The sequence below is a fragment of the Barbus barbus genome (assembly GCF_936440315.1).
Source record: "Barbus barbus genome assembly, chromosome: 2".
NCBI lineage: Eukaryota > Metazoa > Chordata > Actinopteri > Cypriniformes > Cyprinidae > Barbus > Barbus barbus.
In genome coordinates, this window is record NC_136730.1 from 25,058,748 (window position 1) to 25,276,035 (window position 217,288).

The 217,288-nt window shown below is 38.0% G+C and overlaps 6 protein-coding genes, 1 long non-coding RNA gene and 1 pseudogene across 12 annotated transcripts; 2 read left to right on the top strand and 6 right to left on the bottom strand.

The window, feature by feature from the left end:
- Nucleotides 1-6,067: 6,067 nt before the first annotated feature.
- Nucleotides 6,068-18,993, top strand: LOC306843159 (GRB2-associated and regulator of MAPK protein 1-like). 2 transcript variants are annotated; one of them, XM_079374454.1, is made up of 6 exons: nt 6,074-6,433; nt 7,415-7,555; nt 14,877-15,007; nt 15,234-16,412; nt 17,542-17,711; nt 17,806-18,993. In XM_079374454.1, the coding sequence occupies exons 1-6, from the start codon at nt 6,313-6,315 to the stop codon at nt 18,644-18,646; spliced, it is 2,583 nt and encodes an 860-aa protein (XP_079230580.1). In that variant the 5' UTR covers nt 6,074-6,312; the 3' UTR covers nt 18,647-18,993. The 2 variants fall into 2 exon arrangements, with proteins under 2 accessions (XP_079230581.1, XP_079230580.1); XM_079374455.1 differs by lacking the exon at nt 7,415-7,555 and having other exon boundaries at nt 6,068-6,433.
- A 29-nt stretch (nt 18,994-19,022) lies between these two features.
- Nucleotides 19,023-48,956, bottom strand: LOC306843172 (DNA-dependent protein kinase catalytic subunit-like). Its single transcript, XM_079374472.1, has 86 exons — nt 48,719-48,956; nt 47,406-47,482; nt 47,191-47,295; nt 46,985-47,059; nt 46,170-46,278; nt 45,877-45,989; nt 45,701-45,800; nt 45,553-45,608; nt 45,430-45,460; nt 45,184-45,341; nt 44,945-45,091; nt 44,668-44,832; nt 44,184-44,352; nt 44,047-44,096; nt 43,819-43,953; nt 43,496-43,645; nt 43,242-43,354; nt 42,967-43,126; nt 42,793-42,879; nt 42,507-42,626; nt 42,203-42,362; nt 41,908-42,014; nt 41,647-41,737; nt 41,341-41,504; nt 41,067-41,219; nt 40,424-40,531; nt 40,083-40,309; nt 39,837-39,931; nt 39,642-39,741; nt 39,378-39,511; nt 38,694-38,924; nt 38,338-38,567; nt 37,968-38,176; nt 37,551-37,683; nt 37,315-37,473; nt 36,989-37,192; nt 36,448-36,636; nt 36,251-36,355; nt 35,873-36,040; nt 35,463-35,590; nt 35,164-35,368; nt 34,855-35,033; nt 34,262-34,430; nt 33,976-34,041; nt 33,836-33,899; nt 33,507-33,649; nt 33,271-33,408; nt 33,081-33,200; nt 32,848-32,991; nt 32,561-32,712; nt 32,243-32,374; nt 31,948-32,059; nt 31,672-31,799; nt 30,433-30,582; nt 30,144-30,317; nt 29,227-29,325; nt 28,854-29,064; nt 28,504-28,696; nt 28,217-28,423; nt 27,989-28,104; nt 27,779-27,910; nt 27,503-27,676; nt 27,145-27,356; nt 26,913-27,051; nt 26,312-26,500; nt 25,966-26,190; nt 25,623-25,731; nt 25,360-25,462; nt 25,045-25,207; nt 24,739-24,913; nt 24,420-24,604; nt 23,674-23,854; nt 23,326-23,483; nt 22,879-23,090; nt 22,716-22,803; nt 22,370-22,513; nt 22,040-22,247; nt 21,872-21,939; nt 21,568-21,788; nt 21,384-21,476; nt 21,203-21,283; nt 20,993-21,064; nt 20,659-20,860; nt 20,303-20,491; nt 19,911-20,050; nt 19,023-19,697 (listed from the first exon to the last, which is right to left on the bottom strand). The coding sequence occupies exons 1-86, from the start codon at nt 48,879-48,881 to the stop codon at nt 19,493-19,495; spliced, it is 12,348 nt and encodes a 4,115-aa protein (XP_079230598.1). The 5' UTR covers nt 48,882-48,956; the 3' UTR covers nt 19,023-19,492.
- Nucleotides 48,957-54,875: 5,919 nt separating this feature from the next.
- LOC306882209 lies at nt 54,876-55,953 on the bottom strand. Its single transcript, XR_013785225.1, has 4 exons — nt 55,799-55,953; nt 55,404-55,463; nt 55,154-55,246; nt 54,876-55,056 (listed from the first exon to the last, which is right to left on the bottom strand). It is a non-coding gene; the product is annotated as an uncharacterized lncRNA (long non-coding RNA).
- A 3,656-nt stretch (nt 55,954-59,609) lies between these two features.
- Nucleotides 59,610-72,095, bottom strand: LOC306883413 (ATP-binding cassette sub-family F member 2-like; annotated as a pseudogene). The gene is made up of 16 exons: nt 72,030-72,095; nt 71,332-71,419; nt 70,959-71,171; nt 68,865-69,045; nt 68,559-68,656; nt 67,575-67,648; nt 67,156-67,251; nt 66,831-66,933; nt 66,146-66,241; nt 64,319-64,438; nt 62,630-62,719; nt 61,189-61,299; nt 61,020-61,079; nt 60,596-60,724; nt 60,275-60,478; nt 59,610-60,161 (listed from the first exon to the last, which is right to left on the bottom strand). The product of its transcript is annotated as an ATP-binding cassette sub-family F member 2-like (transcript).
- A 10,844-nt stretch (nt 72,096-82,939) lies between these two features.
- Nucleotides 82,940-88,391, top strand: LOC306879191 (chondroitin sulfate glucuronyltransferase-like; the record flags this gene model as incomplete). The annotated part of the gene is given in 6 exon segments (XM_079431989.1): nt 82,940-83,214; nt 84,640-85,222; nt 85,225-85,244; nt 85,246-85,267; nt 85,479-85,661; nt 86,788-88,391. Coding segments are annotated over 6 exon segments (2,355 nt in total). The 3' UTR covers nt 88,060-88,391.
- Nucleotides 88,392-89,539: 1,148 nt separating this feature from the next.
- On the bottom strand, nt 89,540-134,279 carry smarcd3b (SWI/SNF related BAF chromatin remodeling complex subunit D3b). Of its 4 annotated transcripts, none has more exons than XM_079440469.1 (14): nt 134,028-134,175; nt 111,616-111,809; nt 107,897-107,986; nt 106,647-106,689; nt 105,823-105,945; nt 105,268-105,390; nt 103,720-103,815; nt 103,338-103,439; nt 102,687-102,848; nt 96,706-96,803; nt 95,879-96,014; nt 95,541-95,663; nt 93,078-93,179; nt 89,540-92,928 (listed from the first exon to the last, which is right to left on the bottom strand). In XM_079440469.1, the coding sequence occupies exons 1-14, from the start codon at nt 134,037-134,039 to the stop codon at nt 92,875-92,877; spliced, it is 1,458 nt and encodes a 485-aa protein (XP_079296595.1). In that variant the 5' UTR covers nt 134,040-134,175; the 3' UTR covers nt 89,540-92,874. The 4 variants fall into 4 exon arrangements, with proteins under 4 accessions (XP_079296595.1, XP_079296594.1, XP_079296597.1 ...); XM_079440468.1 differs by lacking the exon at nt 134,028-134,175 and adding an exon at nt 118,006-118,391; XM_079440471.1 differs by lacking the exon at nt 107,897-107,986 and having other exon boundaries at nt 134,028-134,279.
- A 1,202-nt stretch (nt 134,280-135,481) lies between these two features.
- On the bottom strand, nt 135,482-148,504 carry LOC306884516 (transcriptional repressor NF-X1-like). The gene is made up of 24 exons (XM_079440446.1): nt 148,327-148,504; nt 146,413-147,939; nt 145,342-145,503; nt 144,905-144,982; nt 144,632-144,737; nt 144,282-144,353; nt 144,053-144,192; nt 143,857-143,956; nt 143,391-143,608; nt 141,715-141,812; nt 141,597-141,627; nt 141,427-141,509; nt 141,228-141,336; nt 141,030-141,149; nt 139,551-139,630; nt 139,192-139,422; nt 138,679-138,752; nt 138,327-138,425; nt 137,419-137,460; nt 137,209-137,304; nt 136,608-136,674; nt 136,367-136,512; nt 136,156-136,260; nt 135,482-135,615 (listed from the first exon to the last, which is right to left on the bottom strand). Exons 1-24 carry the CDS (start codon nt 148,346-148,348, stop codon nt 135,540-135,542), a joined length of 3,882 nt encoding a protein of 1,293 aa, XP_079296572.1. The 5' UTR covers nt 148,349-148,504; the 3' UTR covers nt 135,482-135,539.
- Nucleotides 148,505-153,315: 4,811 nt separating this feature from the next.
- On the bottom strand, nt 153,316-214,152 carry LOC306884525 (plexin domain-containing protein 2-like). Its single transcript, XM_079440457.1, has 14 exons — nt 213,808-214,152; nt 184,823-185,022; nt 180,000-180,146; nt 179,388-179,457; nt 177,682-177,804; nt 177,223-177,341; nt 171,789-171,888; nt 168,096-168,191; nt 167,787-167,868; nt 162,595-162,655; nt 161,180-161,333; nt 158,606-158,644; nt 155,451-155,611; nt 153,316-153,629 (listed from the first exon to the last, which is right to left on the bottom strand). The coding sequence occupies exons 1-14, from the start codon at nt 214,139-214,141 to the stop codon at nt 153,510-153,512; spliced, it is 1,806 nt and encodes a 601-aa protein (XP_079296583.1). The 5' UTR covers nt 214,142-214,152; the 3' UTR covers nt 153,316-153,509.
- Nucleotides 214,153-217,288: the final 3,136 nt, after the last annotated feature.

Genomic DNA, 217,288 nt, shown 5'->3' on the forward strand with positions numbered 1-217,288 from the left:
TGAAATTGTCAGAAATTTAGCTAAATTTAAGAAAATTAATAAGAAAGAATGTACTCCCCATGCACCCCTGAGATCAACCAGCACCTGCAGTGACATTTACACACAGGAAGTAGTCCAAATAGAATTCCTCCTTTTCTTAAAGGGGTGACATGTTGTAACACCACAGACATGAATATGGGGGACACAACTTTTTTCATAAATCAAACAATGTATTTTTTAAAACAATTTAATAAAATGTACCCATTAAATAAAATCTATATTCACAATACAACCACTTTATTTGTGTTAAAAATGTTACATTGTTGAAATTATATTATAGTCCAGGTGATTTTTGCTAAATTTGAAGTTATATGTTCACTTTTTCATAAAAGCATGAAATTTGGTACACTTGTATAGTTTGTGGCCCTAAACATTTTCAGAAATGGAGCCATCGCAAAAACACATCGTGGTTGCCATGGCGACCATTTTACTTTCCGCCATAACCAAATTATGTATTTTGTGTCATATCTCCTGAACCAAACATGATAACACAGAAAAGGTTTTGTCTACCCCTATGTTTTGATGGTCAGGGATTACAATGATACCATATGCAGCAACATAAACTGTTCAAGTGAAGAGTTAATGGTGAAATCAGCAATGAGCATCACAGCATTTACAAAAGTCCATATTATGGCTATTTTTTTTTTCTTTCTTTGATAATTAACAAATATTTTATTCAATAGTACAATAAAAGGATGCTTTAATTTATTAATTATTAATTCATTACATTTAAAATTTTACATTGAAGGGGGAATCTCAATCTCAACTGTGCAGCATCCACCTGGATGATGCGACAGCAGCCATATTGTGCCAGAATGCCCACCACACACCAGCTAATTAATATTTTATTCAATAGTACAATAAAAGATTGTTTTCAAGAATACAATAATTTATTTCAGAGACATAAAAAAATATCTCAAGTAAGTATTTTTCCTTACCTCTCAGGTAGAGTTGGGTAGGCGGTAGTATGTTTCCAATACATTCTTGTTCTCTCTCAACAATGCTCTAACATCACACGCATATGGCAATGCAATCTTGCTAAACTGCGTCCTATCTGCACCTCTTCTGCTGCACCCCTGTCATTTTCTCTGGGTCTCTGGAATTGTCAGTCAGCTGTCAACAAACTTCATTCTGGCCATTGCTTCTCAGTCTACTCTTAGTATCTTGAGCTTGACTGTGACCTGGATTCGTCCAGAAGACTGAGTAACCCCTGCTGTTCTCTCTAACAACTTCCCTTTCTCTCACACCCAGGTTGGAAGGGTACTGGTCTTCTCATTTCTAATAATTGGAAATACTCAACCCACTCTTCCCTATGCATTAAAAATTATTGTGGGTTTCAAATACTGAGTAGTTAAACTCCATGTTGTAATGATTTATCACCTTCCTGGTCATACATAATCCTTTATAGAGGAGCTGTATGTGCTGCTGTCCTCATGGCAGTCCACTTGTAGTCTTTGGTGACATCGAACTTAATTTGCACATGCAATTGTATCACAGACAGCATTTGGTAAAACCTTTAGACATCTCTGCTCATTACTGACACTTTATGATCCACTTTAACTTCATTGAGCAAGTGAGGCAAAGCAAACGCATATCTATAGAGGTGCAAGTTGAAGGAAAAAATATGATCGAATTGAAAGAGAACAACTGCACTCTCACTTAAGCATAGGCTATTTATTATGCTTAAGTGAGTGTGCAGTTCTTCTCTTTCAAATAGTCCACTTTAACTTCATGTCAAGACAATATCTGTCTAGACAGGCCAGTGCATACTACCCCTTCTAACCTAAAAAGTTGCCCCATGTATCATCATCTTTACTGTATTTTTGCTGAGCAGTCTTTTGGGTGGCTCACCAATGTAATAGATTTCTCTAATATAAAAAATTAAGTATGCTTGACCAAAATTGTTTGGGGGAGAATAATTTATTGAAGATGGTAGTGTAGCAGTTCTTCAATAGCGATGTTAGCATGTCTTCCTTCAAACAATCTTAACCCTTGTATGAATCCTAGCTTCTCCCAAAGTTCTGACTGTGGAATATAATTGTATCAGTTCCGTATCACTTACAAAATATTATTACTTGCCTATAAGGCCTTAAATGGTTTAGCTCCTGCGTACCTAACTTGTCTTCTACCACGCTACAATCCAACCCGCTCCCTAAGGTCGCAAAACTCTGGACTTTTGGTAGTACCTACGATAGCAAAGTCCACTAAAGGAGGTAGAGCTTTTTCACATTTGGCTCCCAATCTCTGGAATAGCCTTCCTGATAACGTTCGGGGTTCTGTTTAAATCTAGATTAAAGACACATCTCTTTAGCCAAGCATTCACATAATGCATCTTATAATCTTGTACTGCAGTTATATCTGATCAAATGTGCATTATTATTATTCTTTAGCTTGGGTTGAACAAATCATTTTTGCTTAGATGGAACAGCAGCTACGCTAATTATGTCTCTATTTGCTTCTCTGTTTCTGGAATGACAGAAGCTTCAGTCTGGATCCAACCCTTAAATGATCTGAGATGACCGAACACCTGAGAAAAGATAATGCCAACCCCTCAGAGGATGCCAACGCTCAGCCAACATACAGAATTACCAAATTTTGCCATAAGTTAAACATATTAAGGTTCTGCAATATATAAATATATTGTGGAAACTTAAATTCCTGTAGAGCTGCTTTACAACGATTTGTATTGTAAAAAGCGCTATACAAATAAACCTGAATTGAAAAACTTGAATTGAAGACAAAAGGGCTAGAAACAACAGATACTGTTAGGACCTTCTCGCTGGAGATCCTGCAATCTACAAGACGTTCCTGAGGAATTCTGTTCCTTTCTTATTCTACTGGAATGGACCATTTGGTTCACACCTTTATAGACACAGTTATATTATTTCTTTCACAGAATGACCACCTGAACTTTAACCAATCAGGTTTCAGCAGCGGCCATTCAACTGAGACTGTAGCCCTGCAGATAGAGAAAGCTGATTCCAAATCATCACTTCTTATTCTGCTGGATCTATCTGCCACTTTTGACATTGTGAATCATCAGATTATCCTGTCTACATCACAGGTTCTGCACTCCACTGGTTTGAATATTATCTCACAAGTAGGTCTTTCAGGGTTTCCTGGGGAGGAGAAGTATCCAAAGAACATCAACTGGCCGCAGGGTTTCCTCGGGGACCAGTTCTTCACCATATACACTACATCACTGGGACCCATTATACAAGCACATGGTTTCTCCTACCAAATTCTACCATTGATGACACACAGCTCTATCATTCATTCTTCTCATCATCCTATAGTAGCTGCATGAATCTCAGGCTGCCAGGCAAACATCTCGGCATGGATGAAAGAACATCACCTGCAACTCAATCTGGCAAAGACTGAGCTTCTCGTTTTCCCTGCCACTCCGACTCTACAGCATGATTTCATCATCCTGCTAGGTTCATCAAAAATTATTCTTTGGTGATCAACTGACCTTCAAGGACCATATTATAAAGACAGCTCGATCATGCATGTTTTGCACAACATCAGGAGGATCAGGCCCTTCCAAACAGAGCATGCTGAGCAACTTCTTGCCCAGGCCCTTGTCATTTCTAAGTTGGACTATTGTAATGCTCTTCTTGCTGGACTTCCATCATTTACAAACAAACTTCGACAAATGTTTCAGAATGCAGCGGCACGACTGGTCTTCCATGAGCCCAAAAGGGCCCACTTCACACCTCTCTTTATCTCCCTGCATTGGCTACCCGTTGCAGCTCGCATCAAGTTCAAGACATTGATGTTTGCGTACAGTATAGTCACAGGTTCAGCACCCTCCTACTTCCTCCTCACTCTTACGAATCTACATCCCCTCCAGAAGCCTGAGATCTGTAAGTAAGTGATGCCTTGTGGTAACATCATAGAGAGGTATTTTCGTTCACCTTTCCTGGCTGGTGAAATGATCATCCAACACCTGCAGTACTTAACAGAACACCTGATAAGTCATCTGACAGCAACACTAATTTAATCCCATACCCGACCCATTTGACATAAAAACGGCAACCCGAACCACACTTGCATTAAATCTCCTACATGAGTTATAAAAAACTCATTTATTAATACTTTTATTCAAATTGTGAATAGAGTAAATACAGAAAGCAAGCAAAGAGCGCTATATAATCACTACAGCTGTCAATCAGTGGCAGCGCGATTGGCTACATTGCTCAGCGTGTACTGGACCGAGTCTAAATAGTCTTGGTTATTGGACCAGCAATCCGCCCGTGCTTGTAACCATCTGGCCCGCACCCGCACCACACCCTACACATAAATATTATTCCACCCGTTACACCAAATATTAGCGGTTCACCTCAGTATACCCGCCCGCATGCAGGACTCTGGTTTCCCCCCGTGGACAACATAATAGACAACTCTGGCCCCAGAGAGTGGTAGTAAATTAAGTTTACATGAAATATGTTTGAAATTTCATTCTGCATCTTCTGAGATTTCATTGCAATTCTTCTGATAAAGTAACCAAATTAACCATTAACTGTTCACCTGATTGCGTTGCCGTCTGCGTGTGATGTTAGAGCGTTGTTGAGAGAGTTTGTCTTACCTGAGATGATTTATATATACACATCTCTGAAATATATGATAGCATTCTTGAAAAAAATATTTGAATGTATTATTGAATAACATATTAGTTAATTATTAAAGAAAGAAAAAATGAATAGCCATAATATGGACTTTTGTAAATGCTGTGATGCTCATTGCTGATTTCACCATTAACTCTTCACTTGAACAGTTTATGTTGCTGCATATGGTATCATTGTAATCCCTGACCATCAAAACATAGGGGTAGACAAAACCTTTTCTGTGTTATCATGTTTGGTTCAGGAGATATGACACAAAATACATAATTTGGTTATGGCAGAAAGTAAAATGGTCGCCATGGCAACCACGAGGTGTTTTTTGCGATGGCTCAATTTCTGAAAATGTTTAGGGCCACAAACTATACAAGTGTACCAAATTTCATGCTTTTATGAAAAAGTGAACATTTTTTTCACATAGCACCTGGACTATTACATGATACCTCTAAGGTATGGCGGGAACATCCATATTTTGTTACTTTTAGTCATTTAGCAGACGCTTTTATCCAAAGTGACTTACAAATAAGAAAACGTAACAAACTATAGTTTAAAACTCTACACACACTTAAGAAATTAAAAGTGACAAATGCATACAACATTTCAAAGTGAAACGTTTAAATGAAAAAAAGCTAAAAACAATTCTAAATATTAAAACAACAAAAGGTATAATAACGATTTTAATATAACACTAAGCCAAACACCCATTTTTATATATTATTTCGTTTCCATGTAGTATGTTGAAGTATTAAAATAACTCAAATTAAATAAAACAAACTTAATAAAACAAAAAGATACAGACATAATACAAATCAAACTACATTAATTTATCAGTAATCCTAAAAATAACACTGAGCCAAACACACATGCTAAAAACGACAATAGCTTAGACATAGTAAGAAATGGTTATAAAAAACTGAAACAAGTAGGAAAGAGGAGAAATAAAGAGCGCTAGTTATATGGGTTTAGTTGATGGTCGCCTACGCTTTTTATACCCATCTAACAAAATACTAATCTAATTCAGCTGAACACACTTTCCTGCTCATCACAACAAATGGCCAAACAAGAGCCCGACACGGACAAGAGCCGCGATACGAGACCTAACGCGATTTCTGCACGTTACGAAAAAGAAATATATATATATATATATATATATATATATATATATATATATATATATATATATATATATAGAGATAGATAGTCCTATAGTCCTGTTACCAAATAATGTCCTATCCTGACAAACCATGCATCCATGGAAAGCTTATTTATTCAGCTGTCAGGAGGTGTATTAATTTCAATTTCAAATAATTAACCCTTGTTACTGGTTTAGTGCTCCAGGGTCACAAATGTCTCCTGGAAATTCAATTAAAAAACACACGATACAACCAAAATGGCGCTGGTTGCCTGAGCAACCGCTGGTGCTGCAGGGAAGAGGAAATAGCCACTCCAGCTCCGAGATCGCTACGGTTTGGGATTCATGGCATTTCCTGTCAGTGTAAATAGACAGTCGACAGACATGGCTTCACTTACAATCCACGACTGCCTTTGAGTAAACCAAAGGACATCTAACGAAGCTTTCTCCATGAAAGAGCCATTCTTCACTGCAGATGCATGCGGCGATGGGTTAACGTGCTGATGTTAGCAAGCTAACATGGACCTTGGATCAATGCTGTACAACAGTTTGAAAGATGTAACATGGAGTACGACGACACTACCCTTGGATAGACTTGTTAGTGCCTACAGACTACCGCAGATTGTGAAGTTGGACAGCGGTAAGGTTTGTCCAGAGTTGTGCTGGTGTTGTGTTGTTGTTGTTGTTGTGTGCGGCAGCAGCTGCGCGTGGGCGCTCGCGCTCCTGTGGAATTCCAATAATTAGCCGCTTCGCGCGTTAAGCTAACGCGAGCCTCCACTCTCTGAACACGTTCAGCGCGATACCTTAACGGAGGGCTTTATCGACATAACATACAGGGTCGACATTAAGAGTGATGCGTTTTGTAGTTGTTCTGACACAGTTACTGACCAAACAGCCAAATAAACTGCGAAAAAGAGAAGCATAGATGTTAGCAGGCTAACGCAAATTAGGCCATAGAGTTAAATAACAGACTGCAGTCAGTCAAACACCGGCCTCATAATATTTGTGTTTCAAACCTCTTTGATTTTTCTAACTAGACAACAGCCTCCGCAACCCCTTCATTCTGAAACTTTAGAAAGGAGCCCACACAAGTATATGAATATTTAGTTTGGGGAGGTGCTTTTTATACTCGATAAATTATAGTCGTAAAGCACGAGTAATATAGTCTGATAACTTAACAGGGTTGTTTTTTATTCACTGCTTTATTATAAAGAGACTGAAGTGTTAGCTCTAAGTTCTGTTGTGTGTGAGCTGAGCTCTGGAGGAAGTGATAATGTCAGGGGAACTAGATCATTATCATTATAACGCTCACCGGGTACAACAGACAGAGTTAAAGGCCCACAAAACCCATCTTACCTCTCTCATATTAGTTTATGTAAATAATCTTCTTACAAATACTATATTTTGTCAGTATATAAATAAGAGTAAATTATGCCCTTCTTGTTGTTTAAAATCTGTTTATAGTGCACTTGCTATTAGTTATATCCCTGCGCACCACTTAACTGTAGTTTTTTGTTTTTGTTGCATTATGGTATGATTTTCATATATCAATATAATTCATATTACAAAAGTACACACTAAGGATACTGTTCCGTACTGATGTTATATTGTTTCGCCTCAGGGGAGTTGGTGGAAGGACTGAGAGAAAATGACTACCTCTTGATTCATTCATGTCGGCAATGGACCACAATTACCGCCCATAGCCTAGAGGAGGGCCATTATGTCATCGGACCGAAAATCGAGATCCCTGTCCATTATGAGGGTAAGGCCACTCATTTGTTGTAGTGCAGCATGCACTGTACCTAGAAACGCCTTTCCGACGCTAAGTATTTTCAAAAAGAAGGCAAATGAAAGAAAAGTTATTCTGCTAGGATTTACCGTGTTCTTGCAATTTATATTAAACAGAAAAAACAAACATCTGTGCTGCTGTATTTCCTATCTGCTTTTAGTTGGAAGTTCATTAGCTAATTGGTCTCTTCATATTGACGTCCCTCTGGCTATGGAGAGGGTCCAGTAAAAAAAATTCTCTTCCTCTGAATTTGGTCCATACAGACCTAGTAAACGGCCTATTTTATGATGCTCCGATCGATCGGCCGGAGATCGGTATCGGCCGATAATCGTATTTTATGACTCGATCGGTACTCACTACACTTGGTCGATCTCACGAACCAATTTTTGATGACGTCAGTGCGTGAGGACGTACATGATGCATGGGAACATAAATAGGTGTGTTCGACTTGAAGCGACGCTGCGCAGAATGATCAGTGTATGACATCAAAGTACCGTGAGAGCAGATGGATCCTTATGCTTTCGAATTGCTCTCGCGGTACTTTGATGTCATACACTGATCATTCTGAGCAGCGCCGCTTCAAGTCGAACACACCTATTGATCTGGTGCCGCAGTAATGTCATCGCCAGTGTGGAAATGCTATGACGTTTCGAGAAACAATGAAAAATTCATTATTTGTCGTGTATGGTTTTGCATGATGATATAATGAATGGACATCAGTGACGTTAGAGCTGATCTGCGCATCTGCGCGTCTGCAGCACGTTACGGTTCAGACACAGGAACCGGAGCTGATCGCGGCCGCTCTAGTCAGTGCTTGTGTTTATACCAGACATGCTGCAAAAGCAGCTCTCTGTGCTGCTTGGCTAAAAATAGTCTTTTGTGAGTTGGCACCATGTGGAGGACCGAACAAAACCTCATCGGACCCATAAGGGGTAACGGTAACATAATACGAACATTTATTCATAAAACAAAATATAATCTTTGGCCATATTAGCCTACTCAATAGCATTAACATAGGCTTTACTCCTATAAAACTTTATCTGGAATGTCACCGTTTCTGTCACTGCAACTTTCCGATCAGGCGAACACACACATACAAATGAAATCGTCTGCCTGATGAAAAAATGTATTTTAAAAAATGTAGTTAATATTTGCATCATTTATGATTTATTTTATCCACCCGTGACCCACCCGCAAATAATCAGAATGCATTTTTTTTATTACCCAACCCGCAGATTATCCCAGTAGCCCCTCAATGCAGAACATGGATCCAGGGGGCCGTGTTGGATCCACATCTAGGGGGTGGAGATTGTAGGTTTAGGGGTGGAGATGGGTGGGTTTAGGGATCAGGGGGTGGAGATGGGTGGGTTTAGGGATCAGGGGGTGGAGATGGTAGGTTTAGGGGTGGAGGTGGGTGGGTTTAGGGATCAGGGGGTGGAGATGGTAGGTTTGGGGGTGGAGATGGGTGGGTTTAGGGATCAGGGGGTGGAGATGGTAGGTTTAGGGGTGGAGGTGGGTGGGTTTAGGGATCAGGGGGTGGAGATGGTAGGTTTAGGGGTGGAGGTGGGTGGGTTTAGGGATCAGGGGGTGGAGATGGTAGGTTTAGGGGTGGAGATGGGTGGGTTTAGGGATCAGGGGGTAGGGGTGGGCGATATGGGGAAAATATTATATCACGATTTTTTTTTAGAAATATCACGATTCACGATTTTATCACGATTCTTTGTCATGTTGGTTTTACAAGTTGTCTGAGCATTACAGCCAAACTAGAAAGACAAAGCCTTTCAAGGTAACAAAAAAAAAAAAAAAAAAGTCATGGCAGATATTTAGGCCAAAGTGGGCCAAGATAAAAATCTTTGTCATTTTATCTTTCTTATTAAAAAATAAGAACAAAGATACACATTACAAAAACACATAATATACAAATAAAACAAACAGTGCTTTGTTTTCAGGTACAATAGGTGTATTTAGCAGGAGCATTCAATGAAATTGAATGAAGAAGTATAAAAATAAAACACTATATAGACTGATTCCTAAAGCAACTGTTAAAGTTTTTCAGTCAAGAATAATGAGTGATTTTTCTCTTTGCGTTTTGTTAACGTTAAATGAATAGTTCCCCCCAAAACTAAATAGTCATCTGTCTGTCAATTCTGTCATGATGTTTTATTTTTATACCATCATTTACTCTTACATTTAATGAGTTTCTTTCTTCTGCTGAACATAAATGCTATTTTGAAGAAGGTGGAAAACCAAACAGTTGCTGGTCCTCAGTGACTTCCATAGGATTTTTCTTTCCTGCTATCAAAGTCAATGTAGACCAGCAACTGTTCGGTTACCCTCATTCTTCAAAATATCTTCTTTTGTGTTCAGCACAAGAAATTAATAGAGGTTTGGGACAACATGTGAGTGAGTAAATAATGACAAATTAAATTTTAGGGTGAACTATCCCTTTAAGTCGGGAAGTCGTGGCCTAATGGTTAGAGAGTCGGACTCGTAATCGAAAGGTTGCGAGTTCGAGTCCACGGCCGGCAGGAATTGTAGGTGGGGGGAGTGAATGTCCAGCGCTCTCTCCACACTCAATACCACGACTGAGGTGCCCTTGAGCAAGGCACCGAACCCCCAACTGCTCCCCGGGCGCCGCAGCATGGCTGCCCACTGCTCCGGGTGTGTGTTCACGGTGTGTGTGTGTGTGTGTGTGTGTGTGCATTTGTTCACTACTCACTGCTGTGTGTGAGCACTTGGATGGGTTAAACGCAGAGCACCAATTTCGAGTATGGGTAACCATACTTGACAATACGTCACGACGACTTTACTTTACTTTACTAATGACAGTCGACAGCATGTTTAGTGGCCTGTCCCTTTAAGAGCTGCACGCATCTAATATACAGGCACGCATCCGTTTCTCTCTTAACTATTTACTTTTATTTTAGAGATAACCAACTGAGTCTGTAGGTAAACCTTGTGTGTTTTGACAGTATTAGCGCAAAAAATAAGTTAGTTGAGTAATCAGGCGCTGTTAGACAGGCGTTTTAGTGCGCGTGCTTCAGGTGTATGCACTCAGAGAAAGCGCACGTCAGACCAGCGCGCGAATGAAACATTTTGTATGCAACTTGTACAGGCTTGTATGCAAATAATGCACTTTTGCGATCGCAAATAAGTGCAGTGTCCTGTCAGAGTAACTCTACTGCTGTATGTCGTGTTGTACAGTATATAGAGACGGAGGCGCCAGAACTGTATTTGACATAATGTGTGCTGTAGCACGATACTACGGTATTTCTTCAAAAGCAGATCGTGGAGACATTTTTATCGTCCACGATCAAAAATCGTCATATCGCACACCCCTATCAGGGGGTGGAGATTGGTAGGTTTAGGTATATGTAAGGTGGGAGGAGTTGGATCTGGATCCAACCTGGATCTTGTGTTCTGCAGTGAGGACCATCTCGATTATCCGCAGTGCCCGTGGATATAACCGTGATCAAACTATTGTTTTGTTCTTTCAGTAGTTTAAATGTTTTGATTTTTATTTTTTTTTTTCTCCAGTTTTATATTGGACAGTATTAAACCTTGAGTTACATCAGACTTCTCCATGTTGGAGTTTAAATGTTTCTATTTATTTTGTCCTCTCTCTAACATTGGACAATGTTAAATTAAACCTAATGAGTTGTATCAAACTACTCCAATTAGTTCTTTTAGGAGTTTAAATGTTGTTTTTGTTTTGTTTTTGTCCTGCTCCGATTTGTAATGGACAATGTTTAAGTTGCATCAGACTTCTCAATTTTAGGAGATTAAATGTTTTTGTCCTCCACAGTTTACTATAAGATAATGTTTAAATAAACCTTGTGGGTTGCATCAGACTGCTCCATTTTGTTTGCATTTATTTTTGTCTTATATTAAGTATCCTGATATACAGAATATTATGCATAAACCCCATAAACTTATATTATGAATAAAAGTTATATTAAAATGTTCACTGTATAAGGAATAATGTTTGTGATTATTTGTATAACATTATTACATATGTGACCCTGGACCACAAAACCAGTCTTAAGTGTAATTTATTTCGAAATTGAGATTTATACATCATCTGAAAGCTGATGTATAATATAGAATGTATAAATAAGCTTTCCATTGATGTATGGTTTGTTAGGATCGGACAATATTTGGCTGGGATACAACTATTTGAAAATCTGGAATCTGAGGGTGCAAAAAAATCTAAATATTGAGAAAATCACCTTGTCCAAGTGAAGTTCTTAGCAATGCATATTACTAATCAAAAAATAAGTTTTGATATTTACAGTAAGAAATTTACAAAATATCTGGTAGCATTTTATTTTACAGTACGTGTACTTCCCTGGTAAATATCTTGTACCTACAGGCAAATGAGTGGTAACACAAAGTACTTGCCTGAAGTTTATGTACATGGTAACAAATAAGAAACACGGCTGTACTTAAGTCGTACATGCATGTAATTAGTTTGTACATACAGCCAAGTGTGGGTAAAAAGGGTCACTTACAGGTAGTGCCCGTACATGGTAACTAATTACATACTTTACTGTACTTACTAATGTATACAGTATACATGGTAAATATGCAGTACTTGCGAACAAGTGGGTACAAACCGGCATGTCCTTACAGTATCCATATATGTAACTAATAAGAAGCATTACTGCACATACTAATAATGTGTACATGGTAAATGTGTAGCACCTACGGAAAAATGTGCTATTATGTGGAAACAAACAAGACACGTACTGTACTTGGTATACACATGGTAAATATGTAGTACTTACAAACAAGTGTGTGTTAATGTTAAATTGCTCTCCACAACAGTGCTTACAAAATTTGAAGAATTGGTAATTCCTGTGTAATGTTTATGTAAAATGGTGAATTTTTTTATAGTCACCACTCATTTGCCTGTAGGCACAAGATATTTACCATGTATGTACCAGGGAACTACACGTACTGTAAAAAAAAGTGCTACCAAATATCTTTATGGAACATGATCTTTACTTAATATCCTGATTATTTTTGGCATAATTATTTTTTTTTTTAAATTTTGACCCATACAATATATTTTTGGCTTTTGCTACAAATATACCCCAGAGACTTAAGACTGGTTTTGTGGTCCAGGGTGACATATGTTATATAAAGCTTGAAGCATCAGAATCGGCATCAGCATCGGCATCTTGTCATTCTGATGACAAGAAATCGGTACGCCGTATCGGCTGCAAAAATCCTGATCGGAGCATACCCAATTTCTTTGCTTTGCACTGATTTGGCAGAATAACACCATCTACATGAAATTATGTACAGTGCCCTCCATAACTATTGGAACAGTAAAGACAAAATTGCTCTGTTAACTATGGAGTCAAGACATCTGCAAATATGATTAAAAGATTAATATGAGACAAAACTACAGAATGTCACATTTTATTAGCTGTTTCAACACACAGATGTTTTACCAGATAAGAAGTTCAGCACTTTTAGAGTTTCAGCCCCCTATCTGATGTGAGCATAAGTATTGGGACAGTTGAACACAAGGCAGATATAAAAGATTAAAAGCTATTATTTAGTTGCAGATCCCTTGCGCACAATCACAGCAGTGAGTCTGTGACCCATAGACATCACCAGACTCTTGGTCTCATCCTTTGAAATACTTTTCCCAGCCTTTAATGCAGCCAATTCCAGTTGTTGCTGGTTTTGGGGAGTTTCTGCCTTTACTCTCCTCTCAGCTGGTGAAATTCATGTTCAATCGGATTTAAATCTGGAGATTGACTTGGGCAATCTAAGACTTTCCATTTCTTTGCCCTTATAAACTCCTTGACTGAACTGGCAGGTGTTTTGGGTCATTGTCCTGATGCAATATGAAGCACTTCCCAATGAATCTGGTGGCATTTTCTTGAATATTGGTAGGCAAGATGGTTTTGTACCCTTCCAAATTCATTCTGCTACTGTCATCATACATTAAGTCATCAGTAAAGTTGAGAGGGCCTGTTCCAGAGGCAGCCATGCATGCCCATGCCATGACACCACCTCCACCATGCTTTACAGATGAGGCTGTATGCTTGGGATCATTTGCAGTTCCCATTTTTTCTCCACATTTTTGCTTTCCCATTACTTAGATAAAGCTTCATCTTTGTCTCATCGGTCCATAAACACAGTTTCAAAACTCTTCTGGCTCACCTTTGTGCTTTTTTGCAAACTCTAATCTTGCCTTTGTATTTTTGGTGCTGGTCAGAGGTTTGCATCTTGCTGTGTAGCATCTGTAATTCTGTGTCAAAGTCTCCTGAGGACAGTAGATTGTCAGAGCATCACCCCAGCTTTCTGGAAGTTGTTGGTGATTTTTACAGACACGTCTTTTAGGGTTAATTTTCACAGCTTTTATGATTTGTCTGTCATCAACTACTGTTGTTTTCTCAGCCGATCAGGTAGTTGTTGGTTGCTGGTGTCGCTGGTTGTTTCCAAACTCTTGATTTCTCCATGCCCTTTGTTTTTGCTAGAGCTCTAATTGACTTCCTCTTTTCTTTTAGCATCCAAATTGCTTGCTTTTCTCTCAACGTCAGCTCCCTCATCTTCATCCTGGTTTGTGTGTCATCATCGAATGCAAGATTCAGAATGCAGAAGTAATGGATATAACTGATACAACACATTCCCTGCTTTTAATATCTGAAGAATTAAAGCAACAGGACACAGCTGATCACTTAGAAAGACCTGTGAGGCAACTGTTTCAATACTTATGCTCACATCAGATAGGGGGATGAAACTTGTGCTGAACTTGTTAGCTGGTAAAACGTCTGTTGAATCACCCAATAATAAAATGTGACATTCTGTAGTTTTGTCTCATTCATCTTTTAATAAAATTTGTAAGTCTCTTGGCTCCACAGCCAACAGAGCAATTTTGTCTATACTTTTGGAGGGCACTGTGTATTTTATATAAAATCTGCAGTCCGTAACTTTTGACGCTCTAGCGGTTAATAAACAGAACTGCGTGCGTCTTGTGGAAGAACATTGTAGGCAGAGCTACTTCTCTCAGTTTATGTCTACAACGAATTACGCAGGTACCGGGCTACTCCGCAGCGGTACCTACCCGAACCAGTCCGAAATAGTCTGAATATACAGTTATTATAGGTGTACCATAGTGATTCAGGACAAGCCAAAAACACTGTTTGAAAACAGATTCATGGTGTACTCGCTTGTATAAATTTTGAACACCAAAATCTTACAGACTGCAGCTGTATATTGTGCACATATAATATGAAAGTGTGACAATGTTGTGATGTTGCTCTGTTTTTTACAGGCCAGTTTAAGCTACTGGAGCTGGACAGGGACATTAAGGAGCCAGTGCAGTACTTCAACAGCGTGGAGGAGGTGGCCAAAGCATTCCCTGAGCAAGTTTATGTCATGGAAGAAATATCCTTCAATGTCAAGGTCTGGTTTTGTGTTTGCAGATTTAGACCTCCTGCACTAATTTATCTTAATATTGGTATAATCTAATATGCCTTTATCAGAATGGCTCTCAGGCATTGTGTTTGTAATGTGAAAAATTTGTTCACCATTTCTTTGACTTGTAGTAGTCAAAGGTCTTCTGTAAGACTAGCATTATTTAGACTACATTTTAGGTGATCTGTTCAAATTGCTGTCCTTTTTCTCCCAGATGGCATCAGGAGAATCCAACGAGGACACAGAAGTGTACAACATCACGCTGAGCACTGGCGATGAGCTGACACTAATGGGCCAGGCTGAGATCCTCTATGCCAAAACATCGCGAGAAAAGTCACGCTTCAACACGATCTTCAAACGCATTGGCAAGCTTCACTCCATCAGTAAGCTTGGCCGTGGAAAGATGCCCTGCCTTATCTGCATGAACCACCGCACCAATGAGAGCATCAGCCTGCCTTTCCAGTGCCGTGGTCGCTTCAGTACCTGCTCCCCACTGGAGCTACAGATGCAGGAAGGAGAACACACTATTCGCACAATTGTGGAGAAGACCAGGTTACCTGTGAATGTCATGGTGCCCAGCAGCCCGCCACGTAATCCGCATGACCTCCATTTGATCCGCGAAGGCCACCGATACAAGCTGGTCAACATCCAGACCAAGACAGTAGTGGTGTGTTGCGCGTTACGTTCAAACAAAATACTGCCAGTGCACTTCCCCTTGCACGTGTCCACAGCACTGCCACGTTTACTGGTGCCTGAAGGGCTGCTTCAAGGAGAAGCCTGGCTGGAGACTGTGGTCCACCGCTGGTTTGCTTACTGCCAGGAGCAATTCGACATTGATGACTACTCTAGGGCGGTCCGTGATGTGCGGGTGGACTGGATCGAGGATGGCAAGAGCCCGAAAAAAAGTAGCGCAGGTGGAACGGGAAGTGGGAGTGCCATCTGCAACAGCAGCGGAAGCAATGGCTGTCCCTCACATGTGCATTTGCCAAGCTCTCTAAGCTCAGCCCGAGATGAGCTCACGCAGTCATTTCATCGCCTGTCTGTCTGCGTCTACGGAAACAATCTGCATGGGAACAGCGAGGTGAATCTTCAGGGTTGTGTTAGCTTATGTGGAGATTGTGTGCCCGCAGAAGCTCCGGATGCAGATTATCTGTTCCCTGAGCTGCAGGAGAGTTCTTCTGGCTCCCTTAAACCAGACGTGCCGTATGAGGAGCTTTGGTTGGATCATGTTAAGAACTCTGGATCTGTGCTAGACCACATCGAGGGGGTCAGAAATTCGACTGTCTCTGGCTGCACGACTGTACTGCCATACCCCACAGCAGGTCCCACAACTGCCTTGCTTGGTGCAGATGTCAATCTACCTCCACCTCCGGTGCCTCCAAAGTCTGAAGCTGTGAGACCATTTATACTAGATAAACCTTAGTAGTCTCTCTTTGAAACAAATAGAAACAAAGTTACTTGTATTCAATATTTGCACAAATCTACACTACTGTTTAAAAGTTTGGGGGTCTCTATTAGGGCTGGGTGATATATATCGAACGCGATATGCATGCGCATCTCGTCAGTAAAGCCGGTTCCTTGATTATTCAAATAGAGCGGCATTTAATACACAGAGCCGTAGTTCACTGACAAGCTAGGCAATATCACGTTCATTATTGAAGACGAAATATCTGCGATGACGAAAGCAATATTGCGTAGCTTGTCAGTTATCTACGGCTCAGTGTATTAAATGCCGCTCCATCTGAAAGCAGGTGAAGGGGATTTACCGCTAATCAAGGAACTGGGTTTACTGACTAGATGCGCATGCATATCGTGTTCGTTTTTTGTTGTTTTTTTTTTTTGTGATAGATTTTTACAAAAGAAAAATCCATTTCAAATATCTGTTCATCAATGAAGCCTGAAAGAAATCTTTAAATCTTAGTGTTTTCAGCATTGATGTCTCTTGCACACCAAATCAATATATTAGAATAATTTCTGTATGCCATAGCATATGCCAAGCTATAGCAAAATGTGAGTGAATTGTTCTTTTGTTTGAGGCAAGGGTTAACAAAAATATTAATCAGTGAAATCAAATTTTAACCAGTAAAACACAAACACCTGGAAAAATCACTGCTCGAGTGGGAACCCTGAATATTAAGTTGAAATGTTTCTACAATGATTAAAGATTTCTACAAAGTGTTTGTAGAAATCTTTAATCATTGATTGTCCTGTTAAAAAAAAAACATGATTTTAAGGCTCTTCTTCTGTTTTCCACTCAGACAAGGCAAAGTTTATTCTGTGCTTACATAGTGACTTATTTGTGTACTCTGTTGGTCAATCACTACAGGTCTAAATATTTTCCAAGTAGGAACAAAGGTTACATTTCGTATGTTCGTATTCCTATTTGATAAATTTGCACAGCCTGTCTCAAAAGATTTGTATCTGCGTTCATTCAGTCCTCCAATAATGTAATTATAATATTCACATTTCTAGAGCCATGCAGTTTTTTTTTTTTTTTTTTTTTTTTCTTGTTACCTTCGCAGGTGAGGGAGGAGTGCCGGCTGTTGAACGCTCCACCAATTCCACCGCGGAGCTGCAAGCAGGTAGGCTCAAGCAGTGCCACAGTGCCATACCCTCCTGCCAAGCCACGTCAGACAGACACGCGCTCCCCAAGCCCAACACTATCCTATTACTCATCTGGCTTACACAACATGTGAGTTATGCACTTGTTTTAATTGACAAAATGGACCTAGTTTGTGAACTGCACTACTTATGACTGAACGATCCTCTTCTCCATCTCTTAATAGAAGTGGAGAGGGCGAGTCGCCGAGTGAGTACGATGATCAGAACCATGCATGCTACCCGTGTAACTGGATCAGACCAGATGCCAGTGAAGGCTCCAAGCCTCTCCCTTGCCTTAGTCCTTCGGTCGATGCCTCTTTCTCCCGCCTTTCCTGGCCAAACGATTTCTGTGGTGCAGACTCGTATAAAGGTGAGGACTTTCCGTCGCTCCACTGTCGAAGTTACTCTAGTTATCCTCGGAAGAGGACCCCTGGTACTCCTAAGGCTTGTCCTTCAGGTTTGTTAGACTTCTGTAGGCGAGCGAATGGTGAGGGGGGCGCTGCGGCCTCCAAGCCTCAACAGGTTTCCCGATCTTGCACCAAATCCACCAGCTACACCATGGAACTGTGCAGAGACAAATCTATAGAGGAATGTAACCCTAAGCAAAACCAGTCCTGCCCTATCTTGCCTCCAAGAACACCTAAATGTAATGATACAAAGAAAGATACAGATCCCGCTACTACGGCCACAGCCGATGTGGACGCCCTGGAACTTGAGTCCAAAAGCTGCTCGCTCGATCAACCGCATCACGGCACTACAGATGTGTTCTCCATTTCGTATCCTGTAGCTACAGTGTTTTGGCAGCCACCAAGCAATCTATCAGGGATCTCCATTGAGGAGGTTTCTAAGTCACTACGGTTCATCGGTATGTCAGATGATGTTGTCTCTTTGTTTGTGCAAGAAAAAATTGATGGAAATTTGCTCCTACAGCTAACGGAGGAGATTCTGTCAGAAGACTTTAAGCTAAGCAAACTTCAAGTGAAGAAACTCATGCAGTTTATTAATGGCTGGAGGCCCAAAATGTAAGGCTGAACAAGCAAGTCAGTATAGAGCAAAACACATGCAATGTGCTGCAGTGATGCAGCCGCAAATATTGGCCTTCAGTATTGCGTTTTGTATCTCAATGCTATGCAGTCTTGTAATGATTTTAATAGCCATTTTGTTTAAAATATACATGTATATAAATCTATATATTAATTGCTTTGTGTATGAACCTGTACTCATCTCTATGTAATCTCTCTGAATTTATGGTACCTGCACAACAGACTTTATTTGCTCAAACCTAAAGCCTTTGAAAAACCTGAAGATATTGACCCAATCCAACTGTGGCCTACGTTTCTTTGGTTGTTGATCAATAAAGACAATTGACTTGATTAGGTGGTTTTATCACTTACACTTTTGCTTTAACCATATTAAGAAATAATATTATCCTTTACCAAGTTGTGACGCCAAACAAGGTGGTTGTCACACTAGCTCAATATAAATGAAAATGCTCCCAGCACCACCATTTTTACACCAGTGATTAATAAAGGGCTGATGTGTCGAAAAATAAAAGTGAAGAGGAAGAAGTCTCACGCTTTCATAATGGATCACTTTGGCCTTGACAATGTTGACGTGTGTATATATGCTTTATTTGATGACTGGTTTCCTTCAGAGCAGTGCATGGGAATATGACAACTGTGTTCAGTGTTTCCTTCAACATGTCTATTTGGTGTAATCTCATTAAATTCTGCAGTACAGCTAAACATTACTATAAAAGCATATGACAGTAGTTGTTCTGAAATCCATCTCCACACTATGAAAAAGGGTTTACAAAATTTAGAATGATACAAAAACCTTGTATTTCAATATGTATGTTACCAACTATTTGGTTCAAATCCATGGTTCCCAGCCTATCCACACCCTGCCCAGAATGTTGGGGTCAGTTGCCTGATCGAGCAGGCAGTCTACCTGATCTTCAACACTCAGGTCCTTCTCATTGTGTCGAGCTCTAATGTTGTGCTCTCTTTCACCTCGAGCAACAGCCAACATTCCCTTATACTCTGGGTTCTTCTCAAATCCAAGGCAAAGCTCCTCACTAGAACATTGAGTCACCATAGTTAGAAAAGCCTTTCTGGGAAATACAATTTGTTTTTTGTTTTTTTGGGTCCATAAAAGGATTACTTCACAAGAATTAGGAAGAAAATGTATTAATTTAAAGAATACATTAAGAGAACATTATCATGATATGCTGCCAATGTAAATATTAAAATGGTCATGTTTACTTGCCAGAAGTTGTGGTTGGATCTACCTTGTTATAACCGAGGGATTGGCTCCCTCTAGCTTCCTGCGAGCAAAGTTGACCTTCTGTAGAGGGAACCAGTTTATTTCTTTGGTGTTCACACTCTCTGTCCAGGTACCTCCTTTCTTCAGCTGCTTCAGCTCAAAGTTCTGTAACATGGGAAATAGAGCTGTTGTCTTTTGCAATTTAGTTAGCCTGTCTCTCTGATATTGACTCGATGTCTAAGCTTTTTATAGACCTTAACTCTTAGGTGTGAAATTAAAAAAAATTGCAAACGGGTCTACAACGAGGGCAGATCAGTTTGATGATTAAATTGAGGGCTACCTAATGTGACAATAAGGAAAGCAAGCAATTCATTTCTGTTTACATGCTTCAAATATGCTTAGACTGAGTTCTTCTACCTTCCAGTCAAGTGAAGGCTCCTTCACAAAGACATCCATGGTGTTGAGCAGCAGGTCTGGGTCATCTCTGAAGGCTCGCAGTGAATGTACCATCACACTCTGGATGAGACCAGACTCTGCCATGGGTCGCATCAAGTTTATAAACTGCCGTGTCAGCCTAAATGGCATCATTTCAGGCACTGGGAGGAACTACATGCAACATGTAACACAGGTTATTGTTCTCAAACCATCAAGTCAAGCTGTTCATTAATCTTGTATCTCTAAATTGGTACAGTAGCTCTTCATACCAGTACTTGTCTCCTTACAGAATCATTGAACTGTCAGTCAAACTAATCAATACTAGACAAAAAGCCCACCTGAGTAGCTGATCCAAACGCATGACCAAAGTCAATGCCGATCATACCGCCAGTCTCTGTGTTAATCATGAAGTTAGAGAGATGCCGATCACCAATGCCCAGAATCCAGTGACTGATGCAGAGCACAGCATGAGAGCAACTGAAATGGGACCTCAGCGAAAGGAAGGCTTCAGGTGTGGTACTCATCCTTACAAAAGCACGTCTGAAAACAAAATTCATGCCATCATTCATTCCTTTTAGAATTAGGACAAACATCAATAAATTGCTATATGATCATCAGTAAAATTGAAATGAAATACTGCAATGTATTATGCAGAGAGAAATGCTGGCATACTTCAATAAGTCATCAGGCACCATCTGCTCAATTTTCCTAAAGTTGTTCACAGTGTCCACACGTTTTGCTTTCCTGTAGCGAATCAAATTTAAATGCATTAAGAAGTATTAATATTATTTATACAAGGTCAATTTATACATGCTCTAAAGCCGTTTTAGAATGCTGAGTCATTGACTTCTAAACAAGTGTTAATACGAAGTTATGACTTACTTGTACAGTTCAGCATATTGTCTAATGACAACCAACTTCCCAGCAACTTTACTGATCCAGTCATCATAGGACTTATTGGGCCTAAAATACATTAAACCAAGTTACACTTTATTTCACTCAATGCAGGGTATGAAAGCATGATGATGTGTTTTATTTGCTGGAATAAGGAAAGAATATTCACTTTTCGATTGTCCTCTGCTCCTGTTCAGTCCTTCTGCTGGAGAGGAAGTCTTTCAGGGTGCAGGTGCTCTCCATCCACTCAATCAGGCCGATCCTGTAAATGTCAGCATACATTAAAGACCCTGTAGGACCAGTTAAAGACAGGTCAGCAAACAAATTGAGTCATGAGAACCCCATCCAAGTACCTGCTTGTAATGGGAATGACTTGATAAGTGCGGAGTGCCAGGCTCCGTTGAGAACAGGCAGTGTCCTGACTGAGAATCATGTTCATCACGCCAAAGAGCTGCTCGATGCGCTGGTCCTGCCGCAGGTCCTCACCACCCTTCACTAGGAACGGATAATCCCGCTCGTCATCTCCTCGTATGATGATGCACTTCGGCCGACGAATAGATTTCATAACCTTTACCTAAGTTTGGGAAGATGAACTGTTACACACTGAAATAATAATCTCAAAATAACATCTAATAATAAGAACATTATTTCTCGTACCCTTTCATCAAAACCTGTGATTTTTGCATGATATTCTGGCAAAGGCTTCGATTGGCCATCATACTGACCTGTGGAAAACCAGAGCCAGAGAAAAAGATAAACACTTACACTAAATGCCGAACTTTAACAAAGTGACATTATTTACCAAAAATTTGTTTTTTAACTAACCTGGTACCTCCAGTTCGTTTTTGAGTGTTTCCGGTTTGAAGCTGCTGAGCCAGGGTGAATATTCCTTCATGTTCCCTGGATCGTTTTGGAAATCTTTCATTGACATAGCCAGGCGGTCCACCTGATGAAGGAACTCCTTATCTTTTCGCTTTTCATACAACTTGGACCCATCAGCACCAAGCAGCTTCTCTACTTCTTTACAGTATTTCTGTAACAAGGACATAAAAATGTATCTATGTAAGAAACAGAGAAACAAGCAGAGGCCTGACTAATCTCATGGTTTTATTTCAATAAATCGTGCGCCCCCTATAAGTAATGCAAGTTGTGAACCTGAATGAATTTTCTTCTGAAAGATCCAAATCCTGGAGACTTTGAATCACCAAGCATTCCAGCCATTTCCTCATAAAGCTGCTTCATTTTCTTTTTGTCCATGTCTGGTTTGTCCAGTTGATTCTTCACCTCATCCCACCAATCCTGCCAAACCATTACTTGAGAATCAAGACTACCACAATAGCGCCATAAATATATCATGTCTCAATAAGTTAAATGTAGCATATAATTACTGTGCCAGTAGCAGCAAAAACGGAAACTGCAATCTGTTCAAGCAGCTTGAATTGGTCTGACATCTCAAAACTGGCTCAAACAATGGATCTTTCAGAGAAAAAGGAATTTGTACCTTGAAGAGCATTTCGGGGTTAGTAAGCTGCTGAAGGGCATCTACAAACTCTTGGACGATGCCACCTTTATCTAGTAATGACTTCAGCCTGGAACACAAACAACACATTGTCAGTATCAGGAAGGCCAAAGCCACTTACAAAGCCTCACAGACCTTTGCATACTTTTCAACAAACTCCCGGTTCCTCTGACCACTTGCAGACTCCTCAAAGGTGTAGTTCTCACTGCTGATCATGTATGGATAGATGAGGGCTTGTGGATAGCATTCTGCGATCTCCTCTATGACATGCTGAACTGCTGTCGATTGTGGCTTGTCAAGCAGAGCCATCATTTGACTGATCCAGCAAATCAGCATCCAGCAAGGCACACTAACAACCTATCAGGACAAAAAAAAAAAAACGGAGAAAAAATATATATATTTGTTTATGATGGCCTTGTACCTTCAGATTTAGCTTTTCTTATAAAATATCTCATCTCTAAATATTGATTTAAGTAGCTTCAGCGCTTCCGGACACTGATTTCCACTTTGCATCAGGTTTTATTTTGCTACAATGATTGGCTGACTGTATTGTACATGAGCCCTATAATCAAAGCAAATGATCTTCTCTCACCTCTCTGACCATCAGGTCCAGGGTTTCTGCAGGGTAGAGTTCTACTAGCTGCAGTAGACGAGGAAATTTGAGCCTGGCCTCATCTGAGTTGAGCTTCAATGCCTTCAGCATCATCTTCACTACATGTCCGGGCAAGGACTGCAGTTTAGAACTGATTGCTAGAATCAAACATCTAAAGTGTTGTTATAAGCACAACACAACTTCACCTGCAACGCAATACTTGGATGCACTGAATCACAAAAAGACATAAATCCTGTGAGACACTCACAGGGTGCTCTACATTCGTTTTAACTTTCTATTAGAATTACGAGAACAGTTGGGTGCTACACTGGTCTGCAGTTGCCTCACCTTCTTCTTTCTGTTCACTCTCTCTTAGTCTTCTGTCACAGAAGTTGACCAAGGTCATGTAGGCCTCCACAATACCATGTGTGTTCACATGCTGCTGGCTGAAGGACTGCTCTTCCTCTTCTGCCTTACGTGCAGCACTTCGCAACATCTCCAGAGCCTGCATCTGCAGACCCTCCACCACCTGAGCAGAAAAATAACACCCATGATTATCAAAACAGCTTTTTAAAAAATCTGTATATAGTGCAATTAATTTGTGTTCAAACTGTAAGAATCTAACCTTGATATTAGAGATTGCATGGGTTTTGCCCAGTTAAAGAGGTGCAAACATGTACAGTGCAAAAGTTTGGGATCAGTAAGATTTTTTTTAATGCATTTTGTACAAAATTTAAATGTTAAAAATAAATATTCTTTGGAACTTTCTATTCATTTAAATATCTTGAAAACAAGTTTCACAGTTTCCACAAAAACATTAAGCATAAACATGTTCATGTGATACTGATGTAATGGAGTAAACTGGAGTAAATTAAATAAATGACATAATGTATATTAAAAAAAGAAAAGTTATAATATTATTTCGACTTCTTTCACCAAAAAAAAGGATCAACCCCAAATAAATAAAATGCAAAAAGCTAAACATTTCTGTATCAGCTTATTTGAAACATCACCAATTCTACAATAGCAATGACCTAATCTGCAGTTTCAATAAACAATATATCCCAAAAAGCTACACCTTAATAACTCATTACCTGGGTGATGGATGAGGCCCCTGACAGTTGGAGAATCTTCTGTACATCATCTTCCCCGAGAGTCTCCACAGCAGAAGGACTGTGATCCGCAGCTCTGGCCATGAGGTCATAGGTGGTGCCCAGAAGGATCTTTTGGTCACAAAGCATTCGAGCAGATGAGCCTTCAATCTGTCTGCCAACGTCAACTGTAAAATAAAGTAATGTGTCCATCATGAAAATCGCTCAGTACACTGGTATTACACTGGAGACCTAAACTTGAAAAGTAAGCCTGGTTCAGGGGTTGAAATGATGTGAAATGACAAAAGGGGATCATTCATACTCAGAAGTGGAACAGTCTTGAGCAAAACATGAATCTTTTCAGCAGATCCAAGGCCAGCGCTTCTTCTGTGAGTGAAACGGCTGAAGCTGTGGACCCAGCGGACCAACCAAGCATCATCTGTCTTTGCATCACGGTGAAGCTCCTTCAACAGCTTGGACGCCACCGGAAAATTATTCTGTCAAACAATTTTTAACACATTACATTCAGGTGTTCCTAATTCTTCTGTTTCTGTGGTTTAAACACTAAAATATGATCTTAAGTGATGGTGACTAGGCACCAACACTGATATTTGTAAACCCTGAGCACCTGTTTCCATGCACTGTCTGCCATTTGTAGTTTCATGTTGAACTTGCAGTTCTTCACCAGTGCTCCGAGTTCCTCTCCACTCGCCTGCTCTGCACCATCCACCTCCATGCTGTTTTCAGGGGTGGAAGTCAGCCTCTCCAGAATCTTATCCAAGAAGAAACAACTAAAAAAAAACAAGGATGAAAGCAAGGATGGGCCATTTTTTCCACAGTTAAGCTTTATAACATTACAGACATCAAGGTGAACCATTTCTTCACAATAACAGCAATAAGAAATCTGTATTTCCAGTAAGGTGTTGGAAATTACCAGACTCACCGAGATGTGATGATGTCATCCCAAACATTCATGGGGTCCAGTTTAGCATCCGGATAGCGGCTGGTCCACCGTCTGATCATGAACTTCAGAGAATTCACTGAGACTAAGAACAGATACAGTAACACTTTAAGGTGATGCTGTTACCATGTAATTACACAAATAAGTACCAACCAATATTAATTAACTACATGTACTTACTATAGGTCGGTATACTTAGGGCTAGTTAGTTGTAATTTTGCGTAATTTACTGTTTTTACGCTCACCCTCTCCTGAGATATAATTCAGGAAGTCTTGGATCTCTGTCAGAGCTTGAACAGACTGTAGCACTGTCAGACGGCTGCGGTTCAGCAGTGGGTCGATACTTGAGTAGTTCTACAAAAAACCAAGTTATGTAGGGGAAAAAAAATCTGGTATTTGCATTTCTAACAATATTAGTTTAGGGAATGGGGAAGCCCTCCATTCCTCCAGGTCAGATCTCAAACTATTCAATGATGAATAGACACTGTGTTTGTGTCTGTCTGCATGCCTATGTAACACCCCATCTAAAAAATACATACTTTCTGTGAAACAACTAATGGATTTGTTGTTGTTTTTTTCAAAACTGACCTGCATGAAGACTTGCATGCAGCTGTTGGCATAGTATTTGGCCCTGTCATAGTCCTCTTGCAGGATGTACAGTAGACTCAGCTCCTGACTATAATGGGTCTCCATGATGATCTTGTGCTCTTCTTTCTTCATAGCAGCATCAACAAAGCTGAGCAGATCCTGAGATCTCTCCCCCAGCTGCAACTGCTTCACCATACTACGCATCATGTACTGCAGGTATGTTTCCTATTAGAGAGAAAGCATAAGCAATTACTGTAGGATAAGATATTATTTGATCATGGGTGTGATTCCAGATGATCTAATTATTCATGGCAAAATAGCCAAAATTTAAAATTACTTATAGTACCACATAAAACGGCTCTGTCCACATATTTTCTAATTTGACAGGTGAGTTGTTGTCAATGTTGACTGTGGCAAAATACTGCAGAGATTTCCACTCTGTCAGGTGATTATATGCCTCCAGCGCAGAAATTTTCCAGAAATCTTTCTCTGTGTTTGTGGGCTCTCCATCATTCCAGTCTTCTTTGTTCAGTGCCTGAATCAAAATAGCACATTACAATTAGGTCAGCTCTAAAAGTCAGCTTATACAGTCCTCTGTGTAAACACACAATTTTCATTTTTTTGGAAAATATATTTGTATTTACAGAAATTCATATACATGTTCTGATATGCAGAAATAAAAAAAACAACAACTAGCAATGCATAAATATTGAATATTCATAAATTTGAATTCTCTAATAGTTGTATTCCGAAACAGCAATATTGACGATAACCACATGGTATTTATTCAGTATTGCACTGGTTGCCACCTGTCATAAAAGAGAAACAGGAAGACACTGGCAGAGTGTGTAGCTACTACTGCTGCACAAAATCATTTCAGAGGAAATCAAGGTACTCGTTTATGTTCCCATATTGTGTTTGTGACCAAGAAAACACACATCAAGTACCTCTTTATAGAGCTTCACAGCTTCAGCATAATCACTCTTTGCCTCTGCTTGCAAGGCTGTGAATGTTACTGACTTTGTGCCAATCTTGCCACTAAAGATTCCTCTGACTACATCATAATCTCCCAAAGACCTGTAAAGTCTACAGAGGAATATAAATCAGTAAAGAACTGTTGAGGCTGTGGCAAGATAAACAGTGAGCACTTCAGACATTTCTAAGGGAGTCTGATCTTACTTGGCAAGGTGGATCCATCTTTCTGTGTCAGGTGGCAGCTCTTGTTTGCCCCGTGCTCGTTTTGAAGGAGGTTCCTCTGACGTTCCAGTGCCATGAAGCAAACTCTCCTCCAGTAACAGGATGCCCATGGGCTGCTGCAGACTGCCAAGACAGCTGGCACTGACGAGAGCTGGCTCAACTCCAAGAAGGGCTTTATGATGATAACTCATGTCCTGTAATGTATAAAATGTACTTGCAATTAGTAATACAATTAACAAGCTTAATAATCCAATTTAAAGACTTTCAAATGAGTTCAAATTTCCTTGCTGTCTACAGCCTTGCTTATAAACACACTTATCACTGCACTGTGTGTACACACCTGCACACAAGAAATGAATGGAGGGAAGTAGACAGTGCTCATGTTGAGGAAGGTGTTCAGGGTCTGCACTAAATCCTTAAGAATAGAAGTTGTTCCTTTACTAGACTTGGATGCCTCTACCAGCACTCCAGAAAACAGTGAGCTGAACAGCTGCTTCGCCAATGTGGCATCCCTCTGTAAAACAAATTTAAACAAGAACTGACGGTTGTAAATTTGTTTACATTTAGGAAATTACTTTCAAACATGTTGTGAAAATAATCCTGAATCACAGTGAACCTGTGCCAGAGCCTGTAGTGGGGCGATGAGGCTGCTGTACTGAATCTGAATATCAGGAAGATCTCCAACTCTATAGCTGCGGTACAGCGTGACCTGAGCATCCTGACGGATTTTCAAAACTGCTCTTCTTTCCTGTAGAACACAGACAAGAATGTTATGAAAAACATCATAAATCTTAATGCAAATGCCTATCTATGAAAGACGACCTACCCTTTCAGTTCTTTGGGACTGAATTTCTTTCTTGGCGAATATGATGCTCTCCTTCTCTTTATCCTTTAGAAATCTCTTCCTGAGCCTCAGAATGTCTGCACGCCGCTCCCGCTCAGCTGTGTGAAAACCAACCAACAGAGTTTCACTGTGGAAGTGCTTGATGCTAACCTTTAATGGTGAATTGTCAGGAATCCATTTTAAATCAAATATATTTTTTAGGTGTCTCACCTGCACTCCGACTGTCTGTTTCGTCACTGGCAGCGGCCAGGCGTTTAGAGCCAAACCCTGCACCCACGGCTCTCCAGGCAGCTTGGGGTCGTTCTGATCTCTTTTTCTCAAATACCAGGAGTGATGATAAAGTATCAGATGAAAGAGAATAATCAGCCAGTGTGTCCACATTACTCCCGGTTAACCAGTAATATGCTGAACGGCGTCCTGAAAAAACAGATGTTTATCAACTGAACAATACTACATAAGTGAAAGAACTGAAGTTCATTTTATATTTCATGAGGTACCTGCACCAGGAGCCAGAGTCTGAGAGAACTCCATGGACGTCTGTGTGGCCCTGATCTGACCTCTCATTGTAGCTGCCTGGCTTCCTGCGGCCTCTGAACCCTGAGTGCCAGAACCCTGGGTGGCTTGGGTCTCCATAAACATCGGTGTGAGGACCGTACTCCGCAAACGCCAGTTAGAGTCAATGGCGTAGTCCTGGAATACATGAATAGAACAGAAAGCATTGAAATTAAGGTCTTGGAAAAACAACTTACATTTAAATTACTTGAAATACTTGATTTCAAGACCCAGGGAAAATAAACAGCATGTAGATGGGATTTTTTTCAATGCTGTAATAAACCACTGTTCTTACCTGAAACTTGCACTCAGAGAGTGGGAACTCAAACATGTTGCGTGTGTAGTCAGGGCTGCGACTGGTCATCTCGAGAAGCAGGTCAGTGGCCAGACTGAGGAACTGTTCTTCAATGCGGGACGAATACAGTGACTTCAGCACCACAAGCATGCGCTCCAGTGTGTCTGGAGGTAAACGGCTCTCATGACTCCAGAAATTACGCACATAAAGCCTAAAGAGAAATCACATAGGAATATGAGAAATTACTTTAGGGTCATGTGTTGAGACTGATTTGCGTGAAGCTTCAAATTCATAAATGCTAATGCTTTTATTTAAAATTCAGAAAAATCTAAGTGAAATTAAAATGATCAAAGCAGGTAACTAGTCTGCTTACTTTAAGCCGTAGTTGTCATCAATCAGCCCCTGGAGGAGAGTTTCTCTAGCTGCACTGAGCACTTCAACAGAGGTGCTGTCTTCCATGCTCTTAGAGTCACTGAGATGAACACAGCATGATTATATGTACACTACTGTTCAAATGTTTGGGGTCACTCCCAGTAAGATTTACAAAAAAAAAACATTTATTTAGCACAGGTGCATTTATATATTTATTGATCTTTTACGTGGTTACAAAATTAATTATCATGGTTTCCACAAAATTATTAGCCAGCACAACTGATAATAAAAACAAATGTTTGTTGAGCACAAAATCAGCATATTAGGATGATTAGGTAACGACTGCTAACAATTCAGCCTTTGCTATCACAGGAATAAATTACATAAAAATTGTAATAATATATTTCACAAATTATTGTTTTTACTGTATTTGTATTCAAATAAATGCAAGCTTGGTAACAGAAATCTTACCGGCCCCAAATATTTGAATGGTAGTGTACATTTAATTTGTAATGAAATATTAAATGTAAAACATTTAACTGTAAAAGAAAATAAAAAAATAAGAACAATCTGGGAGACTGAGAGAACAGCACAAAATCTGTAAAAACACATTAGAGCAGGGGTGTCAAACTCAGTTCCTGGAGGGCCGCATCCCTGCAGAGTTGTGTTCCAACCCTGCTCCAACACACAAAGCATGTAGTTTTCAAATAAGCCTGAAGGACTTGATTAGTTGGATCAAGTGTGTTTAATTAGGGTTGCCTATAAACTCTGTAGGGTTCCGGCCCTCCAGGAACTGAGTTTGACACCCCTGCATTAGAGAGAGGAAATGAACAACAAAAGTCTTTTTTTTTTGTGATGATGAATGATGAAAAGGAGTAAAACAGGACTGGATAAGAGGAGTTTTGTAGCGTCAGTTACCTGTAGTTGTCCTGGATCCACATCAGGATGTCATACATTCTCTCTCTGCAGACGGGAGAAGGGTGAGACACAAATGCTGTGACGGCTCCCAAAATCTCCTTCAGCTCTTGGGGTTTCAGACATGCCAGGATCTTATGTATGATATCCAGACAAACCCGCTGCCTGCCTTCATCTCTGAAAGACACAGCATGTAATGTGAAGAGAGTTTATCTGTAATATTTTACAATCACAGGCATAAAACGTGAAATAACACAAGGAAATGAAATTAACTCCTGCAGTATTAACAGACTTGTGGCTCATGATCTGTGAGAGGCCTTTGGTCTTCAGGTGCAGATATATTTCAGGAATGACATCAGCACGACTCAGCACACATTCAAGGCAGTGTGTCTTCAAAATGCCATGCAGCTTTGGCAGCAAATAAAATACAAGATTTACAAATCTGTGGAATATAAAGACAGACATTATTAACAGAGATAGCATTAAGCCTTTAAAGGGGTCATATGATGCTTTTTTAAAGATCATTATTCTGTGTATTTGGTGTAATAGAATATGTTGACATGTTTTATTGTTCAAAAAACACATTATTTTTCAAATACTGTACATTATTGTAAGTCCTCTATGCCCCGCCTCTCTCAAACGCTTCGATTCCTAAAAAGTCCCTCCTTCCGACAAACACAGTCTGCTCTGATTGGCCAACTGGCACAGTGCATTGTGATTGGCCGAACACCGCAAGCCACGTCAGAAATGTAACGCCCCTTTCCATAATAGCCAGCATCAGCTTTCAAAATTATAGTAAAGACAGTAAATAATGTCCTTAGTTTTACCATCAGTTCAAGCCTGAGAGGGGAACAGAGTCGCGTGACAGACACAGTGCTGATGCTCGTATGTGTTTGCACACAAGCCGTGATAGTGTGACCATTTCTCTCTCTCTCACACACGCGAGCTCACACACACGACGTGCCAAATTTCGCATTTAAACAGTCAATAGTAAATACTTAAACTAATAACAAAACATACAGTCGCTGATTCAGAAGCGCCAGATTGTCAGAGCAAAGTCAGAATTACCTCCTCTCCTAGGTTCACGAAACGGTCGTCCATAAAATGAATTGCTGTTGTGTTGTAAGTAATCTTAATGATTCCTAATTGCATCTACTTTCGGAAGGCCAAATAAAGTGCGTTTGCTTTCGCCTAGAAACACACAGTCTCCCTGACATGGCTGCATCAACACTACTGCGGTTACTAAAACCACGCCTTCTTTCTTTGCGTGAACATTTGGGCTGCATTATGCAAATATTTCCACATCGTGACATCAAGATGTGGGGGCGTGTTTGAACGAGCCGTTTTAGGGGGGCGTGGCAGAGTCTTAACTTTGATAAAGAATATCTCTTTGGCTTTGAGACTTTAGTCTTTGCAACTTCAGGGATCTTATCTATGCACGAAGAGCTTGTAACACTCCAAAGAGAAAGGAAAACTTGAAATCGCATTATATGACCCCTTTAAAACATAAGATGAAAAATGTTCATCTCACCGATCCATTAAGGGTGGGAAGTGTTTGGACACTTTGCTCAGGCAAACAATAAATTTGTCATCCACCTCCTTCTTTCTCAAATCCGTGAGCTTTGTAATAGTAATATTAAATAAGAGCCCTTCATTTTGCTACAAAGAAGAAAAACAATAATTGGTTACTGGATACTATCTAAAGACAACCTTCACATTTACAACAATATGTATATTGCAATGTAAAACAAAATATCTCAGATGAAAAATGTGATAAAATTTGTCAGGAACAAACAGCCATACTTACACTTTCTCTCTCAGTCATGTAGTTTAGGATTAAACCAATGATCTCAGCAGCTGCTGCGTAAACCTCTTTATATCTGATGAATGACAAGTTGTTGGCCAGTGACTGAAAGTATCTGTAACACAGGAATTGTAAGAGAACAACACTGGTTTTAAATTTATATTTATAATTACAGAAGAAGAAACAAAACCAACAGGAAAACACATTTGTATGATCAATTTAATTCTAATGCAAATACACACACTCTCCTACATACATACATACATATATAAATATATAGATAAAGCAACATTTTTACCTGTCATGCTCAATGCCACATGCAGCATCATAAGGAGGAAGATTATAGGCCATTACAATGCCTAAAAGCTGTAGTCCAACAGAGTTATCCTTGCTGTTGGGATCTGTTCCAGCAAACCGTTCATATATCAAACTATGGGAGGAAAAGGGAGAAAAATCTCTGAGATTTTGCATCCATTCATCTATGCATGGTCATCATAAAATCACAAACATCTAATCCTAGAATTTCAGCAACTTGAAATATTCACATTCTGAAACATTTTCACTTAATTTACAAACTAATAAATAATAAAGTACTTTGACCGATTTGTTTTCTTACTCATAAGGTATTGTGAGGCAGTCCTTCCAGCATTCCACAACTGTGCGGATGATCTCCAGGTTGTGCCGGAAAACAGCCCGTTTGGAGTCAAAGCAATTCTTAACCAGAAACCCAAGGAGCCTATTGGCCAAAACCTCATCACTTGTGCTACCCTAAACAGTAAGAAAGATCAGGCAATAAGGAGACAATATGTTAAAATGTATGGAGTGCATATAAAAAAAAATTATTAATGCAAATAATGTACTCTGAGAATCAATACATGAGTGAAAACACCATCGCATACACACCTTTGGTGTGGCCACACTTGCCCATGAGAGGACAGTCACAACAATGTCCACTACCATAAAGTGAATGCCCTCTCCTCCATTGCTACTAGAAACCACCAGCTGCATCAGTGGGCCCAGCCAATTGTTCGCATATGGACGAAATATCTGGACATAAAGATGTCAAATAAAAACACCGTATACACAACATACCAATAAATCCAGAGGGAGGCAAAAAGAACCCTCTGAAGCAGTACCTCTTCAGCATTGATGATAAGTTTGGCTATGAAGAGTCTAATGTTCAGCGGGGTGAATGGATTGTCCAGTTTCCCCTGCAGGAACTTCATCCAGGGAGGAAGATCACTAGGTGTCACTCCCTAAAACAAAACATATTCAGAAGTGTTCTGACTTAAAATTTAGGCAAAATTGTTCATGCCTGAGACTGACCTCCTCTATTTTAGGGGTGATATTGTTCCTTTGCATGTGGCGCAGCAGTGCCGTCATATTGGCCATACATTCATGCTGATTCAGCTCATCCATCTCAAGCTCCACAGTCTCATCCTGAGGCACAACCTCCTTACGCTCCTAACAACGCAGACAGTTATTCATTAAAATTGTAGGTAACTTTCTGATACCTATAACATCTGCTTTCCAAAAAAATTAAAATCTCTCCTGAGACGTACCCGAGTCCTGCTGCTCCCGCCTGAAGGATTCTGGGAGTTGTAGGAGAAGCTCTGAACTCCAGTGGAAAAGTCAAACTGACTCATCTCCTCACTGAGACTGCTGTCTGCCATGTAGGACTGAGAGGAGAGGTATACCGGTGCATCTGAAAAAGAATGAGGACTTATAAGAGAGCAGATAGCATCTATAAAAGTGCCTTGTGAATTTATGTTAAAAGCAGTCTGCCCAGGAATATCCATGACAACAAATGCATTTTCATAAATATTCATGGATGACATTTATCTTTCTAAACATGTAGTTAACCAGCTTGTAGATATCTCAGACAACTCACCTCCATTTTCTCCACTCACTTCTTTCCTGATCATGACATATTTCTTTTTCCTCTCAATAGGGACCTGTAAATGCAAGTAAACATGATACAATACAACACAAAACAAATAGAAATACAACATATTTAAAAGCTTTACTTACATCAATCTCTATAGGAAAGTTGTACACCCTTTGTGTATCAATGAGGTTGTCAAATATGAATTGATTCTGGGGTAAAAACAAACAACACAATTAACTTAGAAATATAGAAAAAAGTTAAACTTCAATCAGAGAGAAGGACACACTTGAAGTTATAAGTCTGTTGTACTAGGAATGAACAAATATCATAAATAATTATACTGTAAGAATAAAAATAATAAGTCTAACAAATATTATGAACACTGCTTGAACAGAACACATATTGAGTCCTTTGTGTACAGTAACAGACCTTGTCAGGTTTCTCAGTGAAGAGGAAGCCCTGGTAGAATTTGGTCTCATTGAAGCTGCAGCTGATCAGGGCGATGGCACAGTTATAAGCAGCACAGTGATACTGTCTCCTCAGCTCTAGCAGAACCGTCTCTCCTGTCATGTTCTCAGTGAAGGCCTTAAAACACGATCTGACATGTATTGTATTGATTAGGTTCACATTTTAAAAATTACATCTACTTCACAATTATGGCATTTGCAGCAGTTTGCTCCAGAATTCCGGAGACTGAGACTTAATTGTTTTACTTATAAACATATTTCAAGGAATAGCTCACTCAAATAAAAAAATACTTTTTTACTTGTGTAGAATACATAAAGAGTTACTTCACAGAATCATTTTTAAATTGTGGGTGAATCATTCCTTCACAGTCAGCATGAAGAAAGCAAATAATGTCCTGTCCCACTTGAAACGACTTTCCAAACAAAAATGTATATAACTTTAATAACATAAAAGGGGCACAAGAGAGTTAACGTAACTGGATCACCTGATCATATAAAGTGTAATATTTGCTATTAAAGGTATAAAAGAGAAAAATGCATATTTCAAATACATACTTCAGGAGGTTCTTGGAAAGCTCATTGCCTTCTGCACTGCCTGTGCCACAGAAGGCCTTGTTGATAGCTGAGTTTTTAGAATAGACTTCCTCTTTAGGCAGACGAGAGTATAACACCTCCAGCAGCTTAAAACAGCCAATCTTCATCATAATCTCACTCTCAAACACAGACTCAACAGACTGGAGGACAAATGACAGGAAACCACACAATAGCAGTATGTCTGAATAAAAGTGCAAAAACATGTTTTTAGATTTGAACGAATCTATTTGAATCATATTTAGTGTACTTTAATAACCCAATGTAACTCACCTTGAAGCATGCCTGTAGAGTAGTCATGATATCAGCAATATTAGTAATGAAGAACTGAGAGAGTGCTTGAGGGCTGCAGTGAGAGGCCATTGGTAGCAAGACTCTGTCTATAAGACCCATAAGCATGGAGTTTGAAGGCACATCTTTGGCTTGAAATGACTGGTAGACAGAGCTGAGAAGAAGAACCTGTTTTTCCAACTGGGACCTGACAAAAAGAAATAATATGCAACGTGCATATTAGAAATAAATCTAAGCAACTGTAAATACAGACACATAAAGATGAATCTTTTTTAACTTACTGGCGAGCAATATTTTGAAAGCAGGTCTGAAAGAGCTCCTCCATGATATGTTTTTTGTCCCGACACAGAACTCTAGCCATGAGCTTCAATAACACGGGACTCTGAGACAGCTGCAGGGCCTCTAAAAACTGAGGTTATCAAATTGAACAAACAATTATTATCCTTTTACAAAAAATAACATAACTTTTTTTTTAGCTCTCCCTCTTAACTCCACTTTAACCACGATTCCATGAAGCAACAAAATGTTGTAAAAATTCAAGTCAGTGTTGTTAATTTACTGATTTCAAGACAATGAAATTGTGTAAGAAAAAAGTAAATCATGGTATCTGTAGAATTAAAAGTTTATGCACTTGTGAGTATAGTCATTAAGATGAATAAATATTGTCTGACATCTAGTTTAAGCATCTCACCTTGCGAATGCAGTCCATGTAGTTGTTACACTGAAGTGATCCACGAGGGAATTCATCTGACTGCATTGGGAAATGTGCAGCCACCAGAGTCTCCAGAGCCCTCCTGAGCTCCTCCAGGGGCATGCTGGGTAACGCAGTGAAGAAGGGCAGCATGATCAAAGCCTGGCTCTAACAGCAGAGTGAAGAGAAGAGAGTGAAATCAGAAAAAGTTGAAAAAATATATACTCCATAAGCCAAAACATGCACTAAAATTCACTTTTTCCAGTTTTGATCTTAGTGTCAATATAATTTTGTCACTACAAGAATGAGTATAATGTATAATCAGTGCAGATTTCGGTGCATATTTGCAAAATACAGAGCAAAGCTGGAAAAGGTTACCTTGAGATCTAATGGCATAGATATATCTGTGAGAAGGGCAGTGAAAGTGGTGAACACAGCATTGAATGCTTTGTGATCTGTATTGGAGCATACAGAGGAATCGATCTGTAGGTGGAAAAATGTAATTAAAATCTCATGCATGTAACCATTTTAGCTCTTCAAAATGCACAGAAAATAAAGTATAATTGATGTGGTACCTGGAGCACTTTGGCAAGCAATGAAAGGACTGAAGTTTTGCTCTCTGGCGAGGCTGCAGGACCCTCCCACCATGGCCTGAGTAAATCCCAGCCCTTGAGCACCTGTTCAGTCAATAGCGAGCCTTGGGACTTTCTGACTGAACGCTCACGGAAACTATGGTCCAACATGCCGTTCAGCAGAACACTAACCTAAAGAGACAGTCGAACAACTTTTCTGATCTCAGTGCTTATGCAGAAAATGGTCATGCCATTCTTAATAGCACTTTATTTGTAGTCTTTATTTATGTCTAGCCAATCAGAGAACGAGCATGTCAGAAAACCAAGATAGACAGTTTCAGTCATAATAAGTGAAAAACAACTAGAATTTACTGTTAACTAGGTAATTTTATCCTTCTGGTGTATTCCTTTACCAGTACTGCAGTTCCTGTCAGCACCGCAAGTCCAAGCATATAATAGGGTTATTGGTGCCAGTGGTTTCTTCAATCTACACAGGCTTGCAATGCTTTTGGGAAACATAGTCCAGTCTAGTTTGATGGCTCACCATGCTAGGGTTCTTGTTGGCTGAAGCCAGCAGCAGCGGCACAGTGTGCTCCACTCTGCAGAGTAACTCAGTACTGAGAGATGTCTGGAAGAGGCTGTAGAAGTACTCTCCGTGAGAGAAGCTGAGGAAGTGAGGATTCAGACTGCCAGAGAGAGGGACAGAGAGCGTAATGGTGTTCAGCAAAAGGCCAACAGTGTCTTCACTCTGGATTGTTGAGGGAAATAAATAAAGAGTTGATTAATTTAACAGATGCATACAAAAACACGAAGAGCCAAAGATCTTCAAAATCTTAGTCCCTTATTTTAACTGTAATTCAAACCACTTGCCTGATCACCCAAACAGAAAGCCAGCTGCACAAGCCTGTCTGCCAATTTCCTGCTGCCAACATCCATGGAGGGCAGAGACTTTCGGTCACTTCCAGGAGCAATGCTTTTATACACACTAGTGAGAAGTTTGGAGCCCAGAGAGCAACCATAACTAGGATCCTACAGAGAAACGGTAAACATCACAACCTAAATAGACTGAACAGAATTACAGTGACATTCATTTATTCAATGTGTACCTGACTGTGTAGAACTGAGCTGAGCAGCCCAGACTGGTGAAGCTGCTTACAGGCTAAGAGTAACAGATGCATGCTAGCATGACTGCCCCTGTTATCCGCCTCATACAGATCAATAGCACACAACTCCTCCACACTGTCCAAAAAAGACAGAGAACACACTGAAAAAGTGCATATACAAACCATATACTCAATAAATCTGTTCATTTAAGAATGTCATAAATAATATTTCAATTGTAATCCCAATTTATAGCAAATGTACACGTGGAGACAATAGGAAAAAAGAAAGGGGAAATAGAATTGGGGGAATAAACAAACTAGATTCGAGCTTTCAAGCATGTTTCAGAGTAGGTGAAACAACCACAAGGCCACACAACACAATGTACTGAAACTTAAACTAAACTAAAAAAATGAACAGACCTCTGTACAGTTATTCTCTTCCTAATGCCACTCTCCAGCTGTGTCCTGTAAGGCGTTGACGCCAAAGCTTTAAGCAAAGGAGTGCACTTCTCTGGCAGTTGAGTCATCACCTCCAGATCTGCCATGTTAAACCCAATGGAAGAGGGCTCACACACCGTCAGCGCCACCAGCGTGAAGAAAGAAGAGTTGAAAACATCTTGCTCCATTAGCTAAAGAGAAAGTGAAAAAGTGTCAAGAAGCATGATGTTGTAACATTCTGATAGCTTCACTAGATGTTTTGAAGGTAGACTTTTAAAACAAAAGTAAATACGGCAAGTCACTATATTTTGTTTTTCAATTTATTATATTGCCTTTAAAATATAAATTATACCTTCCAGAGGTCCTGTGGACATTTCTGCAGTACCATGGTGGAGAACTCCAGAATTCGGACAATGATGGAGCATTTGTTGTAGTTGTACTGCTCTGTCTCACGAGGGCTGAAGTGTGACTGACCAGCATTACCTATTTTGAAGCAAGCCCTCGCAGCCTGAACGTCCTGCATGGACAGCTCTGTAAGGAAGAAACGGAGCGCTGGCAAAAAGCTGGACTTATCACCAGTGCCTGGATGAGGAGAGGAATGGAAGACAAACAGTATTAGCATTAATTTAACAGTTACAGATCATTTCAGGGATATAGAAATTTTTTTGCAATATATCTTAAGGCATTTCTTGATGTGGATTCACACACCCAGGATCCTCTGGGGTTGCATATGGCGCAGGTTTGTGAAGGTGTTATAGCAGTCAAGAGCAGCCAGCAGCAGATCCATCCATTGTAAGGTGCCTCTGATGCTAAAGGGGCCTTCTACCTCTCTCAAAGTAGGCTGGGAGAGTAAACCGCCTCCCTCTAAACACGAAATGAGAAATCCTGGACCACGGTGCTTCACCTGTTCATCCAGCCATGCAGCAGGAGATGCATTACCTGACAAAAAAAGAAAAGAAAAAATGTTTTAAGAAACACTGCATATAGAAATAAAGCTGAAAGCCATATTAAAGACGATGTTTTGTTTTGTTCTTCCTAACAATCTTAATGGTAATTCTGTCTAGAAAAACTGAAAAGATTTGCAATTGAAACTACAGTAAATAATTCAGAACATATTTCCAGAAATTCTGAGATTGACAAAAAAAAAAAAAAAAAAAAATAGTCTCTTCCAGAATGTTTCCAGTGATTTTTTTTTTTTTTTTACAGTGGTTCATTTTAAGCTCTATTGAACAATATGGCATGTAATTTCATGCCAGTTCTCTTACATTTCTTTATGTAGTTATGTTATGTTCAAATTCTGAAGAAGAACAATGAATAGTCTCCAAAGAGGAGAGTCCTTGATTGCCAATAAAACCCACTGTATTTCCTTTATTAGAAATTTCCTGGCAGTACCTGGCAACAGAGGCACAAACTCATAGAAGAGCTCCATGCTTTTGTGTCGGCATTCAGTCTGCGGTCTTCCACACTGGGTCAGCAGCCACATGACTACATCTGACAAGCACACTGTCTGATCTGGAGGGAAACCTCTGAAAAGTAGAAAATACAGGTCTGTCAGCTAGCGACACAAAATGTTTATGCTTTAACCTTACTCACATTACTCATTTGATTTTTAAATGAAGTTTGCAAGGATAATATCAAAACCAAATGTACATGTACCTAGGTATACGTCTCTTTGAATTCTTATTGAGTGAGTCTGCCTTGTGTTTAATGATTCTCTTCAGATGATCCAGGGAGCTACAACACTGCTGGACAGTTCCTGTATAGACAATAACAACATAAAAGCCAAGATAATAGTCATGACCATCAAACAAGATGTCTTGATAATGAAAATAGTTCAGTTTAGTTTCTTACCCAAGGATTTTTCATCAAAGTGGGCCAGAGCTAGACTCTCAACAAACACCACAAGTGCCTCAAAGACAAACTGCTCCACCAAAGAGCTCTCTTCTCTGAGAAACAAAACAATATTTGGATAAACACTGCATAACATTTGCCTTCACTACAGACATCTTTCTTACATTTACTCAAGATGGCACAGAACACACTGTTGAAATGTTGAGAGGCTACAGTATATGTAGCCCATCTAATGCGACCACTGACCTGAATTGCCTGTACATGCTGTTAAAGGCAAGTGCAGCTCCAAGCCTCTTGTAGATGTTGGGATGTAAGGCCAGGCTGTAGATACGTTTGAAGAGAGATTTTATGTTGGCTGGGCTCTTTTCCTGCTGTTTGGGGGTTGTCTGTTTAATGGACCATTTGACAAATTCCTGGATACAGGTGCCACTGAAGTCTCTGAGGGTGCTGTCTAACGGATCCACAATGCCATCCTGTGCATCACAAGCATACACAATTACAACAAATGTTTAAACACAAATTTACAGGTGTAATTAGACATCTGACTCAATGTTAAATAAAGTTTTTCTACTAAGGGGTTTACTCACCAAAATGGCCTCCAGCACTGCCACTGTGTCTTGGCTCTCAAACTTTCTGTTGTTAGTGAACCAGTGGATCAGCTGCATTACCAGAGGTTCAAAGAGCTGCCTTGTCACCTGAAAAAGTATTAAAATGTCAATGTTTGTCAAACTTACACATGATTGAAACAGAGACTGATGAAAGGGGACAAAATGTACATATTAAACCATGAACTTCAAGTGGTTTTCAAACCAGGGGCCTCAGCAAATGTCCAAGGGGGCTATAAAATGACTTGAATTTACTTAAAATAAATCACTCATACATTCGTTAAAATAATTTTAGGTTTTTATCAATAAAATAACTTACTGTAAATAACTTACAACTGTAAAAATGTAAGTACAAACAATGTGCAAACAGAAATTATTTACTTTTTGCCCCATCAACAACTCTTGTTTATATTGAAGAACAATTACTGAAACATCCCAGATACTGTTATTTAAAATGTTTGAAAACAAGCATGTGTGTCATCATTACAGCAGAATACCAGAGAAAATATCTCAGCCTATATGGGCAATCTTGGATGCAAAAAGGTTGAGAACCACTGCTTTACAGTGTCTGATGAAGGACTAAATCTGTTCATCGCATTTAAAGAGCACATATAAGGTAAAAGACCTGGTCGACGTCACAGGCCAAGCGTAGAAGAACAGGAAAGACTTTTCTGTGTAGGTTGTACATGGGAGGAGCAGACTTGTCGTCTTCTGTCATCTGGGCTCTTCTTCCCACCATGTATATGACCAGACTATGCAGAAGTTCACAGGCTGCCACCTACACACCAGACACAATTATCAATTTTAACCTGAATTTATTGGGTTAATAAATAAATCGTTCATTAACTTTATCAACAATGACAAGAAAACTAGATAAGATGGTTCGGGACTATGATTACTTTAGTTTGTCTGTCAATGGAGGACAGCGCAAGCTCTGTGACCCGTGGCAGGAAGGAGTCCAGGTAGATCTCAGGCTTCATATCTTTAAAAGGCACGGCAAAACTCAGCCTCTTCTCACAGTCCCATGCTACAAAACGCTTCATCATGTCCTCCGCAGAAACAGCTTGGGTTGGATAAGAGAAAACTTTAAAAAGAGCTTGTTTTTAGGTAAGATAAAGCAAAAACAAGTAAACAAAGTTAGCAAGTACTGCCTGTTTAAGAAAGCCAATGATGGATTTATTTAAAAGCAGCAGAAACAAAACAACCTGTCACGAGACTCCTATTGAGCTGTCCTCCCAAGTGTCCAAGCAGACGTACCACCCTGCGTCTCACAGCAGCAATCGGAGACTCATCTCCCTAACGAAGACCACAGGAACATCAGAACACTGCTCTCAATGTGCTTAATTAACCATCGCTATAAAGCTATTGAATGCCTGTGCATGCATGCAATTATATATTATTTCAGAGTTGCATTTCCAAATTAAACAGACAAATTCTAAAAATGGCAAGCAAATCAATTTTATTACCACAGAAAAGTGTTTTGATTTCTTCAGAAGCCTCATCATGACTTTTCCATAACTTTTTGAACTTCCCGTGGACATAAATGTTACTTCCATGTTGTCATCATCTTTTTCTAATGGGATGATTAAAAACCAATAAAAATAATTCAAAAATGACTCTGAAACAGCTACTACAGGAATTCCATAATAATCACTGACCCTTAGATATAATCAAAAGTAAATTTACAATAGTAAACACTGAACATTTCTTTGAAAGTACAGCATTTAGGAAATATATACGATGAGATTATGAATAACTGACCAGAGTTAGTGGTTGTTTTGAGGTAGCCATCTAAATGTGGCAGTATGTCTGTATAGTGTGGCTGCATGATGGCAGCAGGAATAAGAGAAGACCAGGACTCCAGCGCATCCAGCGCTGCTGTGGCTAAAGGAGCATGACTCAAACCTAGCCGCAGAGCAGCCTGCACCCAAAACAAAGAAAACAGATTATGATATTCCATTCCATAACAATATCATGTATCAGTTTGTTTATGAATGACTTCAGAATGTGATATCTAGTTGCCGTTAATGAAAAAATGTCACAAAATTGGCATTCATTTTCTAACCTGCAAAGCTGGGATATATGCCTTGATATCTAGAGCCACGATGTCAGGATGAAGAGAAAGTATGAACATCAGACATGCAGCCAGGAGCTCATCTTTATATTGTTTCATACGCACACAAACCTGAGGAAATAACAGAAACTTTTCATCATCGCCTTCATCATATGCAACCATATGAACAAAACTTTCTTTTAGGAAAAAAAAATTCCTTTAAGAATGAAACAAAGCTCACTGCAATGTTCAAGCTCCCAAGACAGAAATAAAGTGGCAAAAAGAGTTAAAAATGCACCTCCTTTCCAAACTTTGCAAGCAGCGAAAAACAGGCACTCTCCATGGTTGAGCCACCGCCAACACTTTTCAAATCTTGCTTTAGGTCCTATAAATAGGAGGTGGTTTATGACTGGTTTTGTCAAAGTTTATAAAAACATGAAATTGAGATGTTAATATGTTAGAATATGTATACCTGAAAATAGGGGATTTGATTGGCAATGCCCATAGAAAGGGAGAGGAGCTTATAAAAGCCGCTGACCAGAGGGAAACGTATCGATTGCAGAATAAGCTCATGACACAAGGGGTACATCCACTGGGCAAAATACTCAGGATTTCTTGAAGGCAATAATTCACTAAAAAAAGGATAACAATAATATTATGTATGCAATCTCATGCAAAAAGAGCGCAAATAAGAGTGTTTTTCTTTGATTGATTTCTGACTGTTCAAGTGAAAAAGAGTTTTGACACCTGCAAAAGTCAACCAAGTTGATAAAGGCAATGAAGTCTTTGGGTTTGTTGGGCACAAGGTTTGCTGTGGGGTCAGATGAGGGCATAAATCCAGAACTTGCATCACTCTGTGCCTAAGAAAAAGTAGAAATATTTCACTAAACTGGCCAAAATACTCAAAACTTATTAAAAATATATATTTTTTTATTGATGCTCCATTTCTTTAACCATCCACATTTTTACTATTCATTCAAGGTGCAGCACTGTAACAGTACCTCCTCAGCTGCATTGACTTTCTGCACTGAAAGATCAAGTTTCTCCACAATCTTCATGACTGACTGCACCAGTGCGTCATATAAATGTCGGTTTATGTCTCTTAATTTGTAGTTCTTGGCAGCTGGAGCTCCATCCATGAATCCTGTGTCCTAAAACACATTAGATTAAACTTTCAAAACAAAGTAACCGGAGTACACACAAAACAACTTTTTTGATTAAAGGGTCACATTCTAACCAAATAACACATTTTTAAAGTAGTAACAAATTAAACTATTACCTTTACTAACCTCACTGTGTCCTACATTAAAAAAAAAAATCTTACTTTAAGGTTTTCACAGTCCAGAAGCCCCTTAAAGAGGTCCAAGTAGTCCTTAGAGGAAGGAACTTTCCATTTCCCAGAGCGCACCAGGGTGGAGTCCTCCTCAGTTTGAGAAGCACCCGAAGGAATGTTCTGCTCCTAATGGGTAGGAGTGAATATTATTATGATATCATGATAATCACAATATGAACAGAAAAGCAAAAGATCAACACTTTCAGCAAAAACACTTACGTCTGACTGAGGAACTGGCTTAGAGCACACTCTGATCAGGACTTGGTGAACTGTTGTTGAATAAATGAAGAGTGTGAACACTAGTAAATCTAACCATGAATCAGACCAGCCAAAGCTAACCTCCATTTCATCCTTACCCACAGAACTAGTGAAACTCCAGAGGACTGGACCTCGAACTGCCATGGCAACAAACACCTTGATGATGGAGCAGCAGGTGGCATGCTGCATTCTCGGGCTGTACTGAGGGAAGATGTCCATCTGAACCACAAGGAGGCGCTCTAGCACAGGAGTGTACACTTCAGGGATCTGCATCCAGTTACAGAAATTACATTAGAATCTGTTAGGTGAAAACAGGTGAACTACAGGCAGAGTGAAGAAAGGCAACAACAAAAAACAAATATTGAAAAACTGCATACATTCATTTGACTCTATGACATGTGACACAAGAAACTAAATTTCTGGGATCTTAAAACAACAACCAAACCTATTAGGAACAGTAGCACAGAACAGAGGACTAAAAACCTACATACTGAATATTTATTAAAAAAAGCCAATTTATCAACATTTTTAATGGATTAGATTGAGCACTGCACAGCTCACAGTAAAGGAGATTTATCATACCCGGTCAAGATGTACCAGAACACTAGCTATGGAGTCGAGGAAGCTTGGCAGCTGGTACACATTGTCATCGTCCTGGTCAGTCTCAGTCAGATACATCTGCTTGCACCGCTGAATCAGCATTGTATACATCAGATCTACATTCTGAGGGTCCACCACCTTATACGGCTAAAGGCAAACAAACAGAAAACAGAAAAAACTAGAATAGTACAATATGATTTGACTTGCTGAGAGACACTGATTATAAACTATTGTTACTATTCTGTTCAAATGTACAAACCGCAGCAAACAGGCCATATCCTCTGATAGCAATGGACAGTTCTTTATTAGTGGAATCCATGGTCCTGATGATAGCACAGAACTTCTTCATGAAGTACTTCAGCTTGCTCTTGTGCAACTCAATGTTCTCTGCCACAAGAGTGGCCACCTTTACCACAGTGAGAAGAAACGTTTGACAAGATGTCATCATAACCAAGTTAAAAACATTTATAAATTGAATAATCACTAAACAGAAAATACCTGCTTTAGAAAAGACTCTAGTGCTGTGAAACTACTCTTTTTCAGCTCTCCATTTATATGTCCACAAAGTTTGGACATAACATTAAAGATAGACATATCATGATCCATGAGACAACTGCCGAACTGGCAGGAATGCTTAGCAAACAGTTTGAGACCGGCTGTCAAGAGTGAAAAAAAACAACAACGAATAAGCTAAACATGGGATGCACTGCATAAACTTACATGACAATATCAAATTCCACTCACCAAAGATGACTGCATATCGTTTCATATCAGTCTAGAGATGCAAACAAGGAAGACATTTATTTATTTGGGAGCCCTGAACAGACAACGTGACATGTTCAAACTAATAACATTTATTAATCCTACCTGTAGACAGATTGCCTTCAGCGCATAATCAAATATTTCTTTTGACGTAGCCAGGTCTGTTTAAAGAAAAGCAGTGAGAGCATATTCATTCAGTAACAGTAGGTTTAGACCAGTTCAGGACAGTAAATTTACACAAACACATGCCCACCTTCTTCCACTGATTTGGTGAAGTTCACCATCAGAGCTGTGATTCCTTTCAGGCATCCAGCAACAACAGAAAGTTTTGGTTCCTTTGTAGTAGATGTCATCTGAAAACCATTGATTTTAGCACCTCTATACATACATATAAGATCACTTTTCCATATGCAGATAGGACGTCTTTACCTGTCCTTTCAGTTCACCCAGGTAGGCCTTGTAGAGTTTGTCAGAGTTGTTGACCATCTCACTGGGGTGCACTTCACCAAGCACTCCGAGAAGTTCATAAATGTAACCCAGTACTGTTGGTAAAGAATTTGGTGTTTCAATAACGCATACGGTATGTGCTAAAGTTTTTGTTTGTATACTGACATGCAACTAAAAATACATGACGTTAGTCTTGTTAAAATGACCAATGACAACGGCAACATACTTTTGCTATAACAGAAAATGAAATAAGACAATAATAAGCCTCAACTTGCCTGTATCAGGTATCTCACGCTTCTGGGATAACTCTCCGTAAAATTTGTTGAACATATCACCAACTTTGAGATCCTGGGTGATGCTGGAGTCTTTTGTGAGGTACAGTATCTAGAGAGATTTGTGGGATGTGTTAACAGTATTTGTCTGTAAATATCAAAATATGTCATTAGCACAGGTTCTCTGTCTCCAAGTCAGAGGTATCATGACATTTGAAGAAAATCCTTCTCCTTGCAGACCTTAAGTCAAGTGGCTACAAGTCTAAGTTAAGTCTCAAATGTAGCTGACGCTGATAGGTCAGTTATGAGTTATGACGGATGTATTGCGATTTTTGGGATTAATTTTTATATTGTTTTTATCTTTATGATTCCACGACTTAAGTGTGTATTTTTGTGTGCGTATTAATTTCCTAATTTTGTTGGTATTGTACTATTTTGTTGTATTCTCAGTTTGACTAAAATGAATGTGACATGACCCTTCCTCATTAATTTAACCTGGAAGTATTGGCACAACCTGAATGGCGAGATGTGAATTCAGAGACGCATGTTAGAGCTCCTTACCATTCTACTGCTGGTTATCAGGCCAACACGGTAAAAGAGTTAATGGTTGTATATTTCTTTATTTGCGTTGATGGCCTTTCAATGGTTGTGTGTAAAACTATTTCTTTGTGTTTGTTTGCATGTAGTTTTCACGGTGTTCCATATCAGGAAAATAAAACAAATGGACATCAGTATCTTGGAAGCGTGGACTGTTTAATGACCAGCGAGTAGTTACATCAAGTGCAAGTTACAGCACACAGTAGGTCAACAGAACTTACTTTGATAAGAAGATCTAAAGCAGGCTTTCGGCACTTTGCAGCTTTGTCCTTTGTGTAGACAACAATACAAATGTCCTATCCATGCAGAGAAAGTAAGTTAGTGTTACAAATGTTATATGTAATTTTAGTCAACCTTTGAAAAGCACATTAAAACATGACGCCAAACCAGACAGAAATCTGCCAACTACTGTTTTAAAGTACTGTACCTTAAGTTCCACCGCATAGTTCTTCTCCCATCCTCGGACAGTGACAGAGATTCTCTCCAGAAATGTCCCTAAAAAATTCAGAATGTCCACTCTTGTATCCCGCAGCTGTGGAAAAAAATTTTTTTTTTAGAACTTTATAATAAATGTGTAATATGTCAGGAAGATTTACCATATAGGCCTATCATTACTAGAATTTGCCTGTAAACACCTCTTACCGTTTCATTAGACAGAGACTTTCGGAGAAAGCTAAGCAACCCCTCTTCCTTTGCAAAAAGCAAAGACGTCTGTAAAACTGAAAATATATTCATATTGATATTTCAAGATCAACTTTACTTATTACTGTATGCACAGACAATCAATGTATACATCAATGGTGATTTCATATACATTTTTGTGGAGAAGGTCAGCGCTGTTATTTTCAGCTAAAAGGTGATTTTTACTTTAGGTTACATCTTTATACGAGTTTATGTGCATGCAGCTGCCCATCCTAGATGATACATGAACTGAGATAACATAGTTTTCAAATCTCTGTCAATCTGCTGCACGTGCCCCTGTAATCTTATTTTGCTTAATTAACTATCCAGAGAAATACGGAAGTTCTAAGCTGCCATGCATTATTATAATTTTTCTGTCTTGTTTTCTCGTGATCACGACATAACGAGTTGTTTTGTCGTTATCACGACTTAATTTTCTCGTGATCACATTTACATTTATTAATTTAGCTGACGCTTTTATCCAAAGCGACTTACAATTGCTATATATGTCAGAGGTCGCACGCCGCTGGAGCAACTAGGGGTTAAGTGTCTTGCTCAGGGACACATTGGTGTCTCAGTGGATTCGAACCTGGGTCTCTCACACCAAAGGCATGTGTCTTATCCACTGCGCCCCCCCCCCCCCCCCCACAGACATAACGAAAGTTGTTTTGTGGTTATCTAGACATAACGAAAGTTGTTGATCTCAACCTAAAAACCGTTTTCTCACGACGTAATTGTAACGTTAGCTATCGTGAGAAAATTAGGGTCTCTATATTGTCTTCGACGATAAAGTTGCAGACCCGACAGCCTCCTTCTCAATTGTCGAACACTTGTGTGTAAGTCGTCAATCACTGACAGACACAGAGCTAAAATGGCCGAGTATGAATATGCATGAAAAGTATTCTATCATGGATCAATGTAGTCGGTCACACACACAACACCTTCAATATTTGGGATGGTATTTATACCATATTTTTATTTTTATTATTTCAGTTTGAGTGAGTCCCTGATCAAAGTAAAAGCGAATACGATCATCCATGATGCTGCGATGATGCTGCTTCTATAGCATTTTCTCATGCCGAATACACAGAGAAAATTAAGTCGTGATAACGACAAAACAACTTTCGTTATGTCGAGATCACGAGAAAACAAGACAGAAAAATTATAATAATACATGGCCGCTTAGAACTTCCGTAGAAAAATGATGAATAATAATTATATTTTATATTTTGCGTAAACACAACGCAATGATTTTTGCATGAAGAAGTTCTTACCCAGTTCATTCTCATTCTTAGTTATCATGCATTCCTGCCCCAAGTCTCCAATAATGTCATGGCAGACTAGAGCAGCATTCTTGCTCTCTGTGTCTCCAAGGAATGAATGAAGCTTTAGGAGATAACCCTGGATCCCTCCAACAGTGGAAGTACCAGAAGACATTATTTGTCTCTGTTGCTTACATCAGAAACGAATAAAAGTTGACCAAGAGCTTATGTAAGTAAAGTGCAGAACAACACAAACACTTCCTGCTTGAACCGCAAGTCCCTCTGGAAGAACAATAGCTCATGTTCTCCGCTGGGTGGCGCTGTTTGCTCGCCATCAGATTCTGCTCCTACAGAATTCTTCTCCTCGGAGTAATAACTACATCTATCTGTACACGATGCAGACTTGTTTTGAAGCTCTTGAGAAAACCAGTGCACATCATTTGGGCCCAACACATACACTATATTGCCAAAAGTATTGGGTCACCCCCTTCTAATGAACATGTTTGACTACTTTAGTCATTTCTATGAGTACAACCCTTGTGAAAAAGAAGTGTGCTTAATTGCAGTAAAAGTGTACTTTTGTGTACTTAAATTATTAAAAGTATACTTTTTAAAAAGTGCACTTGCAGATAATATAATCTAATCTAAATTAAAGGCCACTTAAGTGTACTTAAAGAGAGTACACTTTAATGACAATAGGTCTTAACATACTTAAGTGCACTTTTTAAAAATGCACTTTATAATAATCTCTAAGTATTACTTATACATTTTACATAATTATGATTTTGTGTTTTAAATAAGTACACTTATTTTGATATTTATCAATGTACTAAAGCACATGTAAAATAATTGATTTTAATTTCAATTTAAGTGTGTTCTTCAAAATTACATTGTTAATGTATTTTAAATGTATTTAGTCTATGTGCATTAATGCACTTGAAATGTATTTTTCTTCTAAACTTAAATACACTTTCTTATACAGTATACTCCAATAAAACTTATTGTTGAAATTTTCATCCCCAGCTCTTGCGTTATGAACTCTATGAAGTTTAATTTTCAACATAATATTTGACAAACAGTGTCATTTATGAGAGCACTGTATTTGTATGTAATAGTACTGTACTTTACATCTGTGTACAGAATTGTTCTCACTTAAACACATTTAATTGCATAAATTGCAAGCAAAGTTTTAACAGATCTAGACTAAATTAATTTGCATTCAAATACATTTTTAATTAGACTAGGCTACACTGCACTGTAAAATAATGACTGACATTTCACGAGTTCACACTTACATATAATAATAACGGAGCAAGTTTATGCGTATTTGGCGTGCTGTCCAGGGGGAGGGCTCCGAGCTCGGTAATCATTCCCGAGCCCGGGGTACTCCCTCGACCGGGGAGAGGGTACGAGCTCGGCATTTAGCCCGGACCCAAAGTGCTCCCCCCCGTGCTGGTGTAGGAACTGGCTGTAGGTGAGGAGTTGGGGTGGTGGAGGGATGTCGGAAGACGAGAGATAATGACGGTAGGACTGCTTGGTTATTTATAGGGATTCTCTCTCGTGCTGATTGGATAGGTGGTGTAATTGCTGATGATGAATTGGCCGTGTTAATTATCTGCGCGTGCTCCTCCCGAAATTTGTTAATAAAACATCACTTAGTTAGGAGAATGAGTCATGAATGGGTCTAACCATAGTCTTTGGTCTAACTACACACTGAATGAGGACAACTTGAACGTAAATGAAAAGCCTGAAATAACATGTAACCACGCACTAAGTAGCTCTTTTGTTTTATGCGCCAAAAATACTACGTCATGACGTTTCTGGAGTCGCGACGCATGAAGGAGCTTCACTGATCAAACGAGAACAGAGGAGCGGCGCGTTTGCATGATTACAGATGAGACTTTATTACTGCAGATAAAGAATCAAGTATATCTTGATATAAGCTTTCTTTATTCTTAATTTATTCGTGCCATTCCTGCGGCTTTCACACCCGCCAGTTCTTGATATATGGACTCGGGAGGGGAATTAATATTGTCCTATAATTTATCTATGAATGATTCTGATATTAGGAGGGGAATCGCGTGCGTGGACCAAGAAATTTGACTGCTGAAAATACAATATTGTATTTTTAAATTAACAATTTAAAACTCAATTTAACGCTACTAAACAAAATTCAAAGATCTGATCTATAATCGATATTATAACCACCAGTAATATTCAATATACCAGCCACCTCTAGAAATAATGTTGTGTTTTTGTTTTGTTTTTGCATTTGAAGAGTGAGGTGTTACATTACTGGTTGTGTTTGTAATATGCAGTATTTTTGTACTTATCTGGAGTGATTGATTTTGCAGGACCAGTGCAGGTTTGTTACTGGAGATACAGTGATGTTAGAGGTAAGTCAGCTCACCCTGATCACACATGACAAGATAAAAGTGCTTTATTAACTCACTATCCCTATGGATTTTAAATGCTTTGAATCTTTTCCATTTGCAAGTAATATATTCCCACCTGTGCATTTACAGATCCCCTCTAATCGTCTTATATTTTATAATTAACAAACCAAAGGAAGAGGACAGCAGGTTTGCTGTGTCAGTCGTGGCAAATACATGAACATTCTTCATGAAGATGTGCGAGAGAAGCTTGCAAGGATGGATGAGGGGGGAAAATTAAGGTACCTTTCTTCATTTTCATAGATTTTGGGATATGTATCTATATTTGGGTAATTGATAAAGTTATGTTTCATTCCCTGTAAAGTAGGAATAAAAATGTTAGCTATTTTTAAAGCCCAATGTCAGTGAAGATTGTGTGATCAGCAAATCTGGTGTTTGTAGGAAATCTGCAGGAACATCTCCCAGCATTCTACTACGATGTTTCCCTGATGATTGAGGTAATTCACCTCTTAGGTGATGCAGATATGGTCAAAAGTTTACATGCACCTAGCAGAATAAACTGCTTCATCAGAGCAAATTTTTTTTTAAATGATTCTACCCCCTCTACCTTCTTACTGCTTAAATTATTAACATTTTGCAGATACTGCAAGGTGTATATAAACTTTGTGTCTCTTGCTTTCACTCAACTGAACCATTTATAATGACTGGATATGTTTTATAACAATTGTTCTTCTTTCTTTCCTCTGGGATTTTTTTTTTTCTGACTTTCCTGCCTTTTTTCTGACTTTTCCGTTCACAGAGACTGCGGAGAGATGGTGTGCAGCTCTGAAGTTTTTCCAGTCAAGTTCTTCCACACTGACTGAATCAATCGTGTCTTTTTGAACTGTGCCTTATACACAGAGGCACTGTCATGTTAGAATAGAAAAGGGTCCTGTCCAAACCGTTGCTATAAAATTAAAAGCACACAATTCCCTATAATATCATTATTTAACATTAAGATTTGTACTCATAGAAATTACTAAAGTAGTCAAATATGTTCATTAGAAGGGGGTGACCCAATACTTTTGGCAATATAGTGTAACTAGCAAGTGACATTGACAGCCTTGCTTTACATGACTCCATTCTAAGCTTTAGGGAAGTCTTGCCAAGCCAGTACTGCTAATGCTGGATAACTCTATTCCATGTACTTTAACTCTATACTGTAACTCTACAGGTCCTTTTCAAAAAATTAGCATATTGTGATAAAGTTCATTATTTTCTGAAATGTACTGATAAACATTAGACTTTCATATGTTTTAGATTCATTACAACACAACTGAAGTAGTTCAAGCCTTTTATTGTTTTAATATTGATGATTTTGGCATACAGCTCATGAAAACCCAAAATTCCTATCTCAAAAAAATTAGCATATTTCATCCGACCAATAAAAGAAAAGTGTTTTTAATACAAAAAAAGTCAACCTTCAAATAATTATGTTCAGTTATGCACTCAATACTTGGTCGGGAATCCTTTTGCAGAAATGACTGCTTCAATGCGGCGTGGCATGGAGGCAATCAGCCTGTGGCACTGCTGAGGTGTTATGGAGGCCCAGGATGCTTCGATAGCGGCCTTAAGCTCATCCAGAGTGTTGGGTCTTGCGTCTCTCAACTTTCTCTTCACAATATCCCACAGATTCTCTATGGGGTTCAGGTCAGGAGAGTTGGCAGGCCAATTGAGCACAGTAATACCATGGTCAGTAAACCATTTACCAGTGGTTTTGGCACTGTGAGCAGGTGCCAGGTCGTGCTGAAAAATGAAATCTTCATCTCCATAAAGCTTTTCAGCAGACGGAAGCATGAAGTGCTCCAAAATCTCCTGATAGCTAGCTGCATTGACCCTGCCCTTGATAAAACACAGTGGACCAACACCAGCAGCACTGACTGTGGGTACTTGACACTGGACTTCAGGCATTTTGGCATTTCCCTCTCCCCAGTCTTCCTCCAGACTCTGGCACCTTGATTTCCGAATGACATGCAAAATTTGCTTTCATCCGAAAAAAGTACTTTGGACCACTGAGCAACAGTCCAGTGCTGCTTCTCTGTAGCCCAGGTCAGGCGCTTCTGCCGCTGTTTCTGGTTCAAAAGTGGCTTGACCTGGGGAATGCGGCACCTGTAGCCCATTTCCTGCACACGCCTGTACACGGTGGCTCTGGATGTTTCTACTCCAGACTCAGTCCACTGCTTCCGCAGGTCCCCCAAGGTCTGGAATCGGTCCTGCCACACTTTTTCCTTCCCACAGACTTCCCACTGAGGTGCCTTGATACAGCACTCTGGGAACAGCCTATTCGTTCAGCAATTTCTTTCTGTGTCTTACCCTCTTGCTTGAGGGTGTCAATGATGGCCTTCTGGACAGCAGTCAGGTCGGCAGTCTTACCCATGATTGCGGTTTTGAGTAATGAACCAGGCTGGGAGTTTTTAAAAGCCTCAGGAATCTTTTGCAGGTGTTTAAAGTTAATTAGTTGATTCAGATGATTAGGTTAATAGCTCGTTTAGAGAACCTTTTCATGATATGCTAATTTTTTGAGATAGGAATTTTGGGTTTTCATGAGCTGTATGCCAAAATCATCAATATTAAAACAATAAAAGGCTTGAACTACTTCAGTTGTGTTGTAATGAATCTAAAATATATGAAAGTCTAATGTTTATCAGTACATTACAGAAAATAATGAACTTTATCACAATATGCTAATTTTTTGAAAAGGACCTGTATACTATCTACAGTGCGCACACACACACACACACACACAAAAACCTTCATAAACTTATAATGTCTATAGTGCAAAAAAATAACTCTATGGAACCCTGTACTATCCACAGTGAAAAAAAATAACTCAACCCAACTCTATTCAGGGGTCACCAGAGTCGGTCCTGGAGGGCTGGTGTCCTGCAGAGTTTAGCGCCAACCATAATTAAACACACCTGAAGCAGCTAATCATGGCCTGCGTCCCAATGTGCGCACTATCCATCCTAAATTCTATGCGATAGTAGTAATTTTCAGTACTATTTAAGGCAGATAGGGTGGATAGTATGGGACGCAGGGGTGGTCTTACTAGGTATATCTTACTAGGCAACTTAAGACTGGTTTTATGGTCCAGGGTGACATATAACATTTGAATTACTTATAGGGACGGATAATGCAAAGACAAAAACTATTTTAGAGTATAGAGTTACAGAGTGGGTTTCCGTGGAAAAAAATCTGATTGATGAAGAGCATGTATTTAGAGGCTGTTACGTTAATGCATTAAATGCTGGTTAAATTAACATTAAATTCAACAAAACACAAAACTATGCAAACAGACATAGTAAAAAATCTGAGAATTTTCACTGACCAGCCTGTAGACCTTATTAATACTCATGTAAATACTCAAATTCTCCAATAGTCTGCAGTAGATGTTGGTCCATGAAAAGATATGAGAAAGTTTGGAGTGAATGGACTAAAGGAAACTAAATAGTCTTATTTCCAAGCATTCACTGTCACCCAAGCAAGATGATGCATGATAAACAGTACGATTGTGATCTTAATGTAGAGGTTCTAGTTATATTTATTGTGCATTGTATTCAAATCTGTTTCTGCTAATAATCCCAGATGCATGCCTGTGCTTAATATTTTCTGTATAATTATATAAATAGCCATTGACATTGTCATTTTTTACTTTAAATTTTATTCTCTGAATTTGAAGACGAGAGAAATTAAACAATGAATATCATTCGATTTAAAAAAAAATTCAAAATTAAATGTTTTTTGTTTGCATTTAACATTTTAATTCAACACATAATTCTGCAAAATTCAATAGTACGGCCAACAATGATTCCAAGATAAAAACAACAATGTTTATTAGAGGCAGGCAGTGAGAAAATTCGTCCACAATTTCTTCTAATCATCTTGGCTCGAATCATCTTGGCTCTTTCTTGCGAATAACTTCAGAAGAAGAAAAAAAATACACTATTTTTTTCCTCAAATGTATTTGTTTAGATGACAATAATTTGAGAGAGAGAATTGAAAACATTTAAATTGCCTGCTTTAGTCTTTCATCTCTTGAGGTGAATAGCTTCTCCACAGCTGTGTCATCACCGGATCCAGATCCCAGCAGATCCATTTCCACCAGTGGCTAATAATTAAAGCAGAGAAATCAAATGCTGTGTTCTGTTTTAAAACTCCGAACACAATAGCTTGGATCAAACGTTTACTCAAAAAAACCTTCGTGAAATAAATGATCTAAAGGGTATGACATTATCTGACATGGCTGGGCACAGTAGGGACATCACCTCATTAGACTTCAAATCCCTCAATCCCTCGTCAAATGTCAATATATGAGACTCAGGAATCTGAGAGGAAAAAAAGAGCAAGAAAAAATATCTTAAACATGTTTCATAAGGAGCATAAGTTCATTTTCATAAACATTTGTCATGTTTGGTTTGACTCTCAGCAAACTGAGAGAAACAAAAGAAAACCGATTTGCTAATCATTATTTAACACGACTTAAAGAAGGAATGGTATAATGCGTAATATTATATTTGTACCTCAATTAAGTAAATTACAGTTTAGTTGCACCTCAAGAGAAAAAAATATATAAAATGTAATATTGCTATTTTACTATATTTATTACTAATATTTCCATATTAGTAATAAATAAATATTGCAAGTAAAGTTATCATCTCACCCATGGGTTTTTGACCTTATTTGTTAAGACTCCTTGTATAAAGATGAAAATGAGAAAAACTTTGCCTCCAGTCAAATGTAGGGTTGATTTATTCTTCATTGCACCAGGATAACTAGAGCCTAAACACTAGAGAGCTATCTGCTTCTACTGAGAGTGAGGAGGAAGTTACACTGCAATATTTATATTGAACCTTGTTATAAAGTCATGTGCATTTGCAATAATGACAAAATGTGCATGTTACTGATAAGAAAAATGTTGCAAATGAAAGAGATAAGCATACTGTTTAAAAATGTTGGTAAGACACTTCCATTTAATTAAATTATCACTATATGTATAGTTAGTTTTTTATTGTTTTTGTGTAGTTTTGTCCACTATTTAATCCTGTTCTTTCATCTTGAGCTTGTAAGGATAAAAAGAATTAACATGTTTAGTGCACTGAATTATGTTCATAATTTGTTTTTATAATGTTTATTTGAAAAATGTTGAAGTAAGGATCTTTTGCCAACAAGTAGAATTATATGGATTAGCATTACCTGCATTATATTATGTCCTGTGATGAATGACTCCTCCATCTGAACTGGGGCTTCATCAGTTGTTATCCCCAGAGGTCTAATTAAAGCAGAAATCAAAGCTGTGTTTTGGCTTTAGAATGTGGTAAAAAGTTTAGAAAAATGGAACTGTATTCATTCAGAAAGCAAACTCTTAGATCCAAGTTTTTTTTATTAATTTGACTGCCAGCTGTGGATGTAGATACTGTAAGAGTATCAAAACTATACATCTTATCTCAAATGCAAGAGCATGAGTGCAGATTGTTTTCATTCATCAAAGATTTAATTTAAGCACTCAGATTACAAAAAAAAAACTATATATTTAGTACTCAGTCAAAGAAGCAAATTAAGTGAGCAAACCGTTTTGATTTGCAAAAACAAGTTGCAATACTTTACTTTTGCAGTACATTCATGTTAATTTAACTCACTAATATTCTGTCATCTCTGTTGCAAGTAAGCTACACTGCTTTGCAGTTCAAGAGGAAAATATTATTTGTATAACATTGCTGTGTAGGTGGTCATCTTACCCACATGACACAAGGATGAGAATTGATAGGATTTTGACTCCTGTCAAATTTTTGGTTACCTTCATTGCTAAGAGATGGAAGTAAATCAATACTAGAGACATCTGCTGCTGCAAAGTGTGGAAGTCATATTTATCTTGTAGCCATTAAGGTTTAATCTAATATAGTTGTGCAAATGAAGGTCAAATTTCTTTACTGCATTACAGTGAAAATAAAGTATGTGCCCAAGGACAAATATGTTGCATGTTTTTGTTTTATAAGAACATATTTTTAGATATGCTCTTATAAAACAATGTACACGTGCTGTCAAAGTGCTCTCAATTGTATCTCAGGGTAGGAATAAGTCACTTGGTGCTCATACAGTTTTCATCTGACATTTCATTTAGACATTGCAGTGTGTGTTGATGTTGAGGTTGCACAGTCATGGCCATAAATATCAGCACCCTTGGTAAATATGACTAAAGAAGGCTGTGAAAATTAATCTGCATTGTTAATCCTTTTGAGCTTTTATTTTAAAATTCACAAAAATCTAATCTTTCATTGGATAATAAGAATTTAAAATGGGGGAGGGGGGGGTGGATATCATTATGATACACATTGGCCACAATTTACGACACCCTTTTATTCAATACTTTTTGAAACGTCCATTTGTCAGTTTAACAGCTCTAAATTTTCTCCTATAATGCCTGATGAGCTGAGAGAACACCTGACAAGAGATCAGAGACCATTCCTTCATCCAGAGTCACTCCATACCCTTTAGGATCCCAGCTCCATGACGGTGCTTCTTCTCTTCAGTTCACCTCACTCATTTTCTATAGGGTTCAGGTCAGAGGACTGGAATGGCCATCGCAGAAGCTTGGTTTTGTGCTCAGTGACCCATTTTTGTGTTGTTTTTGAGGTTTGTGTTTGGATTGTTGTACGGTTGGAAGATCCAAACATGGCCCATTATAAGATTTCTAACAGAGTCAGTCACTTATTGATTTTTTTTTTTCTGTTGGTATTTGATAGAATCCATGATGCCATATGTCTAAACAAGATGTCCAGGACCTGCAACAGAGATATAGGCCCACAACATCAAAAATACAGCTGTATTTTTCATTGGACACATGGGGTACTTTTTATCCTTGTGTTCACCAAACCCATCTTGAGTGTTTGCTGCTAAAAAGCTAATTTTTTTATTTCATCTGACCATAGAAGCCAGTCCCATTTGAAGTTCCAGTCCTGTCTGATAACTGAATATGCTGGAGTTTGTTTTTGGATGAGCTAAGAGAATAATTCTTGAAACCCTCCCAAACAACATGTGGTGATGTAAGTGCTGTTTGACATTTTTTTTTAAAAGGTTTTCTGACCCTGAGACTTAACTATTTTCTGCAATTCTCCAGCTGTGGTCCTTGGAGAGTCCTTAGCCACTCAAACTCTCCTCCTCACCGTGCATTAGGACGATATAGACACACGTTCTCTTCCAGGTTCCAGTTTCGTAACATTTTCTGTTGATTGGAAATTCTTAATTATTGCCCTGATGGTGGAAATGGGAATTTTCACTGCTCTAGCTCTTTTCTTAAAGCCACTTCACTAATTTGTGAAGCTAAATTATCTTTTGCTGCACATCAGAAATATATTCTTTGGTTTTTCTCATTGTGATGGATGATTAAGGGAATTTGGGCTTTGCTTTCCCTCCTATTTATATCTCTGTGAAACAGGAAGCCATGGCTGAATAATTTCATGTTCATAATCACCCTGAAGTGCTCAATTTTGAATATGAATATACTTCTGAGATATTTTACTCATAAGATTTTCTAGGGGTGCCAATAATTGTGTCCAACATGTATTTGAGAAAAACATTTATTTCATAATGATATTTTCCCCCATTTTAAATTCTTATTATCCAATGAAAGATTAGATTTTTGTGAATTTTTAAAATAAAAGATCAAAAGGATTAACAATGCAGATTAATTTTCACAGCCTTCTTTGATCATATTATAGCAAATCACCCCCACCATCCCAATCACACACCCCATACTCCTTTTACACAGCTATAGAAAGATACAGCGACAAGAGATGCAGATGTGCAACCACATGACTGGAGACAGTTGTACATCTGCATGTTTACCTGCCTAAACAGGGAGGATGTTCCTAGAAGGGACTTGTCAGATTTAGCAAAGAAAATCAGATGCAATTATTTTACAGCGTCCTTGTTATGGTGTAATTGTACTGAGTATTATTAATTAACGACATGCACTTATTATGGGTTAGAGTTGGGATTAGCGTTTTGTTTAGGATTATTGCATGTAATTATGCATAATTTACTCTTATTACTATAGTAAGTCCATGTAATATGTAACAAGGAAACTATAAAATAAAGAAAAATCTGAAAATCTTCAAAAATGTGTCCCCAAAGTGTAGCTGGGTTAGAAATACACACAGTGCGGGCCGGAACATTTCTCAACCACTGACAGCTGCATGACTTGACATTGCTGTTCACTAGAACTGATAAATGTACCTCATTGTGAAACATGAACATGTTTGTGTTTTTGCATAGTGTTTTGCAAATGTTTTTGCATGTAGTCTACTGTGAGAAACTATTTAAAATGACCACAACACAGTTTTGCCTAATGTGAGCTCATCTTGCACTAACAGTTAAATTAGGGGGAAACAAAGGTAAGTCCTCCAGCAGCACCCTTTGTTGTTCTAAGTGGATGTGTATTCACATGGATGCATTATTGACCGATCACACTGTTTAGTTTAAAATGGTATTTTATGTCTACATTCATTATTTTGGTATGACACTGTATTTTATGATTTGACGTGGGATATTCTGAAAAATGTTTTCTGCATACTTTCATGTTCTCTACTGTTGTACACCAACATAACTGAATCTATTTGTTCCAATAAATCATTATTGCCTTTACAGTTTTAAATAAAACAGACGTGCTGATGCTGTGAAATCTGAGAGCTACATTAAGAGATATAATATCAGGGAACGCTTCAACGATTGCTCTTGAGGAAGTTGTCAACACTCCTAGATGACAGTACAATGGAATGCTATCCACATCAACAGTTGAGAAACTGGGGTTCATTGTCCAATTTTAAATTCCTTCAGTCTCACACTTCTGGGAAATAGAGGAGGGTAATCAATCCACGGTGGAAAAGTTTGTCTCTTCTGCTCATGGGTTTTTATATATCATGAGTCTGTTTGTCAATTTTTGATTTCAAGTGCTCCTTGTAAGCCAAAATGTCCTCGTTCCATTTGGTGATGGTCTGCTTTTCACACACCCAAATTTCCTGAGCCACCTAGAACGAGATGGAAAAGCCATCTGTCACAATCCAGATCACAGACATCTAGTCCAATGTGAAAACAAACAAGACTCTAAGAACTGATATATTTACTAGCTTTGAAGATATACCTGCTGAATAAGTCTGAAGTCGTGGCTAACTAGCATCATTCTTCCCTCAAACTCATTGATGGCTTCAGCCAGAACATCAATTGTCTCAATGTCCAAGTGATTAGTTGGCTCATCCAGAAGCAGCATGTGCGGATTCTGCCAAGCAAGCCAGGCGAAACGCACCCGACACTTCTGGCCATCTGACAAGTTCCTGATGGGACTGACCTGTTAAAGGGGGATATGACAGTTAAAACAGAAAACAACCTAAGCAAGTACATTAGTACGCTATATTGTCTGGCTTTCAAAATAACGCAGGACTCATGTTAACACCCTTACACATACCTGCTGCTTCCCTGTCAGGCCGTAGCGTCCAATGATCTTCCTCATCTCCTCTTTCTCTTTGATTTCTGGGAAGCACTTTATCATGTACTCCAGAGGAGACAGGTCAAGCTCTAGCTGCTCAGTCAGGTGCTGCAGACCAAACACAACACAAAAGCAATTACAAACAATTGGCAATAACTTAAATGAACATGCTTATAATCAAATTATGAAGAAACGTGAATAATGTGACTACACGTTTAATGTGACTACACGTTTTATGCCTCAGAACCGTAACAAACATACATCTCTCCCTCTATATATAATATATATATATATATATAAATAAATAATATACATATATATAACATGACTGTTGTGAAAACAGATAGAATAACACAAGTAGCTAGACAACTAATCATCAAGACTATTTCTATGAAGACTGTACCTGGTGATACCTGCCAATCTTGACATGCGAGTGCTTTCTTATTCCGTCTGTGGGGAGAAGCTATGAGAGACAATAGGCCAATGAACATCAATGGCTTTAAAACTGAATCACTGTTCAGAACTATAAAAGACTAACCATCCAATCATATTAGCCTATTTTCATTACTGACCTCTCCCATCAGTAGCTTGAGAAGTGTGGACTTGCCTGCCCCATTGGGACCTACAAGTGCAACTCTTGTATCCAGGTCAATGCCAAACTCCAAATTCTTGTAAATAAAATGCTGTAATAAAAAATAAGAAAATAAATGATTTTATGAAATATTTGCTTTTACCACTTTCTATTGTGCTTACAAGACCGAACCACTCTAAAAAACCTGTTCACACCAAGAACAATAACTCTAAAGACAACTACACTGATGGAAAATAACATTCTGTATAAGCGCACTGCAGTTGTGTCACCTGCCGCTTTAAAGGGGTCATATGATGATGCTGAAAAGAACATTATTTTGTGTATTGCAATACGTTTATGCGGTTTAAGGTTCAAAAAACACATTATTTTCCAAATACTGTACATTATTGTTGCTCCTCTATGCTCCGCCTTTCTGAAACGCGTCGATTTGTACAAAGCTCATCGTTCTGAAAAGCGAGGTGTGCTCTGATTGGCCAATCCTTGCAACGTTGGAATTGCCCCACTTTATAGAAACAGCCTTTGTGCACAGCTGGCATTGTAGGCTACTCTCCCAGGTTCAGGAAATAGTCCTCCGTAAAATGCGCTGCACACACTCTAATATTTGGGTTGAACTGTACTGGAACAGTGTTTGTAAACACAACTTAACCACTGATTTCTAGTTGTGTCCTTTTTTTGGAAGCCCAAACAAAGTAGTTTCGCTTTCACAACGAAACACAGCATCTCCAGGACATGGTGCCGGCGGCATCAACAATACTACTATCATTACGTATACGTTTGGGTGGTGTTGTGCAAATCTTCCCACATAGTGATGTAGACATGTGGGAGCGTGTTTAAATGAGCCGTTTTAGGGGGGCGTGGACGAGTCTTAACTTTTATGAAGAATATCTCTTTGGGTTTGAGACTTTAGTCTTGGCAACTTTAGGGATCTTATCTATGCACGAACAGCTTGTAACACTCCAAAAAGAAAGGAGAACTTGAAAACGCATCATATGACCCCTTTAAATGCTTGATCTCTGTAAAGTCAAGTGGATTCTAATTGCCTGACAATGTTTTTTATTTTTAGCTGAAAATATCGTTCTGAAAATGATTCAAAATTATATAATTCCAATTATTATTATAGTATTGTTATTGCTGTTATTGTTATATTATACTTGTGGCGTAGTCTTGACTAATCTTAAAAAATTACACTGATTATTAAAGCTTTATAGTTATCGTTATAGTTATCACCCTTTGTAAAAACGACCCTTGATGCCTTAATGCTACAGCAAATCATTGCATAAATTTAGACATATACAATGTGACAACATATCACCCCATATGACAACACAAGAGAGCTGAAACAAAAATTAATGTCCCAATACAGACAGTTGTGTAAATGTGATATCTGCAGTGATAGGCTGTTTGAAAGTCTGTGGACTCACTGTGTCACTGGAGTATCTGAAGCTGACATTCTGCACCATAATGACAGGAGGGGGGATCTTCCCACAAGGAGGAAAATAAAATGACAAAGTCTGAAGAAGAAATGTGTGGTTAAAACTCTCTGATAACTTAATCCATGGTGGAAAATAATGCTAATCTTTAACAGCAAAATCAGTGGCACCACCCTAAAATGAAAATTAAATGATAGCCCACCCTAAAATGAAAATTCTGTCATTAATTACTCACCCTCATGTTGTTTCAAACCCGTTAGACCTTCGTTTATCTTCAGAACACAAATTAAGATTTTTTTTTACTAAATTCGAGAGCTTTCCCAGGCAAAAAAAAAAAAAAAGAGCACGTACGTAGTGCTCTATTTTCATGCACTAATTTTGAACTTAATATACAAAAGATAAAATAATCTGAGTGTACTCAACTGTGCTATTTTGAGACACCATGAAGAACTAAAATTGGCTTTTAACATAATATCACTACACAAAAAAAATTGATTTAGTTACTACTTGCAGTACACTTGAACCCATCTTTCATACACTTTTATTTACTCATCATACATAGAAAATATAGACTTATGAATTATTTAAAATATAAGAATAATATTATATATATATATTATTCTTATATTTTAACTGTTACTGTTAAATTGTTAATTTTAGTACACATTTAACGTTTGCCACAAAAAACTTTTAAATAGAGTATTCATAGTTTATAACTTTTACAATTTTATTTAGCACAAAAAGTAAGAATGTACTACAATTGTACTTGCTTATAAGTATTTTTTTGTGCATTTAAGTATGCTTTATTTTTACCTGGGTTCTGACCCTGCATAGACAGTAATGCAACTAAAACGGCCCAGAAAGGTAGTAAGGACATCGGTAAAATAGTCCATGTGACATCAGTGGTTCAACCGTACTGTTATGAAGCTACGAGAATACTTTTTGTGTGCAAAGAAAACAAAAATAATGACTTTATTCAACAATTTCTTGACTTCCATGTCAGTCTCCGAAGGTATTACGGGTTTGGAACGACATGAGGGTGAGTAATTAGTGACAGAATTTTATAATCACTACAGCAAATCAGCCAGACTCACACTACAGGAGTTTTAGAACAATTTATCCCAGATTTTCTCCTCCCAAGAATCGGAGAAAAAAAATCTTGAGGATCTCGGTTGGTTTCGATATTCAGCCCAAATTATCTGGTAACGTGATGCAACATGATTTTCAAATCTTGTAGTGTGTACATGTTTAAGATTTGAGGGAGGAAAATCTGCAAAGATTCTCCTTATGTGTGTGCTGCAACCAGATTTCATAATCTCTTAGGATTTTAAAACTTCTGTAGTCTGAGACCAGCTTTAGAAAAACCAGCAACTTCTTGTTGAAGAAATTACAGACAACCACTGTAAAATAAATATCTTAGATTAGTTCTACATTATTGGTGAAAAGTATTTTTTAACCAAACCACCAAACCTGTTTTTCTGGTTTACATGGTTCTCACTATTCACCTCTTTTGTCTTGGTCATGGCATTGGTCAATTGAACAAAGTGAGTTAGCAATCCTCAACTGATGCTTCATGATGATAACAGGTCTTGGGCAAGAGAAAATGACATGCAGAAACACAAAAATGTCTCACTGACCAGCTACAGAGTGTGCTAATGAGTATTTGCCTGCGTGACAAACCTTGTCGTTCACCACACGAGCTGTTAGGCCAGAGGCCACCATTTTCTGCAGTGATTTTTCTTTGCTCTGAGCCTGGCGAGCTAGCTTTGCAGAGCCGTGACCAAAACGGGCAATATAGTTCTACAGGAGATGAAGGGAATAATTATGACATTATTTTTGCAATGACATACATATGATGAACAGCAGCAGTGCAGTACAAGAACTATAAAACAAAAATACAATTTAAAAAGAGTAGGGGTGCTCCGATTAGGATTTCTGAGGATGATCACTGATCGCCAATCACAGAAAGCAGTATCTGCTGATACTATCACCAATACCGGTCTTTTTATAGCCTTCTTTTTATCATGTAGAATTATTTATAGTGATGATCCAATCAAGAGTTTTAAACATTTATTCAGGGTCTGAATTTCATTTTTGAAAATTAATTCCCCTCTTATGGTGCTTTTCCACTGCATGGTACGGCACAGTACTGTTCACTTTAGGGGGATTTTCCACTGGGCAGAGTACCTGGTACTTTTTCAGAACCACCTCGGTTGAGGTCCCAAGTGAACCGAACAGAACCGTTACCAAAATGTGACGTGTAAACTCTGCTGATCATTAATTGGCCGGAGAAAATCGTCATTGCCCACGTCATTGAACTTGCGGCACGAGACACAACAGACTCGCTAGATTTAAATCTGCACAGCCAGCGAAGGATCGAACACAAATGTTTTGAATGAGCGCACCTTTTTTTTTAACAACCAAAAAAATGTCTGTTTCGTTGTCTGCTGAGGAAGTACAGACGTCCTTCTCGTTGATAGCCGAGGAGTAGATCTAGCGAGAGCTTGATGGAGCGACGTGGAATGAAAAAGTTTTTCAGGAGTCACAGCAGTAGAGGCGGTACAACTGTAACGATATGTGAATAATCCCATCCACTCTAAAGCGGTACTAAACTGCAGCGGAAACACAAACCGAGCAGAATTGTACCATGCCGAGGAAAAGCGCCATGACTCTTGTGAGAGGGCATTTTTTAATTTGAGGGGGGCATTTTTTTTTAATATATAATTTATCACACCTAAATGTTTATTCATGCACTGCATTTTTGTTTTGACAATCGTGCAATTGTTGCACAATAGCTTACACACAGCACAAGCCTGATTTCGTGAGCTGTATGTGAGGGGGCCTTTTTCACCAGCTTCATACGTACTCCGTTTGCAGTGTTTATGCAGTCCATGTGTGGTACGTAAGCAGTGAAGAAGCAGCATGGACTCTCATTGTACTTTCACAAAGGAGTCTGCAACTGATCCGTGGCTGTTTACTACAAACACAACATTTATCCAGTATTTAGATTTCAAATCCAAACATTGTTACTTAAAATGCTTTTGTGATTCTTTTTTATACAGTACAGTAATACAATCTTTCATAGACGTGTTTAAATGCAATATATATAAGAAACACATTATTCAATGCTTTTTACTTTTGCAGTTACTTCTAGATTTATATATTAAGTTGCTCAAGCAAAAGGGCAAAACATTTGAACTACTTTTCTTACATTAATCACAAACATTCTAAATTAAAACTTACCATTGACAGAAACAGCACCTCACCTTCAGCATTATAATTATTTCACCCACGCCGGACAGAGAATGACACGGTGCCGCTGCATATCATGCCAAACCTCTCACAGCAGACGCGTCATCAGCTTGAGATCAGTTTTTTGAGATTGGCCTTTATAGAGACCGCCGATCAAACATCCCAAAGTGATTATAGGCCGATCGTGATTGGTAGATGATCAATCGGAGTACCCCTAAAAAAAAAGAGCAATAAGGCCACACTACACTGTTTCACCTTCATATGAGCTATCTGGTCCTGCTCCCAGTTGTACCGCTTCATCTGGTTTTCCTCCAGCTCCTCCCTGGTCTTCACATACTGATCGTAGTTACCCTAAAGAACAAATTTTCATTACATACAGCATACACTGTTACCACTCTCATACCTTTGCTACTTTTAATATATGTGATGAGTGTGCTAATAAATCAGACTCAGGATCAGCAACAGTTCATAATTAGTAACAGTAATAAAAGCGTCATATTTTATGCCTTTTAAGGCTAGACTAGGAAGAGCACAAGAGGAGCCTCAGGATCAGGTCTCCTATTAAAGGCAATAGTACAGATTTTTTGAGGGTAGCAACGCTTTTGCATGCAACTTCTGTGAGTTGGATACACTTGCACATTTTTAAAAAAGCTATGTCATTACACATCATAACGCTGTCATAATTTTTATTATCACCCTCATGTCGCTCCAAGCCTATGTGACTTTTGGAACATAAAAGAAGATATTTATATTTCCAATGTATCGACAAAAAAACAGACGTAAAGATCATACTGGTTTGGAGCAACATGAAGGGAGTAAAGGATGACAGATTTGTTTTCTTTTTCATTTTTGGGTGAACTATCCCTCACTGCTTTCAAAAGATTCTCTGCCAATTATATTGTAGGTAAAAAAAGCATGAACATTGTGCAACAGCACTCACAGTGTAGTACTTGAGTTTCCTCTGGTGGAGATGAATGATGTTCGTGCAGACACCATTGAGAAAGTCTTGAGAATGTGAGATGAGTACAAGAATTCGCTTAAAACTGAAAAATAAATAAATAAATAAAATCTGTTAACTATAAGTATTGTTCTGACAATTTCTTGTTTAAAAAAATGTATTGTTTGTCAACGTAAACTACAATTCCTACGCATTTGTGTTCCATGAAACTCTTTGACATTTAGTTTTGTTTCTGTCCATGAAAATTACATCTCATTTGATTACTGGTGTACTAGAAAATCTAATAAACACTGAAGACAGTGCTCACGACTTAAGTTCTTCTTCCAGCCACACACAGGCATCTAAATCCAAGTGGTTAGTAGGTTCATCTAACAACAGCATGAAGGGCTTTATGAACAGGGCTGTGAAAGAGGGAAATTAGAAAAAGGAAACATTAAGAAAATGTATTATTGTGCTTATATTAAATTGATAAATTATAACTTTTGGTCTCATTTGGATTTTCGTCCATTCATTATGTGAGGATAACCAATAAAATCCACAAAATGAGTGGTATTATAACAAATATATAAAAGGAACTATAAAAATGTTTATGTTTGACATTAACAATAAATTGCATTATACCGCAAGACTGGACTTTTTAAAACCATTTTTCAACACTATTTCTACAAGTAAATATTACATATTTTGTACTGACACAGAATAAACATTTAAATGTCATTTTCAAACCTGGCAAGGGACACACGCATCCTCCAGCCTCCACTGAAATCTTTCAGGTTTTTTTGCTGCATAGCAGGTGTGAAACCAAGGGCCTGTACCATGATGGTGGCTAAACAAACTCAGGGTTACAGGATTAGTTTTGAGTTGACAAAACCAAACCAGTTCAATCCGGCTTTGTTGGTACCATGAAGCTGATCATCAACTTTCTCTGTCAACTCAGGCTTGATCCTGAGTTAATGGAGCTCGTGCACATGAAAGTGTGACATCAGTAATGAGCAGCCAATCACATGCCTTGAAACTGGGATTCACTTCTCGTGAGAGAGTCAGTGCGAATTCACTACCAAAGATTAAAAGATTGAACAATATGAAGAATTTAAACACATTTACACAGCAAAATGAAACAATCGATCCATTAAAGAGGAAAACTTATCTTACCATATAAGTGCAAGTAAAATTTGTAAAGTTTATAATATTTATAGATATAACAACACTTAAAAATTGAAACTCATATGTAGTCATGTTTACAGCTATTGATTCTAAAACGTATTTATATTGCATATTATCTATGTTTATATTAATTTAAAATAAAAGCTTAATAATTACTATTAAATTAAGCTGTCTTGTGTAATGGATTAAGGGTATACTAATTATATAAATAATAAAAAATAATCATGTCTAAAAATCACATGATTTTATCTTTAAAAATGTTTTATGTAGCGTCCTTTAATTTGGAGTAAGAGAAACTGGAGGAGTGGCTTTATTGCGTCAGAGATGTGTCACTTTGCTTGAAGCTGATTGGTCAAATTTCAGATTGAGATCTCTAAACCAGAACATAACCTGCCCTGGAGCAGGTTAGCCGTGCAGCGTAAGATACCATGGCAACGAACACCGATTAAAGCCGAGCTACTTTCATAGTACCTAAAACCCAGGGTTGGCGGAAACTAAGCTGAAACATAGCTGGCTAGCCACCTAATCCGGCTTCATGGTACAGGCCCCAAGTCCAAAGAGGATTCGTGAAGCTCGAACTTCAGCTTTGTCTGCGTCCAACTCTTCCAAACGCTCATAAATCTCCATCAGCTTCTCACACTCTGCTGCAGTAAACAGAAAAAATTTGAGAAAACGGGACATGTTGTATTTAATTAAGTGCTGTGCTACTTGTTAAATAAAATTTACATTTGATTAATAGCATTAACAGCACATTAATAGCATTTTATAGTATGTGTAACCAATAATAGAAGGTTTGTCAACTTGCAGATTAGTATAGCAAAAACCTGATCCATGTGTGTGTATGTAACTCACAGTCCTCATGAGCCAATCGCTCAGCCTCCTTCTCTAGTTTTATCCTCTCTTCATCAACTTCCATTACACACTGCAACGCTGTCTTCTCACTAGGGGCCATCTCTCGTGTCAGGTGGTAGATGTTTGTGTTCTGGGATTGCAACTTCTCGATGACCAATGGCAGATAGGAGCATGGACTTGCCTACAAAGAGTGTTCAAGAATATTCTGATTCATGGATCCCCCTAAGTTTTGTAAAATGCAATAAAAACAATAAACTGTGATTTATTAATTCTCTTTAACCTTTATTTAATTGACAAAGAAACTACAAATAAAAAGATTGAATGTTTTCACTGGCCTAGCTGTCTCTTGTTTATAATGTAATATAATATTACATATCTTGTAATATAATGTAAACAAATTGATTATATCGGCTGCAACAAAATCCCCCCAAAAATTGGAACAGAGCCAAAATAAAAGTGAAAAGTTAAAAAAATTAAAAAGCACCCTGAAAGACAAGCCAAGGTGGGTTGTGGCTTATGATTTTGTGCTGAATTTAATGTGAGAGTTGTCAAACTGTTAAAAAATAACATTTCTCAGAATTGCACATAATTTAGGTCTTTCACCATCTACCACACTGTACAAACTGTTTTCACTTTACACAGTCTGTTGCTGTATCAAGAAATGCAACTTGAAACATGGGTGAGGTATATTTTGTGATTGTACAGATGCTACCATCAAAATGATGTCTTTTCCAGGAAAAAGAGCAAGGCAATGCCAGGCCTCATTTTACTTGTGCAACAACAGTGTGGTTTCATACATATCGATATATGTCGAGATCGCAATACAATTTAAGTCGATAATGATGATAAGCTTTGGACATTTTTACTTGATATGGATTATCTAACAGGAGAAATAAATATGACAACAGCAAGTCAGTGCTTGTCACGGATAGGCTATTTCACTAGTAGTAAAATAATCTGCAAGTTCTGTGTCTCTCTGTAAAAATTAATGGCAAGGTTTTGTCTGATACACAAACTCCAACAATCGCAGTGATTTCAGCATCTACATCTCAATACATGAGGACATGAACTAAAAACTTTCATGACAACTTAAAATAATCAAATTTTCACTTTCATGACAACTCAAAATAAAAGCCTGGTTTAACTTGAAGAAATTATGAGAGAAATATATTACTTTTGTACACTAAAATGCAACTCTCAAGCAATAATAATAATAATAATTTTGAATAAATATAATAGAACCAAAGTATTTTTCATTAATTTGTATTTTTTTATTAATTAATATTTAATTTATAATAATTTATTTGTTGTAGATTCATTGTTTTCATTCTATTACATTTTAAAAGACTGATTAAATTATTCCAGTTCTATTAATTCATTTAATTTGACACCATTTTTAATGAAAAATTTGTAATGAACCATGAAACACAGAATCCAGAAAAAAAACATAAAATGGAAAACAGAATTTAGGGGAAAATAAAACAGATTTCATGGGGCCCTTAACTAAAATGTAGCTCTAAAGAGTTTAATTAAGAGCCAACCAATTATCTTTGCATTTATTCTCAAGCTCTAACAAACATGTGGAAAGCATTTCCTTCCCTGTTAATAGTAAATTAATATTGTGATAAATATCAATATTGTATCATATGGAAAAAAATATTATATTTTTGTCCATATTGCCCAGCCATATGAAGAGAAAAATAAGATGACCACGCTGACCACAGCTGTTGAACAGGTGAAGTCTTGTATTGGTCAAAAATTCCTCTTCTAAAACAGCTATATTTAGCATCCTCAGTTCAGAAACAATTAAAAGGTGTGATTAAAAGGAAAGGTGATGTAACACCTCTGTCCCAATGTTTTTGGAGTGCGTTGCAGGCATGAGAATCAAAATTTGTTTATATTTACAAAATATTAAGCTGATGTTACATTTGAGATCATTTCTCTAAAAAATTAACAAATTACAGATACTATTGTTATTGCATTTTACAAAATAAATAATCTGAAAATGGTTTTATTTGTTCACAAGATTTTTTATGTTAATTAATAGATTACTGCAATGGATGTATCAGCCCCAATGTCACTTAACATCCATACCTGTGCCATTGAGGCCAATAAGACCGTAGCGCCGGCCAGAGTTGAGCTCCAGGCTTGTGTCGCTCAGTAACTCTTGACCATGAAAGGTGAGTGACAGACTGCTGATGTGAACATCAGTGCTATTGGGGTGGGATGCCAAGATGCCCGTCACCGCCCGCGCCTCCATTTTACGCATCTCAAACTCATCCAGCTCCTTAGTCAGAGCAGCAACATCTAAAGGGAAAAGAGAAAGATGCGACATAGAACAGTAAATTATGTATCATAGCTAAAGCTAGAGGTATGTTTGCGTGTAAATTCGACTGACTCTGCCTTATGAGTGTGAACTGTCAAAATTGCCCTCTTCAAACTTCAGCCATGATTTTAATAAACACACCTCCATTTGTCTCCCCATTAGTTACTGCACCATTCACTTGGCCATCTTGAAGCTCTCCTTCTCCGTTCACTTCATCATGCTTTTTACATTTACATTTAGTCATTTGGCAGACGCTTTTATCCAAAGCGACTTACAATTGGGGAATACAAAAAGCGATTCATCTTGAAGAGGCAGTCAGACAGAGGAAGTGCTCGTAACACCAAGTCTCAATCATTGTTCAAATAAGTACAAACTAGTAGGTGGAGAGAAAGATAGAGGGAAAGTTTTTTTTTTTTTTTTTTGAGTTTAGGATGAAGTCAAGCACTGCCGAAAGAGATGAGTTTTCAGTTGTTGCTTGAAGGTTGCCAGAGATCCGGCGTTCCGGATAGGGGTGGGAAGATTATTCCACCAGCCAGGAATGGTGAACGAGAATGTTCTGGAGAGTGATTTTGAGCCTCTCTGTGATGGTACCACAAGGCGTCGCTCACTAGCAGATCTCAAACTTCTGGAGGGGATGTAGGTTCGTAATAGTGAGTGGAAGTAGGAGGGTGCAGAGCCTGTGGTAGATCTGTACGCAAGCATCAGTGACTTGAACTGGATGCGAGCTGCCACTGGTAGCCAGTGCAAAGAGATGAAGAGAGGTGTAACATGCGCTCTTTTGGGCTCGTTGAAGATCAGTCGTGCCGCTGCATTCTGAATCATTTGTAGAGGTTTTTCACACGCTGTCGAGCTTTGGCAGCCTCTTTCTTCTTTGCAGCCTTCTTTTTAGCAAGATCTGACGGCATGGCTGTGGAGTACAGTAGCTAATCTGTGATGCCACATCTAACATGATAATATTTTTATACTCTCATGAATAGATAAATTACTGTTCCACTATACACAGATAATTGTGTTGTTAGATGTATGTGCGAAGATACACTGGCTTTCCAACATCTAGTCCTCAACCTCGGTCAGAAGGTTGATAGGCAAAGATCCACGACAGTTTCAGGTCTCAAGCAGTGATTTATTACACAATCAGTTTGTTACATGTAGGTGTGTTTGTGTGTGTGGTTTCTGAAATAAAGAATAACAATGAATAAAGTAAATAAACTTTCCAAACAACACACAATGCTCGTGAATATATTACAAGAAATAAAGCAACACTGAAGTGGGAATTGAAATTACAAAGCGTAGTTTTACTAATGGCCGCTAGGTGGAACTCTTGCACCAGTAATTGAACAGACAGTACAACGTAATATAATGCTAAACGCAACCAAGTAAGATTACCCGTTGTACATCATGTAAACAATATGTACCGATTGTAAATACTAATCCGATAATACAAATCTTAGAGATCCATCAGTATTATATTTGCAGTAAACATAGGTCTTAACCATGTATTTGTACAGATCTATCGATCGAACTCTCATAACGTGCATAAATATCGTGGTAAACCAACAATATAACATCAAATATGTATACATAAGTCTACACACACACATTTACATATTTCCAGACAATGTATATCAATATAAACTTACGTTTTCAATAACGCACACACATCAGAACAAACTATGATCGGTTTCGATGTAGCTGCAGAACATTCTGTAGACCGAACTTGTCTGGGCACGTCCTTGACTCCGCCCACATATGATGTCACTGAGTACTTCAAATAAGAGTTCAACAGGGATTTTATACAGCCGCCCCCTAATTTGTATAGCAAATTAGAATCAAATAAAAGTCCCTGTTTTCTGAAGTTATGTATCACTGGTGTCATTGGGCACCTCTGGTAACACAATTAGTTTAGAAACAGGACGACTGTAGACTCGGTTCCCAATAGTTACTTCCGCTACTCGAACTGCTCCATCACTACTGGGAATGACTTTTTTTACTCTGCCTACTGGCCAGAGGGCTCGTGGCAATTGATAGTTCATAACCATAACTACCTGCCCCACTGATAGATTTGGTGTTGATTCTCGCCATTTGGCACGGGGTTGCAAATTTGGCAAGTAATTTTGAATGAACTGTTTCCAGAACTGGTCAGCTATGATTTGGCTATGTCGCCATTTCCTCTTTCCAAGCAGTTCCCCTGTGCCATAAACCACTTGAGGGAGGGAGGCATCCCGCCGCCCCATCAGCAAGAGATTTGGAGTGACTGGGTCTATGTCAGATATCTCTGATGATACATAGCCAAGTGGTTTAGAGTTTAGTATTCCTTCCACCTCAACAAGAACAGTAGACAGGACTTCGTCAGACACAATCTGATCCTTCAGTACCACTTGAAGGCAGGATTTAATAGAGCGGATTTCACGCTCCCAGGCTCCACCGAAATGAGGTGCATGTGGCGGGTTAAACTGAAAGGAAATACACTGTTCACTCAGTTTTTCTTTTATTGCTGGCTCAAGTGCAGAGAATGTTTCTTGGAGTTCTCGATTCCCACCTCTGAAATTTGTGCCCTGGTCAGAGATTAATTCGAAGGGTTTGCCTCGTCTTGCAATGAAGCGACGTAAGGCCATGAGAAAGGAGTCAGAGTCCATACTATGCAGAAGGTCCAAGTGAATACACCTTGTGGTGAGACACTTGAGAATGATTCCCCAGCGTTTTTCATGTCTTCTGCCTATCTTTACTGTAAATGGTCCGAAGCAATCAACTCCAGTTGACCAGAAAGGAGGCTGGTATAAACGGAGACGAGCAGCAGGGAGATCAGCCATTTTGGGGTTGACTGGTTTACTGCGCCATTTCCTGCATTCTCTGCACTGGCGTTGATATTTCTTTATGGTTTGTCTGCCTCGGATAATCCAGTAGGTTCTTCGCAACTCCGCAAAGACACGTTCGGGACCGGGATGAAGTAGTTGGCTGTCGTAGTCTTGTATAATGAGTTTAGTGATGGGGTGATCGGGTGCCAGTACAATAGGATGTAAGGTATCAACTTCAAGTTTCTCAGCCTTACGAAGACGACCTCCGACTCTAATAATTCCCAAGGCTTGATCATATTCAGGTGACAGAGTATTTAACCTACTGCTAGTATGTATGACTTTGCCATTCTGAAGTGCATAGACTTCGTCAGGGAAGCTATCCTTCTGGGCTTGTCTCAGAAGAAGCAGTTCAGTATCAATGCGCTGTGTAGCTGCCATTGGGGGTGCTGCTGCACCGTGTACAGACTGGTAGGTAGCTTGAACTAAGTCTACCCACGTGGCGTGCTGCTCTGGATCTGGCAGTGAGGACTGAAGGACAGCCACATGAGCACAGAAGAATGACTTTCTTAACTCATTCTCATCGGTGGAAGATAAGGTAGGTTGTGTTGGCCAGTGTTCTGGTGATTGCTGAAGGAAGCCAGGGCCCTGGTTCCACTGACAAACGCGAGAGAGCTCATAGAGAGATTTGCCTCTTGTAATATCATCAGCAGGATTTAGTTCCGAGTCCACATATCTCCAGTTATCGGAATTGGTCAACTCCTGTATTTCAGTAATCCGTGTGCCTACGAACACCTTATAATGACAGGATTCCGATTTGATCCATGTGAGAACTGTGGTGGAGTCTGTCCAGAGAATGGTGTTATGGACGTGTAGAGTAAGTTCAGTGGAGAGGAGCTTAGCCAGTTGGGCTCCAGTAAGTGCACCACATAATTCCAGTCGGGGCATTGATAGTTGCTTTTTGGGTGCAACACGGGATCTGGCCATAACAAATGAGGTATGAATCCTTCCCTCCTCGTCTTGGAGACGCAGATATGCCACTGAACCATAAGCTCGCTCAGAGGCATCACAGAACACATGCAATTCGATTCGGTCTTTGTCAGGTTCTGGACAGATTGGGAAATAGCACCTTGGCATGGTTACCATGGGAAGATACTGCAGTTCATTGGTCCACTCTAGCCATTTGTTAAGCATCTCCTCTCCAATGCAGTCATCCCACCCTCTTTTGCTGATCCACAGAGCTTGAACAAGAATCTTAGCTCGGGTGGTATAAGGCAAAATATAACCAAGAGGGTCATATTGAGAGGCTAGCACTCTATAAATATTTCGCATGGTGGGCTCCTCAGTTGATAGCAGACGATTTCGATAGCCAAGCTTATCAGACGTGCAGTGCCAAGAGAGCCCGAGCGTAGACTCTTGTGGGTCTGTTTTGTTTACAGTCAGCCACAGCTCGCAGCTTTCCGATCGTGCCTCAGTTGGTAGATGAGCGATTACCTCTGGGTAGTTACTGGCCCACTGCCTTATTTCGAACCCTCCAGCTGATAGTAACTCTCTCATTTTGTCTATGAGCTGTTTGGCTTCATCGGTTGAGGAAAGGGACTGCAAACAATTATCCACATAGAAGGATTTTAACACTGAGTCTACCACCTCTTCATTGCCTTCGCGATGGTCCATGACATGGCGCTGGAGGGCGTAGATGGCACAGCATGGACTACATGTGGTGCCAAACGGAAGAACGCGCCATTCATAGATGTCAGGATTTCTCTCCTTTTCCAGATCTCTCCACAAGAAGCGTAGCAAATGCTGGTCCTCTGGAAGGAGGCGCACTTGGTGAAACATTGAACGAATGTCTCCACTGATGGCCACAGGGTATTGTCGGAATCTGAGGAGAACTCCCAGCAAGGATGGACCCAGCGTAGGTCCTGGGAATAATTGGTCATTCAGAGAAGCTTGGCGGAACTGATAAGAGCAGTTGAATACAACCCGGGCTTTGTTATTATGATGTACAAGATGGTGGGGAATAAACCATGATTCATCTGTACATTTAGCCTCTTCAGGAGTGAGTTTAATTGCATATCCTGCCTGTTCGAGTTTGTGGATTTCTTTATTGTAGACCTCTGCCAGTTCTGGGTTTCTATTCAAGCGGCGTTCAGTGGCCCTTAAGAGAGCCATAACTGATTCTGGACCTGCATGCAAGACCATTGCATTCTTTTTGCGAAGAAGAGGAGTTGCATAGCGAGAGACTCCATCCACTTCAACTCTGTTTGTTTTTGCTTCCAGCATTGTAAGAGCATCTCTGTCCTGCTTGGATCGTGTCATATCTTTCACAGGCTGAAAGGGAAGTATGTCTACTTGCCATAGTTTTTCAACATGATGAGATAGATCTTGTGTGGGAGAGCGAAACAGCGAGATGTTCAAACAGGAAGTCTCCAATGGCTGGTCTAGGAATGTGGTTGGACCCTGGATGGCCCAGCCCAAACTTGTGCTGACTGCAACGGGACTGCCCAAAGGGCCCATCAGTACTGGCGCTCTCGGTGTGATAAGATGTGGGTAATCAGAACCGATAAGAAGCATGGGCTGTACCTCTTTGAAAGGTATAATGGGAATGTCTCTCAAATGCGCAAACTTTCGCTTCAGAGCGTCCACAGGGCAGGACTGTTTGGCAATGTTCAATTCTTGTGCTGTAAAGGCTGTGTGTATCTTATAGCGAATGCTCGGATTCACAGAGGCAGACAGTTCAAAGGAGACTGATGCACCCTGAATTTCTACAACCTCTTGTCTGATTGTCCTAAGAGCAAGTGATTCATCTGTCTTCTCCAGATCAAGGTAATGGACTGCTGTAGGGAGAATTATTGTCCTTTCAGACCCGTCGTCAAGAATAGCATATGTGTCCAGTATTCTCCCTTTGCTATGAAGTCTAACCTGAACCACTTTCAACATGACTCTGCCAGAGTGAGTAATCTGATCAAGGTAGAGAGTGCGAGGTACTGTATTGACAGTAAGAATGCTCTTGTTGATGTTGGTTGCAGTCTCGTGGAGAACTGATAAATGCTGTTCACCGCAGTTGGAGCATGGCTTTTTCAAAGTACAGTTTGCAGGCTCATGTCCTCTACCACACTTCCAGCATCGGTTGTTGTCCTTTATCCATGCTGTTCTTTGTGCAATGTTTAATTTGCCAAATTCAGGGCAAGAGTTGAGGTAATGCTGCTGGCATTTGCAGAAAGGGCAGTACGGCTTAAAGCTTTCCCGTTTCTTGACCTTTACCTGTTCTTTGTTTGTCTGCAATGGCAAAGTAGCTGAAGCGGAGGGTCTTTCTGTTGCATTATCCATTCCATAGTAGATTGTGGACTGTACCTTTGGTGGCTTTAGGGGTTTCTGCTCTCTGTTCTCAATGTGAGGTCTATCTGAACTATACAGCTCAGCTGCTCTCCTCGATATCTGAAGTGCTTGTGATTTTTTCTCTAGCCACTCTGCTAACTCAGGAAGAGTGTAGGTTCTGTCAGTCCCATTCTGGAGAATGCCTTTGGTCATGCAGTACTCAACAAAGCTATCTCTATAAGACAATGGGAGCTTGGTGAGCAATCTGTCGACATGTGAGCCACACATAAGCTCAGTTCTGGAGGACCCTTCCAATGTGTTAAGGAGACCAACAAGAGAGCTAACTGATAAAGCAAAGTCCTCAAACCCTTGAGCATCCCCTGGTTTCAATGGAGATGTACGGAGAATGTTGCCGATTTCTCCCTGTACCAGCTGTCGGGGCTGGCCATAACGCTGTTGCAAAGCTTGCATAGCTCGAGTATAAGGCCTGGGATCATACATATATCGCTTAGCTATCTGATAGGCAGCTGGTAATTTGAGATGATCAAGTAACACTTGAAATTTATAGTCCTCTGTCAAATGAAGGTGTGGGCCAAGGACACCATCAAGTCCCTTCTTTAACAGAGCAAAATCACTCTCCTTCCCAGTGGTGAAATTGATTAGCTTAGGTTTGGGTATTCCATAAGAGGAAGCGATAGCCATCTCCACCATGCTTGGAACTTGAACTGTTGGCTGAACAGTAGAATAGAATGGTACAGAATACGACTGTGGCTGAGGTATTGCATCTGGGGGCCTGACAGGTTGATAGCCCTGTGAGTATGGATCTGAATAATTTACAGATTGCAATGGGAGAGGTTCTGCATACTGCGACATCAAAGGCTGTGCTATAGCAAATGGCGGTAATGACTGCACGAACTGTGATTGCACGTAATTCGGATTCACAGTATTGCTTGGCACAGTTGTAGAATGTGCATGAGCTGGTGGATGGCTACGTACTGTTTGGTACACCGTAGGCGTAGGTGATGTCATAGGAAGGATGTGTTGTGATAGAGAGGACTGGACTTGGGGTTGGAAACTCTGCTGAAGATCACCAGGCCGTTGATAAACATAATGTGGATACATCATACCTGACGGAGCAGACTCTGGGCGAGGCTCACGTTGCTCTACATGATGCTTGGTGACAGGGACAGAGGATGGACGAGACAAGGGCTGTTGAGCCTGAGGTAGTAACCCTGGTGGCATCTGGACTGGAAGCTGACTGTGTGGCTGAGTTATTGCTGTGGTTGATGAGTGTGCAGGTATACCTTGAGAAGCGTACTTCGCCAGTTCATTGGTTTCAGAGCTTTGGTAAACTGGTTTCGGGTCTGCATAGAGAAAAGGCAAGCTGGCACTACGATGCTGGATGAACTGCTGTTGACTGCCTGAGTGAGGGACTGACTTCTGATGTCCGGCACCCGTAGCTTGGGAGCAGCTCAAGCCCTGATGCATGCGTGGTGAACCTTTGCCTTGTTCGAGAGACATTTGTAATGTGCTTTGTAGTTCTCTGATTTGCTCTTGAACATTCCAAACACACTCCTCCACTCTACGTAACCTTGTAGTCTCAGTGTACTGCTCAGTCCAAAGTCTTTCAGGTGTAGAAGTTCGATACTCATCGGCTGGAGCAGAGACCGTCTCACTGATCCGCATATGCTGTAAATCCTCTTGCAATGGGGGAGGAACGAGCTGCCGTGGTTGGGAAGTAAGTACAAAGTCCTCCATATGTCCAGGAATCCGTCGAATCCTGCCTGGACGGAGACTCTGTAGTTCTTCAATGTAATCTCGAGATGCTGCCATGAGGATAAGATGTTGTATCCGGCTCGAAGGACCACTTTGTTAGATGTATGTGCGAAGATACACTGGCTTTCCAACATCTAGTCCTCAACCTCGGTCAGAAGGTTGATAGGCAAAGATCCACGACAGTTTCAGGTCTCAAGCAGTGATTTATTACACAATCAGTTTGTTACATGTAGGTGTGTTTGTGTGTGTGGTTTCTGAAATAAAGAATAACAATGAATAAAGTAAATAAACTTTCCAAACAACACACAATGCTCGTGAATATATTACAAGAAATAAAGCAACACTGAAGTGGGAATTGAAATTACAAAGCGTAGTTTTACTAATGGCCGCTAGGTGGAACTCTTGCACCAGTAATTGAACAGACAGTACAACGTAATATAATGCTAAACGCAACCAAGTAAGATTACCCGTTGTACATCATGTAAACAATATGTACCGATTGTAAATACTAATCCGATAATACAAATCTTAGAGATCCATCAGTATTATATTTGCAGTAAACATAGGTCTTAACCATGTATTTGTACAGATCTATCGATCGAACTCTCATAACGTGCATAAATATCGTGGTAAACCAACAATATAACATCAAATATGTATACATAAGTCTACACACACACATTTACATATTTCCAGACAATGTATATCAATATAAACTTACGTTTTCAATAACGCACACACATCAGAACAAACTATGATCGGTTTCGATGTAGCTGCAGAACATTCTGTAGACCGAACTTGTCTGGGCACGTCCTTGACTCCGCCCACATATGATGTCACTGAGTACTTCAAATAAGAGTTCAACAGGGATTTTATACATGTGTCATTAAGCTGACCTCACTTCATTGGACCTAAATCAACAGCAAAGATCCTTATAAGCAATGGTTTGTGAAATTACATAAGGACATTCTTCATAGAGAACTGTTTATAAGATTCTTTCTTTACTCCATTGCATAGAATACTGCTGTTGTTTTTAGTTAATGAAAAGCACTACCTCAACCTTTGAGTGTCATCTGAGAGGCTGATATGATCTTAAACCGTGGCAGTGTATGAAACTGAATCATGTACATGTGAAGTGAGTGTCACTGGGGCTTAACTTTAACATGTCTCACCGCTTTCATCCAAGACAGGCTAAGCTAACTACTAAAAGAACAACGTGTACCAACAACGCTTTTGTAGAAAACGCGACGCCATCTATGTATTATATAATGACGTAAAATAAACACCCTCGCAGTTTTAATAACCCAAATTAAACTCATATATCTCTTATGGCAGAACACCGACATAATGGCCTTGCTAGCTAACTAAAGTTATAGCTCTTTACTGACATCTCTTTTGGAGTTTAAGAGTTTACAGTTTTGTATATGCATAAAAATATATACATTTACAGTCGTGCACGGCTTAATTTGTATCAGGGTTACACCTGGCACCGGTGACAGACTGAAGTGACAGCATGAGGCGATCAGGGCCCTACGTTCAGCTCAGATACAAACTGAACAAAGCCAGATATGACCTCACTTACAGTATATTTATGTCTCACGTACAATGTAAACATAACTGTAGTTTCAAGGAAACACTGACAAGCTGAAACAGCGTAAAATAGCAGCAGAATAGCCGTCCCTTTCTGAGAGCATCAAACACGCGCCAGGCAGGCAGCAGCGGCTCGCGCACTCAGCGCGCACTGACCGTGTTTGGTGAAGAGCAGATCACCGCCTGCTGGTCAGACGAGCCAAGCTTCACATGCTGACCAATGCATGGTGTAAAACTATAATAATAAAGGGTCTCATGTGCATGCAGGGCTGTAGAAGAATTACAATACTTGAATCGACCCCCAAATAAATATTTTATCAATCTTTAATCACCTAACCAGCTTTTTTTTCTTTCTTTTGTCAAACACAAAAATGAGATATAAGCGAAAATATCTCATTCACCATTCAATTTAATTATATATTCTGAGTAAATGATGACCGAATTAAAACTATCCCCTTTAAGTAGACTTTTTAAATCCAGTTGAGACCTTTTGAAACTAGGAGTAGGCCTAAAAGCAGACAAAACCACATATTATAGATGTATATTATAAGGCCTCTAGCGTGCTCTATTCTTTTTCTAATCTGTTTTCTTTTTATTTTATATAATAAAAAAAAAACTACATTTACTGCGTTAAGCTAACTGAGACTTGCTATAGCACTTGCATATCATTGCTCTTTTGTTGATTTTAATTGCTTCCATCGTCCCCATTTGTTAGTCGCTTTGGATAAAAGTGTCTGCTAAATGACTAAATGTAAATGTATTATATCAAAGAAGATATTTTGCATTGCATCGTGACTTCAGTCGTTTCTGTTTGTTTTATTGTATAGCATTCATCTTTGTGATGAAGAGGAGATAGGTCTCATAATTCCCCACGTCTTTTTCCTAAAGCAATTTATTGAAATGCATTGCTAAATGCAGATGAACTTGATTCAGAAGTAATGGGCCACAAAACCATCCTTAAAGCAATACAACGATGCCAAACTACTAGGATTTCTGGTAACAGGAAATTGTTTTCAGTCTAGCATCTGTTTGTCTACAGTAGATCCTTACATACTAAGAAAACATCTAGAACATATATATATGCTTTCTTTTAAATAATACAATTAAATTAGCTGTTTTACTTTCCCTGAAGACTGTGTTGAATATACACGTTTTGAGGGGTAATTGTTATACAGTTATTTTGTTGTTGTTATTTTTTCCTTTTAATTTATAATTTTATATTCCTCACCGTGTCACTGCCTCTTCTGTAACAAAGGGGCTTTGGCTGTAATCATTTCTTCGACATTTGACGGCCAGAGCCTGTCACTCCTGGCTGATGGGTATCAGGACTCTTGTGCGCTTGCTGCTTGTTTCCTTGGGTCTGTTTTAACGCATCGAGTCAATCTTCCTCTTCAGCACATATAGGTAGTAGACTTGATACGTGACCGACGAGAAGTTCACAGCAAAACCAAGAAAGTCATTTCGCGATTGTTTTTGTAGTTTTCTTCAAATCCTCGGAAGATTCATCTGAAGTGAGCGCAGTCTCGGCGGATTGCTGTGTTTGTGTTTTGGGGGAAATATCGCTGGTGACTGTTGCTCAGCTTCACTGCGCAAGCAAAGCAGCTACGCCAGACAGTGGATGGCTTTTTATTGAATGTAATTTATCATCGGTTATTTTTTAAGACCACACAAACTATTATACCCTGATATCCTGAACTTTATCATATTTCAGTCCTCGGTCAGCTGTGCATGCTGGTTGGCTTCAAATGGTGTCGACTGGTTAGCGATCTAAGTTAACCCTTTGTGCATCATCATCAGTGGAGGTGATTTCTCCTCTAATAATGTACATTTATTTCTCAAATAATGTGTTCATACATGCAGCTCGCGCATACTGCGTGCAGGAGGTCTGGCTAGATCAAAGTGGACTAATTTATGCGGACTGGGAGTGGTAGTGTCTCGGTTTTGCATGTTTGGATGTTAAATCAGACCCATATGTCCCGATATTAGCCATCTGACTGTGAAGAGGCAGGTCAGATTGGTTGCTGTCGCTCCTCCTTTTGTTTTGTCTTTTCACTGCTGAACTTGACATCTTCGTCGTCCATTAATCTGATTGTGAAGACTTCACCAGTCATGTTAAGATTGCATGCATGGTGTCAGAAATTTAAATACTTTCCTTTACACAATCCCTGTCAGATGCTCTGATCAACTGTAGACAAGACTTGTTACTTGAACTGCTCTTTAAGGAGACCTATCGAGACTTGTCATCCACTGGCTTGCAGAGCCTCTGCTCCACCATGCGCCTGTCGTCTTTCCTGGCTGTTTTCCGGCCTGCTCTGCCTCTCATCCTGGGCCTCTCTTTGGGCTGCAGCCTCAGCCTCCTGATGGTGTCCTGGACGCAGGGGGAGACCGATGAGGCTTGTGGAGATGACCTGGGCAATGGGAGACTCATACACAGTGGTCATATCAGGGATGTCCCAGATGGTCAAGATGGGGATGGGAATAAGGACTTCCAGCCTCGCATTGTGCCCTATCACAAGGACCCCAACAAACCACACAAGAAAGTCCTCAGGTGAGTCCCTGGATATCAGTTCATTTTGGTTTCATTTCTTATATAAAAGGACCGAAACTTCAGTAAGAAATGGTTCTTTTAGTTGTTATATATAAATTATAAAACAATTAGACAAGATCTCAGTATTTAAGAACATAAGGCCATAATATAAATTTGCAATGAGCTATGTAGATTTAAATGTATTTAAAATGATATTAAATCAGTTGTATCCTTTGGATCATGTTGGTATCAGTAGCCAGTATAGTAATGTGACTTGTGAGTGGGGTTTGTTTGACTTGGCAGACAGTTAGTAAGGTCTCAGCCGAGTATTTTTCACCTCGCCTCTGTGCTTTTCTTACAGCTGAATTCTTCACCACTTTGTGAAGCCGCAGACATAGAATCCCTTATTATTCCTCTCATAAAAACACCCATGGCTGCATATGTATGTCAGCTGTGTTTTATGCCCAAAGAGAAGTTTAGATGATAAACAGTTAAACTCATTTTTGGAAATTTTAGTCTCACTTCTGTCAACTGGGACTGAAACATTAGTAATTGTTTGTGTTGCATCTTCTTGTAAATTAAATAAGATAAAAAAAAATAGAAAGTGCCTGTTTATTCATCAGGCATAACATCTAAAAAAAAAAAAAACATTGGCATTAATTTAGATTACAAAACAAGTTTGCATAAATACAAGGGCATTATTAATAATGAAATATAATGCATTGCAAAATGATTTTGGATATTGGTTATTGGACATGTAAACAAAAATCATGCTGTGAGAAAAACGATATCGGCTGATCTCCACAATTGTCTTTAACTTTTACATGTTTTGACTTCTATTAGAGACGTAAATAACTGTTTTAATAAAACTTTGAGTTGAGCACACTGTCATTTTCATCATAATCAGATTACCAATAACAAATTCTATTTTATTAATTAATTAAGGTTCACTGAAGCTGTTTGCTTTAGAGATCATAGTAGTTGTCCCTCATTTGTCTCACTCAGCTATGTAATTGGCTTAGATCTCTATCCCCTCATTCTTGGCCTAAACCAGTTTAAACTAGTGTTTTAAATGCACAAAAGGATATCATTGTTTCAACAAAATAATTTTTTTAAGCTGTACAACTGGATTAATGGCTGCTAAAATTCAGCTTTGCCATCATAGGAATAAATTATTATATAATTATTATATAGCAATAAATTAAACTTTTAAATTAAATTAAAATAGGTAAAAAGCATTTAAATTTATTTAACATTTAAATTCTAATAATATTCACAAAATATTACTGTTTTTGAGCAAATAAATACAGCCTTGTTGGGCATAAGAGACTTAAAAAAACATTTAAAAAACACTCCCAACTTTTGAAGGGCAGTGGTTATGTACACTAAAATGAAACTGGTTAAATACTGGTGGTAAATGTTCTACTTTTTGTTTGTTTGCCACAGGACGCGCTACATCCACACAGAGCTGGGCATCCGAGAACGCCTTCTGGTGGGTATCCTGAGCTCACGTGCCACTCTCAACACACTAGGGGTGGCTGTCAATAAAACGGTAGCTCACCGTTTCCACCGTACCTTCTTTTTCACTGGCCTTCGAAGCGCAAAGGCACCGCATGGCATGGCTGTTGTTGCTCATGGTGATGACCGACCCGTCTGGCTGATGTATGAAACTATACGCCACCTCCACAAACACCACGGCAATGAGTACGACTGGTTTTACCTTGCACAAGATGATACATACACACAAGCTGAAAGGGTCATGGAGCTGGTTAATCATCTTAGTGCGGGGCAGGATATGTACATGGGACGGCCAGAGGAGTTCATCGGGGGTGAAGAACGTGCCCGGTATTGCCATGGTGGATATGGGTATCTGCTGTCACGTAGCCTGCTAGCTCGACTGCAGCCCCACCTGGACTCTTGTCAAAATGATATCCTCAGTGTCAAGCCAGACGAGTGGCTTGGTCGCTGCATCATCGATTACCTGGGTCTCAGCTGTGTGGACAAGCATCAAGTGGGGAAATGTTTTTTTAAAAGGCTGTAAATGAAAAGCTAAAACCTATTTACTAAAACAGTGGTGGTTTGAGATATCCGTCGAAGTAACCGCAGTGTCATTTTCTCATAATCATAATCTCATAGTGATAGTGAAAATGGAAAGTGATTATTGTATTGTGCTCGGTTATTTTGTTTACATCCATTAATCCATACCAAAAGCACAGAGAGAGAGAGAGAATCCATTTAAACCTGGGTCATGATCAGTGTTGTTGTGATCTTTTAAAATGACGTAGGAGATGACATACCGTTACTTTGAGCTGCAGAAGAACGTGGACCCTGAGCGCGAAGACAGTGCTCAGTTTAAGAACGCCTTCACTGTCCATCCCGTCTCTGAACCTGCCCTGATGTATCGCCTACACAAACGCTATAACCAGATTGAACTGGACTGCACTTATGCACTAATAAAGCTGTTACAGGTATGTTACTGCACTTCTTATTAGAAGAAAACATTCTCTCACTCGCATAAAGCTGCTAACTTCTAGAAAAGACACTTCATATAACATATGTAACATAACATTTGCCTTAAAACAGAACATTTATTCCTAAACGTATGGTAAAAATGTGCTCGTTTTCTGGCTGTTTAAAGTATTTTTTGATTGATGGAGTGATGAAAACACCTCTGTTATAACATTTAAATCCTTTAACATTTAATATGCTAAACAAAAACAAGTATTTTGAAGCTAGCTTTATCCAATGTTTAGATTTCAGAGTTTCCAAAAACTTGTAGTAGAAAACAATTGAATGTGTCTCGATGTACTTTGATTAATCAACAGGGGAAAGGATGGTGTATCAGTGTTTAGAATGTTCTCCTGTAGTGTCTTGCATTAAGTTAATTGCCCTTAGGCATATCTGCTGAATCATATGCAAAAACTTGATCCAGAACCAGCAGCTTTAGTTTAAGAATGCATTAATACCTCAGTGCATCTTGAGTTAGCTGTGCCTCTCTGAGACCTACACAAATATGCATTCTGAATAAGGATCTGATGATATACCTCAGTGAGCTACAACTCAGTATTAATCTGTTTTTCCAAGTAAATATGACACAATGTGTAATCAGATATTTGTAAGATTAAGTACGTCTTTCGGAGCAAGTAAACACACATTTTACAATCACATTATCGATGCATATTAGTCCGACTTGGCAAACATTATATATTTCAGTCAGACTAAAGCATTTACATTGCATTTTAAAAAGATGAATCATTACTTTAGTCCAAATGAAATTTCCTTGCTTTGATGCATAGTTTTTCTTGTCTGGGCAATGATGCTGCATAGGTAATGGGGCAAGGTGTTTGCAGCTGTCAGGCAGCCATCACGCATCACATAACAGCAGGAAATTAACTTGAAATGAGCTACCTCGGCTTTTCAACTGCATTTAGTTTGGATAGGATGACTTTGACTCGAGGAGAAAACTTTCCTTTCTGCATAATAAAAGAAAGCAGACAGACGACTGACATACACACTATTCTTAAATCAAAATGAAAGAATGGAGAACTTGTTCTCTTTGCCAGGTTAACATTTATTCTGTTGTTTTGGCCACAGAACCAGATCAATAACATAAGTGAGCTCACTCCAGAGGGCAAAGCCGGAGCCACCTGGCCCATCGGAATCAACCCACCGTTCCGACCCAAAACCCGCTTTGAGGTGATCAACTGGGAATACTTCACCGAAGAGCACATTTATTCTTGTGCCGACAGCTCTCCAAAGTGTGAGCTTCGAGGTGCGGACAGGGCAGACATCAGTTCAGTCCTGGAGACTGCAGTGGGACGTTTAAATGAACGCTATCAGCCTCAGTTACGCTTCCGTAAGCGGCGTCTGCTGAATGGGTACCGGCGCTTCGATCCCACACGAGGCATGGAGTACGTGCTGGATTTGGCTCTGGAAGCTTTTACACAGAAAGGTCACAGTCAGGTCATCGCCAAACGGGTGAGTCTGCTGAAACCGCTCAGTGCTGTCGAGATCATAACAATGCCATATGTAACAGAAGCAACACGGGTACAGGTGATCCTCCCTGTGACGGCACAGGATCAAGACTTTGTGGGTAACTTCCTTGACATGTATGTCATGAATGCTCTGGATACCCATGACAATGCTCTTCTCACCTTCTTGTTTGTGTATGACCCCTTCGATGCCCAAAGAGTCAGCCAGACGGACGTCCTTGCAGGTGTCAAAGCCATGATTGGTGAGGTAGAGAAACGTTACAGTGACGTAAAAATTCCTTGGATTAGTGTAAAGACTGAAGTTCCCTCACAAGTCAAGCTGATGGACATCATCTCCAAGAAGCACCCAGTAGACACCCTGTTCTTCCTGGCCAGCGTTTGGACTGAAGTCAGTGCTGACTTCCTTAATCGCTGCCGTATGAATGCTATCAGCAATTGGCAGGTCTTCTTCCCCATCCACTTTCAAGAGTACAGTCCCACTCTGGTCTACCGCGACCAACAGCCTTCCGCCGCTTCATCGTTTGCGTCTGAGGTGCTGCGCGATGGCCACTTTGATCGCCACGTCTTTGAAGAAGCCTGCTTCTACAATGCAGATTATATGGCTGCCCGCACAAAAATGGCAGCTGACATCTTGGACAATGACGAGTTGCTTGAGAGCATGGACGTCTACGAGATCTTTGTGCGTTATTCGGGGCTGCATGTGTTTCGGGCTGTCGAGCCAGCGCTAGTTCAGAAGTATGTGCACAGAGAATGTAACCCGCGGTTCAGTGAGGACATCTATCACCGCTGTGTGCTCAGTAACCTCGAGGGGCTGGCCTCTCGATCACACCTAGCAATGTCTCTGTTTGAACAGGAGCAGGCTAACAGCACCTGAACTGACTACTACTGCAACCCTAAGATGGCTCAAACATCTTGATTTTCATTAAGGTGGCCTTAAATGACCTACTGATATTGACCGAGTGAATTTCACCCAGATGCTGTGAACTTCTCTGCACAGATCCTCCAGTCATCTCAGTTCAGCCAAACGCGGTGAAGTTGCCTTGTTAAAAGTTGTTCAAAATATGTATGTCTTTCTTTTGTGGAACCTAGAAGACATTTTGAAGAATGTCTTTTGTTTTTTGTTTTTGTCTATAAAATGAATGTCAAAGGTGACCAGTTCTCTTTGTTGTATTCTGCAGAAGAAATAAATTCAGGTTTGAATTGACTAGAAGATCAGTAAATGATGACAGATTTTTCATTTTTTTTGGGTCCCTTTAAGGATCTACATAAAATGAATGAATATGAATGTGTAACTAATTTAACCAGAGAACAACATTCACAGTATCTTCATAACTCATTTTAAATAAAACTTGAGGAATGCATTTCACCTCGTTTACATTAATACCGATGATTGAATGCAGGAACCTGAAGTTAGCAATGGAAACGCATAAGGACCACATTCATCTTTTACCATATGAACATGTCAGACTTTAGGTGGCTAGTAGAGGTTCAAGTCTCAGCTACACAAGTAACTTGAGACATCTTTCTTCCTCCAGATATATGATTGTATGACCCTTGAACAGAATGTGCCAAATATTTCAGGACTGAATAAACAGATAATCTGTGAAACCTGATTATGAATCATTACTATGATGCACCCAATTCTATATATATATATATATATATATATATATATATATATATATATATATATATATATAAAATCAAGTATTAACTAAGAAACACTGGTTAACGGGTTAATCCCTGGTTACAAATTCCACATTTTTGCATACTAATGTGGTCTCTGGTTTGACATCAGTGACACTGAACACCATTGGTTCTCACGTATATAACTAAAAGTGACATTCCATATTTAAATATAGACAAATATATTTGTACAAAGAGTGCCCATACTCTTGAAAAACAGACTGGAGGAAATGAACACATTTTACTTATCTAGCTTAGTCTGGTTCACCACAATCTGCACATTTTCAGTCCCTTCCTCTTTTTCAACTGATTTTTAGCTGATGAGAGATGAAATTCAGTACACTGTAATATTTAGAGGGGCCTGAGACATTGATGTGAAATGGTGCCATACTATATGTATGGAGGTCTTTTTTTCCACTCTGTTATTTTCATGTATTTCAGAGAACAGAGGGAAGCCCTGTGGATTTTGCCAGGTCAAGAGTAGAGAGGTAGTGAATGGTTCTTTCAAAGCGGAGGGTGTAGCCAGCTGCTGAATACAAACACCACTTTCCTCAGTGGCATAATGACACATTTATCATGTGACAAGAGTTAAGAAAAGGAAAACAAATATTGAATAAATCACTAATAATTAATACTCCCTGCTGGATTACCACAAAAATAATGGTTTTCAGAGAGGAGTCTTTTATTCTTAACTATCACAATTGTATTATCAAACCACGTGTAACTTCATTTGATCTACTGATTTCCCCCCTTGGATTTTATACAAATACAGTGGTTCTCAACCATTTTGATTCAAAGCCCCCTTTGTCCAAGAAAATATTCAAAGCCCTTCTGTCAAAGGAGACATGTACCTCTGGTAATTCTGTTGTTGTTATTGTTGTTTTTTAAAAGATTGTTAAAATAATAATTTAAGTAATTTGATATAAATGAATGATGTCCCCTATTGGGCCCTGACTCCTTGGTTGAGAACCACTGCACTAATTCACATCACCAGAATAAACTCGACACACTTTCAGTATGGTGTTCCATTCACAAACTTTGGCAAGCGCTTGTTTATTTACATCCTCACTATGCTACACATGTACGTCTGTAGTTTTGATCTCTAGCTGAACAGTGGAACAAGATGAGAAAGCAAACATATACAGACTGTGTGAGAGAAAAAAAAAATACATAGTGGATCATTAAAACCTACTTGCTCAGATTCAGCTGGCAGTACTTCTATGAACAAACCAAGGAAAAAGACAAGACACTATAACCAAAACCTGGTTATAATGAAGGTTTGAGAGCCCAGGAGAACTCTAGTACTGAACACTTCAATACTTGTGTGGCATTTCATCAAAGCAATATCAATAAGCGATTTTTAGCACACAAACGGTTGGACATTTTCCCTTACAGAAGCACTGGAGGGCAGCATGATACACACTATGACTACAAGCAAGAGAGATGGTAACATTGGACCCTTGACCACATGATAGTCAGGTAAAGCACAGTTGGTGGCTTAGAGAATTAGAGAAGAGGTTACTTTACACATGCAAACAGAAAACCTTGTTCAGTCACTAATACAGCAACACAGGTAGATGTTATACTTCAAGTTTATAATGTTCAAAATGGCTGACTATACATGTAGTACCCACAAGATTCGATGGGAGGTGCTGTTGTTGCCTAACAGGCTCTGTAAAAATCATTGGTGTGCTTCTCTTATCCATATTAATTTGCAAAGTCTTTTTAAAAGACAAAGCAAAAAATAATATGAACAAAAATGTCCCCTGCTGTACATGTTGGTACTGTATGTAGAGGCTGTGACCCAGACACAGAGGGTCACTAACTAAAGAAACTCAGTGCTCTTCTGATCAAGTCCCAAGCTGTCAGAAGGTTTCTCGTGTCCTTGTATGAAAGTATAAAAATGTGTCCATGCAGCATGCATAGGTCTGAAAAAATACTGAATGACAACACACAGGTCACCAGAACTCCTCTTTCCTCACGAGAAGATGTGTGAGGATCACAGGCATACTGCAAGAACACAATAATTGACCTGGACAAACCATCTTTCAGCCAACAGTAAAGAAGCAGCAGGGGGTTCACGATCAAAACCCAGAGCCAATGAGAAGTCATGTGACATTTATTCCCGAGTTCATACCTCATTTCTCTACTTTTTTGTTTAGGTGACATAATTAGCTTGGAAAGCGTTCAAAGTGCTCAGTTATGATCCATGATTTAGTGCAAAGACTATGAGTCAAAGTAATTTAACAAAAGCACTGTTTTCACAGCTATGGAGAAATGGGAATTTAAAATGTGTATTATCTAAAAAGTCCTTCATCTAGTCAAAGTCTGTGCACTGTCTTTTTAAAAGTAAATTGCACCTTTGGTAAAACATCAAACAACACTAATGCTATTAAATCCTTTGACATTAGTGAGAAACACAAATGCCCACAGTGTGTTATTTTAAACAACACTATTGAAATAATGCAGGGTTCAAAGAAACTTCTCCAAGAAGATGGTAATGCCAGGTGCACAAAAAAGGTTTTGGTGAAGCATAAAGAAATGTCTGAAGAGACAAGATTTTACAGAATATTCACTTTTATCTAGCTGACTAATGATCTGGGCACACATCTGGGTCCAAATGCTTCTTCAGATCCCCAAAACAAACAACAAATGGTGCTAATATACAATTATAATACTACTAAAAAACATGATCCTAACCTTTAAGTTCAAACTGGAATCTCAGTTGGCTAGACAATGATTCATCTTTTCTGACTTGTTAAAATTTTGGTGACTGGGACACTGTGAGCCCAGATTGTAGTGTACACTGGAAGCTTAGCTTAAAGGTGTACCATTAATGTGCAGTGCTCATAAACGGCACCTGAGATTGTTATTACGGACTGCTGATTCTTATTTCAAATGGAGGCTTGGACCCAGACAGTATTTGATACGACTTGACAAGCGGATTATATTTCTGAATAACTTGTATCGGCATGCTGGTATGGCCCATTTTCCTTGTATATGTGACAACTTCTCAAAAACTGTGACCTATCAAATTCCTTCAAAGTGAACTAATGACTATGTCAGTACTGTCCTACAAAGGCAAAATGCAGCAACTACACAGAATTCAATCAAAAAAAGTGTGAAAATTGATCAAAACTTTGAAGTCATTCTCACTTGAGTGTGGGTGTAGTTACTGTTTTGTCTTTATATGTCAGGATAGTTTTTAAATACTTGATTAAAACAACCTCCTTCAATCTTCAATCAATGTTTATGTACACTATATACTTAAAAAACGTAGCTAAACGTCATTATTGTGGCAGGGCCAGACAGCAGAGTGACATACTCTGTAAGCCACTAGCTCAGTTAATACTGAATGATTCTCCTTTTTAAGCTGCCTCCCTCAAAGTACCTCATAAATACACTTCTGAATAAAAGTGTTAATAATGGAGCCAATTATTGTAGCTCCACTGATTCCCAACACTGACAGACATACAAAATGACCTTTTTGATCAATACCCAAGAACAAAATTGGTACAAGTGTGGACTAAATTAGAGACATCATCAACACCTGAGCCCAAACACACGTTAATCACAGGGAAAATGTGTGTGAATGCCAGGAATTGATGACTGACAGGAAGGAAGGCTGAATCACAACTGAATCAACGTTGGATCCACAGTCTAGGAGACTGAGCCGGCTCTGAAGTCATCAAGTTCAAAATGCTGGTGGATGTCATTGGTATTAAAAACCAGAAATCCAAATAGTGCATTGTGAGATGATTTCATCCAGGAATGGAAGACACAGCACTGTGATTGGCTGAAATGCACATAATATACAATGGGGCTGCTAGAGTAACAGTGTGTAATTGGTCCAGTGTGGTGGATTGTAGGTCAAAGTGACAACAATGATGACCGGACACGCACACAAACCCCAAAACACTGCGAAAAATAATGCAGGGACCTCCACGTGGAGGCAGTGTTGTCACAAATGAGCCATGTTTTCTGAATGCGGTCGGTGTGAGTTCTAGGTGTTCCTCAAGGCCAAGGTCTGCTCCAGCTCCTGCCTCTTCTGCTGAATCTTTGGAAGCAGAAAGACAAAGAGCCAGTCAGTTTTTGTCCAGTGCAGTGAGGACACCGACACTGACGTGCAAGCTGTTATAACATCCTGTTTTATAGTAGACCAGGAGGAGGTTCAACACTAGTCATCGTATCTTTTGATATTCTTACCTTGCAGTAGAAGTAACGGCTAACAGCCTCCTGAGACCAAGGCTGATGATAAAACTCTGCTCTCCTCTCTTCCTCTGGGTTCCCAACAACATCTGTCATCAGCTACAAACATTCAAAAAGTGTTACCCGATAGAAATGAAGGACAACATCAGGACAAACATGATGAAGGACATTAAGTCTTTTTAAGGGCATACTTGCAGAGAAAGAAATCACATACTTTACATTAAGTTTTTAAAAGGAGTCTCTTACACTCTTTCTGTCAGGACTACTATCGTCAAAGATGACTGACAAATAGCATACAGTTTGGATTAGTGGTATGGTTCTGTTCTGGGGAAGAACTCCCTGTGCGTCCATGCAGCCTAGCATGGATGAGAGCAGGGAGAGCAGCGATAACCCCCCAGGGTAAACAGAACAGAACCACCAAAAGTATTGCAGATATTGTTAAAGTTCAGTAATTTACATACCGATTTTAGAATTAGTCTGATTCAAAAGAGGATCAGAAGGCTGGATCCTGACTGACAGAGGAGGAGTTGGGGATGGAGGAGGGTAATTAGCTATTGAGCAATGAGAAAACTGCTGATAATACTTAAGGACCTTATATATGGATGCTTAGATAGGTGTCGTATTCCTATAGGTAGATGGGGATCAGCTGAGAGTCAGCTGATGCGAGCTTGACTAACGTGACCTGCCAGAACTAGCGCTACGCTAGATTTATCAAAATTCAGTAAAATCAGTAATACTGACAAATTTTAGAAAAAGTAATTTTCTAAAATATTATTACAATTTAATTGAACTGGTGTCCATTTAAATATATATTTAATTATTTGATTTTAATTTATTCCTGTGATGGCAAATCTGAAGTTTACTGCAGTCTTCAGTTTCACATGATCCTTCATTTTGTTTACTGTGTTGAGACTTGCTGAAATCGCGTTTGGTCTCATACTGTATCGCGTATCTTGTCAGTGTCTGCACTTGCTTGGCCATTTTTTGTGATAAACAGGAAAGTGGGTCCAGCTGAATTCAAATAGTGATTTGTTAGATGGGTATAAAAGGTTATTATACCGCGGCAGCCGTCGCGTAAAGCCCTCCTCGTGTGAAGACCGAAGAGTGTAAAGACCATCGACTCTACCGTGCGACTCAACCGGGCAGGGACACCAGGAAAAATATAAGTATCGCTTTTTATTTTTCCTCTTTCCTACAACTTGTTTCACTTCTGTTTCAGTTTTTATAACCATTTCTTACTATGTGTAATTTGTTCTTGTTGTTTTAAAACGTGTGATTGGCTCAGTGTTGATGTCTGTATAAGTTTGTTTATTCACTTTTAGTTTTATTTAATTTGTTATTTTAGTATTTCATACTATATGGAAATGAAATAATATATTGAATTTATTTTTATATGTATGTATATGTATATGTGTGTGGCTCTACATACACATGTAGTGTTGGTGTTTGGCTTAGTGTTATAAGCATTATTATACTCATACCTTTTGTTGTTTTAATATTTTGAATTGTTTTTAGCTTATTTTTTAGTTTTCATTTAAATGTTCAGTATTGAAATGTTGTTGTATGCATTTGTCAATTTTATGTAATTTCTTTATTTTCTTAAATGTGTGTATATAGTATTTACAGAGTTTTGACTTTTAGTTTTAGTTAACGTACTTTTTCTTATTTGTAATTCGCTTTGGATAAAAGCGTCTGCTAAATGACTAAAAGTAAAGTAAAGTAATCATTCTAATATGCTGATTTGGAAATATTTCTTATTATTATCAATGTTGAAAACTGCCTAATAGTTTTGTGCAAACCATGATACTGTTTTTTTCAGGATTCTGTAATGTATAAAATTTTGTTAAAAATCTTTTGTAATAATTTAGTCTTTATTCTCCGTTTTAATTAACTTGATGCATTCTTGCTAAATAAAAGTATTAATTGTTCTTTGTTTGTTTTAAATCTTGAGCCCAAAATGAATGACCTTCACCCACGATTTTGAATGGCAGTGTATGAGAGCTGTTCAAGCTTCAGATTTTACTAGTGGAAACCACTGAATATGAAGCAAATACCTTGTTCTATAAATCTGGTTCAAAGTGTGTAATTTCTCTATGATTAACAGCAGCAACAGAACAGCAAATGTAATTTCCAAACAGGCTTTCCAAACACTCCTACTGCCCCTTCTGACCTGTTGTTCCAAACAGGTAGTCCAGCCCTAAACTCATGCCATTGGTTCAGCCAGAAGTTGACATATCAGACCACTCAAACAATACAGTGTTTTGAAACCAGCAGAGAGCCACTGTGTTTACACTTTTTGGGACTTCAGCCTAAAGCTGGCTTATACTGTATGTATCTGTCTCAGCACATTAAACTAAAATATGAGAAAGCACTGTAGCAGAAAACACACTTCATTTTCAAAAAATATACATTATATAAATATCAAGAGTCATGTGTAGAAGAATGAAAGTTATTGCAAACCTTCAGATCTCTGCTCTGGGATTTGAGCCAGTCCTGGATGTAGCCTTTGGGATCTCTGGAGAAGCTGAGCATGAAATCTCTCTGGATCTTCAGCTGATTGATGGACTCAATAGTCTCGTGGATCTGCAGAGGATTTAGAACAAAATTGAAAAATCAAGGATGTATTCACAGACATGATGGCACTGCAGAAGTTGTTAAATCCTGATTATTATCCTGCTGTCAGCTTAACTGTAATAATACGAGTCGAAATCAGAGACTCTATAATTCAGAAGAAAATGTCTAGAAGTTCAATCATCTGCTCCACTGTGCCCACACTGATGTGGGAGACGTGCTCTAACCTTGTTGTCCAGAGAGGCGATCTCTTGCTGATTGGCTGTGGAGAGCAAGAAGCTGCTCATTTGTGCTTTAAGGGGATCTTCCACCTCTACATCAATGTCATAGCACGCTGTCTTTTTCTGATCATTAGCGTCAACGCTGTACAAAAATAACCTCAATGAGAATTCATGTTATGCATTTTTCATAAAATTAGTAAGAGAAGATAGAGAAGACAAAGCACAAGGCACAACGCCTGAACCAAAATACTCCTGTTTTGGATTATCGGCATATCGACACAGAGACGTTATGAGGTTGAATTAAAATCATTTAAAAAACATTGTTCAAGAGTATGGGGCCATGTTCTTGAAAGTCTCTTATGCTCCCAAAGGCTGTATTTATTTCATCAAAAACATAGTAAAAGAAAAATATATATTGTGAAATATTATTCATATTTATAATAACTGTTTTCTATTTGATTATATTTTAAAAAGTAATTTATTCATGTTATGATAAAGCTGAATTTTCAGAAGCCATTACTCCTGTCATTAAGTGTCATTCTAATATACTGATTTGGTGCTCATTTTTTTTCAAGATTGTTTGATGAGTATAAAGTACAAAATAATTGTTTATTTGATATAAATCTTTTGTAAGATTATTAATGTTTTTACTGTTTTAATGTCCTTGCTGAATAAAATATTAATTTCTTTAAAAAAAATGGCTGACCCCAAACCTTTGACCAGAAGTGTTTAAGAGGAAGAACACTGTATTTTCGTAGATATCTGCAATAAATATGACACATTTGTACAGACAAGCAAGTAGACAACAAAACCACATAATCAGACATCCAAACCTAATCATGTGATTGATGACAATAGGGTCAGGGGGAAGTAAAAGGTTGGTGAGGCGCTGTGGAATTTCAGAGAACTTCAGACGTGGACAGTCAAAGATCTGTGAGAGAAAAAACACAAAAAGCTCTTTTTTAAAATACAGTATACTGGCTTTTGATAATAATTCCACTATGTGTTTCCACCAGCAGTGTAATTTTAAATATAACATACATTATAGGAGATTAAGTGAGGCTGATTCATTCATTAATTACAGATTGTGATTAATGTTAATTAGGGATGCACGATATTGGATTTTTCCTATATCCGATATTTTTCAACTCATTTTGGCCGATACCGATATATTTCCTTTTGTTTGGAAACAACACCAAGTCTCTCCTGTGCAGAAATTATAAGCAAAATATTTTACATTTTTTGTTAGTTTTTAACAAGAACTTATTTATTAAAGTAAAAAATTAAGGTTTTTTTAACAGTACATTGAAGCTTTGAAAATAACTATAAATAAACTTCATCAATCGCATTTTCCTCCCAGAAAGATGCAGTGCTAGCCCTAACATTTTATTTTAAGATTTAACATTTGTAGATGGTCTAAAACAGAAGAGTTTTGTTTGATTTGTTTAAAAATAAAACATATTACACATTAATGAATAAATTAGTATATATAAAATTATTTAATTTACAAGTGTCATGTTTGTGATTTTCTTCATGTAAGCTTTCTTCTGACCATTAAATCAAAACCTACTCATTATTTTATGACATCAGTTACTGCTTTATTTAATCAGCACCAAGCTTCAGACACGCCCTCCGTCAAGCGTTGACGCTGATGCCCCGTGCCTCCCCCAGTTCCTAACGCCCGTTCACTGCATGTGCGATCACTGTTTACTCCGGGTGTGCCTCACACGTCCTGAAAAGGGAAGCTGTGGGCTCTTTGATCGCCCCCTGGTGGCTGGCTGAAGTATAGGTCATAAAACCCGCCCTCTCCATGTAAATTTTCCGAAATACGGTTTTGGTCATTTAAGGTAGTTGTTATGACACTGATACATGTTCAATTGTTCGTTTTTATGATAAGTTTAATTTTAGCTAGCAATTAGATGCCAATAAAAATGGGGCGTGTCATTATAGTTGATTGGTTCTGCGGGAGTTTGATTCCGTGGCTCCACCTCACGACACTACAGCGCAAACTCTGGCTCCAAATGACATCATTTCCTCAAAATGGCAACGGCCATACTGAGATCCTTTGGCTTCACTTTTCTATAGTGGAAGGAAGCGGAGACGCGTTGTCCATATTTTTTTTTTACAGTCTATGGTTTACTTTATCACACACCGAACGCATTATTCTGTTAGTGCTTTCACAGATTATATGCAGCGATCCAAAACAGTCAATCTAATCGTCATTCAGACAAAACTTTGCTTCAAGAATGAGCCACACTGCTGACATGATCTAATCACTAGCACACCCTGAGCTAGTGAGTTAACCCATTTTCTCTTATTGGCAAGACATATCGGCATAATTTTTCATATCAGGCTGATGCCGATATTTACATTTAACCAGAGGTGGGTAGTAACGAGTTACATTTACTTCGTTACATTTACTTGAGTACATTTTTTGGGTAACTAATACTTTTAGAGTATATTTTAAAATGGGTACTTTTACTCTTACTCAAGTATATTTTTAGAGAAAAAACGGTACTTTTACTTCGTTACTGTGGGCGACTCTCCTCTCGTTACTGTATCTTAATGCAATACAAGTTAAAAATGCTTCGGTTTATTCCAAACGCGCCGTCTACCTTTCTCTGGGCAATGAACGATGCCCATTCGCGAATGATTCATTCTTTTGAGTCGATTCTGTTTAAAGGCTTTATCAAACCAGTCGGCAAACCAGTGAATCGGTTCGCGAATCAGTTTGAATGATTCGTTCAGTTCCCTGCCGCACGCGCTGAGTCTCTAAAGCGGTTCTCGCTCAGATAACAGAGAGTTTAAGAACATCAAGAGCGCTGAAGACGTGGCTTTGGATCTACAGTCAGTTGAAAGCAAATCTGCAAAGGCTTGTTTGCTAGAGCTATATGAAGATCTTTTATTAGATGAACACCGCGTGTGCTGTCTACAGTTCCACAGGTATAGGCCACGATACCACTATGACATTACCAGTTTGTTGTACATGTACCTTACATTAAATACAATGTATAATTTATACATTAAATAAGCTGTCACAGAGTATGAAATGAACACCTGCGTTAGCTCTGCGCAGCGGCGCGCGGCCTGTTCTAGACACAATTAATATTCATATTTTTACAATATTTACGCTTGCAAAAATATAGGCTACATTTGTTTACATTTTGCAGAACAGAAGATCCGTCAATATGCATTTGTTTTGTTATGTTCAGAGCAGTCATGTGAGGCGTTTTCAGAGGTTTCAGTGTCAGAGGTTATAGGATAATACATAATTAATTTACTTTAAAATATAATTTAATTCAGTGATGCAAATCAGAATTTTCATCAGCTGTTACTCCAGTTTTCGGAGTCATGTGATCCTTCAGAAATCATTATAATATATCGATTTATTACCAGTGTTGGAAACAGTTTTGCTGCTTAATATTTTTTGGAACCTGTGACATTTTGTTCAGTATTCTTTGATGAATAGAAAGCTAAAAAGAGCAGCACTGATAATAAATCAACATGATTTCTGAAGGATTATGTGACTCTGAAGACTGGGGTAAAGGCTGATCAAAATTCTGATTTGCATCACTGAAATAAATTACATTAAAATATATATATATATATATATATATATATATATATATATATATATATATATATATATATATATATATATATATATATATATATATATATATATATATATATATATATATATATATATATATATATATATATATATATATTTTTTTTTTTTTTTTTTGAACGGCAGTGTGTGTGTGTGTATACACATACACATTACATAAATGTAATCTATATATCTAAATAAAAATAGACTATATTCAGTACCTATATGATCCAAAGTAACTAGTAACTAACTACTTGAGTCGTTTTTTTATCCGATACTTTTTTACTCTTACTCAAGTAACTATTCAGACTATTACTTTTACTTGAGTAAATATTTCTAGAAGTACTTTTACTTTTACTTGAGTACAATTTTTGGGTACTCTACCCACCTCTGCATTTAACGCCATTATCGGCCGATTCCGATATCAGTCCGATAATATCATGCATCCCCAATGTTAATCAATAGGCCCATTCACACATACAGACTTTTCCGGAAAATTACCGGTAAATTGCTGTAAAGAGATCATGTGTGAACAGGACCTTTTAAAAAATACAGGGAAATTCGTTCCGGCAATTTACCAGTTGTAACATTACCAGTAAATTGCCAGGAATTCTGCTGTGTGTGAACGCAGAAGGAAAATTACCAGTATGAGCACGTATGAGTTCAGAATACGCTGATGTAAGACGTCTACTCTGGGCCAATCATAACATTCTGACGCAGATGAAGGCATTCACTCCACACTTTCCCATGTATCCGCCCATGTCCGTCGCATAGACCTCTGCAGGGCTCGCAAAATCGCTAGCCCAACGTCCCGGGGCTATTGTGTTTTCCAGTCGGGCTACCAAAATGTATTACTGCCCTGCCCGACGGGCTACCTTAACATACAGGGCTCCCACGCAGTGTTCCCTCTAAACTGAGCGTGACCGCGCTCTTCTTCCACCGCGGCCGCGCAGAAGAAATAATGTGCCTCGCGCACACAAAAATGAGTTGGGAAGCCATTTGATTGAATGCCGTCAGTAAAAGGGAAAGAATAGCAATGCTCGGGCAAACCGCTATAGAGCTGAGGTCACGACAGAGTTAGAGCCGGTGAATGCGGTTTACAGGTGTCATAGAAAGAGAACGATGTGCACCAAATGAGTCGCTGTAGAAACTCAATACTTCAATGGTTGCGGTGCGCTCAACACAAGAGACAACGCAATGACATGTGAAATAAAACGTCCTCATGTATTAAAGAAGAGTGGCTTGACTAAGTGCTGGAAATAGCGGAGGATGGGCAAAGAACGGTTACAAAACTCTGAAACATGTACAGTCACACACAAGAGTATTGTACAAACTGTACTTCATAACGATGTTTAGACAGCTATAGAAGAATTCATGTTCACGTTTTTTTTATATTTAACTTACAGATCTCAGCTTAAGTTTTGCTTCAGTTTGTATTCTATTCTATTCCATTCTATAAGTTTAAATAGTTTGTTTTGATAATATATTATGTTAGGGCTATATTATAAACCTGATAAATAATTGACCTTGTTGTTGAGTCTTTGATTTTGAGTCTCTTGCTCATCAAGGCTGTACAGGTCCTTTTCAAAAAATTAGCATATTGTGATAAAGTTAATTATTTTCTGTAATGTACTGATAAACATTAGACTTTCATATATTTTAGATTCATTACAACACAACTGAAGTAGTTCAAGCCTTTTATTGTTTTAATATTGATGATTTTGGCATACAGCTCATGAAAACCCAAAATTCCTATCTCAAAAAATTAGCATATCATGAAAAGGTTCTCTAAACGAGCTATTAACCTAATCATCTGAATCAACTAATTAACTCTAAACACCTGCAAAAGATTCCTGAGGCTTTTAAAAACTCCCAGCCTGGTTCATTACTCAAAACCGCAATCATGGGTAAGACTGCCGACCTGACTGCTGTCCAGAAGGCCATCATTGACACCCTCAAGCAAGAGGGTAAGACACAGAAAGAAATTTCTGAACGAATAGGCTGTTCCCAGAGTGCTGTATCAAGGCACCTCAGTGGGAAGTCTGTGGGAAGGAAAAAGTGTGGCAGAAAACGCAGCACAACGAGAAGAGGTGACCGGACCCTGAGGAAGATTGTGGAGAAGGACCGATTCCAGACCTTGGGGGACCTGCGGAAGCAGTGGACTGAGTCTGGAGTAGAAACATCCAGAGCCACCGTGTACAGGCGTGTGCAGGAAATGGGCTACAGGTGCCGCATTCCCCAGGTCAAGCCACTTTTGAACCAGAAACAGCGGCAGAAGCGCCCGACCTGGGCTACAGAGAAGCAGCACTGGACTGTTGCTCAGTGGTCCAAAGTACTTTTTTCAGATGAAAGCAAATTGAAAAAAAAGAAATTTTTCCTCCTGTAGTTTAGTATTTTGGTTTGAATTTGTGCCGGAACAAGTCACTTTATCCGACATCCGGCTCCTCATTTAGGCGGATCCCCCTCCTCACACGCCAATGAAAGACGTTTGTGCTGACCTATAGTATGCATATAGCCTAGAAAAATCCTTTATAGTGACCGCGCTTGCAGCACATCTACATTTGAAACAAAGAACCTGCGCACGCAAAAGACGCGACATGTGAACTGCTCTGCTCTCACAAGACATAATGCACGGATCCAATAGCCTATGCGTTTTCTCTCAACTGTTCACATTTACTTAAGAAAAAACCTGGATACTTGCCAGGATGGCCATTTTTGCGTAATTTTGTGTGTATTTGGCCACTTAAGCTCAACAACAAACTATGAAAATTAAATCGATATGATACTCGATATAGGCAGCTTTGGACGTGACAGTGAGCGCTCGGCCTTGAAACAGAAATTCGAAATGTTCAAATTAAACACTGGTTTGTAGTCATCTATTACGATGTCTCTGGGATAAAAGCAGCTGCATGAATGTGAATGTTTGAAACAAAAATGAAACCATCAACAAAAAGACTGACCGCATATAGGCTACCCCTCCATGTTTACAAATATAAGCGCAGCCATTTGGAGGTTAATGTCACAAAATTTACCAGTATTTTGGAATGGATGTAAATGGTACTTTTCCGGAAAAAGGACGGAATGTCGTTGCTTGTGTGAACAGCAGATTTTTTAATTTACCGGTAAAGTCATTCCGGTAATTTTACGGCAATTTACTGGTATTACTGTGTGAAAGGGACTAATGACTCCAATCAACCGTACCTGTTGCAAGTACTTGTCACAGTTGATGTACTCCTTGTCATGTGAGTCCTGCAGTTTATTGGTTTTGACATACTGCCAGAGGGCCTGGATGATACTGGAGCGAGTCTGTGTGTGTATTCCCAGCAGACGAGCCAGACGTGGATCCAGTTTAAACTGAGGCGGCTGCACACAGAACACAAAGCTCTCAGATAAATAATGCTTTTCACTCACTTTTTAGTGTGTTCCATCTTCATTTCAGAGTACTGACACATGCTTACATTTAATTAACTATTAATAATTCAATACATTAATAAATTTCATTAACTTCTAATCTAACAAAGTAGGCACAGCAGAATAATATTTATCTGTTTTGACTGTCACAAAGTAAAGCATCACAAAATTATTAATAAGTACACCTGCTACTCACAGAGTTCGTTTCTAATATACTCATATATGTGATAGTCACTCATTACTTCAATGAAACTCAAGGCTTCAAGTGTCTGACAGAAATGTATAATCAAAAAGAAAATCACACAAGTCCAAGAAAAAATGCTTTAAAATTTGTCATGATGAAATTATACAATTGCATTTTGCACCATGTTGCAGTTCTTGATCAGTAGTCTTCAGTTAATATACAAGTAAACATTACTGGATGCATTTTGTTGCCTTTACCTGGTAATCCAGCATTAACAGCAGGGTGCAGCGTACGTTCACATCTCCAGGCCTCTTCACCTGGAAACCGTCTGTCTCCTGAGTGGTTGGGGTACGATGCCACTACAGAAAAAAAAAGAAATCAGCATGCTTGCACACACTTAAAAAGAAAAAAAGAAAAGAAACACAACATCAAAAAGACAACATCACTACACATCTGTACTAAATAAAATGCTATATAGCATGTTTATACGAACTACACTGAAAAATACAGTGTCTGCAGGACATAAATGCAGTTAAAATATAAGATTGTGGTTCTGGTTCTTGGTTTTAAGAACTTCCAGTATGAAAAAAAATGGTTTCACTGTTATTTAGAGTGTTAAGCAGGAAATCAAACACCAACCTCAACCAAATGGTTATCCGGGCCGTAAAGTTCTTTGTCAAGCTCAATCACCAGACTCTTGAAGAATGAGGAGAACTTCCTCTTCATCTTTCCCGGCTGTGCGAGAAAGCATGAATACTGTTTTCAGAGCATGCCACTGAGCAAACTATCCAGTTTCAAGGATGAAGACATTGTAGGAAAACAAGAACTTTACACCACATCATAAACTTTCCTGGTAGACTTTCCATGGAAGAGAACGGGCTGAATGTTCATTTCAAATGTGGCATACTGGTGGATGATTTGCTGAGCAGGACAACATTCCATTCAGCCCAGAGACGGCATGAGTCCTTCAAGCTATCATCAATAAGTACTAGTTTCATTTCTTTGGCCATGGAAAAGCATGCCTCAAGTGTATTAGCTAAACGGGTCTTGGTTAGAGACTGACCCAAGAGGCTGGATTTATGCTGCGCTGCGTAAACACTTAAGAATTTCGTCCCCATGATGCTTCAGCTGCACTCACATGAAACAAACTAGCACTAGCAGGTATTTTAGATCACAAAGTAAAAAACAAAGCAAAATGTTTTTGCATGTTTAGCCATGCTCCAGTGCCTTTGTGGCTTGAGATGAAGAGAACATGCTTGAGCAAAAACAAACATGCAATGAGCCTCAGCTTTACCTTCTATTTAATCATATTGATGGAAACCACTAAACAGATTTAATACTGATGTAAAATATAAAATATAATTATGCGATACCAAATTAGATAGCAGGCAACTTAACCTTCATTTTAAAGGGGAAACATTTGATGGTAACTTCTGGTTATTGGTTACTAATGTAATTCCTGTGGGTGGAGTCTACTGCATATAAACAGCCCTTCATGAAGAGTTATGTCACGTCCCTTCCTGGTATATCAAAGCAACAGGGTGGGAAGGTAAATGATTCTTTCAAACCAGTGTAACACATGTATATGTGTAATATTCATATGCGTATACATTTCAAAAGTGTGATCGCTGCATTTTTTGAACATTTATTCTGGGTGATGTACACTTGCTAGTTAGGTGCATTCTTTTTAGGTAGAATTTTCCTTGTTAAAATAAAAGCATGCCACAAAGGCATTCGACAGAGTTACAGATGCAATTAACCAAGAATATTCCTTTAAGATACGCATTGTTGTTTAAAAGGGTGCATGGCATACAACTATCAAAAGAGCAGAGTAAAGAAAAACAGTCCAAGTCAATGGACCCACAGAACTTTCTGGCACGTTTGTTTGGATGGAGGCTGGGAAGTGATCTCACTGGTAAGTAAGGCACATGTCTGTGGTCAAGACGTGGAGCCTGGGAGAGTAAATTTAACCTCACTAATTCAAAATGCACATAGCTGCAATTCGCAAGGTATGATGTCAGAAAGACTGAGCACACGATCAAACATTGCAGACAGTTATTTGAGATACAAAAGTTATACTTTTCCTATTAAAAGCAGCAAAACGAGCACCAGCACGTCTGGGTTTCAAAGCAAAGGATTTCAACTATCTGTGTTGTGCAATTATTGATTTAAGTACAACTGACTCACATCATCCAGCAGTTTGCCCTCCACACGTAGCTCCCAGGATGCAATGCTTCCTTCAGAGTCCTCTGCATCAGGCTTGGCAGGGTTAAACGTGTTGGAGATGTAGAGACGAAGTTTCCGCTTTTGCTTCAAATAGGAAAAAAATGAGTTCATCTGAATATTTATCTTGATTCAATCCTCAAGATGATATTAGTCCTGTATGCTCACAAAAACACAGAGGCATTATGTTGGGAAAAATGCTTTTAAGCTGATAAGTGGTCAAATAGGAGAAGCTAAACACTCAGAATAATGGCACCAGCCTCGTTTTATGTTCATTTAAGTTGTTTGGTATCTTATTCTGTTGATTTATGCAAGCAAATGGTTCAATAAGAGATGACTAGACTGCAGGTGAAAATGTTTGTTCCAACGTTCCTTATGCCTGCTTGAAATTGTCTGATATATAGGTTAACAGAAGTACAAGAGCAAACGCATATATACTTTTAAAATTAGTTAAATAAAACCGTCTGTCCAGGAAAATTCAATTAAAAAGAATATATGGATTATGAGGATGAGAAATACCTTCATGGGTCTCTTAAGTGCCTCTTGGATGTCCACCCGCTTGCGCATTATGGTCTGGTCTAATTTGCGCTCGAATGCCAACAGATCCATATATGCCTGTGACTCCGGAACAAGCTCACGAATCTGAAAAAGGAATTCAATAAAACTTCATTTTGCAGATGGGAGCACTGGTAAGGAAATCCAAACTATCCTAGTTATTTCCCTTGTTCTGTGTACGTTAGTCTGAGTGTTTCGTCAGTGACTAATGCGTCTGGCGTCTCCACTGGAGTTGTATCTATCTATAAGGCCTGATAACACGCACATAATGCTGCTTATCTTATCCAACACAACCAACTCATAGTGACACAGTGACTATACAAAACTAAGAACAGAATCATTCATATACCATGTTTAAATCCTATTAAATTATAAAAAAAACTGATTTACAGCAACAGCCATCATCATGTCTTCTATTTTAAATTGTATATTGTAATATTAGAATATCTCAGAATACACAACACAATTGGAAGCTGACATTAACTAAAACAGATAATATGTAGAAATAAAATCTAGCTACTATACAATATATTCTTAAAAATGACCTGCTGTCAGTGCAGACTATATCTGCATTGTCTTGTTGAGGTGACAATTACTGAAGGCAAAACCCTCCAAAACAATTCTGTCTACCGTATCGCTTGCTTGGTAGATGATTCCACCCGTCTAAAAGGCCGAGATAGAGAACAGACGCGCACACCCGTGCATCTTCATCCGTGCACATTTGCACACACAAAAAAACCCCAGCTAAACCAATGAAAGCAATGAAAAGGCTCAGATCTCTTACTCACCCTTTGTGGAAGGATCTTATCAGCCATCTTCCTCCTCTTGGCACTGCAGAAAGAGGGAGAAAGGGGAAATGGAGAGGAAAGGCAGAAAAAACCCCAAGATGTTACTATGGAGACTGACAGTGGAGCACCCGGGACATCTGCTAAAATTCTGGGGCTGGTCCAGGATGCGGGAAAGACGGTGTGGGAGTGTGTGTGTGCGCGACGCCAGCCCAGATGGTGCTGGCAACCATTGGCACAGAGGACGTTACTAGAATCAACTAGAATTCGTTACTGCTCAAACTTCACATGTTGAAGCTTGGAAAGCAGCAGAGATTCATAGGACCGGCTCAAGATGTGCAGACAGGTGTGTCAATACCGCAATGCATATCTGTGCTCATATATGAATGCTCTTCTATTTATTTGAGCTCAGCAAGTAACATTGTTTTAGTGTTCTTTTGCGCAAAACTGCTAGTTGAGAGAGCTGCATGTGGCTTTACCTGTGGAAGCAAACAATCATTGGTCCTATAAACTAGACTAAAAAGAATGCTGGACATTTGTTTGGCATGTTTTCATTCCCCCTCATAAAAAAGAGATTTGTACACTCAAAAGCAGGATCCATACAGGTGACCATCACCAAAACAAACACCGTGAGAAGATCAGGAAAACAACGACCAAATACTATTTTTGTTCTTCCACAATGAACATCTGGGTAGAACTAGTTAGTTTGTGTGGTCTCAAGTCAGTATAATAAAATAAAATAAAAAATATCTGCACACTTCACCAGCTTAATATATTTATGCAACCAACTAAAATGCACAAATCAGACTGACTTATTAATACATGTTTAGTTATTTGTGAAAACATTCAACACTTTACACTGAAGTGTAAAACAAGCTCTCAAATACTGCCATCATGCCATGCAACAGAACATGCAAGCACATCCATGCTAAATTCAGGAAAATATTAAATAAAGTCACTTCAACCTTACTATATTAAAACAATTATAATACCTTTGATTTGATCATTTCGTTGACTCAAATGTCATGTTAGGTCTCATGACAGCTGATCTGCAACTTAATAAATTAAATCATTGCTCTAGAAAGGAATAATCTTTGATAATCACCATCAAACATCAATCAGAGGTGAAGGGGAGTAATCCTTATTAGGGGATGTCTTTGGAGGCAAGATGTACCAGGGTAAAGGGGTCAAGGCTTGGGACCAGGGTGGGATCAAAATGTGTGAATCCATCATGCAGCAGAATAAACTCCTACTTTGATCCGAGTGTGGGATCTGATTGGGCCTCTCTCATGTCCATCTGTCTCCCTGGCATCTCATTTGGTCCAGGAAATCCAACAGGCTTCCTGATGGCATTCGAAGGGTCCTTCATTAGAGGGTACTGAGTGTGTCTGTATGTGTTGCAAGAGCATGTGTTTGTATGCAAGTTTAGAATTGCTGAATATGTTGGGGACACATTACAAAAAGCTGAATACACAAAACAGACAACATGGGAGTTGTACAATAAACAGCAGAAGCAGAGGAAAAGGATCTTATATGCCATGTGTGGTTATTACACACACACACACAACCAGTGCATTGATTAGTCTGATGCGAGACAGGAGAGCTCTAGACATTGCAAGATAATGTTACACTAATGTGTCAGACAAGGTTGACAGACAGAATGAGCAAGTATGTGAATCGATGAAGCTGATTAAGAGAGGACACAACAGAGAGAGAGAGAGAGAGAGAGAGAGAGAGAGAGAGAGAGAGAGAGAGAGAGAGAGAGAGAGAGAGAGAGAGAGAGAGAGAGAGAAAGAAAATGTAGAAACAAATATAATATACAATATTACTCAGTGCGTGGCCCCTTTCTGTCACAACAGCACAGTCAGATGATTGGCCAGCAAACTGAAGACTTCACAGATAAGATTAACTGCAACTAAACAACAGCTACTGAGCAAACCGAGACACATCACAGAGATTTGTGATACAAGACCACCAAGTGACCCCATTTAAAACCTCAGGGAATTTTCAGAGATTTACAAGAAAGGAACTTGGGTCATACCTGATCAAAACCATACAAAAACAGCCAAGAAACAGCACCAAGAACAAACAGTGCAAATTAAATCAGAAGAAATAAACATCTTAAGGAGGATGCAAAAAAGTGATGAAAATAACACAATGTACTAAACATATTCCAGTAGCAAGTAATTTATTTCTTCACACTGACAGTGAACCTGCTCTGTGACGTGATGATACAATCACAGACAAATCAGAAGATATGTTGATGTCTAATGTACAGCTACATTATGTGGAGGAGAATTTTGGACCAATTAGATTTCACTGTGGGTGGGGCTACCCAGCACGCCACCATTAAAATCTGCAAGTTAAATCGTGACAATCGTGATTACTGTTTCCGCTTTGTAGCCTCTACTCCATTTTAAGGCTAGAATTTACGAGCACTATTCATTGATAGCACGCCTTTAAATTAAGCTTTTAAAAACTTACACACGTAAGTGTATATTAGCACCATTTGTTTTTGGATCTAAAAGAGCGTTTGGACCCAACTGTGACGTGTGACGTGTTAGGTATCAGACCTAACTAGGGGTGTGCGATATGACGATTTTTGATCGTGGACGATAAAAATGTCTCCACGATCTGCTTTTGAAGAAATATCGTAGTATCGCGCTACCGCGCACATTGTCAAATACAGTTCTGGCGCCGCCGTCTCTATATACTGTACAACACGACATACAGCAGTAGAGTTACTCAGACAGGACACTGCACTTATTCGCGATCGCAAAAGTACATCATTTGCATACAAGCCTTGCTGGTTAAATGTTTAATTCGCGCGCTGGTCTGACGTGCGCTTGTTCTGAGTGCATACACCTGAAGCACGCGCACTAAAACGCCTGTCTAACAGCGCCTGATTACTCAACTAAGTTATATTTTGCGCTAATACTGTCAAAACACACAAGGTTTACATACAGACTGAATTGGTTATCTCTAAAATGAAAGTAAATAGTTAAGAGAGAAACGGATGCGTGCCTGTACTGTATATTAGATGCGTGCAGCTCTTAAAGGGACAGGACACTAAACATGCTGTCGACTGTCATTAAAGGGATAGTTCACCCTAAAATTGAATTTCTGTCATTATTTACTCAGTGGAAAACCAAACAGTTGCTGGTCTACATTGACTTTGATAGTAGGAAAGAAAAATCCTATGGAAGTCACTGAGGACCAGCAACTGTTTGGTTTTCCACCTTCTTCAAAATGGCATTTATAAATGTTCAGCAGAAGAAAGAAACTCATTCCGGTTTAAAACAACTTTTGAGTAAATGATGATATAAAAATACAACATTATGACAGAATTGACAGACAGATGACAGAATATTAATTTGTGGGGGAACTATTCATTTAACGTTAACAAAACAAAAAAACACAAAGAGAAAAATCACTCACTATTCTTGACTGAAAAACTTTAAAACAGTTGCTTTAGGAATCAGTCTATCTAGTGTTTTATTTTTATATTTGTTCATTCAATTTCATTGAATGCTCTGCTAAATACACCTATTGTACCTGGAAATAAAGCACTGTTTGTTTTATTTGTATATTATGTGTATTTGTAATGTGTATCTTTGTTCTTATTTTTTAATAAGAAAAATAAAATAATGACAAAGATTTTTTATCTTCACCCACTTTGGCCTAAATATCTGCCATGCATCTTTGTCTTTCTAGTTTGGCTGTAATGCTCAGACAACTTGTAAAACCAAAATAGTAAAACTAACAAAGAATCGGGATAAAAATCGTGAATCGTGATATTTCTATAAAAAATCGTGATATGATATTTTTCCCATATCGCCCACCCCTAGACCTAACCACCGAATAGAAATCAAGTAACAGACAAGGTGTCCTGTTGTGGTTGGTAAGGACAAAAAATTCAAAGACATGAAAGAGATATTTTTATTATTTTGCACCTGGCTAGGAGACCGTATAAGACTAGAAAAAACTCATGAAATCTACATCAATACAACTGTAACCATTTTATTGTTAACAGCTTTTTGGTATATTTTGCTAATTCCTTTGCTTCCCATTAAGATGCATGTAATCAAATCTTATGTCAAACCAGATCGGGCTATTCTGTTGAAACAGTTCTTGTCAGATGAAGAACCGCGTCTTCCAAGCAAGCCACCAAAGCAACAGAGACGATCTACATGCTCATCAATCAAAACTCATCCGCTCTGACTGTATTGAACACTTCAGTTCTAGCGTTTCTGCATTACAGTAAATATGTCCTTTGCAGCCCCCAGGAGTACATACAAGAGTGTTGTCTAGCATGGAAGAGCTTTTTTCCATGCTATCCTTGACCCAGGTTAAAGGAGTAGTTTACTATAATGTCATCATTTTCTCACTTTTTGTGACTTTCTTCTGTAGAACATCAAAAGACAAGATTATGAGAAAAGCTTTAGTGTTTTTTTGTCCATACAATGAAAATCAATGGTCATCAAAACTGTTTGGATACCAACAGCCTTCAAAATATGTTATTTTGTGTTCCACAGAAGAAAATCAGTCATATGGGTCTGGAACAACATTAGTAAATGATGACAGAACATTTTGGTGAACTATACCTTAAAGTATCCTTTCACATCTTTAATGTTAAAAAGTGGTTAGCTTCACTTTTAACCCTAGATTATTGCAAAGCAGGGTTACTACTGCCAAGATAGAATGACTTTAACACTATTAATTTTTTTTTCTTATAATCCTTTATTCATATGAGGGGGAAAGGAACATGGGTAGAAAAATGGGAAATCTATCAGACCATTTATCTTTTGAGAATACATTCTGCATCATTGCTTCAATGGGAGTTCACAATTTCAAAATCCTGCACACAAGTATACAACCTGTGTGACAACCTCCAGGTTCTTGTTATGAAATTTTCTCTATTTATATTTTATATGGGTTCCTGATTATTAAGTATGTGTCACATTATACTCACTTCCTGTTTCGATTCTGTACGGCCTGCTGTTGTTGAATCTGCTGCTGTGAAGGAGCGGGCCGTTTACGACTGGCTTCCATGGCCTGATTGGTGAGTCCGGGCCGGACAGCAGGGCTTCCTCCATATGGTGGTCCTGGAGGCCCCATTGGGGCCCCCTGATGAGGCATTCGTGCCCCTGATGGCATACCGGGCCTCTGTAAAAAAGGTGACAACAAAAAGACAGACATAAGAAACTAACTTGGAGAAAATTTACATGATTAACGTGCCCTAAAAAAAAGAGATTACAGATATACAGTGAATCGGTATAATGATGCTTTATAAACACACAAATAACAATTAGTTATAAATAGTTTACTTAAAATAATTTAAAATGAAAAGAATACGTGCACATTTGTGTTTAGGTTAAGTTAGGTGAAGATGTAAATATCTGCCACTGTTAGACCTACAGTAACTTACTAGTACAACAGCAGCTGTTGCTTTCCTTAACAGCAGCAGCAACTGCACACACAGCTCAAGTGCAATCTATTCAACACTTGTTCACCACACAAAGAGTAAACTCAAGTCACACTCGTGTGCATAAACGTCTCTCCTGAGAACAGCTGGTAAGTGTTTCAACTTTGTCTCATACAAACTCATGTTATTTAACTTTTAGATGCAATTTAATAGCATTAATTAGGTTGTAATTACATCAGAACAAGCAATGGTTTTACTTACACATTGTACTTGTACATTAAAACAACTTGATTTTTATTGAAATTACAGGAATTGTTCACTATTTATTTGAACTGGTCAGTAAATAAAGTTGCCAATATGTTAGAGTAACAAATATTCCACAGAATTTAGCATCAAGTACAGAGATACACCACATATTAAAGAGATACTAGAGATGTAGCTGCTTTGAAACATGACATGAAAAAACACTTACCTCCAGGCAATACGTATTTTCTTGGCTACTAATACAGCTAAATAATGGTTATGATCACGGGGTAAAAATCAGGGGTCTATTATTACAGATATTTTTTTCCTGGTATGAAAGTCGCAGCCTAAGCCATCTGCTGACATAATATAGCCTCCAATATATGGCTGCCAAGACAAGACAAATGATGATGTTATTGCGATTGACAGACTTGATGGGTGCACTGGGAGTGAAGGTGTGAGACAATACAACTGATGGATGAAAGAAAGTTTGCTATGATACTACACAACATGAAGAAACAGCCGATAAGATGGACAGGATAGGAATAGGTTAATGACAGCAGACAGGATTTTCTTTAGAAAGAAACAAAGAAAGCAGAGGGTTAGGATCATGGTGCTGGCAGTATAATTGGACAGGCAATTTGAGAGCATGTCAAAGGTACGGCTTGGAGTGACACAGCAAACACACCGACAGTGGTCAAAAGAACAGGTAAGGGAAACGCCAATCAGACAAAAATAGACAAATGTACTGCAAGAAGTGTACACTCCATGTCTTTCTAAAGTCAAAATGAGAGGACAATGAGTTCAATGAGAATAACTAATGTCATATCAAACAACAAAGACATGCTGAGGGAACAGATGAAAGAGAAAAGTCAGGCAGATACAGTAACAAATGTGAGAACGCAGGAAAATCAAGTGTAAACAATTGATTGATTACAGAATTGATGAATCGACTGGAATCATAGCCTTATTCAATGTATTACGCATTCATTGCTTATCCAAAATACAAGACATGTGTCTTCAGTGTATATCTGAAAAGGCTTGTGAATCATTCATACCACAATAATCAAATCAAATTCACTAACATTGATTATAATCATCATCAAAGGAGATTGTTCCCTTTTCAGTTAACTGAGAAACATTTTCTTCAAATTCGGATTCAGTCTCAAAAGTTAAATTTCAAAACAGAATTTAGTGAAAATCACAAATATGTTTATGAATATTTCTAGTTATTCTGTAAAGCTTGTCTGGGGATGGAGCTTAGTGAAGGGTCATTACACCAGCATTACTGTATATGCCTGAAAGATCATTTCTTAGGGCTGGTTCACAACAAAATAACTAATTTTTCCAGTCCATTGTGCTACTTTTTCATTGTTTTTCTATGTAAACACACACTAGACAGATGTGTTTTTTTAGTTGCACTCAAGTCTTTTGCAGCATCTTGCACATATGACACAGCGTTCTAAAAAAAAATGCAGTACTCAAGCTGAAATTAGTTCAACTTTTAAAAAACACGTCTTGAGACTCCACTGACCGCATCTTGCATTTTCCAAAGCAAAAATTCATTCTGTGTGTATACAAAGTTGCCAAAGAAGCACTAGAGAAGATCTGAATCTGTCAAGCTCCGTTTCTAATGGTGTGAACTAACTATTTGACATAGTTATTTTAAACACAATTACTTTCACCTTGTGGCTGCGGTGTGAGAAACCTCATTTCGGTTAAACAGGAAGGGCTCCCACTGAACTGCAGCAGATGCGGAATGTGGAACAAATGTGCGAGAGTAACAACTAACTGCTGATTTTGAGTGGTTGTGTGTTTAATTTATACAAAGGAAGTGATTGTGATGTACCCACTAATGATGTACCTCACGTGGGCTTGAGCTGTATGTCATGTCTGCAGGTCAGGAGATTGATGAAGTGAACTCTAGACTGTTGTGAAATAAGAGCAGGCTGTGCAGAGAGCATTGAGTTGCAGGCTAATGAAAGACAATGACTTACAATGAGATATTTAGCATTCGATAAGGACACTTGCAGGTGTAACATTTCTGTTATTCCCCGAATACTACAGATAAACACTTCCTCTGTCTCTCAGTCTCTGATGTGCTGCCAGATGCTTTTAACGGTCTTTGTCTGCTGTTGAGCTGTCTTACCGTCACATTAACACAGGAAAAAACTGACCAGCAGGAAAAATGATCAAGTTTGATAGCTAGAGAGGAATAAAAGAGCCTTTCATCAGATTCCTCTTGTTATCAGAATAGCGGGTTTGCGCATGAACAAAAAATTGAACATTTCAATAGTCCTGAAATGTCCCACTTAAAATAGTTTAAGCAATTACTGTCCTTTGCTGTCTCTCTCTGTGCGGCTGCTTTGTTCACAAACCACTTTGAATATAAATTTGGATGCAGGTAGGAAGGAAAACATTTTATTTGGAATATTTTCCAGCAGTCACAGCATGTGGATTTGCACTTCAGAGAGAGTGGCAGTGTTTGTGCTGTCAATCAGCTTTGACTGATGAGCACTTCTGCTCGATTCCTGCTGATAAACAACAACTCGTTGCTCAAGAACACGCTTGTCCCTCTGGAGTTTCTTTACTTGCTGTTAATATGACAACTGCACAGGCATCTGATTGGACAGATGACATTATTTGACTCCTGTGCTTTCCAGGAGTTACTGAAAATGTTTACATGGCCACGAATTATCAGACTGAAAATTTTCAAGTAAACACCTCAGTCCATCCAACTGAACTTGTTTTAAATCAAATTTAGTTTCGATTGAAAGGGGCAGTGTAGATCTCTGTTAATAGTAAAATTTTAGTTGTGTAAACCCTTGAATCCAGCTACTTACGTGGGTTAATTTACGCCTTGCGTACGTCTTCTAAACGTATCTTTGTCTTAGAAACTGCTCAGTGGAAACACATTTCTGATTGCAAATGGTTTAGGATTCATATAAACACAACTTTCAGAATCTAAAATCAGATTAATTTGAAATGACAAATTTGTGCATATTAATACACAGGACAAATAGAAGGTACACTGAATGGTTTTAAAATCATATTGCAGTGTTTAACAATACGATTTGTTCTTTGAAGTAACTAACAAAATAGAGTAAAAGTCGTAGTGGTTGGACCTATTATTGTTTTGTTATTTTCAAACAGTGTATTACAGTACAACTGAAAAAAATACTGTTATTCCTCATCTCACTGTATTTTACCAGGGTAGTAAATTAAACTGGAAAGAGAGTTTCCGCTCCTAGAGTGAAACGACCTTTAGGTCATCTTTATTTATCCACACAGTTACACAGTAAGACTGAGTCTGTCATTAACCAAGATTGTGTGTTATATTTTGTGCCTGACAGAGAAGGAGCAAATAAAACAGGTTAGCAGTAAAGTGTATCAGAGAAACACTGAAACTGTGACACCTAATCTGAACTCAACACTGAACCTAAACTAAATGCCTGGAAGTACAGATCAAAAAGAAAATAAAGGACCGAAACAGAATATGCATAAAACTACCAATCAAGTCATTGTCTAAGCACAAGTGAGACTAAATACTCTATATAAAGCCAATTTCAAATCAAGAGATGGTTACAGTTACTGTACAGTACTGGCCACAAACTTCCTTTCCTACAAAAACTTTGAGCACTCATTTCACTCATACTAGCGGCTGTTTACACTGTTACTTAATTGCAAACCTTGATGTGCACATACTGTTCCTTGCCTTGGGAACAAGGCTGAACCACCACATTCTTGCAGTTCAAACATACAATGTCATGTAACAAAGAATATACAGTATAGCTTTCATGTGCCAGGCTTCAGACTGAGTGCAGCAGAGAAGCAGTAAGGTGAACAATAGCAAAGGTCAGGCTGGGGTAATTCAGAGAATACATGAGTCCAGAAACAAACATAGAAGGGACGGAGGAGAAGAACACAGGCATAGAAGAGGACATAAAAGGAGATTTAGCCAAAATAAGGAGTGGGAAACATTTGCCCAGGAACAATCAGTGCTTCGTCAAGGTTAATTAGTCTGCAGAGGCAACACCATCATTTTCTTCATTCATCATCCAAACTCAGCATTTATGTGAAGTTACAGCAGCTTAATGCAGAACTGAGGCAAAAAGTGAACAAAAGGTTGTTTATGAAGCAAACCAAGACCATTACTGAAAGTGGAAAGTCTTCAGTTACAAAGAAAATAAAACACAAGCACATACTAGAATTAACTATTAACCAAGGGAACTTATACACTACTATTCAAAAGTCTGTAAGGTTTTTGTTTTGGATAGAAGTCTCTTATGCTCATCAAGGGTGCCTTTATTTGCTCATAAAATACAGTAAAAACAATAATATTGTGAGAATTTAATTGAACGTTACCATTTTAATATAATTGTAATTTATTCCTCTGATGGCAAAGCTGAATTTTCAGCAGTTGTTACTCCAGTCTTCAGATTCATATTATCCTTCAGAAATCATTCCAATACACTGTGGATAATATTAGTATCCATGTTTTCGTGGTGATACATTTATAGTATTCCTTGCTGAATAGAAAATAAAAAAGAACAGAATTTATTTCACATAATCTTTTATGAATGTCTTTACTGTCATTTTTGTCAACTGAATGCATCCTTTATGAACTAAAGTCTTAATTTATTAAAAGAATCTTCCTGAGCCTAAACTTTTAAATGAAAATGTATCTCAGCTGAATAATCTCTGTATCTAAATAATATACTAAAAACATGAACACTTAAAAGTAAAAGAAATACACACTATCAAACATAGACATCAACTAATGAAGCTCTTCAGAAATATAGTCTGCCATACATGTAATAATAGTAATAATTATTATAATTATTATTAACATAGCACCTTTTTAAAACCCAGTCTCTTTATAGAAACAAGAAATCATATCAAGAATAAAATCACAGCACACAAGAAACACACGGAAATCAAGAACTAATAGACAATAAAAAGCAACAAAGAATGAAAATGCAGTTTTGTGCATTACGCTCACTACAAACTGCTTTTTACTTCAGATTGATCTGCTCTGGCTAGACAAAGCCCTGCTAATCATAAATAAAAGATTATTATACCGCTACTGTACTGGATGTACACAAAGGTTTAGACAATAAGTGGATCTTTACAGCCTCTTCTGCATCAAACCTTGAATAGTGTCATATAGGAAACAGCAGTCTGTGTTACAGTGCTATTAGTAGTAATTACTTCTCGCTACTAGTGCATCCTTTGGCTCTAAGACTAGCTTGAATTTTTAATGAATGACATGACAACAGACAGGCTAATCTACATAGTAGATGTTATCTGAAGCACTTGATGTGTTCTTGGAGTTGTAATAAGAGTGTGTTGAGTCACAGAGCGGCTTGTGTTTTGAATGAAAGCGCCCGTCACCTTAGGCACGCTGCCAAACGCATGCAGCCTCCAGTGACCAAGTGGCTACCTTTGGCCTTTCTTTCATATTCACCGATCCGTCTTGCTCTTTTTTTTCTTACATGCTCATCTCCCTCATTCGCCTCTTCTCCCCACCCAGTCTCCGCTTCAAAAAGAAGAGCGGCGAGGATCCGGGATCCGGAGGACTGGAAATAACCTTCACATGGACACTGTTCACCGCTATCAGTCAGACGCACGGGCTGTGTCTGTAGCTGAGCTCAAACACACACACACACACACACACGCCGAGAGGGTACGTACCACTCCATGGACAAGGAACTCAAATAGTTTGCTCTTGGTAGCTTTGCGAGCTCCTCCAGCTGTCTCCTCCGAAGCCATTTCCCTCTGGGCTCCCTCTCTTTTGTCTTTCCCTCTCCCTCGTCTCTCTTCCTTTTCACCCTTCGCTCACCTCCTCAACCCCCCTCCGAGGCTCCCTGCTCCACTTCCCTTACTTTCTGCTTTCTCTCTCCGTCTCGGAGTGTGCTGCCCTGTCGAGTCTCTCGCTCTCTCGGTCTCTCTCACGCTTGCGTTTGGTTGAGCTGCCTTTCAGGAGCCCGGCTGCGAGAGAACGTGGGGGGTTGAGAGTTGGGGGTCTTTCAGGGGGGTTCCTGCTGGCCCACCATGACCGTCCCCCCTCCCCCTTTTACAAACACACTGACTGAAAAGCACACATGCTCACAGGCTGCTGCAGCTGTTGCATTCCATTGGTAGATAAGGGAATGCTCGCTGACTGGTCGCTCGCAGCCCTGCTGCGGTGTAGTTAGTCTCGCAGCTAACCAAACCCCTCCTCCTCTGCCTTCACTACTGCTTTCTCTCCTGTCCTTTGCTGCAGTCAAACCCAGCAATGCTTGGAATACGCTGCTCATTCTCAAAAAAAAATGGAGGGAGGTTTCTTAAAGCAGCAGCAGTGAGGAAAAGCTGCCTGGTTTTAGACTGAGGCAGGGGCGTAGCCATCATTTCAAAAGTGGGGGGGACGAAATGTCTAGTATTATACCGTTCTTTTTTTTCAGTTAACCCTTGTCTAATTGACAGGTTTTATTTTTAATCATACCTTTTTGCTTAATATGCTTTATGATTATATTGTTATATATGATTATAAAACAGAATGAAAGAAAGAGAGAAAAAAGAAAAAGAAAGAAAGAAATACAACAGCTTGTCACTGGGACAGTACCCTTAAAAGCACATCTTTGTACCTTGTTTACCCCAAAAAGTTTCATAGTTGTATTACCCCAAAAAGTTTCATAGTTGTACATTACGGTACATATTGGTACTCTATATGTGCACCTTTTTGAGCATACGTTACAAAGATGTCCTTATAAGGGTACTATTGTTTACATATTTCAGATTGTATTTTGTGTGTGTTGTATACAGTACATGGCACACAGTAATGGATACTTGCACATTCACATACTTCTTTATTCTGTTCTGTTCTATTATACATTAGTCTGATTAGTCTATGTTAAAAGGTATAAGAAATATCTTATCATAGACAATTCTGTAAATAATCCTACCTCTGAAGCCTCACTGAAACTTTCTGCCTCATTCACTCTCACTTCTGCCTCTGTCTATAGCAAATAAAGTAGTGTTTGAAACATGTACATTCAGGGAATAGTGACATACAGAAGAAAATAACTAATTAAGAACACTGCTGGACAATAACCAATCATTTGTATCCTAAATTATTATTTACACACGTTAGATACATATTCACTGTTAACTATGACTTTTGCCTCAATAAACTCTTCATTTACTGCTTATTAATAGCTTGTAAGGTAGTCGTTGTAGTTGTTAAGTTTAGGATTATGGGATGCAGAATATGGTCATGAAGAATACAGAATTAATATGTGCTCAAGTACTAATAAACATCCAATATGCAAGCTAATAATTACCTACTGTAGTTAAAAATGATAGCTGAGAAGTTGTTCATCATACTAATGCTATTTTTTATTTTTCTATATTTGACTAATTATGTGTTTTCTATGATTGGTCCATATATAATCCTAAAAACGCTTGTGTATTATAGACGTTATAAAATGTAAAAACAGCCAGGTGTTAAAAGCCACTCTATCAGTTCTTCTCAGCTGTGAAGTTTGATTTTCTTGTGTGTCGTCCTGATTCTGCTCTAACAAACCTAGGCTGACTGTTTCTTGTTTATTCTTGACAACACATAAAAACGTCAAATTAGTGCAATAATGACAGAGCAGCCCTAAATGAAGATCGGTCCTGTATCAGATCAGTGCTTGCATGTTTGATTGAAATACATCATGTAGAATTGGCAGAGTGTCACAATGCTGCAAACGCTGTAAAATCTCATTCAACATTATCTTTATTCTTATTTGAAGGGTTCTGATAACATACATAAAAAAACATTTTATAAAAAGTGGGGGGGACACGTCCCCCGCGTCCCTCGCGTAATCTACGCCCCTGGACTGAGGCGGGAAGAAATACAGGCTCAGAGAGCACTGAAGGTTGATTTTTTTTTTACTCTACCTGTCATATAGAGCTTCTTAATTTGCTGTCGGTCGCAATTAAATACTAATACCTTCAATAATTTCCTGTTCTTCTTTTTTTCTGTTAGATGAATTTTGCTGTATATGCTGTTAAAAATGTGGGTTTTAAAGCCATCACTCACTATTAGTGATAATGAACAAACAGTTAAAATAAATCCAGGATCTTCCCATTGTGCAAAAAAAGGGGTGGGGGGAGGGCGTAATATCCAATACACTAGCTATACTTATATTTAACAAGATTATTTTGTATATTGTGTACATATGAAGAGTTCAGATGCAAAAGCTGCCTGAAATTTTCTTTTAAAATTAGTATCTTTCTCAGGCTCCTATGTTTATGTTTTTTTTTCACTTTATGGCAATTTAAAAAACCTATTCATTGCCATTAAAGTGAAATTACAGAACCTACACATAGGAGCCTGATAAAAATGCTAATTTTAGAAGAAAATGTCAAATGGCGCTTCATATGTTGATTGACTAGTTTTATGGGGTGTATGTCGAACATCACCAGACCAAAGCAGAAAACAGGTCTTATCGCATCTGTTTGTTGGAGAAAGTGTTTAAAGCAGTATGATATCTATGGACTTTTATGGTAAATCAACTATCAACTAAATCAAAGCATCGAGGCCAGAATAGGAAGTCTGTTGCACATAACCCCCGTGTATTATCTGTGTTTTACGGTTTTTGTAATTTTTTTTTTTTGGTGTATGTACTGGAAGCTTCACCAAGACGTGTGTAAACATACTTGGCAATAAATCTGATTCAGAGTTTGATTCTGACTCTGATTTGATTTGATGAGTCAGTTCCTCAAACATCCCTGTGCCTGATTTTCCAAATAACTTCAAACCTATGAACTAACGACATGAATTAAAGTAAATATTATCAAAATATTCTCTACCATCCAGCTACACTTCGTTATAAACATCTCTGAGCTATTTCTATGCACAGAGCACATAAGTGGTGCCTGTTACTTTTCTCAGTGCTAATAATATTAAACCAGTTACTCTGTCACTGTGCGAGTAGAGCATGTGAATGATCAATCCAGTTATAACAAATATTAACCATATTTTCCCAGTTACAATTTTCTGAACTGGAAATATTGTTTCCATGAGGTATTTTTACTACTATTTGGTCATTGGCATGTAATTACATGTGCTTTTAGTTATTATTCAGCACTTTAAGCACAGTCTATTTTCCCTACAAATTATAAAAACGTTTCAGTCAAAACTTCACATTCAAAAATGACTTCAAAAATAAATATTTACTTTGTTAAAAAGATCATATGAAAATGAATATTCTGTCATAATTTATTCACCTTCATGTTGTTCCAAACCTGTATGACTTTTTTCTTCTGTTGAACATAACAGAGGATATTTTGAAGAATGTCTCTGTGTTCTCTGTCAAAACATTTATGTAAATATTATCTCTGTGTTCCTCAGAAGAAAGAAAGTCCTAAAGAAATTGCTTTGTCACTGTCAAACAAAGGGATTGTGGATTGCTAATATACGGTTACCTCATGTACAGTGTAAAAACAGCACTTTTATCCAGTAAAACAGCACTCTGATAGTGCGTAATCATCTGGTTTATATTAACATGTGAAGGTGCTAAAATGTCGCCCCACTTTATGTTTATGCGTATTTATATACGTATTTAGAATTGAGGGTAATAATATAAAAACTAAGCACTGAAAAACCCTTATTTTTTGACCACTAACCTAAATATTGGTTATGCAAAACAAACAAAAAATGTTCATTAATCAATATTTTTTAAGTACAATTGTTAAATACATTTTACTTGAAGTTGTCACTAATGGCAGGTCTCTGAAAATAGCTTAGTGAAGGAGGCTTACCACAAAAATTCCTCCCAGCCACAAGTCTTCTCCCATCCCCCTCGACTTCCCATTTGCTAAACTCTAAAAGAGCAGTGAATGCTAAATTATTCATGAGATGTTTTAAATGACAAATTTCATTGTGTGGTAATTGGCAAATGACAGCTGAAAACATTTACACCTGAAGCCTTCAAATTAGGAACATCTGCCAAGATGGGGTTTTTTTGGAATAACACTCAGTGAATCAAGCAAAACCAGAAATTTTCTAAAAATGATGTAGGGTCGTGTTAAAATAATCAAGTGTCAAATTGTTAAATAATGCATTAAGAACAAAAAGAATTGAATTTTCTCTGATATTTTGTATCACTGTGTTTTGACATTTGAAATCAACACTATGTGCTGTTTAAATAAGCATTCAGTGTTGCAGGAACTTTAAGTTCACACAGATGTAGAGAAATTGCCCTAACAAGGACATACTGACAAACTACTGGCTACAACCTGTGAATCACAAAGATTTTGACCACACTGTCTGAAACCACATTGTGCCAGTTATTAAATCAATATTCATGCTATGATTCTGATGAAGAGCTGGAATATGAAGACTAAAAACCTTTCCAAAATCCAAACCTAATGCCTAAATTAGGAAAAATACCCAAAGGTTTGGATACAAGTGGCCACTGTGTGTTGAATAATCAGAAGGTGTCTAAAGGTTATTCATCAAAACTCTACGCATTAACAAGGAAGTTTATAAAAGATGCCAGAGAGACTGAGAATAAGGTACATCAGTCAAACATACCTCTGTGTAACACAGGCCTTTATGGGAGAGTGGCACAAAGGAAACAGTTACTCAAAATGAAAGCATGTCTGGACTCTAAAGTCTGCCAAAAATCATAATAATGAACTGCGGTGTGGGAAGTGATTTTGTGGTCAGATGAGAGAAGTGGTGATGTGAGACACCAACTTAACGCTGACTTAAAAAAGAAATGACCAGCAGTCATATATGATTACAATGCTCAGAAAAATAATTTGAGAGCAGGACCTGTTTTTGTCTGCTTAAAGTCTGGGAGAGAAAAACTAACAAAAAAATTTTTTTGTGTGTGGTATTGTGACCCCATTTTACTTTTGATCACCCCATTTCAGCTCTACAAAAGCATCTCATCAAAGAGCTGAAAAGATGTGGTGGTCTTAGTACCCCTTTGAGCCCCCACCAAGTCTCCCTTTTCCCATAACAGCTCTACCAACTGCTCAGGTCCCATTGACTGGGAGGTGAAGAGGGTGGGGGAGTTGTGTGGGGTAAGGAGAGAGATTGTGTGTTTGTGTCTATTGTTGGAGACTGCGGGACAGTTTGACCTCAAGCTGCAGTTTCAGGTTTCTCCTGCAGAGGTCTGTATACGCCTCCCAATGAAATGTCTGACTCTAATCAATGTGCCAAAGCACAGAGGCATCACATTCTCATCGCCCAAACTGGCCCTAAACAGCGAGTGAATCATTTTAACTCCTAAAACATGCATTTATGTACTGATTAGGTAATGGAGGAGGAAAAAAGAATGAGCATGAACAATCAAAGATCAAATATTGAATCATACATATAAAACAAATGATCTAAAAATCACAAACTAATAAAAAAAAACTCTAATATTGTCCAATAATATACACTTAAAACAAGCTAGGAACTTTTCTTGAATCATAAAATGCTGTTTCATATATCAGTAAATCAAGCGGCACAATAACTCAATGAAGATATGACCGTTTTCTTGATCCAGCTCAGCCTCCTCCAAGTATACAAACTTTCTGAATGTTCATATATCAAAAGCTTGTATCCTGGGTGGTCCGTTTTCAGACTAAATGCACTCTTGGCAAAATAGTCATTAGCCAAGCCAAACAGACGATCTGAAAATAAAACCAAGCTACCCTTTTCATTTAAAGACGAAAGCTAATTTAATGTGATTCTGGATTACAGTGAAAGTAATAACATTTAAGCTCAGTTATTTGACATTTGCTGCAGAAAGTATTGTAAATTACTGTGTTTAAACTGAGCATCTGGCAAATTTAATACTCAAAATCAACAAAGAATAGAAGAACAGAAGTAAACCTGAAACAACAAAACTAGAGATTTGCTACAAAGACATTGTTAATTTGCAAGAACATGCTTTCATGGAGAAATGCAGAAAATATTAAAGGCAGCAGGATTTTGTGTTGGACTGACTAAACATCTCTTTCCTCGGTCTTCTAGAGTAGTTGGCGAGACCAGTTTCTCAATCTCTCTGAAAAACAAAACTGTGGAGAAGAACCGTTCTCATCTTATAATCCCTGTAAAAAATAAAGAAACGTCTCATATGGGATCCACAATAGTTTCAGGACCAACTGTTCTCTTAAACTGTAACTAATATTACGTAGCTGATGATAGTTGCAGTGATAAACAAAGGTAAAACAATTAAATAGTTTACATATATAAAAAAAATAAGACTATGTCTTACAATAATACATTTGAACATAATTATAAAGATAATTCCTTAGACTGTTAGTCTGTTTTTTATAACTAGCAAACTCTTTAATTTCATTTAATATAACTTGATACCTTATGATACACACAACCAATCAAAAGTTTGCAGTCAGTAAGCTTTGTTTTGAAAGAATACATTAATACTTAATACATATTATAAGCTAAGAAGCATTAAATTGATCAAAAGTGACAGTGACGACATTTATAAAGTTACACTTTTTTATTATTTCAAATAAATGCTGCTCTTTTGAACTTTCTATTCAACAAAGAATGCTGATGAAATGTATCACAGGTATCAAAAATATTAAGCAGCACAACTGTTTCTTGAGTCTAATCATATTAGAATGATTTCTTAAGTATCATATAACGTTGAAGACTGGAGTAAAGGCTGCTGAAAATTCTGCCATGCCATCAAATAAATTACTTTTTAAAATATATTAAAATAGAAAACTTATTTTAAATTGTAATGCTTCACAATAATATGTATTTGTGATGAAACAAACGCAGCCTTGGTGAGCATAACTTTTCAGAAACATTGAAAATCTTACTGACCTTAAACTTTTGAACAGTAGTGTATAACACATTGTAAAATATGTTAAATGTTGTGCATGCATTGTATTGCACATACACTGAAAATAGACCAATGCAATCCAAGCAAAACTACCAGAACAAGATACAGATATTGTGTATCTCATATACACAAATACTGTACTTCTGTGTGTCTTTAACCTACATCCTTCATTCTCATTCTGTGTATGTGGACAGAGAGGGAGGATGGACAGAATGAGGCCAGAGACAGCAAGGGTTGAATTGAGCCTGCTATCAAGAACGCCTTTCAAATTTACATATTACAGCACAAAGGTGAACATTCATGTCCTTTGATTGCATAACAGACATGTGGAACACCCGAAAAGCACCCAATCAGCTTTAAAGGCATCAACTCCATGTGTCAGATGCCAATTCAGTATGGATTAACACAATAACAAGCCATTCAGCTAACCCAGACTCTCTCGCTCTTCCCCTCGCTCACTCGGGTGGTGGGGGAAGCACTAAATGGGATATTGAGCCTTTCCGCTATAAAAATGGGTCAGCTCTCTGTAAGCCAGACAGTCTGTCTCAGAGACTACCAGAAAGCACCGAAGTCAGGCGGAGCGGCACACTGCACTACAGACCACCCTGCCTCCCAATTGAGCCCTTTCTGAGTCCAGGACTTTAAAGAGATGTGTGCTGAGAGAAAGTACTGAGGCCCACCGGACAGCAGCCACAGACTTGAACTGAAGCGATTCACCTGTAATTACACATAAGGCCAGGGCTGTAATCAGTGTAATCACAATATCAACAATCAATACAGGGGTTGTTTGACTCTGAACTGAATACCCTTAATGCAGGACAGTGATACAACCAGGGGCATCTAGTTTTTAGAGGGCAATTGAACTCGACTGTCTATTGGTGATTGGCCAAATTTTCATGCATAGAAAACAGCACAACTGTTTGTTTCTCATTAAAATAAATAAATATTATCACTGATAATAAAAATGTAACCATAAATACTTAAGATTTCATTGTAATAATTGCTGCAGTGTTTTAAGATGCAGTTATACTTTTCATAATTCATAATTATTCTTCTAAGTGCAAAATTTTTTTTAGCCCTTGTGAGAAGGAACTACACTTAAGCCTACTTAAAAAAAACTTAGAGAAATAATACATAAAAAAAAAAACATTTCATGTTAAATGCATTTAAAAAATGTAGCATAGCTTATATTTACATTAAATGCAGCTGACAGAACTTTTGAGTGATTTTTTTGACCCACATAAACAGGGCTTAAGTATGTCTCATATGCAATCTGGTTCAAGTCGAATGTACTGACAAGCATTTATAAAATAAGCTTTAATGTCATTTATATTGAAACTTGCAAGTCATGTTTTTAAATATATTTTTAATTAGTGCTGACAAAATTAGCGCGTTATGATTAATTTTTCCAGTTTAACGGCATTAGAAATATTTCATACAAATAACTCACGGGCAGAACTAGGGTCGCCCACCCCACACACAACTACTGCTTCTGTCTCTTTTTTTTTTCTTGACAAGAATTGTGTTTATTGGAAGGCAGAACTTCTTTTTTCGACCACATCAAAGGGGAGACTTTTCAGAAGCGCACTCCACTTTGCCTCAGCGCCAGGCACTAGTCAAACAAGCACAGAAACGGTACAGGTGACGAGGAGCCTCAGCAGAACAACTGCCAAATGAGACGTTGGCCATATGTAAGTAAAAACAAATGTTTCTGTCCTGTCAGCCGTAAAACTGTGCTCGTAGCATGCACGCTTCAACTGCGTGCACAAATAGGGCGGTGTGCGCTGTATCATTTCATATTAAATCATGAATGAAACTACGAGCATGCGTGTCAGATCCGCATCACGTTCAGTAGCGGCAGCTCTTAAAGTAATAGCAGCCAAATAACCTAGTAACCCAGCTGCTGTGATGTCTGTTAATCAAACTACAAAAGAGGAAAACAATAACTTTTGTAGCTTTAAGAATTAATCTATTATTAATTCAGAATTTAGTGTTCGATAACTTTATTCCATTTCTGTATATTTTCTACTTGCTGAAGGGCACGGGCAAATATGACATTTATTATAATGGGTTAATGTAAAGATTGTTTTAAGTTCACTTAAAAGTTATTTTTTTAAACTCCAGTATTTTTAAAATTGATAGCTCTCAATTATACTGTAATGCTGAATGGCTATAGTCAATGGTTAAATATTAGGGGAAAAAAGAACAATTTTCTAGAGGCATCAAAGCATAAGGGCTCTGTTTGTATTTGTTGTCTTGGGCCAGGACAACAAACACATTTAGATCCTCTTTTAGGCAAACATCTTTTCGTTTTTAATAACAACCATCACTGTTCCATCACTGTGATTGAAAAAAAGCAATCGTAACATAACATTAATATATTACATTTAATATAAAAAAACTAAATAAATGTTATATTAACAGACAAATATTAATAATATTGTGCTGTCTTCAAAATATAATTTAGTTTGATATTTTGTTATATTATGTAATGACATTCATATACTTTTTGGGTCCACTCTGTGTGTCAAATAAATGATAAATAAAGGTCAAATTCAAATACACGAACAGGCTTGGATTAAGCACAAATACGCATAAATCAGAGATGCAAATACTGCAGGTGTCTTAACAAATGAGAAGATGTATTGTTGAGCTGAACAAAGGACAGCATGACATGAGGCGTTTCTAGAATACAGCATTCTAATTCCTCACATTTAGACCTGCAGAAAGGCAGTGAAGCAGAAAAAGAAAGAACGAAAGAAAGCGAGTATTTAATAATCATGCCTTCATTTCTCTGCCTGCAGTCTCACTTGTGAAAGAGCCAATTCTCCCTAAAGCTCTTGAGGTGTGACAGCTAGAAAAAGTGGGTCCTTGAATACTAATGGGATTTCTCTCACACTCTCAGAAGACTGCTAGGCACTGAAGCGAACTTCTGTGATCCATTCTAAGTGTTGCTGGCCTCGCTGGAATTGTTTCCTGAGAGAATACAAGGCCTTGAGCTCAAAGACACACCTGCGACTTGGTACTTCAGACTGCAACCTAGTACTACAAAAATGTCCTCATTTGCAACAACTGACTTAGTACTTTGAAGCTAATCTGGCCACATGGTGTACAATCCCTAAAGGTTAAAACATTTAACATGTCTCGCTGAGTACAAAAACTTCTCTTAATGTATCAAGCTTTACAGTACTGACTGTTCAGCGACAAACTTTACAGCAATTAAATATAAGACTGCACTTAAATCATTGTTTCTTACACAAAGTTATCCAATAGCTTTAAAAACTTTAAGTGTAGTTTACATGTCATATGTGCTACTTTAATATCCTACTGGGACCAATTAATTTTTGTCTTCTATAGAGAAAAATCTGCGCTTTCAAAAAAGAAAAATGTTGACCTTCCCGGCATTTCTGGGTTTTTAGAAATGCCTGAAATAACAATTTCAAACATTTGAGGAACCAAGGGTATACTATTTTATAGTCATCAATTGTGTTGTTTATTGTAAATCATTTTCATTTGATTGGTTTTATTTTTACATGGCTCCTCTAAAAGACATGACTGAGATATTCCTATTAAACTAGACAGGCTATTACACAAATTATTAAAATGTGTGTGTATTATAAAAATTTCCCCAAAGCATTAATAAATCACAAACATCTAATAAATTAGATACATACTTTTAAAGAAATTAATACTTTTATTCAGCAAAGACACAATTAATTGATCAAAATGGAGAGTAAAGAGAAAAACACAGAGGCTCCAAAATTCCTTTGCCATCACAGGAATAAATTACATTTTAAAATGTTCAAATGGAAACATTTTCACAATTTTACTGTTTATGGAATTTATCATCAAATGAACACAGAACACATTGTGAACATAAGAGTCTTCTTACAAAAACATGAAAATCTAACAGACCGCAAACTAGGGGTGTGCGATATGACGATTTTTGATCGTGGACGATAAAAATGTCTCCACGATCTGCTTTTTAAGAAATATCGTAGTATCGCGCACATTGTCAAATACAGTTCTGGCGCCGCCGTCTCTATATACTGTACAACACGACATACAGCAGTAGAGTTACTCAGACAGGACACTGCACTTATTCGCGTTCGCAAAAGTACATTATTTGCATACAAGCCTTGCTGGTTAAATGTTTAATTCGCGCGCTGGTCTGACGTGCGCTTGTTCTGCGCGCATACACCTGAAGCACGCGCACTAAAACGCCTGTCTAACAGCGCGAGCGCCTGATTACTCAACTAACTTATCTTTTGCGCTAATACTGTCAAAACACACACGGTTTACATACAGACTGAGTTGGTTATCTCTAAAATGAAAGTAAACAGTTAAGAGAGAAATGGATGCGTGCCTGTACTGTATATTAGATGCGTGCAGCTCTTAAAGAGACAGGACACTAAACGTGCTGTCGACTGTCATTAAAGGGATAGTTCACCCTAAAATTTAATTTCTGTCATTATTTACTCAGTGGAAAACCAAACAGTTGCTGGTCCACATTGACTTTGATAGTAGGAAAGAAAAAACCAGCAACTGTTTGGTTTTCCACCTTCTTCAAAATAGCATTTATGTTCAGCAGAAGAAAGAAACTCATTCTGGTTTAAAACAACTTTTGAGTAAATGATGATATAAAAATACAACATTATGACAGAATTGACAGACAGATGACAGAATATTAATTTGTGGGGGAACTATTCATTTAACGTTAACAAAACAACAAAACGCAAAAGAGAAAAATCACTCACTATTCTTGACTGAAAAACTTTAATACAGTTGCTTTAGGAATCAGTCTATCTAGTGTTTTATTTTTATATTTGTTCATTCAATTTCATTGAATGCTCTGCTAAATACACCTATTGTACCTGGAAATAAAGCACTGTTTGTTTTATTTGTATATTATGTGTATTTGTAATGTGTATCTTTGTTCTTATTTTTTAATAAGAAAGATAAAATAATGACAAAGATTTTTATCTTCGCCCACTTTGGCCTAAATATTTGCCATGCATCTTTGTCTTTCTAGTTTGGCTGTAATGCTCAGACAACTTGTAAAACCAAAATAGTAAAACTAACAAAGAATCGTGATAAAAATCGTGAATCGTGATATTTCTATAAAAAATCGTGATATATTTTTCCCATATCGCCCACCCCTACCGCAAACTTAAATGGTTGTGTATGAAGTTGACAAATGTTGATCAAATTGTATTCTTTTATGCTTCATGATTAAAATAAAATAAAATAAAACTAGGGAGAATAATCCTATGGGGTTTGAATGACAATGTTGAATAAATGACAAAATTAAAATAAATTTGTCCATTAGAATGCAGTCAGTAATCATGCTGTTACTTACTCAAACTTGCATACAACAATAGAAACTGCATACATACACAAAGAATACCATCAACGTTAAAGGCACAGCCTCAGCTCTCACAGAAACCAGCATTGGTTAGATTGGTCATCATGCACTATATGAGTGCTCCAGCATGCTCAGCCTAACTACAATCAATGGTGGGGTACGTTCCTGCAGTGTATCCAAGCAGAAGCGATGCAGCAGTTACAGAGCATTCCAGCAGCATGCAACTCACCACAGCCCAGAAAACTGTATCGTATATTTATTATGTATATGTAAATACACATACATGCATATATTTAAGAAAAATATGTTATGTTTATATATTAAATATATTTATATATAATATAAATTATATGAATATAAATATAGCACTTTCAGCACTTTTAGAGTTTATCTGATGTGAGCATAAGTATTGAAACAGTTGCCTCACAGGTCTTTCTAAGTGATCAGCTGTGTCCTGTTGCATTAATTCTTCAGATATTTAAAAAAATAGAAAGGCAAGATTAGAGTTTGCAAAAAAGCACAAAGATGAGGCAGAAGAGTTTTGGAACTGTGTTTATGGACCGATGAGACAAAGATGAAGCAAAAGTGTGGAGAAAAAAAAAGGGAACTGCAAATGATCCCAAGCATACAGCCTCATCTGTAAAGCATGGTGGAGGTGGTGTCATGGCATGGGCATGCATGGCTGTCTCTGGAACAGGCCCTCTCAACTTTACTGATGACTTAATGATGACAGTAGCAGAATGAATTTGGAAGGGTACAAAACCATCTTGCCTACCAATATTCAAGAAAAGGCCACCAGATTCATTGGGAAGTGCTTCATATTGCATCAGGACAATGACCCAAAACACCTGCCAGTTCAGTCAAGGAGTTTATAAGGGCAAAGAAATGGAAAGTCTTAGATTGCCCAAGTCTATCTCCAGATTTAAATCTGATTGAACATGAATTTCACCAGCTGAGAGGAGAGTAAAGGCAGAAACTCCCCAAAACAAGCAACAACTGGAATTGGCTGCATTAAAGGCTGGGAAAAGTATTTCAAAGGATGAGACCAAGAGTCTGGTGATGTCTATGGGTCACAGACTCACTGCTGTGATTGTGCGCAAGGGATCTGCAAATAAATAATAGCTTTTAATCTTTTATATCTGCCTTGTGTTCAACTGTCCCAATAATTATGCTCACATCAATGAGATGAACTCTAAAAGTGCTGTTCTTTTTATTTGGTAAAACATGTATGTGTTGAAACGGCTAATAATAAAATGTGACATTCTGTAGTTTTGTCTTATATTCATCTTTTAATCATATTTGCAAATGTCTTGACTCCACAGCCAACAGAGATATTTTGTCTTTACAGTTCCAATACTTATGGAGGGGACTGTATATAATATACACAGTACATACACACATATTATGTAAACAAAAACTTTTATTTTGGATGAGATTAATTGTGATTAATCTTTTGACAGCACTAATGTAAATAAATAAATAGTTGTATTCTGGTGATTTACTCTGCAACCATCTGAGTTGGATATATGAGGAAAACAAAAATGGGAGGGAATTGCAACAAAACATAAGATATATGCGACAGGAAACTGACCTTTTATGAATCTGTGCCATATGCTATATATGCTGTTTTATAAAATAACACTTCTCTCATGACTCCTTCCCCCAAAGGAAATTGTCTATAAACCTCCAGCTCTTTACTGGAATAAGTGAACAGACATTGATATCAGGGTCACTCCAGTCCTATAAGAAACAGCTAAATTATGATGGAGCATCATAATATCAGTCCTTGTGGGGAATAAAAGCACATATTAAGAACTAGGTTACCCAAGAGTGGAAAGCAGAATGCAACCAATGCAATGAAGGACAGAAAAAAAATCAGAACACTCTCCTCTAAATAAACAAATATAAAATAATAAAATAAAAGTGAAGAAAATAAAAATTAAAAATGTAGCCAGTCATATTCAATGTCAATATGCTTTTACACTTTTGACTGTAGAATGTAAAAAGTGTTTGGATCTATTTATTGTAAAAACAGTCATGCTTACTGTCATTTAGATGTACAGGACTATTACAGTATATCTAAACTATTTTTAGTGACATCAAAACAGTCAGTACTATATGTGCATAAATCACAAGGAAATTGGGGTATATTCAGATCACTATGGAGGGAAACACAGAAAACTATTTAAGTCAGAAACAATAAAGTTGGGTCCATATGCAAGTTACCACCCTTAATGCAACAACCAGATTCTAGACAATCATAATATGCTGCCTCATAGCATAGCATTAATATTTGATTTGACCTCTTGGCAAAGCCTGCACTGTTATTACCTTGGCCTATATCTGTAAGGATATACAGTATTTGAAAGCGGGGAAATTACAAATATTCAGATTCAGAGGGTTCGAATCTGTGTAGGAGCATGAAATAATACACCTGAACACTTTTTTTTTTTTTTTTTTTTTTTCACCAAATACAGTTTTCGTGACTTCTCCAATTGCTTATGACTACTTGAAAAAGATTTCAGAGACTAGGCACCGAAAGCCTTGTGGGCAGTGCACAGACATACAGCGACATTGTGGTATGGGCGTCCAGAGTTCGAATCCCGGCTCTAGGAGCTTTCCTGATCCCATCCCCCCTTTCTCTACCAATCTGCTTCATGTCAACTCTAAACTATCACAATAAATAAAAATAAAAAAAATAAAAAAAACAGAGTCTGCATTCACAAAATGTCATTTCTAGATTCAAGTCAATAAAAAATATTTCCATGACTTCAGGCTTGAAAATAAGTTTTAAAATTCCTGATATTACCAGGTTCCCCATCAGTACAGAGGAACCTTTACAAAGAAAAAAAAAATATGCAAAATGATGCTGACAGCCTCTTTATAAGCACTGTTTTAGCCTAGTTATTACAGCATTGATCCACTTACATAAACATACCAGTGTACTTACATAAACATACCAGTGTAAAGTCACATACAATCACTCCAAGACAAACAAACTGCATGGTCTATAAGAGTGTATTTTGAGGAAAGGCATCTTTATATTTTTAGTTACCGCTTTCAACTCCAACACCTGAAGCTGAGAGGTAATTAGGCTCTTAGCAGAGTACAGGGGAGCATCTGACGTCTCATAACATCTCCACTACAGCCTCAAGTGCTGCTTTGAACCTCTGATGAAGAACCCCTCATCCGTACTGAAGATCAGTGATGGAGAATACAGGATTAACACGTGCACCAGTGTGTGTGTGTGTGTGAGTGAGTGTGCATTCAGGACTAGTTCGTGTGTTCTGTCTAGCTTCATATAGTCTCTTTCTGCTCTTTACATTGCCAAATAAACTAGATCCAGTCGGAAAACTCCCATGCGCACTAATCTGACTGTCTGTGATGAGATGGGCGGATTATACACCATCAGGACGGTAACAGACCGCAGACACTGAACACCGTTGATTAATAAGTGCTCCATGGAGCAGATGACATTCTTATGATGTTGCTGTAGCTAAATGTCCTACCTTCCTCTCCATGGCAGATGGTCGCTGTGGCCGGCTGTTAAGGGCAGCGGATGGCAGATGAAGAAGCGGGTGTGTGTCCGGAGCGATGGAGATGAAGTTCTTTATAGCTGGAAGCACAAGCACACACACACTCCCTGTTGCTCGGTGCTGGAGTGACTGGACAGTCTGTGTGTGGAGCGGCAGCAGAGTGAGGAGGGGATGCAGCCAGAGACGGTGAGCGCTGAGGCACAAGAGCGTTTACCCCGCCGCTTCGAATAAAACTCGGGATTTTGAGGGAGCGTCGTCAAATTACGCGCTGCTCCCTAAAGTCAGTCACTCACAATGACCGGCGAAATACAGTGGGAACTTTGTCGAGCATGCCTGAAACACTACGCAACATGCGCAGGAAAAAGTCCGCCAAATATCTGCACATGAAGATACGAGTAAAGAAGAGATGCAGTGAAGATTAAATAAGTTTACAAAAGACCAGTTGTCACACACACAAGAAGCCAAGAGCTGGTTTCCTCATCCTCTCACAATAACCTACGCCCATAAACGTGTGATGCTGGCTGACAACAGCTATTACAAAGGGATTATCCTCAAAGATTAAAGTTCTGTTATTATTTACCGTTAAAGTTATTGCTATTTATATTAAGTTCATACAGTGAACAATCCTTTAAAGTAGCCTCATTGATGTAACTGATTTTTAAGGACGCAAATGTACACTTCCTTGCGTTTTCCCCATGTCCCGTCAGGGTTCATGCAATCCAAGGGTCCAGAAGCAGAGACCCTTGAGTTTCTAGATTTGTCCTATCACACATTCAGTGATAGGACAAATGCAGCACTTCACTCATGTCATTCCAGCACTTCACTCATGTCATTACAAACCTCAGAAGAAACTGTTGATGAACCTTCAGATGTTTCTTGATATAAATGAGTGTTGATGTCAAGGTCACTCTTCTCATAGAAGAAACAAATTATGACAGAGTATCATGATATCTTTCCTGTTGGGATCAGAAGAAAGCTGAACTAGGCTACATAATCTTGAAACAGAATGTGGAGGACCCGCAATCTATTCAATATTGCACTTAAGTCACGTGGACTGCAGAAAGTTGTAATTTCAGAAGTATTTGTTGGAGCTGAGATGCAGTTATTTTCACCTTCTTTAACAAGGTATGGTAAAATGAGATTACTACCAACAACCTTCCTGATGCCGAATTTCACTCTGACTCACTCCTGACACTTACGTAAGCGGTCTATCAGAAGTCACTGTCAAGGTCACTGATAATGTCAAAGTCAGGTCTCAGAATACAAATACATCCTGCAAGTTAATATATGCACAGAAACCACATAAATTTTTACTCTTAGATGTTTGCTCCTTAGTAAACCTAACAAACATGTCCATAAATCATAGCTTTAGATTCTCAGTGTTTGTGTTCAGAACTGTGATGCAGACTGTGATGAAAAGAAGTTTTTGGACTTGGGACAGTTTTATTTTGTGTGATTATTACAGTGACTATTCAAAATTTCATGTCAATCCTGCACATCAAAATAATCAATTGTGGGCTCCTCTTTAGATTGTTTCATCGAAGCATTACTATTGTCGGCCCTGAAATAAATGTGAAAACAAATGCATTAGTTATGATAAACTTTACACTCAACAAAACCCCACAAAATATTAACAAACACATGAACATGCCACAGCAGTTCTATTTACTGTCAATGACAAGAGAATGTGGTTTTAAACACTCCACTTCATTACAGTAGTTCATATGAATAACCATACTGATCATTTTAGAGTAATCATATTACACAGCAAATGGTTTTTTTTTTGGGGGGGGGGGGGGGGGGGGGGGGGGGTTAATACTTCAATTGAACAAGAATGCACTACATTGATCAAAAGTGACACTAAAGACATCTGTAGTAGATTTCTATTTCAAATAAATTATTTTCAGCTCTTTAGTCATTAAAAAAATCCTGATTAAAATGATTTCTAAAGGATCAGAGACTGAAGAATTTGAGTAATGACTTTTGAAAATTCCGCTTTGCCATCACAGGAATAAATAAAAGACTTATTTCAAAAAAACTGAAAAATCTTAATGCCCAATATTTGAATGGTAGTTTAGTGGTGAGATATGTGTGAACGTACTTGCTTGTGTGTTGTTTGATGTGGGCAATGGGAGGAGGTGCTCTGGAAACAGTTTCCCTTTCAATCAAAGCAGCCAGACTAGTGTTAGGACACACCGATTTCCCCCTGAAAACACAGCACGTAGAACAATCATGTTGAAGTGCAACTGACACAAAGACATACACTTAACTTAGAGACAAGCCCAATCTAAAATTTGACAGTCTCTGCTGACCTGATGGCAGTAACCACAACATTGCGCTTGGGTTCGCTATCATAGCTGACGCTTTCCACACCATATGCCTCCGCTAGCTCATGGATAATTCTCCGGTGTTCACGCTTCATAGGTGGAAAACAGTGACTCCTCTTAGGCTGTTTACCCTGAGGAAAAACACAATTACAGAGCTCTGAAAAACAATGCTAGAAGTGCTCGGATAGTAGAAAGTCAACTATTTATAGTGTGATCATCATTTTACCTTGTTAGCCAGTTCAACTAAATTCTTAATCTCCTCTTCAATTTCACTAACAAACTTGAAATCTTTCCTGAATTAAAAAAGAAAAAAAAAAAGAAAAAAAAGTTTCATTAGTTTGAGCATTCAGGCTTTCACTTGGCTCTGTAGTAGACTAAACATTTAACTTACGTGTGTATATTCTACACTTCAGTTTTTCTTTAAACTGTCAAAGCAAATGTGCAAGAACCCAAACTCAACTGGCAATTCTTTAGTACACAGTTACTTAGTGATGTTCAGTCATGAGACTAAAAAAAATAAAGGATAAGCATTTGTTGCTTTTATAAATAGGCTACAATCCCCATTTTTGTGTTTGGAGCTTGAATGCTTTTGAAAATACAGTCCTGTACAGTTTATACATTTGGCAAGCATCTGAACCTAAAATGCTTCTGTTGCATTCTTGAAAACAGTTGCAGTTTGATTCACTACTCTTAATAGGTTGCTTAATGGTTGGTGCCTTCATCGTGAGCTCTTCCAAAACATTTGAGCTTGGTAATGTCTCATACAACCATGTCCTAGCTTTATGTACTGTTGATACATTCTTGAACTATTTTAGAATTTGAACCACCTTGCATCTTCTTTGAGAGAGTCACTATATTTGGAAGACGCTGACTTGTTGAAGGTATCCACTGACTGATCAATCTGCAGGGCCTCAGCCAGCCGCCTAGAGCCAAAACAGAAAACATCAAAACCTGCACACCCACACGTAGACATTTCTAGTAACATATACAGGCACAGATAGAGGGAAAGCATGTGTGAATAAAATCTTTACGTTCACCTGTTCCTCTCCAGTGTAGCACATTCTTGATCACACTCCAACCTGTGAGAGAACAACCAAATATAAAGGTTATCCACTTCAGGGATAACTAACAATGTTTACCTTCGGAGGTAAAAGTTGTAATATGGATATTTTCTTCTTTTAATTTAAACCATGTATTATAATGGAGTTACTAGCCACTGGCAATTTAATCACAAAAACAATTTTTACTTGGATTTTGTGGTTAGTGAGTGATAATTCTGTACCCTGTTCTCCTTCAGTGCAGCTTTGAACTTGTCAGAAACAGCAAAAACCACTAATGCTGTCATTTACGTAAGGTAAACACTGACCCACAGACTACTCTTCTGGATGACTAATAACAAGCAGTCTTGCAAGCATTAGTGCAGCGGTTCTCAATTCCAGTCCTTGCATACCCCCGCTCTGCATATTTTGCATGTCTCTTTGTTAACACACCTGATTCAAATAATCAGCTCGTTAGAAGTGAGCTCCGTGCATGAACTGTGTTCCCATTAACATGGTCCCTACACAGTGTCCATTGCTCCCTACTCCCTGAGCAGGGGAAATCCAGTGAAGTTTACTTCACTTTGGAACATTCATTCACGGATTTGCGCCACGCAATGTCTTCCCACACGGACGAGTGTGACATAATATACCTCTGTAAATATATACAATTTAAATTCACGTCTCACACACTTCAATGCACTGTGAATGGAACATATACGTTTGCTTCAAACTGGAATCATGGCAGAATATCCTGTGATGTCCACTTCACAGGGCACTTGCGTCCAAAAAGAACAAACATCTGAAGCGATAAGAGAAACATACAAAATGTGCAGAGCCGGGGGGGGGGGGGGGGGGGGGGGGGGGGGGACTGAATTGAGAATCGCTACAGTAGTGTGTGAGTATACCTGGCCTTTTTCGTCTCTTTCTTTGTGAGCTGTCCAATGTCAACGGACTCTCCCAGCTGCATATCTGACAGCTTACTGGCAACGGCAATAGCTGCATATCTACAAAATATAGAGATTTAACCTCTGATCAGCTAGAACATACAGTATGACATTGATAGCATTTTTGTCTTGTTTACATATGTATATCACTCATTTTAAATGTATTGGCCTGCTATGAGTACACAATCATCAGTGGGGGAAAAAAAAAAAAAAAGAAAAAAAAGAAAAGGCTTGTGTCAGCCAATTCATCAATATAACACTTCGCTTTGAATGTCTATGAAGTATCTGATACTGTAGTGTGGCGTGTTTTAACCTTTGGTAGGAACTGGCTGCATCAGCACAAGGAACGGTCTCTTTCTTTCGGCCACAGTCACACTGCAGTGCCACCTAGAGATTGAAAGTGGGAAATAACTATGAGTAAGGTTCTCCATTTTGAACACTGATTTTTTTTTCCAGCATACAGAATATGAAAGTGTCTGCAAAAATATAAAATGTCTGAGGACGTTTTGCTATTCTGCTCTTTTGAGTCCGTCTTCTACATTTGAAAACAACAAATCATCTGAAGATTAATTCTGACAAGCTATAATAAACAACTATAACAGATGTTTATGAAAACCATAATTTACTCTTTCAAGCCAATGTTTTACATAACCGATAATGTACGTTTGTCTGTAAGCATGTGCCAGACCACAAGCACCCTGCAGCTGAGGAATTGAAGGAATCAAATCAGACTGCAGCTGAGGAAACAAAGGACCGCTTTGAGCAATAACTGCATGTTCCATCTATAAACCATCTGTGTAGATTTTGTATGAGGGAAGGGCTGTACCTTGGCACTGCAGATGGTGGGTGGACAGGGGGTGCCTGGGTGGCAGGGAGCAGCACAGGGGTGTCCACAGCTGGCTCTAGGGTGAGTGCATGGCTGCTTACACTCTCCCTCTGCCTGGCATTCCCCACGGTGACATATCTTCTTGCAGCGATGAGAACCACAGGGTAAGAGCTTGTCACACACTAAACCACATGAGATGTCTTGCAGGTGGCATGGGATATTGCTCCTTTGCTAGGGAAAAATGTGAAAATGGTGTGGAAGATGAGATTTGGAACTTTTCTTGAATAGAGTGCAAAATAGGATTGTCTATGCTTAATTTAATAATATGAAGACTATCTTGTTTTAAAATGTCTCTTTACCTCATGATTACCCATGCACCACTTCTTGGTGAGGTAGGTACAGGGCGGACATCTCTCCTCACTATGGCATGAATGGAACACTATGGAAAAATCATAAACAAAACAATCTGCTTATTCAGCAAGGGTGCATTAAGTGACAAGTAAAGACTTTTAAAATGTTACAAAAGATTCCTATTTCACATAAATGCTATTCTTTTGACCTTTCTATAAAGCATGGTTTCCACAAAAATATTAAGCAACACAACAGTTTTCAGCATTCATAGTTATATATATATATATATATATATATATAAATAATATAAAAATATATACACACACACACACTGAACAAAATTATAAACGCAACACTTGTTTTTGCCCCCATTTTTCATGAGGTGAACTCAAAGATCTAAGACTTTTTCTATGTACACAAAAGGCCTATTTCTCTCAAATATTGCTCACAAATCTGTCTAAATCTGTGTTAGTGAACACTTCTCCTTTGCCGAGATAATCCATCCACCTCACAGGTGTGGCATATTAAGTTGCTGATTAGACAGCATGATTATTGCACAGGTGTGCCTTAGGCTGGCCACAATAAAAGGCCACTCTAAAATGTGCATTTTTATCATACAGCACAATGCCACAGATGTCGCCAGTTTTGAGGGAGCATACAATTGGCATGCTGACTGCAGGAATGTCCACCAGAGCTGTTGCCCGTGAATTGAATGTTAATTTCTCTACCATAAGCCGTCTCCAAAGGCTTTTCAGAGAATTTGGCAGTACATCCAACCGGCCTCACAACCGCAGACCACGTGTAACTACACCAGCCCAGGACCGCCACATCTAGCATCTTCACCTCCAAGATCGTCTGAGACCAGCCACCTTGACAGCTGCTGCAACAATCTGTTTGCATAACCAAAGAATTTCTGCACAAACTGTCAGAAACCGTCTCCGGGAAGCTCATCTGCATGCTTGTCGTCCTCAACGGGGTCTCGACCTGACTGCAGTTCGTCGTCGTAACCGACTTGAGTGGGCAAATGCTCACATTCGATGGCGTCTGACACTTTGGAGAGGTGTGATAAAACTGCACAGAGTGGCCTTTTATTGTGGCCAGCCTAAGGCACACCTGTGCAATAATCATGCTGTCTAATCAGCATCTTGATATGCTACACCTGTGAGGAGAAGTGCTCACTAACACAGATTTAGACAGATTTGTGAACAATATTTGAGCGAAATAGGCCTTTTGTGTACACATATATATATATATATATATATATATATATATATATATATATATATATATATATATATATATATATATATATATTTTTTTTTTTTTTTTTTTTTTTTAAGTAAAAAATATCGACCTCAAGATTACAGATTGTCAAGTGCAGTTACATACAGACGGGTAACCTTCATAATGAATCATACAGTATATGTGTGTATAAATCTTGACATATCCATTAATGAGTATATCTGCGGTTGACTGAGCAGAAGTACCTGGATGATCACAATCATGACTTCGGGTACATAAGTTTTTACATTCAGGAGGCCTGGTTCCACAAGGGATGGGTGGGAAGAGCACAGTCTCCCCACAGTAGCACGCCAACTCATCAAAACCTTAGAGAAAAGACACAGTGCTGTGTAAGAAGGAAAGAGATGGACATCCATTACGATGATCTTGAAGGCTAGGCTTACTGGTTTGCCAACAAGGCTGGCAGTTGCCACGGTGACAAAGGTCCTGACATCGATGTAAACCGCAATTGAGTTTGTAACCACAAATCATTGAGCACTTATGCTCCACATCCTGATAAAGAGAGAGAATGTTTACATAAACCTTTCTTGAGGCTATTAAACCCAGATAAACCGTTCCTGAAAATAAAAAAAAAAGACTCACCACACAACACAACTCTCCACACTTGTGCCTGCCACAGGAGCGCTTCTTGTTGCAGCGTTTCTCACAGGTAAACATCATGTCTTCTGTAAAGGATTACACGTTAGCATTACAATGGCTACTCTGGTACAGTACACGCAATCAATTTGTTACACAATTAACTAAAGCCTTACGTTCAGTCTGAATGGCTGCACAAGGGACTTCCTATGAAGACATAAGAGAGAGTATGAATTACATCTGCAGGTTTCAGAACATCCTGAACATTGTGCAGCTGTGCGATAACCGTCTAACCTTGCTGTTACTGCCACATCTGCATTTAATAGAGGAGGTCAAAGAGCACGGGCCACAGCTGTCCTCATGGCAGAGATTTTCACACAAGTGGACAGAATCTACAGCAGATCAGACAAGTGAAAGAGAAATATAAGAATTTCCAACCATGTTGAACCTGGGATGTAACAATTCACTCAACTCACGATGCGATATGATTCACAAAACTGATTTCACAATATATTTTTCACTTTTTATTTTTTTTTTACAAAATTAGTTTTAAGACAAATTATAAATGAAAAGGTCTTTTATTTTTGCTTGGACAAAATGCTAAATATTTCTTTGTGTAATTCAAATGTCAAATAAAACTAAACTGAAATTTTAAAACAAACCCCAAATCAAATAACACAAATAAAAGAAATCTGTTCATATAAACAAACTAAGGCTTTGTCTGTGCTCTTTCCATTTAAAATTAGAGGCAACCACTGTATTTTAATCACAATACAAACAAAGATGCTGCATACATGCAGTATGAGCAGTTTTTAATCTAAATTAGATTGTATAATTCCGACATTTGAAGCAACAGAATGGTCTGGTATTAGTGTTGCGAAACTATACTAAATAAAACATGTCTAAATAAAACAAAAAAAGCAGACAAGCTGAATGAAACGCAAATTCACTCTCTGCCAGCAGGTGGCACTTTTGAAACAGCAATGATGTTTCCTTGGTTACCGCTGTAAACAAAGCAGCCCTGCTTATGAACACTACAAATACATTATACAGAGGCTAAATGAAAAGAAAATCTAAACTTTTCTAAAGACAGTTTCCCGCAGAGATACATTCACATAAACTCCTACCCCCAATTGTATCACGATTCATTTAACATCTCAAACGATTTGGATCATCACATATTTGTATCAATTTTCAACCGGGATTGTTACATCCCTAGTGTTATGTTGAAAATGTTAAACTTTTTGCTATTGTAAGACAATAAAAATGACTGGAGATTGTCAAGCATTTACTCCTAACTCTGGTCATACTCGTTCTTTGAATCTGAAATGAGGAAAAATGTAAATATTCAATATTTTGCCAATAAATGATAATTTGCTAACAATATATGAAAATGTAGTCTGTTAACTTGCAACTAAATCTAAAATTGCATGACTCTAGAATGCTCTGTAAGTTGTTTCTAGCTGTTTCCAAACAGGTTTCTAAACACCTATCAATACCTGTCTGCTATTATTCTGACATATAGTCTCACTCTAGATACAAAATAGGTTGAGCCAGACATTGGCAAGTTGGACTGCTCAAACAAGCCGAGCAATGTTTTAAAAGTATCACAGAACCAGTGGTTTGCGTATTGTTTCTGTATACTTAAAGCATGAAATTAAGTTGTGATAATCTTTCTAAAATTTTCTTTCCTATTGTGGTGTATTTCTGAGTGAAAGGACGTTGATGCTGGGGGGAGGGGAAGTTAAAATTTTCGATTAATTATTACAAGGGAGCGAGAATTAAAAAAATAATGACATGCTCAGATAAATCATTAATAATAAAGCACTGCAATATTCAAAAAAACTTCTTTCATGGTAAATTTAGGGTCTTTCGCATCCTTTTAACTGAGATCAGAAGAAAAAAAATAACAACAAATTTTAATCCCTGTTCAATTTATAAACAAGAATCGTCCAAAATCAGATACATACCACCATCTCCACATGGCAGCGGCTTGTTGCAAGTCTTGCCACAGGAGGGGATCGGGTCAGTACAGGTCTTTCTCTCTGGGTAGCCGAGCTCCAGAAGCTTAGATAATGGAGTCTGTCCACATGAACAACTGCGCACCAGCTTGGGGCTGAGTGGACATGACTGGCACTGCCCAGGGTGGCATAACTGCTGACAGCGATGGGACTGGCAATCTAGCATCCTAGAGCAACAGATTGAGAGCTCACACACATTTATTAAAAGAGCATGCAAAATACACATAAAAATGTCTGTATTTACCAAATTTAAAAGGTCAAATGGGCTAAAAAAGAAAACATTAATAAAAAGGTCTAAAACACAAGTCTTATTATTTAAGACTAGAGAAGAGTGATAAACAGGTCTGCATACAGAACTTGTAAAATTATTAATGTCATACATCGACAAGCGAAGAGATGATTTGTTAGTACATACTTTCCACAGGGCTTGCAACAGGAGAAATATCCTGATCCATCAAATTTTTCACGATCAGTTCCACATGCCACCTCCCTGAATGCCACACCACAGAAGCAGGCTGAGAGTACAAAGATATGGCAGGAGAATTATAATGCATAAAATTAGATGACTGCATAGATTCTGAAACCAATTAAATGACACAAGGAGTACTTACCTTGCTGTACACGAAGTCGGCAGGGTTGGCATGACCCTGAATGGCACACCTGGGCACAGAAGTGCTCTGAGCAGTTCAGAAGAGCCCCACAGATGTCCTCACAAAGCAGACGTCCTGTCTGACTGCAACGAACCTGCTTTCTGCACACAGAAGAAACCGGTGTTGTTTGGCCTGCATATATCTGGGTAAATGATTACATATAGAGTTAATTACAAAAAGGTAATTGTACCTCATTCTCCCACAAATGCAGGACTTTATGATAAAAGCTGGGCACTGTGGGCAAGGCCCAGGATGGCACAAGCTACACAGAGCAAGAGAAATTCTTATCACGCAAGAATGTCAACACTGGATTGATCAATGAAATTGCACATATCATATAAACATACACAAAATTACAGCTGTGTGAACAACTAGTTGGGTAATCACTTGTAAGAAAAACATACAAAAAAGCTAGTACAAGCAGATGGTTTACCAGAGTTTACATGAGACTTCTCAAAAACAACTAGTATTTTTCAATCACTGTTACTCAACCTGAGCCAAAACCAAGTAAATGCATTGATTGTGCTTCTGGGCTCTTACATGGTACAGGGGTGATTGCATTCCCCTCCACTCCTCTTTTTCCCACACATATCTCCACAGCTATGAGGGATCTCAGTGCGCTGAAACTCAGGATTGGTCACCTTCCCTGTCCATTAAAATGAAAGATGAAAAAAGAAATTTAGAGGACAAAATTCTTCAGTTTTACAGCATTATTCATTATAAACAAAGCCACGTTATCGTTTTACAAACTGTGAGTGATTTAGAACAGAAACAAATATATCATGTAAGATGCAGAATCCAAAATAATCTTACCACAGAAGCAGGTATACGAATTAGGGGCTTTAAGTGTCACATGCTGGCATGCAGGACAACGCCAGCCTTCAGTGCCATCTGTAATTATTGAACCATTTAAATTTGTTATTAAACTATGGACTAGCCCACTGTATTTAGCATTTATTTATTTTTTTAAATCATGTCTACAGTAGTCTGTCTGTATAGTAATGTCAAAGTTTCTTTCAGGAAAGTTCACTCTGCAAATGTGTCAAATTTGTGACACCTCCTGGCAGCTATTTTAGGCATGCAAGACCAACTCCTTTCTACTGAGGAAATACTGAAATCGTATAAACTGTTTTTTGCATTGCCAAATTGTGCAGATTCTCCCATTCATAGCAATACGAGAGAACTGTCTTTTAGTGCATATACAGTCTTTGGTAATGTCCCCTATCATAGGTGAGAGTCAGTTGACGTACCATCAGCTTGAGATGCAGGTGAGCGAGCCCATTTCTTGATGCAGTTAAGGTGGAACACATGGAAACAGCTCTGACAGCTCCAAACCGGAGCCATGACCCGGATCACTTCACAACAGACCATACACTCATACTTCTCCTCCGTCAGCTGCTCAATTAGACAACCTATATACACACACACACACACACACACAGTTGACAAATGTTTACAAAAACTTGTAACTAAGAGAGACACAGAAATAATATCTAGAGATTTGTCCACTGTTGATTACCGTACAAAAGAGTTAAGGGTATCGCTGTAAGTGACAATAATTTGTAAAGAATTAAACAAACACTTGTATATTTGTAAAAGCTCTGGGTCCTGTACCATGGAGCTATCTGAACAAAATCTGGATTACATGATTGCTTTGAAGTTGACAAAACCAATCCAATCAGGAATTGATAGTCCCATGATGCTGATTTTCAACTTCCTCTCTAAGTTCAGGCTTTAAACTTAATTAATAACTATTGAGGATGTGAGAGTGTGAGAGTGTGACATCAGTAATGAACAGCCAATCACATGCTGTGCAAAACTGAAAATGTGGTTTACTTCTCACAAGAAAATGAGTGAGATTCACTTCCCTATTCTGCCGAATATTAAGAGAAAAAAGGGGACAAATAAAAGGTCATCTACCTACATCATAAAGTTAAAACAAGTTATTTTGTATAGTTGATTATATCTATAGGTCAGACCACAATAACATTTTTAAAGTTTTATATATTGAGTATATATAAAATACTGTATATCTTTACATTTATTTATACTAAGGTTTACTATTAATTGTAAAATTGAAACCTGGAGTAATTTAATTGTGTCAAAGAAATCACATTGCTCAGAGCTGATTGATCCAATATTACATTTAGATTGCTTACTCAAAACAAAACCTGCTACAGAGCATGTTAGCCGCGGAGCTTAAGTTATAAGGCGACAAACACTTTGTGATGAACCACTTTCATTGTGCCTAAAATCCAGGATTGGCACATGCTAATCTAAACCGGCTTCATGGTACAAGCCCCTGATCTAAAGCACATCACCTGTCTGGGTTTCTTTGCTTTTGGGAGGCTCCATGCTCTTCACCGGTCCAGTCCGTCGCTCTGGACCTCCGCCTCTCCTTGGCCCTGGATTCTGTAGTAGTGGCCTTTTCCCTCTTGCACCTCCTCTGTTCCTGTTGAACTCCTCACGGCTTCCGCCCTCGCCTTCTACACCTCTCCTCTCCTCCCCTCTTGCAGCTCCTCTGTTCCTGTTGAACTCCTGATGGCTTCTGCCCTCACCTTCTACACCTCTCCTCTCCTCCCCTCTTGCAGCTCCTCTGTTCCTGTTGAACTCCTGATGGCTTCTGCCCTCACCTTCTACACCTCTCCTCTCCTCCCCTCTTGCAGCTCCTCTGTTCCTGTTGAACTCCTCACGGCTTCCGCCCTCACCTTCTACACCTCTCCTCTCCTCCCCTCTTGCAGCTCCTCTGTTCCTGTTGAACTCCTCACGGCTTCCGCCCTCACCTTCTACACCTCTCCTCTCCTCCCCTCTTGCAGCTCCTCTGTTCCTGTTGAACTCCTCACGGCTACCGCCCTCACCTTCTACACCTCTCCTCTCCTCCCCTCTTGCAGCTCCTCTGTTCCTGTTGAACTCCTCACGGCTTCCGCCCTCACCTTCTACACCTCTCCTCTCCTCCCCTCTTGCAGCTCCTCTGTTCCTGTTGAACTCCTCATGCTTTCCACCCTCAACCTCTACACGTCTCCTCTCCTCTCCACTTGCACCTCCTCTGTTTCTGCTGGACTCCTCATGTCTTCCGCCCTCAACTTCTGCACTTCCCTCCTCTCCTCTGATCGGAGCAGGCTCTCTTTCTCTCCAGTTACCCTCAATCCCATGGTTAGGGGCCGGCCCTTTCCTCCAGGAATTGGGCTGCAAGCGGCGATCTCCACCTCTCCATCCCTTATGGTTCCTCTGCTCAGGCTCTGGATGTTCCTGAACTGCTGTAGGCTTTGTGTCTCCTGCATCAGCCTGGTATTCCCTGTTCTCCTCTTGGTCCTTGGGCTGAGGCTCCTTTATCGATCTCTCAGCTCTTGCTTTATTGGGCTGTTTACGTCGACTAGCTTGATAAGACACTCTTACGTCAGCTTCCACGGTTGTTCTTACTTTCTTCTCCTCATCTGTGGATCTATTAGAAGTGGGTGAGCTGGGTGGCTCATAGCCGCAAGCTCCGTGGTTCCTTCCTGAGCAGTCGCTATCACTTCCAGGTTTTGTCCATCTCTCGTTCGGAGCACGATGGTCATTACTGCGCCAACCATCACCACGTCCTCCTCTTTGTCTTCCTCCTCTTCCTCTACCTCTTACGTCTCCTCTGATGGGAAGTTCAGGAGGGGGTGGTGTATTATTGGCCGGGTTTTCAGACTCATTTTGACAGTGCTTAGTCACATCGGACTGTCTAAAGTGATGATGAGGCCTAACATGTTGAGCCCTCCAGTCTTGAGTGTGGTGCTGCTGCCTGTAACTTCTAGAGTAGGGCTGGTTGGGTTTAGCTTGTGGTACAAACTCAGCAGACTCTGGATTCAACTTCGATGTGTCTAAAGGTAAAGACATACGGTTGTCAGGCTTATTTTCTGCCCTTTGACTTTATTACTGAAGCACTATCTATAAAGCCATGACTGGATTCTTTGCATAAACTGTAACATTATATACAACACATACTGACTCAGCTTTTTTGCAACAGGCAGTCACATGGCAAAGACAAGACGTGACCTGCCATTCTCTTTACTGTTAGAAATTACTGGTAAAATATTCTTGTGTAAACGATCAAATAAATCGCGTAAAGAAGTCATAAGACATCTCTTTTCTATTTAGTTTGATTTTCTCAAATACGTGGACAATACTGCTTAGGTGAGAGGCCGTAGCTAACCACATTTCACTACAGCTAGCCGTTGTGAGGCGAGAAGCCATAATTAACCGCTTACCTGTAACGGAGGCTTCAGCCATTCAGACGAAACTCAAGCCAGTTTAGACGAGATTTCCTCAGAACTGCGGAGAATATGATAATTCAACCAAGAAGCCGATAAGAAGATGAATAGTTTATGAACTACACTGACTGAGTTGGTGCTAGTTGTGCTGAAACTGCTCGTCCAATCAGAGGACAGAGATCGCTGACACGTGACTCTAGCGTCACAACTGTGATGCGTCACAACTTATTTACATCTCAGAATTGTCGAAATATAACATGTATTTTATTATTATTTTTATACCAACAATAACAACAACAATGCTAATAGTATGCCTAGTTATATGTACTATGATACGCATGTAATTTGAATTTAACCGTTTTTTTTCCTGATACCTTGACAATACAAATAGGCCTATATTTCAGTGCACTTTGACAATTAACATTTACAGAAATACGTTAATCAGATTAGACATTGTTTTATGCATTCAATATTTTTCTCATAAAGACAATAGTCGTACTGAAAATCGTGCGCACACACATAAAAAATATTCCAGGAAAGGATTGTGTCATCGGAGATCACATTACCAGCTAAATTGTACTTGTTATGTAACGCGTTCACTCGCGGAATTAAGTAATCATGGCTAATTATGAATAGAGCTTTTGTGTTTCAGTTGTTCTTGAGACATGGGACAAAATATGTCTATATATAATAACTGCTATCAGGTTTAAAAAAATAAAAATATTTTCAATTGTAAATGTTACGGGGATTGATAATAGAATGTATTTAACATAATTACCCCTTCAATTTAATTGTATCATTATTATGTGAAATCTATGACACTTATTGTCTTCTCACTACATCTAAAACAGTGTCCACAGAGAAGGGTTCAATCATTCATATGCTATTAAACGGAAATGGAAATATGATGCATCTGAAGCTGACTGCCGCACGAGCGCGAGGTCTCTGTTCCCAGCGCGCGCACAAACCTCTCTGTACAGCGAGCTCTCAGTTAAACACAGATATATGTTGCTTCTCTAATTTTACATGCAAGTATAGCCGAAATCACAGCACAGCTATTGTCTTTATCTTATGTGTAGCCTATTCGATTTTATCAGAAGACGGCACGATTATAAATCAGGATTTTGCTGGTTATGTATTTTTAATGGGTCGCGTTTCAGTCACTATTTCATATTCATCCCGTTGTCTGACATCAGAAACAGAACAATATACCAAAGAAAGCAGTTTTATTGAGAATTTAGCTGCATCAAAATACAGTATGTGGCACAGAGAGGCAAACAAATGTAATAATAAATGTACATCATGCATGTTCAGAAGAAGTGAGCTGCCCTGTCCTGCGAAAATGTAAACAGGTTTGTGTCAGTAAATTGCTCAGTGCAAAGAAAGAGAAGTAATAGGAGCCTGGTGTTTCTATGTTTTTTTTTCATGTGTCTGATAGACATGAACAAGTTCTTTGAAAAACATCTATGACCTATGAAACATGTCTGCTCTTCATGCTCTATGTTAACTATATATTGCATAAAGCATCCATATTTGTCCATGCCCATGTTGATTAGAGTATTAAAAACTTGAAAAGTATTAATTTAAGGTACATTAAGAACAAATAAAAATGTGCCATTAAGTTGCGATTATTCGCAAGTTAACTCACGACAATCATGTGATTAATCGCGATTAAATATTTTAATGGATTGACAACCCTGAGTTAAAATGACTAAAATGAAATGTAGGCTTAAGCTGGTAGCTCACTATAGGCTATATTTTTTACTACACTATTTTATATTTTTTACACTATTCTCATTCTCGAGAATTCAAGTTTTTATATGAATGAACCTCTGAAGGGAACTGATTGTCTTCAGAAATGTTTCGATGGCATTATCATTTTACCTGATAAAGTATAATTTATGAGCTGAGCACTGCATTGCTGTTACTGAGGAAACCGCTATATTTATGACGTTTCAAAAGCACCTCCTACTGGCAGAGAATGAATGTGCATTTTCAATAATCCAGCAAGCATCACAACAAAAGAGAAACATCAAGGCTGATCTAGGTAAATGTGTGCAAATGTATAGGGCCCCATTGCATAGGGCAATTCACTAAATCCGCCCCTGAGTCCTCCTCTGCAGAGTACATCAGTGTCAGACAGACTCTGGTCAGTTTTATAGTTTTAGAATATTTTAAATCCTAATGTTAATATTTCCTGTTCACATCCATGATATGTCAACACCATCTCCAAATTCTGAGGAAATTATTTGAAATATTTAGTTCCTTTTATTCTCCTGAAGCAGGTTCCATTAGCATCTAGCACCAACAGAAAAAAATAAAATGGCTACTACATTGTCCATTTGTTTTGTGAAAGAAATGGCAAATTTGTCAACACCGTCAGATGTCACCACCGTCAGTGTGTTCCAATAATATATCAAAATACTTAAATGTGACTCTTGAATAAAAGCTTTATAAACAATAACATACTGTTTGTTGTGTTTGTTTTAATACAGTAATTGATTGATTCAATGAATTTGATAGTTAAAAACACTACAAATTCAGGTTTTCATCACCACCGTCACGTGTGTCACCTCCATCAGAGGAATATTTTGGTAATATTTCATTATGATATTTTATATTTGTTGAGGAATTATTGGTCACATGTGAAAGTGTAATCTGTCTGCTAACATGAGAATGTGTTTTGAAATGTTAAAAAACATCTTGAATGCTGTTAAAGATAAAGTTGAAATTATATTAAAAAGCACATTTTGTAAAAAAAAAAATAGAAAAGTTAGGAGGTTGTATCAAAGCATAGCTCAGCAGCTTAGTACAGATAAGATACATAAATGTAGTGTCATTTGTCTGAGTACAAGGTTTTATTTTTTCAATTTTGCACCCTGTTTTGTCCCACTTCTCAAGAATGACTGTTTTAACACAAGAAAGAAACCCATAAAGATTTGGAACAACTTGGGGGGGTGTAAATTATGACAGAATTTTCTTTTTTGGTTGAACTATCCCTTTAAGAATCATACTGATAATGATTTGAGCTGCCGCACACATTCATTTGGCCATATTTATTTTCACCTAACTGCTATAAATATTCATACACGTAACAGCATAACATAGCCTTTAAGAGAAAACAGGAATAGAGACATTCATTCTAAAGACCAGATGCATAAATGTCAGTTTAAACAACTTTATTATTTAATCAAATTGTATAATGTAATCAAATTGACAGTAGTAACACAAGAGTACACAGATTACAGCATTGTGTATTTCACTGTCTCTCAATGTGTGGCACAACATGAAGATTATGATTATCAATATCAAAAATTCAGGTCCTAATATGTTTGTTTCCCCGAATTTTGATACCAGGCATCACTGCTGAACAGAAAATTATCCTCATTCAACAAACATTGGTCGAGAATATTTCACACTATTAAACATCCACTTCCACCTTACATTAGTGTGCACTCATACACATTCAGATAGATTCAATATCACACACATACATACACATTCAGGTTACATCTGCTGAAAATAATCAGGTCTTCCAGTGAAGAAAGTTAATAAAAATAGAATTTAGACCTTGGTTTTTGGTGAGACACCCTGTTATTAGGATAAAATTGGAGACAAATGTATCCCCCTTGCATGCATGCTTAAACACCTAACAGACATTAAAAAAAAGAAATAAAGAAAGGAAAAAAAAAACTCTCAGGAACTGCCCCCAATGCATAGGTTTGCTGAAATTATCAAACAGAAAACAAAAATATCTACCATTGTCCATTTCATCTGGTTGTACAGTATTAAGGAAATGTATATATATATATATATATATATATATATATATATATATATATATATATATACATACTTGTGTGTGTGTGTGATGACAGTTCTTTGGTCACAATCCTCAAAATGTCTTTTCAGGAGAAAGTAATATGTGCAAACAATTAATTGCATTTTATAAGGATAAATATTGTAAACTTTCAAACTCAAAATCCAATATTAGTGAACACGATGGAATATATTATTTAGAACATACTGAATGTTGATCATGTAAGGTTGTAATATGCTGTGTTACTCTTTCTGTAAAGTAATTAATCAGAAGTCAAAATGAATTAATTTGCGCAGTTCTCAGTTCCACCGCTTGCAATCAAACTCCGATGACCTGACAGCAGCAGGAGAGTTCTACTATCTCAAATATTATAAAACAAATGAATGTCTTCGTCTGATAAAGGACTGACAACTGTCAGTAGATAGCATTTGTCTTGTCTTTCAAGTTGAAATCAGTATGAATCCTTGATTTCATCTATGGCATGTTTAAGGGATCATTGTGTACCATAATATTACAACAAAAACCACAATAAAAAAAAAATCAAAACAAAGACACACACACACACACAGTCTCACAAGCGCCTGTCTTGTAAATATGCATTAGTAACATAAGATGAGAAAAAAAATAACTCAGGGAAAAAAGCAATACATGTGCATTGAGTGGATATGTGCAAAAATGTCCTAAATGGTTGGAATATGGTTGAATGAAAGAAATGTTAACATGTTGACATATTTGTTCACAGAACATTTTCCAATTATATTCAAACAAGCAACTAAAATTATCCAACATACTCCAAAACATCCGTTCAAATCAAAGAGATGAAGTCATAAAGGAATAGGAAAAAACATAAAAACCCTACAAAACCCTTTTGAATATATATAAAGGTCTATATAAGATTTCCAACACATAAACTGAATGAATGTGCATTTCAGAGACTGTCAAGACAAGAAAAATCTCTCCGAGAGGCACATCCAATCAGAGAATCAAACAAAACTGCATTCAGCTCAATGATGATTTTGAGGGTGAAAGGTCAAAACCTCACCCTGTACAATCAACAAACAAGAGCTGTTCCCCACGCCATGCCAGGAAGCGAGAAGAAGCTGCTGGGCCATTATTCATCCAGCTGATTAACAAATGTTTCCTCTGAATGTGGATTGTTTTGTTTTGAGTGTTGAAAGCTAGATCCAAGCATTTGTTTCTGGATGCCTCTTCCGTTCAATCACCACACCCTCACTGTTTCCAGTTTCATCAGTGTTTTGGAGGGTTGGTGGAACTTTATGATTAGAGATGTGTGGATTTGTAGCTAGACATCAAGAAGGTTGCTGGGCTGTGTGTGACTCAATAAGTCAAAGGTCGAATCTCAGCACTGCTCTGATTCAATAAAGCCTTCTTTTTCTTGACCCATAGGCTCCACCTCTGCGTATGCTGGATGACCAGAACCTCGACGGAATTTCATCGCTGGCCATCGGCTGGGACGTCTCTGTAAATGTACGAGTTTGATATTAATACATGATTTGGTTTTAAATCCACTCCCCATCAGAAACAAGACATACATGTTCTACTAGGTGGTTTTTTGCTTAAGCCATCCAAAATTCATGTGTGTTAGAAATACTGATTTAAAGCAACTGCATGTATTTTTTTATTTTACCATAATATCAGTTTCAAAATCATTCAGATGGTACACTGACTTCTAATAAGGTGAATGGCTCATGTTATTTTCCTGGGAGTGTGTAAGTTTGGTGAGGAGGTATGAAATTCCATGAAAAGGCAGCAACAAATACGCATATACAGCTATGAACTGTAATCATGACAGATATATTTAAATTTGCAATAAAACACAAAACAATTTAATTTGAAATTAAATCTCTGAACCCATTTTTTTTTGCCCTTCAAAAAAAAAAGAGAAAATTCTGTCATCACTTACTGGTGTTCCTAACCTTTCCAGACTTTCTTGCTCTTGCAGAACAAAAAAATAATATTAACTAAAATTAATGGAAACAAAGGCTTTTAATCATCAAAAAGGATGTATCAATACCATAGAAGTGTTTTTCACATTGAATCAGTTGATTCGATTAACAGAAATACTCAGATATCAGAGTAGACAACCTTTTTATGGTGTTTTTTTGTTTTGTTTTTTTTACATTTTTTGAGCTTTAAAAGGGTTAGTTCACCCAAAAATGAAAATTCTGTAATAAATTACTCTCCCTTGTGTCGTTCTAAACCCATAAGACCTTCGTTCATCTTCAGAACACAAATAATTTTTTATGAAATCCAAGAGCTTTCTGACCATCTATAGCAAGGGAACTACCATGGTCAAGGGCATTGTTTAAATTCCAGCTCATTGATTAAATATTAAAATTCAATTCCAGTCCTCGCGCCCCCCCCACTCTGCACATTTTATACGTTTCTCTTATCGCTTCAGACGTTGTTCTATTCGACTGTAAGTGCCCTGCGAAGTGGACATCACAGGATATTCCACCATGATTCCAGTTTGAAACGAACGTATATGTTCCATTCAAAGGGCAATGAAGTGTGTGAGACGTGAATTTAAATTGTATTTATTTACAGAGGTATAGGCCCTATTATGTCACACTTCACACTTTTCTAGTAAGTTTCGTCTGTGTGTGAAGACGCTGCAGGCTGTGGAGCAGCACAAATCCATGAATGAATGTTCCGAAGTGAAGTAAACTTCAACGGATTTCCCCTGCTCAGGGAGCAATGGAAACTGTGTAGGGAGCATGTCGATGGGAACACAGTTCATGCACGGAGCTCACTTCTAACGAGCTGATGATCTGAATCAGGTGTGTTAACAAAGAGTGACATGCAAAATATGCAGAGCGGGGGTGCGAGGACTGGAATTGAGAACCGCTGGTTTAAATAGTCCTTGTAACATCAGTGGTTCAATCTTAATTTTATGAAGCTACGAGAATAATTTTTGTGTGCAAAGAAAACTAAAATAACGACTTTATTCACCAATTTCTTCTTCTCTCCGCCACCATTCATGAGAGGACCACAATGTCCCCAAGCGTTTCTGGGCCTAGAAAATTCCCTTGCTGTCTATGGAGGGTCAGAAAGCTTATGGATTTCATCAAAAATATCTTAATTTGTGTTCTGACACAAGGGTGAGTAATTAATAAAATAATTTTCATTTTTGGATGAACTATCCCTTTAAAGCTCCAGTACCCATCCATTGTAAAAAATACAGACAAGTAGAGACTTCAGAAATCCACCTTTTGTGTACCACAGAAGAAAGAATGTAACACAGTTATGGATTTCTTTATGTACTAAACTATACTCTCACCTCAATGAAGAAGAGTCCTGCAGCAGAGCTCGGGTGGTGGTAGACGTAAACGGTCACCAGGACGATGGCCACCATCACAAGCAGAAGCAGGAGAATCCCAAGAATCAGCCCCATGTGCAGGGGGTGAGTGCTGTTCTCTGCTGTGCTTTTTGCTGCAGCAGCTGTAAAACACAATACACCGTATTTATAGTTCAGAACACTGATGCATTTTAGTTCACTTACACCGTCTCAATCTTTTTCATCAACAACTTTTTTCCCCATCAACAATCTTTATCTTTTCCTTAAAAATCTGGTTGGAATCCTGTAGTTCTACTTTTAAACAGAAGAGTGCACTGTTTTCACAATAATTAAGGTTTCTGTGGCTTGTGTCTCTCTGTCCAGCAGGCAAATAAAAAGATTAATGATTGAAGAGAGACAAGGCTGTAAATCTTAATTTTGTATTGTGGACATTTCCAGCTGGCCCAGTGAGAAAGATTTACTGTGGTCTGCAGTTCTTGTGTTTTTGCACCACAGCCAGGCCCCTATAAAAACCTTAGACTGCTGAGCAGATTCAGTGGCAGCTTTTGAGACTACCAAATTCATTTTTTCTTACAATGACAGTTATGGATCTACAGATGTCAGTTGGATCTGATTTATCGAAATGTTAATTGTATAAACTTAAAATGCACGACTTTCATGTAGTGACAATGTTTTTGGGTCAAAAATATTTAATATACGCAAGTCATTTAACCTGACTACATTAGGACATTAGTTAACTACATTGGACAGCACTGACTTTCATTGAAGGGAGGAAGAAAATGCATTTTCCAACACATTCTTTTGTGTTCCAACTCCACTTAATCTTTGATTTTATATCTCTGCAGCTCCATGATCAATGAAAACATCCATCTCTTGACAGGGCGTCATTGATTTTCTTTTCTGCCGGATTACTTTACACTGCATTATTTTATTTAATTACAGCACCCAGGTGGCTCACATACGGCTCGTTACAGAACAATTACATTAGCACTTAATACTGCAACAGCGCTGCTGTGTTTCTCTGCAGACGTGTACACATTAACACAACCATAGAGGCACAGTATTTGTTATCTGCTTATTGAAGTAATGGGAAGTGTACATGGAATCTAAAAAAAACAAAAAAAGTAAAAAAAATTAAAAATATTGTTTTTACTGTTATATGACAAAGACTGTACAACAACAAACATAATCCTAAGACATAAGTATGACATATTTCTTGGAGAGCAGGTAATCGTGTTTTAGAGTAAAATGTTACTGCTACAATGCTGAATAACTAATGTTTTGTCAAAATGTTTGCTAATGTCTGTCCAGAAATATCTGAAAAATGAATGACTGAAAGTAAAAATCCATTTTCTCTATCAAAAAAAGCCAAATAACATGTGTATTATACAGTTCTTTAGCCAAAAGGCGCCAAAATTATTGACAGACATTACAGGGCAGAACTAATCATGAGGCAGGGTTTCTGTTGTTAGTCATTACAGCCAAAAGTGCCCATGACCACTTAAGCATGGGAAGTAATTTATTTTTAATAAGAGGGAGACTGAAGCTTGGCAGTCAAAGACAGCCTGGCTTGACGACTGTCATACTGAAACAAAATACAGAAAACTGTGACCAGACAACACTTCTGGGTTCCACAAATGTTTTACCAGCTGTCAGAATTTACCTGATGCCTTCAAATACCTTTCAAGATTTCAGTGTAATTAAATTGTGGTGACATTTTTGTTTGGCGCCAGTAAAACTAATGGTGACATTTTGTTGAAATCGGTCATTAATCAAATGCACTAGTTAAATTTGGCAGCACTAGTTAAATTAGAAGTTGGCTGCACCAGTTAAATTGGTGCAGACCCCAAGTTACCTCATGAAAACATTTCTGAAAATCAAAACACATTTTTTGGGTTTAGCATGAAGGTGCATGTTATTTTAACTCAATAACAGACACTGCAGAGTCTGGCTATTGTAGGTTATAGAGGGACCATTATGTCTGGTGTGCTGGAGAAGTCATGATGTCATGACAGACTGAAATATGTACACAGACAGCTGGCAACCGATCCAACAGGCATGTCCTCAATCAAATAAAAAATCATATTTCTTTCTTTACTGTATCTAAAGGGCTTTGCAAAATCAGGCTTGTATATATAATTTCGGACAGGGTGTGAACTCAATACAGATGGTTCATCTGACGTGAAGAGCAGGAAAGCTTAACAAGATTTGCCACCAGAAACTATACAGGCAGATGGCCATCTTTTGAAAACAAAAATGTTTTTATTCTGTGTTTGCATCATTATGGTGGAATTAGGGTGGTTTAGATTTTTACTTTGAATAGGTTTTCCTTTTAATTAATATAATATTGTATTATATATTCACCTTAAATTGTCCATTGCTATTACACCTGCAACTCTTTAATTAGTTTTAGTCAGGAATTATAACATTCATATTATTCTGTGTAAGGTTAGATAGCGCTTTCTTCCTGCTACATGTTTTCATTGGCTGCATGTTCTGTTTTCTGCTTTATTGATGAAAGTTTGAAGCCCTGACTGCCGTTTCCGACTGGTAAAGAAATATTGAGCTTGCTCCAAATCAAAAACACATGACCTGGATCTTACTAACAGAATTCTGGGAATTCAGAGGGGTGGGGGGGACGAAAGAGAGTGATGGAAAGAGAATATATATATATATATATATATATATATATATATATATATATATATATATATATATATATATATATATATATATAGAGAGAGAGAGAGAGAGCAAAAGAGAGACTGTGTGCGATAAGCAGAGAGAGTAGAGGAAGAGAAGAAAAAGGCATGATACAAAACTCTGCTGTTGGACAGGAAATGAACTGACACAAAACACTGCTGCGTGGAAAAGATATTTAGTCAAAAATGTTGTGCTTGCTGCCACATATATACACACATAATCAGACAAATCAATCACACACACACACACACACACACACACACACACACACACACACACACACACACACACACACACACACACACACACACAAGTATGACCTTATTTGGGCATAAGCAGGAAAAATGACTGTTAATTATCAGAAAAGTGAGATCAGAGTGATGTCTGAAAGTTCACAGACACACTTTGCACTGCAGCAATGCTAAAAATCTTACCTCCATTGTCTTTGAGATGTAGCGCAATCTTGGTGTCATCTATAAAAATAGATGAGATAAGAAACAGAAGGAGGGAGAGAAAAAAGGGAGTAAATATTAAAGCTCAATTTTACATGTTGACAGTTTACAGTGAACTGTAACGTCATACACTCTGAAACACAACCACATCTCATCAACAGCAGTAAATAGGTCACACATGCATGTGATGAGCACTTCAAAGAGATTAGAAAATATGTCTGTGATTGGGGAGCAAGTTTTGGATTTGTAATGAATTTTTAATGAACAATCCACTCCAAGAATCTTGAATATGCTTTCTAGTGAGCAGAAGAGCTCCTGTCTGAGACAGACAGGTCAACATCTGCAACAGGCAATTCTGCTGAGAACTGAAACGAATGAAGTAGCACAATAACAGCTGATGCTGCTGTAGTATCCACTGTAGCCAGTAGTGTTATAGCAAGTTTCTCATTTACAGCATGATACATGCATTTATTCACACACCTGAATTGCTGCTATATGTTACACTAGGGTTAGAGATGGAGAGAAGAGTGTGAAAGTTTGTTCATTTGAGATGACTGTAATAATAAAATTCACGCTGATAAAAATGTTAACATAAAACATACTTTGTGCTTATTTTATTTAAGTCAAACCTCATTGAATCAACTTGGACACAAAGTTATGCCAACAAAACTACATTTAAGGTTCTTTAACATTTAAGGGAGAATAAACATTTTCATGTTGTTTCAAACCTGTATGTTTTATTTTCTTCTGTGGAACACAAAATATTTTTGTACATACAATGGAAGTCAATGGTTTGGTTAATAACATTCTTTAAATATCTAAAAATATCGGTCACACTTTATATTAGGTGGCCTTAACTACTATGTACTTACATCAAAAAATAAGTACAATGTACTTATTGTGTTCATATTGTATTGCAACACACTTTTGCTGCTATTGAGGTGGGATATGGGTAAGGTTAGGAACAGGTTTGGTGGTATGGGTAGGTTTAAGGGTGGGTTAAGGTGTAAGGAATGGGTCAACAGTGTAATTATAAATGTAATTACAGAATTAATTACAGATGTTACTACATATAGGTATTTTTAAAAATATAAGTAAAACGTAAGAACATGCATGTACACAATAAGTGCATTGTATCAATGATTAATTTAAATGTAAGTACACAGTAGTTAAGGCCACCTAATATAAAGCGGGACCAAAATATCTTCAAAACATCTTTTGTGTTTAGAAGAAAGTCATACAGGTTTGGAACAACATGAGGGTGAGTGAATGATGACAATTATTATATTTGGCTGAACTATGACAAACGCAGGTTTCCAATTTTATAGTAAACGCACTTTAAATGTACATAAATGTCTTTATTGTTCGATATGGACCTGTCAGCATTTTAATTCTGCTATCATAATAACATAGGTTAATGAAACAACCAGTCAGTAATGAAGGAGGGATGAAGGAAGGAGAGTGTAAACAAGCGATACATGCCTGTTCAATGACCTCATAAATCATTGCCTTATTGAGCACTCTGAGAAACTGTTAATGATGAACAGATTGTTTCACGTAGTTAATCACTTTAAGTGGACTCCTGGAAACCCTGAGACTAACTATTTTTGTAGCCAGATCCTTTCCTGCCTGTAAAAACAAAGAGCGGTGGTGCCACTGATTCACATGCAGTCAGCAGGTATTCACAGCTGGCCTGCCTTTCGCTTTAAAACATGACTGAAACAAATAACACTAACATCATCTTCTATATGAGGTTTGCTATATAGCCCCTCCAGAATGAAGTCTCACTGGTCTGTTCTCACAGAAAAATTTCTCAAAAGAAAAATTACAAATTTACACTGTTACACTGACAGCAAAACTGCTGAAATAATATGCAAGTAATAATTAGACGACTTCTTTAGATTAACTTTTGAGCTAGACTAATAAGTAGGAAGAAAATGAAATAAGAAGTTTAATTTCTTATTCTGAAATTTGGGTACAACTACTGCTCCACTAGATTTGAAATATTTATGAGTGCATTCATAATTCACAGTCAGACGAGATTTATAATTTATGCTGTGTTGTTTACTGTCTGATAATATGTTTGCACAAATCACAAAGGAAAACAGAGCAAAGCACACATGAGGTCGAAATTGAACAATAGTTAAGTGGTATATGGTGTATTTTTAGTGTATTTACTGTACGTGTCATTGTTTATTTAAGGAAGATTCTTGAATGACGAGAATGATTATCTATTGAACCCCATTTATGAGCAAACCCCTTCAGCTACATTCTGAATGTTCTTTAATACAGAAGATTTCTTCTCCAGAAATAGATTTTCCCCAGACTCATAAAGCACAAATAAGCCTTTCTTTTTCCGTGTCTATTGATTTATGTAGAATCCATTTGTGCCCTCTTAACATTATCCTGCTGCATTCTTACCAGGAGCAGTCACTTGTAACTAATGGTTTAGATCAATGACCTGTTGGTTTCCTGTCATCAAAGGATTGTAACATCAGTTTCACGTTCCATATTTCAATCTAAGTGGTATGTGTGTTCTCTCAGGTATGACAGTACCTTCTGTTGGTATGCTGGTGGGCATGTGTGATGGAGCTTGGGTAGATTGACCCTCGGTAGTTCCTCTGTTTCTTGTGGTCTTCTTAGCAACTGATGCAGTGGTCAGCAGATTGAAATTGGTAGTATTGATGATGTCACAGGTGTTATCCTTAGTCTGCAAATGAAAGATGGGTGAAGACAGGTGATCTGAGATATGCTGGATATGTTGGTTAACACTGAGGCATACATTTTGGTACTGTAACAATAAAGGGATAGTTCACCCAAAAATGAAAATTCTGTCATTAATTACTCAGCCTGATGTTGTTCTAAACCCGTAAGACCTTCGTTCATCTTCGGAACGCAAATGAAGATATTTTGATGAATTCCGAGAGCTCTCAGACCCTCCCAGACAGCAATGTAATTAACACGATCAACACCCAGAAACGTAGCAAGGACATCGGTAAAATAATCCATGTGACATCAGTGGTTCAACCGTAACTTTACAAAGCTACGAGAATACATTGTGCGAGCATCGTGGAAACGTTGTCTACATCATTTACGCTTTGATCTGAACGAAAACAATGTTTCCGCATAGTGCAGCTGACACAGAACAGCATACGTTGTTTACGTTCAGTGGATACACTCCAAAATGGTGCTATAGGGTGAAGCGGAGGAGACGAATTGTTGAATAAAGTCGTTATTTTTGTTTTCTTTGCACACAAAAATTATTCTTGTAGCTTCGTAAAATTACGGTTGAACCACTGATGTCACATGGATTATTTTAATGACGTCCTTGCTACATTTCTGGACCTTGATCGTGTTAGGATCCTTGCTGTCTATGGGAGTCACAGAGAGCTCTCAGATTTCATCAAAATATCTTAATTTGTGTTCCGAAGATGAACAGAGGTCTTACGGGTTTGGAAAGACATGAGGGTGAGTAATTAATGACAGAATTTTAATTTTTGGGAGAAATATCCCTTTAAATATGGCAACATTTTATTATCTAAAAAATAGGGCTGTCAGTTCAACATTTTCATTTAGTGCAGTTAATTAATAAAAATAAAACAATATGCTAAACCCACACAATTCCCAGCCCTTTAATCAAATTCCATAAGGACAATAACAGCCAAAGATGCCAGTCTGTACATACAGTAAACCAACATTAAAAAAAATCATCTTGTGGAAACAAATAAAGAAAGAACGAAAGACTATACAGTCAAACACCTAAAATACATTGTCAAACATGTTAATAATTACTAATGGCCCTGTACAAGGTGGAAAGAAAAAGATAAAAAGGGAGAGCGAGCGAGAGAGAGAGAGAGAGAGAGAGAGAGAGCATAGCATATCCTTTTTTCTCTGGAAACTGCAGATGAGTTCATCTATAATGTAGGCACAGAGATTTAGGATATAACATACACAAACATCCATATACACACCTCATCTGGGCAACTGTTATCTACCCAGTCCTGCCGATGGCGATCAAATCCACTGGAACATCTGTCAATAAAATTATAGCAGTCATTAGTATTTTAAAGGCAGCCAATAAACACACAAACACAATCTCCTTTTATATCTTTTATAGATCGCTGACCAGTGCAGAAAAATCCTTTGAAATCTTTAACTCTTCTGAGAAACGCTGTAATGAAAATAAAAAGTCTTACGGGTTTAAAACAACAAAATGTCAAGGTGCACACAGCAGGGAGGAACAAGGAACACGGAGGCAGTAACTCAAATAATAAGTAACTCAAATAATATGTATTAATGAAGACATCATGGCAAGGCAAGGCAGACACAGACAGGAACACCGGGGAGTAATGAGTAGACCAGACGACATACCACAACACAGACAGGACTTAAATATCAGGGATAATCAGACAAACACGGCTAGACTTGAATTAACTAATAATCATATAGGATGAGGACAGGAAACAAACCAAATATGGGCATGGAAACACAGGGAGCACGTGGAAACACAAGACACACACAACAGAGGTCTGACATAACTCCCCCCTCCCGAAAGGCTGGTGGGCACTCTGGAGGCCCCTCAGGACAGACACGGACCGGAACACAGGACGGGGACCTCCAGAGCGGAACAGACATCAGAAAGGCCGAGGTGGAGCAGGGAGCTCAGGAGGCCATGGCAGGTGGACTTTGTGGCTGTGGCCTCGTTCCTCGGCCCGGCCACTCCAGCCGGAACCCTTCTACCCCCGCCCCCCCAAATTTCCAAGGGGCAGCTCAGGGGTAACAGGAGTCCTCCGGCTAAACACACTGGAAAATGTTAAAAAGACCTTGGTCACTGTCTGGTCAAATACGGCTGCAGCCGGCCGGCATGAAAATAACGGCAGCAGCCGGCTGGCTTGACCACTCAACGGCGGGGACCGGTGGGCTGGAGGAAGCCACAGCCGGCGATGGTCCGAGTGACCGCGGACGGCGGGTTGGCCTTCCCTGCGAAACAGCGAACTAGAGGGACCGCGGACGGCGGCGTGATACCCCGCGAACAGCGAGTATGAGTCAGCGGCAATCCGGCGGACTTGAGTCAGCGGCGCTCCGGCGGGCATTGAGTCAGCGGCGATCCGGCGGACTTGACTCCCGCGAACGGCGGCATGACTTGGGGGAGACGCGGACGGTGGGTGGGCTTTCCCCACGGACCGCGGCGTAACTCCCGCAAAGGGCGGGCAAAACCAAGAACAAAAAAACACTATAAAAAATGCACAAAACAAGACGAGGTGAAGGGACGACGCTTACTGTATGGTCTGGTCTTCTGTCACGGTGCACACAGCAGGGAGGAACAAGGAACACTGAGACGAGGATGTAACTCAAATAATATGTCTTTAATGAAGACATCACGGCAAGGCAAGGCAGACACAGACAGGAACACCGGTGAGTAACGAGACTTGAATTAACTAATAATCACATAGAATGAGGACAGGAAACAAATCAAATATGAGCATGGAAACACAGGGAGCACGTGGAAACACAAGACACACACAACAGAGGTCTGACACAAAAAGGGCGAGTAAATCATGAAATGAATTTTAATTTACGAGTCATCCAACAAAGTTCCATTAAGAATGCTCTGTTCACTGTGGTCCAGAACAGGAAATTCAAAATGGTGAAATATACAGAGGACTATCTACAGCAGGCAATACAGCTAGTATTTCTTTTCCTCCTCCCCTGCTTTAATTTTTTCTTGCACGCAGAATGGAACACAATGGCCTCGGCTGCTTGGCATTTCTGATGTCTACTGAGATACAGTCACCCTTACTCCATATCCTTCAGCAACTCCCCATTCATCTTTTTGTGATATATTATCTGTTTTCAGTTTACTACAGGTCACCATACATATATCTCCCTCCGTGTTTCTCTCTGATATTTTGGGACACATTTGCTGCCCAGTCCCTTCACAGGTGGTAAACAAACATGTTGTTTTTATGTGTATGTGTGAGATTTTTATTTAGCTTGTCACAGCCCATTACATTTAAACAAAAATCAAAAGGATGCTATTCCTTTTTGTGGTTGAAAACAAATACATTTTATACAAGAGTTGATGTAAATGGACAAAACTATTAAATCAACATGGGAGAAATACTTTCATTTATGCAATAAGTTAATATAAACCGACAGTCTATGGAAATTATGTCTCTTAGATCAGCATTTTTTCATTCTTTTGTTCCTTTTTTTCTTGTAATAGCGTATGTGAGCATCAGCAAACACAAGACACTGCTCTATACACATGATGTGCTCTTGGGAAAGAAGCACCTTGACCAGTGGTGGCAGGGGGCACTATAGTTTTTAGACTGTCTAAATGAAAGCTTTGGATTAGAGATTTCATGACCCACGGACAGGAAGAGCTCTGCTAAGAGCAGCTACTGACTGGAACTCATACACACACCAGCCTCTATAGGCCAAAGATTTGCCACAGAATACAGCCGCTGGCTTTGTGAGGCATTTCATTTCTATTTCGCAATTTTGTTGCTCTTATGTAGTGGCAGCAATTTTGTAATAGTCTATTTGTTCTTTATTACCTTCACATGTATTCATTTAGCTACACTTTTCTCCAAAGCAATTTGTTAATGAATAATACTAAATAAAAAAATAAATACATTAAAAAATAATGCTGGTGAGTAGGAGTGCACAGTATATTAGTATTATATCAGATACAATAATCTATTAATATATTTATATTAGACATGTAATTTTATATCCTCGTTTCCCCAATTTTTATATTAAGATCACCACAGCATTCATCTAATGCTCAAATATGCCTTTTATATTGTTTTTAATTAAAGTAATATATTTCAAATATATTTATTGCATACTTAGTATAGTTCAAATCTATTAACATGTTTACTTGCATATATTGCTCGAGACTTACTGACATAAAAATAATGAAACTTTATTTGGAGGACTACTTGTGCACAATGCACATTTCTTTATATTAAGCTTAAAATGGGTTTCAATGTAACTATTGTTTAGGATTGTATGATCTTTGAATAATATCATTGTCTTTCTTTCATTTTCTCTCCCAAGTAGTTACCCTAAGCACTGATGAATCATACAAGGAAGACAAGTACAATTTAAATATATCTCTGTAGATTTGAGGTTGCCTATGGCGGTGTAGTGAAGGATCTGAAGCGTGTGGGTCCATTTGCAGATTCACTTTAATAAAGAGTCAAACAGGCAGAAATCAAACAACAGCGGCAGGAATATCAGAGGCAGAGCAAAGACAGAAACGATACCGGGCAGGAGTCAGGGCAGGCAGCAAATCAATCAGAGTTCCAGAGAGCAAGATCACAAGGGCAGGTGACAGAGAATCAACAGAGGTAAACAGTCCAAGGTCATACACAGAAAGATCACAGAATACAGGGAAACGCTCAAAAATGTCAGCCAGGGCAAAACAAGACTTCGCAATGAGTGTGAGTGTGAACGCTGCTTAAGTAGAGCAGTTGATGAGGAACACCTGTGCAGGTGATTATTATCAGTACGGGGTGCGTGGGAAATGGAGTCCGAGAAAGTCAATACTCAGGTGAGGGTGCCCTCCGGTGGCCATCGGAGAAAGCCACAGAGGTCTGATTCATGACAGGCGGCGGCCACATTCTTCGTCAGCACTCCAAACATTCATAATCTTATTTACATGTTAATGGCTTCAAAAGCAATCAGCTCAAATTTATTCTGATCCAGTAATAATCTGACCTTCAGGGTAAAAGAATGCTTTTCCAAATATGCAAATCTAGGTTTTTGATGCACATAATCATTACTAATAAACTCCTATGTTAAAATAATTTCGTTACTTCAGAGTAATGACATATGAAGGATATTAAGTGCAACACTTTGCTACAGTATTACGGTCTCAGTTACAGCTTGTTTTTGTGTGTGTGTCAACTGCATCAGATCAGACTTTGTCTGCTCTCTCCAAAGACAAGGGCTAAATTGTTGATAAATTGCATTGGGAGGAGCAGACTGTCAGCTATTAGCTTAAGTCAACGGAGTTACCTGCATTCACTGTTTCATTAGTCTGCTCTTTTACTCTCTCCCTCTCTCACACACAAACACACAGCCTTAATCAAGCCAAAAAAACCTGACTTTAATTACTGCAGTAATTTCTAACTCTACATTGTTTCCATAACCTCCAGCCAAACAAAAATGGTTATGCATATTGATGAAGTCTGAATATAACTCCCTTGTCTACCAGGAGATGATTCAAGACTCAGTGTTCTGATTTAATTATACAATACAGCAGGTTTCCTAGAGTGGATGGAAAAACCAAGGTCCCATTGACATTGAAAGATGTGCTTGTGCTATGCATCATTATTTTGTGTACGCAATGATTTAGAAAATAACAAACTGCACTGAAAAATGCTACAGCTCAATAAACGTGTGCAGTTGATAAAGGGAAAAAGTAAAACTCAAGTGAACTGGCCTTTTTCTCTCTCTGCCAGTCATAAACTAATTCTCACAATAAACACCAACTGGGATTTTATATTCCTGAATACCTCAAAGTATGTGTATGCATGCGTGTGGGTGTGTATGTATGTGCTTGAGAATGAGAGCGAGGGACTGAAAGAGTAGACAGATGGAAGGATTGCCAGGAAAATAAAGCAGAGGGAGGTCGGGTGTCTCGGTTTCGTCTGTTCTTTGGTATGTGATCTACAGAGAAAAGCTGTCTGGGTTCGAGAGGTGAGGGTCCTGGCATGAATCAGCAGGAATGTGACTATTTTCCCTCTTTCTCTGAAAAAAGCAATCTTGGTTTGAAAGATTCTCTGCCACATTTAAAGCACTATTACTTAGAAAAATGCAATGCAAGTCAATGCAAGAGACATTTCGTTAATGGTTTACACATGATGTTTACAATTTGTTTAAATTTTTAGGCCATCTTTATATACAAAGGCAATCTTGTAACGTGACTGCTGAATTAGAAGTGGTGAATTATCTCCACATCTTGTGAATGTCTGTGTTGAGAGTGCTTGTGTTTCAGCAACTGCTGACAGAACTTGTAAAATGTAAATTACTCCCCTCGTTCATTGCACTACCTCAAGGCAAGCGGTCTGAGAACCACGTCTTCAATTCCAGTAAAGTGACATTAGAATAGGGGAAAGAGAGACGGATGAAGAGAGGTTTGTTTTCTCACCTATTGAGCTGGTGACACCAGCTGCAGTTGAAGTTAATCTGTGATGCTATGCAAGAAGTGCAGCTTGTGAATTGAAGACATGCTGCGGAAAAGAAAAAAGACATAGAAAATGCATCAGCACAGAATCAATCACGAATAGAGCAAAAGGCTAATAGAACAAGGAACTTGTGATAAAAACTCTAATATAAAATCTTTGCAGATAAAGAGGTACAACAAAATAAGCCTCTATTAGGTACATGACATAATTTTTCTATAGTTCTATTAGCAAGAGTGTGTGTGCATGTATATTGTGTGTGTCTATTGGCTTACTGGGTAGTGGCATCATTTCCACAGCTGTACTGCTGGTAATTTTGGTCTTTAACAGCTCCACTCTGTGATACTCATATATAGTCTTCCTCCGCACATCTAGAGCCAAGCAAACACACATTACAATCACCACGTGAAGCATTTGGGTTGTTGAAACTTCTGTAGCACAAGCAAATAGAGACACGGTAAGAGCATTTTTCTGTAAGGTTCATGTCTTCTTATGTACGTTACCTCTTAATTGCCATTTTGAACTCATTTACAGTACTTTTAACTTCTTTAATCCACCTTATTTTTTAATGTGCGGGGATTTTTAACATGAATGTTCAAGGTTTCTTTCATAACCTGCTTCCAGTTAATTTAGTATAATGTGCATTTATTTATTTAACCTGGAAAATGTGTCAACATTAATTGTAACTGGAACATGACTTTATACTAGATTAAAAAAAAGTGAGGACTTTGCTTCAGAACACAACTGCCTGATACTGCCACAGGTATTTCATATTGCATTATTGTCATTTATTATCATAATCATGAACACTGGTTTTTAGTGCAACTAGTTTTTTTATTTACTGTACTTTGTTATTCTTATAATTATTTACCAGGATCAGCAAACTAATCTAAAGTCTCATTCATTCATATTAAATAGCTATACAAGGTATGAATTCATTTGGGCATGTCTGTCATTCCACAAATAGATGGAGAAGTTTAATTTCATATTAAATGATGGGAATCATTACCAAAAAAAGGAACTAGTAAAGATGTATGTGCTCAGTAAAGATCTGTATCCAGGCTGAAACTGACAAAACCTACACTGGGCCACTGTGTGAGAACTTAAGAGTGCACTGATTGCATGCAAAGTTACTGGACACTCTTCCTTGTATGTGAATACAGAATATTTCACTGAAAGAACTATTCACATGGTTTCCAGTGCTAAACGGAGGGAATGCTTAATATACTCACTAACAGAAGTTCTTATGCAATAAACTCTTAAACATAAAAACAAAAAAGACCTGTGTGTTTACTAAACTAATTAAGCCAACTAAAAATAATCCTCTCTTTGGTGTCTCTATAGAATAAAAAAAGGACTGCTCTGCTAAAGGCTATCACACAGCAATGAAAGATCAGACAAATGCCGATTCAACATGCTCAATCGGTGAAAACATGCACTGACCAATGGAAACAGAAAACGTGTCAGTTGCTGTTTGTTAGCTTCTGTTGGTGCAGTGTGAATTGGCCTTAAGTGAACTATGCATTGGTTATGCAGTACTCATACTCAGTCTCTAATGCCATGAATCCCTATGACTCAGAATGGACTTTTCATAATTTAAACGATGGTTGATCAACCTACATCTGAAAGTAATTCAGTATATAATAGTCTTTGAGTTAAAGTTGAGCCCCCATCATCGACACATGCTGGATCAAACACATGTACACGCATGCATGGATATAACTGCACATATAGATGCATCTACGTGACTGGTTACCTAAATTACCTAAAAGCAGTGAAATGGAAAATTTAATTAGAATGAAGAGAGGATGGGTACTGTAGCAGTATTTCTATGTGTAGGTATGATTAAACTAGTTTAAAAATGATTAAACACTCTAAAAAATGCTGGGTTCAGCCTGTTGGGTCATTTTATCGGGTCGTTTTTGATATATTTCTACCCAACCGCTGGGTTGAGCCTCTCCACTGAAACAATCCAGCTGCTGAGTTACAGGACAGGAGAGAACGGTTCTCAGCGCCGCCGATTTGGTGAAAAATGGTTTGTATACGTTTTATTTCATTTATATTATCTTCACTGTGGTACATTATATTATTTTGCGCAACACAACATAAGGACGAGATGTCAGTCAGCTGCGTTAGCAGCGGTCAGTCATTTCGCACAATGGAAACACCTTTTGCCTTGCATAACATAAACGGATTTCTTTATAATACTGAGTTTAATTTAATTTCATGTTAAAATATGTTCTCTAATATCAGTACTGTTTGTTTTTGGGCAGGTTTTGGAGTCAGTTATGCCATCTCTCAGCTATAAGTGAAATGTGAGGCTGCGGCCTAAAGTTCGCAGTTCCCCGGCGAACAGCAGCGCTTCACCGGCTCAGATTTCGGCGACACACCGGCACGAGAATTAGCACTATTTCAGTGAAAAGTGATTACAGAGAACGGTTGAATACACTTAAATTAAAATGCTACTTTTAAATTTTACATTTTCATTTCTAAAATGATTGTTAAACGAGTTTAAATCCATGTAATATTGTAAAATATGCTGTATTCACCCAAAACAAATTCAATTTGTCTTGTATTTTGTCCATGTGTTCTTGCTTAATAAATGTTTATCTTTTTATTATTGCTGTTGCCTCTAGTATTTCTGTATGTGATTTTTAATTTCCAGCCCATTTTAAGGCAGCAATATAATCATTTTTAAACAATAGTTGACTTATGTTGGGTAAAAACATTAACCCATCCAGCTGGGTCAAAATAACCCAGCATGTGTTCTGTCCAATATTTACCCAGCGCTGGGTTGCCAAATAACCCAAGTTGGGTTGTTTTTAACCCAGCATTTTTTAGAGTGTGCTATTTGAAAGGCTCATAAATCATTCAAATCACATTTTGTTTTAAGTTTATTGATGTCTAAAGGTTTGTGTAAAGAGTTGGGGTCACCTCTGTATAAAAACACTATCCTTTTTAATAGAATGAAACAAATGTGTGTGTGTTTGTGGGAGTGTATATGGCTTTTCATGTGTTGCCTCTCTGGATGAATGTGTACAGCAGGGGAAAAGCTCTCTGATAAAGTGAATGTGTGTGTGCAGCTGAGGAAGTAACTGTCTGACCTTGCTGAAACCTACATCGGAGCATTAATACATAAAAGAGGAGCTAAACTTTAAGACAGGAAATTGTAGCTTGTTCAGTTTTTCGCTTCCTGTGGGTAATTACATTTCTTGCCCATGGGGTGTCACAAAACTCCTTCGTAGCATGCTGATAATGCCTGGAGATACGCATTTGTGTGTGCTTACGCATCTTAAACAGTGTCACCTGATGAGTCTCCAGACACTAATTAGTGAAAGAGAGGCGAGACCCACGCAGGCTATTACCGCTCTCAATGACTCCATCTCATTCTCGACTCTCTCCTTCCCCTCAGAGCTGTCTCTCTCTTTCTCATATTGTAACAGACAGGCAGACAGACAGAATGATGCAAATCCTGCCCTTTCACAGCAGACAGTCACAAACAAACACAGACACACATACGCTCGGAGAGAATAAGCTGTCATGGAAAATCATGAGCCTCCATTCATGATGTCCTGACAGCAAACACATCCTCTCCTCCTGTTCTCTCCCACACTCACTCGCTGCCCAACTCCAGACATATTTATCTGCTAAATTTGTTTCTCCAGCACAGCCAGGTTTGGTCCTGCTGGGCTCACTGTTACTACGACATCAAAGACTTTTCCTACTTAGCACACCAAACAACAAACAGACAGCTTGAGAAGGGAGGAGGAAGGAGCTTTGAGATCATCCCTGAAGTAATCGAAACAAACATTCTGTCAGAAACAAACATACTCCCAGTTTTCTGATGGACTGAATAGCACCTGTCAAATTCAGTCATCAACTCAAATCTCCAAAAAAAACAAAAACCACACACACTTGGAATACAGAATACAGATGGTTTACTGGTGTTACGTGTCACGTTGACTCACTGGGGATCTGCTGAATCTTATGGACCACCACAAAGGCATCAGACAGTCCAACCTTCACTGGATGATTGACAGAGCTGATCTTTGCAATCTCCACTGGGACCTGAAATGAAAGCACATACTTGTTAATTCATCCATCATCGACCTGAGGATGTGAAGTTAGAACGATAGTTTGAAAGAAGGAAAGTAAGAAAGCAAAAAAGGAAGACAAGAAAACAAGCAAGAACGAAAGAGAAAGAAAGAAAGAAGACATGGGGAGAGTTAGGAAGTTAGGAAGTTTGCAGGCTGAATATGATTTGCAATAATCAAATAAATCTCAACAGCATTTACAAGAATGTCTTCTGACTAGAGGGTTACAATATTTTCTTATATACTTCCTTCTACAATGTTACTCAGTACAATTTTATTTGTTTTTATTTTGCATAACACTATATAGTGTGTGTATGTATGTATATATATATATATATATATATATACATACGTGACGCCTACATTTTCTGTCCGATTGCGTTTTCTCAGTTAAAAATAGGTTTAAATGCATAACAAAATGCCATATATATGAAGGGCTTCTCCCATGTATGAACTCACTTTAACTTTTCAAAAAACATTAGTTATTTGTAACTTTTCTGTTATTCAAAGTGTCAAAATATCATGTGGTGTGACTGTCCGGCCATAACTTTTTTTTGTAAACATCTTTGAAATTACCCAGATTTATTCAGATTAATGTTCTGCACTATTTGGCATAATTTCCAAAGTGTTTTGTAATACTTTAGAAAATTGCAAAGCATTTGTATTTATATTTCCGTCATAATATACAAACAAACTTTGTCCGATGATTTCCATTTTATGAAATATCATGTGGTGCGACCATCAAGAAGCTACCATTTTGGGACTTATATGTTGAAATCCATTCAAAGATAAGACTTTGCATCATATACCAATTTGCCAGGGACCCATGGAAGCATCAAGCAGGTTTATAAGTCTGTTTCAAATTTGGAAAAAAATCATATTTTTAACGGCTGTTATGTGGTTACCACATTATCATGTGGTATGACCTCTAAGAAACAATGAATAAGTTATTTCTGCAATTATTTATTTTCATTATAAATTTCATTAGTGACTTTTTGTGGGAAGCTAGATTGTTTTGTTTAGGTGACCAATTCTGTGCTTGTAAATTTTGATTGAATTTGAAAATATCATGTGGTGCGACCACTGCAGAGTGTTTGCTAATATAGATATATGTCCCAGATTGGCAGTTTTTTGCTTTTATATTCAATTGATGGTTTATTTACATAGAATAATTTATTTTAGTATAATCTGGAATATATTTTTATGCAATTTGGTTAATTTCAGACTGTTTATGTTTAATCTTTGTACAATATGAGAAAAAATGCAGAGCATGTAATTTTCGTTTGGTGATTATCATATCACCCTGCAGCCCAAGACCGGTTGCCCACTGAAGCTAAGCAGGGTTGAGCCTGGTCAGTACCTGGATGGGAGACCTCCGGTGAAAACTGGGTTGCTGTTGGAAGAGGTGTTAGTGAGGCCAGCAGGGGGTGCTCACCCTGCGGCCTGTGTAGGTCCTAACGCTCCGGTATAGTGACGGGGACACTATACTGTCAAAAAGCACCGTCTTTCGGATGAGATGTTAAACCGAGGTCCTGACTCTCTGTGGTCATTAAAAATCCCATGGCACTTCTCGTAAAGAGTAGGGGTGTAACCCCGGTGTCCTGGCCAAATTCCCTCTACTGGCCCTTGTCTATCATGGCCTCCTAATAATCCCTATACACCTGATTGGCTCTATGACTCTCTCTCCTCTCCACCTGTAGCTGGTGTGTGGTGAGCGCACTGGCGTCGTTGTCCTGTGGCTGCCGTCGCATCATCCAAGTGGATGCTGCACACTGGTGGTGGTTGAAGAGAGACCCCCCCACATGATTGTAAAGCGCTTTGGGTGTACAGCAATACACAATAAAAGCGCTTTATAAATGCATCATTCATTCATTCATTATGCATTTATTAGTAATTTATTATTTATTTATTAATAACTACTTTAATCTATTCTACCAGTTTATACTGCCAAGCAAAGTAAAATAAACGCTCACCATAGGCAGCATGTTAATTCTGACCCTGCAGTCTAGCACAAACTCCAGAAGTAATTTTCTACTATAAGAAAGATGTTCATGTCGTCATCTCAGAACCTGAGCCAGCAACCTCTAAATTGAACTTTTGCAAAGACCCACCCCCCCTTAGTTACTGTTGCTACGACCGACAAACCATGGCACTTTTATGCCACACATCATGTTCTCACGCATTGAAAAATACATCACGATGCAAAGAGGACACTGACAGAAAAGACAGAGCTGGTTACTTTTAGTATGAAACAAAGCCTCATGTTCAAATTTTGTAATTTTTTTTACAAAAATTTTTTTTTACTGCCTGTTAATCAAACTCCCGGCAAAAGGGTCAATTGAGCAGCCAATATTGGACAAAGTACAGAAATAACTGGGGCTAAAGAAATGTCTACAGTTAATGCCACGTGATGCACATTTCACACGTCTTTTTAAATAGATTTTTAATGATATAAGGTATTTTTGTCATTTGGAGCGACCACTCATCGTGTGGTGCGACCAATAATAGCAATAACTGTATTAAAATAAAAATAAAATATCTCATTTCTGTGGTTGAAATATGAATCACTCAGGAGTGCAAACTCATAGATGAAAAAGGTGACAAACTAAACTACCTAAAGTTAAGACACATAGCACATTTCACACACAATGCCAAGTCAAACTGCTTTATATAGAGAAAATGTTACACACTGCAAAAAATGCTTTTCTTACATCTTTTTGTCTTGTTTCCAGTCCAAATATCTAATAATTATTAAATCAAATCTTTTTTTTTTCAGAAAAAAAGTCAAGTCAAAATAATCTTATTTCAAACCGAAAACAAGATTATTTTGTTTACAGTATTTGCAGATTATTTTGTTTGTTTTAAGGAAACCTCACTTAATTTGGACCTTTTTTTCTAAAAACAAGACAGTAAATTTACTTGTCTAGAAAATGCTTCTTGATTTAAGAATTTTTAAATAAATTTGGACTAGAAACCAGACAAAAACACAAAGTTTTTGAGTTTGAAAACACAAAAAAGGAAAAGCATATTTTGCAGTGCACCATTCAAGGATAAACATCTTTATATGATTAAAAGACGTTTGAGCGACAACTACGGTCTACAATTAACAAGGATTGTTGTTAAGATTTTACATGAACGTAGTCAGGGCAAATAAACCACTGTAAATCTTAATTTCAGCACTCAAATTTTTGAAGCAGCTGACGGGCTAAACGCGAGGTGTTTCTCCATCTTGAAACAGGCTGTTACATGCTGACACTTAGCGCTGCCTCCACTTCAGCTGAGTGATACTAATATTACTGTACATTAAATGGTATGCTTTACTTGTAGGTCGAGCAGTTCTCAAATCGACTTCATGTCAGAGTAATAGCTTACTGATATGTGAGACAAATGTTAAGGTTGAGACTGAGGAGCATTTTTGCAAAGGGTAGCGAACTAATGTAGCGATAACATAAATTACAATCTTCATAGCTATCGCAACAGCAGCCTCATGCAAAACAAAACAAAAAAACCCTGCAGCCTCACGCTGTATTCACCATTTAAACTGGAACACCATAATTTACAGCAGATACAAATGCATTCCGTCTGAAATATGGACAGTTGCCTGCAGCGTCTAAACGTTAGGCTTCAGGAGTGAGATTGGTTGGATGAGGAAAAGAACATTAAGGTAAGCCAATCAGAGGCAGAGTAGGGCGGGTCCATTCCTTTGCCAACAGGGGAAAAAAACGCTACAGGCGACGTGACACAGATGACTCGCAGATACGACGACGACTACGCCCCCCCCCCCCCTCATTTTTTAAAAGTTTTTTATTTTTTTTAAACAGATCTACACGATTCACGTGAATGACATATTTTAAGGTGAAAACGGCGAATTTCGCCGAAAGGTGACAAGTTTGCACCCCTGATCACTGCTGAATGGTATTTTTAAAAAGTTTTATGCAGTTTGCAGGAAAAATAGGTCTGTTAACTACATTTAAGAAGGCTGAAATTATAGAACAAAAATAAGAGATCATCATTTACAAAAACTCATTAAATGCAAATACTTTGTTTCTAAACACTTTAAATACTGAGAACATTTTTAAAAAATGTTAAGCATGATAAGGAAATTATTTAATTTTAATATAAATCATGGTCACACCACATGATATTTTTTAAGGCTACGGCCAATTCGTCTAGATGAAAAAACACTAAAATCACTTAATTTTAAATTTTAATATGAATTTATGTGTGCACAACATTCTTAATGTTTGAACTATTACAGTAAATAGTATTATTTTTTGTATTTTAAAATTGGCCTGTCGAAAATCCTTATACGTCAATGACCCACATACATATACACACACACACACATACGTACACGTATAGAATATAAATATTATAAATTTATATATGAATCTAATAAATTAAATTTTAAATTAAAACATACTCGGAAATGGTGCTCTGCATTTAACCCATCCAAGTGTACACACAGTAGTGAGCACACACCCGGAGCAGTGGGCAGCCAATGATGCGGCACCCGGGGAGCAGTTGGGGGTTCAGTGCCTTGCTCAAGGGTCTCACCTCAGTCGTGGTATTGAGGGTGGAGAGAGTGTTGGTTATTCACTCCCCCCACCTACAATCCCTGCCGGACCTGAGACTCGAACCCACAACCTTCGGGTTACAAGTTCAACTCTCTATCCATTAGGTGATATTTATGTAACATATGTCATATATGTTATTATGTCATATATGTAATATGAGACATCATACATAAAAATATATAAAAAGGTTAAACAGCTGATTTAGTTGATGATTAAAATGGATTTCATGCATTTCAAGCATGTCACATTTGACTGCACATGATTTACAATGTTTGTGGGCAGAATATGATTTGCAATAATCAAATAAATCTCAACAGCATTTACAAGAATGTCTTCTGACTACAGGGTTACAATATTGTTATATATAAATATAATATAAATATTATACATGTATAGATTTATATACTATAAAACATAAAAATATATAACAAAGTTGAATATAATTGATTTATTTGATGAGTAAAATGGATTTGTGTATTTCACACTTGACTGCACATGATTTGTGAAACTGATGGAATATTTTAACTGTACTGGATACTTCACTTTGCCATTATATGGTCCCTGACCATGTTTGTATGTGGCAAATTGAAAAGACAGTGGCACTGACACAATCACACAAACTCTGATGGAACAGAAAGTAATCACAGAAAAGCCATGTCACAGACAGAGAGAGAAATAGAAAACAGGATGAAAGACATATGGAGGAAGAAAAGAAAAAATATCCTTCAGACCTCTTTGTAAGCAAAGACAATGCGTCCATCGCTGTGTAATGTGGCCTGGAAGGTGAAACTCCCTTGATTATAAGAATCCTGAAGATGGACGTGATCCCACTGGACAACCAAAGCAGTTCCTAAGAAACACGCAGACATTTACATAATATTTGAAATATGATTTTGCATATTAATGAGGATATATTTAATACTTATATTCTCTACTAATAATACAGTTTCAGCTTCTGATCGCCTCTGTAAACAAGAGCATCTGGAAAACATAACATGACACATTTGATTTATGGCAAGTCAAGGTACAGTGTTTTTGATGGGCGTGTGCATTTGAAGATGGGAAGGTCTGACAGATATATATTGGATATTTCTGTTCCAATATATTTTTCCACTAAATATTTCTGTCAGATAGGACACCCTCTGTCTCTCTCACACATACACACACATTCCAGTGCATCTGTCTCTTACCATTGTCAAAATAGATGACAGTTGAGTTTCTGGAGAGGCTGGGGTCAAAGTTTGCCATAAGTGGAGCGATATATTGTGTCGCTGTCAACATTCGGTGAACCACATCTCCTGTGTAGATGAACCCTGAAAACACACAAACAGAAACATACACACACAATCTATTAACCTTTACAATACTCATTCTTAATATAAAATAATAATAAAAATACTTTTCAAATCTGATCTTCAGGATGAAAATAAGATAAAAACACTCAATTTGTTTATGTAAAAAAGTTTTTTTTTGGCACCAATGCATGAACATGTGCTTGTCTTTCTACTCCTAATCTCTGTGCTCTCCTCCTTTCTCATCTATGCATCCTGGCAAACAGCCCTGGCCTGTCTCCAAAGTGATTAATACTCTAATTAGCCATATAAATGCCTCCTTCCATCCCACTCACAGAAAAGAGAGAGGACCTTCCACACATACATAATCTAAAATGTGTCTTCAGTATTTGTCTGCTTAAATCAATGTAAATCTTTCCACAGGAATTCAGCAAACCTGGACTAAGCTGACCAACTTCGCTTACCCTGTAAACACAGAGCACTTAAAAACGCATTATATTCAATTCAATGCAAATAAAATAATTAAGACAAAAACGGGACAATAAAAAAGAAAAACAAATCCTCAAAAATTATTATAGCAATGTTCACTCATATTTTAACTTACTTCTCCCTATTTCTAAAGCACAACCCTACACCTACCCCTAACCTTATTGAACATGCTGATCAGTAAAGGTGTCCTCGAATATCCAAGAAGTGGACCACATGGTAACAATTCGAGTGGTCAATGTGCCAGGCCATCCGATCAATGTGAGGACACCACATCCAATTTCAATTAAAGGCTTATTAAATACCCATTAGGCACTTTATTTCCACTTCTCAAATATTTTCTCAATTTTTACTTAACTTCCAGCTGATATGATATGGGAACAGGGAGAAGAATGTGATTGGAAATCCACTGTCCACTAAATCCACTGTCCTTGCTCTCTGGGTTTCTATAGCAATTTTGTCTGATTGAACCAGACAACAGTTAATACAAAAAGCCTTTGCCAACAAAATGGGCTTTTTGCACTTAATGTAAATACACACTCTAATTTAGCAAACATTTTCCAGTTCTGTTTATTAAAAAATTCTTAAGGCAGGAAAAGTACCTCTTAAAATGGTACATAATTTTTTGCTCTTGAGAACATGGCTTCACTGGGAAATTCAGATCACTTGTGTTTCACCGTTTCTAACCGCAGAGAGATGACTGATGTAATTATAGGGAGAAATTATATGGCATTTTTCTGTCTCTATCTTTCCCTCACTCTCACAGCTTCATCTTAGACACATTCCAGCAGTCAGTGAGTCACATGAACCACAATCATAATAAAAATCCCCACACATGCTCTCATATCTCCAGCATGCACGGTCAGCTGTTATTAAGAGGAACCTCTCACTGCTGATAAACACAGCCTGATCCGCTGGAACACTGTGACTCACAGTCAAGCTCTTATGCCTACAAGTAAGAACCAATCAATTATATATTCCTCTTTAAGCTCATATAGATCATATGTTCTGCTTCAGCCGTATAATACTCATATCGTATGAAGGCAGGCAGATGCTCTCTTATAACCTCATCATTGGTTATGCTGCACACATTACACGCAGGCGGACAGTTTACTTACCGCCGGTTGCAACAGTGATCTCTCGCAACAAATGCCCATAAAATGGAAAATCAAAGGAGAGATTGACCCGCTGAGGATGAAAACAAGACAAAGTTTAACTTGCAATTATAAAAAGATCTAAACAATAAGCAGAATCTATATAAAACTATTAATCAGAGACAGTGAAAGAGAGGCAGTGTTTTCAATAAAACATACAGCAAGTGTAGATCTAGACAGAGTCCCATTCTGTGGTCGGCTAAAGCAAACATAACTCTGCTAATAAATTTGACTTCTGTCCTAAATCTATGGTGCGCTTCTCTGCTGTGGTTTCTTTTGTTTGGAAAGAGCAATGTGAAGATATCACAGTCTGTTCCAGTAATGGGATGGCGACACACCAAAACCTGATCCCATTTCAGAGAAATGTGGCATTTGAGGATCAGCACTTGTTCTGTTACTTTCATAATGCACACAAACAGACAAACCCATCCATAAGTGACAAAAGGATTTTTTTCCAAAATGCAAACAGTAATCGTTCATAAATTTAGCCATTTTATATAGTTTGCAATTCAGAAGATCTGTACTGCTTTTTATTTGTATATGAGTGATTGAATGAATTAATGAATGTTGTCTTACTGCTGCTTGTCGGTGTGTATTGGACAGGATGCCATGAATCTTCACCTTCTCCTTGTCCATCTGATCAATATTTACCCATAATTCTTTGCTCATAGGGTCACTGGGGCCATAAGTCTTTGAGGTGTAGTAGTTATGATCTGTGTCCTCCTGTGGGGAAACACCAGACAGCCAGTCAGGTTAAAGGACACAATACTTACTGTCAAGAAAATCATACAGGACTGGAACAGCATGTTCGTTTAAATAACCACAGAAATGTTCACTTTTCGGTGAACGATCACTTTAATAAACGCCCCAACACAATCCATATTTGTTTATGGTAGGCTTTTAGCAACCAAGGGCCACAAGCCCATTTTGATTATCACATCACAAACAAATACCATTTCAGGTCTTTCAGTATTAAAAACACACCCAAACACTCTCCCGAAAGAAAAAATTAGAGAGGTGTGTTTACAACGATCTCCGTTTGTTTATATGTATTTTCAATGCTGACCACATATTTATGAGGGTCACTAAGAGGTTTATTCAGCACCTGTAGAGTTGTCTAGCCTCTGTCTGGAAAATATGATGATAACAAAACAGCAAAAAGGGTCAAGTGAGTTCTTTTAGCCCAGTTCTCCCTATCCACTTAGGTGAAAAGAACAACAGGTCAATCATTTCACCAGCTGGGTGAGAGAAAGATTTGAGAAAGAGGTGATAGAGATGCAAGGTCATATAATACATAAGGCATATACTGTATGTGTTTTGATATGTGTGGATTTATGTATGTGGGTGTACACATCCAGTACTTACAATCAAAAGTTCCTGGTACTGTATATATATTTACGAGCAAAAGTTACAATATAAAAACTTTTTAACTAAATGAACAGTTCTGCAGGTTACATATGCCAAACAGATGGATGGAAAATCTGAGTGCCAGGAGAAACACAACCCATGAGGAGTGCTGATTAGTAACAGCATAATGCTTTGGACGGGGACAGAAGAGCATGACCAGCTAATGGAAAGAAAATCAACCCAGAGAAATTGTATCCCTCAATTTACTGACCATTACAAATTATTTTCTCCAAACGCCATCATCAGTGATCCAATTATTATAAAAATCAGGCTTTTAAAAAACAAACCAAAATTAATATTTTGTCTACCAATTAGTCTAATGCGTGACAAAAACACTTGATCACATGACTAAGGCTATGAGTGTGACATGATTATTCATGACATTTACAATGTCTTGCGAAAGTATTCATACCACATTTTTTCATGTTTTATGTTGCTGCCTTATGTTAAACCACTTTAAATTACTTTTTTTCCCACATCAATCTACACTCCATACACCATATTGACAAACCAAAAACAGAATTGTCACAACTTTGTAAATTTATTAAAAATAAAATAAAAGTACATTGCATAAGTATTCATACCCTTAACTAAATATTTAGCTGAAGCACCTTTACAGTCTCAAGTCTTTTTTGTTTGATGTGACAAGCTTTTCTCATCAGCATTTGGCAATTATCTGCCATTCTTCTCCTCACTTCTTCACCTCTCAAGCTCTGTCGGGTTGGATGGGGACAGATACAGATTTTCAGGTTTCTCCAGAAATATTTGACTGGGTTTAATCTCAGGCTGTGGCCGGGCCACTAAAGGACATTCACAGCGTTGTGTATAAGCCACTCTTGCTGTGTGCTTAGGGTCACTGTCCTGTTGGAAGTTAAACCTTCTGCCCAGTCTGAGGTTCTGAATGCTCTGGGCTAGATTTTCATTAGGGCCATCTCAATATTTTGATGCACTGAGCTTTTCTTCTACTCTGATGAGTCCCTCAGTCCCTGCCGCTGAAAAACAGCCCCACAGCATGAGGCTGCGACAAGCACATTTTAATTTTGGGATGGTACTCCGCAGGTGATGAGCAGAGCTGGTTTCCTTCAAACATGATGCTAAGAACTGAGGTTCATCAGACCACAGAATCTTGTTTCTCACAGTCTGAGGGTCCCGATTGTGTTTTCATGTGTATTCACCGCCATAAAGCCCAGATCAGTGGAGTGTTGCAGTGATGTTTATCCTTCTGTAAGTTTCTCCGATCTGCATATATGATCATGGAGCTCAACTAGAGTGACCATCAGGTTCTCAGTCACCACACTAACCAAAGCCTTTCTCCACCAGTTGCTCAGTTTGGCCAGCTCTAGGAAGAATCCTGGTTGTTTCAAACTTCTTCCATTAAGGGTAACGGAGTCAACATGCTTCTGTGACCCTTCAATGAAGCAGAATTTTTTTCTGAACTCTTCCCCAGATGTGTGGCTTGACACAAACCTGTTTCTGAGCTCTACAGGCAGTTCTTTGGACCTCAGGGCTTGATATGCTCTGATATGCATTATCAGCTATTAGACCTTTTATTAAGATGTGTGCCTTTCCAAATCATACCCATTCAACTGAATTTGCCACAGGTTAACTTCACTCAAAGTGTAGTAACATCTACAAGCAATATAAATGCTTCTGAGCTAAATTTCAATTGTCCCAGATTAGGGTATGAATAGTTATGCAATGGAATTATTTAAGTTTTTTATTTTTAATAAGTTTACAAAGATGTTAAAACCCCGTTTTTTTTTTTTGCTTTACCATTATGGTGTATGGAGTGTAGATTAATGTGGAAAAAAAGTAATTTAATGCAGTTTAACATAAGGCAGCAAAAAAAAAAAAAGTGAAAAACATTAAGGGGTGTGAATACTTTTGCTAGGCACTGTAATGAGTTTGATTCTGTTCCCTGCTTTCCTCTCCAGTCAGTTCCTGTCTCTGCTCCACTGTCCTGTCATAACAAAGATAAAAAAAAGCTAAAAAAATATACCATTACAAATCTATATGAATTCCTGTATGGACACATGAGTGGAAGACATGATGCATGACGAAGCAACAATCCAAAAGAAGACCCACTGGACATGACATTTAGAGCATTAATGAAATCGTCCCAGATTGATCCTGTTGTTTACTGAGCAAAGTTAGGCTGTCTGTAAAACCCTATGAGGAAAACACTTGATCCTAAATGTCTGCACTGTCTTATCAAACAGCCTGGAATTCAGCATGGAACTATATGAATAATATAATTCTCATAAAGAAAGAAATGTGTCAGAGTTAAGGAGAGGTGAATATAAGGTACATAAACTTTGACAGTTTAATCTGTTAAAGTGCAAAAGCAGAAAGACACAGGCTGAAAATAAAGCAAACAAAAACCTAAAAGGCTAAACTAAAGCCTGAGGCCATGTCGTAAAAAGCAATAGAAATTCAGTCCTTTGAAACTCAAAAAATAAAAAAATGACAGAAGCACTTTGTTGTGCATGCAATGATGCAACAGGTGTATGCGTGTATGAGTGTTTATACAGAAATGTGTTTGTATATGGGAGCTGGTAGGAGTTCAAACACTAAAACTCCATCACACAGACCTTGTAAAACAACAAAGAAACCAGCTCATGGACAGAAAAATTACCAACTACATACTGTATACACACACAGTGCTTTGAAGTAATCATTATGTGGGAAACTAAAAAACGTGTGCATGATGTTTTTCATATGGTTAAAATGATCACACAGATGGATGTACAACTGCTTATAGTGCACATTAGAGTTTAATTAGCCCAGGCACTCATTCGCCAGCATCACATGGACCCTCAGACAGACAGACAGACAGATAGATAGATTATTATTAAAGCTTAAAAAAGTTAATAAAGTTTGTTATTTTTAAAGGGACAGTTCACCCAAAAATGAAAGACCCACAAAGGCCGGGACACACCAAGCCAACTTTAAAGACCTAGCGGCGATGAAAGCTGACGGTGTTGTCGCCTCGCGTCAACAGCATCTGGACCAAACTCTGCACTTGAACACACAGCTCAGACTACAGCCGACTACAAACTAACACGCGTGTTCTGTGTAAGAGGAATGAACTGTCTATATCAACTATCAATAGTATTCCTCGTTTAAAAGGAGAAACCGAAACAAGGATATACGATATATACGCAGATATATGAAACGTAAACAAAGCAGCGCTTGTTTACCATTTTTAATATCAGTTATGTTGATCATTTTCTTCATTTTAAGTGGCTTATGTTTTCATTTAAAATATTTGCATATTGGAATGCTTGGGAAAAATCATGTACAGTAATATTAGAACAGCCTTCTGTGTGTGTTGCCTTCATTTACTTACTAGTTTTCATCACTTTTGCATTAATTCTCTAGCACTGGCTCGTTAGCCAAACCCTAATCCAATTCCCCAGTTCTCACTCGTGCTGACGGCCCTGACAGCCCCCCAAAATTCTGGCACGAAAGAGAGGAAATTGTCAAAAAACCTTTGTTTTATTTGCACACAAAAAGTATTCTCATAGCTTCATTAAAATTCTTCATTAAAATTATGGTTAAACCACTGATGTCACATGGACTATTTTATTGATGTCCTTTCATACATTTCTGGGCCATGAATGTGGTAGTTGTGTTATGGAGGGTCAGAAAGCTCTCGGATTTCATTAAAAATAATTGATGTTCTGAAGATGAACGAAGGTCTAATGGGTTTGGAATGACATTAGGGTGATTAATTAAAGACAGAATTTTCATTTTCATGACCCGGGGTTTGATAACCTGTCTCAGTTTCTTAAAAGTAGAACATTTTTCAACTTGAGAAACCTCATTTTTAGAATGCCATGTGAAGTGTGAGTGACAATCGTCAAAGATGTCAGTCTAGCGTGTGTTTACTTAGGAAAACAATGAAAAGTAGCGCAGTGGAATGGAAAAAGGCATTCTGTGTGAATGGCCTCTTAGGGAAAATTTATGTTTTGTTAAAGTTTAAAGGGTACCATTATTTGGGAGCTGTTGTCTGCATCTTCATCAGAAAGTATACCAGGTGAATCCTGAGACTCAGGCTTCAAACTGTCTTGACTGGCTTTGTTACTTTCCATTGGAGGGGGCTCCAGGAAAAGCCAGCGTCTCCTCCTCAACAGCTCCACAGTGACATCATCATCCTGTGACCATCCTTGAAGAACTGAATAAGCAGCTCCTGGAACAACACAAAACAACAGTCAATCCTATGAGTATGAGAACATTTTGACATTACATAACACAAAGTTTCATTTCGGAAGAAATTATGCTTGCTTCTTTCGAAAATGCAGACAGAACTCCCTCTTCAAAGCTTGTTACTAAAAATGTTTACAGAGGACATGAGAATTGGTTTCATTGCTTTATGTCAAATGCTTACACATTTTTTTATATGGTTTATACAGATTCAAAAAGCATAACTTTTTCTTTATTCTCCCTCTCTCATTCTGCAATAAAAACAGCTCCATTTTGTTCCAGATTAACCTGTTTAACTGTAGTCATAATAAAGAAGACGGTCCAGTGTATTCCTGACACTTGGTTTATTGTTAAATTGAGGCATGGTGTTACAATGAAACACCAAACGGCTTCTGTGAGAGCTGAGGGTGAAACGTAAAAAAAAATGGTGAGCCAAGAGTCTCAGACCATCCCAGTCTGCTTTTATTCTTCTTTGGTCTGTACATCACTCTTTATGTGCCTAAACTCTTTCTCTTATTCACACACAAACACATACACGGGGCCAAATTCTTATGCAAATCAAGTCTCATGTGATCAGAGTTTAATTAAACCTTTTATTTACTTTGCTCTTTAGTCTTCTCATTGGAAATAAAGATGTGAGAGATGATGGGAGTGTGTAAACTGGAAATCAGGGCAGCTGAACGGCCAAAGTGGGAATCACAAAAAGCACTTCATAATGTGATTGAGCAGACTAAACAAAAAGAAGGGGAAAAAGAAGAAACAAAAAGAAGGGACCAATGAATCAGCCTGGAATGTGGGTTAGAACTCTCTAAACACCAGCTTAATCTAAACTAAAAGTCCAATGTGGTTATCTGTACAGGTTTAGTTATAATCTGGTGTTTTTAGAAGCTGAGGTCAATCGAGGAAAGGAGAAGTAGTTTAGGCTTCAACAGCTTGGGTTGATCTTCATTCAGATTCCATACAGAGATGGCTAATGTTTGTCTAATGCTTTATAGATAATGTATGCTTAAATACATCAAACTTTCCTGTAGAATACATGGACTTGTGTGTACTGCAGCAGTAAAGTGGGTAGAAAGACATTTAGCATTACAAGTGTTCTCTACAATGGAATGGAGGGATAACAGAGACAAAAATTAGCCATAAATATTCTTAATTCTTTGTCTACTACTCAATATAGCTTGCAGGGCTGGGTCTGTATATGAACGCATCTGATTAGCATGCAGCAGCTCTTCTTTCCTGAACCAGAGCTCACACTCATCCTCTCTCACACGCTTTGTGCTCCTGTTTTGTAGACACAAAATTTAGTTAGTTCCTTACAAGATATGCGTTTAGGATAATAAAATATTAAACTGTGATAGAAAGATTGAACCATTTGTACTAAAAACTCATCTAAATATGCAAATACATTACTCTTCAAAAGTTTGGGGTTATTTTTTAAATGTTTCTGAAAGAAGTATCTTATGCTCAACAAGGCTGCATTTATTTGATCAAAAATACAGTAAATGTAAAATAGTATTATAATTTAAAATAATAATACTATTAATATTATAATACATTTGTTTTTATATTATAATACTATTATGTTTATAAAGGGGTCATATGATGCGATTTCAAGTTCTCCTTTCTTTTTGGAGTGTTACAAGCTGTTCGTGCATAGATAAGATCCCTAAAGTTGCCAAGACTAAAGTCTCAAACCCAAAGAGATATTCTTCATAAAAGTTAAGACTCGTCCACGCCCCCCTAAAACGGCTCATTTAAACACGCCCCCACATGTCTACATCACTATGTGGGAAGATTTGCATAACACCGCCCAGATATATACGCAATGAAAGAGGCCGTGATTTTTATTCTCGCAGCCGACTGTGCCATGTCCTGGAGATGCTGTGTTTCGTTGTGAAAGCGAAACTACTTTGTTTGGGCTTCCAAAAGAGAACACAATTAGAAATCAGTGGTTAAGTTGTATTTACAACACCGTTCCAGAACAGTTCAACCCAAATATTAGAGTGTGTGCAGCGCATTTTACGGAGAACTATTTCCTGAACCTGGGAGTAACGTTAGCTTGCCAGCTACACTCAAAGGCTGTTTCTATAAAGTGGGGCAATTCCTACTTAGCAAGGACAGTCTGGCAATTATGACTCACAGCCTGTAAGTATGTTTTCATATTTAAAGAATTTGCCACTGACTATTCAAACGCGAGTTTGAGCAGTGTAGAGTAGTGCTTGTTGTTTGTCGTTTCTCCAAATCACAAATGCAGACATGGTAATGTTTAGGCGGCGCGATGTATCGCAATGCGTAAAAAGACAGTATAAGTCATTATAATCATGTCCCCACAGGATGCAACAAATGGCTCGTTTATAATGGGTTTTACTGTTTTTGTCTCGTGGCGCCAGGACACGGTGTCACATTTCCGTCACACGCTTGAGGTATTCGTCCAATCACAACGCACTGGATAGCTGGCCAATCAGAGCACACCTCACTTCTCAAAACGATGAGCTTTGTAAAAAATCTACGCATTTCAGAAAGGCAGAGCATAGAGGAGCAACAATAATGTACAGTATGTGGAAAACAATGTTTTTTTAACCTTAAACTGCACAAACAAATTGCATTACACCAAATACACAAAATAATGTTAATTTTAGCAACATCATATGACTTTAAAATGAAGTTTATTCTGGTGATGGCAAAGCTTCAGTAGCCTTCAGTCTACAGTGTCATATGATCCTTTAGTTATCATATGCTGATTTGGTCCTCAAGAATCACTTCTTTATTATCAATGTTGAAACTGTAGAAACTGTAACAGATTGTTTTTAGATATCTTTGATGGAGAGAAAGTTTTTAAAAAGCATTTATTTGATGCTTTTTATTTGATGTATTTGTTTTGATCAATTTAATGCATCATTGCTGAATAAAAGTATCCATTTACATTATTTATGAAGTTTTATCACTGTTTGATTTGTATCATAATGTACTATAATATGTCTTCTACAAGAGGAAGCATTCTCAGTCAGATTCACAGTTTAGTTCACAATTTGTGTAGTGCCAAACACAATAGTCCTCCTCGATATAATGCTCCTCTTTTGGGATCTTATTTCAATTTCAAGAAACCCTTCTGGATATAAGACTGAGTTCTGGAAACAGGATCTTAATTTCCTGCAGATATTTTGCTCCGATAATCCCAGCAAACATCTCTTCATTCACGTAAGCATCTAATCGGTTCTCTGCACTGAAAAACAACCCAAATGAGAAAGAAAGGGTTGCACTTTGCACTTTGTTTCCAAGTCATCATGGTCTACTGTTCCTCCTTTAAACCCTGGATGTGAGAAAAGATTCCCAGAGCCAAGTCCTTCTGTAAAGCCCATTATACATAGCAGGTCAATGAGGATTTAGAGAGGCGGCTGTCACTGACTTTTATTGTCGCTGAGTGGAAATCAGTGTCTGCTCGTGACATGCTTTGAAAAGCCACCGCAGCATGGACAGGATCTCTTTCTCTCATGCTTGTGCTTTCTTTTTGCTGTGAGACTAAATCCAGTCCCACATTTCCCTCTCTTTCTCTCATTCCTCATCCTCTGAGTGGAAGGTACCTTTCTTTTCAGCTCTTAAGATGTCCATGAATGAATGAATGAACGAATGTCAAGCTATACATACAGATGATGCGACAAACTTTGCACTACAAAAACTTTCCTCAAAAAATCATTCAAACCCATTGGAAACAATAACATATTGAAGTTAACTGTAATTCATATTTTCATAAAATGTATATTCTAATGGGAGGAAAGGAGGAATAATCGGTGTGTGTGTGTTACCCATAAGATGGGAGAATGTGTATCTTTATTAGGGCTGTGGCGATTCGTCGATTCGTCGCGACTAGTCGATTATTAAAATGCTGCGTCGACTAACCGGCAAAATACCGGAAGTGGCGCATTTCACGGACGAGAATCCATAAAACACATTATTAGACTATTTTCCAAGGCTGCATGATATATTAAACCCATTTAAAAATCATTATTAAGCATAATTGTGAATTCACAAACGCTATGATTTAATTAAATAATTATATGCGACGCAGTTCACACAGTATATGCGCTTTAATTATTTACACGAGTGTAGGTTAAGTTCGTGCGTCTCACAGCGGCTCCGTTCACAGTAGCTCCACAGAAACTGTTATCATTTACATGTGGAGCGTCTCAAACTCATCTCTGCATGTTGTTGTGAGTTTGGGTTTATTATAACCTTCATCTGGGAATGCAGCGTGCGCCATTTCATCAGATTTGTAAGGTAAATCATTTATAAATCTACACAGACACAGGAGAATACATAGTGATTTCAAAATAAAAGCTCAAAGCCTCAATCTGAGTTTACACGGTTTGATGTGCACATATTCATTTTATTACAGTGGCTATAACATTTCTGTCCTAAAGAAATTTACAAATATTAAAGATTAAGTGTACGTTTGAATTAAATGGTGCTTGGTCAATATTAACAGTAATGTGTAAAAACAATCGTCAGGCCATCGGCGCCTCCTGCAGGCCTTTGTTGTTATGCGTAATGTACATTAGCTCTATTGTTTATAATACATTATGTATTTTAACAGTTTTGTTCAATAAAACCATATGATTTCTTGCTTTTGATACTTTATTTGAACGAATTATTATTGCATCATTGCTATTATATATGTACTTTAAGTTTTATTTCCAAATTCAGTTTTGTTAAATTTTATTAATCAAAAAGCCTGTCTAATTAATTGAGTTTTACAGTTTTATCTGTACCAAATTCTGTTTTCCATTATTTCTGGATTCCATTTGAATTGTTCCATTAAATTTTAATAATAAAAAGCATCTCCAATTAATTGATTTTATACAAAAAAATTTTTTTTTTCAGAAATACTGTACATTTACATTTTTCACCTAAATAAATTCTGGTAAATAATATTTCTGGTGAATACTCCTTTAAAAAGTGTTTTTTGATTATAATTGTATTATTGTTAGACTAGAACACGTGGAGATGTTGTCATTCTTACACTATAATACTGAACTTTGATTTCAGTGATTTGGACTATGACATGGACACTTGCTTCTTGCATTCTATGTTGCACTTCACTTTTGCTTTAAAAAAGGATTTCATAGAAATTTGGATTTCATTTGGTTTAAAAATTTGGTTAGAAATTCTGAAGTATATTGCCATTCATATTCACAATTTTGAGCACTCCAGGGTGATTATGAGCATGAAATTATCCAGCCATGGCTTCCTGTTTCACAGAAATATAAATAGGAGGGAAAACAAAGCCCAAAAGCCCTTAATCATCCATCACAATGAGAAAAACCAAAGAATATATTTCTGATGTGCAACAAAAGATACTTGAGCTTCACAAATTAGTGAAGAAATCTTATAATGGGCCATGTTTGGATCTTCCAACCATACAATAATCCAAACACAAACCTCAAAAACAATACAAAAAATGGGTCACTGAGCACAAAACCAAGCTTCTGCGATGGCCATTCCAGTCCTCTGACCTGAACCTTATAGAAAATGAGTGAGGTGAACTGAAGAGAAGAAGCACCAACATGGAGCTGGGATCCTAAAGGGTATGGAGTGACTCTGGATGAAGGAATGGTCTCTGATCTCTTGTCAGGTGTTCTCTCACCTCATCAGGCATTATAGGAGAAAATTTTGAGCTGTTAAACTGGCAAATGGACGTTTCAAAAACTATTGAATAAAAGGGTGCCGTTAATTGTGGCCAATGTGTATTTGAGAAAAACATTTATTTCATAATGATATCCCCCCCCCCATTTTAAATTCTTATTATGCAATGAAAGGTTAGATTTTTGTGATTTTTTAAAATAAAAGATCAAAAGGATTAACAATGCAGATTAATTTTCACACCCTTTTTTGATCATATTTACCAAGGGTGCCGATATTTTTGGCCATGACTGTAAGTGACAGACAGAAGAAAGAGAGAAGTAGGGAGAGAAATTTACCCATAAATGTAAATTTCCTTCCAGTCATGTCTAAAATGATCAAAAATGACTGATATATTACTCCAAATTAATCTAAAGAGGACAGCCGGAGGGAGAGAACAAAAGGGTTATGGTGGAAAACAAAAGTTAATAGACCACGTGCATTTATCTTGAGTCACTGCTCTGGAACAAAAGAAAACATAAAAAAAGTAATATGAGGTACCAATTTATAAAAGAAAGAAAAGGGGTTGGGGGAGGGGAGCTGAGGTTATGGGGTTCAGAACCATTCACAGGGCACTTTAAAGTTCAAAACCATTACAAACACTCCAATGCACAGTGTATGAGACTAGCTACTAGCTACAGAAGTCTAGAAGAGTTTGATTGATTGGCTCGCTCGCTCTTTAGCTACTATATGAAGCAGATATATTAGTGTGTGTAATTACAGAGAAGGTGAAGCATGCTGGAACAGGTCATCTGAACCCAGGATACACACAGACACTTCTATATGTGAAAAGTGTGATACCATCCATCTTTATCAAACCTGAGCCCAAAATAAGTGAAATTTATATATCATTCAAAAGTTTGGGGTCAGTAAGATTATTTTTTAAGAAAAATTAAGAGAAATTAATTGAAATTTTTATTCAGCAAGGAACATTCAGTTGATCAAAAGGCATTTATAATGTTACAGAAAATTTCGATTTCAAATAATTGCTGTTCTTTTGAACTTTCTATTCATCAAAGAATACGGACAAAGGGAAAATGTCAGCTTCCACAAAAATACACATCACAACTGCTTTTACCATAATAAAAATACATGTTACTTGTGCACCAAATCATTATATTAAAATTATTTCTGATATTAGTTTATATGTAGAAAAGAAATGTGTTCATTCTGCTCATGTTTCATGAAAGTGTGTGTTTTTAAGTCCAGGGCCATTAATGAGAAATATTCAATCATCAATACCACTAAGGATAAATTTGTCTCAAGTATTTTAAGATCTTTGAAAGAGACATCCTCCTATAATTCTACACAATTATGATATGGTTTATATATGTTTGTAACAAAGTGTTCACAGATAATTATTCAAACTGCACAGGCTGTGAGTATTGATGTGCATTAAAGGTGAGCTGAATCACAGCATGGTTGTTATTGGTTTCAACAGTGGCCAGAAAAACATATCCACATCTGTCTCAGAGAATTTTCATTAAGACTTACACGCACAAACATAAACAAATGGACACAGTACACAGGAGAATTTCATGGAAAGATGCCTTTTCTACTTTGTATCAGTATGACTGATTGTGTTATATAATTGAGTGATGTGTATGTTCTTGAGTGCAAGACCCAGAATGACATTGTAATCATTTCTAGTGCATGTGTCTGGATGATAGTCTGCGTACATTATATGGTCTGTGGCTGACAGTGATGACAGAATACAGATGGCTGGCTTTGCCCTAGGGTGATATAAGGTTTCGTTTTCTAACCATTCACACAGAGAGGTATACTTAACCCAGCTAAACACTGGCCTCCAAACCCATGCTCAAACCACACACAGATTCAGACCATCATTTTTAGTACAGTGCTGTGATGGACACAATAGAGACACGTTTAACTTCACATCTGTTCATATAATTCATCTGTTAAAGGATGGCACTAGGAATACGACTGCCAGGGAACACATACCGGGCATGTAGACAAGTAAATGTAAAACTTCATGTAAACATTCCCCCCACATGCACTGACAACTCTGCCAGTTTTTTTGACTTCACACTGACACCAAAATTCTTTGTCAAACCACTGTGTGATTGCTTGCTTTAATCTTAAAAGCAGATCTGTGTACTGTACCTCCAAAACACTGAACACATCAATCAAAAGCACAGTTCATACGAAGCAGTCATATTCATTTATAAACCAGTGCGTTTGTGTGTGCAGCGCATGTATAATTAAGAGTATTCATCCCATGCTCAGCGGCTTTTAATGAATGTCCTCCTCACCGTTTAACCTCATCTATCTCCTGCTCTCTCACCTGTGTCATTCTCTTGCACTGCTCAGACACACCAATATTTTTTTTTCAAAAGCCTCTGTTTCCTTTGACCAGCCGCACATCCTGCTAATTTAAAGTGCTGATGAGTGGAAGGTGACATTAGAACATAAAAGGATCTAAACACATGAATTATGAGTGTGTGTGTGCAGGAGGATGAATGTCCAGCATACACACATACAAAAACAAAGAAATTAAGAAATCACTGATACACTGTAGAATAAACTCAATCGAATGTCAAATACACATTGTCAAAATGTCAGTGTGCCATTAAAGGTCAGCATCATACATGATAAAGTTTATGATAAAGTTGCTCTTGAGGCCACTGGTTGATTCATTTGCCACAAGCATTTAATTTGCAGGCACAAGCAATTAGATATTTAGAAATGTCAAAGATATGACCTCAGTATTGAGCCGACATAGCGTGTATATCAGTAAAGTCATTCCTGTAATCCCCTCTTCACATAAAACTTCAGCTGACAGGCAAATGCAATTAACTAAATGAGTGCAGAGCCATAAAGTGTGTTTATCTCAGAAAGAACACACACTGCTCGGCTGCACTCACACACAAAATTATACATTATAATACAATACAATACAATGTAATATATAAGATTGCCAACTTTTTTGTTCAACAATTCATTGGTTCAACCAAAAATAAACTTGATTTAAAAATCAATTTATCAAATTCATCGAATTTATTTAATAATCAGCACTCAAATAAAATCAAAGTTGTATACAAACAACTATCAGTTTAGTTTTCATTATCATGGACTTTTAGTTTTGTTTCATTTCCCATCTTTGTTCTAGTTTCCCGCTCTATAATGGCAATACAACTGGTTATCACACCTGTTCGTTATTTAGTTCGTTATCTGTATATACTTACATTCCTTGGTTTCCCTGGTTCATTGACTACGTTTACATGGACATCAATACTCAGATTTTAATACGATTAAGACAATACTCTGATTAATAGTCTATTATGTAAACAGAGATTTTTGATTACCTTAATCAAAAGTCAATCGAAGTAAACACAAATCAAATTAAGACATGTGGAGTATTCCTATTTTAGTCGCATTATTGAAGTGCAGTACAGACATGTACACACCTTAATAAAACTATTACCGTCAGGATACACACACGGCAGTGGTCAACCATTTGACCGCAAATAAAAGAGCTTCAACGCTGCCGTCGTCTGTATGCACGTACAAATAATTAACTGCACTTGAAGCTTTCATAAAATTAAAAATGAAACACCCAAAACTGTATATGGCATCATCACGAAGACCAACTATATGTTTAAATGTGAAATTCTGGAGGGACGTTGGATGGCGTTGCGTGGTGACGTAATGACGCATGCCATTAATCGATCTATGTGCTATAGAACATGAAAGGATTATTCTAAAAGCAACTCATGTAAACACCTTAATCATAATATTGTCTTATTCAGAATAAGGTAAATAATTAGATTACTGATGTCCATGTAAACGCATTGACTGTTACATTGGCTTGGATACCCTGTGTTTATTCTTTGATTAAAAAATCTTTGTGTTAGATTAAGTTAGATTAACCTTAAGAGTATGACAAATTGCACCTAAGGAAGTTTTAATCTCAACATTTTAATGATATCCTACTCCAATTTGTTTCCTGAAATTTCAACATAAAATTGCAACATAGGCTCCTTGGAAATACGTACCTCTATATCCATTTTTGCAAAACTGAAAAAACATACCTATTTGTATGAATCACTGCAGTTTCCAGTTGAAATGAACTCTAGAGGCAGTAAAACTCCAACAACTTTTATTCCTTTTCGAATAAAAGTTTTGATTTATAAAGGCTAATTTTCAAACAATTGCTTGCAGAATATTATGTTATGACTTCAAAACAATTTAAATTTTGAACTTTTGAACTTGTCATCACATATACAGCTTCATATGTATGAGTTTTCTAATTCAGTAGGTTTGCTCGGTTGCTCACACAATACAGAGCTGCACTTGAGAGATGAAAAGCTCCGGTAAGAAATCTGCGAAACTACGGTTTGACAAAACAGCTCAAATCCGCATGAGGAAGTTAAAATACCATGGCTGCATGAACAAATGTGTTTTTATATCACTTTTGCATTTGTAAACAGGGTAGGTTTAGGGTTGTGTTTGGTGTAGGGGATATTTACAACTCGTTAGGTTAGAGCATTAACCTTTAGCGACACTTCTCGCATTTTTTAAAATTTGAACAGCCGCAATACGTACCTCAAGCAGCGTAATAAAAATGCAGGAATATGTGCCTGTACCAACATATGAAAAAAAACATGCCACAGTCACGTATTGAATGTGTTGTTTTAGCGCCACTCTCTGGACATTTCACTTTGAAACTGACGCGAAACCTGCAGTAAGGTATGTAATAACGGTGTTGCAGAAATGTATTTAAAGGCAAGTATTTCCAATGAGCCTGGGTTGAAAAATGTATGGCGACTGTAATAAAAACTAGTTTAAATAGTTTGTTGTGTGAATGATTCAATGACTTGTTCAAAAATGCAGCCACTTTCATTTATTAATTAATCAGTGTTTTGAACAAATTGGTTAACTGAATGATTCACTGACTCACTAATAAAGACAGTCACTTGTCATCACTCTAGTGATGGGAAGTTTGGATCATTTTACGGTCTCTCGTTCATCAAAATGAACAAATATTTATTCAAATAATTTGTTCACTTAAAAGGCTATATACTTTTAACAGCCAAATTCCCCAAACACATCCACCTATGCAATCTTGATCATATTCTGAATTGAGAAATCATTATAATACAGCCAAAGATAATTTACAGGGAAAATAAATAATTACTTCACCTTCTCATGACATGACAGATACAATGAACGGACAGATCGCTCACCCATCACTAACCTACTCATGGAACAATGTAACCTGCAAAATAATTAAAGAAAAACGCCCTCCACAACCATTTACTCACTACCTGGAGCCCTGGAATTGATTATGTACTGTACTGAGGAGCTCAATTTGTAGAGATGCTTTCCAGGGGTCTGTGTGTAAGATTTAGTACAAGAGACTTGAGCTACAAGTCACGAGTGGCCTTGGCCTACACATTAATTCAACACACACCCACATACCGTTTCGATTATGAACTATGTTTGGGTGAACTATTCCTTTAAAGTAACATCCTCTGATTGTTCGTACTAAACTTTATTTGTGGTAAACACATGAACAGCTTGAGAGTTCATTACTGTATGGACTGCTGTAGCTTTCTAGCACAGTGTGCCCACGCTTCTCTGCTCTGATATCTACCTTATTACAATGAGCTTGACAGAAGGAATGAAGGTTCCTACATTTTTAAAAAGGTACTTCAACAGTCCTTTGGATGACAAATGTTTCTAAGTAGAGCCATTAACATTCAAAGGACCCCCTGTGAGCTAAAAGGGTTCTCTGCACCCCCACACAGTTCTTGGCATATCAACTCCTTATTAGTCTTTTAGCTTCTTAAGGTTCCTGGGTACAACAAAATTCTCTGATCAAATACGACAAGGTTTATGGAACAGTTATATCTTGGAGTGACTAGTTTGACTTTTCTATTCGCTAGTTGTATATTATATTACAATGTTGCATGCAAAAATGTTCATTCTTGTTTTCTTATAGCCTAACTGTATGTGCACGTACACTATCTTTTACAACTACCATTACAAACCTGAACATAAGAGCCTTTTGTCTGTTATGTTGTGGTTCCATATTTTTATTCCAGCCCTTTGAAAGGTGTTGTTTTAACCCTGTTCCAAAGGGTTTTGAATATATTTTCAAATAATTTGTCTTCTTTAAGAGCAGAAAGCCAATCTATTTTCTTTGGCCGTTTAACCTTAAGAAGATCTATGACTCATCTTCACTATCATCCAACAGGCATGCAGGAAGCTACAATAGCACATTGTATTACAGGAACAATGAAACCATACCTCTCTTGACTGTAGGAAATCTCATTCAGCGATTACGTTTAACTTGTTATCAGGCAGAGGTTGAGTGCTGTACTGCATACAAATGTCTTGACTGTTGCACTAGTGCCATTTTCACTCCACATTATGGGAGAGTAACTGATTTTTTATACACTTCAGCCATCCAACTGAAGAAGACAAAATTACCAGACCAAGAAAAAAAAAAAAAACTTATAAAAATGACTTGTTCTGTTATCTGTGTTTACAATTCACTCAAACGGCAATGCTCAGTGCGGGTTATATAAAAATCCTTTTAAGGAATCCACAAGAACAGGCAAGAGTGTTGTCATTTCCTGTTTTTAAAGAGCCCAATTGTTAAACCCAACAGACATTTCACTCTCTCTCTTACTGACACACACACATACGTTTATTAGGGCTGTAAAAGGAAGATGGCAGGTCTGGGATGAAACAACCTCACCCTGCATGTCTCATTCATCTCCCTTAGGGCACTGTAACCAGGTCAAATTGTGTTCATACATGCTGTGTGATTTGTTTATATGTATGTTTACATTATAAGTGTTTGTGTGGATAATTTTAATGGTAGTGAGTAAATTGTTGTGGATAAAATGAAAAGTTAAAGAAACTTTTTGTCATGTAAATAACTAAGCTCACTCACATTCCGGAATGTTAGACTGATGCATTAATGACATTTTCCATGAAATCACATGTTCAGATTTAATATAAAATAAAAAATAATGGAATGGAAGAACTGATCTGTCTTTAAGAAAGCCAAAACTCTTGATTACATCTGCTTGTTGGCCAATCAAAAACAATCATCCAAACATAACTCGTTCTCTCATGGCTACGACCAAAGCAGCAAAGTGACTATTTCTATTTTATTTTAATAGTACTCCACCTATGTATTCTAGTTAATTTTCTTCTTTGGTCTGACTAATAAAATGACAAGTCACAGCAAGTAGTTAACAGTACTAGCATTAGTAGCACTACAACTGGTATCTTATACTGTATGTTAGGTGACTAAATATCTTATATTTCTTTCAAATCTGCCATCAATTTAAAATAATATCTTAAGTCCGTACAGAGTAAAAATCTAATTTAGTACATAAGAGTTTTAAAAGTAATTTGCTGGGCTGATGCTGCTGTCTTACCACAGTCTGAGCGAAGCAGCAAAATACAGACTGTTATTTAATAACATTATAATATGCATGCAGCGCACCAACATACTGTTTAGAGCAAGAGTGCTTTGGGCGACCCATTCCCTGCTGTTCTTACTTCATAATAAAGGCAAAGATGTCATAAAAAATTAGGTCTTAAAATCTTAAAAGTCAACTTTGTACAATAAAAATGTAGTGAGGAAAGACTGTAAATGTATATCGTTTTTACTTTTGTATGTTTTGTTGGCACTGCACTGTACCTCAGGCGAGGCACATCTGATTCACAAGGATCTTCACTCAACTAGCAACTTCAAAGTGGATTTCTTGGTTGCCATGCTCATTTCCTCTGAGAAACCAATAGACCTCACAACACATGGCCCAGATTTGCACTCACACAGCCTGGTCCTATTAAAGCATGTTTCAACATCTCAGTTTATGACGTGTGTGAACTTAAAAGCCTTTTGATGGTTCTTTTAAACATTTAACACTCCTTCAGGGTAATGTCAACGTAAATTATAATGAAAATGTAAAAAAATAAATAATTCACACCAATATTAAAGTGTTAGTTCACCCAAAAATTTTATTTCTGTCATTAATTACTCACCCTCATGTCAGTCCAAACCCATAAGATCTTTGTTCATCTTCGGAACACAAATTGTTATTTGATTTATACCAAAATCAGGGCATTTGAACAGTTAAAATTGATACAAAAGCAGTATTCTGTAGGAAACACTGACTCATGAAATGCACAAAAAAAATGTGTTTTTGGCTTGACATCCTTGACATCTGCAGTTAAACACATTAATAAGAAACGCCCTCCACACCAGCTGCTGTTGAACACAGACAGAGACCTACTCTCATATATCATAACAATTACTGAATGCTCCCTAATGTCTTGTGACGAAACACATCTGGACACACACAATAATGCTTAAATGAAACATTTTGGCCTGGTTACCAAGACTTGTAAGTTCTCCCATCTTTTTTTTTTCTTTTGCTCTTGTTGTGAGCTGCTGTATCGGTCTGGTTTCTGACCTCTTTTCTTTGTGAGCTTGGTGTTTGTTTTACTTCTGGAGATACAGCTAAATGTTTTCATGAAGTACATCTGTCAGGGGTCACCACAGGACTCTTTACTGAATACATCAAATCTGAACTTGACCAGTGTTTTCCAGACTAATACAATATAAAAACTGACAGTTTTACCTGACAGAGACTTGTTTCAGCTTTAGCTGTATTTACGAGTGTAAATGTGTGAAAGAGGGATGTCGGCTCTCTCTAACACGTTAAAAACAATCCACATTAGATTAGGAGCACTTATGTGCTCAAGATCGATGAAACTTGGTAGACCGTTGAGTTAACAGCATCACCACAGGAAATAATCAATAATATACCTCAAACTCAAAGCACCTGAAAGATTTTTGAACCGGAGAAGGCCCCTGCAAACTAAATGCATGGAAAGTCATACAGTTTTGGAACCACATGAGGTATGCATAATACACAAACACAAGAAGATCCCACAGCTATAGCTTCCTCTATTTCAGTCAAATAACTAGACGTCAAGGTTGTGTAACATTTCACAAAGCTTCAATCATGGCTGCATGCATTTTTAGCGTAGTTAGTTGGCATCACACTGACACGAACCCTGACCTCCCGCCAAGGACAGAGAGCATACTATGCATAATTTATTCGTAATTAACATGTCAGACTTAATTTTATTGTGCTTAAAAAGTGTCAGCGGGGGCATAGCACAAAAAAAGCATGTTCATTACGCTCAATTAGGTTTCACCGATTAAATTATCCTAGAAACATAAACCCTTAATATTCCACAACACGCACAACTATTAGCCTGTAACACTGAGCTAGCTCTAAGTTGAAAAGAATGATAAAAACCACTGTGGGCCATCACAATTAGTTTAATCTTAAAACATATGACTAGATAATATAAAACGTTTGGCCACTTGTAATGGTGCTTGAACATCTTTAGTTGGATATGAAAAGTGAGTTTTAAACACAGAAGTTGATCAAATCATTGTACTGATAGTAGAATACAATGAACAAAGAGCTACATTTAGTTGATATCTAACAGATATTTTAAAGGTTATTGACATTAGTGATAACAGAAGGTTTATCACTGTAGGTTATACAACCTAGATTCACACACTTAACGCAGAATTATAACACCAGTTATGGATGATGCTGTTGACTGCCTTGGGAAAAGCATGATGTGAAAATAATATCAAGAAATTCAGACACTCGCCCACAGAACCTGAGACAGCACAGTTGGGTCTCTCTTTTATCTCCCACCCAATTACTGTGTACAACAAGACATTTGGTAATGAGCAATAACTATCAGTATGTAGATGGGTAGCGGGCCTCCCTTAGCACAAGTGCTCCATCTGCCTCCAACTGCAATGTAACAATAACACAAAACTATATTAATTCCTAATGAAATGCAAATTGGGGCTGCAGAGAAAATGTCAGTAAATCTACAGCGTAATTGTGCAAATTCATTTGTTTGTAAATAAAACGTAAATTTACATTTATTAATACATTTACATTCATTAAAAATGTACATTAATGCATTCCCTGTGAAACAAACCCATGACCATGTTATTGTGCTATGCCCTTCTGTTACAGTGGTGCATATAATAATGTAGCTATAACAGATGAAAATATTGGAATCAGTGATTTTGGTTTGGGATGAGGGGAACACTTGCCAAGATAAGAGTGAACTAAGCAAAACAACTGCAAATATGGGAGATGTGTTCTCATAATTCATGTTTTATCATCCCCAGTTATTAAAAATGTACAACAAGCTAATAAAACGTTCACTATATATATATATATATATATATATATATATATATATATAGAGATCTTAAAGTGCTCAAAACAAGCAGATGTTGCAAACGCTCTAATGATCACTTAATGAAATTCAAAACAGGAGGAGGTCAATTCATTTGGTGCTTAAATAGTTTAAATCTAATTAATTGAGTGTAAAGCACTTGCTCCAAAGTATGGAACACAGATTCTAAAATACTGCATTCAAACTGCACAATTCTTTTATTTACTTACAAAAGCATTAACACACTGGTATTTTACATTGGATGAGGCCCAGGGGAGTTTCTTATAGAAATACTCATGAGCACCAAGTATAATGTGTTTATGCTTTACAGCTCTGCAGATCTGAGTGTTTTTGTCTGTTTTTGCTAAACCAACAAACACACACTCACCACTCATACATACACTCCCTAAAACACACACACATACACGGTTCCAGTTAGAAACACAAAGCTTTATTGTTAAAGTCTGAGTTAGTCATAGCCCACACAGTCCTGTTAAGGCTTGCATGCAGCTGAAAACACCATCATGAACATGAGTCGGGAATTTATGTGCTACTACTGAGAGACTGAACATATTATTTTGAAAAATTACTTTAGACATCTTTAAACATTTTAGGCAAAAATAAACACCCAGAGTTTATTAATGCCAAAAATACAAAAGGTTTGGGAAAAAAAGATTTAATAACCATACTAGCCCTACTAGAATTAAATAAAAGTGCAAAAATAATGACTGTTTTCAAACAGGTTTTACAAACACAGTCCCGCCCCAAACTCAAGCTATTAATTGAGTCAATGTTGCTGCATTGGACTGGTGGGGACGCTCAAACAAAGTGCTGTTTTAAAGTGCTGCTTTTAAAAAACACTGTCTCTCTTGACTGTAATGTATGTGTTTGAGAACTCAGGGCTGGTGGGAGAAAACACTGTGAAAGACTTGAAATTTACAAAAACATTTGAAAAGATATATACTACTTTTTCTGTGATTTACCTTATTTAAAAACTTAACAGAGAAGGGACAACCATATTTAGCTGTATAAGGGGTACACAAAGTATTTAACAATATAAGTCCATTATCTTTAGATTAACTCTGGCCAACTTTGTCAAATTTGCGGTATTTTATATTTCAGAAATTCTCCAAAATACCGTATGTTCTATGATTCTAGATCAGGGATAACTTGTACCTTGTATAACAAGTGCCACTTATGAAGATCTCCTTGTGAAGAAGCACCTTCTTAAAATATTTAGGTTGCTCTATGTTTATCTGTATTAAATGCACTTATACTGTGCAAGTATATACAGGAAACATACACTACTTTTCAAAAGTTTGTGGCTGGGTTTATGATTTGAATGATGTCTAATGCTTATCAAGGATGCATTTATTTGATAAAAACAGTAATATTTTGAAATATTATATTAACTTAAAATAACTGTTTTCAGTTTATATATATATATATATATACACTCCATCCACCCATCCTTCTCCAAACTGTTTGCCTTCTGTAGGGTCATAAGTACTTTAATATATTTTAAAATGTAATCTATCTATTCCTGTGATGCAAAGCTAAATTTTCAGCACCATTACTGCAGTCTTAAGTGTCACATGATTCTTCAGAAATCATTCTAATATGCTGATTGAGCATTCAAGTACTTGAAAATTTCTCATTATTATCAATGTCAAACAGTTGTGCTGCTTAATACTGTCTTAGTGGAAACTGTGATATTTTCTCAGGATAATTTGATTCATAGAAAGTTCAAAAGAACAGCATTTATTTGTAACAAATCTTCTGTAATTATGTAAAAGCTTTTACTGTCTCTTGATAAATTTAAAGCATCCTCGCTGAATAAAAGTTAACTTTCAAAAAACTTTACTGATAATGACCCCAACTTTTGAACAATAGTGTACTGTAGGTACATATTATTTAATATATATGAGCAATGTCACATGAGTAGCTGTGTGTTACGGCTGTATTGGCACGGCTGTGATTTGGCCATAGGTAATCACAGTGTGCCGATATACAGCCATATTGTATGGCTACGAGTGGGATATTCATTTATACAACAGTTCAACCACACGAGTGTGTAACTACATAAGAAACAATGGAGAGACTCTTTTGTGAAATCTACTTCCGCCACAGATTCAAATCTCATGGTTGACAGACTTTAGAACTAGTAATGAAGGAAAATTGTGTTGCTTCATTGAAAGCTTATTGTATTACTTTATTAAAACTTCACTGTATTATGTACACTAAAGTATTATGAGAGAGAGATGAACTGAGCGAGTGTGATTACCTGCATCTGATGCAGCATTAATTCTTGAGCTCATATTCACAATAAAACATTAGTTTGAATTACATCTTTGTTTACAACACTGTTTCAGTCTCTTTCAATACAAAAGTCTTTACTGCTGACTCACTCATAAAAACTCTTCAGTCTCTTGTCGCCACCAACATGCTGTTTCCCAATACTAAATACTAGGGCTGTGCAATTAATCGAAATACAGTTTCAATTTCGATTTTGGCCTCTAACGATTATGAAAATACATAATCGAGATAAAATGATTGCGCCCCATTCTGCCCCCTTTCTAGCGTGTGCTTTCACTCCTCCATAAAAGTGCAATTTCACACGCAAATCAGTAAAATCATGTAACGTGACTTTTGCAAAATGGGATGTGCTTGACTTATTAATGTTGATTAGATTTATTCATGTTTTTAAAAGCGTGAAAAAGAACTTGTGCTGTTCCTTGGGAGGATTGTGTGTGCACGCAGAGACCGAACAGAACACAGGCATAAAAGTCATCTTTTAACTCAAGGTGCGCAAAGTCATCGCTATCTTTAAATAAATGATTGATTAAAAGTTTTGGTCATATGGCCCACTCATAATCGTGTTAAATAATCGTGATTACAATATTGGCCAAAATAACTGTGCCTATGATTTTTGTCATAATAAATCGAGCAGCCCTGCTAAATACTGTAATTAAATACTACTATTATTAAAATATTTATTGAATAATAATATTTAATAAACAACAATAGCCATCATAAAAGTTGCTAGGCAATTCAGTCAAAAGTACAAAGGCATCCCTCTGATATACAGCATTGAAGTTACATATAATATAACGGGATATATTTATCAATATAAATATTTATGTAAAAACCCAACAAAATTAAAAATATAATGATTAAATAGAAAGTGAATGCAAATGTCCATAAGAGGAAATAAGAGATATTTTATTAGAACTGACCTGAGTGAACACTTAAAAAGATATTCAGAGCTGCATGATAAATGGAGCAGCTAAACTAGACATACAAGCAAACACAACGTCCTGCCAAAAGAAAATGTAACATAAAAAGAAACAGTCCTCATGAGAAGAAGCATTCTGGTTAATTGTCCTTTGCCTAGCGCTCAAGTGCTTGTGAGTTTGCATGAGTGAACTGAAACTTTCATTCCCCTTGAGCCAACCTCTGCTAACCCCCCACAGTGACAGTCTACACACACACACACACACACACACACAAATCCTGAGGGACACATTTACTACTTCTTGCTATTCCAATCTCTCTGCCTCATCACCCATTCCATCTCATTCACACTAGAGGCTCTGTTCTAAAGTCACTAGATGCTCTGCATTCACTACTTATGTTTGGGTCAGTGCACATGAACAGGTGCAAGAAATCCTTTTAAGTGTCATGAGAGCAGATTATAGCATCTAGCCAGCCTCTGTTTTTTTCAAGAAGTTAAAAAGCACCCAGTCTACACTTTTAACGTGTAAATGCACAACTGAGGTTAATAGCACACATAATATGCTGTTAGTTGGCTATGTTTGAGAATAGTGCATTGAATATGTTTGTGAAAGAATGACAAACACTTCAGAGCAGTGTAATTAACTTTTGTTGAAAGGTAATTAGCTAAGCTATGAAGAAAATGACCTCGTACTGAGTAGCATTATTGCAGCCCTGGAGAGAAAGACAGGGAATGGCAAAGAATGATGGAAAGAGATCCAGGGAAGAATTGAAAGCAAAAGCACCGCTGGAGGCCTGAAAAGCATTGTGAGGATGTGAAACACACAAGACCCTTAGAGCACAAAAGACAACTGCTGGAAACCTCTGTGACTTTCACCAAGACACTGTCTCTATCTCCTCCCCCTCTCTTTCACAGCTGTATTCAGTGAGGTCATGCGGTGCACTTTTTAAAATGCGATTTAGTCTGGTTAAGGTTGAGGCGTACTTTTACCTTCCTCTTCTTTTGTGGCAAATGTAACTGAACAACTTCATACCACTTTGAGCGTGACTATTCATTCATAAAGTGCAATATTAGTTCTCGTTAATGGATCGGTGGATACATGGTGGTGTGTCTAGGAACAACGGTCAGGCCCTGCAAGCATACCTACCCAGAAGGACCCCCTCTATCCTTTTCTTCATAGCTCTATTCATGCTTACTTAGGAACTCATTCAAGGAGAGATAAAGCCTGACTCAAGCCATCCATTCACTTATCCACCATGCTGAAAGAAGCAAAGGAAAATTGCAGAGCCTGTGATGTAGGATCTCCCTAAGCATTCAAACTAACTCACTCCAAATGACTGTCTTGCCCAACATGTATTGTTTTTCATCCGTTTTCTCTGGCTAATTCTTTTCCCATCATCTGACTATTTAGTGCTGTGTTCTTTCTTTTTTGGACTGTCTTTCTTTGCTTCTCTCCCACTCACCTCCCAGGATCTTCCTACAAATGGACTTCTCCCCCTACAGCAGTCACTCCTAAGAGACATGAAGGTCAATGGAAGTTCCACTGGCTGCCTCTGCAGGGCTCGTTTTTTGTGTGCATGAGTTTGTGTGTGTGGGAGGCTGCTGCTTTTGGCATTATGATGGATGATGAACTTAGAACCAGGCTGTGTATTAGAAACAGGCTGTGCATCAGTGCTATGGTCAGTTAACTTGATGCCTACTTGATGCCAGGAGGCCTAATTCTGTCTAAACAATGTGTGTGTGTGTGTGTGTGTGTGTGTGAGAGAGTGAGTGAGTGAGTGAGTGAGTGAGTGAGTGAGAGATAGAGAGAGAGAGAGAGAGAGAGAGAGGGATTCATATCCAACTTAGTCAAGTTAAGGAAAATCAGGACTGAAAAATACTCAATGAGCTCACGATGTATTCCATTGTCTCACTGTCTCATACACGGTCACACCTACAGGCTCCATTCAAACAGGTTCAGGGTTGTGAGAATAAAGTTGCAGACAGTCTTGTTAGGCAAAAGATTTACAGAAAAGGAGAGAGGGATGGAAAATATGCAGGAAGGATGTGCAACTCTAATGACGTCCAGATGGAGCAACCACAACTATCTGTTACTAAAGGACAACTCCAATAGTAAACACTTAGCATGGTATAATTCTCAATATATAGGTTTAAAGTAGGGCTGCACAATTAATCGAATTTGATTATCATGCGCATCTTGTCAGTAAAGCCATTTCAGTGATTGGCAGTAAATTGCCATCACCTGCTTTCAGATGAAGCGGCAATTACTACACAGAGCCGTAGTTCACTGATAATCTAGGCAATATCGCGTTCATAAACACAGACGAATCGCCTTGTCAAAGTAAGCTCGTCAAAGTAAGAAAGGGTCATTTCTTACTTTATTTTTCAAGGGTGGAAGGAAAAAGAAAATAATAACAGGACATTTAAAAAAAAAAACACCTATACTTCAAATTTTCATAGCCAGTACATGTCCAGTACAGAACCACTGAAGACCAAAACAAACTTCTGGAAGTATGAAGATAAGAGAGTGACACAAACTACTGGGAACACTTTTGACACTATGAAACAACGAAGATGGAGGCTGAACCTGATATTTACATAGTAATCATTAATAAATATCTGCCATATTCTTGAATTGCAAAAGATTAAGAGAATCAGATGTGCTAACATGGTAACTTCCTATTGAGAAGTGGACAAAAAAAGAGATCAGAAACCTGCAACAATTACAAATTGTGATTCTCTCATCTGGTTTGTGATCACATGTAGAAACTCGCTAAGTGAACAGTCTTAACTACTCAAGTTTGTGTGTGAACAAGAATATGGTACCTGTAATATATCTGTACATTTCAGTGTGCATGTCTTCACCATAAATTAAATGTTTTGAATAGCATTTAAATGTAAGCATTTATGTATCAAATTCTGGCCCACAAATAGGAAATTCCACCTGTGTGGCATCTTACTTTGCTCCACCGAATTTAGCAACAAACTATTAATATTGTTGTATCGGTGGGGAGAGAAACACACCCAGCTCTTCACTCCTATTAATAAAGTCTTTTCTGACACAGTACTGCAGATGGCCAGCGCACTCTATAAATAATGCTTTATCTGGGCCATGAGCCGAGAGACAGCCACTTTATGTGTACAAGAGATGCACATCTCGACCACATGAAGAGATGAAGTTACCTGACTGCTCATGTGAGCTGTGAACGTTCAAGTAAGAGAAAAGCATTACAGGGTACAAGTAGACACAATCTAGAGATGCTCAATGTGATGGGTTTGAGCTGCCAAGATGTAGTTTTATATTGTTGCCAAGGTATAATGGATTAATAATCCAGGGCCAAAGACATCGCCAAGCTCTGAGGTGGTCTACAGCCCAGGAGCAGCTCTGGATTCAATGTTCTGATAAGATATTAAAGCTTTATAGTAGATGTGCAGTGCCAAGGACTATAAACAGTGAAAATTTGACCTGTGCAACTGCTAAAAATCTCCACAGGGTAATGCTCTTCAATTTAACATGCTGAGAGATTCAATTCAAGAAACAAACATTCACTTCAGAAAGGCTTTAACTTTAAGTGGATTGAGATCTGAATACAGTCTCAAATATTGGAAGGAGTCTTACATTTGGCTTTTTTTCTTCTTCTTTTATTATTCACAAAATACAATACAAAAAGGCTTTTTTATTATTCACTAAAGCTCACTAAAGAGAAAAAATGTTATGGTAAAAAGTATAACCCTTAGGAAGAGATTGAGGGCAGAGAGAAAAGGAGAGGAGCCAAAGGGAGGGGGTGACAAAGACAGACTGAATACAAACCTAAACCCAACCCATTGGATGAACTACTTAAGAATTGTGGGGGCCCCACATTCTCACCATCTATCCTTTGCTACATCTCTGCAGTTTCAGAGCTGTGTTTGCCTTCTTGAGTAAAGTCTTTCTTCACTTTTTGCTTATTAAAGAACCAGGTATAAGCCTTTGTTCCCTTTAAACCATTGTATCTTAATCCAAATAAATGTTCTGACTGAATGCATGATGCTCAATTTATATGTAACAAATATCTAGTATTGGATGAAGAACTGAAAATCATTGTGAGGGTTGACTCTGTTTTTATCTACCAACTTGAACTGTGTTGGTATTCAGAATTGTCTAAACACGTTTACCATTTGCTCAGTCTCAGGATCTGTATCTGCATGAGGCAGGAAAGTCATGATTATGACAATCTTATATGTGAATCACCATTGTGTGGCTTATGTAATGTTTTAGAACCGTTGACCTACTTTGTTGTTTTACTCTATCACAAGAAATAAAAGATCAGCTTTTATGCAAAAACACACACAAGCATACTCAACGTACACATGTGAGACATATGCTGCAATGTTTTTTTTTTGTCCAAAACTCACATGCAGTTTCCATCCTGCCAAGGCCTGTAAAGTAGGCTACAAACTAGGTCATAGAGTTCTTTTTCTGTTTCAGAATTTTGAATACTTTATAAAAAACAAGAACATTAAACCACTTCTTCAATGGTGCAACACCCTTTCCACAGCAGTTAGTTCCGGATTGATTGGCCAAGCGGCCTGAGTGCTGATCATGCTGCCTTCAAGTGCACTTGGAAATCCCCTACTTCCAAGTTGGGCATTCAATGTTTTCGCATATCACGCATTCAAGCTGGAAAAATATTACAAATCAATAATAACATTTATTTTCATTTATTTAATTTTTCATATTATTTGCATTTCTTATTTAATAATTGTATCTAAAAAGAAAAATTATGTTGCATAAAACATAACACGAAAGGTGAGCGATTAAAGTCGGCACGAAATTGTGATAGTCTTTTATCTCTTACTGTGATGTTTATCTGAGTGAAATGGCTTCTCAAACAAGAAAAATGTACAGCAGGGCTTTGTTTTGTCCATTGGGAATTGACTGGATCATTGGATTGTTATCATTTAGTAATTGCTGCGATCTGATGTGAGTTACAGATTGCTAGAAGGGAAGGGTTATTGCCCAGCCCTCACACCAGCATAATAAACACTGCAATATTCCATAAGAAAACAAGGATCATCAATTTTGATTTCATTTGTTGTCTAAAATCTCATTTGTAAAGAGCACCTAATAAAATATTATTAAAATAATCCATTCCCATTTGGTCAAATAGCAAAAGAAAAACTCCACAATAGTGTTTTCATGACTTTCAAAAACAGGAATTTTAGGAAAAACAATTTTACCATCACTAACTAACGCCGTTAATAGTGTTTTGTTATGCGAAGGTAATATAATACAAAATATAGTCTTATAATGTACATACATTTTTTAGAAATAAAAGTATACAAAAAATTGCAGGATTTATGATGTTGATGACCTCTGAAACGTGTCATCACAGTCTGTGAAATGATTCCATTGCTTGGAGCAGGGTTTCTCTTACAAACCCGGAGCTGATTTAGTGCGGAATGATAAAAGGCGGACTGAGACGAATAGAGATTTGCTGCCGCTGCAATGTTCTGTTCCAGTGTTTGCGCTGCTTGCTGACATGCCAAATTTTTAGGCTTCATTTGGAAAGAATTTTGTTCGCAAAGAGAAAAACATATGAATAAATCTACTCTATATTAGCTTTTATTTATAGAACTGTTGTATTGAAGGGATAGCTCACCCAAAAATAAACATTTGCCATTAATCTACTGACCCTCAGGCCATCCAAGATGTAGGTGACTTTTTTAACTAAAAACCGTGGTCATTGGAGATAAAATGCAAGTCAATGGCTACCAGATTTGAGAATAAAAAAAGCATATCAAGAACACAAAATTAATACCGTTGGCTCCTGACGATATATTAAGGTCTTATGAAGTTAAACGATCGGTCTGTGCAAGAAACTGAACTTTATTATCTGTATAATTACCTGTAATCCATAGCCTCAGGTAAATGGTCCAGAGTGAACTAGATGAACCAGTTTACCAAATCGGACTGAACCATCTGAAGCAGCTCATGCCCCTGGAACGAACAGCACAGATCTACAAATTACTCAATCTAAACTCACTTTCAGATGTGCCTGATAGTCACTCCGACTCTAAATGAGCCAAAATACCAGCATATAAGATGCTATGATGCTGGTTTTTGCCAACTCATTCAACACTCCACTTACTCCAACAGTACACTTAACTGAGAAATCAGTTCAGACATAGACTGAAGAACTGATGAGCCTGTGATAAGAGTTAGAGTTATACTTTATTGTCCTTTACAGGAAATTTGTCTTGGACTCAAAGCTGCAACAATACACAACAACTACACAAAAACAACAACAACACTTTGTTAGTTAAAAAATAACCGAGCACTTGAAGGAAGAGGTGGAATTAGGTTTTTAGATTTCACATTGTTTATGTGAATAAGTGGTGAACTAATAAAAACCAGTTTATTAAAGGGGTGGTTGATTTTTTTTTTCTAGGCTTGATTGTGTTTATGGGGTGTAGTCTAACATGTGTTAATGCTTCGTAAAAAAAAAAACGCATTATTTTTCACATAATTTACCTTTATTCCACACCGCTCTGTCCCTTCTCCTCTAAACGCACTGATAATTTCCTGCTTTTATAAAGCCCCTCCCTAGGAAATACGCAATGAGCTCAGATTGGTTAGTTGGTCCAGTTTGTTGTGATTCGCTAAACCGCCTCTAGTGCGCGTTTAAACGTCCGGCCCCTTGCCTCAGTGGCATGTGCTCTGGTTGTATTGTAAACAATGGCGTCATCAATATTGCTTATTATCAATTTGAGCCCAATTGAGACCCAGAGAATATTAGTGAAGAGAATAGCGCAGTACCTGTGCAAGCACATGGCTCTTAATGGTATGTTTTTTGTATGTTGTTGTCTAATACTTTTAGATATGCTGTTATTTATGCTACTGCTTCTGTTAGCTTTTAATATACGGTTTTATCGTAATTAAAGCATAATACAGTACGGCAACTGCACACGCGTCCATGTATAGCCTAACGCTTCTCATAGCTATGTGAAAATAAGTGTACAAATGGAACAGTTCATTGTTTGAGCTGAGCTGGTTATCTGAATGAGAGAGAGAGAGAGAGAGAGAGAGAGAGAGAGAGATGCAGAGCAGGGGACGCGAGGAACAGGATCGAGAACCGCTGCTTTAGAACATTGATTTTGAAACTTGTGAATACATTAGAATCATTAGAAGACAGAATTGTGATTCATATATGAACAGATTTTTACGTGCACCCCCTAGTTTTCTCTTCCTCTTCTCTAAAGCAGCACAACATGGCCTCGCCCCTTTGCTGCATGTTCCCGGGGGTGGGGTTTATCTGGGTTTGTTATGTCACAAACCCAGGAAGTAGCTCGTTGTAGTCCCTACAACCCATTTTTGTAGGCATTAAAGGAACACTCCACTTTTTTGGAAATAGGCTCATTTTACAAATCCCTTAGAGTTAAACAGTTGAGTTTTACTGTTTTTGAATCTATTCAGCCGATCTCCGGGTCTGGCGGTAGTACTTTTAGCTTAGCTAAGCATAGATCATTGAATCGGTTTAGACCATTAGCATTTGGTTATCAAAAATGACCAAAGAGTTTCGATAATTTTCCTATTTAAAGCTTGACTCTTCTGTAGTTACATCGTGTACTAACACTGACGGAAAATGAAAAGTTGTGATTTTCTAGGTCGATATGGCTAGGAACTATACTTTCATTTCGGAGTAATAATCAAGGAACTTTGGTGCTGTACCGTGGGTGCAGAAGGCGCAATGATATTACGCAGCGCCTGAAAGTAGTCCCCAGCTATATCCTAACTAGTTACCTAGCTGGGGACTACTTTCAGGCGCTGCGTAATATCATTGGCGCCTGCTGCACTCACGGTACGGCAGCAAAGTTCCTTGATTATTACGCCGAAATGAAAGCATAGTTCCTAGCCATATCGACCTAGAAAATCACAACTTTTCATTTTCCGTCAGTGTTAGTACACGATGTAACTACAGAAGAGTCAAGCTTTAAATAGGAAAATTATCGAAACTCTTTGGTCATATTTGAGCGAGATGCTAACGGTCTAATCAGATTCAATTATCTATGCTAAGCTAAGCTAAAAGTGCTACCACCAGACCTGGAAATCGGCTGAACGGATTCAAAAACTCAACTGTTTAACTCTAAGGGATTTGTAAAATGAGCCTATTTCCAAAAAAAGTGAAGTGTTCCTTTAAACTGCCAGAATTTTAAAAGGCGATATCTACATTTCCACTGAACTTTCAATGCCACAACTTTGCAGATATTGTTTATGCTCAAACAGCAATATTACACACTAACTAATGTTAAAAAAGTGAAATTGCAATCAACCACCCCTTTAGCGTTATATGCATGAGACATCTACAACATCCATATTTCACATCATTATTGGGTGCTTTATTAACTAACCATTACTTCATTATGTGATAAGGCTATGGAATAATGTTAATATTATTGTAAATAATTCAGATTCTTGCACAGACCAACAGTTTTACTTCATAAGACTTTAATTGTCAGGGGCCAGGGGTATTAATTTTGTGCTCCTTTATATGCTTGTTTTTGGTAATTCGCAAAAACTGACAGCTGCTGACTTTAAATTCATAAATCACCAAGGACTATGGTTTCAGCTAAAAATTAACTTTACTGCTCTACTGAAGAAAAAAAAGTCGGATGACCTGAGGGGGAGTAAACTAAAAGCATATTTTCATTTTTGGGCTAACTATTCCTTTAAAATGTTATCTCCTGATATTGTGCTGTTAGCTTTCTTACTCTTGCGAAATCAGTCAAATATTATCTCTATAACAGACCTGTACAGAGAGAGACCCAGACAAACAGACAAAAGGCAGGTTATAAATCTCACACAATGGGCTCAAGTCGGATGGGTTGAAACATGGAAACACTTTGGAATTTACGGCTCGAGGAAGAGTCAATTACTCCAGTGTACTTTCCTCTTAAAATGTGTACATGGCCAACAACAGCTTCAGTACAGTCTGTTGAAGCCTCCTGTGTCTCACGTTAAATAACCTTGCGCAGTGAAACGACACAGTAGAAGGCCATTAGAAACCCAATAGCTGCTCCAGTGATGAACAGGTTATGTGCTTTAGGGCAAAGTCAACGAAAACAATCCTGCTCCACATAAAAGAAGCTAAAGGTACAAGATTTTCCCAATCATATCTTTCTGCAAGAAACGATAATACGTTCACATACCGCTTGAAAACAGCTGCTGATAAACATCGATTCTGGCATACAAACAGCACAGCAAAACCCCTTATTAGCTTATTCGTTGTGTTATTAAAAATCAGCATTAACATTAATAGGCTATTAATACGAAGAAAACCTCAAAGTTCCCATGAGTGAGAAATGAAAGAATAGCCTATGCAAAGACTTGTCAGCTTTTCTACGCTTTGAGATGAGATGGAAAAAAAGTAGCCTACTGTATCAACTTCTTATGAAAATGTAGTCAGTATTTTCATTTTACAAGTCCTATATATCAAGGGTATAAATGATGAATAGACTTAGGCTCAGGTTATGGTGTGAAGACCTGATTTTCCACATCCCTTATCACCAAAACAAACTCCTGTCATCAATACCGCGTCCAGGAGCACTCACCGTCCGCCGTTAATTCTCCTCTGGTCTGGAAAACACTCCCCAAAGCGTGTAAAACTAGAACAGCTCCCACAAACACATCGAGCATGCTTGAACCCGCCATATCAGATATCCGCCGAGGCAGATGTCCTTCGTTTCCTTTGCTCTGTCGTCGCCAAAGAAGATGTAAAATAGAGAGAAACTGCGTCTGGTCCGTCGCTGAGCTTCCCTCGCCGCTGCTGTGATGCGAGGACTCGCGCTCCAGATAACGACGCGTTTCCTTCAGACTCCAGACCCAAACCAGTCCTAGTTCGAGATAGTCTAAAAAACAGACCAGTCCAGCTCGCCTCTTATCCATGCATTCACCACAAAACCAGGAGGTGTAGATGGCGTCACACATGCACCACCAATAGTGTCCTGAATCTGACTTGCAAGGGGGCTTCTCAGTCATTAAGTGGATTTGGCATTTTTGCCTCTGTTTGCATGAAAACACGGTTCTTAAGACATAACCTAAGACATGTCACACGTTTTTAAAATAGTAACAGTTCCACTTTAAAATTCTCAAGAAATTAATAAAATGTTAGGAATAAAAATAAACTTTGTTTTTTTACATTTTTCTCAACATTTTCTCAAAATAATGAAATAACACTATCACTCACATCCCGAAAACCACCTGTCTTTAGACAATAACACTTAATATTAACAGAAACATATATTAGAAAATGTGTTTGTTTATATTGTAATATAAATATAATCAAATAAATGTAATATCAATTTGAATTGCATAAATATAAACATCACTAACATGCTGCTAAAGAAAGAAGATAATTTAAAAAAAAAAAAAAATTGTCCACAACTGTGTCGTCCACATCGTCAGACATTTATGATTCCATTTAAAATGCAGGTAATAATGAAACCAGGCCAAAATTACAATATACAGTAAATGTAACATCTAAGATTTGTCATTTTTTACAAATAAATATTTGAGACGTCTGAACATGTTGAAAAAAATAAATCTAGATAATATGAATACATTGAAACATTTTTTAATTTATATATATATATATATATGATTAGAATACATAATTTATTTAAATATTTATTAAAAATTATATTTTACGTGATGTATTTAAAAGTGGGTCAAACAGACAACTGCACAACTGAAATGCAGGATTTCTTTTTTTTTAAATTCAAAATAAATACAATACTGAATATATATCAATTTAGCCTGTTTTGACCCATGTGTCAGAAACTAGTGATTCACATAATTTGGCCCATTACTAAAATATATCTTGTATGCATGAGAATTATACGGATCACAACTGGTCATGTTGAATCGCTCTCAGTACTGATTGTCCTTGATGTTAGTACAGTAAATTCAGTAAAGATTGCCTCTGTTGTCTCCTCCTGAGAGCCCAGAGGCAAGACAGGCAACGGAGGGGGTGAACGGGGGGAGCATTAATGTTTGGGAATGGCACTGGCAGCTTTTCCACACTGTCTGCCAAGCAGAGTCCCTCTAGAGGACTGAGAGGCAGTGAGCTGTGGTTGAGCGCTAACCACCTCCCTCTGCTCCTTCAGATCAGGACAAGCAGCCTAGCAAAAACATTTAAGGATGAAGCATACTAAAGTCGCCACATTAGCATTCCAATTTAAACACCCTTACAGTGTTACACCAAGAGCCAAAATATGTAGAAATGCTGACTGAAAACCTAGGTTTCAAATCTGAGGACCTTGATTTATTGTGCTCATGTTTATGACAGCATTCCTCTGATAGGGATTTGCAAGGTACTGTATAAAGTATTTAACTGTAAGCCAGTTGCCCTTTATCTAGAATTCTCTTTGAAGTCCTCAAGTAAGTGTAAACTAAATATGTGAGTTTAAAAGTGTCCACACATGCTATATTAATAAACACAATGTAGGAAGCCACTGTTTGTGTGAGAATCAAAACTGTGAGAGAGACAGGGAAACAATAAATTGTGTGCAATGTAAAAAATGAATCTGTGCTTCTGTAGATTTAATAAAAATGTAATATATAACTCAAACTAAGAATGTAATTCTGTTAAACATTATGTGAGGCAATCCAACAGGATGCAAATAAGCAGTTTTACATTTATTCAAGCATTTCCTGCCTAATTAATTCCCATTCTTCCTCTTCCCAGCATGCACTTGGACTCAAATCATTCATAGTTGCACTGTTTACAATCTTTGGGTAGATTTCTGACAGAAAACATAAGATTTAGATTAACTATGAATTAAAAACCAAAGTGAATTCTTATGAACTCAATCTTGTTGTATAACCTGATTTCTTCTAAAAGAAATGACTCATTACTTCTAAAAAACGTTTTGTTTGTGATCTGTTGCCAGTAGATAAACTTTATCATTTTTAGCAGGAATAATAATTATTGTCAGATGCTGGCTTGTGGCTTTTGCTTGTTTATTGTTTCAGACAGTTAGATTTTTTTTCATCACTTTATTCTAAGAAACACTGCATGAGTTACTTGGCTACCATTTTGGGGAAAAAAAGGGTCCCCCATTTAGTTTGACATAACTTCCCTTTGGGGACGTTTAGGTCTAAGGCTGGAGTTATGGTTAATCTGAATTAATATACATCATTTTAATTATATTTGATAGATATAAGTCTATAATATATATTGTACTCTGCCAGTCAATTTCTTTATTAACTCAATTCAGCATTATAATGCATTATAAAATTAACAATCATTCAGTTTAGTTAAAGGAATTTAGATACAAATATAAGAAAATTACTTTTTTTCTGGTGCTTCTCTATCAATTTCTGAGACTCCGAAGCACTGAAGGAGATGGAGAAATACAGAAACACATTAAAATGAAAGTGCAGAATTGATGAATGGACTATATGCATATTTTGTATTTCGCAGAGATTCAGATGAACTGACTGCACATTTAAGCATGATAATGAAACTCCTCTCTGCAAATGTGAGCATGTAAATGTATGCATGATGAATATTATACTGTCTCTTACTATTAGTTTTTACACCTTAGCAATAACACTTAAATCTGGCAAAACATTTTCGCTGACTTCTAGGAAATTTAATTTCCTATCTCACACGCTTTTAAATAGAAAGATCCCAGCTGTCTACGTACACAGCAGGGTACGGAGGTCCCGTTTGAAAAAAATGTTGACAGTAAAAATTTGTAATAGTGTGTAAAAGTCTGAATTCAGATCTTTGTGTATTTCTTAAGACATATCCAGAGAAAACACAATGTGTTGGGCTAATTGATTCTCATGTAATGTGGAGAACATTTCAGAAATCCAATCTGTATGTTTTTAATGAATACATAACTCTAAAACATCTTTGACAAGTGTATGTTACGGTCTGAGCAAAGACACATTTCCTAGATAATTCATATATATGCAAATGCTCTTATCGAATCATAATGTTTAATTTCATGCTTTGTAGTTCATTTTTGTGCTATGACAAAGCATTTGTTTTGACTTCTGACAAAAGCGAACCAGAAACAAAAG

Coding starts and splice junctions, on each gene's coding strand:
- LOC306843159 (XM_079374454.1), top strand. CDS start 6,313: ATGGACCTTGGATCAATGCTGTACAACAGTTTGAAAGATGTAACATGG. Junction 6,434..7,414: donor GATTGTGAAGTTGGACAGCG/GTAAGGTTTGTC, acceptor GTTTCGCCTCAG/GGGAGTTGGTGGAAGGACTG. Junction 15,008..15,233: donor AAATATCCTTCAATGTCAAG/GTCTGGTTTTGT, acceptor TTTTTCTCCCAG/ATGGCATCAGGAGAATCCAA.
- LOC306843172 (XM_079374472.1), bottom strand. CDS start 48,881: ATGTCTTCTGGTACTTCCACTGTTGGAGGGATCCAGGGTTATCTCCTA. Junction 43,954..44,046: donor AGCCAGTTCCTCAGTCAGAC/GTAAGTGTTTTT, acceptor CCTACCCATTAG/GAGCAGAACATTCCTTCGGG. Junction 28,424..28,503: donor GACTCTGGCTCCTGGTGCAG/GTACCTCATGAA, acceptor CTGTTTTTTCAG/GACGCCGTTCAGCATATTAC.
- smarcd3b (XM_079440468.1), bottom strand. CDS start 118,083: ATGGCTTCGGAGGAGACAGCTGGAGGAGCTCGCAAAGCTACCAAGAGC. Junction 105,946..106,646: donor ATAAGATCCTTCCACAAAGG/GTGAGTAAGAGA, acceptor TTCCTTTTTCAG/ATTCGTGAGCTTGTTCCGGA. Junction 93,180..95,540: donor CCCAGAGCAGAGATCTGAAG/GTTTGCAATAAC, acceptor GAATGTTTGTAG/CTGATGACAGATGTTGTTGG.
- LOC306884516 (XM_079440446.1), bottom strand. CDS start 148,348: ATGGCTGAAGCCTCCGTTACAG. Junction 136,675..137,208: donor TCTCTCAAAGAAGATGCAAG/GTGGTTCAAATT, acceptor TTTTTAATTCAG/GAAAGATTTCAAGTTTGTTA. Junction 136,261..136,366: donor GTTGTGGTTACTGCCATCAG/GTCAGCAGAGAC, acceptor CTGTGTTTTCAG/GGGGAAATCGGTGTGTCCTA.
- LOC306884525 (XM_079440457.1), bottom strand. CDS start 214,141: ATGGATAAGAGGCGAGCTGGACTGGTCTGTTTTTTAGACTATCTCGAA. Junction 162,656..167,786: donor TGGTGTCACCAGCTCAATAG/GTGAGAAAACAA, acceptor TTTTATTGACAG/ATGTTCCAGTGGATTTGATC. Junction 161,334..162,594: donor ATAACAGTTGCCCAGATGAG/GTGTGTATATGG, acceptor TTTCATTTGCAG/ACTAAGGATAACACCTGTGA.